A 288,358-nucleotide genomic window follows, 5' to 3' on the forward strand; every position below is an offset into this window, starting at 1 on the left:
GGCTAATGCACCCGAGGTCAGGTAATGCTCAGCTAAAGCCAACCCCCTGTCAGGATGTGGCCGTTGTGACAAGTTCAACAAAAACACACACATTACACACAGGCTTTCATCCCCACCACCCGGCTAAGACCCCCCCCCCACACACACACACAAACACACACACACTGAAATGTTAATTCACATTAACATGACAGCCCCCAATAGTGCACACACAGAACACACACATACGATACTGTACCAGACCTGCATGCATGGGCAAACAGGGTTTCACTTCTTTTTGAAGTACAAGCTAATTATTGTTTGTTTTGCAAATGATTAGTAAATACTTTGAAGACTGAACATCGTTGAGCAACAGTTCAGATTTACATTTCTGACTATTAACCAACTTTACCAAACATTATTTACATTACTTAACCCAGTCTGACGCACACACGCACGCACGCACGCACGCATGGGTGCCATGTACGCACACGCACACACATCACAAGTCTAAAACAGATGTCTGGACTCTTGGTGTAGAAACAGACAAAAGCCCCCCTGTGTAGATCTAACAGACGGAGACAAATGAGAAGAAACTAAATCTGAGTGAGAACAACTTTGTCAATGGAATATGGGTGTAAACCTGGTTCACTGCTCTGACCCCACGCTGGCAGCACTGCAGGCTTAGATATGGACCCCACGCTGGCAACACTACATAGGGTTAGATATGGCGCCAGAAACCCAAGCCTTGAAACTCAACACTGACACTGACGCACTCACAGATACACACATGCACATGCCCACACGCACACGCACACACGCACACACACTTCACAGCCCATCCGACATATTACACACATATTACACTTCTTTGCACCTCCGCCGCACATCCCACCATGCATATACACTGACTCCCTGCTCACCCCCCCCCCCCCCCCACACACACACACACACACACACACACACACACGCGCGCGCGTACGTACCGTGTCAATTCCAGCCAACACCATCTCTGTCATGTTGGCATAGATCTCCTGTAGGCTCATCTCCTTGGAAACCAGCAAATGTGTCAGCATCCCCCCCTCCACTCTCTCTCCTCGCTCCAGCTGTGCCTTGATCTCACCCAGTCTCTTATCAACGTGGACTTGGCCTGGGAGTGGACAGAGAATGAAAGGGTATAGGATGAATGGAGAGAGAAATAATGGAGAGGAAGTGAGGAATGGGGCTTGAAGAACCAAAGGAAGAGAGGTTAGAGGGAGGACAAGTTATGTAACATATAGGTAGCCTGAGCCTCACACACACTCCCACACATGGCCAGAACTCTGGTATAGGAGTGAGCGTGCTACTATGCACGTTCCACATTCCATTCTGTTAATGGGCAACTGTTTGGCCACAAGAATTCAGACAACTAAAGAACTAACACAGTAAAATACCTCAGTGTTCATTTAAGTGGTCCATTTGGTTACATTTTTACACTCTCAGAGTTAAAAATCACACCCGTGTGAACTGAGTGGTGTAAGGCCTGTCTGACGTAATGAAATCATGTCTGACGTAATGAAATCACACCCGGGTGAACAGGGTGAACATAGCAACCATGCTCATTTTTTCTGCACAGACTAACAAAGCCAGTTGTAGGAGTGTCTGACGTAATGAAATCACACCCGGGTGAACAGGGTGAACATAGCAACCATGCTCATTTTTTCTGCACTAACAAAGCCAGTTGTAGGAGTGGTTTACACCACTCAATAACAAAGCCAGTTGTAGGAGTGGTTTACACCACTCAAAAATGGATAAATAAACACTGAGGATTTCACTGTGAAGGTTTTATCGTTCATAATCTAAAAATCACACCCATGTGAAGTGAGGGGCGCTCTAATCAATTATTGACCTTACCAACCTTGAAACATACCTCAGTTACGTCACCAAGAATAGTGGTCCCTTATTGGCCAAGGGTTTCCACCGACATACCGACAGACATACCGACAGCCAATTTGCTCATACACATATGACGTAAATGCACCATTAATTGTCAATGGCATTTAATGTTTGTGTTAAGACAGAATCTACACTATAGCTGTTTATAGGAGGGCTAGCGCCCCTCAAAAATGTACTCATACAGATCTCAGAATCCAAATGGGACGGCGTGGCTCTCATGTGGAATCTCAGGCAAGCCTGTGACTTCAGTTGTCTATGTTGTATCTATAGCATTGACTCCGAATTTGGGCAATGTTTCAGCCCAATTCAAGTCCCACTATACTGACTTCCATTTTTGCGAACGCAGTGATTGCGAATTCAGTGAGCGATTACTATAGAAGCTTGCCTAGCTCGTCTGTCTGTCTGTCTGTCTGTGTGTGTGTGTCACTCTGTAACACCACCCGCCCGCCACCAGAGGGCACAGCTGTATCACACACAAAAAACACACGCACGCACACACACACACACACACACACACACACACACACACACACACACACACACACACACACACACTAAAAAAAACTTAATAAAAAAACTTTAAAAAAAAACTTTAAAAAAAAAACTTACAAAAACAACTTTAAAGGAACTTTAAAAAAAACTTTAAAAGAAAAACTTACAAAAAAACTTTAAATTGTTTAAAAAAAAAGATAACTTAATAATAATAATATTATTATTATAATATTATTATAATAATAATAATATTAATAATGATTTATTCTAATTGTTGTTATTGCAATTTACGAGCTGCGTTCGCTTCCCACGTTTGCACGTCTTACTTGTTATAAATTAAATTGAAATATTTCAAAAGGTTTAAATCATGGGTGAAAAAGATTGGTGAAAGTACTGAGTCAGCTAATTGCTAAAGTGTGCACAAAAACATTGGCACAGATTGGTCTAGCAGTTTGCAAGATTAGCTACAAACAATTATGCACACGCCAAGATCACTGATCTGATCACATTGTCATGTTCGTTTACGCATGTAGGGATCATTTGCAAGGAGCTTTTCAAATGATCTGGGACTGGGACCAACTCATTAAATGGTTGAACAACATTCGGAATGCAACAAATGCATAAGTTAGTTTGATATATTTATATTCGTCTGGCTCTATTACAAAAGCTGTGTTATAACTTCCTTAAACACATGCCTATTCATTATTTGAGAATACTATTCTTCTGACTATTGGCAGAATCAATTATTGCTCAGTATACACTGTGTAAACACCAAAGGCGTCATCTTCAATGTACGTATATTTACATGTCAGCCATTGTATACAGAAGGACTCAGAATAACTGCGAAACACTCACTAAATTTGAAGAGGCCATCCCAAGATGTGCAGAATTCTTCCCATGGTTTAGGGATGATGGGGCGTAGCCATTTTGGGATGGCCCCGGCATACATGGTGATCTTGAAGGAGCTGAACATGAGGTGCAGTGCACTGATGTAGTCCTGGGTGTTCTGGGGGACGTCATTCTCCAAACACCCCAGCCGACTTTCATACAAAATGGCTGCCATACCTGTGAAGAGGAAGGTTGATGTTCAGGCAGGTTCTCTGTACATTTGGCAGCAAGTTCTACACTTCACCTAATATTTTACTATATGAATAAAAAGTTCCCATAAAGATGTGGAGAGGATATACAGGATTTATTTATCAGTACTCAATGGAATGTTTTTCAAACAGCACCAAGTGACAATATTTAGTGTGAAAATATTAGAATGTAAAACTATGCACAAAAACAAATTTCACCTACTTTTTTACTTGTAAAACTGTGATGTGACAATAAAGTTGATTCTGATATTAAATACCAAATGCAATTTTTTTTTTCATTCCCATTAACTTTCTTTATATCTTTTGCCTTCTCAGTGATAATTTAACTCTGGAACCACTCTCAGAGTTACAGTGTAGCCTGCACATATCTTATAATTGTATTATTATTATCTTGTTATAATGTACTGTGTTAGCACAGTCTCTGCAAAACACGTTCCACCAACATTTCACTGCGTGTACCTGTATGAGTAAGTGATGAATAACACTCTTGATTCTTCTCTTGATTCTTGATTCCAAGTTTCTCTTTTCCTATCACGTGACCTAACATTTCCTGTGAGTTATTCAAGCTGGTACCTACCCTCCATAGCATATTTGAAGAAGAGGTCATTAACGTTGAAGACAGTTGCACCATCAGCTTCCTGGCTGCGTAGCATGCACACTCTCTTCACCAGGTCATCTACCACGTTGTTCACATCATCTGAGAACACTGCGACGTCACGTGGACGCATGATGAGCTGTCTGAGCACACTCCGCATCTTTAGCCAGTCTTCTGCCTCACTGGAAAACAGGATACAGGGCATCAGGTTTTATCTTGAACATTTAAAGTTCTGAAAATATTGAACATGCTATACAAAGCAGTAATTCTGGAAGAGGTTAATATGTTTCAAAGGACCAGGCTTCGCTGCCAATAAACATCACTATGCACAGAACATTGGGCTTAAAATAATGTTTTTCTTTGAGACCTGTATAGAACCCTGATGTTGCCAACGCAATTCTCAGTGAGTAAAAGAGAGAGAGAGAGAGAGCGAGAGAGGGGGGGAGGATGAGAGACAAAGAAAGACAGACAGAGACAGACAGAGAGAGAGAGAGAGAGAGAATCTAATGAATCATTCCACCTTCCATTCTTAGTATTTTATTTTGGACACTAGGTCAGAGCTCAAAGGTCATAGGTGACTCACGCAGAGATGAGGCCAGTGGAACGGCCTCTCATATCTCTGTACTCCTTCCAGGAGTCCATGTTGGCTCTCTGTGGGGCCACACCTTCTGCCCTCAGCACCTGAGCTATTAGGTCACGGTCTGCAATAGATACCACCAGCTTAGGTCCGAAATGGGATTTGAAGATTTTCCCAAACTTCTGCACGTGCTCCATCTGCAAAGCACGCGGCAGTTATTAAAACTACTAAACAAAAATGAATAAGTATAGTTAGTTGTACCACAGATTTTTGCGGGTATTCATTCAAACAAGATATTGCAGCAGGAACCTGTAAGATTACATTAGAGGGGAATTGTTGGGAAGAGGCATAAATCTTACTTTAAATACACACTGTTCATGATCCACTTATACAGCCTCAATTTAGCAGATTTATGTGTTCTACAGATGTAAGTGCACTTCAGTGTAAAGAATAACTCTTAGGTAGTGGAGTAGATTTTCGCATCACAATGATAATAAATCACAGTTGTATATACACACAACTATATTTGTGCCTTAAAGATATTACTTGTATAGAGTGAAGTTACATCTGTGAATAGTTTATTAATAGTATATGCTAAGCCAAACCTGGCAAACTACTACTACTACTACCACTACTAAAAATAGTGGTAGTAGTGTGGTTTGGGCTTAAGTTATTTATGGTAGGCTACACGTGCAAATTTGAAATTTCCCCTTAATTTTCGCGTGGAAATGTATTAATGTCTACTAGTGTTAGACTGAATGGAAGTGTTACTCTAGAATGGAATGAAGTTATTGCTAAATCTATGTGAATTAACAAACAAGTTATGTTGGGGGTAACTGAGTGTCCCAACTTACTCCCAAGTCCCAAACGTGCGCTTTTACGCAACAGTCCGTGCCAATTACGCACTAAAATGCTGACGTGCACGGTGCACTGGTAATCAACTCTTTGTCAAGGGGAAGAGAATAGACTTTTCATTGATTGATTGGATACTTTATTAACAGTTTGCAAACAGGTCTAACACCCTGGATGGACAGGAAGATGGATTACCTGGATTTCGTGGATTCTGCTAAATCCATCTCGATAAAATAACTCAACCAAGTTGCCAATGGCACTGGGTCCAGGCATCTCCTTCAGCGACTTGATTCGAGTTGTCTCCGCCGGATTGATTCGAGTTGTCTCCGCCGGTGTGATCAACCTCTCCGGCAAAGTATCTTCTTCGACTGCTGACATTGGCATCGCCTCGCTGGCTACGGATTTGTGCAGAGCGCGCAAAGAAAGGGATATCTGTTTGTGTAGCATTTCGCTTTGAAGGCTCTTGCCGCATAAGCGAATATTATTCTGCAGAGCCATTATATTATATTTCTTATATATATTTAGTGTTTTGCTTTAAAAAAAAAGTTGTGATCAAATTCCACACAAATTCTTAAAGTTCAAATCTGCTTCTCGTATGGATGCATGTTCCCATCTGGCCTTAAATAGTATTGCACTTTTGAATATGTAAAGAGTTGCTTGTGCAACCAAAGGAATGGATAAGGATTGGATGTTCGCTTCAAAAGGAGGAGGGATAACGCTGTGTTCGTATGTGGGCGTATCCTATAAACGGTTCATAATTCTTCCTTTGGGGAGGAACTCAAGGAAGCATGTGTCAACAAGTTGTTGACACATGCTTCCTTGAGTTCCATTACTATTTAATTGATTGGTGGACGTGACGTAAAGCCCCTTAATTGGAGGGACGCAAAGCTCCCCTAGATATGAAATAAATTAAACTATATAAAGCAAACTGTATAGTATAGTATAGTATGTATCTTTCCCTGAGAACTGAAAAAAAAATCCACATTATGTGGTTATTAGCTGATGATTAATATAATTAAATCATGTTTCAATAATAATTATATTGCAAATAAGTACATATTGCCTGATAACATAACATGACATATTGCCAAATAAGCACATTGCCTGAACTATGGCTTCAGTCAGGTTTATACATTTGTTGAACTACTGGTAATGAAAATGGCCCTTAAACAATGCCACCAAAGTCATGATTTTATCATATTTATTGTATCAATGAATGGTACCAAACTCCCATTAAATCAATAGTTTGTATAGGAAAAACAATCACACCCGTGTGAAGTGAGTGGTACAACTCCGTGTGGGGGTCCCCGGGACCCAGGGTGCCGGCCCGATTCCAGCGAGCCGCCCTGCGTCCGAAACGGTTGAGAAATGACAACCGAGTTACCGCGTGGGGGTCCCTCTACTGTACCCTCTACTGTACTGTACTGTCACTGTACTGGCACACCCGAAATCACCATATATACAGTTAATATGTGCGTGTGTGTTTGTGTGTGTGTTAGGTTGTGCACAGGTGGTGAAAAACAACCATGCTGTTTTCGTGCTCAGACACACCCACACACAGCTCCGTAAGGGAGTGGTTGCACCACTCAAAAAGGTATATGATGATAAATAAGCCATATTGTTTTCTGAGTGAATCTGTTACCAGTATTCAGCTATGAGTATAAGTGTATAATGTTTTGTCCTGTCTGTTGTTACCGGACGTGGGCATTTATAAGGGTGTGTAGTACACATTGTGAGAAAAATGTGCTGTATAACTATAAACAAATTATCATGATTATAATGAATGGCATTTTTATAGTGCTTTTCCAAGTGCTCAAAGCACTTTACAACGGTTCATTCATTCATACATTGGGAGGTGAAGTGGCGAACAGTCAACGCCAGCGTCCTCACTTCCCACATTCACACACCAATGGTGGCAAGCTCACACCAACACTCATTGGAGGCAATGTGGCGTTCAGTGTCTTGCCCAAGGACACTTCGACATGGAGACAGGAGGAGCCAGGATTCGAACTGCCGACCGACGGATCATTGGAGGACCTGCTCTACATATATACAAATAGTGGGATTGATGGGGAAAAAACATGTAAATAACCCCCTTTTAATTAAGTTCTAATGATGAATATTTGTGTTTCTGCAATCAATCAGATGCTATATTGAGTTATCTGTAGTTGAGTCATCGAGTTAGCTGGTGTGTATTTTTATTGCACAACTAATCTCAGATTTGGGCAGTAAGTCACACACTGGCCATGTGCCAAGTGGTTTCAAATTCTCCAAACCACTTGATGGCGCCAAAGTGGTTCCATTCTTACCTTGGCATGTGCCAAAACTGACCCAATAGGCATCGACAGCCTTCCTTTTCTACCTCGCCTATATTTGGCCATTAACTGGTATGTGCCAAATTTGACCCAGTCGTCGTTAAGGGGATGAATGCTACTGAACTCAAATAAAAACCTAAATTGTTGTTCAGTTATTATATATATATTGCGTGATGGGTATTGGGTACTCCCTCCACCCATCTTTAGTTGAGGGAGTTGTATTGTGTGTTCCATTCACATCTAACCCATAACACTACTGTTGCATCTTTTGTCCTCCAATAAGATCACTTTGCGGTCCAAACCTCCTCCAGAACCAATGAGGGGTTCTTTCTTCGCTGCGACGTCAAATCAAGGGATTAAATCAAAGGGGCCTGCAGGGGGAAGAGTGGCTTTTCATAGGAGAGACTGTTGCTCTCTAATAGTCACAGTGTGGCTCTGAGATAGAGGTGGCTATTTTCCCACGCTCACTCTTTGAAAGCTGGCATAAGACACCAGGCTGCGGATGGTTGTTTTGGAACACCTTCAAGTCTTCAAGAAGTGAATAAAGCGGATGTAGTTGTGCATCGAAAATGGCCAATGTGAACTTGTAGATCTGCTATTTTCATTGGGGGACACCACATGCAACAACTTATAAAACAAGCCCTGTATCTCCCTCCCATCCAAGGCTACTTATCATGTTGAATCTAAATGAAACAAGACCTCACTTCTCTTGCACCATTCGGTTTTCCATTACACCACAAACATGCACGTTGTGAAAAACTGAAACTCTACTCAGTGCTATGACAATAATACACCAAGCATTTATCAAATCAGTTAAGTCTTCTCAATTTCATTAATTTGCTAACATTTCTAACATTAATCACTATGTTTCCCCCCCTCTTATGTGTAAGAAAATCCAACTGAAGTTATATTGTTTTATTATTTAAACACTCATTGTGGTCATTCATGACCACAATGCTGCTTTTACAAAAAAAACAAAAAACATGAAATTATTTACATCAGAACACTGACAATGTGGGCTTAGGGATTGAATTTTCAAATATTACAAAAGACAGATTAAATCAAACCAATCACAAGTCAATCCATGCCCTTTTAACACTAATATACAAACATTTTACACTGCAGTACATACAGACAGTAGTTACAGGACACGAAGCTCACAGGATAGAGTAAGAACATGGATCACTTTTTCAGCGGGACACGCCCCCTCCCCCCCTCATCTAGACTGAGTGGCAAAACATTGAGCAGCATGGAGTGTTGGAGTTTTGAAGCGCTCGTTGAAGCACTCAACGGTCCTGCGTACCACCTCCAAATTACACATAATGCAGGAGGCAGCAGGATGTTGCGTTATTAAAAACGAGCGGTTAAAAACTCTCAAAATAATAACTTGCACAGAAAAATAATTTCTTGACAGAAAGTAGGTCCTAACAAGTCTATGGTGGATTTTTATGAAACAAAAACTTGGCAGATATAAACAGAATAATTCAAGCTTTCCATATGTCATGATTATTATTATGACCTTATCTGCTTGACTCAGTGGCGAAACACTCATCTACTAAGCTCTTTTAAAGACCTATCATCAAGTCACCATTATCACAGGCACATCTCCAGCTGCTCTCATCCTGCTTCAGACCTTTCAAGTCAACTTTCCCCATACGATGGGCATATCTCTGCCTCAGTTACCCTGTAATTCCTGAGTAAGCCAGTAGGTGGTGAAGATGGAGTCAGTGCATCTACTTGCGGAAGCGCTTAAAGAGCGGATGCATGTTCTTTTCCCTTTGGGCTTTAGTACCCCTGTGGTACTCCATGTAGACTGCATCGTCTGCTCCTGACATGGAGCCCATGCTGCCTGGTCGCCTTGAGAACTAAAATGGGAGAGATGGAAAGTATGGAAGGTACAGAATAAGAAAAATAAGAAGCAATACAAATGAACAGAATAATGTAACGCAAACTTAACATGAAAACTTGAACTCAGTAGGAGAGGGGCTCTCACCACGGGTCGTCCGCCCACCTCCCCGATCACCACTTCCTCCTCAGCATCCAGGTCTGACGCAGCCATGACCTTTTGTAGTAGTTGATATTGCTCTTCTCTGGACGAGAAAAACAGGTCATCCTCCTCCATACCTGCCATCTTAGTAATCACCTAGGACACCGAAAGAAAAAGAAAAGCTGTGTTTGAATGACTAATAATAATAATACCTGGAATTTGTATAGCGCTTTTCTAAGTACTCAAAGTCACTTTACATAATGTGTGTGGGGGCCAGGGGGGAACAAAAGAGAACAACTTTATTAAGGAAATACTTTTTAGTATGAAAAGCAATTAAACACTAAAACCAAGAGCTGAGATCAAAATAGTCAACTATAAAAAGCAAATGGGACGATTAAGTCACTAGAGCGTTGCCCGTTGGTCTACTTGTCCGACTTGAACACACCTTAAAGCTATAGCCTTGGTCTACCAGGAACCTCTGCCTCTTAGTGGAGTAAGCCATTTCTTGGGTGTCCTGGGACACCAGGGAATAGAAGTAGGCATTGTACTCCTCTGCCACCATTCCTGAAGTAAAAAGAAGCGTGTTAAAGGAGAGTGTTAGATTACTCTTTGCACATATCTCTTTGCAGTAAAAAACACCTGTGCAACAGAGACTGCCTCAAAAAGGTACAATATATTCTGCACTTCCAACATAAGCAAAAGTAACAGACCTTTCTTGGCTCTGAGCACTCTGCCAAGCCTCTGGGCCTCTTGTCTGCGTGATCCTCCATGAGATGAAATTTGAATCAGGACATTGGCCTCGGGCAAGTCAAATGAAGTGTCTCCAACCTGTGAGTGACATTAAGGAATATAAATATTCTATTACTATTACAAATACTATAAATATATCTATTACTATTCTCCTTTGGTAAATGGTGCATTTATATAGCGCCTTTAGCCAAGGCGCTTTATAGAGATTGTGCATTATTCACCCATTCACACACCGATGCATCATGCCGGAGGAAACCATGCAAGGCACCAACCTGCACATCGGGAGCAATTAGGGGTTCAGTGTCTTGCTCAAGGACACTTTGACACTAAATCTGGGGGAGCCCGGGTTCGAACTGGGAACCTTGCGGTTTCCATCCGGTCACTCTACCCCTGAGCCACCGCCGCCCCCCTTTCCTTTCAGATGTTAACATATTACAAGGATAAAGTGGTCATGTCCTGACCTTGGAGATGAAGATGGTATTTATTTTTGGGTTGTGTTTGAAGTTCTGCAAGATCTGCATACGTTCCCCTTGGGAGGTTGGGCCATAGATGTAAGGCCTTGTACAAACAAAGGACAGTACAAAACAAGAAATGTGAGAGTTGAATCAAATATGAAACCATTTTGAGCAAATAGGCGTTTGACTGCAACAACGAGTGTGTTAATTGTGTCAACTCACTTATTGAGGCGGATGGCATATTCCTTCAGGGCGAAGACGTTATCAGCAAACACAATGATCTTGTCATTGCGTTTCTCATGGAAGCGAATGAGGAACTGACAGGCGCGGAACTTGTTGGGATTCATAGTGTAGAACAGGATACGTTTCTTGGTCTTAATAGCCACGTATTCTCTGTAAAACTCAGGAGACATTGGGCACCACACCTGAGGGACAGGAACATACTGTTAGGGGGGTTCTTCCGAGAGCTCCAATCCAGTATTTTCACAAAGTTGTCAAACTCTATACGGAACGAATTCTTATTCCAAATCCATCTAATCTAATCAAATTGTGTTTGTCTTTTTGAGTGGTGCAGCCACTCCATTGCCAGGAGCATGTTACGTTTTATTGCACCATCCCCAATTTGAACGACGTGTATACATTACATCTTTACGCGGACGACACCGGCATCTATTCAGTCACCCCCTCACACCGTCATCTATTCAGTTGCCCCCTCAGTTGATCTAGCTTTTCAAAACCTACAATCAGATTTTCACATAATTCAACAGGCCAGAGCTCATCAATCCCAAACTGGAGATGGGTTCCTCACCAATCACTGTAGGCTTTATGAGAAGGTTGGTTGGCCTTCATTGGCTAAGAGACGAGAACAGCACTGCACCGTTTTTATATACAAAGCCTTACTTAAAAGAAATGCCTACATATCTTAGCAGCCTATTACATCCCAAAACTGGCCATCATCACACCCGTTCCCAAAAGCTACCTTGCTTTAGAAATCCCCAATGTTAATTCCAAACTGGGTAAAACAGCCTTTCATTACTATGCACCTCACATGTGGAACTGTCTACAATTATACAATTTTAAAACTGAAACTTGATTTCACTTGAACGATTTAAAAGACTTGTAAGTATTCATTTGAGATAAGACATCCTTGAGAAAACAGTGTGTGTTGACGTGGTTGTATCCCTCAATACGAAATATATTTAAGTTCTTTAATTAGAGAATTCCAAAATACATAAATCTTGATGGACAAGTTTGCATTGTGTTTAAAAAGTGAAAGGGCATTTATTAATGGCACAATAATCCACAAGTATCTGGCTATAGAGAAGATGGCAGACCTCCCCGAGATGACTGTGTGCGGAAGAAATACAGTATGGACTAGGAGGAACGTATCAACATCTATGATCAAGTATAACTAGACCAGTATAATTAGAATAGACCTACTTGGGACGATGCAAGTTGGAATTGATGCAAGTCAGGAATACATGCCCCACCCATTGTGCAATACTCCTGCTGTACTGTACTAGTTGTACCCGTTGGGAAATGATGTGGAAATAATAAATCCTCAGTGTTCATTTAATTCCAAATTGGAATGAGAGTGCTAAATCCAAATTGGCCCATAATGGTTCATTTGTACAGTTTACTGCCACAATAAAATACAAAAATCAAAGCCTAAAGGCTCCCCCTGGCTGTATGACACCACCAGAGCCCCGAGGAGGTCATGTAGAAAATCAGAAAGGAGAAGGACAAGCTCCAGATTTCCTTTGAAATGCACTGGTTTCAAGTTCAACCAGTCTCATCTCTTCCATGAAAACTGCTACCTGCTCACTTGACACTGTCCCCGCCACCCTCCTGAAGGAGGTTATTAATACAGCCGGCCCCAGCATCCTTGACACTGTCCCCTCCACCCTCCTGAAGGAGGTTATTAATACAGCCGGCCCCAGCATCCTTGACACTGTCCCCTCCACCCTCCTGAAGGAGGTTATTAATACAGCCGGCCCCAGCATCCTTGACACTGTCCCCGCCACCCTCCTGAAGGAGGTTATTAATACAGCCGGCCCCAGCATCCTTGACACTGTCCCCTCCACCCTCCTGAAGGAGGTTGTTAATACAGCCGGCCCCAGCATCCTTGACACTGTCCCCTCCACCCTCCTGAAGGAGGTTGTTAATACAGCCGGCCCCAGCATCCTTGACACTGTCCCCTCCACCCTCCTGAAGGAGGTTATTAATACAGCCGGCCCCAGCATCCTTGACACTGTCCCCTCCACCCTCCTGAAGGAGGTTATTAATACAGCCGGCCCCAGCATCCTTGACACTGTCCCCTCCACCCTCCTGAAGGAGGTTGTTAATACAGCCGGCCCCAGCATCCTTGACACTGTCCCCTCCACCCTCCTGAAGGAGGTTGTTAATACAGCCGGCCCCAGCATCCTTGACACTGTCCCCTCCACCCTCCTGAAGGAGGTTATTAATACAGCCGGCCCCAGCATCCTTGACACTGTCCCCTCCACCCTCCTGAAGGAGGTTGTTAATACAGCCGGCCCCAGCATCCTTGCCATCATGAACAACTCCCTGGACACGCTTACAGTTCCAACCCGTTTTAAACAAGCAGTGGTCCCGCCCAACTCAGACCCCTCCCTCCCCAGTAACTACAGGCCCATCTCAAAACTGCCATTTCTCTCAAAAGCCCTCGAAAGAATTAACCTCAGTCAACTCATGCCCTAACTAAACCAAAACAACATGAACAAAAAAATATATCTTCTCCTCACCGCCGACTCTGCATCGGTAGCTTCTCCTCACTCCCCCCCCCCCCCCCCACACACACAGTCACACACACTAAATTGAGGCTTAGCGGGGACTGCACCTTCTCTGTCGCAACCCCTAGGCTGTGGAACACCATCCGCTTCTCTATTAGAACTTCCCCCTCTATTGAAGTTTTTAAATCCATGCTAAAAACCCTGTTTTATTCACGTGTTTGAATGCTCCCGATATGTAATTTAATTTTGCGTCTTAATCCATTGTTTTCATGTTAACTTTAGTATGCTTATGTGCTCTTACTGTCAGTATTTGTTGTGTTGATGAAATGTTCTGTAGACCACAATGAAAACTGTTTTTAAATGTGCTTTATAAATAATGGTGATTTGATTTGACAATAAGACTCACCTCAGCACACTGGACTTTGGCAATGTAGCCATTGTTCTGCAGCTCCATCCAGTTGGCTTCAAACAACTTCGGCCCAATCAGGAAGTTGAGATCCACTATTTTGTCATCTTCCCTGACCAGTGTGGCAGTGAGACCCATCTTACAATGGGCCTGGACGATGGTGAGAACACGACGGAACATCTTGGCTGCAAAGAGCACACATAACTATAGTTATAATACCATCTCAAGTTGACCAAATGTACGTAATTAACTTAAATGTACTTGATTCCATTAACCCATTCTGGGCGGGAACCCCTTTTGGTGTTTTAAGCATTATGTTATACTTTAGCTGTTGAAAAATAGCAGATCTACAAGCTACAAGCACCGAGTGCCACGCTATGAACTTGTAGGTCTGCTATTATTGAAAAATCGTGAAAATGTGGCGTAAATCTTTGAATATATATTCTTTCAGAGCGAACATTTTTAACTCAAATCTTTGCTTCTGGGGGGGTCCCAGGAACACATTTTCAGAAGGGGGTCGACGGCCAATTACATATATTTTTGGGGTCCTTGGCATGAAATATTGAGCACCACTGATACAGAAACATAGGTTTTTGGACGTCAGGCCTAAATGGGTTAATTTAATTATAGCATGTCAGACTTAAGACTTTAAACTTGCATTAGATAGGTAATTCAGTGTTCAGTATAGACAAAGTTACGTGTTTTAATACAGTTTAGTGTGGCTTGGATTGATTTGAAAAGTCCGGCTGAAAATACTCCCATGGAAAAAGATCGACTTACCAATTAAATTAGTAAGATAAACAAATGACAACATGACTTGTTGACTATGTAATGATGTTGAGCCAACATTGACTCGGTTATTCAGATATGTTTGTGAACATTTTAATGACTTTGGATACATAAATCAGAAAGTAACGCCATTAATGGGGCAATTCACCCTTTGTCAGCCTTCTGATTGGTCCCTGACTGACTAACCAGCAGGCTCTTTCTGCCTTGTTCCACCTTGTTTATGTTGAATTTGTAAAAACATAATCTTTGGAAAAAACTAAAAACAAACATGATATGCCCTGCAGTCACCATGCTGCACCTGTGATGTTCCTTTTTACTGACACCAAGATTAAAATAAGAATTTAATGCACAAAATATCAATATGAAAGCAAATGAAAAACATGTTATTTCAATGGTAGTGGATGTAGAGAGAGGATTTTTGTCCAACCACGAAATGGCAACCAATGGGTGCGAAGAGGGGCGGGACTTGACAAAGGGTGAATTGTATGATGCTGTAGTTGCAACATGTACAGGTATTGGTCCTGTAACATAAGTCAGGGGTTACAAACAAAGGCTTATCTACTGTATCTGTTATATTGGCTCACCAGGGATGGTGTGAACCTCATCGAGGATAATTAGCCCCCACTCCTGACTACGCATCCACTCCATAACCCTCTCCGCCTCCCAGGACCGCTTGGTGGTGTGGCCGAGCATGGAGTAGGTGCTGATGGCCACGGAGCAGCCGATAGGCTTGTCTTTGGCATCGGACGTGAATCTGCAGATCTGCGAGTCATCAATAGTGGACCACATCTTGAACTGAGACTTCCACTGCTCCACTGACACAGAGGAGTTGCCAAGCACCAGGCAGCGTTTACGCACCGTGCACGCAGCCGTCACACCCACCAGAGACTTGCCCGCTCCTGGGAAGGAAATTAATGTCAAATCAAATATAGAAGCACTTTGCCCGCTACGCTACAGATTACAGAACAGCTTTCAATGCAATTACTTGTACTTTTTGTAGTTTTCTGTGAATATGAAAACAAGATGTATCCTACTGCCTTTACATGTAATCAACCTATCACAGAAACCCTTGTTGTCTCACCGCAAGGCAGCACAATGACTCCAGAGCGAGCACGGCCATTTCCAAACATCTTACGCAGGCTCTTCTCCTGGTAGGGTCGTAACACTGCGGTGGGCTTCAGGTCCATGTTGATGTCTGGGTTGACCGTGTCGTTGCGAAAGTCATACTCAGCCAGAAGCGGGTACTCCATCTGGATGCAACGCTTCTGCAGCTCTTCAATCATCTCCTGAAATGAAAATCAGAAAAGATGAAACGGGAGAGTGGGTCTGCACTGCGGTCTAGTTTCACTCATGTAAACATCAACAATTACAATCATGAAGACTGAAAATCTTAGATAAATATGGCAAAGGAATGTAGGATGTGAAATAAGTGAAGAGAAATGGTCGAATATAATTTCTAAAGTTGGGTGGGCCACTAGGGATATTAGAAGCAAACTTACAAAATCATACCCCTGTAAAACTGGTTAGGATGGGCTTAGAAGACAAAAGGTGTTGGAAATGTAAGGGAGAAAATGGTACATTTTTGCTATCAGACTATACAATGCATAAGAACTTCCTCCCCCCCCCCCCCCCCCGAATGGCATATGGTCCTTAGTGGTGCTGGTCTTGTGTGGTTTATGTCCATTTGTGTCTGTTTTTGTGTTTCTGTCTGTCCAGTAGTTTTAGCTTTCTATGTGTCACATTGTGCTGTTGTAACGCTTCAATTTCCCCTCAGGGATTAATAAAGTATATCTCATCTCATCTCATATACATGCTTTCTGGGAATGTCCTGTGGGTTTACCCTTTTGAAAGACTTACTGAGGAAACTGGGATTAAGATAATGAAATACATGAAAAGGGAAAGAGTAAGACACCTGTCTAATTTCACAGGACACAGTCTGTGTCTCTTCTTCCTCCTCCTCTTCCTTATCCATCTGCTCGTAGTAGCTGAAAATGTCGTCGGGAACCTGGGTGGTTGAACTTTGACCTTCAGCGGTCTGCTGGGAAGTAGAAGCCCCTCCCTTGTCCTGTATAGTCTTAACGATCTGTATGAGGGAATCAGACTTCATCAAGACTTCAAAATGGTCATATTTGGGTACTGCTCAGTGCTCATCATATCCCTGATGACTTTCCCTACTGTATTTTAGGCAACATTTCCCAAAGATGTTCAGAAATAACTTGTGGGGATCAGCTATCTCCACTATTTATTATTGTACAAATATACTGCACTGACACACTGTGCACTATACACACCTAGGACCTAGTGTTTTTATGCTACATAACCAGTGAGGACCAAGCAATAGAACTATGCCTTTCTGAAATGTACACAAATGTACATCGGATTGTGTAATACAATTAACCAGCTCAGTGGCCTTGTGGTTAGAGTGTCCGCCCTGAAACTGGGAGGTCGGGGTTCGAACCCCGGCCGGGTCATACCAAAGACTGTAAAAATGGGACCCAATGCCTCCCTGCTTGACACTCAGCATCAATGGGTTGGATTGGGGGGATCAAATCTACTAATCAAATGATTCCCGAGCATGGCACGGCTGCAGCTCACCGCTCCTTGGCTGCGTCTCACCGCTCCAAGAGATGGGTCAAATGCGGAGAACAAATTTCACTGCGGTAACGTGTGTGACAAATCATACGACTTTGACTTTGACTGGAGGAGGGGAAATGGGTTGCCATACCGCAGATTTACTGTGAACGATCTCAGTGATGAGCTCAGTGTCCTGTCCATCGGCAGTACGGAGACGGCATTCACGAATCACTTCGTCCTGCAGGAGGCGCTGAATCACATCGGGGAAGGCACTCTCAACAAAGTATCTGCGTTAAGAGATATGGAACAGTTAGAAAACATTTGCTGAAAAGAAAATAATGGATATTATTAGGCAAAGGAGAACGTAATTTTACCTGTTGTGCTTGAGCACCAGTTTCACTTTACCGTAGCTCATTGTACAAAGCTACAAGACAGAGAGAAATTGAATTATAGGTAATTGACAACACAAACACACATGATGACCGTCACCGGATATTAGTGATTAACAATGTTCTTTCTGTCAACATTATGTATGATACAGAATGTTCCAATTGCTGATTTGCATTTGAGGAGCTGTGTGTGTATCCATCCATCTATTCACTGTTCACACATCTTCATCCTAGACACTCACATCCCTTGTATTAAAAAAAAACATGTATGCTGTCACACCTTGATGAACTGCACAATGCCATCAGGTATGGATGTTTTGCTGAGTTTCTGCAGGTATTCCACAATGTCAGAGGTCTGTAGTCCTACACTGACAGCTGCATATAGGGAATACGCTGTCAGCTTGTATTCGTGGACATGGACAGGCCTACATACAGGCTCTGCAATCGCCACCAAGAAATCTTGCGCATATTTGTATACGGGCGAGAAGGCCTCAAGGAAAATGTGTCCATCTGGAGCCTGGAGGAGAAGAGACAGAAAAAAAAATCACACTTGTGTTAAGTAAGGGGTGCCTCACTTCTTTTAAGAAACATCGTACTCTATGTTTATTTAAAGTGCTCTAAACAAACATTGTTTACGCCATAAAAAGTCTGTAGGAGCCATGAATGGGATTGTTGCAATGTGTGGTTATGTTGATTATATGTTTGGTCAATGAAATGAATGTGCTGTCACTGGTGTCACTGCTGGACGATTGATTGACAGGCATAGGGGCGGACCTGATTCATTCATAAACGTCACCTGTTCACCTGTTTGGTACACACAGTGAGAGAGAGGGGGTGTGTGGGACGCCATACCTTTTGTTGACCGCTTTATTTTACTTTATTTCATATACTTTATAGCTGTGGTCATTTTGCTTTACGCTTGAGCACCGTTATGAGTTGTTTATATTTCTTTAATAAAACCCCTTAAACGCATTGTTTTGGACCCAGCAAATTCCTTTTGTTTGTAGTCGCTTTACAAAGTCCATAGACTTGGCTGCCATATGATGTAATTTCCGAAAGCCAGACGTTGGAGGGGATAGCGCTCCTCAAAAATAAATCACACTTGTGTAAAGTGGGGGGTGCTCTTATCATCATCATACATCATCACATTCCGGCCAATCACTTTTCTGTCCTCACTTCCTCCTATATTCAGCTATTAGTGTACATTTTCGTCTTCCACAAACATTAAATTCCCATTGACAATGAATGGAGAATTCACGTCATATGTGGACGAGCAAATCGGCTATTTATGTCCAGGGGGTGTACTTGTACATCAAGCTGCCTGACGCTACAGAAACAGGAGATGGCTCGGCAAGGCTTACTTTACTTACAATGAATGGAGAATTTACGTCATATGTGGACGAGCAAATCGGCTATTTTTGTTCTACACAAACATTAAATTCCCATTGACAATGAATGGAGAATTTTCATCATGATGTACGATGATAAGAGTGCCCCTCACTTCAAACGGGTGTGATTTTTATCCTCACATTCCGTGCTCAGCCAATCAAATCATCGCTATGGGGTAAACTCACAAAGCTGGGCATAGGCCCCTCAAAAATGGAAGATAGAAACATGTAGATAATAGAGATGCAAAGTTGAGTTGTTTTAGGACACTGTATGAAATAAAAAGTGATTCCCAATTTCACATTACAGGTACATCTTAGAGAGTTAACCAAAATATTGACGTACCACCCAGAGGGGACGTGCAGCGTGGTCATTCTTCAGGAGCATCTGAACACGGTAGTCTTTGGCCCCGTACTCATCCAGTTTGGTGCTGGCCTCGTCCACCGTTTTCCCCGCAGCTGCAGGTATGGCCTCCTGAGATTCACTGCCCATTGCCTCCTCCTCGTCATCTTCCTCCTCATAGACACGCCTTTTGGACTTCTTGTCTGTGGGTAGACATCATATCAGACAACATGTTGGGTACGCTTGGACTCTATTAGCCGAATAGCCGATGGCCATGCAGGCTCGTAGCGTGGATTCAATGATTGACTTGGCAAATTAGCATCTATCGGCCGCATCTCTAGGTGTGAACGATTTTGCTGACTAATGCTAATGCTGTAGTTTGCTACAGTAAACAGACATTTGCATGCACACAAGGGCTGCCAAAGTAGGCTATCTTTTGTTGTTTTTCTTGTTTTTTCGCCCCCTCTCTTCGAAGTTAGACTGGGCCAGCTCTAAACTGACTGGGCCACGGCCCGCTTGGCCCAATGGACCCTACGCCGGTGTGGCCATGGGCAGATACACAGTACACACACAACACCAAGAAAGATGTGGAGAATTTCATTGTGGTAAGAAGATTGTCAACAAATACATAACTCTGTTGATACATAACTCATAAACACACAGTTAACGCACCCTTTTCTTTCACTATACTACCAGTGGAGAAAGATACCACAGCAGCCTGAAGTGAAGACTCTCATGTATTTTGAAAATGTCATCGATAAAATACATCTACGGCCCGGGAGTATTAATCTCAGGCTATAGTGCCAGGTTGCGTGTGTGTGTGTGAGTAAATAGTAAATACAGTTGTTAGTCACGTCTGAGATAAGACGCTGTCCTCTCCTCGTGAATGGCTCTTATTGTATTTCAATATAATAACAATCAAACAACAAAATGTCAAAAGAGCCTTCTATGTGGTAGCCCCTGCCCTCTGGAACTGTCTCCCATTGGAGATTCGCCAGACGCCTACATTGGACTCTTTCAAGTCTGCACTGAAGACACATTTGTTCACTCAGGCTTTTGGCAGTTAGTTTGTTTGTTTGTATTTCCTGTTGAATCCTGTATTATAAAGCGTCATTCTGTTTCTTGAAAGGGGGCAAAGTTATTATTATTCATTATTATTATTAAACAATCAGAATGATTCTGCTTGTTTGAACGTCGCTTGACAGTTGACATTTTATCACGAGAAAATCTCAGGCTACGTCGGTGGCTGAAGTGTATACCTAACATGTATTATACCCGGCCTGTATTATACCCTAGTAGCGACAGTCCTTCATTATAAGCTCTTCTTACCTCGGTCTCCTTTGTCCCTTTTTCCCATTTCAAAAGCACCTGAATAATAAAGGTTTTGGAAATGTAAATAACTAGATGACAACTTTAAAGTTTATTATTCGACTTTAGACACAAAGCAACGATGCTGCGTACTGCACTGAGACGACGCGACGGGTGAGTGAGCTCTCTTCCGGAACACGTGACCCATGTCTTCTTCTTCTTCTTTGGATTTAATGGCGGGTTGCAACCAGTATCTTTCAGGTGTATACCGCCACCTACTGTATGTAGTCCGACTCCATGCTATGTTATACTATTGAAAAAAGGGGGAAAAAAGGGGGGTGTTGCACCCTAGATCCTATGAAAGATCCATATCTCCTTCAGATAGTCAATCACTGCTTTTTGTTTGATCTGGACTCCGTCTCCTGTTGTTCCCAATCCCAGGATACCTACGGACGGCTGCAATTAGAAGCTACTATTCGAAACTGGCCCCAGTAAAATCTGAATTCCCCCACCCACCCCTTTCCCCCCTCACTGTATATGTTTATTTTCCCTTTTTACCTCCTATGATGATTTCCTGTTTTGACTATATAGTTGTGTATATTCGTACGTCTCTAATTGTTTTGATGAATTGAAAATGGTGGGCCCTATTGATTGATTGATTAACAGTTTGCAGAATTACAGTACATTTCATGTACAACTCAATACAACTGTTAACTGTGAGTGGACGACCCAATTAAGCATTACACATGTTCTTCCTCTGCTGTCATTGTCCCATCTATTCTGCCATTTCTTATTTAGTTCTTTTTTCAGCATAGTCTTGGCTTCCCCTTTGCCAAAAGGCACCTGTTCTACCGTGACCCATGTTATTGTCGTTTCGTTTATTGGCTAACCTTGCGTCACCAGGCTTTCTTTGGGTCACAAGGTGGCGGTAATGCGCCATAACATCATAGCCATACGTTGCCAACTGCTGTAAAACAAGAAGAAGAAGAAGACCAGGCATTCCTATTGGCTGCTTAGAATACTATACGATTGGCTTGGCTGTTGGTAATGTTTACTTCCTGAGGTCAGGAGTCACTCCAGAGTAATCACTCCGATTTGATTTGGCACAATTACTAATCTAATTGTTCTTTTGTATAATAAAAACAAATAACTCGTCGACGTTTTAAAGATGTCACGTGGACCTGGCTTGCCCACGTTAAGAAACAACAGCGATGAAGATTCAGATAGTGAAGATGGATGTACGGATAGTATTTATTTACAACGACCGCTTGTGTTTCTTCTTGAGATGTGGGGAAAGTTCAGTGTCCATTTGTGATGTAATGTGCTTTGATTATAGCATGAGTTGCTTTGGGTTTTGTTCTGTGTGTTTTTCAGTGGTTGGTCCGGCTCTACCTCCTGGCTATAAACGGGGAGAACCCTCCAGCGATTCAGAAGACAGTGAGCGGGAGGTGGTCTTCAAGAGATCCAAGACAACACACACGCACAGAGAGTAGGTTCACTTTAACACACACACACACACAAGGTTCACTTTAACGCATATCAACAACAAACTGCCTAAATATCAGTAGCACAAGAAATGTCAACCAGGGACTGAATTAATTTCGCTCCTATGCCACCAACATGTGGAACGCCCTACCAACAGTCATTAAGACATGTGAATCCCTTGACTCCTTCAAAACCGCTCTCAAAGGGCACCTATACGGACATGCCTACGGACGGCTGCAATTCAAAACTAGCCCCCGTAAAATCTGAATACCCCCCCCCCCCATTTTACCTAATTTTATGATGATTTCCTGTTTTTGATTATATAGAAGTGTAAACAAGTGTAATGCTTTATGGTCTCGTCCACAGTTTTTTGTATTGAGTTGTGCTTGAAATGTACTGTAATTCTAGCCTGGATCCAGCCCAAAGACCCCGCCCACTCTCTGAGTGGACTGCAAGCTTCAAGAAAGCTACAGTCTGATAATCAGGCTACTGTAATTCTGCAAACTGCTGCAAACTTCACTACCTGTGAGACAATGTAAGAAGGGCTTTCTCTTTCTGTGCCATCAAAATAAACAAATTGGCATCCCAATTAAAACCTGGTTAAAAGTAATCAACTCTATGTAGAACCAATTTTACTCTTTGGTTCTGAGATCTACAAATCCATTCTCCGGATCCAGCTGAAAACACCAAATAATGCATGCAGCGCAGAATTAGGATGATTTGACGTGCACGCGCAGGGACGGAATGTAACAGTGCATGTGCGTGCACGCTCCTAGAACGCGTCTCCCTAGATTCAAGAGAAGACGCACGTAATCAACCTCGCGTCACCAGACTTTCCAAGACGCACAAAGTACCCAGTTGTCTAGGTTTACTGGCGCCTGCCCCATATTTTCACACCACGTCAAGTACCGTGCCTACTACTTTGAATAACAACAGGACAGCTTTAACTGTTTATACTTGAGCGCACGGTAAGCTAAGCATGCACACTTACAGCAGTAGGCTATGGCTCCAGTAGGCTACTGCTGCTGTGTGGTGGTGTAACACCACAGAACACCACTGTTGTTCTGCACACAAGATCGCCTCGATCCTCCAGAACAGATTCATTCGTCCAAAGCAAACCTTTTAGTTTCGCTAGTGTGCAGTAAAGATGTTTGTCTGACTATTTTAAGTCACAAAATAGTTTTGTGTTTGCGTCTAAAACTCTCATACACTATTTAACAATAGGCAGGCTATATCAGCTGTTCTGTGATGCGCACATGCACAGGGCGTCATTAAAACGCTGTGGTACCCAGATATACTCCATAACAAGGCACTCACACACAGAGAACCCCTAGAGAGATGAGATGCCCCCTCAGCCAGCTGGCCCTCGGTACTCTGTGTGTTTACTCTGTGTACAAGCACAACCAGAGCCACCAGGCAGAAAACCCACTGGACTAAACCAAATTATAAGGCTGGAAATAGAAATCTGACATTTTGGAAAGAAGCAACCCAAAAGCAGGGCAAACTAATGCTTTTTGTCCATAAACAAAGAATACACGTTGGCAAAATACCTGTGCACTGTGACTGACCCAATACAAAGAAAAACATTGACTATACAGACTCGGTGAGCACAGTCTTGCGATCAAGAAAGGCCGTCATAGGCAGACCTGGCTCCCAAGAGAAGACGGACTGAGTGTTGATTTTGACAGCAAATTTTTAGGGCTGACCCAAAAAAATAAGACGACGTCACACTGATAAGCACCAGCATGCGTGCGCATACCGGCAGCACAAGAACCCCACCTCTCATAAGATGCAATGGAAAAGTTCTAACTGCACTCACGTGTAAAAAAATGCCCCGTCAAACTTTCAGTTGCTGTTTTCTCCCAACGTGGAGGAAGAATGATTAGGATTTTTATTGTGATTTTTATCGCCCTTGAAATATATAATCCTTGGTTTCTGTTGTGTTTGAACAATAATAGCAATTCAAAACAGTTGTCTTCAAAACCACACCTCCAGTCGCTGTCATAAGAACGGGAGGTGCGCTCATGATCACGGCAGCAGAGCCTATTTGTGCACGGCTGCATGCGCACCTGCAGCCCATCAAGTATAATAAATCTATATGCTTCGTCCTGCGATGGATGAAAGTATTCGTACAAATGCATGGTAGGGAAATATGTTCATGGCAAGGACCGCAACATTTACACTTATTAGCCCACAGACCCCATTTGTAAAGTATGAAGGCCCCCAGTTTGTCATGCACCACAGAAACTATGGCCAGTCGCACAGATACTCCCAAATGTATTTTGTGAGTCGCACAGATTAAGTTGTAGGTGCATTTGCGTCCAAAATGTGCCCAATTCTGAGCTCTGGCTTGAGAAAACTCATGGCTTTTGCAACCAGTGATGTTGTGAGGTTGTAGATTAGCTGTTTTCGCCGGAGCGTGTGCATTCCGTTGGTGATTTGTGTCATTTTTTTGTAAAACAGGCACCTCACACTAACTTTGGACGCCGATTAAGGTTCAAGGTGTTTATTGTCACACAGGTACAGCATTGTGAAAAACTTAGGTTGGGTGATGCTCCACAATACACATTAGTTACAGCCGAACAAAGATTACAGCCGAACGATACGGACTATGAAAATTCTGGCTGTGGCGTTTTCATCGGATAGGTCCAGAGAATATGTGTACCGATTTTTGGAAGATTGGCACAAAAGCTGTAGGTGGAAGAGCAAAAAGTGTGTTTGGAAGAAAATTCTAAATGGTCAGGTCAAAATAAAGTTGTATTCATTTAAAAAGTTGTGCATTGCAGCTTTGACAGATGATGATCATTTGCAGGTTCACTGACAAAGTACTGGACCTGTCTGGAATAAAACAAAATCAAAATATATACCTGATCTGATTTTCTTTTGTCCAGCATGGAAGTGACGGCAAAGCCAAAAGATGATGATGATGATGATGATGATGTCGACGAAGATGACGTCGACGGCTTCTTTGGACCAGCTCTACCCCCAGGTTTCAAGAAGCAGCAGAGTTCACCAGAGAGGTGAGCAAGAGGAACTCAAGATATGTGTAGACAAGAGTTTATACTTTTTACATACATTTTATGATTAACAAAATAATGTTCTGTTGTTTACCTCAGGCCGCCAGTACTGGGTCCAGCCTTGCCTCCAGGCTTTCGCAGAGCATCAGACGATGAGGATGAGGATGATGACGATAGCTTCCCAGGGCCTGCACTACCCCCAGGCTACAAAGCTGAGACCTCTAGCAGTGACGGAGAGGATGAGGAAGTCATCGGTCCCATGCCTGCCAAAGAATTGGTTCAGGATTCTGTGGCTCTGGACTTTGAGCGCAGGGCACAAAAGATGAAGGAGAAGCTGACAGGAGATGTGAGCGTTGAAACTTTACTTAAAGACGTGGTGAAATGAAAAATGTTTGTTTTCTCACACTTTCTCTCTCTCTCTCTGTGTGTCTCTCTCTCTCTCTCTGTGTGTGTGTGTGTGTGTGTGTGTGTGTGTGTGTGTGTGTGTGTGTGTGTGTGTGTGTGTGTGTGTGTGTGTGTGTGTGTGTGTGTGTGTGTGTGTGTGTGTGTGTGTGTGTGTGTGTGTGTGTGTGTGTGTGTGTGTGTGTGTGTGTGTGTGTGTGTGTGTGTGTGTGTGTGTGTGTGTGTGTGTGTGTGTGTGTGTGTGTGTGTGTGTGTGTGTGTGTGTGTGTGTGTGTGTAAAAGGATGGTCCTGAGGTCGTCGCTAGAGAAACATGGATGACAGAGCTCCCCCCCGAACTGCAACATATTGGCTTGGGGGCTCGCACTTTCAAGAAGAAGTCTGGCTCAAAGAACAAAGACCGTTCAATGTGGACAGATACTCCTGCAGACACAGAGCGCAAGATTAGTGTAAGCACTGCAGCTCATCAGTTTCAGAATGTGTTTACTTTTTATATTACATGAGTTTAGAATTTACTCCCTGTCTATTGTGATTATTCTTAACAAACAGGAGCGCCTTGAGGCAAAGAAGAAAGGTGAGACTGAGAAAGACGACACCCCACAAATGTCCCAAAAGGACTTGAAACTGGCAACAAAAGTGTCCAAATATAATGTAAGTTGCACTACTAATGTCAATTTGAATAAAACTGATGCCCATAAAAGGGTTGCCCACCTGCCCCTGGCAGCTAAATAAAACACTAAGGGTTGACCACCTGCCCCTGGCAGCTAAATAAAACACTAAGGGTTGACCACCTGCCCCTGGCAGCTAAATAAAACACTAAGGGTTGACCACCTGCCCCTGGCAGCTAAATAAAACACTAAGGGTTGCCCACCTGCCCCTGGCAGCTAAATAAAACACTAAGGGTTGACCACCTGCCCCTGGCAGCTAAATAAAACACTAAGGGTTGACCACCTGCCCCTGGCAGCTAAATAAAACACTAAGGGTTGCCCACCTGCCCCTGGCAGCTAAATAAAACACTAGGGGTTGACCACCTGCCCCTGGCAGCTAAATAAAACACTAAGGGTTGCCCACCTGCCCCTGGCAGCTAAATAAAACACTAAGGGTTGACCACCTGCCCCTGGCAGCTAAATAAAACACTAAGGGTTGACCACCTGCCCCTGGCAGCTAAATAAACACTAAGGGTTGCCCACCTGCCCCTGGCAGCTAAATAAAACACTAAGGGTTGCCCACCTGCCCCTAGCAGGTAAATACAACATTCGGGCAGATGCAGTTTACTTTCAGGTTGCCCGACCGGCAAGTGCTCGTTTGAGAGGGGACGCAACCGTCTATAAACACAACACAAGATATCTGTCTAAACACCTGAACGTGGCCAGAGCTATCTATATTCTGGTCTGTGGAATGTAACATAAGAGCACTGTACCTATATGTGCCGTTTTCACTGTTCACTTAAAAATATAAAATAACAAGTGTGAACCCTTAGTCATATTTATAGCTATGTAGGCATTCTTTTCATCACACAGCCAGCCCCTGAAGGTAAAAACGTGTTAAAATTGAACGGTAATTAAAACTTTACCTATCATCATTTTATAATGGACGATTTACTTTTCAGGCATGTGGGCATGACCTTGAGCAAGTACAACATCAGAGGAACTTGTCATCTTTGTTCATGATTGCTTAATTGTCCATTTAGTCTCTCGAGACGGACAAAGGAAAAGAGGGCGCTGTTTTTCCTTTATTTTTTGACGATAGATTCTCAGCATGCTGTCCATTGGACCTGCAGCTGAACAAAGTGGATGTGTGAATATTTTCTTTGCAAAGTTGCGCTATAAATTACAAAGATTGGAATGCTGCTGTACCATTGTTACTACTCATTCTTTCCTTTTTATCTGTACATTATGAATTAAGTAGTTGCCAGACATGAGCATTGTTTCCCATTGTTTCTTTTTGACAGGAGACTAAGCGTGGTGAATCCTTGGTTAGTTTGCACACAAAGAAGATGAAGAAGAAATCAGAGTTAACGGCCAGCGTTCCAGTGGAGCGGAAGGCATTTGATCGGGAAAGTGACCTGCAGTTTAACCGCTTTGATGAGGCCCAGAAGCAGCGACTTCTAAAGAAGTCTCAGGAACTGAACACACGGTTCTCCCACAGCGAGGACCGCATGTTCCTTTAAGTAAATATAGACCTGCAGTCGTTTTTGAGATACCCGAGTTAGAAATTTTCTTTTGGCTTGTCTTTATATATATATATATATATATATATATATATATATATATATATGAGTTTACTGAATTAATCATTCAAATAGCATTTTATAGCGCTGTCCTCCAGTCGCACTCAACCCCATTACACAAGTCATTCTCTCCTCCATAAGATTAATGAACTGGCCCTTTAGTGACATCACCAAAATGAATGTTTTTTATGTAATTTATCTATGTAAGAACTTAAGTAAGGTGCTGGAGTCACAAAAGGATAATGAAGAAAAAATGAAGGTAAGCTTCGCACACTCAAATCTGCACAATCAATATATTTATTTGAAAGCTTTCGGTCTATACTGACCACCTTCAGGCTTCAGGTATGCCTGAAGAAGGTCAGTATCTAGACCAAAAGCTTGCAAATATTGATTGTGCACAGATTTGAGTGTGCGAAGCTTCCCTTTATTTTTCTTCTTCATGTCATTTATGTATGAAAAAAGAAAAATCAATAAATACATTGTTGGAAAAAATATATATATGATTTCTTAATCTCATGCATGCCATGTGGTCTCCTACAAGGACTATTGAAAGAGGACGGGAAGCGAAGACCGTACGGTGGACTCCATGTTGCTCCCTGGAAGGAAAGAAACATGCGCAATTGAGACCAAGGAATCTGAACGCGGAAGTGTTGGCCGCATATAGCCCATTGCGCATGTTTCTTTCCTTCCAGGGAGCAACATGGAGTCCACCGTACGGTCTTGGCTTCCCGTCCTCTTTCAATAGTCCTTGGTCTCCTATTATCACCACAGCTAGAGTAGTGGCCATCTTGAGTAAAACAAGAATTGATTAAATCAATTAATTACCAGCTGCATTATCTGCGGGGGTATAACTGCCTCTGTGTCCGTTTCAGCGCAGTAGTTTAGGTAGGAACCAAAATTCTCTAAGGTGGAACTATTGTGTTCCCGCCCGGACATATTTGCAGTGTGCACATACATCAGCCAATGAGAACCAGTTGGACTAGAGGACTAGCTTGCACTATACACTGACACCACGGCGCATAATCAGCGCCTCAAACTGTGACTCCGCCCACCCCCTGGGGAAGTTTTGATTTGCGCTCGTTCACTGCAATGCAATTTGCGGCATTTTCAAAACAATATTGAGCAGAGTAGCGATTATCAAACGTATTTGCAATGCCATACGTTGAAAGATCTGTTGCCCGTGGACAAGGCACGCTACCTCCGCAAGTTAGATAGCATTGGCATAGATGTTTGTCCGTATGTGATTAAGGATTGGCAGCCATAGAAAATTCTTACCCCAGGCTAAAACTGGATGTGACGTTTTTGGGCGTTCCTGTCTAGCGTGGTGTCTATTGCATAGCAGCTGGTAAAAATCACAACCCTGTTCTTAGGACTGTCAATCGATTAAACTAAAACCCAAACTAAAGAATATGTCCACATTTGCAAAACAGGCTGTATTGATGTTGGTAACAATAATTTAACTCTTGAGTGTAAAATTTGGTTTCATTTTAAGATCTATAAGGGTCCATCCATACTTTGTACTTAAACGTACATTATAAGTATATTTATAATGCTATAGACATTCAAGGAATACGTTTCCAAAACACATTTTTATCCAACAGAACTATATAAAATATTATGTCATTGGATGATCAAACAATGGTTTCTCCCCTAATGAGGGGAGTTAATACAGTCAGGTGTGCTCCTAATGAGGGGAGAGAGGGAGCGGGTTGATAGTTGAATACTTCTACTCACTTTATTACTTGAGTGGTTACGGACTATTTGTACTGTAAATGGCCAAAGTTCCTAACTACCCTAATGAACATTCTACAGAAGAGGCAATGACAGCTTATTTTACATTTATGTCTGCCTGCGGAAAGTAGTAGACATCTCACCCCAAAATGTCAGAAAGTGAAGAAATGTCACCAGGTGAGTTATCCAGTATTCTTCTTTACACCTACCCCAATCTCTGAAAAAGGCCAATACGACAAAGGTTGACAAAAAAGCCTATAATTTGAGAATGCTCACTCTTATATTCATCAAATTTGCTGAGGTATGACCAAGGTGTCTACCCTACACCAGCGTCAGAATGTAATTTACCTAAAATACTGAAATGTAGTCCTTTAAACATACCTTTTAGTTTAGGCGGAAATCTTATTTTTGTAGTTAGGACTCTTTTATATCTCATTTACAAGAAAAACACATTCATGTCAAATAAGCTGTTACTGCATTGCCTAAGATGCTATTAAACAATAATCAGGGGTTGTGTAACTTGTGTGATATTGAGTACCGTTTTATTGCAAAACAGATTTCTTTAGACATATATACCTATAGTAGCAGAAGACCTCAGATTGATGTGATCCCTCCCTGAGTAACAAAACAATCATGTTTTTGTTTATTTGTATGGTCTCCCATTAATTAGATGGACTAGATATTCAATAAATTAAGAAAGCATTAAGAAGGATCATTCTGGAAGGTGCCATGGCAACATAAAGCTGTCTGGCTTTTCAAGACATGGTCTGTCCTGCTCAAACTTTGTATGTGAGTAGTCAGGTGCAGGCAAGTGGCATGTACCAATGCAAGGTTTGTTGATCGTTTCACTTGTGTACTTTAAGATTCTAAACAGTGTTAAGTTAATTTCCATGGAGAAATAACATTTCTGGAATCCATATTAAAAGGCAATAGGCCTACCTTAATCCCATTCAAAAACCTTGCTCTCTCTCAATTAACCCTTCATGCCTGAAAATCCCTAAATCCCATAAAAAATATAATTTGAGAACTAAATGCATCACATTTGTTTATCCATGAATGTGGATATATATTTGATTTCAGAATAGTTAACCTTTTCATGCTTAAAGCCATAAAATACAATAATCAATGCAAATGCAACAAATTAGCATTGCAAAATAAATGCTTATTTGGAAGTGGTCATGTCCACTACATCTCCTTTCCTATGAATTAATTATTTCAGGATCATGAGAATTCTACAATAAAACATCAACAGAACTTTAGGTGCATGACAAACCATACACAGGTTTTCCATCTTGCTTACAGCCACACTATGTCATCTATAATAAGGAAAAATTAGCTAAATGTGTGGCAAATCTGCAAAACAAATAGCATGACCTTTGACTTCTCCGCATTCACCTTCATCCCTTCCATTTCCAGGCGTGTCTTCCAGGCCGCTATAGCCTCCTAGGTCTTCTCTGGTGTGAGCCATCAGTACCAGGTCATCCGCATAAAGCAGTTCCCATGGTAGTCCACCCCTAACTTCCCTTGATACCCATCCATCACAATAGCAAACAGTAATGGACTGATCCCTCATCCACCCTCACTTCGAACCCATCACTGTCTCCGTTTCCTGTCCTGACTACTGTGCATGCTCTGCTGTAAAGAGTCATACAACTGGGCACCATGGATAAGTGGGAATTTGGACAACTGGGCACCTGTACAACTGGGCACCTGGATGAGTGGGCACCTGGACGAGTGGGCACCTGGGCGAGTGGGCACCTGGACAACTGGGCACCTGGACGAGTGGGCACCTGGACCAGTGGGCACCTGGATGAGTGGGCACCTGGACGAGTGGCCACCTGGATGAGTGGACAACTGGGCACCTGGATGAGTGGCCACCTGGACAACTGGGCACCTGGATGAGTGGGCACCTGGATGAGTGGCCACCTGGACGAGTGGCCACCTGGACGAGTGGGCACCTGGACGAGTGGGCACCTGGACAACTGGCCACCTGGATGGCGTGACGCTAGAGCGAGACCGGCCTTCTACCGGAGTTCTAGTTATAATAATTGTACAGTTCTTTTTAAGGGACCAAGCCCAAAGGGACTTCTTGGTCCCTTATTGTATTTGTCTGTTTTTTTCTTCTTCTTCTCCTTCCGCCAAAAATAGCAGTTCTGGCTGAACGGTACAGTCGGTTTTCGTGAAACTTGGCAATATGGTAGAGAGCCATAGCAAATGGTGAGGATGTGAAGCCCACAACCATTGGGTGGCGCTATAGCACTCAATTGAAAATGTTAACTTTGAACAAGCATAGCTCATGAACCGTTTGACCGTCGGCAATACAACTTTGATACATATATGCGTCTCCTCATGCCAAGTATCGTGTTCTTACTTTTGACCTCTGACCTTTAGATCACCCGCCATTTTGAATTATATGAAAAAGTAGTTATTGGTAATCTATCTCTGGGATCTTTGGGCCTATACGGACAAAAACATCAGAAGTAAAAAATGAAGGTTTTATGAGCCAATGGAAATTCTTCTTCAGCCCCTAATACATACATCACATGTTTATAAAACTTTACAGTATGGTTGAGGGTCATGCCAAATAGCGCTGAAACCAGTCTTACTCCAATTGGCCAAAGGGGGGCGCTATAGCATTTCTTTGTTTTTTAAATGAAAACTTTGAACAGGCATAACTCGTGCCTCGTTTGCCCAAAAGTGTGCCTTGACTCATGGGGAACACATCTGTTCATTTCACCAGTAAGCACCACCATCAGTTTTCCCACCATTTTGAGCAGTGTAAAAAACACTTAAATCTGATTGTCTGCCGGGATTTTTGCGTGCAATCTTATACACACAATCTATAGACCATTATTGGAAGTCTCAGATGAAGAGAAGTTTGTTCATCGTGAAAAATGTACAAAAAAAATATAGCTGCAAGCAGCGATAACAGGCACTTTGAACAGGCATAACTCATGCCTTGTCTGTCTGTCTTAAAGTGGTACTGTTGAGCAGCCTAAAAGGGCTTATTGCTTGGTCCCACCTTATCGCAGCTTGCCGTTATATTTGTGTTTGTATACATCAAACCCGAAACAGTGTGTATGCGACTATGTGTGCGTGTGCGTGCGCATGCGTGCAGGCCATGTGGAGAGCACCAAACTCTGACTGTTGTCAGCTGTTGTCACGCTGCTTCTCTGCACTGTGTCTGGGCTGATCCAGCCTGATGCAGTCAGGACAGTGAGAGAGGTCAAGCGGGGTCTCAGCTCTCTCGCTCTCCCTGTCTGACTGTATGGCATTGCTCCATTGATCATTAAGGCTGCTGATATTCCCTGTCATCAGCTGGCATGTCATGAATGGGAAGAAATGTGTTTGATTTTGAAAAAATTAAAAGTGTGACGTCCAAACTAATTTATGCTTCATCCTTATGAATGTAGGCCTTTGATTTCTGATGGCGTGCATCACATGCGTGGACGTGAATGTGATGAGGCGTCTATTTGCCTTTGTAAGTGTGGTACTGGTATGTCACATTGTATCGGCTATTCTCCCCTGATTCCTTTGCCTTGAATCTTACACCAAAACAAATCTGCTGCCAACCCTCTCGCAATGAGCTTGAGAGTCAAGCAATTAAACCTCTTCACACGCCACACATATTTCTCATGCCGTCAAATCACCCAAACCTGGATGAGTGGGCACCTGGACAACTGGGCACCTGGACGAGTGGGCACCTGGACGAGTGGCCACCTGGACGACTTAGCACCTGGACGAGTGGGCACCTGGACAACTGGCCACCTGGATGGCGTGGCGCTAGAACGAGACCGGCCTTCTACCGGAGTTCTAGTTATAATAATTGTACAGTTCTTTTTAAGGGACCAAGCCCAAAGGGACTTCTTGGTCCCTTATTGTATTTGTCTGTTTTTTTCTTCTTCTTCTCCTTCTGCCAAAAATAGCAGTTCTGGCTGAACGGTACAGTCGATTTTCGTGAAACTTGGCAATATGGTAGAGAGCCATAGCAAACGGTGAGGATGTGAAGCCCACAACCATTGGCCAAAGGGTGGCGCTATAGCACTCAATTGAAAATGTTAACTTTGAACAAGCATAGCTCATGAACCGTTTGACCGTCTGCAATAAAACTTTGATACATACTGTATATGCGTCTCCTCATGCCGAACATGTATCGTGTTCTTACTTTTGACCTCTGACCTTTAGATCACCCGCCATTTTGAATTATATGAAAAAGTAGTTATTGGTAATCTATCTCCTCCGGGATCTTTGGCCAGCCTGATGCAGTCAGGACAGCGAGAGAGGTCAAGCGGGGTCTCAGCTCTCTCGCTCTCCATGTCTGACTGTATGGCATTGATCATTAAGGCTGCTGATATTCCCTGTCATCAGCTGGCATGTCATGAATGGGAAGAAATGATTTTGAAAAAATTAAAAGTGTGACGTCCAAACTAATTTATGCTTCATCCTTATGAATGTAGGCCTTTGATTTCTGATGGCGTGCATCACATGCGTGGACGTGAATTTGATGAGGCGTCTATTTGCCTTTGTAAGTGTGGTCACATTGTATCGGCTATTCTCCCCTGATTCCTTTTCCTTGGAATCTTACACCAAAACATATCTGCTGCCAACCCTCCACTGGATCCTCTTCATCCAGTATTTGAGAGACAAAGGGAATTAAATAATCTCAATATCCTCAACCCCTCACCCGTTAACTGTAGTGAAAAGCAGAAATGCGCGTTCGTCTAATCATCTGCTCTCTCTTGTGACTGTGAGAAGTGCTGAGCGCATTTGTACGTCATTGTTCCATTGATCATTTGGCCTCCCATGTTGCCGACAGCGGCGACAGGACGGCAGAGAGGACAACAGAATAGATCAGACAGAGAGAGATAGACAAAGAGATAAACTGTTCCAGAGAGTCATTAATTTGTGATGTAGTCTGTCTTATCAGACAGGAAACATAGGCACACATCAGTTAAGGCATGGGTTCCCAAAGTGGGGTCCGGGGACCCCTGGGGGTACCTAGCTCAATTAGAGATAGTTAGGAACCAAATGGACCCATAAGGGGTCCATTTGTTCCATTTGTACACTCAGAGTTAAATTAACAGTGGTTTTACAATATAAATTGGGGTACCACAGATAGAAATGCCATTAAACCGGGGGTCCGTAGCATAATGCGTGTGAAACTGGGGGGTCCATGAAATTAATATGTTTCGGAATCACTGCTAGAGCCTTAAGAATCCTGCCTTATCAGGGTCACTGGCATATGTTTTCAAATGGGGGGTCCGTGGCCTAATAAATGTTGATTTGGGGGTCCTTGACACGAAACATTTTGGGAACCACTGAGTTAAGGTGCACCATATGACCAATATAGATTAGAGTCACCATCTCTTAGTCACCTGGTGCAACTCTTTCACTCATGTTAAATGCTATCATTCAAAAGGTGGCTTATCATTGATTTCTGATGCTGTGCATCACATGCGTGGACGTAATTTGATGAGGCGTCTATTTGCCTTTGTAAGTGTGGTACTGGTATTCACATTGTATCTGCTATTCTGCTCTGATTCCTTTTCCTTGGAATCTTACACCATGCAATCTTGCAGTTCGGACAGAAATGGCCGATTTCCTCTTCCACATATGACGTAAATTCTCCATTCATGTCAATGGGAATTTAATGTTTGTGTAAGACACATTCTGATTTGCTTGTCTTCTATCTTATATCTATAAATACTGTTGTAATCAATCCACGTAACTCGAGAACCGTTCGCCCCACCGACTTCAAATTCGACACACGCGTCTGGAGTGCAGTGCCCGGTGTCGAGTCGGTCGGACCCACGGTTGTCCAGAACTGCCCCAAAAAGGCCTGTGCCCGGGCTCTGGACAGGGCCCCTGCCCAGTGTCCATATAGCCTACACTACAGTATGGAGCTGGCTTGTTCTGACATCATTGAGGTCTGCATATAGACTCCATATTTGGGCATGCCTGAAAAAGAACTCCATATATGGGCATAAAAGGGACACAGACATAATATCTGGGTGGGGCATGCATTTCCAACTTGCATCGTTCCAAGTAGGCCAGTGCCCAACGGGCACCGCTGTAGAGGCTCCACGGGCGACGCTCTAGTGATGGAAATTCTCCATTCATTGTCAATGGGAATTTAACGTTTGTAGGACAAAAATACCGATTGACTTATCGTATTTGCCATTTCATTTGAATTTTGGCCGCTTTATGCTTCCATACTTGTGCATCATGTATGAAACCCTCCAGAAAATATTTTTTTGGTTGAAACCACTGATTTTGCCTCTCAATTTCCTCTTCAGGCAATGGCAAAACCACCAGTGAGGAATAACCTGCATTTGCTTCACCACACAAATTAATTATTTCATCTAAATTACATTTCATTGCATGCATTGACATTTGATTTCATGAGTTCCTTCAATGTTTCTCTGGCTTTTGCAGCCTTAACTGCCAATCCTCTTGTCTTGACATTTTTAAACCAACATCTCCAATCCTTTGGCTGAGTTTAGGAGTATGCTTGACAACTCTTTTTTTCTTTTCAGGTGTAATGTCGCCATCCTGTGGCGGGGCATCGCCATTACCACTAGACATGATTTTTCTGTGTCCATATGTAGGTTGTGATCCTACTGGGTCATAGATATTATTTCTGGTGGAAAACCTTGTATGTTATGGCAAATGCAGGTATCCAAAAAAAGGGGTGGTTTGCCCCCTGGGTAAAATCAGAACGGAGCACGATGATTTTGGATGCAACCAAGAGATTCCTGAAGATAGTATAGACTCTATACTATCTTCAGGAATCTCTTGGCTGCATCCAAAATAGAGGATATAAGGGGATATATTAAACCCAGGCCGCTGGGTCTGGGTCTTAGAGAGACTATAATGAACCGGGTCGGGATCACTGGGTGGGCACTATAAATAATTGGCACCAAATTAGTTATACATATGGATTAGAAACCAGTAGGTGGCGGTAATGCACAAATATGTTTGCCAACCGTAAACCCTAATAGAAGAAGAAGAAGAAGAGATAATAGCATTGCATTCAATGTTAGCTCATTATTTGTGTAGCTTCTCTTTTCTGATTGATTTAGCCTCCGATGAACTTTAAAGAATGTCAGAGAAAGGAGAAGTCGATTTAACTGGTGCTAAACTGAACACTGGTGTATGGCTCGTAAAGGTAGGTGTGATTGTTTCAGACAGATCAAATACATGTTCATAAAGTTAGTCGTTAGCATAACGTTAGCCAACGAGCTTTAGCTCCAAAGCACTTGATGTGTGCTGTTTCGTTTCCGTTAGTTTTCGTGTTTATCCGAACTAGTACGTTCATTGTTAGCCTGCATCTGGGAGCAAGACTTATAGATGTATTTTGAAAGTAAAAGTCAGACTCGAGAGACTTTAATTATGCGAATTTCATATGTAAGGCTTGGGAAATAAACATTGCATTACACAGATATAACATGTATAGCCTACAGTATAATCTTAATTGATCCAAGGCTAGTTCACACCAACCATTGACAACATCGACAGCACACGTCCAACCAAACAGAAAAGTACATCTGATTGTATTAAACGGAAAGTAGCTCATACTAATATGTCTATAGTGATTTTTATTAAACAAATCCTTTGCAGATGGAAAGAGGGTAATTCAAGCTTTCCGTACAGCTGCAATGTTGGTGTTTTTGGATGTATGGGCTGTCAATGCCACAGACGAAAAACAGTCTTAAGTCCACACTATTGATCCATAATGTATAAATGATAGATAAGGGTTCAGGACAACGAGGCCTTTTCGTGGAGGGGTCAGAATGAAATGTGGACTTAGACTGTTTTTCGTCTGTGGTACTCTGGTGTTGCAACTCTACATGATTAAACAAAAAATAAAAAAGTAATTGCATTTCAATGTAGCTAAGCATGTGATCCAATTAACCAATGGGCTGGTGTTTTTAAAGTGATTATCATTAGCACAAATGTAAAACCTTAAAGGAAATGGAAGCCATCGTTCTCATGATAATGACAATCTAAACATTTTTGTATTTAAAAAATATATATATCTGCCTAATTATGATGTCACTGGAGGACGGTTTCTAAACTGCCCACAGCCCTCCTATGAGACACAGACGAGTAGAAAAAAATCGTGCCATTTTATCATGATTATTAGTGAGGACCTATTATATGAAGATAGGTTGAAAAGTGGTGAAGTGGTCCTTTAATATCTGGTAAGAGTGCATTTACAAAATGTCTGTGTTCCATTGTGCAGGTGCCAAAATATTTGGCTACACAATGGGCAAAGGCGCCTGGGAGAGGCGAGGTTGGGAAAATAAGAATTGGCAAGTAAGTGAAGAAGAACTATGATCCGGTCTACTGTTGCTGTCTTGAGAATGTGTGTTCTGTTATTATTAGATTGCAATGTTTTGTTCTTACCCTACTTATTATTACACCTTAAATCAATATTTGTGACTGCTGTTTCTTTCAGGAACCAGGGAAAAGCAGAGGTATGTGATTGTCAATTTTGTTTTAATGTGGATACACCCTGTCTCCAATTGAAAGTTGCTTGATTCTTATTTATCCAGGCGTGCGTGTGTGTTTGCGTGCGTGCGTGCACGCGACAGAGATGCCCATGAGTCACGGACCTCGAGTCATTGAGCCCGAGATCTTATTCGTGCAATGTTCCAAAACAGAGCTACAGCTATATCGTCATGACAACTTTAGATGGGATATTGAATATCTAATACTGTAAGTTTACGTTTTACATCAATCAGCCTCTCAAACCTATGGCTTGTTCCAATGCGTAACTTGCGTCGGGCTGGCTACCCCTCAAAATAACAGACATACAAGCTGTCGACACGCTGTTTCATGGCGTGTTGACAGCTTGCAGATCTGTTCTTTTGGACACAACATAATCGATGATGCGCGACGAAATATAGGCTACAACTAAACATGTTTGTAACCAAATAAGCCTGTAGGTACTGTAACATTACGTGGGCAAGATATATGGAACTTGATGTTAATGCAGTGAACGTTAATTACGTAGTGTTACTGTTAAATAACGAGGTCAGAACAGAAGCTGCAGCGCACATGATCCATGAAACCCCATGTTTCAAAATGTTTCCTCACAGTCTATCCCATCCTCGTATCAACATATTAAACAAATGCAAAGTTAAATAAAGTTGGATATCTGATGCGGACACAAACATATGTGTTTAGTTTTGCCGTTTTCATATTTAAATGTTATGATGAAAGGCTCCATTGTGTATCAGTATGTGCGCATCGCCACTGTGGAATGAAATCAACTGAGCTCTGCTCAGCTGAGGTTCATTTGTGCAATTGCGCTGCGGGAGGGGAAAGAAAAGGGATGGGATTGGATAATTTTTTTTCGGGCATTTCACTCATTAATGTGTGTCCAAAAATACGGTAATTACTCAGTGAGTCATTGAGCTCGAGGTCGAGTCGAGTCTGGAGTCTGGGGGTCGAGTCTAGAGTCCCATTTTGTGGCGACTCGAGTAAGAGTCTTTAACTCGAGTCGCCAAGATCTAGTAAAGCAAGGTCTTTGTATGATGCTTGTCTTTTACAGGTGTCTTTCACTTTGAATGAAGATCTGACACAGATTGATTGCGCCGGAGGCAAATCTGTGTCTGCACCTCGTGAGCATCCATTTACCATGCAGACAGTGGACAAGGGTCAGACATTGGCTGTCTTCACTGAAACTTCCTCAGGTGAGCCGCCCTCGGGATGCAACACCTGTGTCACATCGCCCTTGGGATGCAACACCTGTGTCACAACAAAACTCAGAGGTGTCCTGATATTGGAAAATAATAGACATGGAAGGAAGAGTGTCAAGGCTCATTCATAGTCTGAATTTTCGGTGGTGAGGTGACCACCGAACTTCATGACGTCACGAGCCGCGGTGAAGAAACCACAACAAACCACCGCCCCAGCCCTTCTCTCTGTTTTTACTCACCACCACTCAACGTTATTTCAGCTCCGGTGGTCAGCTCACCACCGGAGCGGTGGTCACCTCACCACCGGAGCGGTGCTCACCTCACCACTGGAGCGGTGGTCAGCTCACCACTGGAGCGGTGGTCACCTCACCATCGGAGTGGTGGTCAGCTCACCACCGGAGCGGTGGTCAGCTCTCCACCGGAGCGGTGGTCACCTCACCACCGAAAATCCAGACTATGAATGGGCCTTCACTCTCCACTGTGTCCGTTACCATGGCTACTTATCAAAGAAAACAATATATTATGTTTTGACTTAATAATTGAAAATATTCAGTTAAAAACAGCTACCAAAAGCTGTGTTGTCTTGGTAACCATTCTTAGTCCAACAAACGGCTTATACAGTACGTTGTATTACTGTTGTTCTACTGTAGGTACAGTTTATTCTATGATAAGCATCTAGTTTTGAATGGTGACACAACTTTGACCAGGACCTATGTTTGAGGTGTCCTGGTATACAACATGTATTGCCATCTAATCACAAATGAGTATTAACTCGTGGTATATAATATAACGTGAATTAAAGCTACAATCCCTAGGTTGCATGTCTGTTGTCTCTCCTGACAGAGATGCAATTGCATTGATGTCTTAACTAAAATAAAGATGATGGTGCATCTAGTATCCAAATCCAATCAAATGCATTGTCTTCTTCAAATAACCTTATTGACATTGTCAACCAGTACTGTCTGACTACTACCCGACATTTCTCAATGGAAAAGTAGGGAGACGACTGCTGATGTGTTATATTTTATGAACCTACTCTACCATACAGGTTCAAATGTTTAATTCATTAAAATAAGTCTGGGATTGTAGCTTTAATGGTTAACTGTGTGTTCTATTCATAAAACATCTAAGGGGTAAGTTCTGTGTGCCAACTGCCAATACAAGGTGGAAGAACTCATTCCATTCTGCTTCTTTGTGTGCATCTGGCTCTAATACACTCTAATACACGCCTAATTCTTCTTAGCTTTTAGTGTGTCGTTGTCTACTATAACCCTGAAACATAATATACTGTATGTAGTCATGGATAAGTCATTAATAATAAAACTTAATTTGTATAGCACCTTTCATGACATGAAATGCAGCTCAAAGTGCTTTACAGAGCAATGGAGAAGAAAGGAAAGGCAAGGCATAAAACATTAAAATAATAGCAGTAATGCAATGCAGTGATGACATGAATAACAAGGAATTTAAAAGATCGACTAAAAGCAAGAGTGTAGAAGTAGGTCTTGAGCTGTGCTTTAAAAATGTCTACAGAGGCTACCTGTCGAAGGTATAGTGTGAGCAGTGAGCAGTAGGAACTAATTTTGCTCCTTATAAATGACATAGTATTAGCAGGAATTATGTTAAAAAAAATATATTGAACCAAGTCATCTTGTCTGAACGAGTGTGTCCATTAGGTTCCACTGCCAAAGTTAAATTACGTACGTCTTATCTACAGCCAGCGAGCGAACAGACTTTTATTTTTTATCAACGTTGTTGTATAGATATATACACTGTATAAACAGTATAATAATTCTCCATTAGTGCAATGTACTACATTTCAGGTGTGAAATCTTCTATATAACATCCCACCCCCTCCCCCAAAAAAGGCATGTGGGACCCCCTGCCACAAAAAATTGCCTTGCTGTGCATGGTGGTACTCATGTCAATATCCCAAGGTTGGCAGGTCTGCTTATTATGTATAAATTACTGCTCCGATGTGAATGTGTACCTGATTCCTATTTAATCTTATTGCTATTAGCCTACTTTTTGTTATTCTCTCTCTCTCTCTTGGGGTTTTCAGTTCATTGCCAATATATGATCACAGACCATTTTTGCAAGCTGCCTTTTGAAAAGTTGGGATCTTTTGTGTGTGATTTGGACCTTGTTAACATAGACCTGTCAATCAACACAAATCTGGCTCAATCTTTGTAGAGTTGCTTTAATGTGTGTGTGCATGGAGGTCTTTGAATGTGCCGCAACACTCTTGTCCTTGGATTATTATGAATTCTATTCAATCCTTTTTTAAATGATGGACGCTACTTGAGCTTGTGCTGTTCCTGTTTGTATTGTGCTCCTAGTGGCACACCTTTTGAGTGTCGTGTGCGCTGGTGTGTATGTGTTTAAATGTTGGTTGGTGGAGTGTCTCTGTGCTCGCTTGTGTGTGAGCGCATGCTTGCTTGCTCATGTGCACGATCGTGCTCATAAGTTTGTGGATAGTATACACGGAGAAGCAGCTCCGTGTATCATCAATCGTCTCATCTGCGATTGACGGATGACTAAACCCTTTGGGTGAGGTTCTTATTGTTCGACCCCCCCCCCCCTCCTTCCGTCTTCCATCTCTCTGCTGTCATTTCACCATCCCTCCCTCCCTTCCTGTAGGCCAATCAGAAGAGAGCTCGGGTTCGGGGGCGGGGGCAGGTCCAGGTGAGTTCCTCCGTCTAAATCCCCAGAGGGTCTCAGAGTTGCATCAATGGGAAACATACAGGATGTGGGTCTCGTTTTCATGTTTTTGGGAATGTGGTTCCCTTTGGCTTTGTGCCATAGGATCAGAATTATCCACTCAGGGAGGCAACGTGTCTGCTAAGTTAGGGCCTCTTTTCTGTTGGCAAAGATCTCTGGAATTACATGTAGTTCCTGTGGTCTTGTGTAGAGGATTGGTGCCAGACGATTTGAGATCTCCGCCTACCGATAAGTCTAGGCCAGGGATCTTTTAAATGCAAGGTAGTTACTGGAACTCCCATGCAAAGTGCTGGTAACAAAGCTATGCCTGCTGATTTGGAAATGAATCATGTCACCGCACCAATATGAAGGACTGCCATAAAGGCTGTTTTATGCAATGCAGTGTAAAAAAAAAAGTTTCCAGTCACCAGTTTTAGCAACAGAAGCTGGGATATTGTGCTATGTCTCCGTTGAGCAAAGCGTTTAGAGACTGAGTTGTGAGTCTAGTAGAGGTTGGAAAGGCTGTGGTCAAAAAAAGGGTCAAGGTATTTCAGACTCAGAGTGTAGCTCAGCTTGCTGATGTTTGCTTAGATGCAAGTTTTTGGTAAGCTGCTGTTGTGGTGCAGTGTTGGTTAAAGGAATGTTCACGTGTAGATCAATTTATTGGAATTCAAGAAATACAGAAAAGGTGCAGCATTGAGTGAATTGCACAGGATTCATATAAACAGCAAGGTTTGTGAAAGTATCTTGAGTTGTTACCATCTGTTTTTATAAAGATATGGATTGAAAATTAATGGGAAAGGAACATGTATACATTTGCAGTGTGTATTAAATTGTGTTTTGATTAAATCTCATCTGCTGTAGATAAAATAGCTCTGGAGGGAGTGGTGGTGCAGAAAGCAGAATGCAGACCAGCTGCCAGTGAAAACTACATGAAGTTGAAGAGGTAAGTAATGCGATGGAAACACGTGTGTGTGCGTGCGTGCGTGCGTGCGTGCACACACACCAAACAGATGAACCTCACATTGTTACTCATTCAGAAAACTCTGTCTTGTGGTGTTTTCTCTCTCTCTCCCCCCACATAAGGATATGTCCACTTCTTATCAAGTCAAGTTGTAAACATTGAGAACTGTTTTGACGTGAGGGGATATCAAGGTGGAGATCAGACCACCAGAACATTTTCTAACTGTGACTAATGGCACCATAGACTCATAGCTAAATTAGAGTCAAAGTGGCAGTACAGTGACAGTCTACACACCAGCGTCATCGACAAGCAAACTTAAGAACTACAGACTGGCATTTCTTATACATGTCAAACTTGTAGGCTGGAAAATGGCAAAGTGGGTGGAGTTAACCCAGAATGTTTTGCGGCTTTCGCCTTTATTTTATATATTTTTTATAGAGGGATCAGAAAGTAGGCTGACAGGAAATGGGGGAGAGAGATGGGGGAGTGACATGCAGTGAAGGCCGTCGGGATCGGGAGTCGAACCCCGCGGCACACTGCCAGACTTGGACTACCGGCCAAGGTGCCTGGACCGCTGAGGCACGGCCCAGGCCGTTAACCCTGAATCTTAACCGCATAAAAGGCAGGCAGACTAAGGGGCAGTGTGCAACATAAGTGGAAAGCCTGATTTATGCTCCATAGTACGACGGTGTGGCTCACCAAAATCACCCAAATGATCACAAAATCAAGTTCAGAGTCTGTGGGGTATTGTGTGCTGGTAAGCGAAGTATAAATACACTTTACATCGTACTGAGTTTTTGTTGTTTTTGTACAATGTTTAGTGGTGTGGGTCACAATACCAGCATGTTGACTTTGATTTCAATACCTGCTATGGTATCTTGATTTAGGTTGTGAAACAATAACTCCTCAAACTCCTCTGTAACAACCAAAGTCCATTGTGTCGTTTTAATGCTGAAAGCATTGTGATCTATTCATTTAGTAATATCAATATCCATTTTGATAGCAAATTATCACCTGCAACCTTTTTTTCCTAAGACGTGTACAGACGTCTTGGGCACACCATGGGATAATTCTAAAGACGTCTTGGGCACAAATTGTGTTAAGTCAGGCACTTTTTTTAACGTTTAATATGAATAGATTTTTATGCCTGAATCTATTGCATTTATAAAATATCGTCTCATATTGAATGTTGAACCAGCGGGAACCCCTTTTGGTGTTTTAACTAAGCGTTATGTTATACTTTAGCTCTTGAAAAATAGCAGATCTACAAGCTCATAGCGCGCCACCGAGTGGCGCGCTACAAGCTTGTAGGTCTGCTATTTTTGAAAAATCGTGAAAATGTGGCACAAACCTTTGAATATATATTCTTTCAGAAGACTTTTTTCTTAATTTCGACGTCGGGTCTAAATGGGTTAAAAGGAATGTCACTGGCACAGATCAATACTGTGAACGGAAATGAGTGTGATTTTGTCATTTGACAGGATACAAATTGAAGAGTCCTCCAAGCCTGTGAGGCTGTCTCAGCAGTTGGACAAAGCTGTCACCAACAATTACAAACCTGTAGCCAACCATGCTTACAATGTAAGAAAGATTGCCTCCTATTGTACATCCCAAACTGTCTTGTTTCACAGGTTACTGCAGGGCACTTGACATACTTGGTATATCTGTGAGAAAGACATCTTTTACCAAAGCTGTTTGTTTTTTAATTTTATTTTTGTCCTAAAGCGTGAATATGACAAGAAGAAGAAGGAGGAGGGTAAAAGAGCCAGGGCTGACAAGCAGCAAGTACTGGACATGTTGTTCTCTGCCTTTGAAAAGCACCAATTCTACAACATCAAAGACCTGGTGGACATCACCAAGCAGCCTGTGGTAAGGATAACGACTGACACTGGCTTCATTCACTCAGCTCTTAATGTCATTGGCTCTGAAAACCTTGGATTCAAAGTTAATGTTTTGTCACGGAGCAGGTAGCAACATGATCAGATCTTTGCCTACTGGTATGTGTGGTCACATCTGGGCTAAAACTAGATGGAAACTATTTAGAAATGATAAAATCACACCTGTGTGAAGGGAGGGCCGCTCTTATCATCGTACATCTTCGTGACGTAACATGTCGATTTGCTCGTCCACATGACGTACATTCTCCATTCATTGTCAATGGGAATTTAATCTTTGTGTAAGACGAAATCTACACTAATAGCTGAATATAGGAGGGGCTAAATAACAGCTTCACAGAACCCCAAATACTTTACGGTAGTCCTTCATGGAATGGTATCAGGATTGGTTTTCAAAGCGGCGAGCATAGGTTTGTTGCCGCTGGTTTTCTTGGCGTCCAAGACATTAATTTAATTTAGATTTCCCCAGATATCTGATCAACAGGCTATGCGAGACTGTACAACATCATTTAGTATAAATAAAGTATGCAAGTTACCATAATGCATGAAGCGCTCCATATAGTGCATCCTATATAGGCTATAATGGATTGGATAAAACAATCGGCATTAGTAGACCCTCCTCCTCACTAGCAAATGTGTCTTCTTCCAGAATTACTTGAAGGAAATCCTGCATGACATAGGCATCTACAATGTGAAGGGAACGCACAAAAACACCTGGGAACTCAGGCCTGAGTACAGACATTACCAAGGCGATGAAAAGATGGATGAATAATAGCTTTGTCTTCACCACCTTTAGGGATAGCAATTCCATCAAATATGTATGTTTTAATGTACAATTTGTTCATATGTTGGTATTTTTCTTCCAAGTTTTATGAGTATGTGTATATTATGTTTGCTTGCACCTTTATGGATGGCAATTCTTTCTAGATGTTTTAACACAATATTTGGTAATGTTTTTTGTTGATACATTTTTATGAGGTTCTGTATGATCAACTTAAAATTTAATTGTTTTCAATGAATAAAATGTTTGATTAAAATTGTTTACATACTGAAGACACTAGTTTGCTTTGTTACTAAAGCATTTTAGAGAATAATGGAAACAATTGACCTATACCTAATTAGTTTGAATGAAATGGAAACTGATTATTCTGTTGGAGCTGTCTGACAGATAATACATTTCTTATTTTTATTTGACACTCGCTATGGCTTTTCAAATGTCCAGTATGTTCCCCCTGCCAAATAACCCCTTGAATTGAATTAATACCACTGTATTAGAATATACTATTGCACTGTAGACTACTGTCAACGTGGTGGATCCCTGAGAGGGGGTGAAATGGATTAGCCACAAAATACTAGCTATATATAATCTCTATCTCTGCTTCTTTATAAGGTGTTAACTCACTAGATAATAGTTTAGGCTACTTCTCAAATTGACCCGAAAGACGGCTACCTCGTAAATCCTATAAATTAAACAAAACATCAGGTTTTTCTTCTGTGAAAACCCTTATTTTGAAGGTCCACGTGACCCGAGGTGTGTAGTGTAGTTACGGACTATCGTTTTATCTTTCATCCGGAAAATAAATATTGTAACCACAATCATCTGGTAAAAAAATCACACCCGTGTGAACTGAGTGGTGCAGTGACGTCACACACTAACCATAGCAACCATGCTCACCCCTACGTGGCCCCACGTACAGGTACATACAGACAAAGCTGGTTATTGGAGTGGTTTGCACCACTCAAAAATAACGCAATCTGGGAAAATAATATGGGATGAATGCTGTGTCCGAGCACGAAAATAGCGTTTGGTTGGTTTTCATCACCAAGTGTCACTGTTGTGCAGCCTAATACACACATTAACTGCATGATGATTTTGGGTGTGACAGTACAGTATAGTTACAGTACAGTAGAGGGACCCCCTCTGTCATTTCTCAACCATTTTGGACGCGGGGCGGCTTGCCGGAACCGGCCCGCCCCCCTGGGCGTGTTCCTGGGGGTCTGGATGTTCCGGGGACCCCCACGCGGTAACTGTCATTTCTCGACCGTTTTGGATGCGGGGCAGCTCACCAGAACCGGCCCGGCATCCTGGGCTTGTTCCTGTGGGTCTGGAAGTTCTGGGGACCTCCTGGGGACCCCCACATGGAGTGGCACCACTCACTTCACACAGGTGTGATTTTTGTTTACATTGAGGCCGATGAGACAGTTTTCACTTCCCGTTCATCTCTGATTTTATCGGTCTAGCAATCTTGAACTATTCATACGTTGGCGTTCCAGTGCCCTCTAGAAGTCTAACGTGATCAATGAAAACCCTGAAATGATGATCTCGTCCATAGCAGTGAACTGTTGGGTTTCAATTGACGATATCTTGTCAATGGCAGTGAATGTGATCAAACACTGTAGGAGATGGTATGCCAGATTTGGCTATATTTTTAGGTTTGTTCATTTTGAGCCAGGTAAAGTTTCTAATTGATGTTAAAACCCTGTGTAAAATCATGTCTAAAAATAATTAATTGTAAAATTGTTTATACAAAAAAATAAATCACACCCTTGTGAAGTGAGGGGCGCTCTTATCATCAAACATCATCTCATGAACAACTGAATTTATATTTTTGGTTAGCCGATTTGCTCGTCATATTTGGCAGACATGACCTAATTTCTCTTCATTGTCAATGGCAAATATGAGATGTGTGTGGACAACTGGACATGGTCATATTTGAGGCACATATGACCTAATTTCCCCTTTCATTGAACTGAATTTATGTGATTGGTTAGCCGATTTGCTCGTCTACATATGACGTAAATTTTCCCTTCATTGGCAATCAAATGACATCATATTTGGCAGACATTTGACCTAATATTTTGGCAAATATTGAGATGTGTGAGGACAAAAGCTGTATATAGGAGGGGCTAGCGCCCCTCAAAAAGGGACCAGACTGGACACTGAGAATCCTTTTATTCCCCTCCACTACACTATAGGATTACAACATAAGGTTTCACACTAAGAGGAGGAGATGGCCAGCAAGCATGGCTGTTAAAATTATACTTAAGGATACTTATATAAATATATACATTTGCACAGGGCCCAGTTCATAGATCCAGCCTATGACAACTAAATAAAATAGAATTTCCAGACTGAACTCAAGAAGTTATTGCTGACTCAATGGCTATAAACATTGCCTTTTGAATTTCAATAATCTATTTTACTGTAGCTGCTTGCCAAAAGTCCTATGGGGACCTGTGTTATCAGGTCCGTAACGGAAATCACTAGCTGTTTTGGCCCTTTAGAGCCGCAATCCTGTTTTCTTCTTTATATTTTTATGTAAAACCTAGCATTCAGGTACTGTATCCAACTTCCAGATCAGCCCTGTGAAGGCAGTGGCTAGTGCAGAAATCCTGGTGGTGACACAAGGCCTTTATTCCATTGAACTATGTAATTCAATTTAATATAGGCCTATGCAATATTCCCTCTAGTCTTCTGCCCAAGGAAATGCATTTATTTTATAAATTAATTGAAACTTTTTTTATTGAAGTGCAACCCTGAAAGTGCTTTATATTATAAATTAATTATTAGCACCTGCAATTTCTTTTCTTCAGTTTTGTTTATTCAAGATTTCAGGGTATACAGTAAATCAAATAACACAATATGTGACACACCCATACAGAATAACAGAACACACCAAAAATATGATAAGTTTACATATAAATGTCATAACGGGTATTAAGTGACACTGGCGGTTACAAACCGCATAACCTGAATCAAGTTTTATTAGCGACTGAATTGACTGAAATATTGTCTTCTGCTTGTTTCCTTGGCACACAAGGTATACTGTACGAGTAGTCTATCCAAAATCTATGAAAAAGTAAAAAATCACACCCGTATGAAGTGAGGGGCACTCTTATCATAAATCATAATACGTCATCTCATTCCAGCCAATCACAATTTCCGTCCTCACCTTCGTCTTCATGTTTGTGTTTACGTAATGTTTGTGTTTACACAAACATTCATTTTCAATGGCATTCAATGTTTGTGTTGGGACAAACACTCAAAACTGTCAATTCATTATCAATGGCCTTCAATGTTTGTGTTTACACACACCCTCAAAGCTGGACATAGGAGGGGCTAAAAAATAACATACTCAAGCCAGATTCCATATGGTAAAGAAATTGAAGGTGTTTCGCAAGAGATCAGGGCTTTGTAGGAATGAATGGACTTAACAGAATTATAGACATCACACAGCCCAATAGAAAACAAGGTGTCAGTCCAACCCAAAAAGAGTGAAAAAGATTATAGTTCAGAATTATCCAATTCTCTAGTCTGGGTTTATCTCTGTGACAGCTCCTGCCATGCTGATGAGCCTGCTGTGTGTACATCAAAACAATAAAGACAGCAGGTAATCAGCCACTACTGTGTAATACTCTTCACCTTTCAAAAGCGGATGTTCCATTTGGAAATGTAAAATAATCTAGGCGTCCGTTCTGGAAAAGTCGTTGGGCCCCAGCCCCCCACACGAACACCGGCTTGCTACTACTGCTAGTGTGCACAATAGGTTTGCCAGAGGTTTGGTATGTCGTTAAGACTTGGTCAAAACCACAGTATTTGGCTGATGGTCAGATCCACGCATGCTGCCCTTGGCGCAGTCATAGCTGCGGTGTCACATTCAGCGCAGCTTGACACCCCAGCATTGATTGCCTACACCTGGTCTACAGGGCACTGCTCCACAGATTCGTCTATAATGTAGCCTGGGTTGGTGTCATGCAGAGAAATCTTTGTCACTGTACGTTTCGGCAAATACGTACTAGAACTTTTTTTAACCCAAACAACCAATAAAATATCAACATTTTCAGAAACATGTTGACTCAATCCTAGATTGTTTGATTTTGAAATACAGTACATTAGATATTATTAAATGCAATTTGAATGGTGCTGAGTCAGCAGCAGCGCTCGCACACCATATACTGTATGGTATACCATAATAAACAGCGACGGTATTGATACTGTGCTCACGGTATGTAAATATTTATTTGAATATGTGCATATGCTGCGCATCGAACACGTCGCAATGTTTTGCTCATTTGTAGATCAGTTTTTTTGGTGCATGCATGGCAGTGACGTCATGCGAAAGCACAACCATAATTGTACTATTATATTCATATTGTAGAATGTTTGGGTCAGTACAAACATACTTTAGAATGTTTGGGTCAGTACAAACATACTTGAGAATGTTTGGGTCAGTACAAACATACTTGAGAATGTTTGGGTCAGTACAAACATACTTGAGAATGTTTGGGTCAGTACAAACATACTTTAGAATGTTTGGGTCAGTACAAACATACTTGAGAATGTTTGGGTCAGTACAAACATACTGTAGAATGTTTGGGTCAGTACAAACATACTTGAGAATGTTTGGGTCAGTACAAACATACTTGAGAATGTTTGGGTCAGTACAAACATACTTTAGAATGTTTGGGTCAGTACAAACATACTGTAGAATGTTTGGGTCAGTACAAACATACTTGAGAATGTTTGGGTCAGTACAAACATACTTGAGAATGTTTGGGTCAGTACCAACATACTTTAGAATGTTTGGGTCAGTACAAACATACTTTAGAATGTTTGGGTCAGTACCAACATACTTTAGAATGTTTGGGTCAGTACCAACATACTTTAGAATGTTTGGGTCAGTACAAACATACTTTAGAATGTTTGGGTCAGTACAAACATACTTTAGAATGTTTGTTTGGGTCAGTACAAACATACTTGAGAATGTTTGGGTCAGTACAAACATACTTTAGAATGTTTGGGTCAGTACAAACATACTGTAGAATGTTTGGGTCAGTACAAACATACTTGAGAATGTTTGGGTCAGTACAAACATACTTGAGAATGTTTGGGTCAGTACAAACATACTTTAGAATGTTTGGGTCAGTACAAACATACTTGAGAATGTTTGGGTCAGTACAAACATACTTTAGAATGTTTGGGTCAGTACAAACATACTTTAGAATGTTTGGGTCAGTACAAACATACTTTAGCTCTTCACAGAAGTTCTCTACAAACAATATACCCTATTGGACTGAATATAAGACTACGTTCTCTTCCAATGGAAATATCCTAAAAAAACAGGGTCGTATTATAATCAGGGACTAGACTATCAATGACATCCAATGTTCTTTTTCCACAAATGAGTCTTGAAAAATGGGGGTCATCTTATAATCAGAGTCAAAAAAATAAAATGCCCCAAAAATTGTTACACTTTGAAATACCGCGGTATACAGTATTGTGTTTGATACCGTACTGTAAAATCTCATACCGTTACATGCCTAGTAATGATACTGTAACTTGATCAAAATACTAATACACATCTTTTTAGTCCCAAATACATTTTGATCACAATGTATTTGCTGCAGCAGCTGTCTGAGGATTCAATAATCTCTCCTGAGTTTGTTCAGTCGCTCCTCCAGGTCAGCGTCAGCGTCTACAAGAGCAGCCTGGGGTTCGGCCTTCTTATTTCCTGCCTCTAATAGGCTTCTTCCCGTGGCCGGTATGTTCGATAGCTGATCTGTCAGACTGAGACCCAATTCGTCCATCACTTGGGACACGATGGTTTCACTGTTTTCTTCGTCATTCTCATCACCCATAGCATCATCCATTGCGTCATTTATCATGTCCTCCTTCATGTCCATGATTTCACTCTGTCGTTCAAACTCCATCATGATCTTTTGAATCTGAGGCATGTTGAGCTGTCTGTTCATGCTGGCCATGGCTTTGGTGATGCCTTTCATTGCCTGCGTCATGCAGTTGTTAGACTTAAGAGTCTGAATCTTGAGACAGACTGCTTGTATATTTGCTCTCAAAAGGTATAACTTCTTGATGTAGCGCCGTGTACGAACCAAGTCCATGGCCATGATCTTGACTACATCCATTTGTCCCTGTTTAGACATCCTCTTAATATCAGAAATGATTTTCTTCTCCTGCTCCTCCAGCCTTTGTCGTTCTCTGTCCAGATCTCTCATGGCTCGGGTAAGTGCCCGCTGGTTCTGCTTAAGTACTTTCTCTGGGGTCTTTCTCTTCCCAAACAGGAACTCCATCATGTAAGGGAGTCTGTCGGGTGGTGATGGCTTTTAAAGATGATGACTCTTTACTGATTTAAACCCTACAAAAATCACTATTCAAAACTCAAAGCCAAAGGGTTGGAAACAACTTATTTATGGCACCGACTAGATATATCGCTTACAAATGACATTGTGATGTCAATACATGATGACATCACTACATGATGATGTGAAAGTTCATCACTACAGAGTTAGGACGGTGTCTGATGCATGTAGGGAATGATGAAGGTTGTTCCTTTTGAGTGGTGTAAACCACTCCTACAACTGGCTTTGTTAGTTTACGTGTCTGTCCGTACCAAAAAAAATCACACCCGTGTGAACTGAGTGGTGTAAGTTTTTATATAGACTGATCAGCTGTGGTCTGACGTAATGTCTGACGTAATGAAATCAGCATCAACCTATCAGCATCAACCATGCTCATTTTTTGGTACAAACAGACACGTAGACTAACAAAGCCACACCCGTGTGAACTGGGTGACCATAGCAACCATGCTCATTTTTTGGTACGGACAGACACACAGACAGACAGACACGTAAACTAACAAAGCCAGTTGTAGGAGTGGTTTACACCACTCAAAAAATGAGCATGGTTGCTATGGTCACCCAGTTCACACGGGTGAGATTTCATTATTAGTCTAGGTGTCTGTTCGTACCAAAAAATGAGCATGGTTGATGCTGATTGGTTGATGCTGATTTCATTACGTCAGACATTACGTCAGACCACAGCTGATCAGGCTATATAATACCTTACACCACTCAGTTCACACGGGTGTGATTTTTGAGTGGTGTAAACCACTCCTACAACTGGCTTTGTTAGTTTACGTGTCTGTTCGTACCATAAATGAGCATGGTTGCTATGGTCACCCAGTTCACCCGGGTGTGATTTCAGCTTTGTTAGTTTACGTGTCTGTTCGTACCAAAAAATGAGCATGGTTGCTATGGTCACCCAGTTCACACGGGTGTGATTTCATTACGTCAGACATTACGTCAGACCACAGCTGATCAGTCTATATAAGACCTTACACCACTCAGTTCACACAGGTGTGATTTTTATATTACTCTCGGCTTATTCCCATCGGGGTTGCCATGCCACATCTTAAATCCAATGACAGCATGACACAGGCGATGAAAAGCCATGACCAGCATGAACAGGTTCTGTTTTCTGTGTCTGCCACCTGCATGTTGTCTTGAGGTACCCATAAACCTCCACTTTGGCCTTCCTCTACTCTGACCTGGAAGTTAACTCTTCAGCATCCGTCTCCCAATCATGTAGCACTCATTGTGCCTTTCCAAACCATCTCAACTTCGCTTCTCTTGCTTTATTTCCAAACCTAACCTGGGTTGGGTTCTCCCTTACTTCCTGCCTTCCCTTCCTTCTTTCTTCCAACAATTGAGCAGTTGAGACGAATAACCATAATTCCACACTAATTATCCATAATCTATAAATGATGGATAAGGGTTCAGGACAGATAGGCCTTTTCGGGGAGGGGTCAGAATAAATTGTGGATTTATATGGTTATTCGTTATTATAAGTTTCACAGACGTTAAATGTTGATGGTCCTTTTTAATTTTTTCTTTCCTTTCAAACAACTGTCAATTTAACACACTAGACCTGTACGTCAGTCAGCCACCGGCCTACTTGGGAACGATGCAACTTGGGAACCTAATGATATATGTTGTCATAGCACCCGTTTTAACTGTCAGCCGGTGTCCCACATGGAGATCTGTGTATGTGCCTGTGTGTGAAGACTGCAAACTGAAAAGTGTACTTGGCAATCAATTCGGCCCTGGCAGAGATTGGTTGAGCCTCAATTGGCTGAGGCAGAGGCTGGAAATTGTACAGGTGAAAGGAGTTGGCCTCATTAGGCCACTAGCAGAGCCTGGCCCAGGTGAAAGGAGTTGGCCTCATTAGGCCGACTCGATACCTGGCACTGCACTCCCTGTGGGGGTGTGGAACGCGTGTGTCGAATGTGAAGTCGGTGGGTCAAACGGTTCTCAAGTTACGTGCATTACAACCGTACACACACGTACACACACACGCACGCACGTACGCAGAGGCATGGCGCAAGTACGATGATTCATACAAATGCATCCTTGTGGGAATATTGGCAAACACTGATGTAAAAATCGCACACGGCCAGTTATTGGAGTGGTGTGCACCACCGTAAGTGCAGCCGGCCATAAGTGCTCTTTGAGAATGGTTTGGAAGGAGTCTAGGGATTTTTATTTTTACTTTTTTAATGTTTGTTTAGCACTTAACAGAGTGGCAGCCAAGACACAGATAGGGGTAGACACAAATGGTACCATATTTATTATAATGACATGAGTATGACAGATTGAAAACGGTTGAAGTACATCCTTTAATGTCAGGAAACAGCAACAACTTAAATGCATACACACAAAAACACATTTCACCACTTGGATTTCAATAACAAATATTGTCCCTTATTCAATCTGATCTCAAATAATAATGTGTTTCCTACTTGAAGATCTCTTTAATAGATTTTATATTTTCAAGGTGTAGTGCAGGTGCAGCCAGCAGTGAAATCATTATGGAACAAAATGATTTCATGATTCCCCTAGTTTAAAATTGGTTTAGTTTGGTATAATCATTTTTTTAGGGGCACTAGCCCCTCCAACGTGGCAGCCTATGCACTTTGTTTGCTTTAAGCAGTGATGTCGTGTGGCAGGCACAGTGGGCGCCCCTCACTTCACATTAGTGTTATTTCTGAGGGGCACTATCCCCTCCAACATCTGGCTTCTTCTGTTCCGCCCGTGACATCATGTGTTCGGCCAAGTCTATGGACTTTTTATGATGAATTTTGTTCCGTATACTTTCAGGCCAAGTCAATGGCCTGGCTTTCAGAATTACATCATATATGGAAACCGTTGACCAATACTATGGACTCTTTAAATGTTTGTTTAGAGCACTTTAAACAAACAGAGTGGAAGCCAAGTCTATGGACTGGAGTTTGGAAAGGAATTAAGAATACCAGGCTTTCCATGACGTGAGGTTGCTACCTCCTCTGAAACACAGATAGGGGTAGACAAAAATGGTACCATATTATTATGACAGATTGAAAATGGTTGAAGTCATCCTTTAATATCAGGAAAAAGCAACTGTATACACACAAAAACACATTCCACCACTTGGACTTCAACTGACCTTTGCCTTTACCAATAACAATATTGTCCCTTATTCAATCTGAAAACCCACTGTAAATTGGTCAGCAGAAAGCGCAGGGACATTAATTTTGCATCTCAAATAATAAAATCTGTTTCCCCACAAAAGAAGGTCCAGACTGTCAAGGATGCAGCATGTTTATCTTAAGGACTATAACAATGTGTAATATGCTTCTGTCCTTACTCATTCATTATACCAGATACAGTATACCTCTCCTTGTTGGAGAGAGATTTCTGCAGAAGTTGTACCATCAGGTTTCTCAGCTGGGCTGATGCTGATTCATCCCCCATCTGTCTGAAAACCTGGAACAAAGAAGGAGATGTTATGCCTGCATAATTGAAGTACACAACTACACTATGAGGATGATTTTGACAGACGGAACATTAAAAGCGTTCTTTAAAGTTTTATGACTTTTGTCCCTCAGTTCATTCTCAGCGAACTGAATTTGATAGAATACAATTTTTTGTTGAATAAAATAAGTCACACCCGTGTGAAGTGAGGGGCGCTCTTCTCATCGTACATCATCATGACATAAAATAGTAATTTAGCTCAGACACTATGACGTAACATTTTCCATGCATTGTCAATGGGAATTTAATGTTTGCGTAGGACAAAGTTTGTGAACATACACTAAAACTACGTGACAACCAGGAATAGTCTGGTGACCACTGGAGAGACGGAATGTAGACGGCCCCTGGGAGCAGTGTGGGTTGGCACCCCATGCAGCCTGTGTCTTCCGTGAGGAGGAAGCCCAACAAACCCACGGTGAGGCCTTTAGGAGGGCCATTCAAGCCGCAAGCGGAGCCTGCAGCACCACTGTTACCCAGGTGGAGCCTGCGGAACCTCAAGAATCCACCACTCCTGAATGAAGTGTCTGGTGCTGGGAGTCTGGTGCAACGCACAGATCCAGAGGTCCTGGACCTTGTGAGAGCAGGAATGGACCTGGTGCCTGGTGAGACGTAGGAGGGGCCCGGACAGGAGTCAACCCATAGAACCTAGTCCTTCCACACGTCAGATTGATCTATACCTCTCAGTGCCGGCAGAGTAGTTCCGGAGCAATGGATTGTGTGGCCCTGGTCTTTCCCTAATGGGACTGATCGAGGGTAGCTACTGGGACGGGACTTACGTCCCTGAGTGAGAGGTATGATGTTGCGAGACCCGAAACCCAGATGACTTTGGGATGCATCACAGAGGATACGTCCCAGGTGCAGGACCCTGGTGTAAAGAAGTCTTGGTGCTTTTTCTGGTTTTACCCTCTTAGCTGGATATAGGAGGGGCTAGGGCCCCTAAAAAATGGTACGATTTCTCTCTACTTAATGTGTCTTATAGGAGAGCTGTGGAGTGTGGACACAGTACACTTCAGAAACCCGCCTGCCAGTACACATCATGATTGTTTTTCTGTTTTTTTTTATTTTACAAGATTTCAAAAAAAAATTGCTAGATTTTTATTAACGCGAGAACAATGGCTTCCATTATAGCATGCTAACTTTCCAGGAATAGAAAGCCTGTGATTTCTATTAGCTTGGATTCCCCATCGATAATGTCAGTGGTAGGCGGGTTTCTGAACTGTCCACAACGCTGTAGCCTGGGATCAATACAGTTTCGGGTTTGATCCAGACGGAGCGGAAATGACTTTACGACGTCATCAGGCAGCCGGAACACACAACCGGAACCTCCGGTGCTGTGCATCTCCAAAATGATTCCCCTAGTTTAAAATTGGTTTAGTTTGGTATAATCATTTTTTTAGGGGCACTAGCCCCTCCAACGTCTGTCTTTCAGACATGACATCATGTGGCAGCCTATGCACTTTGTTTGCTTTAAGCAGTGATGTCGTGTGGCAGGCACAGTGGGCGCCCCTCACTTCACATTAGTGTTATTTTTGAGGGGCACTATCCCCTCCAACATCTGGCTTCGTCTGTTCCGCCCGTGACATGTGTTCGGCCAAGTCTATGGACTTTTTATGATGAATTTTGTTCCGTATAAACTTTCAGGCCAAGTCAATGGCCTGGCTTTCAGAATTACATCATATATGGCAACCAATATGGACTCTTTAAATGTTTGTTTAGAGCACTTTAAACAAACAAGAGTGGCAGCCAAGTCTATGGACTGGAGTTTGGAAAGGAATTAAGAATACCAGGCTTTCCATGACGTGAGGTTACTACCTCCTCTGAGACACAGATAGGGGTAGACAAAAATGGTACCATATTATAATGATATTATGACAGATTGAAAATGGTTGAAGTCATCCTTTAATGTCAGGAAAAAGCAACTGCATACACACAAAAACACATTCCACCACTTGGACTTCAACTGACCTTTGCCTTTACCAATAACAATATTGTCCCTTATTCAATCTGAAAACCCACGGTAAATTGGTCAGCAGAAAGCGCAGGGACATTAATTTTGCATCTCAAATAATCAAATCTGTTTCCCCACAAAAGAAGGTCCAGACTGTCAAGGATGCAGCATGTTTATCTTAAGGACTATAACAATGTGTAATATCATGCTTCTGTCCTTACTCATTCATTATACCAGATATACCTCTCCTTGTTGGAGAGAGATTTCTGCAGAAGTTGTACCATCAGGTTTCTCAGCTGGGCTGATCAGCCGATTCGACCGTTGGCTGATGCTGATTCATCCCCCATCTGTCTGAAAACCTGGAACAAAGGAGAAGATGTTAAGCCTGCATAATTGAAGTACACAACTACACTATAATTACAGACAGAAAATTACTTTTGTCCCCACGGACCCCCAGTTCATCCTCAGCAAACTGAATTTGACATACATGTAGCCTACTTGAAGATCTCTTTAATAGATGTTATGTTTTCATAAGGTTTAGTGCAGGTGCAGCCAGCAGTGAAATCATTATGGCTTGAATCAGATGAAAATCTAAAGACAAGATTCTTTATTTTTTTATAATGGGTCGCTCTTCAACTTTGATTGATTGAAATATTTATTAACAGTTTGCAGAATTACAGTACATTTCAAGCACAAACTCAATACAAAGACTGTTAACTGTGAGTGGACGACCCAATAAAGCATTACACTTGTTTACAAGAGAGTCCACCTTGTTCAATTCATCAAAACATTTAGAGACGTACAAATAGAGTATTTGTACGTCTCTAAATATTTAATAGACACTTCTATATAGCCACAGAACAGGAATTCATCATAAAGGAGGTAAAAATGGAAAAGAAACATATACATATAGAATATACATATAAAAGGAGGCGGGGGGATTCCGATTTTACGGGGCCACGTTGAATCTGTTTTGAGAGATTATTACTTTTGTCCTAACCTCGTGTTATCAGGCTTTCCAATTCCATTATGTTTAATCACTCAGTGCCATCCGATCTAGAACCCGCCTACTCAAAACCACACACACATGCATGCACACGTATCGTTTCCGTATCCGCTGAGTCTCAATAGACCGGATATGCAAACTGTCAAGGCAAATTTGCTACCTACATATTCATGCTTTTAATTTAGTCTAGATTAAGAACCGTTAGATCACAACCGCAGGGCACCCGTAGGCTACTTACGTGATTGTATTCGTGAAACTGGCCACCATAATAGAGAGCTTTAGGAGTTTAGGTGTAATGTTGGAAGGTAGATGTTTTGGATCTTTCCCGTAGGTCGACTGTCTCTGTGTCTGTCCCCAGGCACCGTAGGAAAGGACAATAGGACATGATCATGGCGTCTTCTCAGATTCTTTTTCGTACAACGGTGCCGCGCCCTCAAAAAATAGCAGATCTACGAGCTCACATATTCACTGCGTAGCGTTGTGAGCTGGCCGGTTGGTATTGTTAGATCTGCTGTCTTCGGCGCGCGACACCGTCGTACGTCACCGGCCGGAGCATAAAGCGCCTGCGTAAAGGGAGGGAGAGGAGAGCTGCACCCCATTCGACCGGGCTCCGTTCTTTTGGCAAATCTAGAACTTCCTGCCAGAGAGCTAGCAAATTTAAGACATCCGGTTGCTTTCAGAATAAAAGCGTGGTTAATTAAATAATTATTACATTACATTATTAGTATTGTTATTACATTACAGTTATTGTGAAGACACACATTATGTTTCTGTGTAAAAATAAGTAATTAAATAACGTAAAAAAGTTATCTAAATGGATAAATGCCCAAGTCCATGCCATGCACTGGAGTGCCCAAGTCCATTCACTGGAGTGCATGGACTTTATAAAGTGGACACTGGACAAAAATCCCTGCTATGTATCGACTAGTGTGACATACGCACATGTCCGGGGAGACCTCCTCTACAACACCACACTGTCCGCTAAGCACCAGAGGTGTAAAAATTTAATTGGCACACCATACAGCGAGGTGAAAGGTCAAAAAACATCCCATTTCCAGACTAAAGTCAACTAAAGTGGACACTGGACAAAAATCCCTGCTATGTATCGACTAGTGTGACATACGCACATGTCCGTGGAGACCTCCTCTACAACACCACACTGTCCGCTAAGCAGCAGAGGTGTAAAACAAAAATTGGCACGCCATACAGCGAGGTGAAAGGTCAAAAACTATCCCATTTCCAGACTAAAGTCAACTAAAGTGGACACTGGACAAAAATCCCTGCTATGTATCGACTAGTGTGACATACGCACATGTCCGGGGAGACCTCCTCTACAACACCACACTGTCCGCTAAGCAGCAGAGGTGTAAAACAAAAATTGGCACGCCATACAGCGAGGTGAAACATAAAAAAATGTCCCATTTCCAGACTAAAGTCAACTAAAGTGGACACTGGACAAAAATCCCTGCTATGTATCGACTAGTGTGACATACGCACATGTCCGTGGAGACCTCCTCTACAACACCACACTGTCCGCTAAGCAGCAGAGGTGTAAAAAATTAATTGGCACACCATACAGCGAGGTGAAAGGTCAAAAAACATCCCATTTCCAGACTAAAGTCAACTAAAGTGGACACTGGACAAAAATCCCTGCTATGTATCGACTAGTGTGACATACGCACATGTCCGTGGAGACCTCCTCTACAACACCACACTGTCCGCTAAGCAGCAGAGGTGTAAAACAAAAATTGGCACGCCATACAGCGAGGTGAAAGGTCAAAAACTATCCCATTTCCAGACTAAAGTCAACTAAAGTGGACACTGGACAAAAATCCCTGCTATGTATCGACTAGTGTGACATACGCACATGTCCGGGGAGACCTCCTCTACAACACCACACTGTCCGCTAAGCAGCAGAGGTGTAAAACAAAAATTGGCACGCCATACAGCGAGGTGAAAAATAAAAAATGTCCCATTTCCAGACTAAAGTCAACTAAAGTGGACACTGGACAAAAATCCCTGCTATGTATCGACTAGTGTGACATACGCACATGTCTGGGGAGACCTCCTCTACAACACCACACTGTCCGCTAAGCAGCAGAGGTGTAAAACAAAAATTGGCACGCCATACAGCGAGGTGAAACATAAAAAAATGTCCCATTTCCAGACTAAAGTCAACTAAAGTGGACACTGGACAAAAATCCCTGCTATGTATCGACTAGTGTGACATACGCACATGTCCGTGGAGACCTCCTCTACAACACCACACTGTCCGCTAAGCAGCAGAGGTGTAAAACAAAAATTGGCACGCCATACAGCGAGGTGAAACATAAAAAAATTTCCCATTTCCAGACTAAAGTCAACTAAAGTGGACACTGGACAAAAATCCCTGCTATGTATCGACTAGTGTGACATACGCACATGTCCGTGGAGACCTCCTCTACAACACCACACTGTCCGCTAAGCAGCAGAGGTGTAAAAAATTAATTGGCACACCATACAGCGAGGTGAAAGGTAAAAAATATCCCATTTCCAGACTAAAGTCAACTAAAGTGGACACTGGACAAAAATCCCTGCTATGTATCGACTAGTGTGACATACGCACATGTCCGTGGAGACCTCCTCTACAACACCACACTGTCCGCTAAGCAGCAGAGGTGTAAAACAAAAATTGGCACGCCATACAGCGAGGTGAAAGGTCAAAAACTATCCCATTTCCTGACTAAAGTCAACTAAAGTGGACACTGGACAAAAATCCCTGCTATGTATCGACTAGTGTGACATACGCACATGTCCGTGGAGACCTCCTCTACAACACCACACTGTCCGCTAAGCTGTCTTCACGGACATGTGCGTATGTCACACTAGTCGATACATAGCAGGGATATTTGTCCAGTGTCCACTTTAGTTGACTTTAGTCTGGAAATGGGACATTTTTATGTTTCACCTCGCTGTATGGCGTGCCAATTTTTGTTTTACACCTCTGCTGCTTAGCGGACAGTGTGGTGTTGTAGAGGAGGTCTCCCCGGACATGTGCATATGTCACACTAGTCGATACATAGCAGGGATTTTTGTCCAGTGTCCACTTTAGTTGACTTTAGTCTGGAAATGGGACATTTTTTTATGTTTCACCTCGCTGTATGGCGTGCCAATTTTTGTTTTACACCTCTGCTGCTTAGCGGACAGTGTGGTGTTGTAGAGGAGGTCTCCACGGACATGTGCGTATGTCACACTAGTCGATACATAGCAGGGATTTTTGTCCACTGTCCACTTTAGTTGACTTTAGTCTGGAAATGGGATGTTTTTTGACCTTTCACCTCGCTGCATGGTGTGCCAATTAATTTTTTACACCTCTGCTGCTTAGCGGACAGTGTGGTGTTGTAGAGGAGGTCTCCCCGGACATGTGCGTATGTCACACTAGTCGATACATAGCAGGGATTTTTGTCCAGTGTCCACTTTAGTTGACTTTAGTCTGGAAATGGGACATCTTTTTATGTTTCACCTCGCTGTATGGCGTGCCAATTTTTGTTTTACACCTCTGCTGCTTAGCGGACAGTGTGGTGTTGTAGAGGAGGTCTCCACGGACATGTGCGTATGTCACACTAGTCGATACATAGCAGGGATTTTTGTCCAGTGTCCACTTTAGTTGACTTTAGTCTGGAAATGGGATGTTTTTTGACCTTTCACCTCGCTGTATGGTGTGCCAATTAATTTTTTACACCTCTGCTGCTTAGCGGACAGTGTGGTGTTGTAGAGGAGGTCTCCACGGACATGTGCGTATGTCATACTAGTCGATACATAGCAGGGATTTTTGTCCAGTGTCCACTTTAGTTGACTTTAGTCTGGAAATGGGATGTTTTTTGACCTTTCACCTCGCTGTATGGTGTGCCAATAAATTTGTTACACCTCTGCTGCTTAGCGGACAGTGTGGTGTTGTAGAGGAGGTCTCCCCGGACATGTGCGTATGTCACACTAGTCGATACATAGCAGGGATTTTTGTCCAGTGTCCACTTTAGTTGACTTTAGTCTGGAAATGGGACATTTTTTTATGTTTCACCTCGCTGTATGGCGTGCCAATTTTTGTTTTACACCTCTGCTGCTTAGCGGACAGTGTGGTGTTGTAGAGGAGGTCTCCCCGGACATGTGCATATGTCACACTAGTCGATACATAGCAGGGATTTTTGTCCAGTGTCCACTTTAGTTGACTTTAGTCTGGAAATGGGACATCTTTTTATGTTTCACCTCGCTGTATGGCGTGCCAATTTTTGTTTTACACCTCTGCTGCTTAGCGGACAGTGTGGTGTTGTAGAGGAGGTCTCCCCGGACATGTGCATATGTCACACTAGTCGATACATAGCAGGGATTTTTGTCCAGTGTCCACTTTAGTTGACTTTAGTCTGGAAATGGGACATTTTTTTATGTTTCACCTCGCTGTATGGCGTGCCAATTTTTGTTTTACACCTCTGCTGCTTAGCGGACAGTGTGGTGTTGTAGAGGAGGTCTCCACGGACATGTGCGTATGTCACACTAGTCGATACATAGCAGGGATTTTTGTCCAGTGTCCACTTTAGTTGACTTTAGTCTGGAAATGGGACATCTTTTTATGTTTCACCTCGCTGTATGGCGTGCCAATTTTTGTTTTACACCTCTGCTGCTTAGTGGACAGTGTGGTGTTGTAGAGGAGGTCTCCACGGACATGTGCGTATGTCACACTAGTCGATACATAGCAGGGATTTTTGTCCAGTGTCCACTTTAGTTGACTTTAGTCTGGAAATGGGATGTTTTTTGACCTTTCACCTCGCTGTATGGTGTGCCAATTAATTTTTTACACCTCTGCTGCTTAGCGGACAGTGTGGTGTTGTAGAGGAGGTCTCCCCGGACATGTGCGTATGTCACACTAGTCGATACATAGCAGGGATTTTTGTCCAGTGTCCACTTTAGTTGACTTTAGTCTGGAAATGGGACATCTTTTTATGTTTCACCTCGCTGTATGGCGTGCCAATTTTTGTTTTACACCTCTGCTGCTTAGCGGACAGTGTGGTGTTGTAGAGGAGGTCTCCACGGACATGTGCGTATGTCACACTAGTCGATACATAGCAGGGATTTTTGTCCAGTGTCCACTTTATAAAGTCCATGCACTCCAGTGAATAGCATTTATCCATTTAGATAACTTTTTTACGTTATTTAATTACTTATTTTTACACAGAAACATAATGTGTGTCTTATAGCATCATATAGCATCATTTAAATGCTTCATTTGTAGTTTTAATGTGCAAATTAAACTTTTTTTCAATACTCTAGAGGGTACTCTTATTTTGAAGAGATCGTCCACCGGAAAACTTATATTTGCTCACTAGATTTGCCAAAAGAACAGTGCTATTCGACCGTTATCTCTTAATCCGCTGGAGGAGAGAGATAAGTGTTAATGTACTAACAGTAACACAGCTCTGTTTACGTTTATTTTATTGTTTTTATCTTGATTGTTTTGTTCCACTGTTGCTTTGTCAATGTACATGTATGTTTACTCATGCCAATAAAGCTCATTTGAATTGAATTGAATTGACTACAGCCATTCCAGACACCTTTAAAAGAATGACCATAGATAATTTGATAAGTTATTAGGCTGCTACAGCAGTTAAGACGGCGGGGGATATCTATGGATACATATGGTTCATGGTGGTTATGCCTTGACTTGAGTCACTTGACCCAGTAACAAGTTGTTGACCCCATCAGTAAAGTGGCAAGAAGAAAAGAACATATTTTGTCCAAATTGCGACTTTCTTGCAAAAAACAAACACAAACGGATGCCTGGTCTTTTCGACAGACACTCGCGCGAATCGCGATAGATTCTATTATGGCGCCATCTGGTGGTTTCAATCATCAGAGAGAACCTGCTGTATTCTATATAATATGGGAGATGGTAGCCTACCAGGATGGACATATCCTGGTATTTCTTTGAAGATGTTGTTTTTGTGTTTGTGCTGCCATTTGGGTGTATGAAAAAAATGTATGTTTATAATTGCTTTGAGAACTATGTTTAAAGAAAAATCAATAAACAATGTGTTTAAAAAAATATATATATCCATGGGAACTTGGGGGAAAAGGATGATCCAGATAGTAGCTGGCTACGTTATAAACTATCTGAAGACTGCTGACACTGTATGTTGTTAATAGTAAGTAAGAATTGTTAGGCTAAATATCCTGTAAAGTTAAATGAAAACAAACAGTAGGCCTACACTGCTGGCACAGGTTCGTTACATTTTAAACAGTATATCCAAGGATGTCTGGTTAACCCGTCATATAATAGAATACTCTTTGATACACAGATCGAATGACAGAAAGTGCCCACTGCCGCAGTGACCGCATACATACTACATGTATGCAAAGAAACAGTTTGGTCAACACAAATTCTGTTTATGTGTGTGCGCGCGTCCGCGCGCGCGTCCACGTGCGCGCTTTTAGCCTGTGCGCGGATCCAGCCTCTGTCAAACCGCATCGTGACGAGTTGAACGAGCATCTTTACAGTACAGAGGAGGCTAATTATATAATATACATTTTACTTACAAACTTCATTTTGACATCTATCGACTTTCCCTTGCATCTGTGACAATGTTGGCGACAAAGAGCACTTGAAAAGTAGGTATACCTGGCTTTATTGTATTTGTATTTCTGGTTATTTTGTGTACATAACAATTAGCCTACTTCATAAGTGAGATTGACATATATAAACTAAGCATAATGGTCTTGGCCTATACAAATGTATACCGGTCCGTCATAGCAATATTAAACATGTATAGCCTATACTAGTCATTTTGCCTTTCCATTGCAACTAAAACAAACATTTGGGTCATCTTCCACAGGAGGGGAAAGTGAAAAAACAACAAACTTATGTTCCGATTTGGTCATAAAAAGGGCAGAGGGAAAGATGGAGGAAAAACCGGAAAACACAATTCAGGTAAGACTTCGAGATCATTGAAACTTTAACACAATTGCAGCAGTTTATGCACAATGATAATATCTGGTCCAAACCGTCCAATGTTTGTCATCTTTCCCTGAGACAGTCCCCTTTTATCCACTTTGTTTTGCGTTTCATATAGGCATGTTTTTGTCACTGATTGTAAAAATGTATAACCTATTAACCTATATGCAGATGTATTGGTTAGTCTACTTGTTAGTTACTACACTATTAGATAGACATGTAGGCCTACAGTTTGTACACAAATACTAAGAAATTCTTAGTATATCTTATGTCTGAACAACATGGTATCAAAATAACATTCTTAGTAAGTATGTTATTTTGATACCATGTTGTTCAGACATAAACTATAGGTTTTATAGGCATAAACCTGGCATCACTTAAAGGACCACTTCACCACTTTTCAACATCTCTTCATATAATTGGTCCTCACTAATGTTCATGATAAAACACCACCATTTTTTCCTACTCAGTCTGTGTCTCATAGGAGGGCTTTGGGCAGTTCACACCCGTCCACCAGTGACATCATCATTAGGCAGATTTTTTTTAAACAAGATTTGTTTTCAAATATATTTAGATTTGTATTATCGTGAGAACGATGGCTTCAACTTTTGCATTGCAACTTTTCAGGAAAAGAAAGCCTGCCGTTTCTATTAGCTTGGATTCACCATCGATGATGTCACTGGTGGACGGGTTTCTGAACTGCCCACAGCCTTTCTATGAGACACAGACTGAGTAGGAAAAAATGGTGGTATTTTATCATGAACATTAGTTAGGACCAATTATAGGAAGAGAAGTTGAAAAGTGGTGAAGTGGTCCTTTAAGTTTGTAGCACTAAATTGTTTTTCTTTGCACTATAGCTATAGACTTGACCCTTTACCCTGTCGTTTGTAGGTTCATGCCTTTTACTCTGATCTTGCACTTGTCAAGCTGATAAGAGCATGATCTGCCACATGACTAAATTGATTATATATATTATAATAATAGGCATAACAATAAGAAGATTCTGTAAGAAAAGTAACAAATCCTTTTATTATACGGTATGTCGTAGGCTATACTTATGTGATGATGACTTGTATTATTTGAAGATCTTCTCTTCTCTTCTCTTGGGTGATTTAAGTGGAACCATTTTAATTAGCCCAATTCATCAGTGTGCTCCTGTCCTCCTCTCTCTCTCTCTCTCTCTCTCTCTCTCTCTCTCTCTCTCTCTGCTCCTGTCCTCTCTCTCTCTCTCTCTCTCTCTCTCTCTCTCTCTCTCTCTCTCTCTCTCTCTCTCTCTCTCTCTCTCTCTCTCTCTCTCTGCTCCTGTCCTTCACACAGTGTGTCAGCCCTTCATGCATTTAAGTGTGTCAGGAGAAGTTAGAGTATAGCTTATAGGCAAACATTGTGACCTACAAAGAGCATACTGAATTATAAAACAAGAATTAAGGATCAGAGATGCTATAGCCCACCCCTCCCCATTTGTATTTTTGAGTGATGTAAACCACTCCTACAACTGGCTTTGTTAGTTTGTCTGTCTGTCTGTTCGTACCAAAAAATGAGCATGGTTGCTATGGTCACCCAGTTCACACGTGTGATTTCATTACGTCAGACATTACGTCAGACCACAGCTGATCAGTCTATATAAGACCTTACACCACTCAGTTCACACAGGTGTGATTTTTTGTTTGCTATACCACAAACTGTTTTGAAGGGTGGAGACCGTTTTTTTATTTTTTTTATATGTATATGTACACAGTAGACCTACATATCCTGATCTTATATGGACAACCATTGTCAATTTGGTTGTCAACTGTCAACAATTTTGTAATCTCTTCTGCAGAAAAGAAGAGAAGAGAAGACATTTTAAAGGGTAATTCAGACCACTATGAATATTCTCTGCAACATAAAACAGTTTTGATTGGCAGAGCAATGTGTGTACCCCATAGTGATGATTTGATTGGCTGAGCAATGTGTGTACCCCATAGTGATGATTTGATTGGCTGAGCAATGTGTGTACCCCATAGTGATGATTTGATTGGCTGAGCAATGTGTGTACCCCATAGTGATGATTTGATTGGCTGAGCAATGTGTGTACCCTATATAGTGATGATTTGATTGGCTGAGCAATGTGTGTACCCCATAGTGATGATTTGATTGGCTGAGCAATGTGTGTACCCTATAGTGATGATTTGATTGGTTGAGCAATGTGTGTACCCCATAGCGATGATTTGATTGGCAGAGCAATGTGTGTACCCCATAGTGATGATTTGATTGGCTGAGCAATGTGTGTACCCCATAGTGATGATTTGATTGGCTGAGCAATGTGTGTACCCCATAGCGATGATTTGATTGGTTGAGCACGGAATGTGATCAAACGTAAAACCCAGTCCAACATCATGTTTATTATGGTGTTTATTATGTTTATTACTTGCGCAAGCAGAGCGTGCAAGTCATGTTTTCGGTGCGATGTTTGGGGCCAGCACACGTTATGACGTCATATACTGGCCCCAAGCTGACCGCGCAGGTGTGTTTTTGTCATGCTACGAAGGCTAAGCATATGTCCCATGACGTGATGAAGATATGTACAAATGTCCCTTAGAATGCACGTGATATGATGTCATACGGACATATGGAAGCTGTTTTCCGTGAAACGTGATTTAGATTATGTACCAATGCTAGTCTATAATTGGTTGACGATGATGATACGTTTCAGTGTCAATTGACCCAGCCGATTACATTATACCACCAACCACTCAGAAAAGTAAATATACATACATATAAACATGTACACATATATGGACACATGAGCATAATGACGTGTTAAATATATGTACCAGTGCCAGGGTATAGTTGACGGTGACGTAACGATGACGTGTTCCAGTGTGACGTCAAACAAGCTTATAAGTAATTACCATCATCATTTTTCAACACTAGTGCGTGCTCTGCTTGCGTACTAAGTAGGCCATTTATGCAAGTAGGCACTCGACAGAGTGCAGTTCTAGTTATGTTTATTATGCCCTCAACTTCATTAAAACAGGATTTGGGTGAAGTTCCCCTTTAAAACATAGAAGGAACATGCTGCTTATTAATATTTCATAATGTGCTGCTCTTGTTGGCAAAAGCAGAGAGAACGGGAGATAAATGTGTCAGGCTCATTAAAATTGTAAGTTTAAAGTACATGACCATGGCTATGGACCTTTGAATAATAGAGATGTAACAGGACAAACTTTGAGACGTTGTACTGGTGCCCCAGGCACACTCTACTCTGTGTGCTAATTCTCCAAAACAATCAGTCATCTCAAGACTTATTAAATATGCTAATATGATTGCCAATGTAATCAGTGACCAGGTTTCTATAATCATAGATCAGCGTGTTGTCCTTATGAAGATTTAACCCCACATTATAACTCAAGACCAGTGGCGTGGACAGATAGACACTAGGGGGTGCTAGAGCACCCCCTGCCCTTTTGGCAATGTGCCCTTTTGAGAAAAAAAAAAAAAAAATAGCAGACCTACACGTTCATAGCGCGCCACTCGGTGGCGCGCTATGAGCTTGTAGATCTGCTATTTTTCAATAGCTAAAGCATAACATAATGCTAACACCAAAAGGGGTTCCCGCCCAAAATAGATTAAGGCAACCGGCCGGTTCCACGCGCTGCACAAGGTGCCCTTTTTTAAACTTGAGCACCTGCCCCTCTAAATGTCTGTGCACGCCACTGCTCAAGACAGATTTACTATTTGTATAAAATATTTACAACAGTGTACATATACCATTCTCTCTCTCTCTCTCTCTCTCTCTCTCTCTCTCTCTCTCTCTCTCTCTCTCTCTCTCTCTCTCTCTCTCATAATAGGTCATCATGGTACCTTGCAGAGTGGCAGTGGCAGGGTTGTTACACACCTCCAGGATGTAGGCAGTGGCAGTAGTGGCAGAAGGACTAGACTGACCAAGCGTGTGTCCATATCCTTGCCTTCCTCCCCTCAGCTTCCTCACCAGTCTTACATTGTACCCTCGCACTCCTGTGCCAAGTCCCCAGGTATGTTTGATGTGCGCTTTCAAAGATAGTTGATACTGTATATAGAAGATAAAGAAATGCATGTATCTTATGCATTGCATGCATTTATCATCTATATGAATAAGATGGTGAATTTTCAGGGACTTCTTGAAAGTGTGTTCGAGAGGAGATTGTGTGCACATCTATAGTACCTGTATTAAGGCCAGGCAAAGGACATCAAGGCAAGAATAAAATAGAAGGTTAAAACATCTGCACACTGATTTAATGCTCCCAAACTATTTATTAATGGCGCAATGTTTCGATCTTATAGCAGATCTTCATCAGGCAAATACTATGGGGCCATCAATATAATAGTGTACAGTACATATATACACCCCAAGTACATATGACAGATTCTTTGACCGAATTTTTAATCAGTCAATCATATTTAAAAAAAACTGTGTGCGAACACTAGGGGGCAATATGCAGCAATGAGTAAGCATATGGCCATTCAAACCAGCTCAATGTTTCAAACTAGTATGTATTCTAAAGCTTCTATATGTATGTATGTACAGCATAACAATATATGTCCCATTATAGTGACCCTATTGAAATCTCACACCTCTGAAATTATCAATTATTTTATGTATTTGTTTTGACGGATTAAAACATCAAACTGCCACTTGGATTGTAGATGCATGCGAACGCCATCTGTATTTGTATTTTGAATTACGCAAGGCAGCTTTCACAGTGTGATTGAGGTGTGGTCCAGTTAAATCGGCATATTTCAGTATTCTGAGCATGTAATGATCTCCTGAATGACCTGAATCATGATAACAGAGATGATGCCCTATTTGTCCTCAGATGCCTCACAAACACAATCCATAGATTAAATAAAATACAAGCACTGACCCACGCCGACGCATCCCTGTCTCTCCCTGCAGACGGACACATTAACTTTAGAGATACACACACACTGTGGATTGAACTGTGTGGCTTCTGCACGCGTGCATCAAATTCAGGGCACACGCTTTACTCCTGGGACACAATTCAAATTCTGCACCGCAGATCTCATCTGGGCAGGCTTAATCTCTCTCTCTCTCTCTCTCTCTCTCTCTCTCTCTCTCTCTCTCTCTCTCTCTCTCTCTCGCCCTCTCTCTCTTTCATATTCCTCCCTATCTCCACCCTCAATCCCTCCCTCCTACCACCTCTCTCGCTCTCCCCTCTTCTTTTGCGCTGACTACAGGACTGATAAGGAAGCTGGAGCATGTGGACACCTCTTCTTACCCCAGAAAAGCTCTTGTTTTTGCCTCGTGTCGTGGCAAGGCAGCCCACAGAGGTGAGAGAAGGACTGCGTGGATGATTGCTTATCTTCATATCTGTTTTACAGGGACTTATCAGAGGCTTAATGTTTGAGACAAGAAGAGGGAGGACATGAGAGGCAAGAGGAAGCGAGAGAGAGAGAGAGAGAGAGAGAGAGAGAGAGAGAGAGTGTGTGTGGGGGTGGGGGGGGGGGGGGGGGGGGGGGTGTTGGGGGGGTTTCAAAGCTTTGCGTTTAGTTTCCCATATTGAAATATAATCGTGTGTGTGTGTGTGTGTGTGTGTGTGTGTGTGTGTGTGTGTGTGTGTGCGCGCTCGCACGCGTGCGACTGCGCGTGTGCGACTGTGTGCATGTGTGTGTGTGTGTGTGTGTGTGTGTGTGTGTGTGTGTGTTTAAGTTTTTAATTGTTTTAGTTGTATATTAGTGATGGTGATTTAAATGCCCTATCCCATGCAGCCTTCTATGTACTGTATGTTGGGACCAGAGGGCTGCCTTGAAGGCTGTACAGTTTGTATGAAGCATCTTCCATTCTAGTTGCCAGGCACCTCTCAGCTTCCTGTTTCCAATGGCAACTACTAGGTGGTTTGATGGATAGCACTGGACATTCAGTTTATCATCTGCCTTCATATTACTCCAGATTGGGTCTTACTGCTCTGCTGACTGAATGCCAAAGTTTGCTCTTTCTTTCCCCTCCGCCCCCCCCCCCCCCCTTCCCCTCCCTCTCATTTACTGAACAGAATCAAGTTTATATATTTTTTAAAAAGTGTTTTGTAAAAATCAGCTACATGGTGGCATTATAACAGGCTTCTGGGAAATTTGGGGCAGAGGTTTGGAATTGGTATCCAGGGAGTGTGTGCAGTTTCGTAGCAACCAGGCTAATGGTGCCGGAGATTAGCTGGTAACAGATGGAAGGACACGCGGACGGACAGACGGACGGACAGGGGCAAAAACATATTCTCTGCTATATGCAATAGCCTGGCGGAGACAAAGAGAGACTGAGGAACACAAGAGGTCTTAAAAACCCAGAGAGACTAGCCGAGGCGTGAGCTGCTCTTCATCATACTCCACCTTGACGTACACAGCATAGGAATGAGACACAAGAATCATTGAGTTATTATTGTGTACGAATGGAACACAGAATGAGCGCCATCAATTCATGTCTCTTCAGGGAGGTGGGCGTGGACCATGGAGGAGTCGGGGGTTAGAGGTCATGGCATCAGGGAGCTTTAAACAGTGATAGATGAATGCACCACATGGTCTGTGTCAGGACCTGTCTCACTGCACAGCTGGACCTGTCTCACTGCAGGGCTGAGGTGGAAGCAAGACAGTCAAATGGCAAACTCATTGAGATTCACAGTCACGTCTCTCGACTGAGCGTGCCGGGCAGGTTGCACGCATACACACAAACAAACTGAAAAAGACTCTGCCTTTGCATTACTAATCAGGGCAGCTGGAGCTACACTGACTTGTGGATATATATACATTACATAGAATACATACCATATATTGGCTTTGATGCAGGATGGGAGACTTGGGGGAGTTATCTTCTTGTTTCATCTTTATCTTTAGGGGTAGGTGGGGGTATTAGAAGCTGAGTTTGCTGATTTAATCTGACCTACCATGTTTCCATCTGCACATGTATCCATCCATCTTGCGTTCCAGACCTCCACGTGGAGCCCAATCAGGGCTCCTCCATTTGTACCCAGGAACTGATGACCAGACTGTGCGTCTTACTGGGAGAAGAAGCCCCCGGCACAGAAAGCTCTCTTATGGAGGACCAGAGGGAAAAGAAGGTACAGTCTCTGTGGACTTTGTTGCACTAGTCCACATTGCCTTGAAGCTATTGCCTTTTGTTTAGTTTTTAAGTATCCCATTATCAGATGCCTTCTTATTCAAAGTCTGAAACTTGATTTGAAACTCTATGCCTTTGGGTGAAGCAGGATGTACAATAGAAGCTGTATCTGTTTATTATGCGGTTAATCAAAAACCCTGCAGCACAAGAAGATGAAAATATCTGACAGTCAACCACATTGATTATATTGCTAGCTGTACTACTGCATCGCTCCGATCCTACAGTCGATATCTTTTTAACCCCTGCACCGCTGGGTATCAGACAGCTGTTGTAGGGGTGCATACTTAGTTTAGACTAGTCATTGGTTAGACATGGGTTAAGGTTAGGTTTAGGTGTGCTGCCCCGTGGGAGGTTAGGGTTAGGGTGAGGGTTTGAGATAGGTTGTAGTTGTAGGACTAATGACTGGTCTAACCAATGACTAGTATAAACCAAAAACTGTCTAAACTAAGTACTGCACCCCTGTTGTACATACTTATAAATCTCTTCATGTCTGTGTCGTTGCATTGCTCAGCCATGGCCCACTTTCACAGCCTCATTCTACCACCTGAGCTCCAGATTCAGTCAGCTACACAGAGATAGCAGCACGCCTCATATGAGGAATGTGGGTTGTCCTGGCTAAGATAAATTACGGTGTGGTATAAAGGGAATAACGCTGAGCTACTTCCCTGCCATGTCTCCTTTCCTTGCAGCCTCTGCAGGATAGCAGAAATGGCGGGGTGGTCAGGATGAGTTGACCAGAATACAGTACATAAATGGCACAATCAGAGCACACATTGCTTTTTCTAAATAGAGATGTATTCTTTATTCATATTTTATTTGTGGGTTATTATTATTTGTAATAAATTAGCAGATTTGCTATGTAGGGCATGGGAGAAAAAGGCAGAATGTTCTGTTTTATTGAAACAGAGTTTAAAAAACAGAGTTTTTATTTTATTGTATTGTGTAACTATGCAATGTTGATGGAGTGATTTATATGGATGGATGGATGGATGCATGGATTTTATTTTGTCATTGAACACTGTTTACACACATGTACAACGAAATTGATCTGTTGGCATCACTCCAATGCAGTACAATTTACAAAAGTAATCATAATGTGTTAGTAGCACCCAGTAGGTACCAATAATAAAAAGAAGTAAGAAATAAACAGTGTATGTACAGTCAGTGAAGAGTTCATGTTTTTGAGCGGGGGGGGGGGGGGACTATATATAGAGACTCTCTATATATATGTTGTGTCCTATAAGTCCATGTGCGTTGGGCACCTCTGGTGCATGACACAATAATAAAGCATCCATCTATCTATCTATCTATCTATCTATCTATCTATCTATCTATCTATCTATCTATCTATCTATCTATCTATCTATCTATCTATCTATCTATCTATCTATCTATCTGTATGGTTATTTAAAAAAATGTCTTCACTTCATACTGTTATTACCGTATTGTGCCGAATATAATGTCAAATGGTCAAGTCCCCGATTATAATACGACCCCATTGTTTGGGGTGCATACTTAGTTTAGACTAGTCATTGGTTAGACATGGGTTAAGGTTAGGTTTAGGTGTGCTGCCCCGTGGGAGGTTAGGTTTAGGGTGAGGGTTTGAGATAGGTTGTAGTTGTTTTTGAAAAAAAAACCTTATATTCAGGCCAATAGGAAGGAAATGGGTTTTACATTTTTTAATGCAGAGTTTGCCCAAGGCAATGAGCCCTGTTATCTCTATTAATAATATGTTTGCCCAAGGCGATGTTATCTCTATTTGGGGCTAAAAAGAGATACGTATCAAACTAAAGGTACATCTCTCCTTTCTCCAAGCTGCTGTAAATTAAAGTTAAGGTGTTTTATTTGGGTGTGGATTTAGCAATGTTTCCCATTGAGAGAAGTTACCCTCTGCTATACTACTTTATGATACTTTTGTGTAACTTTTCTCTTTATTTTTTGAGGGGCGCTATAGCCCCTCCTATGCCCAGCAAACATTGGCTTGTGATTGGCCGATCACCCCATAGCGATGATTTGATTGGCTAAGCAAAGTACATGTTGAAGATAAAAGGGAGGGCAGAAAGGGGCAGACGTTAAAGTGAGGACGCAAATTGTGATTGGCCAGAATGAGATGATGTCATGATGATTAGAGCGCCTCTCACTTCTCACGGGTGTGATTCTTTCCTTTAATTTGTACCCTTTTGATCTCTTGATATCTTTTTAGATGAAAGGCACAGGTACAGGCATACGAAAACAAATGCACATAAAACATAATTCAAATTCTTTGCCAACTACAATCAGTGGCTTGCCCCTTGCCTCATTTTTTTAAATCCTACCCCCAAACCCCAGCACCAACCACTGTTGACAAAAAAAAGAGAAAAATATAGTAATGATAACAATTAAATACAACATAAAGCTCGATTTTCTTTTTTAAATTAACAACAAATTGTAATTAATAAATACAAAATAATCCCTCCCAACCCACCCCGCCATAGGCCTGAAAAGAAAAAGAAATGAGCAAAGATTTCAACAGACCAAAAAGAAAAAAGGGGGTTATACAGATATAATTAGTTATACATGTCATGCTAGTTATATAGTAGAGGTCCTAAATTGATAGAGAATATGGTTCCAGGCAGCTGTCTATTGTTTGATAGTTTGCACCATTTAATCTAGCTGTAGAAAGCTCCATTGTTACAACATCAGTTAATAACTGTTTTGATCTCTCCCTGTGCAGTGTGACGCCTCGGCCCAGGGAGGGAGTCCCAGCTCCACTCTGACCCGCAGTACTACGTCTCCCTGTTCAGAGAGCCCAGATGCAACGCTGAGCCTTGGTACTGGTACTGGAGAGCCACCAGTGCACCACCCTCCGCCTCGGTCCTTGCCCACTGCTGGTTCCAGCATAAGCCCCTGCACTAACTTCTCCAGCCCTGTGTCCAACCTGGTCCCCTGCTCCAGCCCTGGACGCGTCTCTGAAAACAGCCCCGGGCCAGTTCAAAGTCCCTCTTCCACTCTGGAGAGTATGGACAGTGGGATTATAGGTGAGAGTTGTGATGTCTGTTAGATTATTTGGGTTAGCCACAGTTTGGGTCAGCTAATAGGAAAAAAGTGTGAGGCACTTCTTTATACCTACCGTTAAACCCAGGTTATGGTTGAGAGTTGTTGTGTTAGATGTAGGTTCTTGTCAGGTCTGGCCTACCCTATAGCTATAGCTCTTAAATGTTGTGTCCCTGTACCACTTCAGCCTCAAGGCTTCTGCTCCCTCCTGTCAGAACTGGGACACTGCTGTCTTTGTTGCTTGTGGGTCTGATTCTCCTAAAATAGGACATATTCGCTTCCTAAATGGCGTTTGTATTTATAGTTAAATACAAAAGGGTGAAGGGCACATGCAGTGCAGTGCAACCCTGTGGTTGTGATACTGTAGGTTCAGTTCAAAATCTAAAGTGCAGTGGAGAATTCCTTCCTTGTTGATTGAATTGCATGCCCTTCAGAATGTCATTTCCACTGCCCTTTACAGATAAAGCCTATTTATGGAGCATTTATAAAGGAAAGGGAGTAACAGGTGCCAGGGGAGGTAAAATTTATTTTACTGCTACACACAGCAGATGGCTGCTCAGATGGCTCAGATGAGATGTACCTGGGAAGCTGTTAGTGTCTTGGACACATTGACGTATAGAATGTGCGAGCTGATGGTCAAAACCAGTGACCTTCATATTCCCAGGCAACCTCTATACCTACTTAGCTATGGCCGCCTCGTGGCCTGTAGCCAACAACTCATACTGTATACTCTTTTTAAGGTGTGTATATTTTTCATTTCTCTTGACGCCACACCACTAATCACTCTCTCTGCATGTGAATCAGCAACCATCACCAGCTCTTCTGAGAATGAGGAGCGCAGCTGTTCCAGTGGGGATCTGACTAAAGATGGTAGAAGAGTAAGCAGCAGCAGTGGAGTTGGTGGGAGTGCAAATGAGGATCCCCCTCCCAGACCTGGCAGGGACAATCCACCTGTCCCGGTAGATGTCCCAGCAGACGAGGCCTTACCCAATCCAGACATCATCATGCAACCCAGGACTCCACCCCCACCGAAGAGGCCCCTCCCACAACGGAACACGCACAGCACCTCTTCCCTCGTGATGCCCCGTCCTAACTCCGTGGCAGGTGCAGTAGGTTCACCTTTCGTACGGGCACTGTATACATTTGTGAGATCATTTGCCTCACTATGTTGTAATGGAGATAATGGATATTACTTCTAATAATTTGGGCAACATAGTATTATTAATAATATCGAAGCATGTGGTTTTTTGGATGGGACAAAGGTTGGGAAAAGTCCCACCTCTGGCCACTTATATCAACAGTTGCTGAAAATATGGCTTGCTTTACATCGTGGGCACCCTTTCAGGCACATGATTAATGGGGGTGCATACCAGGGACGTGGTGGGCCCATAATTCAGCCCGGGAAGTGGAGTTGCGGAGGCCCTCTAGGTGCGCGGCCGAAGGCCGCGTGCCGGCGAATTGTTGGCGCGCGGCCAAAGGCCACAAAGCAACATGATTATATAGGCTGTTACCTTGTTAAAAGATAATTGTGTATCTTCGAAATTAAATCAAAAAACGGCTGGCCCAGACCGGCCTGGACTGGACCGGCCGTTTCCCAATGGCCAGCACGTCTCTGGTGCATACTTAATTTAGTTTGTACTAGTCATTAGTTATTATCTATCTATCTATCTATCTATCTATCTATCTATCTATCTATCTATCTATCTATCTATCTAATCTATCTAATCTATCTATGTACGTACGTACGTGTGTAATCCATGTAACTCAAGAACCGTTCGCCCCACAGACTTCAAATTCGACCCACGCATTCCATCCCATCAAAGGGGGTGCAGTGCCCGCTGTCGAGCTGGTCGGACCCACGGTTGTCCAGAACCGCCCCAAAAATACCTCTGCCCGGGCTCTGGACATGGGGCCCCTGCCCAGGGTCCATATATGGAGCTGGCCTGTTCTGACATCACAACACTCCATATTTGGGCATGCCTGACACAGAACTACATGGAATATAGAGACACAGAGAGACACATACAGAAACCTCCATATATGGGCATAAAAGGACACAGACAGATGGGTGGAACGTGTACTCTGCATTTCCAGTTGTACAGAACCAGCACAAAAGCCTCATTTGGCATGCTTGACAAAGAACTCCATATATGGGAATAACAGGGACACATAAATAATAACTGGGTGGGGCAGGCATTTCCGGTTGTCCAGAACCAGCACAAAAGCCTCTTCCCGGGCTCTGGACCTGATCACCCCTATATACCATGTGGATCTGGCCTGTTCTGAAATCACAACATGGGCACCGCTCTAGTAATTTAAATAAATAACCTGGCAGGCTTTTAAATAGATAACATCTATTTACATTAATGTCACTTCTATGCTAACTATTAACTAATTAATTGAGAACTCAATAGTCAGGTAGGTTATTTTGAGCCAGCAATGTTCAGAATTTGCCAATCAGGATGGAATATGAAATATCGAATGGATCCGTCTTGATCACTTGACTATAGTTTGTAAATACATCAAAGATGTGATTATAATCCATCTATAATGGATAAACCCTTGGCCTGGAAGAGAGGTCATCAGGTGGTCCCAATCCTTCTTAGAGTGTTTCGACCCTGAACCACAACACTCCAGCTGGCGGGTCAGCAGTGATTGGCCAAATCACTGCCCCTCTCATCCAGGCTTCCAGCTATTGTTCTATCTCTTATGCCAGAGCCAACAGGAGGCTCCACCTGCCTTGTGTGTTCTTGGGGGATTGCAGGCACTTAGAGGTCTCTAGGACTGTGGTTTGCGTCCTCCTACGTCTCACCAGACTATAAGTCTGTGTGGTGTGCATGAATCCGTGCATGCATCCGTCCCCACATTTGGCCTCACTCTGGTGTTTTTGAGTAAAGGTGGGTTGTTTGAATCTTCTCTGCGTCTGAGTCACTGTCCTTGTTGTAGCCGTTGAATCGGTCCTAGCGAGTCTCTCTTCCTCCTCTCCTCTCGGGAGACTCTGGGGGTATCATTTGTACGATCTGTAACTTGCATGGTGCCCTCTTGTGAGTGCTGCAAGATAATGTGTAAGTTGCGGGAGTATATGGTTTTGCAAAAATCAGGCTCCTGGTAGCTCTATATTAGGGCAATGTTAAAAGGGTGGCATTTGTTCCTCAATATAGTGCGAATGTGCGTGTAAAGTTTCACCGCAATCGGACGCTGCGTTCATGATTTGTATCATTTTGTTCAAAACGGGTCACTTCTGCAAACTTTAGATGTTAATGTTAGCCAATCAGATGTGAAAAATCTGGGGGCAGAGGTTCTGCTCTGGCATCCAGGGAGTGTGTGCCATCAAGCCAACATTGCCGGAGATTAGCTGTACACAAACAGAATGAGACACACACACACACACACACACACACACACACACACACACACACACACACACACACACACACACACACACACACACACACACACACACACACACACACACACACACACACACACACACACAGACGGACAGCGTGTAAAACATAGTCTCTGCCTTACCTTTCGGCCTGCCGGAGACAATAAAGAAAACATATATATATTATGTTGGACCAGTGCTGGTCTGGATCTATACAATTGCCAGTGACCTGAATAGCCTAATCTTATCACCTGTTATTGCCTCCGCCAGGCCGAAGGTGTGGCCGAGACACCTGTTTTCGCCCCTGTCCGTCCGTCCGTCCGTCCGTCCGTCCAGCTAATGCTAATCAGCTAATCTCCAGCCTGATCAACGTGAAACTGAGCACACACACTCCCTGGAGGCCATAGCAGAACCTCTACAGAATCACAGTATGCTATGCTTATGCAGTGTGTAGTGTGTACTGTGTACTGTGTTCGGATGACAGCAGTGAACTTCTTCCTGCTCACATTCCCGCTCGTTCACACATTTTTGTTTTACAATTACTCCTACTGTACCAAACATCACACATCAATTACTCCTACTGTACCAAACATCACACATCAATTACTCCTACTGTACCAAACATCACACATCAATTACTCCTACTGTACCAAACATCACACATCAATTACTCCTACTGTACCAAACATCACACATCAATTACTCCTACTGTACCAAACATCACACATTACTGTACTCCTACTGTACCAAACATCACACATCAATTACTCCTACTGTACCAAACATCACACATCAATTACTCCTACTGTACCAAACATCACACATCAATTACTCCTACTGTACCAAACATCACACATCGGCAGTCGTGGAAAGGGACTCACATTTTTTACTTAACCCATTTAGACCTGGTGTAACCTTTACGTTGTTTGACCTGAAAGGCCGGCTGCACCCTCTGTGTCTCATATACTGTAGCAACATCATTTATTTTTTTAGTAAGAATTTGAAGGTTTCCGGAAACCTCAGGTTAGGTTTTATGAGGCTAAATGGGTTAAGTAAATGTATCATTACTTCAATGTACTCTGTTAGAGAAGTCACACTGAAGTTTATTGTACCTATGAGGGTGGATTCTGCCAGTGAGTGTTTTTTTTTTGTTTTTTTTGCAGAAATCTGCGAATGGCAAGAAACCACTCCATTCCCATTGAAAAGCAATGGCAGAATCCGCCCTCATAGGTGGAATAAAAGTGCAGTGTGACCGTGCCCTTACAAGTAAAAGTGTGTTATAAATTATGCACAAATGTCCCATTTCACACGTTTTCAAATGTATTAAAATCTTTTGAAAATAGAATATCTACAAGATCACAATGCGTTGCAAATTGTAGATGAGATATTTTCAAATGGCCGAAATGTTTATAGGGCTGACGTTTTGTAATAATAATCAAAATCTACAAAGTAACTTACTAGTAAATTATTGTAGTGGAGTAAAATGTACAATATTTGCCTGTCAGATGTAGTGAAGTAGAACTAAAAGTAATGAAAATCCTGCTGCTATTATTGTCTCCACCAGGCCGAAGGCATGGGGAGAGAGTATGTTTTGCACTCCGTCCGTGAGTACGTGTGTGTGTGTGTCCGTCCGTCCGTCCGTCCGTCCGTCCGTCCGTCCGTCCATCTGTTAACAGCTAATTTCCGGCACCGTTAACCCGGTCGATGCCACATTTTTCACACACACTCCCTAGATGCCAACGATGAACCTCTACCCCAAATTTTCCAGAACGGCCTGTTATAGCGCCACCAGGAGGCTGACTTTTGAAAAACAATTTTTTTGATATTACTACTCCAGATTCAACTAGAAAAAGTGCCCCTCCGGGCACAGGTCTCCACCAGGAGGATAGGACTGTGTGAGATGTTTGGCAAAATGTTTAGGAGTAATATAAACATGTTTGTTTATTTGTTTGTTTCTTTTGTTGAGGAAATGCAGAGCCAGATCACTCATAGCATCTCTGAGGATAGAATTCTGGATGAGCAGGACATGTGCAGCAACAAAACGGGCCACTCCTGAAAACTTTGGAAGGCAATGTTAGCCAATCAGTGTAGAATCTGAGAAATCCAACAGACTGTCTTGTTCACATGACTACAGAGATCATGTGTACCGATTTGCGTGAGATTTGGATGAAATCTGTGCGACTAACATAAGCAATGTGTTTTGCAGAAATCGGCCTCATGGTGGCGCTATAACCGGTAGATGTGGAGGGATGCAGAGACAATGTTTCCATGGCCTCTAGGGAGTGCGCATACATAAGTTGTATACAGATCGATGCAGTTATAGCTAAAAACAGGAATTGGCCTGTTATAGCGCCACCATGAGGCTGATTTGGAAAATAATGAGTGGCATGTCGTCCTCGGCCTAGTGGAAATGTGCGTGTATAATTTCACGGAAATTGCACACTGTGTTTGTGATTTGCGACATTTTGTTCGAAACGGACCAATCATGTGAGCTTTGGAAGCCAATCTTAGCCAATCAGGATGGAAGATGGGAAATGGTGCAGATCCGTGTTGATCACATGACTATGAAGATAGTGTATACCGAATTGTGTGATGTATGGATAAAATGTGTACGAGTAATGTACAGAAATGTGTTTTGCCTAAATCGGCCTCATGGTGGCGCTATAACAGGCCATTGAAGAATATTTGGGGCAGAGGTTCGTTGTTGGCATCCAGGGAGTGTGTGTGCAAAGTTTGGCATGGATCGGGCCAACGGTGCCGGAGATTAGCTGATAACGGACGGACGGAAGGACGGAAGGAAGGAAGGAAGGAAGGAAGGACGGACACACACACACACACACACACACACGGACGGAGTGCAAAACATACTCTCTCCCCATGCCTTCGGCCTGGTGGAGACAAATATCTGAACGTACCCGGGAGTGACTTCTAGTAAACGGAACCGGGACCAGCTGCGGGTCGGTTCGGACCTGCAGTATCTTCGGAGCTCGGGTAAGCCCGAAGACCTCTACTCTATAGCGTGTGCCAACGTGTACGTCACCAAGAGGGGGGCGGCGTCTAAAAAGCTAGGGACGGCCCTCTCGTGGGCATTAAATTCTAGCCCGCATCACTCAGAATGGAGTGACGGTGGTATGTTTTTGTAAATATTGAGCTCGTTCTTGGCGACAACATAGTGAACCAACACCAGGATGGATAGAAAGAACGTCGGGCCAAAATACATTACAAGGACAAGGAAAATGTTGTGAACAAACACGGCTGTGCTTAGATACTTTGTTGAACGTTATGTCTCTGCGCCCGTGCGCCGATCCAAGCCATTCTACGTCTTTTTGTAAACTTGTCAATCTGGGTTCCTTGATACTGTCTCCATGCTGGAAAGCTGAAAATCTAATTCCGTTTTCTGGCTCATTCCCTCGACGTGACCTGCTGTGGCACTTATTTACAGAGCAAGTCCGCACCATTGTGAGGTCAGTTTAAAAAAAGAACGTATACAAGCACACCCGATGGTCGCTCAATGTAAACAAACCAGACAAGCCAGCAAGTATGGCGGCCGCTACCACGTGACACATATGTTGACGCCCTCTCCAGGAGATTTTGTTACACCCTATATAGTCAAGGGATCAAGACAGATCTGTCAAATCTTTCATATTCCATCCTGATTGGCTAAGGTTGACTTCTACTAGCTGGCCTGACGGAGACCTGTACTCCGAGGAGCACATTTCTCTAGTTGTAGACTGCTTTACACAGTGGATGAATGACACAGTGGATGAATGACATTGACAATCCCTGATGGCTGATTGATTAACTGATTCAATTGATTGAGGTGGCAGTACTCTGGAAAAAAAAAACTTGATTGATTTTACTCCAAATGGACCCCTTGTGAGGGCCCCATAGGGTCCATTTGGTTCCATTATTTCGTACGCTCTGTGTGCGGGAACATTTTCCACGCTCCACATTTAGTTTCCAATGCAGAGGAGGCATAATTTGGGGCATCTTAAGCGAAGCCGAGGGGAACATCTCCGCATCGTGTTCTAGTGTTCTACTTCTCACTGAGGTCGGATGCACACAGTGAACACTACAGTTTCAATCTGGTGTCCCCATTTTGTCATAAGCCAAAACCGTATCTATATTTTCACAACACATTGTGATGCAATGTGTGATACCGTCGTACAAAGAAGTATAAAACCAAAATAAAAGTCATACAGTGTAACCTTTTCAATTAAACAAAAGCTATTTCCGATATAATCTTTTTCTTAGATATATGTTTCACAATAAACTATCCACATACATTTATTTTCTTCTCTAAACATGGTTAAAACATGTTTTTTAATTTACATGATTGTATTTATTTATTTAGTTCACTGTCTAGTTTTACAGTGAACTAGACCTGTGCCAGTTGGACAACGGCCTACTGAAGAACAATGCGAGTCAAGAACAAAATGCATGTTCGTCCCAGTTATGCTCTACGCACGCATTGTAGGCCTACGCGTTGTCAGAGTACCCATTGTACCTGTTTCTGATGACATGTAATCCTTGGGCACAGCAGGACCCTGCAGCATACATTTTTCAGCATTGCAGAATTCCTTCCATATAGACTGTATGTGCGTGCCATCATCATCATCATACCCAGAAGTTTTGCGGGAACGCCTACTGAGAGGCAAAAAACTACTTTCTGGCCTTGACAGCCCATGATACATCCAAACAGAAAAGTCCTATCTGATTGCATTAAATGACATTAAACAACGTTAAACTCGCTCGATTTGCTTTCACTTTATGCACGCACAGTCGCGCATACCCTAGACAAACGTCTAATGACTGTAATGACAATGGAGCTACAAGAGATGTGGCTAAAAACAGACTACTAAAATGAATGTCACGTGACTTTAAATGGTTAACTGCGTCCTCAAGTTGTCATCTTCAACCCCCTCCTGCTGTAGCCTTTTCCTTTCTCTTCAAAGCGGAAGAGGAGATCCCCCAAGGAGTTCTTCAACAGTAATGGCTGACAGTCATCACTGTCGCTTATAGGACAGTTGCTGCTTTCATCTGGATGAGGATCAGAATAGGGAAGAAACAAGGCTGTTATTATGGACTTCTTTTTAATGAGATGATGGCCTATACTACTGGGCCTATATAGCATGTACTGTATACTTCATCACTGTATAACATACACATTTGCAGCACATTTCGTGCCATCAGCCACTATACAGTATATTAAATATTGATGTTATAATGCATTAGGAGCTTTTAATGCTAAGCATGCACAATGATGTTGTGTGGCAATGGGAGAGATCTGAATATTGTGTGATGATTACTCTTAAACTCAGCATAGAAGGATTCTTAGGGATGGGGCTTGCTCATTTCTCCCAGCTGCAGCCATACTGTAATTGCTGCTTTAAAGCTTTTAGTCCAGTAACAGCTCTCAGAGTAGTACAGCTGCCTCGCATGCCCCCAGATTACTCCAGACTGAATTAAGCAGTGTAGTACGCCATGACCCTGCTGATGTGATGTCATCACACTGGCCGCCCGGGATGCTGGGATCTGTTTTCTGTTCGAGGGATTGTCTGCCAATATTATTTGAGAGAGAGATGACTGGAGTCTGTCTTGTTTATCCTACTCTGTGAGGATTAGAGGCTACAGTAATGCCATATACTGTACACTTTGTACAGGCAATGTTGATGGTTGATTTAAGCAATAAGCCACGAGAGGTCTCAGGTTATCGGGTATTTTACAATGGCTGGGAGGTGTAGGCAGGGTCTTCTACCCTCCCAGCTATTGTAAAATATCCGATAAGCTGGGGCCTCGAGTGGTTTATTGCTTTTCTAAAACGGTTAAAAACATATAGCAATATTAACCTAATAAAACTATTAAATTCACAAAAGTAGCTACACTTTGCACCACCAGAGCGAGACACATCACTTCCTTGTTTTGCTCGGCAAGTAGACTATGTGACGACGGGAGAATAGTCTTTACGGGGCTGCCTGGAGCCACACATTCACAGTCATATGAGCATGGGTTCGTAAGGCAATCAAGCGCTCCCCTTCCCCAGTACAGCTACAGAGATGCGTAATCAGCTGGGAATGATATAAAGTGATTGAAGGTGTGGGTTATCGATGAAATTTACAACGGTCACGTGACGGTAACCAGCCAATCAGAATCAAGTATCGGGACTAACCGTTTTAGAATATGTTATATGAATCACAGTATGCTATATGCCTATGCAGTGACAGTGTGTAGTGTGTAGTGTGTTCGTATGACTGCAGTGACAGTGTGTAGTGTGTAGTATGTTCGTATGACTGCAGTGACAGTGTGTAGTGTGTTCGTATGACTGCAGTGACAGTGTGTAGTGTAGTGTGTTCGTATGACTGCAGTGACAGTGTGTAGTGTGTAGTGTGTTCGTATGACTGCAGTGACAGTGTGTAGTGTAGTGTGTTCGTATGACTGCAGTGACAGTGTGTAGTGTGTAGTGTGTTCGTATGACTGCAGTGACAGTGTGTAGTGTGTAGTGTGTTCGTATGACTGCAGTGACAGTGTGTAGTGTAGTGTGTTCGTATGACTGCAGTGACAGTGTGTAGTGTGTAGTGTGTTCGGATGACTGCAGTGACAGTGTGTAGTGTGTAGTGTGTTCGGATGACTGCAGTGACAGTGTGTAGTGTGTAGTGTGTTCGTATGACTGCAGTGACAGTGTGTAGTGTGTAGTGTGTTCGTATGACTGCAGTGACAGTGTGTAGTGTGTAGTTTGTTCGGATGACTGCAGTGACAGTGTGTAGTGTGTACTGTGTTCGGATGACTGCAGTGACAGTGTGTAGTGTGTTCGTATGACTGCAGTGACAGTGTGTAGTGTGTAGTGTGTTCGTATGACTGCAGTGACAGTGTGTAGTGTAGTGTGTTCGGATGACTGCAGTGACAGTGTGTAGTGTGTAGTGTGTTCGTATGACTGCAGTGACAGTGTGTAGTGTGTTCGTATGACTGCAGTGACAGTGTGTAGTGTGTAGTGTGTTCGTATGACTGCAGTGACAGTGTGTAGTGTGTTCGGATGACTGCAGTGACAGTGTGTAGTGTGTAGTGTGTTCGGATGACTGCAGTGACAGTGTGTAGTGTGTTCGTATGACTGCAGTGACAGTGTGTAGTGTGTTCGTATGACTGCAGTGACAGTGTGTAGTGTGTTCGTATGACTGCAGTGACAGTGTGTAGTGTGTAGTGTGTTCGTATGACTGCAGTGACAGTGTGTAGTATGTTCGTATGACTGCAGTGACAGTGTGTAGTGTGTAGTGTGTTCGTATGACTGCAGTGACAGTGTGTAGTGTGTAGTGTGTTCGTATGACTGCAGTGACAGTGTGTAGTGTGTTCGTATGACTGCAGTGACAGTGTGTAGTGTGTAGTGTGTTCGTATGACTGCAGTGACAGTGTGTAGTGTCATAGTGTGTAGTGTGTTCGGATGACTGCAGTGACAGTGTGTAGTGTGTTCGGATGACTGCAGTGACAGTGTGTAGTGTGTAGTGTGTAGTGTGTAGTGTGTTCGGATGACTGCAGTGACAGTGTGTAGTGTGTTCGGATGACTGCAGTGACAGTGTGTAGTGTCATAGTGTGTAGTGTGTTCGGATGACTGCAGTGACAGTGTGTAGTGTGTTCGGATGACTGCAGTGACAGTGTGTAGTGTGTAGTGTGTAGTGTGTAGTGTGTTCGGATGACTGCAGTGACAGTGTGTAGTGTGTTCGGATGACTGCAGTGACAGTGTGTAGTGTGTTCGGATGACTGCAGTGACAGTGTGTAGTGTGTACTGTGTTTGGATGACTGCAGTGAACAATGAATGCTTCTGTGAGTCTTCCTACTCACATTCCCGCTCATTAATTATACGTGCACACTGGAATCCTCAGTGTTAGTGTGTGTGTGTGTGTGTGTGTGTGTGTGTGTGTGTGTGTGTGTGTGTGTGTGTGTGTGTGTGCATGCGTGCATGCATGCGTGTGTGTGTTCCTGACATATGCCACATCCTGGGACAGGTTTAGGTGAAAGCAATGTCCCCAAAAGAGTGTGGGTGCGTGTGTGCATGCGTGCGTGCGTGGGTGCGTGTGTGCATGCGTGGGTTTGGGAGGATTACATGATGGAGCTATATTGTAAAACAACTTTTTTTTTCTCAGATCCATATCCTTACTTGATGTACTGCAGTGTGTAATCTAGTTAAACACTCCTTGGTTTGGATTCATAAGCCTCTTGAAAGAAAGAGAGAGACAACAAGCTTTGATGGACTTGAACATAAGTCCTTGACCTTTTTTTTTTATTCCACAGAGAGATTTATAAATTGTTAGCCGATGTTATCACAGAGCCTCCCATCTGTGTTTTTCATGCACTGATGCATTTATTTTATTAAAAACTACATAATCTGGTTCATCATGCCCACTGAATAATTTTCATGAGTGCTAAGCTAAATAATGGGATAAGTACAAGTTTGCATGTTCCATTGTAAACATTAACAAGGGTTCTGACATGTGCAATAGCATTCAGATTTGAGAAAGGGAGATTTTCTGGGGTATAATTGATTGATTGATTGAAATATTTATTAACAGTTTGCAGAATTACAGTACATTTCAAGCACAAACTCAATACAAAGACTTAACTGTGAGTGGACGACCCAATAAAGTATTACACTTGTTTACAAGAGGGTCCACCTTGTTCAATTCATCAAAACAATAATAGCAAATGGCCTCAATATACCCAAGTGAATGTGTGGCTCCGGGCGGCGTCTTAAAGACATCAAGTGCCTCCTATTCCCCCGTCACAGAGACTGGAGTAAAAACAAGGAAGTGTGGCTCGCTCTGGTGGGCGCAAACATAGATATTGTAAAAAATAGATGCCTCACTGGCCGTTGCAGTTCATTGGAGCGACGTGTATCCCAATGAAGGCGGAAGTGCAGTGCTGAAGGCTTTTCTTTTTTTTAAACAAATCTTTTTAACAGTCATGACAATACATTACAATACAAAACAAGACAAACAAACAAACACAAACAACAAAGTTATTAATATAACAATACAACATCAGAGCCAGGGGGGATTAGATTACTAACAGAACACATTAAAGAGTGAACACAAAGCAACAGTTCTCCGCAGCTTTCTTATTTAGAAGTGCTGAAGGCATTTGTTGAAGGCACTCTGCGTCGCTGCCCAAGTGACGTCACTCATGCGACTCCTCCATGACTCTCGCTGTCACTCAAGTGACTATACTGGCCAATCACAGCACGTCTTTTCCGGGACTTATGTTACGCACGCGGAAGCTGCTCATTGAAGGCAAATGCTTTGCAAGGAATCTCGGGAAAATTGTGCCTTCAATTGTGACACGCGCCTCAGAGCCGGAAAGGGCGTCTACGTTTATATGTCTATGGGTGCAAAGCATAGCTACTTTTGTGAATGTAATAGTTTTATGAGGTTATTATTGCTATATGTTTGTAACCGTTTTAGAAAAGCAATAAGCCACGCGAGGTCCCAGCTTACCGTGGATTTTATAATGGCTTTGAGGGTCGGAGACCCTCCACTACGCGTCGGGTCTACATATGCCTCTCGGCCATTATAAAACACACGGTAACCTGAGACCTCTTGTGGCTTATTGCTTTAATTTAGTGTTCAAAAGTAAAAAAGAAAGGAAAAAAAAGAAAAAAGAAAATAAAACTTTGCGTGCGTGCGTGCGTGCGTGCGTGCGTGCGTGCGTGCGTGCGTGCGTGCGTGCGTGCGTGTGCATAATAGTTAGAACATGGATGTATGTCGTGCCTGTCACAGACTTTCGCAGAGCAAGTTCAGTCAGGAAACTCAGTGCAGTTGCTGCCGGTCAATCATTGGGCCGCCTGCGCCTCAGCATCATGTTCTCATTCACATGATTAATTTCATCCAATCACACACTCATTCCATCTTCATACTGGCAATTTAATCTGGAAGTTTGCACTGCTCATCCTGCTTGCTGCTTGCTGCTGCACACTGAAACTCAAACTTTCCCACTCTGGAAGGTAGTTTCAAAATTAGCCGTTAAAGTCCCCCAAAACGCCGTCTCCGTGTGACAAAAAGGGCAGATCGGCTAATTACTTGCCCCAGAAACACCGAAATCGTCCTCGTCTGGATGGCCTCTGATACTGCTGCGCTGCTGTCTGCTTATACTTTTGCTGCTCACCCTCCTCCACCCCAGCTACCACCTGTCTCACCCTCCTCCACCCCAGCTACCACCTGTCTCACCCTCCTCCACCCCAGCTACCACCTGTCTCACCCTCCTCCACCCCAGCTACCACCTGTCATCACCCTTCTCCACCACAGCTACCACCTGTCTCACCCTCCTCCACCCCAGCTACCACCTGTCTCACCCTCCTCCACCCCAGCTACCACCTGTCTCACCCTCCTCCACCCCAGCTCGCCAGCGGGCATCTGCTGCTTTCACAGTATTGACAACACCTACAGTCAAAGAACGTACAACGATTTGTTGTGTAATGCTTGTCTTAATATATTCGGGGCACATGTAGCCTATATGTCGCGGGACTCGATTGGAGCATACTGGTCGTTTATACTGTAAATTGATTGATTGCAGCTGCAAACAGTTGTGAATAACTTGTTTCATCGGCTATAGCCTAGCCTACACGTTTAGGTTGCTTATCGTGTGTGTGTGTGTGTGTTGCATCCATACAGTAGCGTTCCAGATGTTAAAATGATCGGAGCGCCCGATCAACTCAGGAGGATTCAGACTTCATATGGGATCTTTGAACACACTACACAATTATTAATCGGACGGGTCGGGTAGTAGTAAATTGGGACCATATGTATCCACAACATCACTCCCTCTCCCTCTCTAGCCACCCTACCATGCAACGTTCACTCCACTGCCTCTCCATCGTTTTTTATTTTATTTATACAGTTCAAAAGCGATAGAGTTCAATGCTTTCTAATTAAAAACCATACACTATTTGCACATTTCCCTTTTTTCGAAAAAGCCAAAATCCGCCACCTTCAGTGCGAAAAAGAAAAATGGAGACTTTTTTTTTTTTTTAATGTTCTGTTTATTAAATTTTTTGTTTTTTTACAAGTATAGCAGTAACTTGAGAAATACAAACAGAGTAACAAATACAACAAAAACTGAAACACAAACAACACACAAATTCCAAATCAAGACAACCAAAGAACATTCAGAACAAAACAAAACATACATATACATATATACAAATAAAAATAAAAATAAAAATAAAAATAAAAACCCCACTCCAATATAGTCAATGTACAGAGTTACAGTTCTTGGTCACAAACATCATCCAGACAAGACAGGTTGGCTAGTCAGGCGACAGCTATTCAGGTTCAATCGGGGGCACAAGTGTAAGACGGTCAACATGAGATAGAAAAGGCTGCCATGCTCTATTGAATTTGGAGATTGAGCCACGCAATGTATATTTAATTTTTTCCAATTTTAAAAAATATAGTATGTCAGATATCCAACGGGAATGTGAGGGGGGGTATGTTTTTTTCCAATGCATGAGAATAAGACGTCTTGCCAGAAGCGTCACAAAAGCGACCAGGTCAGATTGATATTTAGGCAGGGGGATAGTTTCAGGAAGGACACCAAATAGGGAAATAATAGGGGATGGCTCTATGGGCAACTGTAACACATCTGAAATAGTATCAAATATAGCTGACCAAAAAGACTGTAAGGCTGGACAGGTCCAAAACATATGAAGAAGATTAGCTGGAGCCTGGTGGCATCTATCGCACATTGGATCGACACTATCATAAATCCTGGCTAACCGAACCTTGGTCCAGTACACCCGGTGGAGAAATTTACATTGCAACACCCCATGATTAGCACATATTGATGAAGAATGAACACGACCCATAATGGCCTCCCAGGTTTCATCAGAAATTTCTTCCTCCAGGTCCTGGGCCCAAAGATTTTTATAGGCAGTGGTTGAGGGTAAATGAAGGTCAAATAATGAGGTATAGAGTGACGATATCTTTCCCTTAAGACTAAGAGGAGCTGATGCTATAATTATGTCTATAGGTGAATTAGGTGGAATAGTCGGGAAGCTAGTAAATTTTTGGCGAACAAAATCACGGACTTGCAAGTAACGGAAAAAGTGGGTTCTGGGTAGCTTATACTTTTGAACAATCTGGTCAAACGAAACGAACGTGCCACCGTCAAACAAATCTTTGACTGACTTAATGCCATGGTCATACCAAATTTTGAATGCCCGATCCTGTAAGGAAGAAGGAAATAATGGATTTGCACACAGAGGGGTTATTAATGGGAATAGTTGAATATCAAAATGGCGTTTAAACTGAGTCCAGATCTTAAGAGTCGACTTAACTAAAACATTGGAAGAGAATTTAGATAATGGCGCAATTGAGGGAGCACATACTAAGGCAGTCAGAGATGCCGGGGCACAGGAAGTGGATTCCATGAGCCACCATGCAGGGGATGATTGTAGATTGTAGTCATGCAGCCAATGCAATATAACTTGAAAATTAGCGGCCCAGTAGTAGAACAAAAAATTGGGTAGTGCCATTCCACCAAGTTGTTTTGGTTTCTCTAAGATGGTCTTGCGCAGCCTCGCCATCTTTTTGTTCCAAATAAACCCCGAAATAATAGTATCCAATTTTTTGAAAAATGATTTCGTGATAAAGATTGGTATACATTGAAAGAGATACAGAAATTTAGGAAGAATGTTCATTTTAACAGAATTAATACGGCCTGCAAGTGTTAATGGCAGAAGAGACCAGCGCTCAAGATCTTGTTTGGTACGGGTTAAAAGTGGAGAGAAATTGTGTTCAAAAAGTTTTTCAAATTTATCTTTAACGATTACCCCAAGATAAGAAAAACCGTGGCGGGAGACTTTGAAAGGTAATGTTTCTAATGGGTAGTCGCGGGCAGCGTCATTTATCGGGAAGAGCTCGCTCTTATCAAAGTTTAATTTATAACCTGAGATTTCACCAAAAGACTCGAGAATAGAGAGGGCATAAGGTAGAGAGGTGGCTGGATCAGAGATATATAAAAGCAGATCATCAGCATATAATGAGACCTTGTGCTCAGCACCGCCTCTAACTATACCACTCAAGTGCGGGCTCTGCCGTAATGTCATGGCAAGCGGTTCAATAGCGAGTGCGAAAAGTAGGGGAGAGAGAGGACACCCTTGTCTTGTCCCTCTGAAAAGAGGGAAGTACTCAGAGTAGTTGTTATTAGTATGAACTGAGGACATTGGAGATGAGTACAGTAAACTAACCCATTTAAGAAATGTTTCGCCAAATCCAAATCTGTTTAAGGTTACCAATAAAAAGGCCCATTCTACTCTATCAAATGCCTTCTCGGCATCCAACGAGACAAGTACTTCCGGGTATTGAGAAGATGAGGGGTTATACATAATATTGAAAAGTCGCCTAATATTAAAAAATGAGTGTCTATTCTTAATAAAGCCCGTCTGATCCGAGGAAACAATACAAGGGAGAATGGACTCAAGTCGCAGAGCTAATACCTTAGCAAGTAGCTTTACGTCAACATTCAATAGAGAAATGGGCCGATAAGAGCCACAACTGAGAGGGTCTTTGTTTTTTTTCAAAATGAGTGAGATGGAGGCTTGACGCAAAGTTTGGGGGAGTTGACCACACTCTAGAGATTCAAGAAACATTTTTGTCAGAATAGGAACTAATTTGACAGCAAATTTTTTATAAAATTCAACTGGAAAGCCATCAGGTCCAGGACATTTCCCACTCTGCATAGCGGTTATAGCATCAGAAATTTCTTGGTGGGAGATAGATTTATCTAAATAACCTTTTTGAGCAGGGTTAATGGTGGGGATATCCAATGATTCAAAAAATGAATTATATTTCTCCTCGTCAGCTGATGAATCTGATGAGTATAGAGTGGAGTAAAACATTTTAAATTCAGCATTAATTTCTATTGGGTCAGTCGTCGCACCTGATGTGCCCTTAATTTCAGTGATCAACCGGGAAGCTGCTGACTGTCTAATTTGGTGGGCCAATAATTTACTAGGCTTCTCTCCAAACTCATAATAGGCGTGTCTCGATTTTAACAACATCTCCTCAGCTCGTCCTGTGGATAAAACATCAAATTCAGATTTGAGGGTGACAATAGAAAAATGGAGACTTATTCGCATTTTGAGGTGTTTCCATCCAGGAGATTTTGCGCAAGAGCCTTAATGCGCAAAAAAGAAACACACCTAGTGTTGATTTTGACAGCAAATTTTGATTTTAGTTTTAGTCATAGTCTCTTGAATAGTTTTCATTTAGTTTTAGTAATATCTTAGTGTTAGTCTAGTTTTAGTCGACTAAATATCATAAGATTTTAGTCGACTAAATCTACAGTTGATTTAGTAGACTAAAATTTATTTTGACAGGCCTTCATGCCGTCGTAATGACTCATTTTACACTTGCTTGCTGATATATAGAATATATATAAATAGCTGATCTACAAGCTCACACCGCGTTGTCGTTAGCTTTTAGATCAGCTATTTTCAGCATGCAACCAAGTGTAAAATGACTTACACTGGATCTCTTGTCCACTAGTCCCTTCCTAACATTTTAGTCTAGTTATTATCTGTTGGCCAAATTGTCAGTATATTTAGTCTTAGTTTTAGTCATCATAGCTTAGTTTTAATTTATTTTTCATTTAGTTTCCGTCAGTGAAAAAAGGTAGTCGACGCACATTTCTTTGTCATAGTTTTAGTCGACGAAATCAACAGTGCCTCCCAGTTGGAGGCAGAGGCACATCGGTGTACAACACAGAAACGGGGGAATCATCCATTTGATTTGTATCTCTGTAAAATCAGGTGATTAACAGGATAAATCACCCACCAGGAGCACAGCAGGAGAGAGCGTTAGAAATAGGGAGACTCCCATGAGAATTGGTAGGGTTGGCAGGTATAGCGATATGATGAATCCAGCACTACACCACAGGCAAACACAGACCCACAACCTGGACATTGGACATTTTTTGTTTACAGAAAGGACATGAAAAAGTGAAAGTGATCAAGACAATATGACAACAATAAGCAAGACTTTCGCAAAATACTATAGACACTAAAATTAAATCAAATTAAAAAGACTAGACAAAAAACCCCCAAAAAATGCAGGCAAACTTTTGAACAAGAGGGACTTTCATCGATCGCTTGGCACCATTATTGGTTTACTGCTCTGCTTTTTTTTGTGAAGCAACTGTTTTAGCAGAGTATCCTACCAGTAAGACGCCTTAATATAGACGAGGAGCGACCGCAGGGCTGAGACCATAGAGTATAAAGAAGGATAGAGACCGAACTGGAGCGTTAGCCCCCCCCCCCCGCTATTCATTTCAGTGGAAGTTGCTCAGTGGCGTTTTGAAGCACCCGGAAGACTTCCGGAAGTATAATTATAACTCAATGGCTCGAGCGAGCGGAAGTTTAGACTAGCTTAGTCCCGGACCTCAATTTTGAGGTCCGGGCTTTTCACGTGACCTCATGAACGTCCGTCCACTTCCATTAAGTGCTGCAATTCCACATTTCGCCAGTAGGTAGTGGCATCTTCAACGTTGGATAGCCTTACTGGGGGCCTGGCTGAGACACTCTACCGGAATAATGTCACTTCATTATGTCAGCACTGTCATAGAAGTTTCATTTTAAATTGTCTCATATAAGCATTGTGGTCCAAAAATAAATAAACTGTCTCAGTGACAACTGTAAATAAACTGTCTCAGCGATATTGTCAGGGAGCGAAATTTGTAATAATTCGACGGCAGTAACATTAGCGTTTTCTCTCAGTCAGTTGATTCTTTATATCCATATGAGTCAAACCACCGCGATCATGGGAAGTGAATGGGAAAGTCCCTGGCAGTCAAAATGACCAAAGCGATCTTTATAATCTTAATATTTTTGTAACAATATTGATGTAACTAAGAGATTCGACGAGTTAGCTATATTTTATATACAGAGATTTAGAAGGAATAAGCAAAAATGTCCTGGTGTAATGCGGGGTCGAGCTGAGTAGCTCTGAGTAGCTAACTGGTAACTGGTTCTAACTGGTAAACAGGAGGAGGATAGCCCCAGGTTCTAACTGGTACACAGAGGAGGATAGCCCCAGGTACTAACTGGTACACTGGAGGAGGATAGCCCCAGGTTTTAACTGGTACACAGGAGGAGGATAGCCCCTGCAGGTTCTAACTGGTACACAGGAGGAGGATAGCCCCAGGTTCTAACTGGTACACAGGAGGAGGATAGCCCCAGGTTCTAACTGGTACACAGGAGGAGGATAGCCCCAGGTTCTAACTGGTAAACAGGAGGAGGATAGCCCCAGGTTCTAACTGGTACACAGGAGGAGGATAGCCCCAGGTTCTAACTGGTTCTAACTGGTAAACAGGAGGAGGATAGCCCCAGGTTCTAACTGGTTCTAACTGGTAAACAGGAGGAGGATAGCCCCAGGTTCTAACTGGTTCTAACTGGTACACAGGAGGAGGATAGCCCCAGGTTCTAACGGGTAAACAGGAGGAGGATAGCCCCAGGTTCTAACTGGTACACAGGAGGAGGATAGCCCCAGGTTCTAACTGGTACACAGGAGGAGGATATCCCCAGGTTCTAACTGGTACACAGGAAGAGGATAGCCCCAGGTACTAACTGGTACACAGGAGGAGGATATCCCCAGGTTCTAACTGGTAAACAGGAGGAGGATAGGCCCAGGTTCTAACTGGTACACAGGAGGAGGATAGCCCCAGGTTCTAACTGGTAAACAGGAGGAGGATAGCCCCAGGTTCTAACTGGTACACAGGAGGAGGATAGCCCCAGGTACTAACTGGTACACAGGAGGAGGATAGCCCCAGGTTCTAACTGGTACACAGGAGGAGGATAGCCCCAGGTTCTAACTGGTAAACAGGAGGAGGATAGCCCCAGGTTCTAACTGGTACACAGGAGGAGGATAGCCCCAGGTTCTAACTGGTAAACAGGAGGAGGATAGCCCCATGTTCTAACTGGTTCTAACTGGTACACAGGAGGAGGATAGCCCCATGTTCTAACTGGTTCTAACTGGTACACAGGAGGAGGATAGCCCCAGGTTCTAACTGGTTCTAACTGGTACACAGGAGGAGGATAGCCCAAGGTTCTAACTGGTAAACAGGAGGAGGATAGCCCCAGGTTCTAACTGGTACACAGGAGGAGGATAGCCCCAGGTTCTAACTGGTACACCTTATATCGAGGACATTAATTGTTATTTTGATTGGGTGTTATTCTGATTATTAGTGGAATAAAAATCTCCTTGGATGAGAGGGAAAAGAAAATCTGCAAAATGGCCATTCTTATATGATGATAATGTTGATGCAGGTGCGCTCCTTTCAGGCCTTTTCTATTGACTATACAGAGAGTATATCAATATCAATGTACTAAAACAGTGGTTCTCAACCCATTTCATATCATGGCCCATTATTACTTGCGCAAGCAGAGCGCGCAAGTACTAGTTTCGCCCGACGATGCGTATGCACCGTCCCAGCAAATGACGTAATGACTACTTGTGCCTGATACGGCAGTGGTGCCAGACTACATACATGTATACATAGGAGCATTACCTCTAATCCTCCCGACACTAAAACATATCGTCATTACGTCACCATCGAAAACCAATTACACTCTGGCATTGGGACCTTTAATCCACATCTTTATTACGTCATCATTGAGAGCTAGTCATCATTGAGAGCTAGCATATGACGCCATACCCTGACGTCATATGCTGGGACGGTGCATACGCATCAAAAGTAACCACAGTATACCGCTAATCAACTTACAAATTACATATACATATACATAGAGGCATTTCCTTTAATCCACCCGACACTGATCGAGATATACGTCACCATCGAAGGCATTGGGTCCTTTAATCCACATCTTTATTACGATATACTTCATAATACTCCTTTTTCACGTGCCAAAAGTAGGTACGTAGCAAATAGCTAAACCTAATAATTCAATATTTCAATCGTTCTTTCAAAGAGAAGAAAGACAGTACTTGCGCGCTCTGCTTGCGCACTAGTAGGTAAATGGCCTACTTGTGTGCAACAAGCAAGTAGGCACTCGACAGAGTGCAGTTCTAGTTTATTCTGTTTTTGAGCCACGGACCACCATTTTGATGAGATTCTGCCTCTCAGAACAAAGACTAAGGATTTTGTCCACAATTCCATGCTGTATTGATGTGGTACCATATAGGAGATAACAGGCGTTGATGAAAATAACAATTTGTCTACATTCTCTTGTGCACTTCTTGTAATTGAAGTAATTGTACAAGTAATTTGTAACAATAATGTAACTCTTGAGAGCTTAAGAGTTATTAAAGATCTATAAGGGTCCATTTGGTTACCACCTCTACATCATTTAGCTGGGGACCACCTGGAACCAGCTCAAGGACCACTGTCTGAAAACCACTGTACTAAATATACAGAGTGTAATGTATCTTCATCTATATTATTTATTTTATTTTTTATTTTATTTTTTACTTCTTACCCCTATTTATGGGATATTTTATGTTGGACAGTTGGTCGGCACATATATATTACACAGGCATTACTGCAGAAGAAAATAAATACATAAAATAATCCACTCAATTCCAATCTCCATCTCTCTTTCTTTTTTCTATATCTCTCTGACCTCTATAACAATCCCTCACTCCAGCAACCAGCTCCACCAGATTGGAGGACCTGACACATTTGGAACACCACAGGGGTTTCGAGCACAGGGTCTCCATACGCAAACACAACACAGCAGGACGTGCGACTGATGACTCCAAAGGTACTTTAGAGTCCAACCCCGCTAAGGTTTCTCAGTGATGTTCTTGTGTGTCAAAACCGCAGCTAAAAACCTGTCTATACCAATACAAGTAATCTTGTGTGACGTCACGTGTCACCTCCCAAAATGTTTCCCCTTCGTCAGGATCTTAACCCACTGCTCTCACTCCCTCCAGCGAGACTGGCGCCGTTCAGGCAAGGCGACATCATGCTGAAGCCGCTGTTGTTCGAAGTACCCGGCCTCGCTGTGGAGACGGCCTTTGTCGGTCGTGATTGGTTGTTTGTCCGCCTGGAGGAGGTGCTGAGGAAGAGCAACAGCTGTGACGGGCGTGGTGCCGTCGTTGTGGGCAACGCCGGCTCTGGCAAGACGGCCGCCATTTGGCGTCTGGTGACTCTCAGCTGCCACGGTGGGCGCACGTTACAGGCGGGAGCCACACCGCACAGTCCCAGCTCGTCTCCAAAATGTATGATTCACAGCCCTTTCTTTTTTTTATTATCAGTGTGTGTGTGTGTGTGTGTGTGTGTGTGTGTTTTATTTCTCTAAAACAGATCTCAAAGCAATGATCTACTAGCCTGGGTAAACCCCTCCCCCTCGTCAGATTTGCATTCTGGCAGAATGAAATGTTGTCCAGCAGGGGGAGTGGGTTTACCCAGGCTAATGATCTACAGTGCCCAGCATACACTGTGTGTTTACGTCTATATATCTTCTAATGTGGACGGTATACTTAAATTGAAATAAAGTGCAGCAGTGTTCATTCATACGGGGTAAAGGTTTTCTTTTTCTTCAGCCAATGTTCCCTCTGGTCCTCTATTCATATAGGCTCAGGAGGGTCTGAATGAACGTCCCCGCACTATTGGGGGATGCTTGGTCTATATATTCATTTGCTTTTCCCGACCGGTGCTGGTTTCAGTGTATGCCATCATGGTCTAGCACCGTTTTCATGTTGCTGCGCAATAGTCGTGTATTGGCTGCATACGTGTAGTAACTGCAGTTGCTCTCATCTGATCAAAGTGTCAGACGGGCAAATACGCAACAATGTGAGTCATGACGCACCCCCTCCCCCAAAAAAAGAAGAAAAAACCCCCAAAATGTCCCTGACGGCGCCACTGCCTCTATTGCCATCCCTCTGCTGATTGTAATTGCAGAGGATGATTGAAATCGTGGTTCCACTTCATCCCTTTACATTCTGTGATCAATAAAAACAACAAGCTCGCAAGCTTGCGTGTTGCATTGCAACACATTATGAGCTTGTGGATCTGTGAGCTTGTAATTATATAGATCTATCTTTGAACGTTTTGAATTGCTTTTAATTGTGTTAAATATTACAAAAAATGTATATGCAAATGTTTGTTTGTTTTACCTATAATGGCATACCCAAACTAGGGAAGCCAGTTGAAAGTGCATGGTTAAATGGCAATGGAGGTTTTGTATACATTCAGCAACCTACACTGTCTGCTGGGGATTTAAGATGTAAGACCTTTTTTTCTGGAAAGTCATTGCATATGCAGCTACACTTGTTTGAATAGTTAATACATTGTTAAATATAATGCTCTATTGTATGTGTGATATTCAAATTATGTGGTTGCTACAGTCTGTAGCAGTCTGTAGCAATCAATTGAGGGACAGTCCCTCAATTGAGACCCTGTCCCACATTGTGACTGGCAGGCAATTGCATCAGTGTTCAAATGCCCTAATAGTTAGTCCCCTAATGTGTTTTTAAGCCTGTTAAAATAGCATAAAAGAGGAGTTTATAAATGATAGCCAAAAGGCCTATGGTCGAATATGACATCAAGGCATTTAATAGCAACTCAAGTAGTAAGTTGCTAACCCGGTACTCCAGTATGGCTTGTGTGGGACAAGTGGGATGCCTTATTAATAATAATTATGCCTTTATTGCAACTCCTATAAGCCCTGTAGTGACAGTCATATCACTTTTTTTTGCAGTCTCCCTTGGAAAAGGTACTAATTAAATCCTGTGCTCTTAAAGGAGTTGTGCATGTGACATTCCTGGATTTACCCAGGAGACTTCATTTGTCTCGTATAATTGGCGACTTTGCATACGTTGTTGTTGTTGATGCCGATCAGGTGGGGACAGGCAGGCGAAACCACCACCCAACCAGCCCCCAGAGTCTGGCCCTCGATCCAAAGACTCCCAACCCAACCAGCCCCCAGAGTCTGGCCCTCGCTCGAAAGACTCCCAACCCAACCAGAGCGCTGTTCCAGAGACCTCCGAGACCACTGCTCACAAAAAGGAGGCTGTCAAACGCTTGGCTGCCAAGGTACAATGCACACGTATGCATGCAAACACGCATGCATGCAACACGCACGCACGCATGCAAACACGCACGCACGCACGCACGCACGCACGCACGCACGCACGCACACACACACACACACACACACACACACACACACACACACACACACACACACACACACACACACACACACACACACACACACACACACACACACACACACACACACACACACACACACACACACAGACAGTAGTTTAAATTGGCCTGGTGACTGGTCCCTGCTGGAAATGCTGTAAACCAACCTACAGCAATCCTCTTTCAGCTGCTTGTGATGGCTGTTTTGATATCCTCAGGTTTTGCATATCTGTTACCAAAGGTATGAATGGGGGGGAGAAGCATATGGCATCCTAAAGTTTCCTAAAGAATACAGCAGGCAGCAATCACCACCATGAGCATTTGTTTCACACATCTTTGCAAAGATATTTATGGTGACATATACACATACTGTTGTTTCTCCCAGTATTCCCACATCATGGTACAGTTTTGTCATGTCGAAGATTTCTCAGTGCATCACACACGTATGACACGGGAGGCTGCTCAATTTACTAACTTGGCCTTGATAACAGTTTCCATGGGAACCGGTCTACTTGTGATATTATGTTCACCCAAACATTAACACATCATGTGGACATGGCACTTTGTTATTTTACATAGTCTTGAAACGCACAAGCCACGTTTGTTCCTATTCTATGCGAGTTCTCGCTAACGCTCTGTTAGGAGCAGTGCTCCTCCCGAGCCGTTTCGACCCAAAATCAACCGATAATTCCCAGTAGGTTACTTATTACGCCGATCTTATCTAGCCGATCGAACCTACTGCATGTAGTCTGGAGCCTACTGGCTGCGATTGGCGTTGATAACACGTTAACCGATCTTATCGGTCTACTGGACACGCTGGGAGCCTACTGAGAACGATAAGCCTCCTCATACCCTCACCTAAACTTAACCGCAAGCATGTCGCAGCGCGGTCCCAATATTAACGCATGTTCGCCAACCTTAATCCGGTCGTTTTGGTCTACTGCCTACTGAAAACGACAAGCCTCCTCACCTAAACATAACCGCAAGCATGTCGCAGCGTGGTCCTAATATTAACGCATGTTCGCCAACCTTAATCCTGTCGTTTTCCGGGTTTTCCTTTTATCAATCGGCAGAGCATGCCCATACTCGTCGAAAACAATCGTACCGATCCTAAGTGATCACTGCGGTCTTGTCGATTGATTGAACAGTCGAAACGGGTGCGAGGTCTCTAAATGTAGTAAAGATAAAGGAAATGATTTTGCTACTCATCAAAACAAAGGCTGTTTTGTGTTGTTGAAAGACTATTCTGCACGATGGGAGACGTCACAGGACCCCACTTTCTCTGTATAATACGTTTTTTGGGCAGGAGATAAAATTATTTTAACTACTCAACTGTGCCCCCTACAGATCTAGTCGATATAAATGACCAGAGAATAGTATTTCTACAAACACAAAAAAGCCTTCGATAAGTAGCAAAATGACCTTGCAATGCAGACATTTTAATTTTTAGTTCAATCCAGTGTAGACAAGATATGTTATGAGCTACTTTCTGTCGGTAGTGCTGTCGCCACACAGCTAGCTAGAGGGTCCTTTGGTAGTGCTGTCGCCACACAGCTAGAAGGTCCTTCGGTAGTGCTGTCTGTCGCCACACAGCTAGAAGGTCCTTCGGTAGTGCTGTCTGTCGCCACACAGCTAGAAGGTCCTTCGGTAATGCTGTCTGTCGCCACACAGCTAGAAGGTCCTTCGGTAGTGCTGTCGCCACACAGCGAGAAGGTCCTTCGGTAGTGCTGTCGCCACACAGCTAGAAGGTCCTTCGGTAGTGCTGTCGCCACACAGCTAGAAGGTCCTTCGGTAGTGCTGTCGCCACACAGCTAGAAGGTCCTTCGGTAGTGCTGTCGCCACACAGCTAGAAGGTCCTTTGGTAGTGCTGTCGCCACACAGCTAGAAGGTCCTTCGGTAGTGCTGTCGCCACACAGCTAGAAGGTCCTTCGGTAATGCTGTCTGTCGCCACACAGCTAGAAGGTCCTTCGGTAGTGCTGTCGCCACACAACTAGAATGTCCTTCGGTAGTGCAGTCGCCACACAGCTAGAAGGTCCTTCGGTAGTGCTGTCGCCACACAGCTAGAGGGTCCTTCGGTAGTGGTGTCGCCACACAGCTAGAAGGTCCTTCGGTAGTGCTGTCTGTCGCCACACAGCTAGAAGGTCCTTCGGTAGTGCTGTCTGTCGCCTCACAGCTAGAAGGTCCTTCGGTAATGCTGTCTGTCACCACACAGCTAGAAGGTCCTTCGGTAGTGCTGTCGCCACACAGTTAGAAGGTCCTTCGGTAGTGCTGTCGCCACACAGCGAGAAGGTCCTTCGGTAGTGCTGTCGCCACACAGCTAGAAGGTCCTTTGGTAGTGCTGTCGCCACACAGCGAGAAGGTCCTTCGGTAGTGCTGTCGCCACACAGCTAGAAGGTCCTTCGGTAGTGCTGTCTGTCGCCACACAGCTAGAAGGTCCTTCGGTAGTGCTGTCTGTCGCCACACAGCTAGAAGGTCCTTCGGTAGTGCTGTCGCCACACAGCTAGAAGGTCCTTCGGTAGTGCTGTCGCCACACAGCTAGAAGGTCCTTCGGTAGTGCTGTCTGTCGCCACACAGCTAGAAGGGCCTTCGGTAGTGCTGTCTGTCACCACACAGCTAGAAGGTCCTTCGGTAGTACTGTCTGTCACCACACAGCTAGAAGGTCCTTCGGTAGTACTGTCTGTCGCCACACAGCTAGAAGGTCCTTCGGTAGTGCTGTCTGTCGCCACACAGCTAGAAGGTCCTTCGGTAGTGCTGTCTGTCGCCACACAGCTAGAAGGTCCTTCAGTAGTGCTGTCTGTCGCCACACAGCTAGAAGGTCCTTCAGTAGTGCTGTCTGTCGCCACACAGCTAGAAGGTCCTTCGGTAGTGCTGTCGCCACACAGCTAGAAGGTCCTTCAGTAGTGCTGTCTGTCGCCACACAGCTAGAAGGTCCTTCGGTAGTGCTGTCGCCACACAGCTAGAAGGTCCCGCTGGGGACGCTGTGGGCGCTGGGGGCGTGTTCTCTCCTCCACATCAGTGCCTTTCTGTGTGGAGTTTGCATGTTCTCCCCGTGTTAGGGGACACGGGGGGTAGGTACCCTCACAAAAGCATGCAATAATCCTGGTCTCTGAACTACCTCCCCCTGGCCAGCCTGATGGAGGGGAAAGGAACTGGTCGGAATAACGTGTTCCTTCCACACGCTACGTCCAACCAGGGAAACTCCCCCCTGTCAGGTGAAAAGAAGCAGCTTGGACTCCTCATGCATATAAGGAAGCATGAGGTCAGTCCGCCCCCCCCCCCCAGGTTGGCAGAGGAAGTGTAGTGTAGTGGTGAAAAAATGTGTTGCAAAATCGTGCGACCACCTGTTTTGAATTTGCACATAATGCAGGAGGCAGCGAAGCAGGATGTTGCTTTAGTGAAAACAAGTGCTTCCGAACTCCAATGGCAAGATGGCCACCGTCTGCATAATAATCAATTGCTTATGTTGTGGCTGCTGTTGCACTGAATGAAAATAGTCTTTATGGGTGGTAGACTTTGGCTGATTTTTTACGTTGTGATGGGGAGCAGGACAGCAGGTAGTTTAAATGCTTGGATAACAAAATGATGCTTGCTTTCGCAGATTTATTTTTTGTCCCCCACTCTCTCTCTATGTTTCTTAATAGGTGGTAGCCTACCATTTCTGTCAGGCTGACAATACCTACACCTGCTTGGTGCCAGAGTTTGTTCATAGTGTCGCCGCCCTACTGGCCAGAGCTTCACAGCTCACTCCCTACAGGGATCTTCTGATACAAGAGCCTCATCTTCAGAACACGCTCAGCCTGCGTTCCTGTGTCCAAGACCCCATTGCTGCCTTTCGCAAGGGTGTCCTAGAACCTCTTGCTAGCCTGCGCAAGGGTAAAATCTCTCTCTCTCTCTCTCTCTCTCTCTCTCTCTCTCTCTCTCTCTCTCTCTCTCTCTCAAATTAGGAAATTGGAATTTGAATACTTAGAAGATAAAATTCTGGACACTCTGACAGCATGTTACGGGTTCGAGTCCAGATCCCGACGACCTTTGCTGCGTGTCACTCCCTGTGTCCCTCTGCCCATGTCCCGTGTCCCTCTCCGTCTCCCCATGTCTTTCTGCGTGTCACTCCCCGTGTCCCTCTCCCCATGTCCCTGTGTCCCTCTCCCCATGTCCCCGTGTCCCTCTCCGTCTCCCCATGTCTTTCTGCGTGTCCCTCTCCCCATGTCCCTGTGTCCCTCTCCCCATGTCCCCGTGTCCCTCTCCGTCTCCCCATGTCTTTGCTGCGTGTCACTCCCCGTGTCCCTCTCCCCATGTCCCGTGTCCCTCTCTGTCTCCCCATGTCTTTCTGCGTGTCACTCCCCGTGTCCCTCTCCCCATGTCTTGTGCGTGTGTCATGGAACGAGGAATCCAGGTAAAACAAAAACATTGAGGCTGACTTCTTTTAGCCTGGCTTTGTGTAGCAGTTTACAAGATGAGTTGCGGACAGTCGGACACACAGACGGACATATACAAAACATGATCTCCGGCCCTGCCTTCGGCCTGGCAGAGATAATTAAGAATTCCATCATTAAGTCAAGAGGGCACTCCACCCAGCTGCACTAATGGTTTTGTGTGACGTAGCTCTTTAGCGGCTACTTTCCAGTTAAGGCCAATCATTTGAAACACTACGGACTGTGAAACAGATGCTAAGTCATTTCAACTGGAAAATGATGAGACTTCACAGGGTTTCAAGGTCGCAAAATACTCGAGAGGCTCGACTTGCTCTGGCAAGTCAGCCAGCTCACTTTATCAATATGCAGTCTAGATCAATGTGTTATTATGGCTAGGGCCTCCACACTCTGGGCACAGGAGTATCTACTCCATCTCAATTATAATGCCAAATTGATACTGTGCTTGCCGACAAGAACTGATCTTTGTGATGCAATATATTCTTAGCTTTAAGTTCAGTTCTTATCAGCAGGCAACAACATTGTGTGATGAGTATAAATTGAGCTCAAGAAAGTTACAATACATGTAGAGCTGTAGCCTGTAGCACCACGGCACGTGCCAAACAAGAATGCAGGTATAACTTAGAAGATGTGATTCATATAATGCTATGTCCCACGTTCTTTTAAAAATATATCATTTCTATTTTTGGGGCTTCTTCCTTCATTTTGACAGAGTAGAGTGACATGAAACAGGAAAAGAGACATGGAGTGACAAACGTGCAATGGGCACCGGGCTTGGGAATCGAACCTGTGTCTCTCTGTCAGGCTGCATCAGAGAACGCACTTTAACCGCTAGGCTATTGGTCCCCATGTCCCATGTTCCTTCCTCCTTCTGCCTAATACACAATGGCATCCAGGCATGAGGGTCAATATCAGCTTTCCTCAACGTGACTAATCTTTTGAAAAAACGAACAAACATCCATTTAACCTGTCATGTCAAGACGTTTGTTTATTTATTTATTTAGTATCTGCCATCATGTCTCTCTCCTTCTGCACAGAGAGAAAGCTGCCTGAAGAGGACTACATCCTATTGGTCGATAGTCTTAATGAGGCAGAGTTTCACAAACCAGATTATGGAGACACCATCGCTGCCTTTATCACCAAGATCATTTCTAAGTTCCCCTCCTGGCTCAAACTGGTGGTCACGGTCAGGACGGGCTTACTGGTGAGACCATCTACAGCAGTATTATAAACCATTCCACATCAGTCATACTATAATACAAATTATTTAAATGAATGAAAGAAAATCTAATTTAATTTACCTGTGTTCCTTTGCTTATCTGCCTATGTATGTAAGTAAGTAAGTACTAAGTAGTCCTGCTTGTAGCCCAGGAGGTTAGCCAAAGGGGAGTGGTACCCTTTGGTTTCACATGCAGGAGACCCAGATTCAAATCCAGGTTGTTACATTGTGGGCTTGTCTGGGATCGGGTTTGGGTCAAACAATGGGTCATGCTAGAATCCCTTCCCTCCATAACGTATAACTAACCGGTCCATTGAACAAATGGATCACCCCCCCCCCCCCCCCTTTCCCCAAAAAAGGGAAAAAAAAGCATTCCAGTACCTGCTCTCCTACTCCTGCTGAAATCATCAGCTTGTTCCGTTGTTCATCTTGTGCTTATGAAAGCACAAGCCTTTTTGACTGTCGGAGAAAAGTGTCCTATCCGTCCTGAACTGCATGTTAAAACAACTCCCCTCTCGGCTCTCGCCCACACGCGTTCCACACCCCCACAGGGAGTGCAGCGCCCGGTGTCAAGGCAGTCGGACCCACGGTTGTCCAGAACCGCCACAAAAGGCCTCTGCCCGGGCTCTGGACAGGGCCACTGCCCAGTGTCCATATATGGAGCTGGCCTGTTCTGACAACACTCCATATTTGAGCATGCCTGACATCACAACACTCCATATTTGAGCATGCCTGATATCACAACACTCCATATTTGAGCATGCCTGACATCAAATTCAGGAATAAAGGGACACAGAGAGACAGATACAGAGATATCATTATGGGCATAAAAGGGACATCTGACATGGGTACAACGGGTATTGCATAGCCGTGTGGGGCATGGATCTCCAACTTCCATCGTTACTGACTCGGTGCTCTACAGCCAGGCACTGGTCTAGTGACTCTGTGCTCTACAGTAGTGACTCTGTGCTCTACAGCCAGGCACTGGTCTAGTGACTCTGTGCTCTACAGTAGTGACTCTGTGCTCTACAGCCAGGCACAGGTCTAGTGACTCTGTGCTCTACAGCCAGGCACTGGTCTAGTGACTCTGTGCTCTACAGCCAGGCACTGGTCTAGTGACTCTGTGCTCTACAGCCAGGCACTGGTCTAGTGACTCTGTGCTCTACAGTAGTGACTCTGTGCTCTACAGCCAGGCACTGGTCTAGTGACTCTGTGCTCTACAGTAGTGACTCTGTGCTCTACAGCCAGGCACAGGTCTAGTGACTCTGTGCTCTACAGCCAGGCACTGGTCTAGTGACTCTGTGCTCTACAGCCAGGCACTGGTCTAGTGACTCTGTGCTCTACAGCCAGGCACTGGTCTAGTGACTCTGTGCTCTACAGCCAGGCACTGGTCTAGTGACTCTGTGCTCTACAGCCAGGCACTAGTCTAGTGACTCGGTGCTCTACAGCCGGGCACTAGTCTAGTGACTCGGTGCTCTACAGCCAGGCACTGGTCTAGTGACTCTGTGCTCTACAGCCAGGCACCAGTCTAGTGACTCGGTGCTCTACAGCCAGGCACTGGTCTAGTATGGCATAAAAGGAAGCTATCACTTACTTAGGAGGGATATTAGACAAAACTCTATCTGGAGAGAGTATGGTACTGAAAGTTATATTGAAGGTGAACCAAAAATAACATTTATAGTTAGAATATACACTCTGATGGAAGTGCCCTTGAAATATTGGCTGGGGGTCTTGTTCAATGTAATTTGACTATGCCTGCACATGCTGCTAGCATTCCCATGATTCTCAAAAAATAATTAAATTTACAGGCCTCAAAATAAATTGGTTAGATTGATCCTCAAACCTAATCGCAGAACACATCTTCAGCTCACTTTATAGCCTCGAGTGGCTCGAAGGTGAGGACAGAGGACTGTGTTTAGTTCACTGCATAGTCAATTATTTAGTATCCAGAATACCTACTCAAATACTTTTGCAAGGTAGTGATACCCACAGGTATTCCACAAGAGGTAGGCTGAAACGGCTGTATAGCAGTTTTCCTCATGTTAATGTGGCAGCAGCTTCCATATTTTCAAACTTGGTTTCTATTGTTAGTTACTTTTATATAATGTATTTTCATTGTTGGTCTATTGCAGTAAACCCCCCCCCCCCCCCCCCCCCCCCAACACACATGCTCGCACGCACGCACGCACGCACGCACGCACGCACGCACACACACACACACACACACTCACAAACTGTACTGTACTCATTTTGTTTGGTATAATGCTTTGCTCAAACATGGCTGAATCTACTTCATTGTGTGTATACGAATCTAGTCTCATCACCAATGTTTCTACTGCAATGTGCTGTCAATTGTGTTTTGAACAACCGAGCACATTGGTCCTTGGATAAATGTTGTCTTATGTTCAGTGTCTCTGCGACGTCACCAATACAAATGCATTGTATGATCCTCATACTTGGCAATAATATGCTTGTGCGTTACGGTACAGCTTGTATGGATCTTAGCACAGTACTGTAGGTCTAGCTGGTCTGGTCCAGGCTGCCCTGGCACTCACTTCCTCAATCTGGTTGCTAATCCCACTGAGCCACATCCACATCTGCCCCACACCACTGCCAAGTACCCAAATGCTAATTAACACTGAGGATTTCGCTGTGTACCACATTGCACGTCAGTTAAATTAAATTATAATGTCCGTTCAGCAGGTATCGTACATCTAATAAGATTGCATAGATTACATTTACAACTAAAATTTAATTAAACTTAAAGTTTTTTTTTTTTAACCATTGAACAACCCCACCCAGCTGTGTCTTCATCACCCTAATTAGTCACCCATCATGTTCTCATTATTTGCTAATCTATATATGCTACACTGCCAACTGTCTCCTCATAACAGCTTAGATAAGTTGTGGACAGTTTGAAACTGTTAGAGGGTTAATTACAGTTAACTACAGTAATTAACTACAGGCAAATTACAGTTAGCAAAAGATCTACACTGTAGCTCTTTTGCTTGGGATGACAAGCAAAAGCGTGATGCAGGGTTTAGTGATTCATTCATGCTGGGTGTGTGAAGGCAGATGGTTAGCGACCAGATGAGATGTGAATCTGAGCGAAGCCTGTATGCAATATGGATTCTTAGTCACATTCTTCATTTCTCTGGTCCATTGCGCTGTGCTCATGGCTCAGAGAAGGATACATCTAAGGATAACTTAGAGACACTTTTGACACCTTTAGTATATGATGGTGTGTGTGTGTGTGTGTGTGTGTGTGTGTGTGTGTGTGTGTGTGTGTGTGTGTGTGTGTGTGTGTGTGTTGTGTGCGCGCATGTGCGTGCGTGCGTGCGTGCGTGAGTGTAGGGTGCATGGGGGTTGGGGTGGTTGGGGCTGTGTAATCTTTTCCCCAATGCAGAAGCATTTTGGGTTATTGCAGAATAAAGGATTGCCATTAGATTGGCTCCTTGTGTGCTCTAAGCTTGTAAATAGCAGTCATTTATTTTCCTGATAGAGGTCGAAGACCTCAGTGCAACATCATTGATGACGGCTCATAATCATGTGTGTGTATTCTACAGGAAATCACCACTCTCCTTCCTTTCTCCGGCCTGTCCCTGGACATCCTGCCAGACAACAGTGATCTGGGATCTGACCTCAGTGACTACATTCATCACCGCGTCGGTGGCAGCGCTCAGATCGCCACCAACGTCACCACGCCAACAGGTTCCGCGCCTGACCTGCTGCTCATCAGTAAGTTCAGCAGCCACCTGACAACCCGCAGTAACGGCTCCATTCTGTACCTTCAGCTGACCCTGGACCTGTTTCACGGTGGCTACCTGGAACTGAAAGGAGGAAACTACATGGTGGTGCCGGTCTCGCTGGCCGAGGTTAGCCTGCCCCGTGAGATATTATATCAGTGCAATGTTTCTACACAGCAAAACAATCTGGCCCTTGTGGGTCAATTCGAGTTAATGTTAATGTTCAGTATTTTACTGCGTACAGTATGTACTGTATGTAGACTAGAATTAAAAGGCATTTAATTCCAACTAAAAACATATAAAAGTTACATATTTCTGTATGGCCTACTTATACTAGACTCTTTTTTTGGGGGGTAAATCAGACATAGTGTGTTTACTGTATATCTACTTCAGGTCTACCTGCTGTTATTCCGCGTCAGCGTCCCTGACGGCGACGCCTTTGAGCGGGTGCAGCCTGTGCTGAACGTGATGATGGCTTCCCTGCATCCTCTGACTGATGAGCAGCTGTTCAGGGCCCTGAATGCGGGGAGCGTGAAGGGGCTGATGGAATGGAAGGACTTCCAGGAGAGACTGGGCATCCTGGCCGATTTCATGGTGAGGCTCTTTGTACGGGCGACTGCCTTTCAGGAATCTGTGACATTTGGGTTGGCGTGGCACTGCTGGCAAATGATGCATTTGTTTTGTCACATTGTGAATGTCAACGGATGTGCAGGTGAAGCGCAGGGACGGCACACGCATGCTGTGTCACCCGTCCTTCAGAGAGTGGCTGGTGTGGAGGGCGGACGGAGAGAGCACTGAGTTTCTCTGTGATCCTCGGTGAGTGGATATAAATCAAAGGTTGTGCATCATCAGGAGAGATGAGAGCATTCTTTGAACGACTGCAACGTCTGTTCCCTAATTGTTCTAGAGTCCCTTATTAAATTATTGTCATCAAGGACATGACAATTTGATATGCCTCTGCTGAGCTGTGTGTGCGCGCGCGCGTGTGTGTGTGTGTGTGTGTGTGTGTGTGTGTGCGTTTATAGGAGTGGCCATGCTCTCCTGGCCTTCATGTTCTCCAGACAGGAGGGAAAGTTGAACCGCCAGCAGACCATGGAACTGGGCCACCACATCCTCAAGGCTCATATATTCAAGGTATTAGAACACTATGATACTGTACGATATATTCAAGGTATTAGAACACTATGATACTGTACGACCGAGATACTAACAAATGGTAAATGGTAAATGGTGCATATATATATATTGTGCATTACATTCACCCATTCACACACACATTCATACACCGATGGCGGCGGAAGCCATGCAAGGTACCAACCAGCACATTGGGAGCAATTTGGGGTTCAGTGTCTTGCCCAAGGACACTTCGACATGTAGACAGGAGGAGCCGGGATTCGAACCGCCGACCCATGGATCATTGGACGACCTGCTCTACCTCCTGAGCCACAGCCGCCAAAACAAAAAACATCATCAGGAAAACTGAAAGACTGATCATTGCTACATAAATGGACAACTAAACATTTTGGATTTCATGTAGGTTGCATGTTTAACCCGTTTTGGGCGGGAACCCCTTTTGGTGTTTTAAACATTGTTGAAAATGTGGCACAAATCTTTGAATATATATTCTTTCAGAGCGAGTTTTTAACTCAAATCTTTGCTACTGGAACAACATATTTTCAGATGGGGGTCGGCGGCCAATGTCATATATTTGGGGTAATGGCATGAATATGTTTGAGAATGACTGACATAGAAACATGTTTTTTTCAGAAAACTGTCAGGATTTAGATTAGATAAATTTCGACGTCGGGCCTAAATGGGTTAAAGGGCCAGCATCAATTATTGGCATTGTCTATTCCCAGTTTCAGCCATGTCCTCCATCCACCCATAGACCTGTTATTGGCTTCATTCATTGTTACATTTTGTTATTAATGAATAATTGAATCAATGTTGGGTGAACATCATTGCGTGTTAAATAATTCATGGCCGCTTGAATTCATTTGTAGATCGATTATTTTCAGGCACTGGAGACCTTAATCCACGCTTTAAAGTTCATTTTAAATTCAATGATAATATATAATATAACAAAGTAAGTTTTTGGAGCTTATAAACAAGTGTGCGGATGTTTTCTCTTCTCCTTAACACATTTTGTGCCCAAGACGTCCACAGATGTCCTAGGAATTACTGCATGTAGTGCCCAGGACGTCTGTGGCGTCTTTTTTTTAATGTCAAAAAGTGGGTCTAAAAGTGGGCACCCTGGGTCACCATTTTGAAAGATTAAAAGGGCACATAATGTGTTAACATAAAAAGTCAAATGATTGAATCTCATGGTGCAGTGCAAGGCATGTGGCCGTGGGGGTTCTCCTTGTTTGAAGGGCTTCAGCCCAAACTGAAGAGGCAGAAAATGGTACGCACAACTTGGCAGTAATGTCAAGTATACCGTGAGTCATAGGCAATGAAATAAACATGCCAGACCCTCTCTCTCTCTCTCTCTCTCTCTCTCTCTCTCTCTTTGTCTCTCTGTCTGTCTGTCTCTCATAGGGACTCAGTAAAAGGACAGGCGTGTCCTCCAGTGTTCTTCAGGCCTTGTGGGTGAACTGCAGCACAGACAGCCTGTCTGCTGCCCTGGCCTCCCTCAGGAACCTCTACACACCCAACATCAAGGTATACATACAGCTGTGCTGTAACACACACACACACACACACACACACACACACACACACACACACACACACACACACACACACACACACACACACACACACACACACACACACACACACACACACAATGTCATTCATCATGTTGTGTGTTGTGACCGAATACTATGACAATCGCACAACAAGCGCAACAACTTTCAGTGTTGGGAGCACACACACACACACACACACACACACACACACACACACACACGCACACACACACACACACACACACACACACACACACACACACACACACACACACACACACACACACACTGATCCATTTCTCGTCATGGACCTTCCAGGTGAGTCGTCTGCTGATGCTAGGTGGGGCCAGTGTGACCTGGTGTACGGAGGTGGTCGGCCATGCACCCATCCTGGGTGTCCACGCCCACTTAGGACACGTGGAGATGGTGGCTCTGCTTCTGGAGATGGGGGCGCCCGTCGACGGAACCACCGACAGTGGCATGACACCTCTATGTCTTGCTGCTGCCGCCGGACACCCTGCGTTGGTCAGTCTGCTCTGCAAGAGAGGGGCTAAGGTCAGTGTGATAAGAGAGCTGTGGATATGAGATTAGAGAGATGTGCTGAAAACAGCGTTCATCACGGGTCATATTCACACTGGCACCATAATACTCAGACCCCCTGGATCATTCAGGGGGCTCACAGCTGGACGGGGGCCGTGGCACAAACTGGCACATGATGCCAACAACGATACCAGGCTGATACTCAGCGTGAGTGAAGCGCGCTCATTGACCTACTTTTGCTTTCTTGAATGCGTGCCTTCAGAAATTCAAAGGTGCACTGTGTACTAGCACTTTGTACTAGCACTGTGTACTAGCACTTTGCTATTTGTTTGTTTGTTTGTTATTATTAATATAGTACACTTTTATTATATATTTATGCTACCTATTTTTCTTTTATTATTATTGAAAGAGCTTGTACTCGTACTTGGTATCGGACTATCGGTTAGTACTCGACAATAAAGTACCAAGTGTTATTAAAAAGTACCCCTAATCTTAAAGGTGTAGAAAGTGATATTTTTTCTATGTTAAATATTCTCCATATTCTGATTGCAATCATTGCTATAGACGAGAGTGTTTGTTCACTAACAGGGGTCTCCCTGTCTCTCCAGCTGTTTAGTAAACGAGAAAGAAAATTGAGGTCTGCATATCAATTTCATCCAATCAGCGGAGAGAACTCATACAGGATACAGCATAAACAAGTGGAATTGAAAGTGATGAAACAAATAAATAATCAGACAAAATTAGTTATGTTAATGTTACCCCAAAATATCACTTACACTACCTTTTATATGTCTCAGTTTCAGTAATATTACCAGGGACTGGGGATTATAATGCACTTTACATTTAAATCAAATCTCAAAGTGCTAAAGTACTGTGGAATGTGTGTGCCTCTGTGTGGCAGGTGGACCATGTTGATAAGAACGGTCAGTGTGCTCTGGTCCACGCTGGACTGAGGGGCCACACAGAAATCATCAGCACATTGCTGGGCCAGGACTGGATACCCCAGAACCCAAGTGATTCTCCACAACAAGAGTCCAACAACGAAACACCTGCAGTCACGAAGAGCCAGGCTGTGCAGCAGGCCGTCACGGCAGCCTCTAGTGTGGGACACACACAGGTACAGTATCTGATAAATAGAGGTCCTCAATGACGTGACACTGTCGTGCAGGTCTCCCTGTCTGTCCATCTCATTGTCGACGCTGAACACACACAGCCGAGGTGCATTTCAAGCTGTTTACAGCTGCCAGTGGTCTGTGGATGTGTTCCTATACAGTGAGGACAGAGCCCGTTGCAGAGCAGACTCCCATATTGTGTTTCCATGCAGGTGGTGAAGAGCTTGCTAGAGCTGAATGATGAACAGCTGGCTGTGCAGATGGATTCTCATGACTCTCTCTGGGGAGAAACAGGTGCGTATCCCATATCGGTCAGATAAATTTAGCTTTCGCACCTCATCATCCTACCCTTGTATGTGGCTGTACACTCATGTTCAAGGACATACTATACAGCCATACAGTACTCCTGACTAAATTACGTATTATCTTTAATGAATGAATGTTATTGCGACCATATACCGGTAGGTTGCAGATTACTATGATTGCGACAGTAGGTCGGTCGCAGATTACTATGAAAACCTGCGCTCCGTCAGTCACGCCCATATATGCATATATGCATGTCATCCCTCTCGCTATCTGGCCTTTCCTGTCTCTCTCTCACTGTCGCTATCACTATCAGAAATATAGTGACATGCTGAAAGATGACATAAATCATGATCAAAGGGCATGGTAATACCTTCCAGAGTAGAAAGAAAACGTTATATAATGTGTTTCTAAGGCATTTAGGGACAAGTACAATAATGGCCATGTTTACAATTGATTGATTTGATTGATTGCTTGATTTAGTTGTAATTAGTCAGAAATGTAAACAGCACGTGATACAGACATTAAGGCTGAGAGGATAAAAAAAATCCTGGGGACTTGTTTCCATTTTGATCCTATATTCAATTAATCAGCAGCATAAATTAACACAACAATACATGTCATCAACATGATTAGCACACTAACTTTTGTGAATTGGGCCTTGAGATGGGGCAGATGGTATGGGTGCAATTCATGGTGCTATCACCTTCCGTAATCCATTCACTGTGAATTTGCAACCAAGGGTGTATTATGTCTGTGAGTTATGATTATTTTGAGCAGAGATGGAAAATCACTAGGTGCATTATGTTCAGACAGCATATAAAACAGGTATTATTGGATTGTCCTACCTGTGCCTCTGTAATAGGTGATAGGGCGGCTCCCAGATACTGTTAGACCCGTCCTGTAAAAGCATATTAGGAAAAATTGCCTGACTTCCTCAATAGCACTAACCCATTTAGGCCTGACGTCGAAAGTTCTGAAAGAATATATATATTCAAAGATTTGTGCCGCATTTTCACGATTTTTCAAAAATAGCAGACCTACAAGCTTGTAGATCTGCCATTTTTCAATAGCTACAGTATAACATAATGCTTAGTTAAAACACCAAAAGGGGTTCCCATACAGAATGGGCTTTAGAGTGTAACATGATTACACACTTTCCTACCAGCTTGGCGCTGACATCAAGACAAAGCAAACTGGAAACATCTTCTTAAACATTTGAATATAGAAAACGTGTTCAAAACTATAATCAGGGTATAGTATATATCTTCGATACATTTCAGAATTTGATTTCCAGTTCCAGGGATTAGAGTCGAATCCAAGTTTATTCAATGAATTATCAGTGTCCATATTTGAACGTTTGAGGCAGTTGAAAACATGTGGCATCATTGCTTCTTACCCTTCAAACAGCACACAAATACCTATTGAATTCACAGTATAATGGCCTTTTTAAAGTGTACTAATAGTGTTGCATGAGAAAATTAAGTTAACTAATAACTAGTGGCTTAATTAACACCGTTACATTACTACCACGTTGTGTATTTATTGATTTCAACCACCGCAGGCCTTTTAATTCACCATTCAATTCCCTAATACCATAAACATCGAGATGACTAACACCAGGACATTTATAGGTGGTTAACCCATTTAGGCCTGACGTCGAAATTTTAAAAAATGTATTTTTTAAAATGTCCTTTTTTTCTGAAAAACCTCATGTTTCTATATCAGTGGTTTGAGGCACATTTTCACGATTTTTCAAAAATAGCAGACCTACAAGTTCATAGCGCGGCACTCGGTGCCACGCTATGAGCTTGTAGATATTTTTTTAGATATTTTTCAATAGCTAAAGTATAACATAATGCTTCAAACACCAAAAGGGGTTTCCGCCCCAAAATGGGTTAAAGCAGCTGAAAATCATCAGGCGTTAAGTGGCTTGGTGGCGTGGCTCCTTTTATTGTTTGTCATTTGCACTGACAATTTTGTCTTCAAATGGCAGTGCTATATTACTTGTTTACTGAAGCGTTGCCAGATGCATGCATTACCATAAATCACAATCTTGTTTATGTAATGATTTCAATAAGTACTAAAAGGCTAGAGCACCCGTTCCCAAACACTGGGTCGTGATACATTTGCGGATATCGAAGTCAGATTCTTTTTATGGGCTCTTTATTTTTATTTCAAAACATTCCCAAAAAAGCAAAAAAAAAGCCAGTAATTTCATGAAGAAATCAAAGAAAAGTCTAAGAATTTCCATATATTAGAAAGCAAATGTTAAAGAAGTAGTGCAAATGGCCAATTTACAAGCTCACAATGCGGCGCAAAGCCATGCATTGTGAGCTTGTAGATCTGCTATTTTCACTAGTTTGGGTCCCAGGCAAAAGTCAAATTTATTTTATGGTTCTTGAGCTAAAAGGTTTGGGAACCACTTGGTTATAAACAACATGTCCTGCTTTCATCTCCTGTGGTCCAAGTGCAGCAATAGTAGCTCAGAACCTCTGCTCTGCCTGATGACCAAAACCCTGATATTCAATAGTAGCTCAGAACCTCTGCTCTGCCTGGTGACCAAAACCCTGATATTCAATAGTAGCTCAGAACCTCTGCTCTGCCTGACGACCAAAACCCTGATATTCAATAGTAGCTCAGAACCTCTGCTCTGCCTGACGACCAAAACCCTGATATTCAATAGTAGCTCAGAACCTCTGCTCTGCCTGACGACCAAAACCCTGATATTCAATAGTAGCTCAGAACCTCTGCTCTGCCTGATGACCAAAACCCTGATATTCAATAGTAGCTCAGAACCTCTGCTCTGCCTGATGACCAAAACCCTGATATTCAATAGTAGCTCAGAACCTCTGCTCTGCCTGATGACCAAAACCCTGATATTCAATAGTAGCTCAGAACCTCTGCTCTGCCTGATGACCAAAACCCTGATATTCCCCCCGAGCAAGGGGGAATTCCTCTTTAGGCTAAGATGTTGGCTTTCCAATGCGGGAGAGCCGGGTTTTAATCCTGGGCGTTGCACAAGAAGCTCCAGGACCTCAATAAAAGAAGAGGATTCAACCTAGTGGTTGTCAGAGTAATACTAGACACCGCAGACACCGCAGGCCTTTTGTTTTCAAAAGAAGAAAAGTCTGTGATTGTGTTGCTGAATGCAGCACTGTTTGGTTTAAATTTACGTTGCTGGAAATTTGCTTTAGGGAATCATATAGGATGATGTGTGTGTATGTTTTACACTTGTTTGCTGTACATACAAAGCATCATTCTGGATTGGAACCTAATGCAAATCTGATACTTTACTGTAGGCTATATGTCTCCATCCATGGTGCTGAAAAGTCTCTCTCTCTCTCTCTCTCTCTCTCTCTCTCTCTCTCTCTCTCTCTCTCTCTCTCTCTAGCTAATGTGTTATAATTTGCAATAGGGAATGCATTGAATGTATGTGTTATTTGTGATTAATGTTGTTGGTTTATGTTCATTTAACTATTTATTATAATTGGTGTTTGGGGGAAAGCAGGGTGGTACATCCAGAAGCAAAACAGTCCTACAAGCTCATAACCCAAATAGGGCTGAAATGGCTGGAAGGGAGTGTGTTAAGACAGCTGTGTTTCTCTCACTGGAAATTGTGAAATCATTCACCAGCTTAAACCAGGTCACGGTCTCCAATGCCGTGACACACGTGCTGCAGTGAATTAGGTTGGGCCGTCACCCTGGCACCACTTTCCTCTTCGTTTCTCACCACGGCGTCTTTTCAGCCTGAAGGTGCTCTCAACACTCCCCCCCCCCCCTCTCTCTCCCCCCCCCCCCCCCATCCCTCTCTCAGCAATGAGCGCAGCAGCAGGGAGAGGGCGACTGGAGACGTGTGCTTTCCTCCTGGAGCGCGGGGCGGCGCTGGAGCTACCCAACCGCCGAGGGATGATCCCGCTGCTGAGCGCCATCAAACATGGACATGCACAGGTGAGGACACACTGAGCGATTCTCAATTTCTTTCTCTCTTTTTGCTGGAGTGTTCGTGTTTTGTGGCATTGATTATTTCTCTCTCCTATCTCAGGTAGCAGAGTTGCTGCTGAAGCACGGTGCCGATATAAAGTTGAGTGACAAGCAGGGGCGCAGTGCCCTGATGCTGGCTGCTGTCGAGGGTCATCTGAGCACCGTTGAGCTCTTGTTGTCAAAGGGTGAGAGGTCACTGGGCAGTCAGTTTGTTTTTTAACCCAAGATTTTGAAACCTTTTTTTTCACCCTGTGCCAATTGCCTAAACTGTAATCCTGGACACTAGTCTCCCTCTGCATGCCAACCTGGGGAGAGCCACTTCTTATCACCTGACAGGAGGAGTTTTAGCCGAGGGCCTTTCTGTCTGTGTGGAGTTTGTTCCTACATTACATAATCAATTATGTTTTAATGTGTAATATTTGTGTCTGTGGTCCCAGGTGCCTCTCTATCCTCAGTAGACCAAGAGGGACTGACAGTGCTGGGTTGGGCGTGTCTGAAGGGCCAGAAGAACGTGGTGCACCTCCTGGTAGAGCGAGGGGCAGATCTAGACCAACCAGACAAACACGGGAGGACTCCTCTTGATCTGGCCGCCCTCAACGGAGATGCAGATACAGTATGTTCCATATTAGCACATATCATGGTACTGGGTTGATAGAGGATGGATGAATAAGGCATGGATGTATAGATGGATGGATGCATGGATGGATTGATGCATAGATGGATGGATTGATGCAAGATGCATAGATGGATGGATTGATGCATAGATGGATGGATTGATGCATAGATGGATGGATTGATGCATAGATGGATGGATTGACGCATGGACAAATGGACACAGACAGACAGTTCTCCTCCCATCTATCCGACGTAGACTGTGGTGTTCTCCTGTACCTGGTCCAGGTGCAGTACCTGGTGGACCATGGGGCAGTGCTGGAGTGCAGCGGTGGTACCAGACCACCAGACCAGACCGGTGGATGTCAGAACCCTGCCCTGGTGGCCTCACTGCTGAAGAAAGGATCCAAGATGGGTAGATAGATATACTGTGCTTCCCAACATGTCTGTATCTGTGTGTACTGCACTCAACATAAGGTACTCTGTAAAGTAAGTGAGTGGTTTTCCCATAGGCACAAAGCTTAGGCAGTGATCTGGGACTGGAGGACAGTGCATGACCCCCCCCGCACGCACACACACACACACACACACACACACACACACACACACACACACACACACACACACACACACACACGCACACGCACACGCACACGCACACACACACACACACACACACACACACAGCATAAACCATATTTTTGAGTGGCGCTAGCCCTTCCTATGTCCAGCTTTGAGGGTGTGTGTAAACACAAACATTAAATGCCATTGAAAATGAATGGCCAGTTTGAGTGTTTATGTAAACACAAACATTGAAGACAAAAGTGAGGACGCAAATTGTGATTGGTCGAAATGAGATGATGTATGAAGATGTATGATGATAAGAGCGCCCCTCACTTCACACGGGTGTGATTTTTGAGTGGCGCTAGCCCCTCCTATATTGAGCTAGTGCAGATGTTCGTATTACACAAACATTAAATTCCCATTGACAATGAATGGAGAATTTACGTCATATGTGGACGAGCAAATCGGCTATTTTTGTCCTACACAAACATTAACACAATCAGTGCCGGGATTCCTTCAAAATAGAAGCTCTGGGGTGCCGGAAAGACATGGCCGCTTTTACTCTGAACGTTAACAGCAATAGCGCGGCTAATATGACTGATAAAGCGAAGGACGGTGGCCTAGTGTCCGACTGAAAAATAAAAAAAAGGAAAAAATTCAGAATATTCTCCCCTCGCCTGATATCATTGAGGATGCGCTAGGACGTGTACACACGTCCAATGCATCCCTCGATTGGATTCCCTAGGACGTGTGGCTACGTCCTACGGACGGAAACGGTTAAATTCCCATTGACAATGAATCGAGAATTTACGTCATATGTGGACGAGCAAATGTTACGTCATGATGATGTATGATATAAGAGCGCCCCTCACTTCACACGGGTGTGATGTTTGAGGGGTGCTAGCCCCTCCTATATTCAGCTTTTGTCCACACGCGTCTCATATTTGCCATTGACAATGAAAGATGAGAAATTAGGTCATATGTCCGTCACATAATAACGTAAATTTGTGGCAACACGAACATTAAATGCCGTTGACAATGAAGGGAAACTTTATGTAGATGAGAAAATCGGCTAAACCAATCACACGAATTCAGTTGCTCATGAGATGATGTATGATGATGTATAATGATAAGAGCGCCCCTCACTTCACACGGGTGTGATTTTTATATTCACACCAACAGAAAATAAATCAAATGCTGATCGTTTATTATAGTGAATTTAGTGCCCTGTTTGATTGTCCTGTGTATTTCGAAAGCTCACAATTCATCCTGTGTAGAATATCGGACAGATCTTCCACGGCACTGATGGATTAAGGCACGCAATGTAGGTTGAAATCCAAAGCTCACCACATTTCGGATTGTCTTTGATTGTGCATTGATCCGCACCGTAGCCTACTGTAAAATATCTGGGCACACAACGGGACTGGTGCTTCCTTGTCCTCTGATTATGGTGTTATAACATTTACACAGAGGGGACAGGAACAGGGGCGATGCAATATATTTAGCTCGGGGTCCGACTCCCATTCCTTCCTATAGAACTTTTTAAACTTAGAGTTTGAAATGCAATACATACAATAACAATAATACACAATGAAGTGTCTTCCTCCCGTGTCGGTATTTAACAGACAGTGACACTCCCCTATACGTGCAGCTGGATCCCTAATTGGACGGATGGATGGGTATGGGTTTGGTGGGACCAGAACAGAAGTGGGAAATACCAAGTCGGTATAGATTTTAACACGTATGGAAAAACAGTGCTTAAAAATATTTGATGAATATTCTGCCCTACAAAGCCAAAGTAACTACATTTTTGGACACACCGACTTATTTGTGTATCCCAAAGGACAAAAGGTCAAAAGGAAAAAACAATTACCTCAAGAACATTTTCACAATTAGTGTAATTATATCACTTCTTTGCCGATATCTCATTTGGCTGACCAGTTGAAACGCATTATCGGCCAAAAACATTTCCTGTAATTGCACTTTGGCTTTGTAGGGAAGCATATAGTGTAGTGCTCTTACGCGTTCCTCGAAGGCTACAGAACAGCGCTGCATGATCGGTCAGGTACATAGAGAGAGAAAATGTGTGAGACAGACAGACAGACAGACAGACAGACAGACAGACAGACAGACAGACAGACAGACAGACAGACAGACAGACAGACGAATAGATAGACATAATTTAGGGAAATGTGAGAGTCATATAACCTAACAGAGAAGGAGTAGTCCGCACACAGTCTTTTGCTCCAACAGTGTTTATTTTGTTAAAACACCATTTAACTCAGGCCGTGAACGGCCTTCATCGCGGCCGAAACGTCGTGTCCTCCTTCTCTGTATGTATCTACCTTTTGTCGAGCACCAGCAAAGAACCACTGCTTTTTAAACTATAGTCATAAAACCTAAGCCTTCGTCCGTCTCTCTCTCAGGTCATGCTACATGGGCTATGGCCTCCTCCAAACCAGATGTCCTGCTCATCCTGCTACAGAAGCTGATGGAAGAGGGTAACATGCTGTACAAGGTAGGTCAGCCCCAGAGGCTGAAACAGATGTGCATGGCCATGTTTCACTTTGAACAACACCTCTTTTTTTTTTAATCAAGTAATGAATATGCAACCCCCCCCTCCCTGGTCACCTCCATCCATCCCCTCCTTCCTCTGCCCCCATGTGTTCCTCAGAAGGGCCGTATGAAGGAGGCAGGCCAGCGCTACCAGTTTGCCTTGAGGAAATTACCCCGTGAGGGCCTGGGAGAAGAGCTCAAAGGTCTGAAGGAACTGCGCGTCTCCCTCTATCTCAACATTTCCCGCTGCCGCAGGAAATCCAATGTAAGGATTGCGACACACGTGCTGGTCTTGTTGAGCGTTAGGGATCGAGGGGGGACTGGAAGGGGCAGGTGGGGGTGTGATTCATCCTATAATAACATGTATTGACATATCCTTCCATCAGTACAGAAAACTACAAATGAACATCAACAAACACATAGTATGTGTATGACCTAAGGGCAGGATTTGTAGCTCACTAATGGGATAATAAACTGCTGTGTGAGATTACATTATCGCTAGATCTATGTGTATGGCCCAGAGCCAGGTTTGTGTAAAAAAGAAAACACTATTCTGAGGATCATTGTTTCCAATGAATAATGGAGCAGATGATGTGATGTGATAAGGTCACTCTCAATAGAGTCGTGTCTGTCCAGTGTGTTTATTTCTCTCTCTCTCTCTCTCTCTCTCTCTCTCTCTCTCTCTCTCTCTCTCTCTCTCTCTGTCTCTCTCTCGCTCTGCCGTTCACTGCCCCCCACCTCCTCTGCTCCTCCATGTCCTTCAGGGGTTTATTTACAGCAGTAGGGCTGACTAAAGCCACACATCATGAGAAGGTATAGGCGATAAGGCCAGGAGAGAGAACACATGATACCCTGTCATTAAACATTCAGCAGCAATGTTCACAAACTCCTGTTCAAGGCTACGAGCTTTGACCTCGCATTCAAGGACAGAATCACAATGCGTTCTCCTAATGATGTATTCACCTGAGAGTGATGGCGAGAGCGATGGAAACAAGCGGAGCTCGGCCCGGCTTTGTTTTTCTGTTGCTAGGCACATAAAATAAAGTCTATTTGTGCATCTTGTATTTGGTTTTATACTGCAGGCTTCAGTTGACAGATGCAGTGTTGAGACTGAGGCACTGACACTGACGCACACAGACTGAGGCACTGACACTGACGCACACAGACTGAGGCACTGACACTGACGCACACAGACTGAGGCACTGACACTGACGCACACAGACTGAGGCACTGACACTGACGCACACAGAAATCCAATTAACAGAAACACTGAAATGATTTTTTGTGTTTCTACCCCATGAAATAATCAAAATACAAATCAGCCAACCATACTTTTATTCTGTTAACCACTTAAAGGAGCATTCAGTGATTTGAGTGATTTGGAAAACCACCCAGTCCGCCCCGGTAACAAAATGTGCACATGCACACGCTCTACAGTGGGGGGAAGTGCAACAGCATGTGCACCAAGGCCCGCCCCAACACATGATTGGAGGAAGGCCCCTCTCATCCTGATTGGATGAAGGCTTTGCCACCCGCCACCAAAACTGAAACTAGGGTTTTTTTACCCCAGGGGCTCACTGGGGACAGGGAGGAACTCCTTATATGGTCAGCACACTCTATAGTAGGGAGGATTATCCAAATTAAAAGAAAAAATAAGTGATATTTGAATGAAGCGAAATCACTGAATATACCTTTAATGTCACGCACAAAATGCTTAAATAGCTGATCTACCTGTACAAGTTCACAATGCATGTCATCATGACACCTTGTGAGCTTGTACATCAGCTATTTTGTTTTAAATCTAACTAGTCCGGAAATACGCAGCAAAATATCCGGAAAATGCAGCAGTGCAGACACCTTCACCTCACACAGTTTAGCTATTGCACACCGACCTAAGTTGAGTGCAAAACCAGACAACATAAGATAATTAAAAAATATATTTCTCTTTCCAATTACAGGACTTTGGCATAGCTGAGGACTTTGCAACAAAGGCTCTGGAGCTCAAGCCCAAGTCTTATGAGGCTTATTATGCCAGAGCCCGTGCCAAGAGGAGTAGCAGGTAATTATGGCTGCATTGATTCAACTCCACCATAGTGTTTCTCACCGGCATTGAAAGCAATATATTACTAACATAATACTGACCATGATACTGACCATGATACTGTCATGCTACTACCATGATACTGACATGATACTGACATAATACTGACATGATACTGACCATGATACTGACATGATACTGACATAATACTGACATGATACTGACATAATACTGACATAATACTGACCATGATACTGACATGATACTGACATGATGTTACTGACATAATACTGACCATAATACTGACCATGATACTGACATAAATACTGACATGATACTGACAATGATACTGACATGATACTGACCATGATACTGACCATGATACTGACATGATACTGGCCATGATACTGGCCATGATACTGACATGATACTGACATAATACTGACCATAATACTGACCATAATACTGACCATGATGCTGACATAATACTGACATGATACTGACCATGAAACTGACATGATACTGACCATGATACTGACCATGATACTGACATGATACTGACATAATACGACCATGATACGACCATGTACTGACCATGACACTGACATGTTACTGACATGAAACTGGCCATGATACTGACCATGGTGCATTGGTGCTGACCATGGTACTGACATACTGACCATGATACTGATACTCTTTGGGAAGTAGGCTAATAATCACACACTAACAGTCCAGTTTAATGTAATATCTGATATTTGAAAATTTTGTTGTTTATTGCCGTTTATTTTTATTTTTTTTCCACCGCCGTACAGAACCATATGGAACACTTAAGAACAGCCAAGAACACTCCTCATTTAATTTAGCCATAACTCGCTTTAATATTAAGCATTTAAAACAATTCTGTGTAATCTACTTTACACAATCTATTTTTCATATAGATCGTGATTGTATTGTCTCTTTACGAAACGGTATCAAGCAAAAGGGAAAGTTTGGGAAATCAGATTAATTAAACAGATTTGCACTGAACTTAGGCGAAATAACATTAATGGAAATTACACCCGTCTTACCATCTAGCCTTTAATTGCCTTTCAATAAAACTACATTTGGTATTTTGGTTGACACAAGTATCAGCTGCGTGTTACTGATAATGTAATCCATTAAATATTTGCTTCGCAATGGGGTGATGAAACTGAACGAGCAGAGTGAATCGGGCACAATGCGTCATGGCACTCATCAAATAATTTCTTGGACTAGTCAATTAAACACAATGGACACAAGAAATTGACACTGCTGATTTTAGGGAAATTACAATCACAGAGATTTGTGGAGAATTATTAAATTAAGACAGAACGAGACCTCTGAGCTGTGAATGTTCTTCGTCGCAGCTCCAAATCAGGAGCGCATTCTTTTATCAAGCGGATTTGCATTACGGGTGGTTTGAAGAGACGCTTTCCGTTGTCCTAAACCTGTGTGCATAAGATAGCAAATATAGTTAAAGCGCATCAACACGCCTACAGACACACCTCCACCCGCAAATATAGGAGTCGGCAAAATGTATAGTGGATTGTGTGGCCGCAAGATAACGTTCATGCATAGTGGGAGCTCCTAAATGCGTAATTCACGGAAAGTGTTTAATGCTTGCGGGTAAGGCACGGGATACGATAGGGCCCAGGTCTCCACCAGGCCAGGGCAGGGCAGGGCAGGGCAGGGCAGGGCAGGGCAGGGCAGGGCAGGGCAGGGCAGGGCAGGGCAGGGCAGGGCAAGGCAAGGCAAGGCAAGGCAAGGCAAGGCAAGGCAAGGCAAGGCAAGGCAAGGCAAGGCAAGGCAAGGCAAGGCAAGGCAAGGCAAGGCAAGGCAAGGCAAGGCATAAGCACATTTTCAACATTTCAACAACAAAGCATCAAGCAAAACATCAAGCAAAGGAAACACAATTATAAAATTAGGAAGCATACTACAAAGGAAGTAAAAATAACAAATATAATTACAGTGCAGAAGAGAAAGAACAAGAAAAGTAACTCAATCAAAGGCAGCGACAAACAGAAAGCAAGGTCTTTATTTGTGTTTTGAAAGAAATAAGAGTGGCAGCAGACCTGCAGTTTTCTGGGAGTTTGTTCCAGATATGTTAAACTAAATGCTGCTTCCCCATGTTTATTTTTGGTTTGAGGGACAGAAAGCAGACCTTTCCCAGATGACCCCCAAGATCAGAAATGTATTTTGGCCCTAAACCATTTCAAGTTTAATACTGTTTTTGAGTGGTGCTAGCTACTCCTATAGACAGCAATGTGTGTAGTGTGTCACTGCCTGGCTGGATCTGTCCGTCTGAGTACGGAAATAGCATTCGTTGACCACCAAGTGTCACTGTTGCGCAGCCTAACACACACACACACACACACACACACACACACACACACACACACACACACACACACACACACACACACACACACACACACACACACACACACACACACACACACAGAGAGGCCAGGGAGGGCTTGTACAGTACAGTACCACTCGGTTCAGACGGGTCAGATCTTTTAACTGTAGTAGTTTGAAATCAATTCTTTGACAAACAGGGAGCCTTTGTAAGGATTTAAGAAGTGGGGTGATATGCTGCCTGGCCCCAGACCACTCCACTGCTTCTCTGCTCGCTTCAGTCTGATAATCAGGCTAATTAAATGTTTTATTGTATTGACCCAAGGGTTATCATCTGGAAATTTAGCATTTCCATTTTTAAGTGGTGCAACCTGCACTTCCTTACGGAGCTATGTGTGTGGGTGGCTGGGTGGCTGGCAGGGTGGGTGGGTGCTTGGGTATGAGCACGAAAACAGCATGGTTGTTTTTCACCCCCTGTGCGCAACATAACACACAGACAAACACACACGCACGTATTAACTATATATGATGCTTTCGGGTGTGCCAGTATAGTACAGTGACAGTACAGTACAGTACATTAGAGGGTACAGTAGAGGGACTGCCACACGGTAACTCTGTCATTTCTCAACCGTTTCGGACGCGGGGTGACACGCCGGAACCGGCCCGGCCCCCTGGGTGCGTTCCTGTGGGTCACAAGGGTGTGATTTTTATACTTCCGCCGGCTGACAGCCCGTAGCCGGAGGCCTTATGTTTTCAAACGGTTTTACTATAAAAGTATGTAGTATTTCAGAAAATGTACAGTATAATATGACCTATTTCTGATGACATAAAACACAAAAAAATGACACAAAAATGTCACAATGAGAAATATCATAATACGGTAACAGGTACGGTCGCCCCAATTCCATCTCGCCCCAGCTTTTTTTCCGCCGACCTCACGCCGACAGCTCGGTGCGGCGGTTCTTGTATTCTTTATTTTGTTTTGCTGAGAATAAGTTTAGAAATAAGTTTAGGGTATAGGCATAGTTTTACTGAGGTTAAGTTTAGGAATAGGGTTAGGTTTAGGCATAGTTTTACTGAGTTTAAGGTTAGGAATAAGGTTAGGTTTAACCGTTTAAGCATAATTTACCAGGCCGCGATGTTCCGCCGGCTGTACGCCCGGGGCGAGTTGGTAAAGGGGCGAGTTGTTTTGTATTCCATAATACTACTATGACATACGACTCTAACTCTACAATGTAGTCAGAAATATGTCATGCTCCAGCATGTTGGTCAAATAAATACACCATACTATAGTCTGCCTATAGGATTAGGAAGAACAGGAATTTCACAAGAAGTCACATAATGCTTCTCTCCATCATAGCCATACATGTTGTCCTCTTAAGCCCTTTAATGTTCGTTTGTCCTCTGCAGGCAATTTGTTTCAGCCCTGGCAGACCTCCACGAGGCAGCACGACTTTGCCCATCAAACAGAGAGATCCAGCGCCTTCTGGCGCGTGTCCAGGAGGAATGCCAACTACAACAGCGCAAGACTTCTGGCAAGAGCCAGGATTCACACTCCCACCACCACCAGCTCACCGACAGCGAGGCAGACCTTTACTCTCAGGGCAGCCCAGAAAGACAAAGTCCTGTTGATCACGTTGACGTTGAGAAGGAAGAACAGGAAGGAGAAGAATGTCCCATACAATGTGGGAGGAACTCAGAATATTGGCCTCTGAATCCGTATTCATCTAACAGGACTCTCCCTGGAGATTTGGCTTTCGGTTTAGCAGATGAAGGACGGCCCTTACCTCTAGTGGAGTCTATAGACAGACCGACCCAGAACCAGGGCAGCAGGACCCAGCATCACTGCCACTCCCTACATACAGGGGGCAGAGTAGGCGGCAGGCCTCTCTCTCTCTGTGGCCCCTCTAGCCCTCTGCCAGGCAGACACATCTCCACCTCACTGAAGCCCACCCCCGCACTGGGTATTGACATCAGCCCCATTCCAGTACCCAAAAAGGGCCACGCTGGACACAGCCCTACCCACCACTACCACCCCATCTCCCCCATCAGCTCCTCTCCCCCTGGCCACGGCCAGCCCTATCAGGGCCGATCCGCCAGCTTCTCCAGGGCCTCCGACAGACTCTCTGCCCACTCTGCAGTCCTGGAGAGCCTGCCTCTTTCTCTAGGGTCTAGCACAGAGGCTAAGCGAGAGAGCGGGGGAGGCTCGGTGGGCACGGCAGGCTCAAGGGGGTCCAGCTCCAGCCAGGCCTCCAGTGGGACTTTGTCGGATGGCGGGATCCAACAAGGCTCAGACGCCCCGCGCGTCACCAGGAGTGGTGGTAGCGTCAAGGCCAAACCCGAGATAAAACCCCGGCCCTTCATGGGGGTCATGGACAAGTCTGTCAGAGTCCAGGCTCAAACTTCTGGGCAAGGCAGGCAGGGACATTCTCCTGGCGGGGGAGGGATGGACAATTTAAATATGTCAGCCATGGAATTTCAAGTGAACAATGAGTTCAAGCGGGCCTCGTTTCATGAGCACATCACTGGAAGAGAGGCCAACAGTCAACAACATGACATTGAGTTTGGAGAACGTATCCAACAACGAGAGGCCAGGGCCATGGCGTCGACCCACCATCGCTTTCCTGATGCAAGGAACAGGCAGGCCAGCCTTACGAGAGACAACCCAGCTCTTCACATGGCTCCCATTAAACCCAAGCGTTCCTTCATAGAATCCAATGTCTGAATATAGCTTTATCAATGCACAGATACAGGGTGTTATTCTATTGAATCTGTTGAAGAACAACAGTTTGTGTGCCATCAACTGCTGCAAGGGAGACGTGACTCCTTATGTAGTTATGTTGTTACACAGCATTAACAAACTAAATTAGTAGCGGTGTAGATTCAATTCTGCCTGCTGTGCTTTTGCTTGCTTAATGTCTGCAACTGTTTTAGTAAGATATCGGGCATATTCAACACGGATTACTTTTAACAGGAGGTAAAAAAAGATCGGTAGTCATTTAATCTTTAATTTATTCTAGAAAATATAAAACTCAAAGATTTAAAGAGTTGTGCACAAATTCACACTGCTTCAGTTACATGATATAAGCATTTATATTGTCAAGTGACTCAATTATATTTATACAGTATATACAGACTATATTTATCTGTTAAGTGTTAATCTGGTCAGTGTTACAGCCTTAAAAGGAATTATGCTGAAGAGTTTTCTTGGTACATTTGATAACGAGGCACTGCAGAGACATTACTGGATCTCTGTTGTAAAATATTTATAGAATTCATTGCTCTAATCTATATGGTATTGTATTTATTTTTGCATAGCAGACAACATGTTGATATGAAATGTTTATTGGATTTCAAAGTGAGTGTTTACAAATGGAACAGTTAAGCTTAAACATGGTAGGATCCATGATCTTAATAGTACATGTAAATATTTGTCTTATGTAATCTTCAGAGTCATAATATAAATTAGATTACAATGTTACCACATTGCCATGTGGTATAATTAAAACATTTACAAAGACTAATTCCTCTTCCTTTTTTCTCTCTAGACATAAACACAACATTTGAAAAAAGCAGTGATTTTATTACATTTTTTTCAAATCCTCAAAAATGATGAAAAACGGCATGCTATAGTATGCCATCCGAGACCATGGGTTGAGCTTGAACCCACGTCCCGTGGCTCACATAGACAGCAGCTTATCACAGAGTGCCACCATGCTCTCTGAGAATCTCCTCAGCTTTCCTTCTCTTTCCAGTGTTCTTCTGGATGTCTTATTCTCCAAAACATGGAGCAGAGTGAAAGTAGGAGGAACTCAGCTGGATTTGAAGTCACAACCTCTGGCTCACATGGATGTTGTCTTAACAAGGGGGGCCACTGATCTTTCCATGATTTCAAGTTTTAAGATGTTCTTCTTGGTGTCACTTTTAAATGGGGCATTGGGATCATGTACAGAGCATTTTAATCAAATGTGTCTTTTAGTGCTTTTAAGTGTTATCATGGATGTTAATCACATAATACAGAAGAGAAACGATGACATAACACAGACAGCCTGGTAGCTCAATGTGTTAAGTAACTGACCACATGATCCAGATGTTGTGGGTTCAAATCCCACTCTGGTCTTTACTCTGAAACTTTACTTTGAAGAAAGGAGAAGATAAAAGCGCACGGAAATCTCACTCAGTCAGGCAGGTTGATAAAGAAAAGGAACTTGAAGTGAAAAAAATCACTTTGTCCTAGAAACTCCATTCACATTTTTTATAATTCAGCTTACTGTGGGCACACATGCTGGGACTTTTTACTTTGAAATGTTTTGTAGTTTCTGAGTTATTTAACTTAAACGCCCAATGCATTCTCAATGGCAATAGCACAAACTTTGGCATGCTACTAGTCCTACATACTTACACCTAGAAACCCCATTCAAACCTATTTAGGTTCATCTGACGGTGGACATGTTTGCCTGAAAAGGAATCTTTGAAATGTTTCATAGTTTTAGAAATATAGTGCTTTCAAATATGAGACATTTATAATGGGGCTCAATGGCAGCTCTATGGTACGTCAAAAAGTCACTTTCACCTAGAAACTCCATTCACACTTTTTATAATTCAGCTTACTGTGGGCACACATGCTGGAACTTTTTACTTTGAAATGTTTTGTAGTTTCTGAGTTATTTAACTTAAACGCCCAATGCATTCTCAATGGCAATACCACACATTTTGGCATGCTACTAGTCCTACATACTTACACCTAGAAACCCCATTCAAGCCTACTTAGGTTCATCTTACGGTGGACATGTTTGCCTGAAAAGGAATCTTTGAAATGTTTCATAGTTTTAGAAATATAGTGCTTTCAAATTTGAGAATTTTACAATGGGGCTCAATGGCAGATATTGGCACGTTAAAAAAGCACTTTCACCTAGAAACTCCATTCACACTTTTTATAATTCAGCTTACTGTGGAGACACATGCTGGAACTTTTTACTTTGAAATGTTTTGTAGTTTCTGAGTTATTTAACTTAAACGCCCAATGCATTCTCAATGGCAATAGCACAAACTTTGGCATGCTACTAGTCCTACATACTTACACCTAGAAACCCCATTCAAGCCTACTTAGGTTCATCTTACGGTGGACATGTTTGCCTGAAAAGGAATTTGCCTGAAAAGGAATTTTTGGCATGCTACTAGTCCTACATACTTACACCTAGAAACCCCATTCAAGCCTACTTAGGTTCATCTTACGGTGGACATGTTTGCCTGAAAAGGAATCTTTGAAATGTTTCATAGTTTTAGAAATATAGTGCTTTCAAATTTGAGAATTTTACAATGGGGCTCAATGGCAGATATTGGCACGTCAAAAAAGCACTTTCACCTAGAAACTCCATTCACACTTTTTATAATTCAGCTTACTGTGGAGACACATGCTGGAACTTTTTAATTTGAAATGTTTTGTAGTTTCTGAGTTATTTAACTTTAACGCCCAATGCATTCTCAATGGCAATAGCACAAACTTTGGCATGCTACTAGTCCTACATACTTACACCTAGAAACCCCATTCAAGCCTACTTAGGTTCATCTTACGGTGGACATGTTTGCCTGAAAAGGAATCTTTGAAATGTTTCATAGTTTTAGAAATATAGTGCTTTCAAATTTGAGAATTTTACAATGGGGCTCAATGGCAGATATTGGCACGTCAAAAAAGCACTTTCACCTAGAAACTCCATTCACACTTTTTATAATTCAGCTTACTGTGGAGACACATGCTGGAACTTTTTACTTTGAAATGTTTTGTAGTTTCTGAGTTATTTAACTTGAACGCCCAATGCATTCTCAATGGCAATAGCACAAACTTTGGCATGCTACTAGTCCTACATACTTACACCTAGAAACCCCATTCAAGCCTACTTAGGTTCATCTTACGGTGGACATGTTTGCCTGAAAAGGAATCTTTGAAATGTTTTATAGTTTTAGAAATATAGTGCTTTCAAATTTGAGAATTTTACAATGGGGCTCAATGGCAGATATTGGCACGTCAAAAAAGCACTTTCACCTAGAAACTCCATTCACACTTTTTATAATTCAGCTTACTGTGGAGACACATGCTGGAACTTTTTAATTTGAAATGTTTTGTAGTTTCTGAGTTATTTAACTTTAACGCCCAATGCATTCTCAATGGCAATAGCACAAACTTTGGCATGCTACTAGTCCTACATACTTACACCTAGAAACCCCATTCAAGCCTACTTAGGTTCATCTTACGGTGGACATGTTTGCCTGAAAAGGAATCTTTGAAATGTTTCATAGTTTTTGAAATATAGTGCTTTCAAATTTGAGAATTTTACAATGGGGCTCAATGGCAGATATTGGCACATCAAAAAAGCACTTTCACCTAGAAACTCCATTCACACTTTTTATAATTCAGCTTACTGTGGAGACACATGCTGGAACTTTTTAATTTGAAATGTTTTGTAGTTTCTGAGTTATTTAACTTGAAAGCCCAATGCATTCTCAATGGCAATAGCACAAACTTTGGCATGCTACTAGTCCTACATACTTACACCTAGAAACCCCATTCAAGCCTATAGGTTCATCTTACGGTGGACATGTTTGCCTGAAAAGGAATCTTTGAAATGTTTCATAGTTTTAGAAATATAGTGCTTTCAAATTTGAGAATTTTACAATGGGGCTCAATGGCAGATATTGTCAAAAAAGCACTTTCACCTAGAAACTCCATTCACACTTTTTTATAATTCAGCTTACTGTGGAGACACATGCTGGAACCTTTTTATTTGAAATGTTTTGTAGTTTCTGAGTTATTTAACTTGAAAGCCCAATGCATTCTCAATGGCAATAGCACAAACTTTGGCATGCTACTAGTCCTACATACTTACACCTAGAAACCCCATTCAAGCCTACTTAGGTTCATCTTACGGTGGACATGTTTGCCTGAAAAGGAATCTTTGAAATGTTTCATAGTTTTAGAAATATAGTGCTTTCAAATTTGAGAATTTTACAATGGGGCTCAATGGCAGATATTGTCAAAAAAGCACTTTCACCTAGAAACTCCATTCACACTTTTTTATAATTCAGCTTACTGTGGAGACACATGCTGGAACCTTTTTATTTGATTTGATTTAATGTTTTGTAGTTATGGAGTTATTTTCGTCTTCTTTTCAATTTCTCAAAAATGACGTGCTATAGTATGCCCTCCGAGACAATGGGCTATCGCCCATGGTCAAAAATGTAGAAAAACGAGTATTTGAAAAAAAGAAGAAAATCACTACGAGACCATGGGCTATAGTCCATGGTCTTGGGAGTGATTCTTTTTTCAAATCCTCAAAAATGATGAAAAACAGCATGCTATAGTGCCGTCCCATGGTCACTCCGAGCCCGGACGGCATGCCGTTTTTCATCAATTTTGAGGATTTGAAAAAAAGACAAAAAACAAGACCATGGACCATAGCCCATGGTCTCGTAGTTAGAAGAAAAACAAAACAAAAAGTGTTGTAACCTGCCCTTTTTCTCTTCTTTCTAATTATTTGATCTGCGCAAAACATTGTGTTTATTGTCATGATTTGTCACGAGGCCGAGTTGTCTTTGTCCGCGGCGTAAACGTCTTTAAAAACTTACCTTTTGAAAAGCCTATGGGGAAAATTAATGGGGAATTATTTCCTGGCCCACTCGTCGTTCTGAAAGGGGGCGGGACTGTGACGCTCTATACTATAGAGCATGCATCCCACTGTGATGCACAGTTACATTATAGAGCAGTATGGTTGCAGCATAAGGTTGCATAATATGGTACATGCCATTCCCATGGTGAGGGAATATGGTACATGTCATTCCCATGGTGAGGGGAATATGGTACATGTCATTCCCATGGTGAGGGAATATGGTACATGTCATTCCCATGGTGAGGGGAATATGGTACATGTCATTCCCATGTTGAGGATAATATGGTACATGCCATTCCCATGGTGAGGGAATATGGTACATGTCATTCCCATGGTGAGGGGAATATGGTACATGTCATTCCCATGGTGAGGGGAATATGGTACATGTCATTCCAATGGTGAGGGGAATATGGTACATGGCATTCCCATGGTGAGGGGAATATGGTACATCATGCCCATGGTGAGGGAATATGGTACATGTCATTCCCATGGTGAGGGAATATGGTACATGTCATTCCCATGGTGAGGAGAATATGGTACATGTCATTCCCATGGTGAGGGAATATGGTACATGTCATTCCCATGGTGAGGAGAATATGGTACATGTCATTCCCATGGTGAGGATAATATGGTACATGTCATTCCCATGGTGAGGATAATATGGTACATGTCATTCCCATGGTGAGGATAATATGGTACATGTCATTCCCATGGTGAGGAGAATATGGTACATGTCATTCCCATGGTGAGGATAATATGGTACATGTCATTCCCATGGTGAGGGGAATATGGTACATGTCATTCCCATGGTGAGGGGAATATGGTACATGCCATTCCCATGGTGAGGGAATATGGTACATGTCATTCCCATGGTGAGGATAATATGGTACATGTCATTCCCATGGTGAGGAGAATATGGTACATGTCATTCCCATGGTGAGGATAATATGGTACATGTCATTCCCATGGTGAGGGGAATATGGTACATGTCATTCCCATGGTGAGGATAATATGGTACATGTCATTCCCATGGTGAGGGGAATATGGTACATGTCATTCCCATGGTGAGGATAATATGGTACATGTCATTCCCATGGTGAGGGGAATATGGTACATGTCATTCCCATGGTGAGGAGAATATGGTACATGTCATTCCCATGGTGAGGGGAATATGGTACATGTCATTCCCATGGTGAGGGGAATATGGTACATGTCATTCCCATGGTGAGGATAATATGGTACATGTCATTCCCATGGTGAGGGAATATGGTACATGTCATTCCCATGGTGAGGAGAATATGGTACATGTCATTCCCATGGTGAGGAGAATATGGTACATGTCATTCCCATGGTGAGGATAATATGGTACATGTCATTCCCATGGTGAGGAGAATATGGTACATGTCATTCCCATATGGTGAGGGGAATATGGTACATGTCATTCCCATGGTGAGGATAATATGGTACATGTCATTCCCATGGTGAGGATAATATGGTACATGTCATTCCCATGGTGAGGATAATATGGTACATGTCATTCCCATGGTGAGGAGAATATGGTACATGTCATTCCCATGGTGAGGGGAATATGGTACATGTCATTCCCGCATGGTGAGGGGAATATGGTATGTCATTCCCATGGTGAGGGGAATATGGTACATGTCATTCCCATGTCAACAGTGACCATATGTGCTGCTTGCTTGGATGAGAAGGTGCGAGAGTGACCTTGACCTGACCTTTTTAGCACCATCGGCCTAAGACTGGTCCAAGATTCTACACCAGCTATACATATGAACTTATAGTCAGGGAATATTATCAGTATGTCAAATCTGGGAATACATTTCTTACCAAGAATTTTCTTCACCAATGTGTTTGTAAAGGTGTCTAACATATCCCACATTGGTTTATATTCAACCACCCTAGGGGAATTCTTGAAGGCTGCTGAAAGTTGGGGTACCATTAATCTGAGTTCCCAGAATTTTTATTTTTCGCCACTAGGGGGCCATCAACTGCCATTATAAGGCTAAATTTCATTATGCTTTAAGTAGCATGTGACATGTCAAACCATGATTCTGAATACATTCCAAGCATTAGTTTTGCACAAAAAACACTCCTTGGGCTAAAAACGGTCATAGCCGTCATCACAAATGTGATGAGGTCAACACAAATGTAATGAGGTCAACACATTAGGCATATTTGGGCAAGTGGCTATGGCCAAACTAGGGGTAAAACTAGTTTGACACATCACATGCTACTTAAAGCATAATGACATTTAGCCTTATAATGGCAGTTGATGGTACCCCAACTTTTAGCAGCTGTCAAAAATTCCCTAGGGTGGTTGAATATAAGCCAATGTGGGATATGTTAGTGGACACCTTTACAAACACATTGGTGAAGAGAATTCTTGGTAAGAAATGTATTCCCAGATTTTATTAATATCCCCTGACTATTAGGGTCAATTAGATGTCTTCATATATTGACCCATGTAATTTTTGCCTTGTGTTATAAAATAAACTGAATGATAGCACCCAGAGTGTTTTAATTTAGTCACATCACCATATATGGCCGTCAGGCCGTTTGTTTGCTGGACTCAAACATAATAAACATTATACTAAGGCGCCACAATTTTTGTGATTTTTCACATGCATCTTCACAACTTTTAAATTCTGAACATTTTTTTTTTTAAATTAGCAAATTTCTGTTTGCTGTACTATGTAAACTCTCCAGCCATTCAGTTGCAAAAAATAATAATCTGGGGACCCCCCTTTGGCGACCTCCTGAGTGGTCGCGACCCCCAGGTTGAGAACCCCTGCTCTAGAGCATTGATGCGTATAAATGAACAAACGCCACACTTATGATCAAATATTCCATCCATACATCGTTTATTGATTTATTATGATCAAATATACCATCCATACATCGTTTATTGAAACGTATTTACTTAAAAAAAAGAAAAAATGCAAATAAACAAACAAGCAGGTAATGATCATTTGACTGAAGCGAACAGAGATACAAAATAACATTTGGAATAAAAGGTCACTTTTTATTATAAAATCCCTACAAGCCCAACAGTAACATTTAGTTTTAGACCCTTCTCAAGCACACCTTATTAGAGTTGCCCTGATGCGTTCCATATGCGGCCCATTGTCACACACTTATTGTCCACTTATTCACCCCCCACCCCACCCCCCACCCTCACAGCTCAGAGCCATTTGACATGACGGGGTAATGCAGATGTTTAACAATAATTTAAGTAAAATGTAAAGAAAAATGCAACAAAGTAAAATTTGCGGAAAATGAAACCAAATCAATGGACATTTGATTTTATTCCAACAAATACTTGAGAAAAATGTTGGAATTGTTTTATAAAGGAACACATTTGTGTTCCTTTAAATGTTATTATTAGATCAGCTATTTTTGGAACCCCCCGGACCGCACTTTGGGAACCATCGTCCTACATCATGTCTAGCATCGATGTGCTCCCCCCCACTACTCACTCACACACACACACACACGACGACACTGGGATGACAGAGAACACAGAGAATACAAATGTCTATCCTCATAAAATATAATAAATCATCTTTTCACACCGGTACGCATCATGGCACCCAGGATTTTATCAAGGTTACACCTAGTCTACACTGCCAGCGATGCGAGCGAGCGAACAACGACATTTCTAATATTTCTAATACACGTTTTTCAACGAGACCGCCCTGACGTACTGCGAGCGACAACGTGGCGCGCACAAACGTTGTCCACCCCCCCCACACACACTTTTATTGGTTGAGATCTACACGCTACTATTTATTGGTTAATTGACTGGTTCAGGCTACAGTACATCTCAACAGTGCGCCAACGCTCCATATCAGCACAGTTTTTTTTGTATTTTTGTGATATGGCCGTCGGAACGCTCGCTCCCTCGCGTGTGCAGATGAGGTGTTGGCGTCCAGGACTTTATCACTAGTGATGAGGAGTAATAAATATACTCGATGAGCCGTAGTGTATTCCTTTAGTGTTATGTTGCTCACCACCAGATAGCAGCAGTTTGTTTAGTTTAGTTCAGTTCAGTTGAGCCCCAGCCTACACCCTAAGTTAGTGTGTTCAGGAAAAAGAACAATAATAATAATAATTTCATGTTGTCTTTGTGTGAAATATAAACGGTCAAAAAAAGCTGTTCTAACAAAAGCTACAAATCAATCATCTTCTTCTGTGCAACAAAGCAAACTTAAAAGTAGTGAGGACACAAGGAGAGAGACTAAAGCTGATTGGTCCATTAGGTCAGCCTGTTGTGTCCTCGATGCTGATTGGTCCATTAGGTCAGCCTTTTGTGTTCTCGATGCTGCTGAAGACTTAAACCATACAATGTTGATTTTAACAGAAATTTTCATTTAGTCATATTTTAGTCATCTGAAATGTTCTAGTTTGTCTAGTTTTAGTCGACCTAATATTATCATACGATTTCTACAGTCGAATCTACAGTTGGTTTTGTCGACAAAAATGCATTTTCGCGGTGCCTTGAGGGCGTCGTAATGGCCGACTTTACACTTGGTTGCATGCTGTAAATAGCCGATCTACAATCTACAAGCTTGTAGATCTGCTATTTTCAGAGCACAACCAAACATAAAATGACTTGTCTTTTAGTTCTCCTCTCTTCTCTTCTCCACTAGTCCCTCCCTAACATTTTAGTCTAGCTTTTATTTGCTGACGAAACTGTCAATATATTTCGTCTTAGTCATCATAGCTTGGTTTTAATTTAGTTTGTCGGTGGGGGGGGGGGGGGGGGAAAGGCAGTCGAGCAACAATTTCCCTCATTGTTTTTAGTCGACAAAATGAACCCTGGAAGACGCATACAGCTAGTGATGCTTGCTTTATGTATTGAAGACGTGCATATATAAAGCTTTGTGTATTGAAGACGTGTATTTATATAAATAAAGAGGTTAACTGCTAAAATAAAACTACATAAAGTGTCTGAATGTTTTTCAGGCTCCAAGGTGCCTTGGAATGAATTAACTTTAATATTAAGAGTCTGCTAACGTTACTTAGAGGGATATAGAGGGGAACCCACCCGATCTGCTTGGAGGCATATCGGAACCCACCCAATCTGCACGCGTTTTGTACATTCTCGTACGAGAAGAGCTTGTGGCCGAAGCTTGAAGTCACGAGTCACGCTCCGTCGCACTGCAACAACAGCTGACCTTGTACGACGTGCGTGGGTCCGCCATGTTCGCCGGCCGGCCGAAAGGCCGTCCGTCGTGCAACGAAGAATAAACTGGTGTTAGTGTTTGACCGCACGCACACACACACGCACACACACACAGTCACACACACACACACGCGCGCGCGCACACACACACGCACACACACACACACACACACACAATCACACAATACAGAGAATAATATTCCAATGTGGATATTTCACCCCAACCAATGGTTGTTCTATAGTGTTATTTTTGTGTTGCACTTTAAAAGACGATGGTTGAGCTACTAAGAACATAAACAAACGTAATCCAAAAGCCTTCCGTAGAAGACTTTAGAAGAGGTTTTTCTCTTTGTTCTCTCCACCTCAGGTCTTTATGTCTTTGGCCACTCGACGCTTTTCTCTTTCTCTGCAGTGTGTGAGGTCCTAATACTCAATCTTAACTGTGGTACATATTGGCGTTATTTACTGGAATTAATTAGTCTGCTTGAGTATTAAAATGGGGGTCGTCTTATAATCAGAGTCGTCTTATATTCGGCACAATATGGGTATATGAAGATAAGTTGAAAAGTGGTCCTTTAAGGTTATATAATAATCTATAATTCAAGTCTTCATGGTGTGTGTAACTGATGGGAAGTAAATCATCTGTTTTTTTGGGTGAACTTATGTGGCTTTAATAAAACCAATAATTTACTGATAAGTGTCGTCTATTCTATACGAGGACCCCCATTAACACTTAACTCTGAGGGTACAAATGGACCTCAAACGATCCAAATGGAACTCAAATGATCCAATAATGTCCCAGCAAGAAAAGAAAGCAGAAAGAGCGAAATGAGTGAGAAACCTCCCGAGGCTTGTCTGAGCACAGTGTCATCGAGGCGAAGTTAACAGAGAGAGAGAGAGGGGTGTGTGAAGGAGATGGCTGAGCGACACCTCCTCCCAGGTGTTGGGGGGGGGGGGGGGGGGGGGGTTTGGGGGCTCACTGTCGAACCTCCACGTAATTGGCTGGGAACAGGCCGTAGGCGCCGCGGCACATCCCCCGCCACCAGCCCTCGTCGATCATCTCGATGTTGGTGATGATGTCATCGGGGTCGAACGAGATCTCGTCGTCACCGGCTGTGAACGGAGAAAACGGAGCAGCGTTTAGTATTTCGTCGACTGAAACTGTGATGAAAAATGTTGGTCGACTGCTTTTTTCCCCACTAAGAACCAAATACAAAACTACGCTATAACGACTGACTAAGTACATGTACGACTTTGTCGACAAATAAAAAGTAGCCTGGAAAAGTCGTTATATGTTTGGTTGCGCTCGGGTGTTGCGCTCTGAAAAGTCTTACAAGCTCACAACACGCCACGTTGTGAGCTTGTAGATCGGCTATTTTCGGCAAGTGTAAAATCAGCCACTACGACTAGAGACACTGACCTGCTTGGTAGTCAGAGATATGTAAATGATATGTAAATGAGGACACTGACCTGCTTGGTAGTCAGAGATATGTAAATGATATGTAAATTAGGACACTGACCAGCTTGGTAAAAATGGTAAATGGTGCATTTATATAGCGCCTTTATCCAAGGCGCTTTACATAGATTGTGCATTACATTCACCCATTCACACACACATTCATACACCGATTGCGGCGGAAGCCATGCAAGGTACCAACCAGCACATCGGGAGCAATTTGGGGTTCAGTGTCTTGCCCAAGGACACTTCGACATGTAGACAGGAGGAGCCGGGATTCGAACCGCCGACCCATGGATCATTGGACGACCTGCTCTACCTCTTGAGCCACAGTCGCCCCAGATAGTCAGAGATATGTAATTGATATGTAAATGAGGACACTGACCTGCTTGTTAGTCATAGAGATATGTAAAATAATATGTAAATGAGGACACTGACCTGCTTGTTAGTCATAGAGATATGTAAATGAGGACACTGACCTGCTTGTTAGTCATAGAGATATGTAAATTATATGTATATGAGGACACTGACCTGGTTGGTAGTCATAGAGATATGTCATTTATATGTAAATGAGGACATTGACCTGCTTGGTAGTCAGAGATATGTAAATGAGGACACTGACCTGATTGGTAGTCATAGAGATATGTAAATGATATGTAAATGAGGACACTGACCTGCTTGGTAGTCATAGAGATATGTAAATGATATGTAAATGAGGACACTGACCTGCTTGGTAGTCATAGAGATATGTAAATGAGGACACTGACCTGCTTGGTAGTCATAGAGAGCCACCGCTGTCACTCCAAGATCTTCCTCTCCATAGTCATACTGCTGAGCATCTACACACACACACACACACACACACACACACACACACACACACACACACACACACACACACACACACACACACACACACACACACACACACACACACACACACACACACACACACACACACACACACACACACACACACACACACACACACACACACACACACACACACACACACACACACACACACACACACACACACACACACACATTTAACATTTCTGATGCACAGGACGTCCACACACGTCTTATCAAATAAAACCGGGGTGTTAAGGACGTGTGCTGGGGACGTCTTAAGGTATATTTTATCGATATAAAACTGGATCGCTAAAATTGTTTGGCCCCTCCCGACCTGTTTCGTCCACTCACAGTTAACAGTTTTTGTATTGAGTTGTGCTTGAAATGTACTGTAATTCTGCAAACTGTTAATAAATACTTCAATCAAAACGTGGCTATGATTCAGGACACTTATCTGCTTAATGTTTTTTATATGAACGTTGTATAAAAGCATATAAGTATGCGGACGTCGTTTATAACAAACCAAACAGTTTGAAAATTGAGCAAGTTATGGTTATTTAAAAAGTACATGCCCCATAGACACAATGTTATGCTGCCCCTCTGTAAGATGGCCGCCACGTAGCAACATCGCTCTCCATTGGCCAGAGCGCGGGTGAGCCATCTAGCCTTTCTTATATATATCTATGATTAAGACGTCCTCCCCATAACAAGGATGTTAATACATCCTCCCCAGAACAAGGACGTTAAGACATTCACCTGCTGCTGCTGCTGATTGGACGGTCTCATCTGGGTTCAGGTAGAGCTCCTCCTCCGGGGCCACAGGCCCCGCCCCCTGGGCCACAGGCTCCTCCTCCTTGACCCCGTTCTCCTCCACGGCTTCATACACTGGAGTGTCCTGACACCACCACCGGGGGGAGACATTTCACCACAGATCAATTAAACCACTGTAGTGTCCTAAAATGGTAAATGCACTTTTTATCCAAGGCTCTATACATGGATTGTGCATTACATTCACACATTAACACACCAATGGCCGTTGAAAAACCTTGTTTTGACCAGAAACTACATTCATGGCGCCGATTTGGAGATAAAAGCCATTGAAAGCAGCACATAGAACTCATGGTAGATGCGTGCGCAACTTCAGATGGCACAGTCCAGTGACACACTCGACACTAGCATGCTAACGGGACTCAGCTGTCGACTCGATCGGATCAAAACATGGATTAATTAAATAAAAGACCCTCATCATCACGTAACTTACGGGATCGGCGGGCTTCCAGACTAAAGCTTATTTACGTGAACGTCGGGAAATGGGTTAAAATGCACCTGGGACATATCACCCCTCAACTACGTCTGTCAGACATGGCAGCCCAGTAGGGGGAGGGGGAGAAAACCAATAGGCAGAGATGGTATAAGTATGGCCTAAATTCATATTTAGAAAATGTTTCAGATGAAAAAAACAACTGAAATGATTACAGAGCGCCAAATCTCACCTGCTGTGCGGCGGGCGGCGTAGCTTCGGCGGGCTTACAGACGGCCGGGGGGGTGGGGCTGGGGCTTGGGCTGGCGGCAGGGGGCGGGGCCGGAGCGGGGGAAGGGGAGGGGGTGGAGCGTCGCGCCTCCTCCTGCTCCGCCTTCTCCTTGGCCTGGCGACGCCCGCGTTCCTCCTCCGCCCGCTTCTTGTCCTCCACCTCCTTCTGCTGCGCCATGTTCTCGAAGCGCGCCTTGATGCTGCCCGTGCTGCTGCCCTCTGGTGGAGAGGAGGGAAATAAATAAATCAGAATTACATAAGCTTAGCCTTTGCACACGCCTGTAAGGTCGTCAAGGCCGTCGAGCTAGACTGAAACATTTCAGAAAACTAAAATAATGACAGAAAATGAGGAGGGACATGCGGAGACACTCACCAGCTTCAACAGCCTTGGTCTTCTGGTAGGCAGAACTAGGTTTATCTACGTCTTCAAAGGTCCCTGCACTCTGAAATATAAAATATACTCATTAAATAAAGGTCCCTGCACTCTGAAATATAAAATATACTCATTAAATAAAGGTCCCTGCACTCTGAAATATAAAATACTCATTAAATAAAGGTCCCTGCACTCTGAAATATAAAATATACTCATTAAATAAAGGTCCCTGCACTCTGAAATATAAAATATACACTACACTTGACTCATTAACCCGTTCAGGACGGGAACCCCTTTTGGTGTTTTAACCCATTTAGACCTGAAAACGATTCTACAAATGTCTTCTAAATCATGACTGTTTTCTGAAAAACCTATGTTTCTAGGTCAGTGGTTCTCAAACTATTTCGTGCCAAGGAGCCCCAGAATTAGACTATATGTAATTGGCCGCCGACCCCCATCTCAAAATATGTTGTTCCAGGGACGTCCCAGAAGCAAAGATTTGAGTTAAAAACGTTCACTCTGTAATAATATATACTCAAAGAGTTTAAAAAAATAGCAGACCTACAAGTTCATAGCGCGACACTCGGTGCCACGCTATGAGCTTGTAGAGCTGCTATTTTTCAATAGCTAAAGTGTAACAATGCTTTAGAACACCAAAAGGGGTTCTCGCCCAGAATGGGTTAAGGATCATGTTATACTTTAGCTATTTTTTGAAAAATCGTGAAAATGTAGCGCAAATCTTTGAATATATATTCTTTCAGAGCGTTCAGAACGTTTTTATCTCAAATCTCACACGTTACCTTATCCATTCTGTCCTTCTGCACTCCAAATTTCCCTCCAAATCCGTGGGAATAATCTGTAAAAGAGGAAGTGACATCACACAACATGACCAAATCAACCCCAGCAAGAGGAAGTGACATCACACAGTGAACCAGTGTTTTGACATTTTGATGTAGTTTTATATCTTTTTTTAAAAATATAATTTAAAGATTGAGTGCTGCAGGTTAAAAATCACCTGTGCTGCAGGTTAAAAATCACCTGTGCTGCGGGTTAAAAAACACCCGTGGCTCCAGACATGCGTGGCGGGTTAAACTAACCCGTGGTGGGTTAAAATCACACGTGGCCTCCGCGTGCGGTTAAGGTTTTGGGTAGGGCGTCCGCAGAGCTTTACCCTCCATTTGAACTCATCTACCGCCAACACCTCCATCTGGTGTCTGAATTGTGTACACCAGGACCGCCACACATTGATTTTTATATTGGGAACACCTTTATTTTGGAATCCGTTTCACTCAAAAACAGGAAGTGAATAATCGCTATGTAACAGGTCCCACGAATGCCATTTAATTCACCCAGAACATACATTTTGTAACCGGGGATCATATCGTTTAGAGAAGTGAGGCGCAAATCAAGCTTGTTTTGAGCCAAAAAGAAGAATCCGAGATATTATGATTCTAAAAACTAGGTTCCCATTTTCAGGGGCGCTCAGTGATGGATAATTTTGAGTTATTAGATCTGTAGATCTGTTATTTTGTGGGATTTGGTTACATGTTCCCAATAACTATGTATTTTTCATGCCCTGTGTCCCACTGAGTTTACATCTCATTTCTGCCCAACGTTTAGATAAGTATTAATTGTTCCCCCCAGCTGGCGGGAAGATAAAGTATTGTTTTCTCCTGTTTGCCAAAACACCCAGCGTATCTGTTGGAAAACATGTTATTTGACCTTGTAGCTAGGTAGACTTCATGTCTCCCTCGCTCTCCTATTTACGTCTTATTAATGTTATATTAGTCGGCTTGGCCGTCAATTGTAATATGCCAAGTACACCTCCCAGCTATAGGTGCCGCTATTATTCACTTTTGGTTACCCTCTGAACTCAAATACATTACTTCCCCATGTCTAAAGGATGTTATGACTTATGTAGTATAAAATATGGTCACTGATGATGTGTCAGTGAGAGATCTTTTTAACGCTGTACGGACCTGCCATTTCTCTCCCGATGTAATTTGTAATATATATCAAATGGAAAATCCTTAGCTCTGGTGTGACTTCTCTTCTTCCGTGTGTGGTGTCAAACTCATTCTAAGGTATTCTGGTATACTCTGATACTCTGCCTAATTCTCTCATTGTAGTTTTCCTCTAAAGTATTTATCCTTAAAAGGTATTAATATAGAATTACAGTTTAACATTATAACATTAAAGATAAAGTTTAATATACTTAGTTTAAAAGGTTTTACAGTACTTAATTCTGACTTGAGTATTTGTACTCTATTACATTCTTACAAATTCTCCTCAACGGGACTCCTCCGGAGTCCAGATGATTGATTGGTCTTCGATCCTTCCCTTATCTTAAATTTATACATCACTCAGAACCAATAGGATCCACCGCCTGTTTTCGACCGGCACCCACCCCTCTAGACCAGAAACCACACAGACTGGGCCCGCCCCTCTAGACCAGAAACCACCCGCCCCTCTAGACCAGAAACCACCCACCCCTCTAGACCAGAAACCACAGGCTGGGCCACGCCCCTCTAGACCAGAAACCACACAGGCTGGACCAGGCTAAGGGTCATGTGACACAGTACCTTTCTGTGATTCGTGCAGCTGTAGTTTCTCCTGGTGGTCCCATCCCAGCGCCGACTTGTCCTGTCTGTCTGTCTGCACACCGAATTTACCCCCGAACCCCTTCGCGTAGTCTGTAACACACACAATACAATACAGAGATTAATATTCCAATGTGGATATATAAGAATATCACACACACACAATACAGAGATTCATATTCCAATGTGGATATATAAGAATATCACACACACACACACACACACACACACACACACACACACACACACACACACACACACACACACACACACACACACACACACACACACACACACACACACACACACACACACACACACACACACACACACACACACACAAAAGTCGAAAGGCATTACATTTCATGTTATATTTTAACAGCCAGATCATGTGGTCTGTCTCTCCTACCAGATGATAACGCCTGTCTGTCTCTCCTACCAGATGATAACGCCTGTCTGTCTCTCTACCTGATACCTTGATTGGATGCACATGATTCCCGGGTTTACATTTCTTTGCATTATACATACCTGTGTAGTGTGTAGTGCGTAGTGTGTAGTGCTGCACAGCTAATCCATACAATATCACAATCTAGATTCAGATCAGATTCTAGATATGCGATCACATTTCTAACTTCTCAGACTTCTTAATCGGTCTGTCTTTACAGATAAACAAGCCCAAAGTAACAGCTTGAACAGATCTACAAGCTCACATTAAATATAAAAAGGTATTCAAGTTAAATCTGACTTGCCTAAGCCTGCAGTGCAGACTAGTAGTATCTACACCTACAGCTAAACCCACCAATCAGAGAAGGAAGCATTTCTGGTGTGATGGACAAGAAGTAACAGGCACAGCATCTCAACTATGTGAGTGTGTGTGTGTGTGTGTGTGTGTGTGTGTGTGTGTGTGTGTGTGCGTCTGTATGTGTGTGCATGTGTGTGTACCAACCTTTCTGACTCTCGTGCTTGTCCGTCTTGCCCTGGTACTCGAAGCCCACAGCGCTCTTGTCCACCTTGTCCGTCTCCACTCCAAACTTTCCCCCGAAGCCCTTGGAATAATCTGACCAATAAACAGAGGTATAATCTGATGACGTCAACCAATAAACAGACATAGGAAGAGATGGCGTAATACCATCGCTATGTTCGTCTTTCACTGTGGTTTTCAACCAGTGGTCCTTGAGGGGGTTCCAGGTGGTCCCCAGCTAAATGATGGAGAGTTGGTAACCAAATGGGCCCTTATTAGATACTTTAACTCTTGAGAGTGTAAATTGAAACCAAACTGACCCAAACAGGGAGGTGAGAGACAGAGAGACAGGTGTCATATCCTCGAACGGGTACTATTATTGATAAAGCTCAAATTCTAACTAAGCGTAAGGTTATTTTGCAGCTCGGTGTGAAAACTGAAAGAGACTGAAACAAATGCTGAGTCGTCAACCTGATGAGTCCAGACCTGCATGGGGCAAATTCCTTAAGGGGTGTGTGTGTGTGTGTCTGCGCGTGTGCGAGCGTGACTGTGTGTGCGTGTGTGTTCTGTCCTGGTTGACGGGGAGGGGCCTATAGGAGAGGAGCTACAGAGTCAGAACCTTTCTGTGAGTTGTGTTTCTCCGTCTTGCCCTGGTACCGTGTGTGTGTGTGTGCGTGCACTAACCTTTCTGTGAGTCGTGTTTCTCTGTCTTGCCCTGGTAGTCGAAGCCCATGGCGCTCTGGTCCACACGGTCTGCCTGGACACCGAAGCGCCCCCCGAACCCGGTGGAGTGGTCTAAATGAACACACATTATTACACGGGTTGGTTGAATGCTTGATTCTGATTGGTCAATGGCTGAATTCAGCGGGGTGTTATTTCTTGATAATGACCGCTCCGCTCTATAACAGACCGATGGCTAATCAACGCCAGCTTTGATCAAAGCCTGCCTCAGAGCACTCGGCTCATATCAATGCCTTCAGCATATCAAAACTTCAGCATCAGGGTGGTTAATCGGTGAATTATCGCCCAACAATGACCACCTAGACAGACATTATGCTTACTTAACACACCATATACCGCCCCATAGTGGAATAGTCTACAATACAAATTAAAGACGTAGGGAAATGAAAACATATTTTAAAATAGTTTTAGGTTAAAAAATAAGCCATGAGCTTTGCTGCCTGTCTCTCTGATTGGTTCAAAAACACACACCTTGCCATTTCAGAATGAAACTTCAAAATAAACATTGCACAGGGTCATTAACACTGATAACTGGTCATATGGAGTTGGAATGAAGAATCCATAATAAATGTGACATAAATGTGACATCACCTGTCTGTGAGGCGTGCTTCTCCGTCTTCCCGGCGTACTCGAACCCCATGGCAGACTGGAAGTACAGGAGAGACACTATGACATCACTATGACATCGCTAACTTCAACAATAGTCAACAGAACAATAAGGGTCATGTTCAACATGAGTGAAAGAACAATTAAGAGTCATGTTCAACATGAGTCAACAGCGCGTTTACAAAGTTAAGCAACACAATACATTCTGTCTAGTATTGTCTCCACCAGACCGAAGGCATGAAGAGAGTATGTTTTGCACTCCGTCCGTCCGTTTGTGAACAGATAATCTCCGGCACCGTTGGCTTGATCGCAGCCAAACTCTGCACCTACACTCCCTGGGTGGCAGAGCAGAACCTCTGCCCCAATCTTTCCACACGGCCCTGTAATAGGGCCTGTTATAGCGCCACCATGGGCCTGTAATAGGGCATGTTATAGGGCCTGTTATAGCGCCACCAGGAGGCATAAAAAACAGCTGTGCCGAGTCTCGCTGCTCTCCCAGAGCAGAGCCGGCTGGGTTGCTAGGCGTAGTGGCTACGTCTGTCATATATATATTTTTTTAAACCATCGAATATCTTAGTTACAATGAAATTGAGCCAACATGTTTTTTAAGGGTAACTGTTGTATATTCGCAATATTACACTCAATGTTGTGCAGTCATTAAAACTCATCCACCGCTAAATGGCAGTAGCAATAGTTCAGCACAGGCCACCATAGACTTGTTCTATTTTTTTAGAACGAGAGTTGTAAGATTTGTCTTAAATCATGATTATAATGTTATCAATTTAAGCCCATTTCAAAATAAGTTAAAAACGTCTTTGGCCTGGAGGCACTTTGTGAAAAAGAAGTCAAATCAGTACTTGGCCTAGAATGAGTTGGCACTTCTGCGCTACTTACGGAACTGGCCTATCGTCTCGTTCCTGCAGAAACGCAGGTGTCCATTATTGACGGTAAAGCACAGCCTCGAGTGGAAGGTTGCTTAACACATTCTGTACACATCCGTCTCTCCCGCAAAATATGAACGCTTTTTGGATCATATATCGTATAAACTAAAACGATCGCAATGTAAGCTAGCTATGTAAAGTCAACTTTTTTTAGTGGATTGTTTCCGGGTCATGGGTTTCCGAGTAAAAGCGGCCATGTTGTTCCGGCACCCCAGAGCTCCTATTTTGAAGGACTTCTGGCACTGATTGCGTTAAACGTACCTGATCCACGCGGTCGGCCTGAACTCCAAACTTTCCTCCGAAGCCTTTCGAGGTGTCAGTCTGGGAGCAATGTTTAGATAGCTTCATCTGGTAGTCATGACCCACTGCGGACTGTAGCACACACACACACACACACACACACACACACACACACACACACACACACACACACACACACACACACACACACACACACACACACACACACACACACACACACACACACACACACACACACACACACACACACACACACACACACACACACACACACACACACACACACACACACACACACACACACACACACACACCTTTAGCAAGGAAGTAGACAACAGGAAAGAAATAGCTAGCCCTCCGAAGTGTTTGCGTGCGCCTTAATATGAATTAAAAGCACCAGAAGAACGTCGGAGTGCTGGCTATTTCCGTCTTTCCCCGGTGGTTTTATTCATACAAACATTCATACAAACCCTTTGCAGAGACATAAGATGATTTGTTTTCTGCTCACAAGTGATGTACAAGCAGCCAGGAATTATGTTAAATATATTGAACCGAGCCGTCTTTGGTGTTTTCTAGCTCGGCTGCAGATGTTTCGAGGTACAAATGGATCGAGTGGGTCCATTTGGTTACACTTCCAAAGTTAAATTACTGTGTAGCTTTTATATCTGTTATAACAAATAATCAATAATATATTCCACCACTCGAGGGAGGGGAGAGTGAGCTTTATTATTAGTTTTTTTCTTCCAAGGCTGACCCGAGAGACCAAAGTGAAGTGATTGAAGCGACTGGAAACAAATCTACATCTTCAGATCTGATCTGAATGCACCTTAAGAGTCCTCGCTTTTCTTTTGTACAACAACTAGAAAGAGCCTCGGGTCCTCGGGGTTTGTACGGGTAGGTTCCACATCTCTGTGCTGCTCGGGGTCGGAACACCTATTTCTATAATAGCCGGGTCCGTTTGGCTCCGGTTCTGACATCTCTCGGTACGATGATAAGAGCGCCCCCCTCACTTCACACGGGTGTGATTTTTGTGGGTACGGGTTGGTCAAATTGGACCCGTGAAAATCTCTAATGCCGACTGTAACGTGTGAATGGTGAGGTCAGAAGGTCAGAGGTCACCTTGTCCATGCGGTCCTGCTGGACTCCAAATTTTCCTCCATAGCCGTGTGAGGCTTTGGGCTCTTTGTCCTGCTCCGCCTGCCTCAGGGACGTGTGCTCTGTGGACACGTTGGCACGCAGCTGGTGGATGCTGAGGACACGGTGAGGACAGAGTCAGTGGACACAGAGGTCACCTGTAGGTCACCAAGTAGATTTTGCGAGTTACTCACTTGATGTGTTCCTGATGTCCGGAGCCTTCCACGGTCTTGGCCCCCCATCGCTGTTCCTGCTCCGTCACGTCGTTCTACAGGAACCAGAAGATACGTCAGAACATCACCATGAAACGCTACCTAACCCTAACCTTACCTAACCCCAGCGATGTTCCTTCTCTGTCACACACCGATGCCGGAGGAAACCATGCAAGGCACCAACCTGCACATATGGAGCAATTAGGGGTTCAGAGTCTTGCTCAAGGACACTTCGACACTCTGGGGGAGCCCGGGTTTGAACTTGGAACCTTGATGGTTGCCATTCAGTCACTCTAACGCAGAGCTGTTAGATATGACCTTTAATTCATCTGTAAAACCAGATTTGTTCATCATTTAGTAGTAAATGTCTATTTTATGGTCCTACAGGAACCAGGAGGAGATACTAGATTTACCAGAAAACTACATTGAAGTCTCTTTTACACCACCAAGATAGTTCACACATTCCACGGAGAGAACAGCCCGAGGGGCGAGGGCTGTCCTCAACTAAGGATTTGTATAGTCCAAATGTTGCCTATAGTCGACTGGTAGTGTTGGCTGTTCAATAACAGCAGATCTACAAGCTCACATAGTCACATTGCATCACGTCATGCCATGCTGCGAGCTTGTACATCTGCTATCTATTTTAGATTTTTCCAGACACATTAACCTGAGGTCCTCCAGGCCCAGGGACCACCAGACATCAACCTGAGGTCCTCCAGGCCCAGGGACCACCAGACATCAACCTGGGGTCCTCCAGGGACCACCAGACATCAACCTGAGGTCCTCCAGGGACCACCAGACATCAACCTGAGGTCCTCCAGGGACCACCAGACATCAACCTGAGGTCCTCCAGGCACCACCAGACATCAACCTGAGGTCCTCCAGGCACCACCAGACATCAACCTGAGGTCCTCCAGGGACCACCAGACATCAACCTGAGGTCCTCCAGGCCCAGGGACCACCATACATCAACCTGAGGTCCTCATGGCCCAGGGACCACCAGACATCAACCTGAGGTCCTCCAGGGACCACCAGACATCAACCTGAGGTCCTCCAGGCCCAGGGACCACCATACATCAACCTGAGGTCCTCATGGCCCAGGGACCACCAGACTTCAACCTGAGGTCCTCCAGGGACCACCAGACACATCGTAAAGCACTGATATAAAATGATCTCTACCTCAAAGTCGGGGTCGGTCTCCCAGTCGTCTCCTCCATCGTCCACGGCCACCGTGACATTCTGGCCCGCTGCTGCTTTCCACATCCTCACTACGCACGCACACACACGCATGTGCGCACACACACACGCACACGCACACGCACACACACACACACACACACTTAAACTCTGTATTTCATACCAGTGGGTCCATCATTAAAAGCTACCGTTTGCGAGTGATGAATTTGTAGAACTTTTCAAATTGTGCATGTTTGATTTGTTTATTGCAAATAACTGGCATGTTGTGAATTAACCCTAACCGTCAGCTGACCCACTCACTGCCCTGGTTCTGTGTAAACTACAGGAAGTGGAAGCGGTTTGTTTTGGACCGGATCCACAAGACCTCACTACTGACTGAGTCAGCACAACGAGAGCGAGAGAGAGAGACATCTGGGTTCCATTAAAGGCATTACAACAAAACAGTACAGTCATGTCATTCATTTGATCCTGGACTTTACAGTTGTGAGAAGGAGAGGAGTCTATGTAGCCACAATTTGCAACACTAGATTATTTTTTTTAATATGTTGAATCTAGAGTTGCAACACCAACAATGGACAGCCCATACATCCAAACAGAAAAGTGCTATAATCTGATTATATTAAACAACGTTAAACTCAACATTTACAGCTGTACGGAAAGCTTGCCTTGAATGGTCCTCTTTCTATCTGCAAAGTGTTTGTTTGATACAAAAAACAACACCCGTGTGAAGTGAGGGGTGCTCGTATCATTATACATCATCATACATATCTCATGAACAACCGAATTTATGTTATTGGTTAGCCGATTTGCTTGTCTACATATATACAAATTTACATCATATTTGGCAGACATTTGACCTAATTTATCCTTCCATTGTCAATGGCAAATATGAGACGTGTGGGGACAAAAGCTGTATATAAGAGGGGCTAGCGCCCCTCAAGAATCACACCCGTGTGAAGTGAGCACTTCCACTTTGTTGACAGAAAGTAGATCAGGTAGAAATGGACTTGGAGAATAAACTGTCTGCGAGCCTGTCTGTCTGTCTGTGAGCCTGTCTGTCTGTCTGTCTGTCTGTCTGTCTCACTGCCTGTGAGCCTGTCTGTCTGTGAGCCTGTCTGTCTGTCTCACTGCCTGTGAGCCTGTCTGTCTGTCTGCCTGCCTGCCTGTCCATACCCATAATCCCAGCAACATCCCTTCATTTCCGTGTTGGGAAAAAAAAAGTAAAAACGTCCTCTAAAAAGGTAGAGAACCAGGTTGACACCGAATGCTATAAACATCATCATCATCATCGAAATATAAAGGGTGGAATTAAACACTTAATTAAATTAGTTAAACACTTAATTAAATTAATTAAACACTTAAGGGGAAACACGTTTCATAATTCTGCTTAGAGACCCTCCACTAACCTAACCCCATGTTATGCCTGATGCTTTTAGCATCATTATACATTTACATACATGCATAGAAGACAGTCTTAACAAATGTAATGTCAATTATTAAACACTGAATAATAACAATAATACATGTTTATTTATGTGTAGTTATTTTCCCTGCCATTTCCTGCTCCAGGTTTTTAGCAGTTAGCTTTAAAGCTAACAGCCTTTTTTTCTCTCCTGTCTGGAATAAACTCTTCTTTATAACTGACTCTAACGGTTATGGTTAAATAACGTGTTTTATGTTCTTACCTTAATGAGCCTTAATTAATCCTGAATGATTGAAGTGTTAAAAACCAACAGAGTTGTGGATTAAACGCCCTGAACGCTCAGACAGATCTTCCTGGGTGGAACTGTAGCTGTGTGCTCACTGTGCTGCCTCCCTGGGTTGCCAGGTTCAGGTTGGGAACTGTGCAGTGTTGCCAGAGTTTGTGAGAGAAATAAGCAGCCAGCTCCAGGAAAAGCCCAAAATAAGCAACTATACAACCTGTATAGTCTGTCTGTCTGTCCAGGACCTGTATAGACCTGTATAGTCTGTCTGTCTAGGACCCTGGTGATCATGACCATAAATGGCAAATGGTGCATTTATATAGCACCTTTATCCAAGGCGCTTTACATAGATTGTGCAGTACATTCACCCATTCACACGCACATTCATACACCGATGGCGGCAGAAACCATGGAAGGCACCAACCAGCACATCAGGAGCAATTAGGGGTTCAGTGTCTTGCTCAAGGACACTTCGACACTAACTCTGGGGGAGCCCGGGTTCGAACTGGCAGCCTTGTGGTTACCATCCAGCCACTCTACCCCTGAGCCACCGCCGACCATAAAACCTTTGATTCTGTGAAAAACATTTATGCTTTGTTTAGCATTTTTCTGTCTCCACATGAAGAAAATACAGGTTATGGTCATGATCCACCTGGCTAGCTTGATTCCATAGCTTAAAATAATTGATATAAATATTGTTTTGTAAATCTCTATGTGAAAAATGAATGGCAGATTTTTCAGTGGTGCCAGGAAATCAGGCCCACTGCTAGCCCTAGACAGTGCCAAAGTCCTGACGTCACTCGTTCATCCCCTGGTGTGTGGAAGACATTTATCTGGAGAATAACATTGGGTCAAATTAGAATCGTCTCATATAAGAATTGTGGTCCAAAAATAAACAAACTGTCTCTGTGATATCTTGACCAACATCAATACAGCATAGAATTGTGGACATTTTGACCCCCGGCGCCACAGGGGGTCAAGATGGGGCGTTAACCCGACCTCGACCCCTCATATTGCGCACAGACAGGCTGCACTGCCACCTCGGGCTCGAAGTGACTTTTGCCTGCCTTGGAAGAACTGGTCAAAATAATAAATGTATGACAAAAAACACCCCTAGGCTAGGCTAGAACAATAGATAGGGTGAGCATTGGCTCCAGTGGTTCCTGGCTGGCTGGCAGTATTTACAAAACAAAAGGATTTCCAAGGCATGCAAACAAGGAGCATTCAGCATGCATGACCATCATCTGGTAAGAACGGGAAATACGACATTCATCAGGCACAGGAATTTCAACTGTTTTATTAGATTTTGACAAGGACTTTTATCCTCGTTGAAGAACGGCTGCCTCTTATTTTTTAGGCACTTTTTTTGTATTGCCGAACTGTATACTGTATAGTAAGATGCCTGAGGGCGAGAAGCGACCTTGCCCTAAAGGGCACCCACTGCTAGCCCATCAACATATCCGCCTGGGTGACAGCAGACTGCTGGGCGTGCGCTGGTGCTTTAATTGGCATGGGGGGTCAAAAGTGAGACAGAAGAGGATGGATGGATGGGGAAGGATCAACATATGGAATGTCAGAACAGGTCAGCTCCATATACAGGTATGGAGATCTAAGGGTTTGAGGTCCACCTTTCATGACATGAAATGCAGCTCAAAGTGCTTTACAGCAATAAAGAAAAAGTAAAAGCAAAAAGGCAGTGAATCAGGCCAAACATTGAGGACATAAATTAGACTGGCTTGGCCATACTAATATCACACTTGGTAATCCGCCAAGGGCATTCTTTTTTTTTTGCACCAGCAGATTCACGTCTGGCGGCTGGCCACTGCGAGGCTAGACAGAGAATTAAAAATCAACTAAAAGCATGTGAAGAAATAGGTCTTGAGCTGTGCTTTAAAGCTATCTACAGAGGCTTTGAAAATAGCAGATCTACAAACTCACAACGCGTCGCGATGTGACGCGTGAGTTTGTAGTTCTATTAAAAAGAAGAATTTTTTTTGGGGGTCCTTGCCTTGGAATTGTTGGTTTAAACATTAGAAAACAAAGCCACAAATAAGCAACTACACTTTAGCCAACACTTTTCCAACAGGAACAAAAAAAGGAGAGCCGAGGCGAGTGGATGCTTGAAAACACAAAGACTTAGTCTTTTTATTGGCAGTGGAAAATAAGTTTCAGTATTTTATTGAAAGTAAGCAATAAATAATACTGTGATAAAAATAGTTCATTAAGGTACTCAGACTGTACATCATCTTGTTACGAGATCAGAGGAAAATGAAATAAAAACAAGGACAGCAACATGATTTGTATTTTGTGCATAAAAACGACTATATATATATATAGATCACATACACACCCATCAGGAGACTCTACTAAACCTCATATCTCCATCATACAACCTTTTATCTCGTACATTAAAACGACCTTCTGTCTGAGATTACAGCGTTACACAAAAGTATCGAAAACAGCCAATGTACAAGCTTCGACAATGTGTCGCAAAAATAGCTTGTAAATCGGATATTTTTGAACATGTTTAAAGTGAAAGTGGTTAAGTGTGTGTGCGTGTGTTTCTTTTATATAAATATCGAACTGATGAAAGGTACTATGGCTACATATTAGAATCCATTTGAAAAAAACAAAAACAAAACTATTAGTTTTCTTTTTCCATTTCCTGGAATTCAAATTCAAAAACCGCAAAAGTAGCAGATCTTGTAGATCTGCTAATACTTTCATTTTGACGCTGCAGTTATGATCACACAGAGCAGTGGTTTTCAACCAGTGGTACGGGGACCACCAGTGGTCCTTGAGGGGGTTCCAGGTGGTCCCCATGCAGCTAAATGATGGAGAGTTGGCAACCAAATTGACCCTAATAGTGACCCATTTGGTTTAATTTGACCCTCTCAAGTTAAATTATTGTTAAACATCTGCATGAATTAATTTACCATAAGTCTACACAATAAGAGAATGTAGAAGAATTGTTATATATCAAAGTTAGCCTGTAATCTCTCCTAATGGTACCAACATCAATACAGCATGGAATTATCCAATGACAACAAACCATTCTTTAGTTTTGGGTGCGAGAGGCTATATGTCATCAAAATATTGTTAAATCATATATGTTAATTTAACTGATTGTACAAATGGAACCAAATGGACCCTAACAGGTCCATTTGTACACTCTTAGTTATGGACTCATAAGGGTCCATTTGGTTCCTATCATTTAGCCGGGGACCCCCCTTGAACAACCTCAAGGACCCCTGGGGGTCCCCAGACTGCACTTTGAGAACCACTGACACATGTCACATACATGGAGATAGGTTTCTGCTCTGTCACACACACACACACACACACACACACACACACACACACACACACACACACACACACACACACACACACACACACACACACACACACACACACACACACACACACACACACACACACACACACACACACACACACACACACACACACACACACACACGTCTGCAGCTGACCTCTGAACCGTGACCCTTGACATAAATATTTCATTATTTATTTATACTAGAAATAAAAGCTGGTGACAGAAACACATGTGAACTGATGACTAAATAATAAATAAGAACAAAAGGACAGCAAGCAGTTAAGAAACAAAACAAAACATATAAGGCTTGATATTAAGTCTTCGTACAAAGTGTTTTTCTTCTTTTTTTTTTTACTTTTCCGTTTTTCTTTAAAGTTTTTTTTTTGGGGCAGATCAAACCGCCCTGTGGGGAGAGAGACAGAGACAGAGAGAGAGAGACAGATAAAGAGAGATAAAGACAGAGAGACAGAGAGGGGGGAGTGGGGTCGATTGAGGCCGCAGTGAACTTGGTCCATTGATGGAGAGATTCCACATTTTAACTAGTCACCGTGTGGGCGAGACTTCCTGTGTGCTCTCCCGGGGGGGGGGGGGGGGGGGGGGGACGACGACACACTCTCCGCATGCCTTTTTTCCCACCAGCAAATTTCACAAACCCCGCCTACATCATCTTCATTAGATAACCCCGCCTACATCATCTTCATTGGCTAACCCCACCTACATCATCTTCATTGGCTAACCACGCCTACATCATCTTCATTGGCTAACCCCGCCTACATCATCTTCATTGGCTAACACCGTCCTCCGTTTAGGGCTAGGAAGGGTACGAAGTGACGTGTGTGCGCTCGCTGGCTAGCAAGTTAGCTAGCCTATAAATGCGCCACATTATTGTCACGTACGATGTGCAAATTTGGGAAAATGGGTGATAAGCTATTCCGTCCGTTGCCTGAATAAGAGGCGGCTAGGCGGTGGAGGCTAGGCACTGGAGGCTAGGCGCTGGAGGCTAGGCGCCGACACTCTCTCGCCTAGAACGCTCCAGCCTTGTCAATGATGTGAAAAGTCACTGCCATGGGCTGTGAGATCTGCTGCCATGGGCTGTGTGGTCTGTGAGATCTGATCTGCCATGGGCTGTGTGGTCTGTGAAATCTGCTGGTTGCAAAAGGCCCTTCACGCCTCCCAAGGAGGTGTAGAGGAGAGGTTAAAGGAGCAGTGGATCCCACATAACCGATTACAAATGGAACCAAATGGACCCTTACAGGTCTGTAACTCTGAGAGTGTACAAATGGAACCCTTACAGGTCTGTAACTCTTGTGTAACAAATGGAACCAAATGGATCCTTACAGGTCTGTAACTCTGAGAGTGTAACAAATGGAACCAAATGGACCATTACAGGTCTGTAACTCTGAGTGTACAAATGAACCCTTACAGGTCTGTAACTCTGAGAGTGTAACACATGGAACCAAATTAACCCTTACAGGTCTGTAACTCTGAGAGTGTAACACATGGAACCAAATTAACCCTTACAGGTCTGTAACTCTGGTGTACAAATGGAACCGAAATGGACCCTTACAGGTCTGTAACTCTGAGAGTGTACAAATGGAACCAAATTAACGCTTAGTTCTGTAACTCTGAAAGTGTACAAATGGAACTTGACGTGGTTCCATGTGTTACACTCAGAGTTACAGACCTGTAAGGGTCCATTTGGAACCACATCAAGGAACCCAGAGGGTCCGCAGACCACACTTTGAGAACCTCTGGCACTAGTGGGACTTCCTCTATTTAACTTGCATCCGGACGTAGCTGGTGGATTTCCCGCTACAGTTTGTTAATACAGTAATATTGTTATGGCTTTTTCTTAGCTTAGTGTTTTATTCAAGAGGTTTCATTTTGGTATCGCAGATTATGAAAATAAAAAGGGTGAAAGTGATAATAAAAGGTGTTTCACATCCGTCTTATACCAGCCTGATATTCTTCCAATATATTCATTCACACATTTACATAGAATCACATGTGATGAGCTAAACAATAGTACACTGTAACCACTTGACTAAATGTAGGGCATAGCAGTGTCAGCCCATGTGTGCTTCCACTCAAAAATAGGCCATTAATTTTTTTCCCCCATAGAGATTTCACAAAGCAATTTTATATAAATTATTTTAAGCCTAGAATCAAGCCATCCAGGATCCTGGTGAATCATGAGGATTTAAATTAATTTAAAATCCATTTATTTGTATTAATTATTTTGTGGCCATCTTGGATCTCGGGGTCATCGGCCGTCTACATCGCGCTAGCATTCCAGAGCCGACCAGGTGTAGCTTAGGATCGCGACCAACCTTAATCAATAGAACACATTAAAAGACGGAGATCTCCGTCCATGGCACTGAATTTAGCGCTTATTTTTGTTTTATTCCCACACAATCAAAGGTTTTACGGTCATGATTCACCAGGATCCTGGATGGCTTGATTCTAGGCTTACTCTTCATATGAACACCGCGCTCTGACTATAGGTGCGCTACCCATTCATAACATCATAACAATTGTTCAAATATGAAATAAACTATTTGAACTGCAGTCTTGGTGTGTGTGACCCACTACCTTTATTTTGATTCTAGGCTTAAAACAACAGATATAAATACTTTTTGGGGAAATCTCAATGGGAAAAGTTAATGGCCAATTTTTTTGAGTGGAAACACAAAATGGCCACCAGTGCTAAGCTAGTGTGTTGAGCGGTGTGCCACAGGGAGCCATGCTTGATCTCCCTTCCTTTTTCCTCCACACACACCGGAATTATAGTCCAATCAACAAGCTCGCTTGTAAAGATCGGCTATGACGACACGCCCCCAGGGTTGGTGTGGGTGTAGTTAAACAAAGACACGCCCCCAGGGTTGGTGTGGGTGTGGTTAAACAGACACACCCCTAGAGTTGTTGTGGGTGTGGTTAAACAAAGCAGATAGAGTTATAAAGTTATATCACAGATTTTATCAAAGTCACTTTGAGCATAAATTCAATGATTAGAACTCAAAGACCAAGAGGGGAAAAACAATAAAAACAACAATAACAAGGATACATCTGGTCAATAAGATGAGGATTATAATATAAAACAAAAACAAAGATTAGATAAAATGTTCTGTTGATAGAAATATACAAACTGAGTTTACATCTGACACAAAGTGGAGCTTCATAATAAGAGCTCAGTAGAGGGGAACTGAGCTTCAAAATAAGAGCTCAGTAGAGGGGAACTGAGCTTCACAATAAGAGCTCAGTAGAGGGGAACTGAGCTTCACAATAAGAGCTCAGTAGAGGGGAACTGAGCTTTACAATAAGAGCTCAGTAGAGGGGAACTGAGCTTCACAATAAGAGCTCAGTAGAGGGGGAAAAGGGAGGGAGTTGATTAAAGTGGGATGGAGGTAAAAAAAAAGAGAGATACAAGATAATTCTAAAATCAATTACATGTCCATAAATATGATACACTTAGAATACATCTAGAATATGTCCTCTGGGGGGGGGGGGGGGGGGGGGGGGGATACTGAGAGCGGTGACAACATGACTAAAAGGTATTTCTTCTGTGATGATAATAATTAAAATGATAATAAAAAAGATTCAGTTCATCATCCTGGTCTATAATTATTATTATAATAATAATAATTGTTAATAATCAGGTTCAGTTCATCATCCTGGTCTTGAAGGCAGGGAACTCCGCCTCCTCTTCTGGCCAACGGTTACCACGGTTACCTATAGAAATAATGAGGATAAACTGAGAAGAGGAGAGAGAGACATAGACACAGAACAGAGAGAGAGAGAGAGAGAGATAGAGAGAGACAGAACAGAACAGAGAGAGAGAGATAGATAGAGAGACACACAGAACAGGAGAGAGAGAGGAGAGGGCAGTAGAACATGCGTTATTAAAGCTGCGTTGTGCAACAGATTGAAGCTGAATTTATACTTGTCGTACCAGAGGGTGTTATACTCTGTCCTACCACCAGAGGGTGTAATACTCTGTCCTACCACCAGAGGGTGTAATACTCTGTCCTACCACCAGAGGGTGTAATACTCTCCTACCACCAGAGGGTGTAAAACTCTGTCCTACCACCAGAGGGTGTAATACTCTGAACCGGATGTAGTAACCGTCCATTTTTGATGTAACGATCTGACCCTTCGCTAGCATTAAAAACACTAATCTGTTAACTGGAGCCTCGCACAATGTTTTTTATTGAGCTCCTAACATCGTCCCTCACCTCATATGACCTCATCTGAGTCTCAATTCGGAGATAAACGCCACTAACGATCGCCGCCATTACAGGACTCTATGGAGCCGCCATATTGGTGAGGTAAAAAAATTAAAAGCTGATCGTTGCCTAGCGACGTGGAACGATTACGATGCGGTAAATATAAAGTCCATTTATACTATACTATAAAGGCCGTAGAACAGAAATATGCGAGATTAGAATGAAAGTGCTGGGTTTTATAGATCGTAAATTAACGATTATGTCTCAAAATGTAAAATACATTTCAGATTTTGGCCTCTCCTTCTGTACCATACTCCTTGCATGCGCGCTGCCGTTCACTTCCTTGTTTACGGCAAGGAAGCTCTGAGAAGGAAGAGAAGTGGTAACGTGACTGGGCTGCGCCATGACACTTTCATGGACACTTTCATGGGAGCCAAACTCACACCGGAAGTGCAATGAATACATTGCAGTGAATGGAGCCGGCTGGACTAGCTCATAACAAACATTATTTATGAATAATTGAGACCTTTTGTAAAGTAATCACTTCTGGAAAATAGACATATCACAGGTTGTTTTCTAATCACTTACTTTTCGATGTGCACAGTATATAATTTTATCTGAGGATCTAAACAGCAGCAGGTATCGTTTCTGGCTCCGATATTTGGCTGCCAGACAGGAAACGGTGGGAAGTCTCGCGATACTTGGTGCGTTAAGAAAGGTACTTTGTGCTCTTTAGATACCATACCTCTATAAAATTACATATCGAACAGCAACACAGCAGACAATGTGTTACATGTCTTCTGTTATTTTCCAGAAGTGACTTTACAAAAGGTCTCAATTGTTCATCAATAATGTTTGTTATGAGCTGGTCCAGCCGGCTCCATTCACTGCCATGTATTCATTGCACTTCCGGTGTGAGTTTGGCTCCCATGAAAGTGTCCATGAAAGTGTCATGGCGCAGCCCAGTCACGTGACCACTTCTGTTCCTTCTCAGACCTTTCTTGGTTTACGGCTCAGAAAGAACGGCTCGTCTCTCCTAATGTAGGGAGCTCTCCATGGTTTTGACCAGATGGTCATACTTCTGTCTTCATTTCTGACTTCAACATGCCTCTCGTTTAGAATATTAATGCTTCTAGAAATACTTTATCATAATCATCGCGAGGTAAGCAAGCAACATTATGCATCCTGGTCCTTGTACGGAAGGCTGCCATATCTGCCCGGCACCCCGAGCTATTTTGAAAGAAATCCTGGCGCTCATTTTGTTAAGGTCAGAGGTCATAATGGCTGACCACTATAGTTAGCTTGGATAGGTCAGAGACACGGTGGTGGCATGGTGTATAGATGAGGTTAAAGTTCAAAGGCCATGGTGGTAGCACGGAGCATAGATGAGGTTAAAGTTCAAAGGTGACCGTGGTACGACAGAGTACAGGTGAGGTTTAGTTAGAGTTCAAAGGTTAGAGACAGAGCAGTGTGGCGCTGAGTGTTAATTTACCTACCTGTTTTCACTGACTAAAACTAGACTGTCATTAGACCGACAACAGACCTAAAACCCTAACCTAACCATAACCGCAAGCACGGGAGCAGTGCATGTTCGACCGCTGTTTCCGCATGTCTGATCTTTGGTGTGTCGGATCTGCGTGTGCATTCAGACTAACAATAAACTAAAACTAAATTAAATGTTGCTCCACTACCCGTTTTCACGGATGAAAACTAAACTAAATAAAAACTAAGCTATGATGACTAAAACTATGGTTAAATAGTATACTGACAATTTCACCAACAGATAAACACTAAACTACAAGGTCTAAAAGGACTATAAGCTTGCAGTCTAGACATTGTAGATCGGCCATCTTCGAAATTGGGACACATCCAAGTACAGAGTCTGACATCACTGCCCCTGACGCAATCCCCTCGGGTCACAGCATTATTTTCTCTCTAGGAAACTAGTGGTACACAATTTTTATTTTAAAAAGGTCGCGATCTAGATTCAGACCCCCATGCAATCTCATTTCTAAGTTTGAGCAACAATGGTGGAGCAGTTAGTTGGCTGTCCTATTCATTTTAATTACTCTTATGCTTTTTGCTACAAGAGAGATGTTTAAGTCGAGCACTTTGATGTTGTCCGTTTAGTTAGGTAAAGTTAGCTTAAGTTGTGGCAAATCAAATAAGATTTTAGTTGACTAAATCTACAGTTGATTTAGTTGACTAAAATGTGTTTTGGCGGGCCTTGATGACATCGTAATGGCAGATCTTCGACACGTTGTGAGCTTGTAGATCTGCTATTTTCAGTATGCAACCAAGTGTAAAATGATCACAGCTTAAGTCGACGAAATCAACACTGGGTCAGGCATCATGACAACACCATGAAGTGGACTAAATTAAAACTTCAACAATTCAGAGGACTTAAAATGCGAGTCAAACTGCAGTAAAAGCATGACTAACTCACCGTTGTGGGGCTGCTGTTAACAGGAGTACGTTCTGACCGTCGCAGTGTCCAGTCTCTGAATGGACTGGCTCCCTGCGGTGAGCATGAGCACATGCACACACATGCACGTTAGTCACTGCACACACAGGCGTGTACACACGCACGCATGCACGCACACACACACGCGCACACACACAGATGCTAGAGCAGCAAAGCCAATCGAAAGAATTCTGAGTACATGGAACAGCCAGGGCAGTAACAGAAATCACTTATCACCAACAAGCACACACACACACACACACACACACACACACGCACACACACACACTAGTGCCTACCGTCCGCGGGGCTTCTCTTTGGCTGCATGGAGGGAGAGGCTGCGTTGCTATTGGTCACTCTGGGAGCCGCCGCGCTGCTATTGGTCACTCTGAAGTTGGCGGGCAGCGTGTCAGAGGAGCCCAGGGACACGCCCCTCATGTCTTTGGGGCGGAACTTCTTCCTCCACGACGGAGCGCGCCGGAAGTTCCTATCATCGTCCTGGAGGGGGCGACAAAGATGCCCTTTCAAACATTTACAGTGTAGGCATTTATCAGACGCTCTTATTTAAAGATGTGGTGAAATTGTTAATTTGGGCATTTCATTTTGAAGTTTCAGCCTCAAACGGCAGAATCGTAGTTTCTGAACCAATCAGAGCGTCGCATCCCTACAGGCTATGGGACAGAAGTACGTCTCATGCATGACCACATGCAGTGGCGTTTGTAAACAAAGTGACAGAGTCGGCAGCAAGGCCAGGGGATTTATTTCTAACCTATATCCTATATACATATTTTAGCCTGACGATTAAGTTTAAAACGAGTAATACACTGTCTGGATGTCATCTTGAATGAGATTAAAAACAGAGTAGTTTGTAATCAAAACCACCTGTGTTTGGAGGACGATGCAGCAATGGGAATCAAAAGGGGGAGCTTAATTTTTATTGGCTGTTATTGATCGCGCAGTACATTTTCGTTTTAAGGAAGCAAAAATGAAACTTTTCCCATTTTTTTATGCCCACATGATGACCACGGATATGGTCTAAAAGTGTGAAAAATACTTTTATTTTTCATTTCACTACAACTTTAAAGGAGTGGGCCATGGGGGAGCAGTCTGTAGCGCTTTCGCTTCACAGCTAGAAGATCCCGGGTTCGATTCCCGCTGGGGGTGTGTTCTCTCCTCCGCGTCATCAGTGCCCATACCCTGGGTGGGGTTGGCGAAAGTGCCTTTCTGTGTGGAGTTTGGCATGTTCTCCCCATGTCCCCTAGGGCAGGAACCCCCACATCTTCTCCCCGTGTCCCCTAGGGTAGGCACCCTCACATGTTCTATGTTCTCCCCATGTCCCCTAGGGCAGGAACCCCCACATCTTCTCCCCGTGTCCCCTAGGGTAGGTACCCTCGCATCTTCTCCCCGTGTCCCCTAGGGTAGGTACCCTCACATCTTCTCCCCGTGTCCCCTAGGGTAGGTACCCTCACATGTTCTCCCCGTGTCCCCTAGGGTAGGTACCCTCACAAAAAAAACATGCAGTAATCCTCGTCTATACTGCCTCCCCCTGATGGAGGGGGAAGGAACTGGTTGGAATAACTTGTTCCTTCCTTCCACGCGCTACGTCCCCCGTCAGGTGATAAAGAAGCGGTCTGTTCACTCCTCATGCATTGAAGGAAGCATGAGCTCAGTTCGAGGCTCTACCCAGGTTGGCAGAGGGAGAGTAGCGCCCAGGATTACAGCTTAGGCAATTGGCAACGGGTGAAATAATGGGTTACAAAGGAATTTCTGTCTTTTTGTGTGCATGTGTGTGCGCGTGTGTGTGTGTGTGTGTGTGTGTGCGCACCTCATCCAGTTGTCTCTCAGTTCCCATGTTCAGCAGACTGGTGTATTCTCGCTCTAGAGTCGCTCTGGCCTGTAAAGGAAGGTCAAAGGTCAGGCTCGTTAAACATGCATAGCCAATGGCTCTACCCCGCCGGTTTGTTAAAGCGTTTGGAGCTCCAAGGGGAGAAAGTAGCCAATAACATCACAGGAAAAAAACTAACCTGTGTGTTGGACATAGGGACAGTGTGTGTGTGTGCGTGCACTAACCTGTGTGTTGGACATAGGGACAGTGTGTGTGTGTGCGTGCACTAACCTGTGTGTTGGACATAGGGACCTGCAGCAGTGTGTGTGTGCGTGCACTAACCTGTGTGTTGGACATAGGGACCTGCAGCAGTGTGTGTGCGTGCAGTAACCTGTGTGTTGGACATAGGGACCTGCAGCAGTGTGTGTGCGTGCACTAACCTGTGTGTTGGACATAGGGACAGTGTGTGTGTGCGTGCACTAACCTGTGTGTTAGACATAGGGACAGTGTGTGTGTGCGTGCACTAACCTGTGTGTTAGACATAGTGACCTGCAGCAGTGTGTGTGCGTGCACTAGGCCTGTCCCCGACTAAGGATTTGTATAGTCGAAATTAATATGAATAAATTAGCTGTTAGTCGACTGGCAGTCGTGCGTGTGCGTGCACTGACCTGTGTGTTGGACATAGGGACCTGCAGCAGTGTGTGTGCGTGCACTGACCTGTGTGTTAGACATAGGGACCTGCAGCATCAGGGCCAGGGCGTTGTGGTCGAAGGTCTCGTCCAGAGCCAGCATCGCTCCGTGAACACCGCTCTCATACAGATTACTGCTGTACTCCTTCAGCCCCATGGCCTGGATCCACTGGATCACCCTCTCATTGGACCACACCACCACATCTGGAATGACATAACACGCTCTGATTGGACCACAACACCTGGAATAACAGAACACCCTCCGATTGGACCACACCACAACATCTGGAATAACATAACACCCTCTGATTGGACCACACCATAACATAACACCCTCTGATTGGACCACACCACAACATCTGGAATAACAACACCCTCTCATTGGACCACACCAGAACATCTGTAATAACATAACACCCTCTGATTGGACCACACCACAACATCTGGAATAACAACACCCTCCGATTGGACCACACCACAACATCTGGAATGACATAACACCCTCTCATTGGACCACACCACAACATCTGTAATAACATAACACCCTCTCATTGGACCACACCAGGACATCTGTAATAACATAACACCCTCTGATTGGACCACACCACAACATCTGCAACATTATGGATTATGGAGATCGCCTTTGGACGCCTTTTTTAATGCCAATTGATTACGATTGATATTAGCATCCTGTATGCGCTCATAACACTCCGGTTCCGGTGTGGTGAAGAAAAATAAAAAAAAGGAAAAAACCGAAATGTAAAATCTGCTGGTCAATGGAGTCCTGTCTATGGGGACACAGATTCTTAGGCCCTCATTTATCAACCGTGCGTACGCCAAAATGTGGGTGTACGCCGAAATTACCGCAATTTTCGGCATTTACGATTTGCGCCAAAGATTGAAAATGATCTTGTGCCAAGACAAAACTCACGTCTGGTCGGGAGCTGTCGTACGCTTTGTCCTCACCTGTTTTTCTGTCGTAGAACAGCGGAGCAGCATTGTTTGACCAGCTGAGAGGCTGTCACAGGCATCTAAACATATGTATTCACTCCTAAAATGTTTATATAAAACTGTATAGGTATATATGGGCTAAATACATATAAGATGTGTCTTTGTGTCATATGAAATTAGGAGATTTCCAACTTTACAAGTAATTAAAATCGCGCAATTAAAAACAATGTTGCAAGTTAGATGCTTAAGCCATTTAAACAGTGTTTTGCATGAGCGCATACATGCGAGGATTTGGGCTGTCTGTGCTGAAATATTTCCATGACGGGACGTTGGAGAGTACTATAGGCTAGTGCAGTGCTGCAGCTGCGGAGAGTCCCAACGTGGGTAGCCTACTGTAGCCTATAATCTACAGCAGGCCGATGTCTTTCTGGAGTTACGGTATGTGCAATCTCCTCCTCGTTTAATAAACCTGACGCGTCGCTCGAATGCCAAATGTACCGTGCCAGCGCACGTGGGAACCGCATCGGAGATAAAGGTAGGCTACCCAGCCAGCCCACCACCACCAGTGCCCAGCCACTGCAGCGACTGCGAGGCAATCTAAATAGTCTGTCGAACGTGCGGTGCATGGTCAGTTGGTCACGGACGGACCACAGTGATAGAGAGAGACAGACAGACAGACAGGACAGGAGGAGCACCTATGCAAAACAGCAGCGTGTGTGTGCCTATTTGTTATTTAATTCATGGTTCACAGGTTCAGGTTTTCGTTCACCAATATATCTTGTTGTATATTAAATTAAAAAGACTTTAATAATTTAATATACAACTAACAACACACAGTGACAGTTGCTTGCAAATTGCGATATGTGCGTGCGTGCGTGCGGGGGGGGGTGATGCGGGCAGCAAGGGAAGCGAAGCGAGAGGAGAAACAGACAGCGTAGTCCTACAGCTTTATTTAATTCATGCAGGTTTATTTATTTAAGATACAACAAGTTGCTTGTGCGTGCGTGTGCGTGCGTGCGTCTGTGTGTGTGTATGGGAGGGGGCAGAAAGGCAACTTAGGCAAGCGAGTGAAACTTTCTTTCCCTGTAACCATGGTTTCCAGGTCGTATTGCAGTTGTTCATGTCGCAAAACCGAGGGCGCGGCTAGATTTTATAGGGCGTGCCAGATTGATTTCAGCCGTCACATTTATCACTGCTAGGAATGAAATTAGGAAGGAACAGCTGTCTACGATCACTTTGTAAATGCCGACCCGACGTGGGTGTACTACGAATCCTACACTCGAATTTGGGGCAGAATTTGCACTCAATTGATAAATGAGGGCCTATGAACGTACATTTCTTGGATTCTTCTTTTTAGACCAAAACAAGCTTGATTTGCGGCTCCTTTCTCTAAACGATATGATCCTAGCTTACAAAAAGTATGTTTTGGGTGAATTAAATGACAATCGCGGAACATTAAACGGCAGATTTTTACTTCCTGATTCTCGGTTACCGGCCAAACAGGCTTTCAATCTAAGAGCCTTGGCCATTGAGTTATGTGTGGCAAGTGCGCCGCTCTGAGCCACCACTAGATGGCGGTATGAGTTAATGGTACCTTGTAGTGAGTCTTCTCTCTTCCTCTAGGTTGGTACTTGTAGTTCTACTATAAGACATAATGGTGGTCATGGTACTTGTAGTTCTATTACCTTGTAGTTCTTCCGTAGAGTCCTCTCTCTTTCTCTCCAGTTCCTTCCTGTCATAGTTGAGTCTCCTCAGAGACATGACTCCACACTGGAAACTGTTCCTGTTACACACACACACACACACACACACACAAATCAGCAAAACAACGTGACTAGTCAATAGTTTTTAGAATGACCTAATGTTTTGAAGAACATAGTTAGTTGTCCTTATGACTATATGCTCTGTAGATGAATTGAATAAAAAGGACCACAATGGAGACCTTTTAGCTTCAATGTTTTACTGTACCTCTCTCTGTGCATTTCACATTTTTGACTAATTAAGTAATCAATCAATCAAGCTAGTATCCTAAGCCTAATCATTGTATAAAGCAGTGTTTCCCAAACAGTGGGTCGGGACCACTTTGTGGGTCATGGACACATTTGTATGGGTCACGACTGGAGTAAAAAAATAAATCCCATTTTATTTTACCTACAATTGAAAAAAAAAAAGGGAAAAAAAGATTGAGTTTTTCTAAATATTATTTTTATGGAAATCATTTGTCTGGAAAATAATTTTGTGTTTAAAATATTGTGACAAATCGTATGGTGAGTTGAGTGTATCGTTACATGCCTACTAATCTCTAGTTGAGTGTATCGTTACATGCCTACTAATCTCTAGTTGAGTGTATCGTTACATGCCTACTAATCTCTAGTTGAGTGTATCGTTACATGCCTACTAATCTCTAGTTGAGTGTATCGTTACATGCCTACTAATCTCTAGTTGAGTGTATCGTTACATGCCTACTAATCTCTAGTTGAGTGTATCGTTACATGCCTACTAATCTCTAGTTGAGTGTATCGTTACATGGCTACTAATCGTATGGTGAGTTGAGTGTATCGTTACATGCCTACTAATCTCTAGTTGAGTGTATCGTTACATGCCTACTAATCGTATGGTGAGTTGAGTGTATCGTTACATGCCTACTAATCTCTAGTTGAGTGTATCGTTACATGCCTACTAATCGTATGGTGAGTTGAGTGTATCGTTACATGCCTACTAATCTCTAGTTGAGTGTATCGTTACATGCCTACTAATCTCTAGTTGAGTGTATCGTTACATGCCTACTAATCGTATGGTGAGTTGAGTGTATCGTTACATGCCTACTAATCTCTAGTTGAGTGTATCGTTACATGCCTACTAATCGTATGGTGAGTTGAGTGTATCGTTACATGCCTATTAATCGTATGGTGAGTTGAGTGTATCGTTACATGCCTACTAATCGTATGGTGAGTTGAGTGTATCATTACATGCCTACTAATCGTATGGTGAGTTGAGTGTATCGTTACATGCCTACTAATCGTATGGTGAGTTGAGTGTATCGTTACATGCCTACTAATCGTATGGTGAGTTGAGTGTATCGTTACATGCCTACTAATCGTATGGTGAGTTGAGTGTATCGTTACATGCCTACTAATCGTATGGTGAGTTGAGTGTATCGTTACATGCCTACTAATCGTATGGTGAGTTGAGTGTATCGTTACATGCCTACTAATCGTATGGTGAGTTGAGTGTATCGTTACATGCCTACTAATCGTATGGTGAGTTGAGTGTATCGTTACATGCCTATTAATCGTATGGTGAGTTGAGTGTATCGTTACATGCCTACTAATCGTATGGTGAGTTGAGTGTATCGTTACATGCCTACTAATCTCTCTTTTGAGTCACAGGCTAAAAGGTTTGGGAACCACTGGTTTTATACCAGCGCTTCCTTGAGACCAACTCGAATAATTGACTAATCGCCCCAGCGTCCAATCGGCTTCATCATGCCTCTAAAAAGGTCAAAAGGTCATACCTGTGGAAGCTGTCCACCATCTTGAGCTGCCCTCGGAGGTCCTTCTTGGTCAGGTGGTCCAGCATGCGCGCGTCCACCAGAGACTCCATGAAGTAGGATCTGTACTGAGGCAGACCCAGGCTGGGCAGCCACTCGTTACCGATCCACTCGTGGTTCATGTCCCCGTACGCCAGCGTCTAGCCAATCAGAGACAAGCATGGCTGTAAGGCTTCGTTCATACTGGCCAATCGGAGGCGAGATGTCTGTAAGGTCTTGTTCACAGTGGCCAATGAGACACAAGATCTCTGTAAGGCTTTGTTCAGACTGGCCAATCAGAGGCGAGATGTCTGTAAGGCTATGTTCACACTTGACAATCACAGACAAGATGTCTGTAAGGCTTTGTTCAGACTGGCCAATAACAGAGAAGATATCTAAGGCTTTGTTCAGACTGGCCAATCGGAGACAAGATGTCTGTAAGGCTTTATTCAGACTGAGCAATCAGAGACTTAATGTCTTAAGCTACGTTCAAACCTGGATAGTTAGAGATTACATTCAAAGTCAATGCAAAGACGAGAAATCGCGCAAACGGGCTCGGCATGAACAGGGCGACGCGAACGGTCGCATGGACTCCATGTACTCCACGCATCGCGTCCTGACAGCCAATCAGCGTTGATGTTGTTCGGAGCCGCGGTGGTTTTATTCATCAAAAAACTATACACAAGCGCTTTGCAAAGACATAGGAACTAATGTTGCTGCTGATAAATTATATAGTAGCCGGAATTATGTTAAATATATTGAACCAAGCAGTCATTGGTGTTTCCTAGCTCGGCTCTGGTGTTTTGAGGTACAATTTTATTTCCCCCCCCCCCCCCCCCCCCCCCCCCCAACGCCGACCTGCGCGATCAAAGTGTAGCGATTGAAGAGACTGGAAACCAATCTATATCTTCAGGTTTGAACGCACCTTAAGGCTTGCCTTCATAAATATGTATTATAAATAAAGTAGGGTAGGGTTCACTTTAGATGTTCATACTATCAGAGACAGTGGGAAAAAGACAGCCAAACAGGCAGACAGACAGAGAGATAGACAGAGACAGGCAGGTGTGTGGGGTCAAACCTGGGCCCAGCTACCCTCCTCATCCTCCTGGGTTAGCGTGGTTAGCATTGGTTAGCGTGGTTAGCGTGAGCATGGTGAACAAGAACACAGAGGCGGTGCTTTAGTGAGTGCTGGGTTAGGAGAACATGCACCATTAATATTAATACCCCCACCCATCACACTACTACATTAACACACTACACCTGTAGTTCTGGGTTAGAACATGGAGTCATTCAATTTATACACCCAACACACACTACACCTAGTTAGGAGAACATGCGTGACTAACATAAACACCCCCACCACACCCACTGCATTAACACTCTACACCTGTAGGGTCCAGCTGTGTTGGGAGAAGCTCTGGTTCATATAGCGTTGAGGAGACGTTCTCCCAACGCTATGGACCAGAGCTGGGTTAGGAGGAGCTCTGGTTCATATAGCGTTGAGGAGACGTTCTCCCAATGCTATGGACCAGAGCTGGGTTAGGAGGAGAACATGCAGTCACATACCAACACACCAACAGTAGCCTATCTAGAAGCTCTGGTTCATATAGCGTTGAGGAGACTTTCTCCTAACGCTATGGACCAGAGCTGGGTTACAAGCTCTCAAGATTATTGACGGGGGGAGGCCTGTCCCCTCCCCCCGTCCTCCCTGCAGAGTTTCAGAACAGCTCAGGCTGTTTCAGAACGAAAGCTGCAGCTAGCTGTGCTGTGACATAAGTTTCAAAATAAAGTTAACCTTTGAAATAAAATAAAAAAAGAGGTTCAGTCTTTCAACAATAAAGTTGCAAGTTTAAAAAAGTATCCCCATTTACAAAATACCCTGGGAGAACAGTGCCAAAATGTATATTCTGAAACTCTGACAAATTTTAAACTCTACACTACATGCTTGCAGTGATCTGAAATTCACTTTTGGCCTATGAAGACTTTTCTGTCTTGCAAACCTAACTGATCAGAGATGCAAAACATCTTTTCAGTCTTGCCTGAAATATATAATGTGTTATGAGGGTGCCCCTCATAAATCTTGATTATGTCTTCCACAATATTCCATGTTGTCCTGGTCTTCCCACTTCCTTACGGCCAGACTACATTGGGGACGGAACCCCTGTTTTTTCCCCCTCTGAAGGCGAGGCGAAGGGCTGCGTAACCCGCGCGGAGATGAGGGAAAAATAGAGCACAGAGCGTAAAAAAGGATTCCATTGATTGCAGTACTGCTGGTTCCATTGATTACAGTGGAAGTACTGCTGGTTCCATTGATTACAGTGACAGTACTGCTGGTTCCATTGATTACAGTGGCAGTACTGTTGGTTCCATTGATTACAGTGGCAGTACTGCTGGTTATATTGATTAGTGACAGTACCGTTGGTTCCATTGATTACAGTGGCAGTACTGTTGGTTCCATTGATTACAGTGGCAGTACTGTTGGTTCCATTGATTACAGTGGCAGTACTGTTGGTTCCATTGATTACAGTGGCAGTACTGTTGGTTCCATTGATTACTGTGGCAGTACTGTTGGTTCCATTGATTACTGTGGCAGTACTGTTGGTTCCATTGATTACTGTGGCAGTACTGTTGGTTCCATTGATTACTGTGGCAGTACTGTTGGTTCCATTGATTACAGTGGCAGTACTGTTGGTTCCATTGATTATAGTGGCAGTACTGTTGGTTCCATTGATTACAGTGGCAGTACTGTTGGTTCCATTGATTACTGTGGCAGTACTGTTGGTTCCATTGATTATAGTGGCAGTACTGTTGGTTCCATTGATTACCGTGGCATTCCGTCCCCAGTGTAGTCCGGGCATTAATCTCCATTTGATGTCAAACCAATCAAGCTGAGAATTCTTAGTGTTTTTTTTTTTACCAAGCAGCAGAAGATGATACTCTACACAACAGCACTACAATATTATGTCTCTCAGCCTACAGAGTACAGAAGTCCTGACGTCACTCGCTCATCCCTTGTGTGGTCGCGGATTTGTCTCCATGGAGAATAACATTGGGTCATCTTATAATAGTCTCTTATAAGCTTTGTGGGTCCAAAAATAAACACACTGTCTCGCAGATGTTGTCGGGGAGTTGACTCTGTCACTCATATGTGATAGTCTGGTTCTGGTGAACATTGTACTAATTCGTCAGCATTAACATTAGCGTTGTCTCTCCGTCAGTTGATTCTTCGTATGCATACGAGTGAAACCGCCAGGATCATTTGTTTATTTTTTGGAACACGACACACACATCACGTGCACACTAATACAACTACACCTACACACAACAATCACGTGCACACTAACACGACTACACCTACACACAACAATCACATGCACACTAACAGAACTACACGTACACACAACAATCACGTGCACACTAACACAACTACAACAACAATAACCTGCAGAGAGGTCAGACCACCACACAGCCACGAAAACACCTCTGGAATTAAACACACAAGTCCTCGTTCCAAGAAGCCCCGCCCCCTCTGTGTATTCAATACTATTATATAGAAACCTGGGGACTAAAAACCTTCGATCCACCACTCTATGGTCATGAAGTGTGGGTCATGACCAAAAGAATAAGGTCACGGATACAAGAGGCCGAAATGAGTTGGTGGCTGGTATCTCCCTTAGAGATATAGGGTGAGAGAAGTTCTCTCACGCGAGAGAGACTCTGAGTCGAGTCGCTGCTTCTTCGCCTGGAAAGGAGCCAGCTAAGGTGGTTCGGGCATCTGGTTTAAGATGCATCTCGAGCGTCTCCCTAGGGAGGTCCTCGAGGCACGTCCCACTGGGAGGAGACCCCCAGGGCAGACCAAGGCACAGTTGGAGGGACTCAATGGCCTTGGAACGCCTCGGGATCCCCAGGAGGAAGCTATTGATGCTCTGGAGAGGGAAGTCTGGAGCTCTCTGGTGGAGCTGTTGCCCCTGCGACCTGACTATGGATAAGCGGTTGAAGATGGATGGATGGATCCACTGCTCTCAAAGTGGGCTATGGTTTGAGGCAAATTAACGTGCGTTCCACAGTGTATCCCATGTACTGTAGTTATTTAGTAACATCTCATTATAACTTGTTTACTGCCGGTGACGTCTTTGGCGTCTTTTTAGGTTTTAATTGAATCAGAATAGCCTCGCTGATATCCACCGTCCAGCAGCGCCCCCGTTGCTAGGTAATGGTCGGCTCGCCTGTGGCCCGTCAATTACTAAAATTTGTATCCCATAACGTTGAAAATAGCCGATCTACAAGCTTGCTACGTGTTGTGAAATGACTTGTCTTTTAGTTCTACTGGATCTCTTCTCCACTAGTCCCTCCCTAACATTATAGTCTTTTTTTGTTGTTGAGGAACACTTGAGGAAGAAAGGCCACTTGGAACGTTGTTCGAACAAACCCCACAGCCAATCACGTTGGCCGGGCCGCAGTCTGGCCAGCCAATCACAGTGAGACTAACCGTGGGGGGCGTGGCCGCCAATGTTTCCATTTCTTCGTGTGTGAGCCAAACGTTGTCCGTGTACTGATCACGTGACCCACACACACAACCAATCACAAGAGAGAGAGAAGCGTGCATAGAGAGAGAGAGGATGGCGGGATAAAGAAACAAGAGTTTTAATAAATATAAGCGGTTGATTATTGAATTGGTTGTTAATTGGGGTTAATCAGCTTGTTACTGTGATCGCTACAGAACAGGAGTTAAGTGTTGGGTATAGAGTGACAACTGTGGCGCCCAATCAGACGGCCAGGTGTGTGAGAAGGGCAGAAGGTATAGACAAATCAACATGCTTTAAAATGTAGGCATCTAGTAGACGCTCTTAATCCAGAGCGGCAAGGAAAACACGAGAAATAGTCATCTAGGATCATAAGTAAACCAAGAACCCATTTTGGGCGGGAATAATTTAGCTATTTTTGAAAAATCGTTAAAATGTGGCGCAAATCATTGAATATATATTTCAGAGCGAACATTTTTAACGAAAATATTTGCTTCTGGGGGGTCCCTGGAACTACATATTTTGATATGGGGGTCCGTGGCCCAATAGAGATAATTCTGGGGGTCCTTGACATGAAAAAGGTTGAGCACCACTGACATAGAAACATAGGTTTTTCAGAAAAATGTTTATGGATTTAGAAGCCTTTTTTTTCATCGACCTCAGTCCAAAATGGGTTAACAGTAGAATATATATAAACATAGAAATATCCATCTAGGATCATAAGTAAACCAAGAACCTATCACCAGTCTAACAGTAGACCAGGCCACGACCCATTTCTGGGACCACAAAAATAAAGGGATCCATAAAAAATGGGTCAGTTTATTTCATTTTTATCATCAAAGAAATTTCATAAAATAAGAAGTAATATTCTCTCATTACTGTATTGTACTTCTGGCTAGACGCCTCTCTTTATTTGTTTGTCAAAGTATTTGAAATACTCTGTGCAGTGACGATAAATTGAATCAAATCTAATCTAATCTAAATAGCCGATCAACAAGCTCACAACCTGACGTGTTGTGAGCTTGTAGATCTGCTAATGTTCACTAGTTTGAGTAATGTGCTCTTTTGGGTTCTGGGGCTAAAAAGGTTTGGCAACGACTGATGTGCGGTGTGTGTGTGCGCGCGTGCGTGCATGTGTGCGATAGAGCTCCGCCTACCGTTCTGGATGTGGGCGGGGCCGAGGGGCTGGTCAGAGACATGATCTCCTGGATGGCGAGCCGTAGCTTGAGGCGGTGTAGAGGGTTACTGATGCCGATCTCTCTTTGGATCTCTGTGTCCGACAGAGCCGACATGATGGCACCGCTCTTCACGTTGGCACGGCAGGCTGCCACGTACCACGCTGGCATGCCCACCCACAGCTGGGGGGGGGGGGGGGGGACGACGACAGAGAGAGAGAGAGACAAGAGAGGTGAGAGACAGTCACTCGCGCGGGCAGGGTTTTCAGCCTAGGCTCAGAGTCACAGGCACGGCGCGTGCAGTGTCTGGTAAATCCATTCTCTGCAGCTGCTAGAAATTAATTAATTAATTGCAAACCAAAAGAGCGCGGTTCATATTATGGTAGGCTCACATTTCACATCACACACATACCATACATTCATATCACACACACACACACACACACACACACCATACAGTAAGAACTCCTGTAACTTTTTTTAAAACGATACCGATATTTTTCTGATATTACTTTTTTATGCATAATATCGGACATCCCTAGTCTACGCCCCTTTGGGCTTCACCCCTAATACGGTAATGATATTAACAATAGTAATAATACCTCCAGCCACACCACCACTGTAGGACCGTCCCACTGGGCGAATGGAAGACCCTGCCTGCGAGCTTCCTCCAGAAGTTCATGCCTGAAACGCACACACATTAATGACATGCAGAGTAACTAGCGACACACACACACACACACACACACACACACACACACACACACACACACACACACACACACACACACACACACACACACACACACACACACACACACACACACACACACACACACACACACACACACACACACACACACACACACACGCACGCCCTGAGAAACAGCCAACAACAGAAACCCATCTGGAGCCCCTTCCCCCCCTTCAGCGTTGTGAAAAGGACTCCACTACCCATAATTCCAGGGGGTCAAGAGGCCAGTGGGATTTGGGTGAAAGGATTGTTTAATGCAGAGCGGAGGCATTCCTTGGTGTAGTACCCAGTAGTACCCAGGAGGGGTCAGAGCAGAGGAGAGAGTTTCACATGCACACACACAGGTGGAGTGTTCCATACAGACATCTCAGGAAGGAGTTCATCACCATGCAAAGGTTTGCAGTTCCCAGAAAGCCCTCGCTGTGAATCACTGAACCTCGTCACAACAGCGCCATCCGGTGGTGAACATTAAACCACCATGGCTTGAATAAAGCTTGCAATGACAAATTAGGTTTAAAATTAGACCACCTTGGCTTGAATAAAGCTTGGAATGACACTTAGGTTTAGCGGCCACTAGATGGGGCTGAGTGACATGTTATCAAGTCTTCTTTCTTTAGAAATCTTATCAGAACTTACAGTTGTCTGTCTGTCTGTCTACGTCTGTCTGCATGTCTGTCTGCATGTCTGTCTGTCTGAACTTACATAAATGTTGGGAACTTTCTAAAAAACACTACAATAACAGTGGAAAAACAGAGTTGTGGCTGCAGCAGCTTTGGCTGAAAGACGTTTTTTGGTCACACAACACATTCCTGTTAGTTAAGCTGCTCTGTGGAACGCAAGGGAGGGGGGGGGGGAAGAGAGAGAGAGAGAGCACAGCATGGATAGAGCCATCAGGCAACACGCAGGGACCACCGTTTGAGGGGGGTTTGAGGGGTCCTAGGAGTTAATGGGTGAGTGAGTGAGGGAGGGAGAGAGAGAGAGATGAGGCAAAGCAGAAGCAATGTGGACTACAACTTACCCTGTCTTTGGACTACAAACACGGTGGGGGTGAGGGGTGGGTGGGGGTGAGGAGGGGGGAGGGGGGTGAGGAGGGGGGGTGTTGGCAAAACAATAACACAAATTATAAGGATGAATTAATGCTAATTAAAGAGGCATCTAAAAGCATGTGTCGATTATGTGTCTGTTGAAGGAAAACACTGGAGGGGGGAGGGGGGATGCTGCTAAAGCCAGAGTTGTACCTGCGTCGCATCACGCACCGAAAATCACAGATCTACAAGCTCACGACAATTACAGTTTAGTGCATTTAGCAGACAGGCTGTAAGTCACCACAGCAAGGTAAACACATCCATAGAATGCTTGAGATTTCTCTCCGTCTTAGGTTGTGACCAGGCTGTCGACAACATTGTGAGCTTGCAGATCGGTTATTTTCCGTGTGCGATAGCGGCGTGCTACGATGTATAAATGACTCTAAGTGACGGCTGAGCTGCGTGAGGCGGTGGTGGGGGTGGATCTGAGAGGTTAAATGTCATCAAATGGTGGTCCGTGGCTCAAATGCAGAATAAATAATGGTCCTTGATATGAAAAGGGTTGAAAACCATTGGTTTATATCACATCTGCATCTTCCAACCTGAACAGTGACATGCCCAGTCGACCACCTTTGGTTCCAGTTCCGAACTTTTAGGGATCTGAACCGATTTGTTTGGTTCAAAATTAGGCGGGAAAAAAGGGAACCGTTTCAACCCCGGTGCAAAAGGGGCGTGCCCGGTGGCAGAGCAACAACCAACCACTAGGCATGTAACGATATATCGTATATCGATATATATATATCGATATTAATCTTGACGATTATCGTCGTGAATCCCAACGATATATTTTTAGGGGGGCTAGTAAACGATGTGTGATATGAAATGTGAGCTTTAATCGTATTCCATCATATTCAAGTGCTTTTGGAGAGAAATGAGACAGACTCCATGCAGTCACTTTCAGTAGTAGAGCACTGCAGAGGGGAGCTGTGTGTGCCCAGGTGATGGTCGTTGATGCTCATTAATACATCAAGGAAGGCAATTATGTTCCTGCATTGTCAAATAGGTCTACATCTATCCAAAGAAAGCTTTTTTTTACATGTTAACTCGAGCTAGGTTTTAAACAAGAAGGCATGAGATAAATCATAAAAAAAAGGTTTTCGGTAATTTGTCTGGAAAATAATTGTTTAAAATATCGTGAAAAATCGTATCGTGAGTTGAGTATCGTTACATGCCTACCAACCACACAGCCTCGAGGCCTGGGCGGGGCCACAGCCCTACCAACAACCAACCACAGGCACGGGGGCGGGGCCACGGACCGACCACCAACCAACCACGCAGGCACGGGGGCGGGGCCACAGCCCAAGCAACAACCAACCACGCAGGCACGGGGGTGGGGCCAACAACCAACCACAGGCACGGGGCGGGGCCACAGCCCGAGCACCAACCAACCACACAGGCACAGGGGCGGGGTCACAGCCCGAGCAACAACCAACCACGCAGGCACGGGGGCGGGGCCACAGCCCGAGCAACAACCAATAATGCAGGCTCGAGTCGAGAGCCCACACTGTTTCTTCAGGAACACTATTTTCTAGTTATTATTATATTAGTCTTTCATGTTATAAAACACAGTAATCCAACAACCACACACTAGGCCGTTATCAACCCATGAAGACGGATTTTACACTCAGCCACGGCCCGTGCCACGCATCGACTGATCTACAAGCTCACGGTGTGTCTCGCTGAGGCGCGTTGTGAGCTTGTAGAGCTGTTTTTCGGAACGCGGGGCTAAGTGCATAAAAGCCCTTAAACATGTGTGCTGCGGTTCGCTGCACACTGAACTGTGGTTGAGGGGGGGTGACTTACTTCTTCTGCAGCTTTCGGTTCTTGTCGGCGGGACCCCCCAGTGTTCCCCCCAGGGTGCCCCCACCCATGCTCAGGCCGTCCTTGGGAGAGCCCTCTGCCTCTGGGGTGCCCGCTGCACAGAGAGAGAGAGAGAGAGAGAGAGAGAGAGAGAGAGAGGTTAGTTCCATTTGTACACTACAGACCTGTAAGGGTCCATTTGGTTCCATGTGTACTGTACACTCTCAGATAGCATAGCCATTATTCGGTAATACATGTGAACACATGTGGAGGAATAAATGTTGACAAAATGTGTACAATAGGCCTAAATATGAGTCAACAAAATAATGCATTGACATACTGATATTGACATGTCTAAAAAAGGTTAGCCCTGGATGATGAATAAAAGACAGTAGGCTAATGTATACATGTCTGATGTGAGCGTTTGCTAACCATTAATGTTGTAGCCTTACTAGCCTACATTCTGAGTTAAATGAACACTTGCTTTTGGCCATGTAGATTGATTCTACCAATTTGGTGGTCGTTGAAATTAAAATGGCTGAGAATCACTGTGTTAAACTGGTAGAATATAGTTAACGCACAGAAAATACAATAACAGCCTACATGACCATGAAAACAGGGCTTGGTTTAGAAAAGTTATATATTGAATAACATATAAATGCAGGTTTACAAGGCTAGACTGGCCTTGTAGAGAGTGGACAAGAGAGCTTAATTGCGGGACCCTGGAGATAGTTACAGACAGACACAAGTTTTGTAGGTGTCGGGAAACATTTGTTTGGGACTGACCTTGGCTGGACGGGTCCTTGTCCTTGCCGGGCGGGCTGGGTCGTCCCTTCTCCTTCTTCCCAAACAAACGTCCGATGGACGATTTGATGCTCTTCTTTTTGGCTGCTTTGTTCAGAGAGTCCTGAGAGCTGTTACTGCTGCTGGGGTTACTGTCCACCCTGTCACACACGCACACACACACAAAGTACATATTGAAGCTAAAAGTAATGGCAGAAAAGTGAAGACGGAAAAGTGAGGACGCAAATTGTGATTGGCCAGAATGAGATAATGTATGATGATAAGAGCGCCTCTCACTTCACACGGGTGTGATTTTTTAATAAATATTTGAAGTTTTCCATTTTTAAGGCTGTTTTAGGTGTGAATGGGTTCTTACCCGCGGATGTCCTCGCATTGGTTTCTAAAGCAATAAGCAACAAGAGGTCTCAGGTTACCATGTGTTTTATAATGGCTGAGAGGCATATGTAGACCCGACGCGTAGTGGACCCTCTCAGCCATTATAAAATCCACGGTAAGCTGGGACCTCGCGTGGCTTATTGCTTTTCTAAAACGGTTACAAACATAGCAATATTAACCTCATAAAACTATTAAATTCACAAAAGTAGCTATGCTTTGCGCCCACCAGAGCAAGCCACACTTCCTTGTTTTGCTCAGCAAGTAGGCTATGTGACGGGAGAATAGTGCTCGATGTCTTTACGGGGCCGCCTGGAGCCACACATCCACACATTCACAGTCAATCAAGTGACACCAGTGGTACTGGTACCAGTGGTTGGGAACCTCTGTTTTAGGTTTAGGGGTAAATTCTTACGCCAGGATGTCCTCCTGACTGGCGGTGTGCTAGGGTTAGGGTTAGGTGAAAATGGGTTCTTACCCACGGATGTCCTCGTGACTGGCGGTGTGCGCGCCCCCCCTGCTGAGACGCATGGAGCGCGGCGTGGTGGGGGGTGACGTCTCACAGCGGATGGTGGCCTTGTCGTCAGACTGGGCAGACTGTAGACAGACAGACAGACAGGACACATGTTTAGTGGACAGACAGACTGGAGGGACAGGCAGACAGGCAGAGTGGACATGAGGATGAAGAGGAGGAGTTGCGTGTCTTCCAGAAGCATTGTCCTAGCATTGTCCTTATCGGTCATAGCGTGGCATCTCTCCTTCTCCTTGTGGTCCAACAGATGCACAAAGACAGAAGAAGACAGAAGTGTCTTCTGAAAAGGTGCTGCTGAGCAGATGTATTTTGTGTTCCCATAATGCTTTGCTGCACTGCCCCTCCTTGTGGAGAGAGAGGGGAGCGATGCGTGGAGGTGTGACTTTGTAGTCCATGATGGAAGTGAGACCACATTTTCAGGACAAATTCTGGTCGTGAACATGGCGTCATGACCAAAATATCTAGAAACACTATTTTTGCAGGGGAAGTTTTCAGAATAAATTCGCTAGAGTGCCAGATGAGGCAGATTTTACTCTGAAAAGCTCCGCCTTTCATTTCCCCCCAAAACCGAGAGGTAAAATCTTCCATTATCTTCCATTACACTAATAAGTGCAACCGAATTTAGCCCAAGGAGTGTTTTTCGTGCAAAACTATTTAAACTAATGCTTGGAATGGATTCAGGATCATGAAAACCCCCTAGTTTGACACGTCACATCTCATGCTACTAAAAGTATAATACAATTTAGAACAACATATATTGGTTGTTGATGTACCCCAACATTCAGCAGCTGTCAAAGATTCCCCTAGGGTGCTTGAATAGAAACCAATGTGTGATATGTTAGTAGACACCTTTACAAACACAATGGTGAAGAAAATTCTTGGTAAGAAATGTATTCCCAGATTTTATTAATATCACCTGACTACTACTAACTGTTTTATATCATTAAAAATTACCTAAAGATGTGTCCACAGTACGTCCTTAGCACCCCATGGTTTTATTTGAGAGGACGTGTGGACACGTCTTTAGCATCATAAGTGTAAAGTACAAGGGAAATCATTCTGTACAATATAGTAACGTTCTTGTGTTGTTCAGAGCAACCTACACGTGACTGTAAAATGTCACATCAGATCTAAGGAACAGGTTAGATCTAACCAGATCTAACTAGATCTAACCAGATCGGTTGAAATGGAGAGGGTGGATGGGAGTGATGGGGGGGTTGAAATGGAGAGGGTGGATGGGAGTGATGGGGGGGTAGGGGGTGCAGGCAGATGACGTGCAGATCTGTAGATTACAGACAGACTAAAAAGCAGATCTCTAGATTACAGCCACCGACTAAAAAGCAGATCTCTAGATTACCTTCCTGCGGTGCTTCCGCAGGTCGCTAGGCTGAAGGCATGGCAGGGGGGAGAGAGAGAGAGAGAGAGAGAGAGAGAGAGAGAGAGAGAGAGAGAGAGAGAGAAAGAGGAGAAAATACATTAGTAATACACGCACAGCTGCCCCCTGGTGCAACGGAAGACCCCCACCACAAACCATGCATGCACACACACACACTTGTAAAATGTTCATTTATGTCCGCATAATAATCAGAAGGACATAAACAGTGCCAGTGCAGTCAGACAACAGGAGGACAGCCAGTTACAAAGTGCATAGAGGGAAGAACATTGTTCCATACAGTATAGTTGTACATACTGGTCAGACACAAGTCATGGATAGAGGAAACAACGCAGTCTCCTATAATGGCCACACACACACACGCACACGCAGTGTGCAAGTTCAGTCTTGAAAGCAGAAACCGAAATTCAGAGTTAGAATCGCTGCGTTGTGTAAGAGTAACTATACGACAGGCCGTTTCGAGGAAGCAATCGGATTGGTTGAAACAGCCTTCTAGCCGGAACACCTAATTAAAACAAATAATTCAGCCGTGTTGTTCTCACAGAGCGCCGCAGACTCGGTGGCTAGACTAGCTAGTTTATTGGGATATTTGTGGTCGTAGTGGCTTCATCTGTCATTAAAAATTATGATTTCTTTGGCGACTATCTTAGTTTTAAGGGTAACTTGTATAATCACAATACTCGAGGGTGTGTTACACTGTCATGAATGGCACTTCTGCACTGCTTACAGAACTCTCCTTCGGCTCGTTCTTGCAGCCACAGCCTCTCGTGTAATATTGCTTAATTTAATCACACCCTGAAAGAGATGGACAGAAGCAAGGAAGAGACACGCCAAACCAGGGTGGGTTAGGGGAGGGGTGGCGAGGGGAAAGGGAGGTACCTGAATAAAGTAGGGTGCATAGCTACAGGCGGGCGGGGGGCAGAAGGCACCCATAGCCACCCCACCACCACCACAGGGCAGGTATTTGACAGTCTGCTGGTGGGAGCCACCCCCACCACCGGGGGCAGCGTAGGGCAGGTATGTGACAGTCTGCTGGGAGATGATGTAGGGGTCGTAGCAATAGTGCTAGAGGACATGGGGTCAACATGAATGTTACTACACACACACTCACAGTGGTTAGGGTCAGGGTTATGACAGTTACACACACTCACACACACAAGGTCAGGTTTCTGGTTTAAGGACTTCAGTGTTCTGTACCTTACAATTGTATAAAGTCCAGAACAAAGAATGTTTGCTTTCGCCATCTTTGTTTAAGAAGAGTCTGGGCAATTATGTTTTAGTTTCTTTCATGGCCGTGTTCATTTTTGTTGGCTAGGGCTAAAATACTATGGTCAGCGTCAGTTGCATACACTCGCTAAGCAAACGAGTACGACAAACATGTAAACACAAAACCTAAATAAATAAAAGTCACACCATAATTTGAAGTGAGCGGTGCCTTGGAGAAAAGCACAGTTGTTGACTTAAGCACGAGGGGTGTAATGACCCCTCCCTCCTTCCTCAGCTGCAGGGGTCAAAAGGTGGTGCTCAGACAGACAAACACTCCCGTCACTCTTGGGAGTGCTTGGCACTGCTCTAAAACAACTTGACACAAGCAGCACGGCTGTATGGATTCATAGAATTCATCTGGCAGTCAATCAGTGAATTGTAGCAAGCAGCACGGCTGTATGGATTATGTTACGTTTCTCCACTCAGTTAAAAGTTTTGTTTTAATTTTTCTTTAATTTGTTACCTGTATATCCTAAGAAATACTAGCACTCCTCAGTTTGATTACATTCAAACTGAGGGGTTGTGGGTGACCAATCAGTTCCAGACTAATATCTACACAGTGATATTAATCCAGGCTAATATCACGAACCACAACCGGATGTTACTTATGTTACTTTCAATGTGCGTGGTGTCGGGCCGGATATTCTTCTATTGCTCGGAGATCACAAAGGTTTACCGCGACCATTTCTACGTTGGCTGTGGACCGGGGCGGCGGTAGCTCAGGGGTAGAGTGGCCACTAGGGGGCGGCGGTAGCTCATGGGTAGAGTGGCCACTAGGGGGCGGCGGTGGCTCAGGGGTAGAGTGGCCGGAGGTTGCCAGTTTGAACCTGGGCCCCCCCAGAGTTAGTGTCGAAGTGTCCTTGAGCAAGACACTGAACCCTTAATTGCTCCTGATGTGCTGGTTGGTGCCTTGCATGGTTTCCGCCGACATCTGTGTATATGAATGTGTGTGAATGGGTGAATGTAATGCACAATCTATGTAAAGCGCCTTGGATAAAGGCACTATATAAATGCACCATTTACCGTCGAATACAGCTTGTTTTGACCATAAATGCCATCTGGGACAAGGAATTGGAGATAAGGTGATCGAAAGAAACAGACACAGTGGGTGCGGATCAAGATGGACGCTATTTTCTAATGTAAGTAGCATTGCTACTCGATCGATCATAACCACTATACAAGACCGATTGCCGTAGATCTATGCCAATGGCGGCAAATGTGTTAACCAAATCCAAGCCATCCACGAGATATCTCGGGGGAAGGCTATTAGAACCATCTGGGCCATCCACGAGAAAAATACGGCCGGCCTGGCCAATCAGCAGCAGCTAGAGGCGGAATAGCTGCTGCTGATTGGCCAGGCCATTTTGTGGCCGGGCATCAAGTCTGCCTGAGAGTTCCCAGATGGGAGCAGGAGGGGGGAACCCAGTGTACTCTCTGCTGCCCCATCTGGCGGAGTCAGGTTATCACGATCCCACCTATGGAAACAACATGGAATGTGTTTAGAAGAAAAGGGGGCGTGTTGTTACCAGGGTCATGACCCCCATGCGGTCCAGCTCCCGGTTGGGGCTACGGGGGATGCGTCGGGGGGTGGAGCCCCCGGAGCCCGGGGGGGAGGGGGGGATGGACGAGAGCGAGCGGAAGCGCTGTCCTCCCAAGCCGTCCATCTGTCCTCCCAGGCCGTCCATCTGTCCTCCCAGGCCGTCCATCTGTCCTCCCAGGCTGTCCCCGCTCACCACCCGACCCTCGATCTCCTCTGCTCGTAGAGCTGTGCTCTCCTTTTCCTCCTGGATCATCCTGAGAGAGAGAGAGAGAGAGAGAGAGAGAGATGGTTATTAGTGTTGGAGTTCGGAAGGGCTCGTTGACATCACCCTACGTAGCACCTGTTTGAAATGTGGCATAATGCGGAGGCAGCAGGACGTTGCGTTATTAAAACCGAGCGCTCCAACGACGGTGGAGTGCTCCTCTGAGGACGACCTAGACAGCCCACATTGTTTCTTTAGGAACAATGTTTTCCAGTTATTCTAACGATCGTGTACCTGTCCAGCTGCTCTTATTATTATTCTGATGAATCATAGTGATTATTCTAATGAATCATATTGATCATTATAATGACTCAGTGATTATTCTAATGAATCATAGTGATTATTCTAATGAATCATAGTGATCATTGTAATGACTGATCATTGTAATGACTGATTATTCTAAGGATGGTGTACCTGATCTCGTTGTTGATGGCGTCTAGCTGCTCCTGCAGCATCAGGGCCAGGGTCTGGGCGTCGGCCTGTCCTCCGGGGGACAGCATGTCCACGGAGCTGAACATGTCATCATCCTGGTCGTCCATGTCCCGCATGTCCTCCTCCATGTCCTCCATGTCGTCCAGGTCCATGTCGCTCTCGAAGGCCTGCGCCACGTTGGCCAGCACGTTAGCCTGCTGCACGCGCTCCCACTCCTGTTCGTTCAGCGTCTGCACCTGCAGGGGAACGAGCCACAAGCAAGGGTTAATGAGAAGGGGGAGGAGCCACAACCAATGGTTAATGAGCAGGGGGAGGAGCCAAATGAACAGGGGAGGGGCTTAATGAGCAGGGGAGGAGCCACTTCATTCGGCAGTCAATGTGTAAATGTATCGGGGAGGAGCCACCACCACCACCACCACCACCAGACACCGCAACGTAAATGTTAACTCAATGACGAGTTAAACGAGATTTTTCCCAATGGCCCAGGGTCGCGAGACTTGGCCAAAGTAGTATTATTGGGGTACCCAACCCAAAGGTTGAGAAACCAAGTCATGACTGATAAAAATTTGCTGTCAAAATCAACACTAGAGTGACCAGGAAGTGGAAGTGGCAACAGGAAGTGATGTCACTACAAAAAAACAAATGTTCCTCAGCAGGTAAACTTACATGTCTCTGATGTCCACAACGGAAGCAAGACAGAGAAAAACACAAGACAGACAGACAGACAGGAAGGAAAGCATCAGAAAGTAGCCCAGCGTTAAGAAGAGTAGTGGTTCTCAAAGTGATTTTTTTCTTTTATTTCTTCGTGAAATTGCTGAAAATCATTGAATTTGTTTTGAATTCTTGAAAATGGTGGCTTTTTATACATATCTTTCTTTAAATAGCAATAAAGTTACCCATAAAATGTGTCCACGCCCGGTATTTGAGAACCACTGCTTTAGAGCGTGATTGGAGGAGGAGACGTGTTATCCAATCAGAGCTCGACACATAAACGGAGACATTATTAATAATCATGTTGTAGATTTCACAATTTCATGGGCCGTTAGTTAAATTAAGTAAGCGTACCTTGGAGGACTCGTTAGTTAAATTAAGTAAGCGTACCTTGGAAGACTCGTTAATTAAAATAAGTAAGCATATCTTGGAGGACTCGTTTATTTTCTCTTAAAAGTTTATCCCACGATTTTGTAACCCATTTTTTCACCCAGTGTCAATTATCTAATGTAATCCTGGGCTCTACACTCCCTCTGCCAACCTGGGGAGAGCAACGGACTGAGCTCATGCTTCCTTCAATGCATGAGGAGTCCAAGACACCTCTTTTCACCTGCCAGGGGGGGAGAATCCCTGGTTGGACGTAGCGCATGGAAGGAACACGTTATACCAACCGGTTAAGGACTTGCTATGTTAAAATAAGTAAGCGTACCTTGGAGGACTCGTTAAGTTAAAATAAGTAAGCGTACCTTGGAGGACTCGTTAAGTTAAAATAAGTAAGCGTACCTTGGAGGACTCGTTAAGTTAAAATAAGTAAGCGTACCTTGGAAGACTTGTTAAGTTAAAATAATTAAGCATACCTTGGAGGGCTCGTCGCGCAGCGCCAGGCTCCGCCCCTTTTGGGGTCTCCGGAGCACCAAAGCCCCTCCCCCTCCTCCGTAGTGGTCTGAGTTGCTGTCCATCATGGAGGAGGCGGAGACTGGGTACCTGAAGTCTGGGGTGCTGCCCAGGTGGGACCGCCTGCACAAACACACAAGAGAAACATGTTTTTATTTTATCGATTTAAATCGTGACCATATATTATGAAATACCGTTACATGCCTAGTGTACATCTTACCCATGTGTTAATCTTAGAGTTAGGGTATAAATGTTACCCATAGAGGTGTTAATCTTAGGGTTAGGGTATAAATGTTAATCTTAGGGTTAGGGTATAAATGTTACCCATAGGGGTTCCCAACCCTTATATTTTCACGGACCGGCTGACAGTTCACAAAATGTTTGCGGACCGGCAGGGGTACATGTCCCAATGGCACCGGTGCCGGTCAACGTACCGGTGGTTGGGAACCTACTGCAGTAGAGTGTTACTCCTAGTGCTGTCCTGGTCGTTCTCAGACCTCATAGGAGGTGTTAATGTTACCATATAGAGGTATAAATGTTACCATAGAGGTATAAATGTTACCATGGTTAAGGTGTAATTCTTACCCATGTAGCAGAGAGTTGCTCCTGCTCCTCCCCTGGTCGTTCTCTGACCTCATGGTCTCAATCTGGATCAGAAGTTGTTCCTGGAGGATTAGAAATGTTGGAAAAACAACTTAATGTCATGTGAGGTGATGAGCACACACACACACACACACACACACACACACACACACACACACACACACACACACACACACACACACACACACACACACACACACACACACACACACACACACACACACACACACACACACACACACACACACACACACACACACACACACACACACACACACACACACACACCAAATCAAATGATCGTCTCACAAATTAAGACATCTCTGTGAATTCAATGCTTCAAAGGGTTTGTGATAAATGGATTCAAGGCTTCACCTTCTCATGGTGAGCCTCTTCTATCAGCTTCTTGGTGTGGTCCAGGTCTCTGATGAGGACGTTCTGAGGGACCACACAAAATAAACACAATAAAGACTTTAACTTCTGAGTGGCTACACAAACAAACACGTCACACTTTAACTTCTGAGTGACTGATTGAAGTTTTAATACAAATAGTTCCAATGGTATCTAAATGTAAGGTTGTAAGTACAGTATATGCTTAACAGTGTCGCGAGGTTGAGGGGGTACTTGGAAAAAAGAATCCCTGGTCTGGTCCTGGTCCAAAACAGTTTGGAAACCCTTGCTCTGGAGCAGACATCCTCTCCTTTAGGTGGCACTGTGACTCACCTTGTCCTCCAGAGCAGACATCCTCTCCTTTAGGTGGAGCTGTAGTCTCTCGTTGGACTCTGACAGCAGTTTGTCCACCGTCTCCGACAGGCGACGATTGTGCTCCTCGTTCATCTTCTCCCGCTGGCGCGCCTGTGACACAGAGGAAGGTGTGAGACACTAGATTCAACAATACAACAGAGTTTAAAGCTGCTATAAAAACAAATCTGGGCTTCCAGATTCAGCTTAGCAGCTAACATTAGCCACAACAATAAAGATCATCAGATCCGGACCTTGGAAGGATGATCATCGCCACAGACAGCGCTCGTACTTTTCAGAGAAAAGAGCCGAAGAAAATCGTAAGTTGAATGGGACTCTATGGGATGCACGTGCACGTTTCCTGCAGGCTTGGGGTATGCAAGGTGTTGCCTAGCAACCGGGCCAGTGTTCCGTTTCATATTGATAAAGTACATTAATTGACGGAGAATCCCGACAAAGGCAGACAATGGTTGGATTTTAAATGACGGAACACTCCATAAAAAGGCATCAAATGTGTTAAAAAAGGGTTACAAGACATCTAGTACTGTGACAATGGCCCCAAAAATGACACATACCCTGATGACTAAGACTTCTAGTACTGTGACAATGGCCCCCAAAATGACACATACCCTGATGACTAAGACTTCTAGTACTGTGACAATGGCCCCCAAAATGACACATACCCTGATGACTAAGACTTCTAGTACTGTGACAATGGCCCCCAAAATGACACACACCCTGATGACTAAGACTTCTAGTACTGTGACAATGGCCCCAAAAATGACACATACCCTGACGACTAAGACTTCTAGTACTGTGACAATGGCCCCCAAAATGACACACACCCTGATGACTAAGACTTCTAGTACTGTGACAATGGCCCCAAAAATGACACATACCCTGATGACTAAGACTTCTAGTACTGTGACAATGGCCCCAAAAATGACACATACCCTGACGACTTCCTGGTTCTTCTCGTCCAGCTGGGCCTCCATCTGCCGTAGTCTCTCCTCCACGTTGCCATGGCGCTCTTCTGCCTGCAAGGTCACAGGACGAGAGGACAAGGTCACATGATGAGAGGACAAGGTCACATGACGAGGGGACAAGGACACATGACAAGGACACATGAGAGGACAAGGTCGCATGACGAGGGGACAAGGTCACATGACGAGGTCACATGACGAGGGGACAAGGTCACATGACAAGGTTAAATGATGAGAGGACAAGGTCACATGACGAGGGGACAAGGAGTCTGTTTCTAGCGAAAATGTAACAAATTCAGCAGCAGTAACATTAGCGTTTTCTCTCAGTCAGTTGATTATTCATGTATCCATATGAGTGAAACGGCCACGATGATTTGTTTATTTTTCAAACAGTTCTTATATGAGGCGATCTAAGAGAAAAACCCTATGGGGATTACAATGCAAATAAAAAAAGTACATGTTCCCGTGGACTTATAGCGCCCTCTATCAATATCGACTCAGACTCGGTGCTCCCCATATAGGGAGTACTGTCCAAAATCAACACTATTATAGTCCACTAAGTCTGGATCCCCATATGGGGAGTAGGGAACGACCCTATCAATTCGGACGCAGCCTCAGTCAACACTACATCAGAGAGAATTCTGGCATAGCACTTTTATTTTTATCCAACAGGTTTCTTCTTTAGCCCATTTAGACCTGAGGGCCTTCTAAAACATTCCAATTCTTAGAAAATAAATAACCTATTTTCCCGTAATCTCTCCAAATGGAATCACATCAATACAGCATTAAATTGTGGACCAAATCTTACCCGACAACAACAACATGGGTCTAAAAGGCTAGGGGCCATATCTTGTGTGCCACCTTACCCCTTATCCCTAAGCTTGCCATATTTTACTATTTTTTAAAAACATTTTGAAATAGTTCAACTAGCTGGTCTACATCGACACGTGAGCTTGTAGATTGGTTATTTTAAAATGTTATTTGTTTCTTTCTACTTTCTACTTCTGAAAGCTTCATGGGCAAAGATAATCAACTTCAACATCTCAAAATGACCTCTCAGACATGGTAGTGTTAAAAGAAACAGAAAAGCCACTGGTTTAGAAGAAACAGAAGAGAGAAAAGCCACTGGTTTAGAAGAAACAGAGAGAAAAGCTACTGGTTTAGAAGAAACAGAGACAAGTCACTGAGAGAAAAGCCACTGGTTTAGAAGAAACAGAAGAGAGAAAAGCCACTGGTTTAGAAGAAACAGAAGAGAGAAAAGCCACTGGTTTAGAAGAAACAGAAGAGAGAAAAGCCACTGGTTTAGAAGAAACAGAGAAAAGTCACTGGTTTAGAAGAAACAGATGAGAGAAAAGCCACTGGTTTAGAAGAAACAGAGAAAAGCCACTGGTTTAGAAGAAACAGAGAAAAGCCACTGGTTTAGAAGAAACAGAGAAAGCCACTGGTTTAGAAGAAACAGAGATGAGAGAAAAGCCACTGGTTTAGAAGAAACAGAGATGAGAGAAAAGCCACTGGTTTAGAAGAAACAGAGATGAGAGAAAAGCCACTGGTTTAGAAGAAACAGAAGAGAGAAAAGCCACTGGTTTAGAAGAAACAGAAGAGAGAAAAGCCACTGGTTTAGAAGTAACAGAGATGAGAGAAAAGCCACTGGTTTAGAAGAAACAGAGATGAGAGAAAGGCCACTGGTTTAGAAGAAACAGAGATGAGAGAAAAGCCACTGGTTTAGAAGAAACAGAAGAGAGAAAAGCCACTGGTTTAGAAGAAACAGAAGAGAGAAAAGCCACTGGTTTAGAAGAAACAGAAGAGAGAAAAGCCACTGGTTTAGAAGAAACAGAGAAAAGTCACTGGTTTAGAAGAAACAGAGATGAGAGAAAAGCCACTGGTTTAGAAGAAACAGATGAGAGAAAAGCCACTGGTTTAGAAGAAACCGAAAAAAGCCACTGGTTTAGAAGAAACAGAGATGAGAGAAAAGCCACTGGTTTAGAAGAAACAGAGATGAGAGAAAAGCCACTGGTTTAGAAGAAAGAGAAAAGCCACTGGTTTAGAAGAAACAGAGATGAGAGAAAAGCCACTGGTTTAGAAGAAACAGAGAAGAGAGAAAAGCCACTGGTTTAGAAGAAACAGAGAAAAGCCACTGGTTTAGAAGAAACAGAGAAAAGCCACTGGTTTAGAAGAAACAGAGATGAGAGAAAAGCCACTGGTTTAGAAGAAACAGAGATGAGAGAAAAGCCACTGGTTTAGAAGAAAGAGAAAAGCCACTGGTTTAGAAGAAACAGAGATGAGAGAAAAGCCACTGGTTTAGAAGAAACAGAGAAGAGGGAAAAGCCACTGGTTTAGAAGAAACAGAGAAGAGAGAAAAGCCACTGGTTTAGAAGAAACAGAGAAAAGCCACTGGTTTAGAAGAAACAGAGAAAGCCACTGGTTTAGAAGAAACAGAGATGAGAGAAAAGCCACTGGTTTAGAAGAAACAGAGATGAGAGAAAAGCCACTGGTTTAGAAGAAACAGAGATGAGAGAAAAGCCACTGGTTTAGAAGAAACAGAAGAGAGAAAAGCCACTGGTTTAGAAGAAACAGAAGAGAGAAAAGCCACTGGTTTAGAAGTAACAGAGATGAGAGAAAAGCCACTGGTTTAGAAGAAACAGAGATGAGAGAAAAGCCACTGGTTTAGAAGAAACAGAGATGAGAGAAAAGCCACTGGTTTAGAAGAAACAGAAGAGAGAAAAGCCACTGGTTTAGAAGAAACAGAAGAGAGAAAAGCCACTGGTTTAGAAGAAACAGAAGAGAGAAAAGCCACTGGTTTAGAAGAAACAGAGAAAAGTCACTGTTTAGAAGAAACAGAGATGAGAGAAAAGCCACTGGTTTAGAAGAAACAGATGAGAGAAAAGCCACTGGTTTAGAAGAAACAGAAAAAAGCCACTGGTTTAGAAGAAACCGAAAAAAGCCACTGGTTTAGAAGAAACAGAGATGAGAGAAAAGCCACTGGTTTAGAAGAAACAGAGATGAGAGAAAAGCCACTGGTTTAGAAGAAAGAGAAAAGCCACTGGTTTAGAAGAAACAGAGATGAGAGAAAAGCCACTGGTTTAGAAGAAACAGAGAAGAGAGAAAAGCCACTGGTTTAGAAGAAACAGAGAAAGCCACTGGTTTAGAAGAAACAGAGAAAAGCCACTGGTTTAGAAGAAACAGAGATGAGAGAAAAGCCACTGGTTTAGAAGAAACAGAGAAAAGCCACTGGTTTAGAAGAAACAGAGAAAAGCCACTGGTTTAGAAGAAACAGAAGAGAGAAAAGCCACTGGTTTAGAAGAAACAGAGATGAGAGAAAAGCCACTGGTTTAGAAGAAACAGAGATGAGAGAAAAGCCACTGATTTAGAAGAAACAGAGAAAAGCCACTGGTTTAGAAGAAACAGAGAAAAGAGCCAACATGGCTGCTCATAGCAGCATGGCGATGGGCTTGGTTTCCTGTCACGTCCTGTTTCTGTTACGCCTAATTTACACCCCCCGTCCGTCCGGCCGGCCTTCGCACCACGGCCACGCCGCTCGCCACATAACGCTGTCAGTTGTGTATCTTTGAGCGCCTCTGGTGTGTAATAAAGAAGTATCTTTTAGCATACTTCGAAGTATGGCGATACATGTACCCTCATACTTCTAAGTAGGGGGATACATGTACTCTCATACTTTTAAGTAGGGGGATACATGTACTCATGTACTCTCATAATTCTAAGTAGGGGGATACGGCCATGGGAAGGAAAATTCTGATGACTGTGCAGAAATAGTTGTCTAGAAACAACGTGGAGCCAAAAATACAATCTGGTTTCACTTCCATGAATATTTCTCTGCTGTATAGTCACTCCACCCGTCTGTTACATAACCAATCTGTCCATGAAGGAATAGTTCACATAAACCAGCGGTCCGGGGACCACCAGTAGTCCTTGACGGGGTCCCAGGTGGTCCCCAGTTAAATGATAGGGAATTGATAACCAAATGGACCCTCATTAGAACTTTAAATAATTTGGGGGATGAGATGTATAAGAAAATGTAGATTGTAAATTGCACTTCTGAATACTTAAAGGACCACTTCCCCACTTTTCAACCTATATAATTGGTCCTCACTAATGTTCATGATAAAATACCATTTATTTCTATGTGTCTCATAGAAGGGCTGTGAGCAGTTCAGAAACCTGAATCATCGTTAGGCAGAATTTGTTTTAGACAAGATTTTTTTAAAACAATATTTAGGTTTTTATTATCGTGAGACCGATTCTATTATCACATTGGAACTTTTTAGGAATGGAAAACCTGCAGTTTCTATTAGCTTGGATTGCCTATCGATGATGTCGGGTGACGGGTTTCTGAACTGCCCACAGCCCTCTTATAAGAAATCGTGATCATTAGTGAGGACCAATTATACGAAGACAGGTTGAAAAGTGTTGAAGTGGTCCTTTAAGTAATTTTAAAAACATGTGCTTTTGATAACGTTTGGAATGCTGGAGTACTCTGAGTACTAACTCAAGTACAAACGTGGACAGAGCAACATTGACTTGATCTATACTTTGACTCTAAGTACTGAGAGTTGAGTACTTTTATCCATACTTTGACTCCAAGTACTGAGAGTTGAGTACTTTGATCCATACTTTGACTCTAAGTATTGAGAGTTGAGTACTTTGATCCATACTTTGACTCTAAGTATTGAGAGTTGAGTACTTTGATCCATACTTTGACTCCAAGTACTGAGAGCGGAGTACTTTTGACCAGAGCAACTGGCCTGGTTTCAGTGCTTAATGACAGAGAGACACCGAGACAGAGAGACATAGAGAGACAGAGAGAGAGAGATGGGGGGGGGGGGGGGGGGGGACAGGCTAAGAATAGCTCACTGCGGGTATTTGGAGTCAACCTAAACAATCGCTTTCCTCGCCAGCTTCCTCAGGGAGACGCGGGGGGAAATAACGCTATAGTGAGAGTGTGTGCCTGTGTGTGTGTGTCTGTGTGTGCGCGCAGACGCGCGCGCGTGCGTGTGTGTGTGTGCCTGGGTGTCCAGCAAAGTGTCGTCATCATCCTCCACTTCTACAAAGACACCAGTGTCGATTTTGTCAACTAAAACTATGACGAAAACTATCCGTCGACTACCTTTTTTCACTGACAAAATGTAATAAAAACTACAAGCTATGATGACTAAGACTAAATATATTGACAATTTTGTCAACAAATAAAAACTAGACTTCGTCATTGCCATGTGTGGCCGTCTCCAAAAATAGCAGATCTACAGTACAAGCTCACAACGTGTCGCGTAGAACTGCTATTTTCGGCACACAGCAGAGTATAAATCAGCCATTTCAACGACATCACGGCCCGCCAAAATACATTTTAATTCACTAAATTGTTTGTCACCATCCGGACATGGGTGAAACCGTGAAAGTGGTCGTTTTCACGTTGTTTTGTGTCCATTATCTCTGGAACTGAAGGTCCAATATGCTCAGTTCAAAGTTCGCTGGATGCGTGACTTTGGGGACATTAAGCATATGGTAATGACACCCTTTGGGGATTTTTGGGCTATATGAGCAGCTACTCTCTGGGCTAGCTCAGCATACACCTCAGTATATAAGGGTTACATTAACAGCATAATACCTTGGTTAAAGCAGCTACTCTCTGGGCTAGCTCAGCCTCCACCTCAGGGAGAGTCTCAGCCTTACGGATGGTCTGCTGGAGTTTCTGCTCTGCAACGTCCAACTTCTCCTGAAGCTGCCTGTTCCTGTCCTCTGTCTGAGAGAGAGAGAGACACACACACATTTACACGGCGCTGTAAAAATGTACAGTCAGACACACATACATTAGTGTGGATGGTTCAGCGAGTCACTTTGAGCGTGTGCATGTACATAAAGAGAAGTCTGGGTCACAGAGAGAAAAGAGGGAGACATAAAAGAGGTTGGGCCTCGGGGGCATTGCTGATGTTAAAAGGAAGATAGTAAAAAGGGAGACATCTCCGTCCCACTGGACACATTTCTAGAGGCAGAGTGTGGTTGGTGTGTGTGTCCGTCCTACCTGTCTGAACAGAGAGTCCTTATTGGCCACCTCGTTCTCCAGTTTGTCATTGAGGTCGTGGACAGACGTAGCTTCTCTCTGAGCGGCCAGGTAACGTTTCTCCAGCGTGGTGATTCTCTCCTCCATGTCATCCTTCTGCGCCATGGACTGAACGAACGAACGAACGAACGAACGAGCACGCACACACACACACACACACACGCACGCACGCACGCACGCACGCACGCACGCACGCACACACACACACACACACACACACACACACACACACACACACACACACACACACACACACACACACACACACACACACACACACACACACACACACACACACACACACACACACACACACACACACACACACACACACACACACACACACACACACACACACACACACACACACACACACACACACACACACACACACACACACACACACACACACACACACACACACACACACACACACACACACACACACACACACACACACACACACAGTTGTTTAAACTTTAAAAAAAAGAAAATCTATTGCGCTCCTAACATCAACGTTCTGTATAATCACCCCACGCGGGTGATAGTAAGGGAGGAGATGGGGAGGCGAAGCCTCGCCCCTGCGCTCCCCATATTTCTGACAGAAGGGCTGATTTCACCCAACACCGAAAACAGACGGGTTGGTGTCTTACCTCTCTGAGGTCTCTGCAAGCGTGTGTTCATGTCCTTAGACTTATAATTGTAATAATAATATAATAATAATATTAATAACCACCTCTCGGAGGTCTCTCTGCAGCCGTGTGTTGATGTCCTCAGACTTGCAGAGGTCTTTCCGGGCCGTGTCCAGGTCCTCCTCCAGCTCTGCGATGCGCGCCACCATGGCCGCCATGCGCTCCTTCATCTGGCCCAGGTCGTGCGTCTGGCGCTCCACCATCTCCTGCAGCTCCCCCACCTTCACCCCGGGGTGGTCCCCCCCTTCCTCCTCCTGGCTCAGGGAGCCGTCCGACGACCGCTGGAGGTTCAAACAGTACGACGACACTTGTTAGTCAAAGTCTGCTTGGTGTAAAGCAAAATCAAGACTGAAAATGTAATGATGATGTTTTTGGGCCGACCAGCTGATTTGACCCATTTAAGGTCCTTCCAGACTGGACGCGTTGTTTTGGGAAAAAAGCGGAAAAACACAGCTAAAAATCGGGAAAAAACGCTGCAGTGTGCACCTTAACACATTGACTAAACCCGGTTACCCTAGTTTTGGTTTTGTGACACTGGAGGGCGCTGTTGGCTAACCTATGGTCTTCGGCTGGATTCGGTGGCCCTCGGACCTCGTAACATGTCGATCACATGACCGGAAAAACAAACAAGTCTTCCCGTGGCTGGTGAAAAAACACCACAATGCATTCCTATTGGATGATTTAACCAGGGCTCTCTCTACACGATCGCCTGTGTTTTTCAAACTGATTGTCGCACATGGATCATGATTTAATTATTTTCCGACTCTAGGAGACGCATGCGCGCCATTTCAAGGCACCTGTGCGTAGGGTCGGAGCGACGGAAAATAGTGGAAGAATTTTCTAAGGTTAGTAGAAAAACACTCCGAAACCCGGCAGTCAACAGGGCGTGTCTCCCCCTTAACTTGCCGTTGGAAGTGGGCGTGTCTCCCCCTTACCTTGCCATTGGAAGTGGGCGTGTCTCCAGAGATGTGGTTGAGCTCTGCTCTCTTCTGATTGCTGTGTTCTCTGAGGTACGAGAGCTGAGCACACACACACACACACATGTTATTATTACATGTTCTCTGAGGTACGAGAGCTGGACACACATTTATTTATTATTACACTTTGATAACCCTAACCGACGTAATCTTGCTAATGTATGTTAATCGAATAATCTGGAAGAAGTTTCTCCATATATAACAAAAATGAAAAGATGTTTTAATTTTTTTATAATTTACTAAATTGAGTAGTCTGATTACTGTACTATACTTCGCAGTGGCTTACAAAAGTTGTGAAAATAGCCGATCTACAAATAACAATACGATGTGGCTTGTTTTTCTGTAAAGTCGCTTGAAAAATGTATTATTTGTAGTTGCTGGTTGTGTTTCTAAAGTGTATAGTAGTTGCTTAGTTGCTTGGACTTGCTTCCTAATGTTTAAACCAGTGGATCCCGCATTTCTTCACGTCAAGGAACCCCAGATTAATATGAAATTGTACACAGACATCCATCTGAAAATATTTTGTGCCAGGGACCCCCATACACGATTTGAGTTTTTGAGTGTTTAAATAATATTAAAAATATTAGTCTCAATATTTTTGAAAATAACAGATGTACAACCTCACTACGTGTCACTGTGAGCTTGTAGATCTGCAGATTTAATTTGTGCTCGTTTTCAAAGACCTGGCCAACAAATTGAACAGTGCATTGAATGGACTTGTTTTGGGAATGTGCCGTACAAATAAACATGCAGGACGACTGTATAGTGTGTGTGTGTGTGTGTGTGTGTGTGTGTGTGTGTGTGCTCGCGTGCGTGTGCGCACGTGCGTGTGCGACTCTGAGCATGTGGGAGAGCACACTCAACCCGCTGAATGCTGCTTCAAACGGCAAGTATTCTGCTCAACATCACACACCACTGCACACACTGTGCCGAGTCCTGTCTTTCAGTCAGTGTGTGTGTGTGTGTGTGTGTGTGTGTGTGTGTGTGTGTGTGTGTGTGTGTGTGTGTGCGCGCGCACACACACACACACACACACACACACACACACACACACACACACACACACACAAACGCGTGTGTGATATAAGAAGGGCCATAAGCATGGATCCGAGTTGAAATCTGGGCCACTCTCCCCACATCCTCTCCTCTGGGCCTTTTGTCAATCTTTATCCCATTCAACACTCATTCTTTCATTCTTCGTGAGCTCTCACAGCGAGTGCGCAGGGTGCACACACATGTACGATGGTGAAAACCTGATTTATACCGACCAGCACGACGCACAACTATTAGGTAGGTTATAGTGATAAGTATGAATGAAGCATTCAGAGCATGTCTACATTCACATTTTATTTATTACTCATTAGCTTATTAGGCTACAGTCATTTGAATGAATTGTGGATCCTCCCTAGGTACCCTCTCAAACAAAAACATGCAGTAATCCTGGTCTCTATACTGCCTCCCCCTGCTCACTAGCCCCGAGCTAGTGTCGAAGCAAGATGCTGAACCCCTAATTGCTCCTGATGTGCAGGTTGGTGCTTTGCATGGTTTCCTCCGCCATCAGTGTGTGAATGTAAAGCGATAAAAGTGGATAAAAGTGCTATATAAATGAACCAGTCACCATTTAACAGCACGATGGAAAAACAAGGCTCAAGTCTCTCTCGGTGTGAAAATATAGCCTGGCTAATAAGCCAGACCGAATCAACCGTTGGCAAAAAAATTGCCTGCCGGCGGATTACCACAAGACAGTGTGATTTGAGTCTGGCTTATTAGCCAAGCTAGTGAAAATAGACTACGTGCTCATTTGGGGAAATGTTTGGAAAATGTTTGCCTGTAAGGCCATGCCCAACACAGGTCTGTGTGTGCGGGCCTGTGTGTGCGTGTGTGTGTGTGTGTGTGCTTACCTCTTTGTGTGAGGAGGTGAGCTGTTCTTCTAAAGTGCTGCATCGTTCCAACGCCACGCGTAGTCGTTCTCTCACCTGAACACAACGACCTATTAATACACTGATTAACACGAATTATACAACAGGTCGTTTCGAGGAAGCAATCTGATTGGTTGAAACAGCCTTCTAGCCGTGGTTCAAACGAGCACCACTCCACACCTAATCAAAACAAAGAATTCAGCTGCTCTGTTCTCTCAGAGCGCAGCAAACTCGGTGGCTAGGCTATCTAGTTTCTTGGGACATTTGTGGTCGTAGTGACTACATCCGTCATAACAAAAAAATATGTTTTTCAGCGATTTTCTGTTTAAGGGTAAACTATTGCAATATTACACTCGAGGGGGTGGTTTAACGCGTTGGGGTGGTTTAAAGCGTTGCTTTCGGAACTCGCCCTGCGGGCTCGTTCCTTCAGCATCGCAGGCGTGCATCAATGACGTTAAACCACCCCCTCTTGTGTAATATTGCTTAATTAATACACTAATTAACACACACTAACGTAAACACAACTCAAATCATTAACACTGATTAATCGGGGAAAGATGGGCAGATGAAAGCTAATTTATGCATCAGAGAAACAGTACCACAAATGCAATGCATTTAAAAAGTACTGTGTGACACACTATATTTTTTTTAAAGCATAAATCAGACAGACAGACAGACAGACAGACAGACAGACAGACAGACAGACACGGCCTACCTTCTCGTCGAGGGCTTTGTGATGTTCGAAGAGGGACTTGAGGGCTTTGAGGACCTCCACCTCGCTGGAGACCCCTGCTGGCGACTGAGCCTGTCGCTTCACCACCGTCATCCTCAGACTGCGTTCATGACGAGATACCAAGCACTCCAGATGTTCGAGGAGGAGCTAAACACAATGATAACACCAACTATAAGACACTACAGATGTTCTAGAAGGAGCTAAACACAATGATAACACCAACTATAAGACACTCCAGATGTTCGAGGAGGAGCTAAACACAATGATAACACCAACTATAAGACACTACAGATGTTCGAGGAGGAGCTAAACACAATGATAACACCAACTATAAGACACTCCAGATGTTCGAGGACGAGCAAAACACAATGATAACACCAACTATAAGACACTCCAGATGTTCGAGGAGGAGCTAAACACAATGATAACACCAACTATAAGACACTCCAGATGTACTAGAAGGAGCTAAACACAATGATAACACCAACTATAAGACACTCCAGATGTTCTAGAAGGAGCTAAACACAATGATAACACCAACTATTTTATATCAACATTAACAGCATGTGTGGAGATTGTTCTGCTAAATTAAAGCTGAGAACTTGGGTGGCTCACACGTCCAGAGCTTTAGAATGCAGCTGTAATAAGACTGAGTGTGCGTGCGTGCGTGCGTGCGTTCCACTGACTCGCGTGTTGTTCCTCTCTGCCTTCAGCTCTGCGATCTCCTCCTCTTTCTCCAGCAGATGTTCTCGACAGATGTTCACCTCCTTTGTCAGAGCAGCAAACTCCTGAAACACAAAAACACACAACAGATGTTCAGCTCCTTGATCAGAGCAGCAAACTCCTGAAACACAAAAACACACAACACAACAGATGTTCAGCTCCTTGGTCAGAGCAGCAAACTCCTGCGACATGACAGAAGACACAGCGAGCATGAAGGTCTACTTCCTGACATCAGCAGGCCTACTTCCTGACATCAGCAGGTCTACTTCCTGACATCAGCAGGTCTACTTCCTGAACATCAGCAGGTCTACTTCCTAACATCAGCAGGTCTACTTCCTGAACATCAGCAGGTCTACTTCCTGAACATCAGCAGGTCAAGTTGTTAAAATCAGTCTGAATGCACAGATCGGATCTGGTCACTTGCAAACGGTAGTGTGAATTTCCGGGCCAAAAGATCGGATTTGAGAAAAAAAATGAATGAATTGAGAATGAATACAGGTGCAGGGCAGAGAGAGACAGAGAAGCGTTAGCGCTCTTAGGCCACACAGGTGTTTTTTGTTTGTTTTTTACAAAAACGCTTGCAGTCTCCGAGGCTAGTATCAGGTCTTCAGACCTTTCATTCACACAAGCCACTTCACTTCCCTGTACACACAATCTGAGCACTCCTCCAACATAAGGTCTCCTGTATGTTTTGTTAGCAAAATGCCTGACCGATAGTTGGTGTGTGGACACCCGTAGTACCCATGATGTTTTCGTAAATACGATATATCTAAAGGAGGTCAGCGTACACGTGTAAACGCTATAGAGGACATTCCCCAGTCTGACACCAGAAACAATGGAAAGAACAACTCTAATGTTTTTTCCAATAACATTGGTTTTCGCCATAGTTGCTCTATGAAGCAAAGCTGTGCTTGAAACCACACCATTATTGTTAACAGAACACAAGAGTTAAAAGATATCGATATAAAAACAGAAGCAGATTCAGGATCATTCTTGCTATTTTGATTGTATTACTACAGAGAAGTCATTGTATTTTACTAGTACAGACAATGTCTTAACTCCAGATAAGTATGTGTACTTTATTACTGCAGATTATGTCTTAAAAGGTATATTCAGTGATTTTACTTAATTCAAATATCACTTATTTTTCCTTTTTTTCTGGATAATCCTCCCTACTATAGAGTGTGCTGACCATATAAGGAGTTCCTCCCTGTCCCCAGTGAGCCCCTGGGGTCAAAAAACCCTAGTTTCAGTTTTGGTGGCGGGTGGCAAAGCCTTCATCCAATCAGGATGAGAGGGGCCTTCCTCCAATCATGATCAACTGGGGGCGGGCCTTGGTGCACATGCTGTTGGCCTGTTGCACTTCCCCCCCACTGTAGAGCGTGCATGTGCACATTTTGTTACCGGGGCGGACTGGGTGGTTTTCCAGATCACCCAAATCACTGAATGCTCCTTTAACTCCAGCTAGTCAAAGCATGCATGACGTCTCTGATGACATGTACTGAGGCTGGAAACACAAGGAGCTGCTTGTAGATCTGCTGTTTTTGGCAAAGAGACTTGGTGTAGGCGGGAGAAAGGAATCTGGGCACGTCATAAAGGGATCGCTTTGTAAGGAAAAAGAAAGGAGGCCGAGGATGGAGCCCTGGGGATGCCCAGTGGTCAACCTGTGTCTGAGGACACGCTCCTTTAAGAAAGGAGGCCGAGGATGGAGCCCTGGGGATGCCCAGTGGTCAACCTGTGTCTGAGGACACGCTCCTTTCTTTTGCTGTTAATAAAATACAATTAATGTCATAAAATGTTGATAATAAAGCAGAGAACGGAGAGATGGAAAAATATCTGATATCCTCCCCGATGGAAATGTTTGGACTGCAGCGTGTTTTAGTTTAATGTAGGAAACAAAAGGGTGTCTTTGCCAAGTTGTTCGCTTAACCCATTTTGGGCGGAACCCCTTTTGGTGTTTGGTGCATTATGTTATGCTTTAGCTATTGAAAAATAGCAGATCTACAAGCTCATAGCGCGAGAACACTCGTCTTTTCATTGAGTCACAACTCGCTCATTTAAAAAAATGCAAAGTTATATGTAAACTACGGAATTAGGGCTTTCATTTGGTATATAGATCGTGTGTGTAGGCACGCGTGTCGTGCACCGCTCTACCAAATTTGGCACGGCTTACGGGTGCTTTTAAACTTCACTATCGACTTCCCAAATGTATGTGCACACACACACACCACACACCACACACCACACACACACACACACACACACACACACACACACACACACACACACACACACACACACACACACACACACACACACACACACACACACACACACACACACACACACACACACACACACTTCAAATATCATTATTTTGGGGGTCCACATCTCAAGCATATTATTTGTTTATTCTTTTTTCTTTGGGGGGGGGGGTCGTGACCCTTGAGGTAAACAATGGACCAATAAAGAAAGCAGTAGCACTAGGGCTACAGATATACGACGGCAGTGTCAACGAGCAGTGAGTCAAACAATGACACTTGCCTCAGAGTTAGTGAAATATAATAACTCAGACTGCAGTACGAGTTAGCGAAATATAATAACTCAGACTGCAGTACGAGTTAGTGAAATATAAGCACGTGGTCATACACGGACGTGTGTCGGGAAATGGGGCCGATGCGTTGAGTTTTCAGGAGCTACAGACATACACTGAGGAGGAGGCAGGGGGGAGGGGGGGGAGGAGGAGGGGTGGGGGGGTGGGAGGAGGAGGAAGAAGTAGAATAAGTAGGTCGGGAGTGGCTTATATTCTGTATCAGCCGGTAACACGCATTACAATGCCCTATAGACCCCTGGGAGACGGAGTCTATCCCTGTTAGAATGCCCTATAGACGCCTGGGAGCCGGAGTTTATCCCCGTTAGAATGTGCTAGACCCCTGGGAGATGGAGTCTATCCACGTTACAATGTGCTAGACCCCTGGGAGATGGAGTCTGTCCCCGTTACAATGACCTCTGGGAGATGGAGTCTGTCCCTGCTACAATGTGCTAGACCATTGGGAGATGGAGTCTATCCCAGTTGCAATGCCCTATAGACCCCTGGGAGATGGAGTCTGTCCCTGCTACAATGTGCTATAGACCTCTGGGAGATGGAGTCTATCCCCGTTACAATGTGCTAGACCCCTGGGAGATGGAGTCTATCCCCGTTACAATGTGCTAGACCCCTGGGAGATGGAGTCTATCCCCGTTACAATGTGCTAGACCCCTGGGAGATGGAGTCTATCCCTGTTACAATGTGCTAGACCCCTGGGAGATGGAGTCTATCCCTGTTACAATGTGCTAGACCCCTGGGAGATGGAGTCTATCCCCGTTACAATGTGCTAGACACCTGGGAGATGGAGTCTATCCCCGATACAATGTGCAAGACCCCTGGGAGATGGAGTCTATCACCGTTACAATGTGCTAGACCCCTGGAAGATGGATTGCTGAGGTGGAGCGCCACACCTACCAGCAGCTCCAAAGTACTTCCCGCACGACTTGCCGCACTAGAGCCCTTCACCGGGTCCCCCGACTCCTAAATTAGTGCGAGTGTACCAGAGACCCGCACGGGTCGGAGCCGTGTGTTATCATATTCACTCGGGCAGGGTCGGAATTGGACATATCCCCCTCGGAACTCGGGCCTGTCAATCATTATGTGTAATACCTGAGTGGATCCGAGGAGACCCGTAGGCTAGTGTGTGTGTGTGTGTGACGTGTGTGCATACTTTTTTTTGTTGTTGCAAAGGTTAATAAAATATTCAATCAGTGTGTGATTGTAGCCTACAGTATGTCAGTCTGTCTATGTCGCTGGGGACACAGGCATCAGTAAGCAGGAGCTGGGGATGGCAATGAAGGACCGGGAAGTCTGGCGTGATATTGTGAAATCCACGATCTTGACCGCGGTCGAAAAATGATGATGATGTCAGTCTGACTCTGACTGTAGAAACTCTTTCGCTCTGTCCGTGCATGTGCGCGATGCTGCGCTGCGGAGGAAAAAAACGTTGGAACTGAAGTTCTGTTTAACATGTGGGCTGACCTAGGATAAGTTATGCTGGTTTAGGATCAGCAGTGCAAGACGTACCACGCAATGGAAGCCCCGTCCTGGCTTGCCTTGCGATGATTTGAATGAAATCACCGGCGTTTAATTCTACTTTATATCACGGATCCCGACAACAGTACGGTTGACCTCAACTAGGTGAAAGCAAACTAGCAAAGCTCAACGAAAATTAATATAAGAAGGTTAAAGCAACCTTGGCAACTGTCTTGTGCGTATCCCCACACGTGGATAAAGAAGAGACCAGAGAGAAGAGAGTGTGGTGCCTTGTTAATATTCCAATCAGCCAAGATCGGTACATGCATCTGCTAAAACTCTGGTAATATGTCAGAGATTAATTTCGGATTTCGGAACTGACGTTGTGGTCCAAAGGCGAGAGCTCTACCGGTCCCGACTGAGCTTCCCGAACACACAAGAATATATATAAACAAAAAAACTAAACAAAAAGTAATAGTAATACCACCAACCATCAATCAGAAAAAGGAGGAGCAACTAAGCACACTGATTATGCCCTTAGTTGGAGGAGGAGGAGGCGGCCCCTGGAATGTTTGTGCATTCCAATGGAAGGTTACACACATGGAGAGAGGGGAGGGCGGAGAAATGTACTGCCCCTTCTGAAATTATAAACGTGTGTAGCCGATGAAACACAATGGCTTTGCAGTTTGTGCGTTGATGAGAGACCACTCAGACCAGGCAAGATAAACACATTTTGCTGTCCATAAACGCCCTGTTTTCAGAACCGTCACATTATCCCCTTTATACTCTGCATAAAGCAGACTGTCTCTCTGCATAAAGCAGACTGTCTCTCTGCATGAAGCAGACTGTCTCTCTGCATAAAGCAGTCTGTCTCTCTGCATGAAGCAGACTGTCTCTCTGCATAAAGCAGACTGTCTCTCTGCATGAAGCAGACTGTCTCTCTGCATAAAGCAGACTGTCTCTCTGCATAAAGCAGTCTGTCTCTCTGCATGAAGCAGACTGTCTCTCTGCATAAAGCAGACTGTCTCTCTGCATAAAGCAGACTGTCTCTCTGCATAAAGCAGTCTGTCTCTCTGCATAAAGCAGACTGTCTCTCTGCATAAAGCAGACTGTCTCTCTGCAAAAAGCAGTCTGTCTCTCTGCATAAAGCAGACTGTCTCTCTGCATAAAGCAGACTGTCTCTCTGCATAAAGCAGACTGTCTCTCTGCATAAAGCAGACTGTCTCTCTGCATGAAGCAGACTGTCTCTCTGCATAAAGCAGACTGTCTCTCTGCATAAAGCAGACTGTCTCTCTGCATAAAGCAGACTGTCTCTCTGCATAAAGCAGACTGTCTCTCTGCATAAAGCAGACTGTCTCTCTGCATAAAGCAGACTGTCTCTCTGCATAAAGCAGACTGTCTCTCTGCATGAAGCAGTCTGTCTCTCTGCATGAAGCAGTCTGTCTCTCTGCATGAAGCAGACTGTCTCTCTGCATAAAGCAGCTGCAATCAATCTAACGACCAATTGAGGTTTTGCTCCGACGGACATACACCGGTGTTGCACGGCGCGCCCCCAAATGTATCCATGTATCGTTCTGCCCTGTGTTCTCAGCTTGTAGATCTGCTCTGACACGATGCACCGTGATAAGACTTGTAGATCAGCTCTGACATGATGCACCGTGGTAAGACTTGTAGATCTGCTCTGATACAATGCACCGTGGTAAGACTTGTAGATCTGCTCTGATACAATGCACCGTGGTAAGACTTGTAGATCTGCTCTGATACAATGCACCGTGGTAAGACTTGTAGATCTGCTCTGATACAATGCACCGTGGTAAGACTTGTAGATCTGCTCTGATACAATGCACCGTGGTAAGACTTGTAGATCTGCTCTGATACAATGCACCGTGGTAAGACTTGTAGATCTGCTCTGATACAATGCACCGTGGTAAGACTTGTACAGTAGATCAGCTCTGACATGATGCACCGTGGTAAGACTTGTACAGTAGATCAGCTCTGACATGATGCACCGTGGTAAGACTTGTACAGTAGATCAGCTCTGACATGATACACCGTGGTAAGACTTGTACAGTAGATCAGCTCTGACATGATACACCGTGGTAAGACTTGTAGATCTGCTCTGATACAATGCACCGTGGTAAGCCTCTCAGACCCATTTGATGACATTTAGCCTCTCAGACCCACAACTAAAGGACACATTTCTATGCTGTACTGATGTTGGTACCATTAGGAGAGAAAACATTTGGTTGATCAAAATAACAATTATTCTACATTCTCTAATTGTGTATTCTTGGAAAATTAACTTAAGTAATGCAGATGTTTAACAATAATACTCTTGAAAGTGTAAAATTAAAGTGTAAAATTTACACTCTCAAGAGTTAAAGATCTATAAGGGTCCATTTGGTTACTAACTCTCCATCATTTAGCGGGGGACCACCTGGAACCTCCTCAAGGACCACTGGTTGAAAACCACTGGTCTGGTGTGTTGATATAGTGTGTACTGTCCAGTGAGTCCAGACCGACTCATACAGTTTGTACTTGGAAGGAATTCATGGAATGTAGTTTGTGAGGCCGAGGTGACATTGACCTTTGACCTGGTACTTCAGGACTAATCGGTTCATACTTTGGGTCTAAACCAAGTGGACGTGTAGTGCCAAAATGTCATTAAAATCCCTCGTGGCATTCCTGAGACGCCGGCCTTTCAACCAGTTAACCCGAATCATAATGCCATCTGCTGTCCTGCTAGCCTAACGGGGAGAAACATTATTTTCCTGCAATAAAAAATGTACCAAATTACCAGAGACGGGTGATTTTGTGTCTATCTGTGTCCTGGGAATGCTGTGTGAATATTGGGTGAGAGCATACGTTTGCTTGGGGTGAGAGAGTACAGTACGCTTGCATGGGTGTGCATATCAAAAGCTCCACATGGATTTGTTCTAAAGATGAACTGTTTCAACGCCATGCCCGAGAGAACGAGATTTGATTAAGACAAAATGTCCAAAGTAAGTCAGCCACCGGTGTCGCTTATAAAAAACCCTGCACTGAACTCAACTCTAACTCTAAATAACTGGTCAATGTATATTATTTGGGACTATAGAGCGCCGCAGTCCCGCCCTCTTTCATGACGACGCCAGGCCCAGGAAATAATTCCCAATGCATTTTCCCCATAGACATTTCAAAACGTATTTATTGAAAGACCTTTTAAGCGTCGTACGAAGCCAACTGGAGTTGTGACAAATAATGACAACAAACACAATATTTTGGACCAAACAAGTTATTACAAAGAAGAAAAACAAAAAAGAAAAGTGTTGTAACCTGCCATTTTTTCTACTTTCTAATTATTTGTTTGGCCCAAAACATTGTGTTTATTGTCATGACTTGTCACGACAAGAGTTGGCTTTGTCCGCAGTGTAAACGTCTTTAAATAAATACTTTTTGAAAAGTCTATGAGGAAAATGAACAGGGATTTATTTTCCGGGTCTCTCGAGGGGGCTGGACTGTGACGCTCTATATAAGCCCCATCTAACTCTTCAATGTATTTTATTTGGGACTATATAAGCACCATCTAACTCTCAATGTATTTTATTTGGGACTATATAAGCCCTACTGCAGGGGTGCCCAAAACGTTTGCGATCTACCAACAAAGGCTGTGCAGGTAGATCACATGACAAGCCTCTAAAGCAGACTTGGCAACCTGACTGTAGAAAGTAACAGTACAGTAAAGAACTTGGGGGGGGGGGGGGGGGGGGGGTCATTGACTCTGAATTGAATTTAAATTCACACATCGTGTTACCAAGATTGCCTTTTTTCACCTTAGAAATATTGCACAAATCAGAGCCTATTTGTCATTGGACGATGCAAAAACGCTGATCCACGCCTTTGTTTTTTCTCGGCTTGATTACCGCAATCAGCGCAATGCACTTTTTTCTGGACTGCCAACTGCGTGGAACAAACTCCCACTATTCCTTCAACAGGCAGCCTCTGTAGACATTTTTAAAGCACAGCTCAAGACCTACTTCTACACTCTTGCTTTTTGTTGATCTTTTAAATTCCTTTTTATTCATGTCCTCACTGTATTGCATTACTGCTATTATAATAATGTTTATGCATTGATTTATTGCATTCTTTCTTTCTCCATTGCTCTGTACAGTACTTTGAGCTGCATTTCATGTCATGAAAGGTGCTATACTACAAATAAAGTTATTATTATTATTATTAAAGAATATTTAATTTAAAGATTGACATCAAAAGGGCCTGTTAGCTCAAACCCACAATGCAATATTTTGTTTTCAAGAGTGTTGCTGTGCACAAAAATGTTGGTAGCATTACAAATTAAATACAAAAGACTCAAGCCATTCCATTTATCCCCCTCTATTTCCCATTCCAAGTGCATTTGTCTTATATTCAACGCCAGCTCCGCTATTCCAAAGCCCCCTCAGGTACATATTAAACTATTTTCAGCATAGAATATATATTTTTTGGGTGGGTAGGCCCTACTGGCATCATTCCATACCGTCTGCACTCCTACTCTCAAACTGAACGTTGCTATGGCAGGAATGTGTTCTCAAACACTTCTCAAGATATGCAAAGAAGCGACATTCATGCATAGATGCATACATACATTCATGCATGCATTGAGATGTGTGTACAGTATAATTTATAATTATGGTGAGTCCACACCAATAATGTGGTCAGTCCAGAGACTCCAGACCCAAATGGCAGAGCTCTGCAACTGTCATAGACTTGCATTTGGCGATGCCAATACCAGCATTTTAGGCAGTTACTTAGTATATGAAGCTTTTCCCATACCGGTGGCATCGTATTGGAACAACAACTCTACATGAAGCTTTTCCCATACCGGTGGCATCGTATTGGAACAACAACTCTACATGAAGCTTTTCCCATACCGGTGGCATCGTATTGGAACAACCACTCTACATGAAGCTTTTCCCATACCGGTGGCATCGTATTGGAACAACAACTCTATATGAAGCTTTTCCCATACCGGTAGCATCGTATTGGAACAACAACTCTACATGAAGCTTTTCCCATACCGGTGGCATCGTATTGGAACAACAACTCTACATGAAGCTTTTCCCATACCGGTGGCATCGTATTGGAACAACAACTCTACATGAAGCTTTTCCCATACCAGTGGAATCGTATTGGAACAACACAAACAAGTGTGTCAGCCTAACTGAGAGTGGCACCGTGGTGCTGAGCTGTCTAGAAAGGTTTTAAAAAGTTGTTAAAGGTGTTAACCCATTCAGGACGGGAAGCCCTTTTGGTGTTTTAAGCATTATGTTATACTTTAGCTATTGAAAAATAGCAGATCTACTACAAAAACCATGACAATGTGGCGCATCTAGTCTACATGAAGTCTACATGAAGCTGTTCCCATACCGGTGGCATCGTATTGGAAGAACAAGTCTACATGAAGCTTTTCCCATGCCGGTGGCATCGTATTGGAACAACAACTCTACATGAAGCTTTTCCCATACCGGTGGCATCGTATTGGAACAACAACTCTACATGAAGCTTTTCCCATACCGGTGGCATCGTATTGGAACAACAACTCTACATGAAGCTTTTCCCATACCGGTGGCATCGTATTGGAACAACAACTCTACATGAAGCTTTTCCCTTACTGGTGGAATCGTATTGGAACAACAACTCTACATGAAGCTTTTCCCATACCAGTGGCATCGTATTGGAACAACAACTCTACATGAAGCTTTTCCCATACCGGTGGCATCGTATTGGAACAACAACTCTACACAACACAAACAAGTGTGTCAGCCTATCTGAGAGTGGCACCGTGGTGCTGAGCTGAAAAAGTTGTTAAAGGTGTTAACCCATTCAGGACGGGAAGCCCTTTTGGTGTTTTAAGCATTATGTTATACTTTAGCTATTGAAAAATAGCAGATCTACTACAAAAAACGTGAAAACGTTTTTAACTTTGCTTCTGGGGGGGTCCCTGGAACAACATATTTTCAGATGGGGGTCAGCAGCCAATTACATATAATTTCTGGGGTCCTTAACATGAAATAGTTTGAGAACCACAGATACAGAAACATAGGTCTTTCAGAAAACTGTCATGATTTAGAAGACATTTGTAGAATTTGGTCTCGGGTCTAAATGAGTTAAAAACAGAAGGTGTGTCAGCGTAGCAGAAGCAGCGCGGTTTGGGCTACCTCTGCAGGTTTTAAAAGGTGTTGAGCTACAGGTTTATGTAACCACCTGTGGGCAGAGCAGTGTTCAGCTGCCTCTGCAGGGAGTCTCTCTCGTGGCTGACTTTGTGCAGCTTGCCCTGGGGTCAGGCCCAGGGTCTATTAAAGGTCTTAAAGGTGTTAAAGGTAATAAAAGGTATTAAAAGGTTGGTACCTGGGGCAGGGCGGTGTTGAGCTGCCTCTGCAGGGAGTCCCTCTCGTGGCTGACCTCGTGCAGCTTGCCCTGGGTCAGGCCAAGGTTCTCCTGGCTCTCTCGCAGCGTGTCCAGCAGCCGGTCCCTCTCCTCCAGCATGGACACCATCAGGGACTCAAAGTGACCCTCGGAGTCAGACTGCAGGGGAGAGCCGGACCCGCGGCCACCCCCTCCCCCCCCGCCGGGCCCCTCGGCCTCGCTGATGGTGGGCATCACCTCGCACATCATCTGGAGAGACAGAGAGAGGAAGAATTAGAATAATAGAGGGTATGCGCGTGACATCATCATCAAACCCAGTAGTTATGCAGGAACGCTTACGGAGTGGCAAAAAACGACTTTCTGGCCTTGACAGCACATACATCCAAACAGAAAAGTCTGATTGCATTAAACAATGATAAACTCACTTTGCCACTCGATTTTGCCATTCACTTTATGCATGCGCATACCCTCTATACACGACCGCGGTCGAGATCATGGACTTCACAATGCCACGCCAGACTTCCCGGTCCTTCATTGCCATCCCCAGTTCCTGCCTACTGATCATGCATGTGTCCCTAGCGATGACATCAGGGAACGACAGTTTTCTACCTGAGGGTCTGCTTTGAGGTAGGATTCCAGAGAAGAGGAGAAGATATAACCTCATTGTCAGCTCTGTAGCAGTGGCCAGCAAACAGTGTTCTTCTGGACTAGTGAAGAAACACACAGTATACACACTCATTTGCCCAATCAGCACCATCAGTTTTTTGGGGAGGGGTGTTGTGGCTTTGCCCCCTTTTTTTCCTGACCTCAATTTAGCTGTTATGCAAATCAATTCCTCCCCACACACATTTATGTGTGTTGTCACTGCTGTTATATCCTGCTGGCTCACCTGCCAGTGAGAAGCCCCCACCGGGAGGACGTACTGTTGTATCCTACTGGCTCACCTACCAGTGAGGCGCCCCCACCGGGAGGACATACTGTTGTATCCTACTGGCTCACCTGTCAGTGAGGAGCCCCCACCGGGAGGACGTACTGTTGTATCCTATACTGGCTCACCTACCAGTGAGGAGCCCCCACCGGGAGGACATACTGTTGTATCCTATACTGACTCACCTGCCAGTGAGGAGCCCCCACCGGGAGGACATACTGTTGTATTATACTGGCTCACCTACCAGTGAGGAGCCCCCATCGGGAGGACATACTGTTGTATCCTACTGGCTCACCTGCCAGTGAGGAGCCCCCACCGGGATGACATACTGTTGTATCCTATACTGACTCACCTGCCAGTGAGGAGCCCCCACCGGGAGGACATACTGTTGTATTCTACTGGCTCACCTGCCAGTGAGGAGCCCACACGGGAGGACATACTGTTGTATTCTACTGGCTCACCTGCCAGTGAGGAGCGCCCACCGGGAGAACATACCGTTATATTCTACTGACTCACCTGCCAGTGAGGAGCCCCCACCGGGAGAACATACCGTTATATTCTACTGACTCACCTGCCAGTGAGGAGCCCCCACCGGGAGAACATACCATTATATTCTACTGACTCACCTGCCAGTGAGGAGCTCCCACCGGGAGAACATACCGTTATATTCTACTGACTCACCTGCCAGTGAGGAGCCCCCACCGGGAGAACATACCATTATATTCTACTGACTCACCTGCCAGTGAGGAGCTCCCACCGGGAGAACATAATGTTATATTCTACTGACTCACTTGCCAGTGAGGAGCCCCCACCGGGAGGTGGGGGACTAAATATACTGACAATTGTGTCAACAAATAAAAACTAGACTAAAATGTTCTCTAGGACTATGGTTTGCTTCCTGCCTAGGGTCCTTCTACGCCTCACCAAAATGAAATCAACACTGGTAGTACCGTAGTTTTAGTTTTTTCCCCCCTGTAGTACCCAGGATGGAATTGGCTGCTGTTGTTATGTCGACCAAATTAACCCCTCTGGGATTTATAGCATGGTTATCTGATCGTCTTATCTTAGGAGACAACAGCAACACACAGGGGATCAGCTGTTAATGAGTAGTAAGGAAAACCAGGCAATTACGCCAACAAAGAAAGAAGGCTGCTTAAATTAAGCAATATTACACGAGAGGGTGTGCTTTACCGTTATTGACGGCACGCCATGCGTTACTGCTACTACGACTAGGAAACGCGGAAGTGTTAGTAGTCGGTTAGTAGTAATTTTTATTTATTCCTAGATCAGTAGTTCTCAAATATTGTAATGGCATTAATAATTGTTACAGTGCTGCTACAAGTACAATTATAGTGTAAATAGTAGAGTAAGTACAATACAACAGTCATGCATCAACTGAAGAACTCAAAATGAAACATTAAATATCATCATGCAGTGATAAATAAAAATGTGATTTATTTTTTAAGTTCTTTGCCTGTTTTCATTGCAGCTCAAAAGGCTTCAGAACACACAGAGAAACCCCCAGACCACAGAATATCCACTGAACGCACAGGTCCAAGCAACGCAGTCTTATCTGGTTCTTGGGGTTTGTTAACACCGACTGCACTGCTGCCTGCTGCTGCTGCGTCGCCGCGCAGTCACAAGAGGAAGAGTCCAACGTAACAGCAGGCATTGACACTAAGAGTTGCCCACCTGCCCCTGGCAGGTAAATAAAACACTAAAGGTTGACCACCTGCCCCTGGTGGGTAAATAAAACACTAAGGGTTGCCCACCTGCCCCTGGCAGGTAAATAAAACACTAAAGGTTGACCACCTGCCCCTGGTGGGTAAATAAAACACTAAGGGTTGCCCACCTGCCCCTGGCAGGTAAATAAAACACTAAGGGTTGCCCACCTGCCCCTGGCAGGTAAATAAAACACTAAGGGCTGCCAACCTGCCCCTGGCAGGTAAATAACACACTAAGGGTTGACCACCTGCCCCTGGCAGGTAAATAAAACACTATGGGTTGACCACCTGCCCCTGGCAGGTAAATAAAACACTAAGGGTTGCCCACCTGCCCCTGGCAGGTAAATAAAACACTAAGGGCTGCCAACCTGCCCCTGGCAAGCAAATAAAAGACTAAAGGTTGACCACCTGCCTCTGGCAGGTAAATAAACACTAAGGGTTGCCCACCTGGTGGAGTTTGCTTTCAGGTTTCCCGATCGGGCAAGTGCTCGTTTTAGAGGGGACGTCTGCTCTATAAACACAACACGAGATATCGGTCTATAGTATCAACACCTGAACATGACTCCAGAGCGCTCTGTCTTCTGTTCTGTGGAATGTAAAACAGGAGCACTGTTTACCTATAATGTGCTGTTTTCACTGTTGCTACACAAATATATAAGAACAAGTGTGAACCCATCGAGGTATGACATGTTTTATCACAGCCCCAGAAAGTTTTTTTTAACTGTTAAATTGAACGTTTTTTTTTTTACCATTTTATAATGGCCTGTACTTGTCCTGTAACAACTGTAAATGATGCACCGATGGACAGACACTGACAGTGGAATTACAAGCACTTCCTTTCCTACCCCCCTAAGGGGCTTACAGGGCCTGACTGTAGACAGACAGACAGACAGACAGACAGACAGAAGTCATCATGTGACCGAGGCTGGATTTAACATACCTAAGAAGACATTTACAATTCAACAACCATCTGCAGAATGAGAACACACACACACACACACACACACACACACACACACACACACACACACACACGCCTTATTATTCATTGCATCATTACAATGCCAGAGGGCATTTTCTTTCAGAAGCCATTGTGTCCAGTTCAGCGACCAACACTGGCCTAGTAACCGTATCAAAGACCTGCCCCCCCCCCCCCCCCTTCCCCTCCCCTCCTCTCCCTGTCCTCCGGCCAATGAATAAAAACAAACATTTAAATGATACATTTATGAATCACATTATAGTAACTGTCGGTGGTGGCGGAATAAGACAGTAAGACACATTAACCCACATTAGCAGTGTTGCCATGTCTGCAAGTGTTGCAAGTACTGTGATGCAGTGTTGCAAGTACTGTGATCGGCTGTAACCAGGCCTTTAGTGTGGTCAACTTTTTGAGGGCACAAGGCCGAGTGCCAGGGCATGAAGGCCATCAATTAAAACAATGATTTTAAGTCCCCGGTCATAATTATTTTATCTTAAAGGTTAAGGATGCAGTGATGTAAATAGGATGCAGGGATGGTCTTTTAGATGAGTCCCAGGGACCTTTTATGAGTCCCACTTCAACAACGTTAGGAGTAATATTTTGCCATTTTTACAAATTGCAGCATTTAACTCCCATTTCATTTTATATGGTTATAATGTGGTTATATTCATGTAGAAAACAGAAGAAGAAATTATTATTATAACTAAAGCTAGCAAAAATAAACTAGAATAAAAAAAACAGTACAGTAGTACAGTAGTGCATCCCGTGGCTGCAGAGGTCGTTGTTTATTGCGTCCCTTAACTATAAACTGCGTTTTGGGATGCAAAATGAACCCTATTTTAATCTCTGAGGATGATTACATTTTTTAGAACAGTGCTTCTTAAATAAATAATCACAGCTTTAAATAACTAAATATAAGTAGCTACTGTTGTAAAATATTGTAAACATGTGTGTAACATGTATTGGGGTCCCAGGCCAGAGATGAAAATCATAATGGAATGGCCAATGACCCTGTCACCTAGGCCAATTCAGATACAATGAATACAATTAATTTGGGGGTCATTGAAATTAAAATGGCTGGGGATCACTGGGTTAAACTGTGAGTTAATTCACAGAAAATACAATGACAGCCTACATAACTTTTGAATGAGGGCTTGGTTTAGAAAAGCCTATATTTTGTGCTAAAGTAATATATTGAATAACACAGAAATAAGATTTCCCCATTCAGACACAGACGTACAGGCCTATGTCTGCATTAAATTGTCTAAGGAAAAAACAAATACCTCATGTCACTCAGTGCTACAGTTGTTTCAGTTCATTTTAAGCTCTGAATGTTACACTTTTTGTTGTTGTAGTGTAGTTTGTTAAACACGTTGGGAAGCTTAAAGGACCACTACACCACTTTTCAACCCATCTTCATATAATAGATCCTCACTAATGGTTCAGAAACCGTCCTCCAGTGACATAATCGATGGGGAATACAAGCTGCATATAGAACCTGCAGGCTTTCTAGTCCTGAAAAGTTGCAATGCGAAAATGGAAGCCATCACGATAATGAAAATCTAAACTTTTTTGTAAAAAGATCTGCCTAATGATGTCACTGGAGGACTGCCCACAGCCCTCCTATGAGACACAGACTGAGTAGAAAGAAATCGTGCCATTTTATCATGAGTATTAGTGAGGACCTATTATATGAAGATAGGTTGAAAAGTGGTCCTTTAACGTTGTTTAATTGACTACAGGCGACAGAGTGAGAGTGAGAGAACGCGTCGTCAACGCTGCATGCACAGCTGTGCATGGGTTGAGACGAGTGGATGTTTTTATTTTTTAACATGATCACAACTTCAGTTAGCGACGTCTTGTGTTGTTGTTGTTGTAAGCTGTTGCTGAATTAAGGACTTTTCAGATGGAATAATTTATTTGGAACAATAAAACAAGAAGACACAAGCAGGAGGACTACACAGATAAGAAGAAAGAGGTAGACGACTACGTTTGCACCCGACAAGCTCAATTGTTCAACTGTGTAAAACACAACAAAACAGTTTATCAATTTGACCCAACATGAAACCTGCATTTATAACAGTGAAGGGCCTGTTACTTTAGTATTACCCCGCTCTGAATCTCGTCAGCTATCATCTCCCTTCATGTTTGTTATGAAATAACAGCAGAATAGCAGTCTGTCTGTCTGTCTGTCTGTCTGTCTGTGCGCGCGCACGCATGCCGACCAGCGGGGGTAGTTATTAAGGCAAAGTAACGCAAAATAATCAAACCACTTGGCAAATGGCATCACAACTACAATACACTTTAATTGCTTCTGTCTTTATATGGAATGAAGCCCCAACATGTGAAAGCTGATGTGCTTTTTATTGTGAAGGGAAAAGTTTCTGAACATCTCAGCCTGCATATTTCCATGTGCTGAAAATAGCTGTTCTACAAGCTCACAACGTGTGGTGGACGTGACGCATGCAACACGTCGTACGAAGAATATACCAGGTTTCACGTGAGAGATGTATTTTGTTGGCCGAGGCGATCATGTATGTAGCCTGCACACAGCGCTTCTCGACGCAAAATAACAGGCTATTGGAAGCTATTTTTCGGTGGCACTCTGTTGAATCAAACAACAAGTTTACCTCAGTGTTTGGGGACATGTTCTGTGTCTGCTGTCTCCGTGGATTCAGAGCGAGCAAAGCCGAGCACCGTCCTCCAGTTGTAAAATGCACTGCACGCTCCAGGGAAACTAATGCACGGCTGATTGTTGCTGAAATCTAGCTTTGTTTTTGTTTTTTTCGGGGTTGATCAGTGAGCGCGCCGCTGACACGTTGTACGTGACTCACGTGTGCAGACAGACAGGCACTCAGGCAGGCAGAGAGAGAGGCGAGACTCGGTGGAATGAGCAAGAAGAAAGTAATATTTTATTATCCCACTAATGCCCCGTGCCTCATGGTTGAGGCGGGGAGTGAAAGCAATAAGTAGCACCGGTGCAACCTCGCTATATTTTAACTTGCATGTTACGAGTAAGTAGCATATGCGACCTAATAGGTTGCACGCTGGAGCCCTGACTACTACACTATCTCTATAGTCATGTGATCAACACGGACCTGTCCGCTTCCCCATATTCCATCCCCATTGGCTAAGATTGTCTTCCAAAGTTTGCAGGATTGGTCCGTTTTGAACAAAATGCCACAAATCATGGACACACCGACACAGCGTGCGATTTCCGTGAAAATATGCACACACATTCCCACTAAGCTGAGGAAGAAATTATTTTAATGTCACTTAAAATAATTCAAATCAGCCTCATGGTGGCGCTATAACAGGCCAATTCATGTTCTTACCTACCAGTGAGACGTCATGAGGGCGAGAAGCGACCTTACAGATTGTATCCATAATGATACACCACGCAATTCGGTATACACTACCGCTATAGTCATGTGTCCATATTACAGATTGATTTTACAAATATTACTCATACAAATGTTCTTTTTCTAGTTTATTGTCTCCACCAGGCCGAAGGCATGGGGAGAGAGTATGTTTTGCACACCGTGTGTCAGCTAATCTCTGGGACCTTTAACCCGGTCGATGCCAAATTTTGTACACACACTCCCGGGATGCCAACGATGAACCTCTGCCCCAAAATTTCCAGAACGGCCTGTTATAGCACCACCAGGAGGCCGCTTTGTGCAAAACAAGTTTTTGGACAGTACACCTACAGATTTTGTCCAAACATCACACAAATTGGTACACAGTCTCTCTAGAGCCATTCAACGAAACAGGTCTTCAGACTCCATCCTGATTGGCTAACATTGGCTTCCAAAGTTCGCAGGAGTGCTCAGTTTCAAACACAATGCTGCAAATCATGAACACATCGTGTGATTTCCGTGAAATTGTGCACAGACATTCCCACTAGGCCGAGGAAGAAATGCCACGTGAACATTTTCAACTCAGCCTCATGGTGGCGCTATAACTGGCCGAAAAGTGTTTTACCTCTAACTGCACGGATCTGTGGATAACTTTGTATGCCAACTCTCTAGAGGCCAAGGAAAAACCTTTGCCTGGAATTATTCACATCTGCTCTTTATAGCGCCACCAGGAGGCCGACATATGTTCAACACATTTTCTAATATTACTCCTTCAGATTATATCCAAATTTCACACAAATCGGTACACATGCTCTCCATAGTCATGTGATCAAGACGGGTTTGTTTGATTTCTCAAAATCCACCCTCATTGGCTACGATTGGCTTCTAAACGTTTCAGGAGTAGCCCGCTTTGTACCCGTTTTGTACAAATCGCCACAACTACTCAACGCAGCGTCCGATTGCGGTGAAACTGTGCATGCATATTCCCACTAGGCTGAGGAAGAAATGCCACTTGACAGTTTTCAAATCAGCCTCATGGTGGCGCGACAACAGGCCAAGCCGTGTGTCTCACACACACACACACACACACACACACACACACACACACACACACACACACACACACACACACACACACACACACACACACACACACACACACACACACACACACACACACACACACACACACACACACACACACACACACACACACACACACACACACACACACACACACACACACACTAAACATTTTGCCAAACATCACACACACTCCTATCCTCCTGGTGGAGACCTGTGCCCAGAAGGGCACTTTTTCTAGTTTTGGTCTCGTTTCCTAATGTTGTTTAAACAAGAGGTTCTCAACATTTTCCATGTGTTCATTGACCCCCAAATTAACATGTCCCTCACATTTGTCCCCCAACCCCCTCGTGTGGACATGTTTTGTCCCTCCCCCAACCCCCTCGTGTGGACATGTTTTGTCCCTCCCCCAACCCCCTCGTGTGGACATGTTTTGTCCCTCCCCCAACCCCCTCGTGTGGACATGTTTTGTCCCTCCCCCAACCCCCTCGTGTGGACATGTTTTGTCCCTCCCCCAACCCCCTCGTGTTTTGTGTCAAGGATCCCTGTACAGGATTTGTATTGTTATGTTTCACAAATCTTCCAAATAAATAATAGATCTACAAGATCAGTGAGCTTGTAGATTTGCTATTGTGTGGCCTGCAGTGTTGGGCATAACGGCGTTTAAACAAACAGCGTTACCCAACGTCGTTATTTTTTTCAGTAACTGGTAATCTAATTAATTACAATTTTCATCGTTACAACGCCGTTACCGTTACTGACAATGAAATGTGCTCCGTTACTATGTCAAGTGTCCCCAAGCTTTCTGTTACCACGGGCCGGCTGACAGTGTGTGTGTCTGTGTGTGTGTGTCTGTGTGTGTGTGTGTGTGTGTGTGTGTGCGCTACTACAGGCTGGGGCTGCTGCTCCTCCTGCTGCAAACATGACACGGTTAGAAAAAAATACCAAGGATACGACAGTGATGTCTTACTTTTTGCTGTTACGCAACCAGGAAGTAACACAGACTCGACACTGTTTAAGCAGTGACATATGACCATATGACCTCACGTACGAATCCTTGGTATTGGTATCTTCATGGGTATTTTTTTTACACACAAACCCAGCGCGGCGCACACACACACAAACAAACTAACTTTAACAACAACCTGGCGAGTCACGACGAACAATCAGACAAGATGGCTTTCACAAATTGGCGGTACAAGGCCAACGGCTAACGGTGTAATCTTCCTAAAACCGGCCGAAATCCGTGCGTGCACGGTCGATCACGCACGCGCGTGATCGCGCATGCATCGCATATTGTGGGCTTGATTAGAGCTTAATTTGACTTAGTTATGAAAAATACGATGATAGCTTAGCATTCCGGACATCTGATACTAGATACTACCGGATATTTTGATCGCAAACCGGAAGTGGTCATCGCTCACTCGCTCTATTTGGTCAGAATCGGCATAATGGTGACGTTACCGCCACCATCAGGACTGATTGTCCCAATACTATAGTCTTGCCCCGTCAAAATGAGATGTGTATATCGCAGATTTTTCTTTTGGCATTAAAATTATGAATTCAAAATATGAATATATGTCACAGAAAAGCTGCTATTGGGAGTGGCAGTCCAAGGGATTTTATTAATTTACACTAAAAGCACTGTAGTGTAGTCCAGTGTTTTTCTTTATAGTTGACAAATGTATGTGAACATGTTGCTCTGTAAAGTTTCAAACCAAATTAAGGAAGAATTTTGACTAGCACAACTGTCACTGAATGGAAAATAGGTTACTTACTTTTATTTCAACATATTGAGACTTAAAAACTGGACTTTTGAGGTCCAAAAAGTTTGAGAACCACTGGTGTAGGCAATTACACCTGGTTTACTGTTGTTATCTACCAGTTGCTGTGCGTTGAGGTTCAATAAATATTATATTGAAGTGCAATACATATATTGAAGTTGAAGTTTATTTCTCCCTCATGGCAAAGGTTATGTGTAAGTTGTAAGTATCTGTCTATGCTGTTCTACTCTATGCACCTGGCTTGTGAAACCTGCTCCCAAAAACAATCCAAATTCTTTGACATTACAACTTTTTTACGCAAATAGTTACTTTTCCTAGTAACTAGTTACTTTTACAATAGAGTAATTCAGTTACTAACAGTTACTTTTTTGGAGAAGTAACTAGTAACTATAACTAATTACTTTTTTAAAGTAACGCGCCCAACACTGGTGGCCTGTAGTCTAGTCTCTTCTTTTGGGCTCGTTTCCAGAGACTTGGTTGGTTTGTTTATTTCTCTCACTGCATGTTGAGGCCTATTCATAGTTTTAGGTGATGAGGTGACCACCCAAACGGTGGTTAGTAAAAACAGAGGGGTGTGTTTGGGGTGAGCGGTGGGGGTTTGCACGTAATTCCGACGGAGCATTAGTCCGACATGCATCCCGCATGGCGGACATGCGCTGCTTGCGGTTAGGGTTAGGTTAAGGCCTAGTCTGGATTGTCGGTGGTGAGGTGACCACCGGAGCTGAAATAACGTTGAGTGGTGGTGAGTAAAAACAGAGAGAAGGGCTGGGAAGGTGGCGGTAGTTTGCTCTTCACCGTGGCTCAGTGACGTCATGTTGTAGATTTAGTAAAAATCACACCCATGTGAAGTAAGTGGTGCAACTCCGTGTGGGGGTCCCCGGGGGGGGGGGGGGTTCCAGACCCACAGGAACGCACCCAGGGTGCCGGCCCGATTCCGGCGAGCCGCCCAGTGTCCGAAACGGTTGAGAAATGACAGTTTTAGAGTTACCATGTGGGGGTCCCTCTACTGTACCCTCTACTGTACTGTCACTAAAATTGGAGTATGAATAGCACTGTCCCTGTCCCAATGCATGTCAGCCCTGACCCAGGCTGGCACAAAACATTGGGGGGGGGGGGCGGGGGGGGGGGGTCCTCGTTGGCACAAAAACCATTGTAAACTGGTGATTTCAGAAGGCCTCAGGGTCTTAATGGGTTAACCCATGTTTAGCTGGATCAAAACATAAACCAGGTCAGGCCATCTAAGAACAATGTTTATCGGAGATGGGGGGGGGGGGGGGGCTAACAGATGGCAGGTCCAGTTCAACTTATTGACAGTCAACATCCCTTATGTCAGGGCGTAAAGATAGGAATGAAGGAATAGCCAGCACACTAGAAATGTCCTTTTCACATGCTTTATTTACACCATGTGAAGAGGACATTTCTAGTGTGCTGGCTATTTCTTCATTCCTACTGGTATTTTTACTAGAGCTGCTCCGTTCAGGTTTTTTCGAACCGATCACCACTTGTTTTCCGCGCGATCGGCCGATACCGACCTTGTGCATAAGTGGACATTTTTTTATATTTCCCAAATTAATATTAATATTTTTCCTGTGTGTGTGCGCGCGCGTGTGTGTGTGGAGAGGAAGGGGATAATATTTAGGCCCGTCACAAAGATGCAAAACGATATGCTATATATCTGACCTTTATACCACTTAAATGGTATAAAAGATCGGTTTCTCCAGATCGGGTAAATTGCCGATCGCCGGCTGAGTCATTTGGAGTGAAAATATGCTGCTAACCGATCGGAGCACCTCTAATTTGTACCATAGTCTTGCATCCTATAAGACCATTCATCTAAGGCTTCAGTCACATATAAGAGAAAGCTGTCTTCTCTGTGTCTCCTGTGTGTTGCACAGCTCGCAATGCATTTTCAATGGGAGTCACGTGGTTTGACGAGACAAGCTTGCTCCCTGCTTGCTCCATGGGGGGGAGGAAGAGGGCAGAAGACAGCAAGCTTGTCTCGTCAAAAACACGTGACTCCCATTGGAAATGAATTGCGAGCTGCTCCGCCCCCTCTCTTCTCCAAGGACAGCGAGAGACTGCACCCTGTCTTTTATATGTGAGCGAAGCCAAAATTGTTGTGGGGGCTCCGTTTCTGAAAATTCTCTCTCCATCCATCCATCCATCTTCAACCGCTTATCCGTAGTCGGGTCGCGGGGGCAACAGCTCCACCAGAGAGCTCCAGACTTCCCTCTCCAGAGCAACATAAGTGACTTCCTCCTGGGGGATCCCGGGGCATTCTAAGGCCAGTGAGTCGATATGTTTCCTCCAACTGCGCCTTGGTCTGCCCCGAGGTCTCCTCCCAGTGGGACGTGCCTCGAGGACCTCCCTAGGGAGACGCTCGAGAGGCATCCTAGCCAGATGCCTGAACCACCTAAGCTGGCTCCTTTCCAGATAATTTCTCTTAGAATGTAAACATCAACAATAGTCACCATACCATGGGTCCAGAAAACACTGACCACTCTGAAACTAAAGATACAATAGTGACCATACCATGGGTCCAGAAAACTCCACTTGGCAGAGAGTCATTTCCAGATCACAGATGAATGAATGATTAATAAGTAGTAGCCATGGATAATAGAGCAATTAAATGAGGACATCACACAATGTGATGACACATCCCCGCACCCATCGAGTCACATAAGTATTAACCTCGCGTCACCAGGCTTTCCACCTCGGAGGAAAGCCTGGTCTGTATTCCAAAATCGTCCTGTGAAACGGTCTGGAATCTGGAGCAGATCGTAATTTACATCATGTTGTAGTCACTGATTTGTAGTAGTCATCAGGTTGCCTGAGAAAGGTTGAAAGAAGTTGCACTTTGACATTAAATAAAAAGCTCTTGAACCAGCAAGTGGCGTGTGCCCTCCTTCTCCTCCACATTTGCTGCTTTGTCGCCTACACACCTGCTGTTAAGTAAGTCGGTGTGTGGAAGTCTTCTCTTCAATAGTCATCAGGCAGGAAAAGGCGGAATAAGAAGTATCCATTAAATTACCGCCTTGTAGTTTCCTGCCAGATGACTACAAATCATTGACTACAACATGACAAAAGTTACCATCCGCTCCCGACCAGATAATAAACCCGAAAAAGAATGCTGCCCAGGCTACATAAGTATTCACTCTGAATCGAGTTAAAGTAAACCTGAGCCTTTTTACCCACATACTTCTCTTACTTTACTTTATCGGTTTATTTGGACGGGACAAAGTATATTATTGAACATTACATTTATATGTAGTATAATACACCGGATTTAGCAGAGATGCTCATTTCCATCCGTAGTCCCCGGACATTGAACACTAAACAAAAATGACATAGCAAGACATGAGGACAGCATACAAAAAGTTAAACATAGTACATTACAAACACAGCAAAAAGAGAAAATAACAGTTGAGAGAAATAAGAAAAGATTAGAAGAAGCTAGGGTAGGCCTACTCTATTGTGGATTGAGAGTCATACATGATCACAAGACTGGTTGTTTTTTTAACCACTGTTTCAACTTCAATTGTCAATTTGTATATACTTTTCATGATAAGTATCAAGGTATTAAATAATAGGGTATTCATTCATGAGAGTGTGTGTGTGTGTGTGTGTGTGTGTGTGTGTGTGTGACACTATTATCAGTTCTTCTCAACCAGTGGTACGGGGACCACCAGTGGTCCTTGGGAGGGTTCCAAATGAGTGATGGAGAGTTGGTAACCAAATGGGCCCTTATAGATCTTTAACTGTTGAGAGTAAGATGAAACCAAGATAATGGACCCGTAACTCTCAAGAGTTAAATTATTGTTATTAAACATCTGCATTACTCCACAATTACAGAATGTAGAAGAATTGTTATTCTGATCGTTTGCCCATTATCTCTCCTAACACGGAGTATGCCAAAACCGACATTGAGGTGCAGTTTCTGGCCCAGACAAGCGTTTTCAACGGCCTGTAGCAGGCGCTGTGATACTCGCGGCGGGTTTTTCCACCACCGACCGAGAGAACAAGAACCGGTCAAGACACCACACACACAGCAGTTTGTCACTGTAACATGCGATTACGGATATTTGTCTCTACAAAGTAAGCGTTACGCGCAATAAAACCTTGGCAATACGCTATTAATTAATGGCGGCGGATTAAGTGCTAATGGTACCACATCAATACAGCATGGAATTATGGCCAAAATCTTAACCAAAGACAAGTTTGGGGTCTGAGAGGCAGAATAAATAATGGACGTTGATATGAAAAGGGTTGAAACCCACTGTACTGTATACCTACTACAACTATTGGTCCAACACATTCGGGTGAATTTCTCTCTCAGGCGACCTTTAGTTCAAAGTTGCCCAACAACACCTTCCATTACGTGAACCCGTAGTACGGGTCCCTTCGGTTCAATTTGCACCAACACCACTAGCTGCAATTTGCAACACTAGATTTATATTTAACATGTTGAATCTAGAAGTGCAACACCAACCATTGACAGCCCATACATCCACACAGAAAAGTCCTACAAACTCACCAACATTGAATTTGGAGCTATACAGAAAGCTTGAAGTTTGTGTTAAATAAAAACCCACCGTAGAAATGTTACTAGCTACTTTGTCAAGAAAGTGGATTTTCATGAAACAAACACTTTGCCGATATAAAGAGGATAATTCAAGCTTTCCATACAGCTGCAATGTTGGTGAGTTTAACACAGTTTAATACAATCAGATTCTAGTGCTTTTCTGTTTGGATGTATGGGCTGGTTGGTGTTGCAACTCTAGATTCAACAAATAAATCTAGTGTTGCAAACTGCAGCTACAACACCACCACATCATTCTTTAACTCCGAGTCAAATGAACAAATCATCATGTTATACAGTGCATGTTATATTATATAATATATATGTTATAGATCAGGTTCTCAAAGTGGGGTCCTTGAGGGAGTTCCAGGGGGTCATCCAGCTAAATGATACTTCTGGAACCAAATGGACCCTTATGGGTCTGTAACTCAGAGTGTACAAATGGTACCATTTGTACACTCCCTTGTTAAATTAACACTGATTTTACAATATAAATGAAAAGCATAGAGAATCACTGCTGGAGCCATAAAACAATTATCTTATGGGGGTCCCTGGACCTGGCATCTCTTTTAAAATGGGGGGGGGGGGGGTCCGCGGGCTATGAGTGTCAATTTGGGGGTCCTTGACATGAAAACAGTTTGAGAACCACTGATGTTATACAGTGTGTATAACTTATATGTTATACACATACAGTCATGGAAAAGGTAAAAGGATGATTGTTGTGGATTCTCTCACCTTTGCAGGATGGTGTCAGATCCCTTCTTCTAGTCCACTTTTATCCTCCAAGCGCAGGTATATATTATCCAGGTTTTCCCCCAGTTTATAAAACAGACGAATGTACAGAGTTTCTCATCCAAGAAGCTTCGGGTCATTAATCCAGAGTCATTATAATAATAATAGAATCCATGAAGGCCTCAGACAGTATTAGAAACAGCTAGATGTTAGCACACAGTGCTAGGCTAACATCAAGAGGATTGTTGCATAGCTTTACATTTAAACTCTCAACTAGTCTTTCTGTGCGTTTCAACAACACGCACACCGACTAGCACGCACGCACACGCGCGCACACACACGACATCCTCCACAACAACACCACGTCCCATTAATTGAAAACATCCACAGTTAGCATCTGTTGTGTTTGTATTGTAGAGCCGCCGGTCGGTCCGTCCGTCCGGCTGACGTGGAAGAGTTAGTTAGCACGGCATGCTAATGCTAACGGCGATGCTAACTAACGATGCTAACGGCTACGTTGAAGCTAGCTGAACCTCCAGGGTTCAACGGATTAGCTTAGCCTAGCCAGCTAACTGTAACTATAACTTTAGCCAACGGGGCTAGCTGAAGCTAAAGTTAGCTTCGGGTCGGATGGATGGATGTGCCAAGTTAGCACCGTTGGTTCTTTTATTACTTCATAAAAAGTAAAAGAAAAAAATACTAATAGTTTATGAAGTAAAACTCCTTCCAGAGGAGAGCTGTCGACGGGTTTACAGTCTGGCGGAGTCAACACGTAGTGAATAATAACCCCATGGTGGTGGAACAACACAAACAAAAACAAACAAACCGAACTGAACTGCAGGGATAAAAGTGTTGGGGATGCTAACGGTAGCTAGCACTCAGCGTCCAGTGTTACGTCACCACAGAGACACAGCAGGCAGCAGACCCAAAATGAACCCTAGTATCTGTGGTGGTTCTTCTGGTTGGAGGATGGGGTCCGCGGACCACCGGTCGGTCAGATTAGATGAGAGCCCCCTCTCTGCTACATCCATCCAGGCCGGGCTGAGGGCTGTGGTTTGTGGGGAGCAGAGGAGAAACTCCACCGGTCCTCTATGGCTCTGGTCCTACCAAGGGGGCAGGCAGGCTTTCCAACGTTGAAGCTCTAGGTCCTAGTGGTAGGACGAGGGACTACAGGCGGACCCGTGGATTCATGACCGGGAAACCCCGTGCAGCTGGGCTTTAACGTTGAGCGCTCGGTTGCCCTACGTCACTCAGGACCTCAAAGTTGGGTCCTGGGAGGGACTTCCGGCAGTCTTCCGGGTGCTTCAAAACGCCACTGAGCAACTTCCACTGACATGAATAGCTGGGGGGGCGGAGCTTCGCGCTAGTTCAGTCTCTATTATATATATACTCTATGGGTCCTACTGACTGACCAGTGTCTGTTGGTGCCAGGTTGGAGAAGAACAATTAAACAAGCACATCTGGCTAAACAAAGTGACTAATACTAGCTGCTGCATGATCATTGTCTCTGTCTGTTTGTTATTCACTTCTTGTCATTGTTACTATATTGCGCCTATAATATATAATACGCATAGTTTTCATTATATAGATATCCCACTGTTAGGTAACTTAGGTTCTTAGCTTACATATGATTATCAATGACTATTTTTATGTATTTGATGTATTACCATGTGTTGTACTTGCTTAAAGGACCACTTTTCAACTTCTCTTCCTATAATTGGTCCTAACTAATGTTCATGATAAAATACCACCATTTCTTCCTACTCAGTCTGTGTCTCATAGGAAGGCTGTGGGCAGTTCAGAAACCCGTCCACCAGTGACATCATCGATGGTGAATCCAAGCTAATAGAAACGGCAGGCTTTCTTTTCCTGAAAAGTTGCAATGCAAAAGTTGAAGCCATCGTTCTCACGATAATAAAAATCTAAATATATTTTAAAACAAATCTTGTTTTAAAAAAAATCTGCCTAATGATGATGTCACTGGTGGACGGGTGTCCGAACTGCCCAAAGCCCTCCTATGAGACACAGACTGAGTAGGAAAAAATTGTGGTGTTTTATCATGAACATTAGTGAGGACCAATTATATGAAGAGATGTTGAAAAGTGGTGAAGTGGTCCTTTAACTGTAAGTCGCTCTGTAATTTAAGAGTGTCTGCTAAGTGCCTAAATTGTATTGCTTGACTTGTATTGATTGCTCTCTGTATATGTGTAACGCCTGGGATTCCACGTGAAAGTCCAATGTCTTAACCACAAAGGCATACCCCTATATGGACCAGGGGAGATATTAGAGATATTAGACTTTTGAGGCCATCAGGCGGAGGCTCTGAGCCACTGCTAGTGCTACACTCACCCCCCTTTTGACCTCTGTCTAATAGACGTCTAATATATGTCTAAATGGCCGTCTAAAAATGGGTTATAAATGGTCTAAAATTAACGTTTTTTTTTGCGGTCTAGGCTTAGATTAGACGCTGAAACAAGGTCGTCGAAGAAAGCCAACATCTTAACCACTAGTCCAATGGGATATCCCTATGGACCGGGTGAGATATTAGACTTTTAAGCCATCAGAGGCAGTCTGCTACATATGCAATGTTATTGATTGATTGATTGATTGAAGAATTTATTAACAGTTTGCAGAATTACAGTACATTTCAAGCACAAACTCAATACAAAGGCTGTTAACTGTGAGTGGACGACCCAATTAAGCATTACACTTGTTTCCAATAGGGTCCACCATGTTCAAATCATCAAAACATTTAGAGACGTACAAATAGACACTTCTATAGACAGAACAGGAATTCATCATAAAGGAGGTAAAAATGGAAAAGAAACATATACAGTGAGGGGAAAAAAAGGGGTGGGCGGTGGGGGGGATTCACGTTCAGCTCCGTTAATTTGTTTGTTTTCCTTGGAGGAGCTGCGTTGGGTCCCCAAGTCGGCTCCGTGGCCGTACCTTGAGTTGGCTGTGTGGCCGTGACCGTCTCTTGTGTTGTCCTTGCGTTGGGTCCCCAAGTTGGCTCAGTGGCCATACCTTGAGTTGGCTGTGTGGCCGCGACCGTCTCTTGTGTTGTCCTTGCGTTCGTGTTTGAGGGATTCCGATTTTACAGGGGCCAGTTTAGAATTGCAGCCGTCCGTAGGTGCCCTTTGAGAGCGGTTTTGAAAGAGTCAAGGGATTCGCATGTCTTAATGACAGTTGGTAGGGCGTTCCACATTTTGGTGGCATAGGAGCCACCAAAATGTCTTGGTGTCTTAGCATACACATGTCTTAGCATACACATACACATACACATTAGCATACACATACTTATATGCTAAGACATATTTGATCATGCCAATAAAGCATTTAGAATTTTAAATTGAGAGAGAAACAAGCAATGAGGTCTATGAATACAAGCCCAAAAGAATTAAGCGACTACTACTAGGCTATTTGAAAAAATATATATATCTACAAGCTCACAACGTGTCGACATGTTGTGAGCTTGTAGATGTGCTATTGACTGCAATTTGTTCTGGTTCGCAGATGACTCAACCCTGCTGGTCTTGGTACAACCCAGATATCCTCCGCGATATGGCCTTATGACCCAGATATTGTTGTGTAAGAACTTTCGGCATCCTGTTTAAGTTCTAATTGGACACCACTGCTGCGTGTTGAACTCGAACAACCAACACTAGTTTGAGCTATTTTATTTGGACACGGACAAATTGCAGGTTGAAATTTTAAAAGGCCCTCAGCTCTGAACTCAGTAGAATGTGCACCTGGCTCGCTGATGAGATAACAAACTTTCACTACACCTGGGAAAAAAGTGAATCCATTCTCTTTGGATCAAATAGTAATCTCAGCAAGTAGGCCTATGACAAATTCTCAGTTAAAGTGACAAAATGTATCACACGGAAAGATGAAATTACCTACCCAGGTTCCATCCTGGAGGCAAATCTTTCCGGTGATAAAATGTAAAATGTAATACCAATGTAATCAAAAAGGTCCCCCAGTGGGGAGCAGTGGCGTTCCACATGGAAGCATACTAGGGATTTTACTGTTCCTAATATATGTAAACGACATGACATCATGAGCTTGTGACTGCAACTTGTTCCTGTTCGCAGATGACACGGCACTGCTGTTCTCAGACAGGAACAATTAAACTATAATGGATTCTATAGGGCGGCTGTGGCTCAAGAGGTAGAGCAGGTCGTCCAATGATCCATGGGTCGGCGGTTCGAATCCCGGCTCCTCCTGGCTACATGTCGAAGTGTCCTTGGGCAAGACACTGAACCCCAAATTGCTCCCGATGTGCTGGTTGGTACCTTGCATGGCTTCCGCCGCAATCGGTGTATGAATGTGTGTGTGAATGGGTGAATGTAATGCACAATCTATGTAAAGCGCCTTGGATAAAGGCGCTATATAAATGCACCATTTACCAAATGCACCATTTATAGGGACAAATACCTAGACTCAGATTTTACGGGGGCCAATTTCGAATTGCAGCCATCCATAGGTGCCCTTTGAGAGCGGTTTTGAAGGAGTCAAGAGATTCGCATGTCTTAATGACCGTTGGTAGGGCGTTCCACATTTTGGTTTAGTCCCTTGTTTGTGCCAAATCTGGGTTGCACATGGTTTGTTGAGCTGGTGTTGTGGGTGTGGACTTTGTTGACATTAAGGAAATATTTAGACAGGTACATGGGTATCTTGGTGGTGTATCGAATCTTGTGGACGTCTTAGTGCTTTTTCTGGTTTTATCCTCTTAATTAGCAGTTTTTGTATTGACCTGTACTTTCTTTGAAATGTACCCACTCTACAAACTGTTTCAAATGTAGCCTACCCCTAATTGCTCCTGATGTGCTGGTTGGTGCCTTGCATGGTTTCCGCCGCCATCGGTGTATGAATGTGTGTGTGAATGGGTGAATGTAATGCACAATCTATGTAAAGCGATTTGGATAAAGGCACTATATAAATGCACCATTTACCATTTGAGCAACTTTACCGAAAAACAAACCCAAAGTCGCTTGTAATAAGCGGACATGGCAACACACTCGGCCGGTCGGAGGAGAACCCTCGGCAAAAGTCGGCCGTTCTCGGCAGCATCACTCGGGCACGCTCGTCGAAACTCGGCTACACTCGGCGCAATTTGAGTAGGCCTATTGTTATGTGGTTCTATAAGTGTTATTGTTAATTTGAATTGAATTTAAATTGATTCTCAAACCTTTTGTTTGTTTGTTTAACTGTCATTGATTCTGACCTGGACAAATCCAGAATCTCCATGAAAGGTTTTATTGCATGCAGGCTTAGGCTTAGCGATAATGTTATGATTTTATGTAGGCCTACTCGCAAAAAACAAAAACTAAAGTCCGGCTGTCACAAAACAGTCATAGGACCTCAAAACCTAGTCTAGCGAGGCCTTTAACCTTGAACTGGAGAATCTGGGTTGGTCCGATGAGCTCAGGAGCACACTAGTCGAAGAAGGCTTGGCTTCAAAACCAAATTTACATCAGTAGGCCTACTAAACAACATATGGCTCCTTTGAGAACCATCAGGGTAAAAACCCGCTCAGAGCCTGGATGAATTCGGACATAGGCTACTGACTGCCATGAAAGCCATAGACAAAAAATGCTCTGAACCTCTTAAATGCATGTCCTAGCCACAAGCGCTTCGACAGTGATCTCCAAACCCAACTGGGCATCCTAAAAACCCAACGAAACTAGCTAAGAAACATTGTAACTACCATGACCAAATCCGCAAAAAGTAACTGACAGGTCCCCCAAGATTTCAAACTGGCCAAAGTAACCCCCTGCACAAGAAAGGGAGCAAATTTGACCCCGGCAACTACCGCCCGGCCTTTCTATAAGCTCCAGCTCGAAAGTGACGGAAAAAATAGTCTATGAACAGGTTGAAAAGTATCTTTCCACAAACACATTAATGTACGAATTCCAATCTGGCTTCAGAACATCCCACTCCACTAACACATGCCTCCTCTATTTGAGCGACCACATCAAACATGAGGTCATGCTGGCAAATACTGCGGCATGGTCAAGCTGGACCTCCAAAAGGCTTTTGACACCGTGAACCACTCTGGTTAACAAGCTAAAATCATTTGGTTTTGAAAGCACATGAGTGCTGAGCTGGATGCAATCCTACTTGGAGGGGAGAGAACAGATGTACACGACAACAGTATGTACACGACATGACATCAGCTTGTGACTGCAACTTGTTCCTGTTCGCAAATGACTCGGCGCTGCTGGTCTCGGACCATGTTGATAGGCTCACCCCTGCCCAATTTGATAGGCTGGAATGGCTTAGGGTTGACGACAGAGTACAGCATCTTGCAATGGGTCTGGTCCACAAGATTCGATACACCACCAAGATACCCCTGTCTAAATACTTCCTTAATGTCAACGAAGTCCACACCCACAACACCAGAGGGAGTGCAACAAACCATGTGCAACCCAGATTCGGCACAAACAATTTAAGGGACTAAATTATTTTCGTTCCTATGCCACTAAAATGTGGAACGCCCTACCAACAGTCATTAAGATATGCAAATCATCAAAACCACTCTCAAAGGGCACCTACGGACGGCTGCAATTCAAAACTGGCCCCCGTAAAATCTGAATCCCCCACCCACCCCTTTCCCCCCTCACTGTATGTTTTTTCTCCCTTTTTTACCTCCTCTATGATGATTTCCTGTTTTTGGCTATAAGTGTATAGAAGTTTGTACGTCTCTAAATGTATGATGAATTGAACATGGTGGACCCTATTGTAAACAAGTGTAGGCAATGGTGTCGTCTACAGTTAACAGTTTTGTATTGAGTTGTGCTTGAAATGTACTGTAATTCTCCAATCTGTTAATAAATACTTAAATCAATTGATCAATCAATCAATCTTTGTTTATTTGTTTGTTTCAAGACTCTCTCTGGCCCTGGGCTGGGAGTGATCGAGTTATACACAATGCAACCCAAATGGTTCCAATAATCAAGTCAAGATATAGCTAGATATATTAAAGTACGTTTAAAAACCAACAGCATGAACATTAAAACACATAAAAACATCAAAATACATACAGAGAGACAAATCAAGAGGGTTAATTATGTGTCCAACCCGGTCTCACCCAAATACGGCGAAATACCACGGATTGGCACACTAAATGCGTGCATATGACACTGGATTCCCCGACAACGCCCTACCAACAGTCATTAAGACATGTGAATCCCTTGACTCCTTCAAAACCGCTCTCAAAGGGCACCTACGGAAGGCTGCAATTCGAAACTGGCCCCCGTAAAATCTGAATCCCCCCCACCGCCCCCCCCCCCTTTTCCCTCACTGTATATGTTTATTTTCCCTTTTTACCTCCATTATGATGAATACCTGTTCTGTTCTTTGTCTATATAGAAGTGTCTATTTGTACGTCTCTAAATGTTTTGATGAATTGAACATGGTGGACCCTGTTGGAAACAAGTGTAATGCTTAATTGGGTCGTCCACTCAAAGTTAACAGCCTTTGTATTGAGTTTGTGCTCGAAATGTACTGTAATTCTGCAAACTGTTAATAAATATTTCAATCAATCAATCAAACAATCCGTACTTTATTTGGGTGAGACCGGGTTGATGTGTCACTAGACTACAACAGCCAGGACAGGTAGGCCTACAAGCATGCCAAATGCAAGGTCCACAATACAGTGATAAACATTAAACAATAACATATAACAACATAGAGATTATGGACACAGACAATATTGTCATATAACATATAAAGATAAAGATGATAAAGATAAAGCACCCTTAGGCGTGCGCGTGCGCGCACTTCTTTAGCAGATCCTCAGACCTCGCTCCCAAGAAAACATGAGCTTTGGCGCCATCATGTGGATGTGGTGGCTACCTTTAAACACATCTTATATCTGAGGGTTGTTTTTTGTTTTTTTTGTATACTATATTTAAATAGTCTTGAGAAAGAAATTGTTGCTATTTGTCCCAAAGTGACTGCAAAAAATTGCTGCTATTTGTTTCAAAAAAGCTTTATACCCTGTATAACATGTAGCCTATATTACTATGCAATGTGGCATATCTGTTTACAAAATGCTGTACCTCCTCCAACTGTACACTTTCCCCAATAAAGCTCCTTGTTGGAATGTATTAAGATGATCATTAATTGCCTGTATATATAATTGTATGTATATTTATATATATATACCTTTTATACTGAAAGCATAGGACCGGATGCCGGATGTACCAATTGTGTGACGTGTATATAATGACGTGAAATAAACACACTGCTATCTCAGCCATGGTCTAAGAAGCAAAGGCATATCTGCTCTCTGAGTCTCTTTATTATCCTCCGTCATGTTTCCGGCTAGCTCTGGGTTGTTGTTTGTTTGACGCTATACACGCTAGCTTTGTTTAACAGGTCATGGAGCCCAGTGGTAGAAACAACAACAGCCAATGGAGCCGAATTCGCTTTGACGGAGATGAAAGGAACTTTGAATTATGGTTGGTAAAATTTCTGGGTTACCTCCGACTGAAAAGGCTGAAAGACACTATACTTTACGAGCCCGATGTCGACGACGAGGAAATACTCGATGGAGATGAGGCCGCAGCAAGAGACGCTGCAGCCGAGGTGAAAGCCATTGAGGACGCCGAGAAAAATGAAAACGCATACGCTGAACTGGTTCAGGTGCTCGATAATACAAGTTTGTCGTTGGTTATGCGTGAGGCAGCGGATGACGGAAGAAAGGCGTTACAGATTCTGAAAGATCACTATGCGGGCAAGGGGAAACCGAGGGTGATCAGTTTGTACACAGAGCTGACGTCGCTCCGGAAGACTGCAGATGAAACGATGACAGACTATATTATACGAGCAGAAATAGCTATCACGGCACTGAGGAATGCGGAAGAGACTTTGAGTGATGGCTTGCTAACAGCTATGGTTCTGAAGGGGCTGCCAGAATCGTATAAGCCATTTTCCATCCACATCACACAAAGTGACGACAGGATCACCTTCGCCGACTTTAAGGCCAAACTGAGGAGTTACGAGATCACTGAAAGGTTCAGTAGCAGTTCCGGGGATGACAGCGTGATGAGACTAAGAAGCAAGGACAACGACGTGAGACTGTCCTGTTATAATTGCGGCCAGAGGGGGCACAAATCGTTTGAGTGCGGAGATGCTGCTGGTCAGAAAGAACAGAGACAGTGGTGCAGTCTTTGCAGAAGTCCAACACATAACGACACCAACTGTAGACGGAGAAGACGAAAAGACAACATCAATGTGACGCAGGATGAAGAGGAGCACACGTTCGCCTTCAAGGTGGGCCAGGTGAACCGCGACTCGGACGGTGCCGGGAGACCGAAGCAGAGACTTTGTCGGAGTAATACTCTGAGCAGAGAGCTGATGGTCGACACCGGGGCTACGTCACATATTGTGACCGACGTGAAGAAGTTCCGAAACTTCGATGAGAATTTCGAGCCACGGAGGAATGTTCTGGAGATGGCTGATGGAGTGAGGGCCTCTGGCGTAGCGCTGAAGAGAGGTACTGCAGTGTTTTACCTGAGAGATACCAAGGGTCGAGAGGTGGAAACGATGCTGAAGGGGGCGCTGTATGTTCCATCCTTTCCCCAAGACATTTTCTCAGTCAACGCAGCAACATCAAATGGAGCCACATTCATCTTCAAAGAGGGACAGAACAAGTTCATCCAGAGAGACGGCACGACATTCGACATGAAGGTACATGACAGGTTGTTTTATGTAAACACCGTTGATGAGAGTATTGATGTTGATGAATGTCATGGGTGTTATGACATCAAGACGTGGCATGAGATTCTGGGACATTGCAACTACGAAGATGTGTTAAAATTGCAGAATGTAACTGATGGTATGGAAATTAAAGGCAAGGTTGATATTTCCAAGTTGTCATGTGATGTGTGTATAGAAGGTAAATTTGCTCAGAGCCGAAATAGAGAACCAGACCAAAGAGCTAAAGCAGCACTAGAACTTGTACACACTGATTTATCTGGACCAATTGATCCAACGGCTAAAGATGGATTCAAATATGCTTTAGCATTTACTGACGACTATTCAGGAGCTACTTTTGTTTATTTCTTGAAATCTAAGAGTGACACAGTCCAAGCTACAGAGAAGTACATTGCCGATGTTTCACCTTATGGGAAAATTAAGTGTATTCGTTCGGATAATGGTACTGAGTATACTTCTGGTCACTTTCAGGCATTGTTAAGCGGAAATTCCATTAGACATGAGACCTCAGCTCCTTACTCACCCCATCAGAATGGGACAGCTGAAAGAAATTGGCGAACGCTGTTTGAGATGGCCAGATGTATGCTGATTGAGTGCAAATTACCAAGGGAATTGTGGACATATGCGGTAATGACAGCTGCTGTTATTCGAAATAGATGTTTCAATAAGCGTGTAGGACAGACCCCATATTACATGCTGACAGGAAAGAGGCCAAACCTTTCAAGAATGAGAACTTTTGGGTCCCCATGCTATGCATATAAACGAAATAAGAAAAAGTTGGATCCACGATGTGAAAAAGGGATATTTGTAGGTTATGATAAAAATAGCCCAGCCTATTTAGTGTTTTATCCCGACACTGGGAAGGTAACCAAGCACAGATTGGTAAAGTTCATTCAAAGGAATGTCATTGAGGTTCAGACCCAAACAGATTGGGATGATGATTGCAGTGGGGGAAGGACTGTAAACCACCTCCCTGAAGATAGGGACACTAACGAGACACAAGAACAAGAGGTTGTGGTTGAAATGAGTGATTTGGCAAATGTTCAGGCAGGTGAAGATGACCAAACCAGTGAGACACAGGAACAAGAAGCAGGGGAGATGGATGATTTGGTCAGTGCTCAGGCAGGTGACAGTGGCCAGAGTGCAACATATCCCAGAAGAAAAGTGAAACCACCTCAGTATTAAAAGGATTATGAGTGTCAAGTAAAATCTGATGACCTAGATGACATAACCTTTGATTATTGTTATAGAGTCATTTGTGATGTGCCACACACAGTAAAGCAGGCAATGGCATCACCTGACTCTAAGTTATGGGCAAGAGCTATGGATGAGGAAATTGAATCACTAAAGGAAAATGACACGTTTACCCTGACTAAACTGCCAGAAGGCAAAGAAGTAGTGGGGGGTAGATGGGTGTATGCTTTAAAAACAAATGCAGATGAATCTAAACAATTCAAGGCACGTTATGTAGCCAAAGGTTTCAATCAAAAACCAGGTGTGGATTATGAAGAAACTTTCTCACCAACAGCAAACCAGACTAGTGTAAGGGTACTAATGCAAAAGGCAGCACAAGAGAATATGATCTTACATCAAATGGACGTCAAAACGGCCTATTTGCATGCACCAATAGATTTTGAGATTTACATGAGACAACCAGAGGGATATGAAGTTACATCTGAGAATGGGGACATGCTGGTGTGTAAACTAAATACATCTTTGTATGGTTTAAAACAATCAGGGAGAAATTGGAACAAGATGTTGCATGCTTTTTTAACTAAAAATCAATTTATTCAGAACCCAGTTGATTATTGTGTTTACACAAGGGAAATGAAGGATCAAAAGGTATTCATTTTATTTTGGGTCGATGATATAATAATTGCAGCAAGTGACAATGTGATGATTGATGTCAAAGAGATGCTTACAGCAAAATTCAGAATGAAAGACTTAGGCAAATTGAAACATTTCATTGGTATTGATTTTGAACAAGGTGAACATTGTGTGACTATGTCACAAAGGAAATATGTTGACAAAATATTGACTAGATTTGACATGCAGGACTGCAAGCCAAGAACAACACCCTGTGAGGCAAAACTGAACTACACTGACAGCAGTGAGTCCTTGGGGGATGTGAGAAAATACAGGGAAGTTGTGGGTAGTCTAATATATTTGACTACTTGTACCAGGCCAGATCTGAGTTTTGTAGTGGGAAAACTTTCACAATATTTTTCTAAACCAACAGAAGAGCAGTGGATCACAGTGAAACATGTGCTGAGATATCTGAAGGGAACCAGGGAAAAATCCTTATGCTATAGGAAATGTGAGGAACTAGGCTTGATAGCATATAGTGATGCAAACTGGGCAGAAGATGTGAGTGACAGACGTAGCACTAGTGGTTATTGTGTCAGCCTAAACCCAGAGGGCCCTTTGATTTCATGGAAGTCTAAAAAGCAATACACCGTAGCACTTTCAACTTGTGAAGCTGAGTACATGGCTTTAGCAGCAACTCTACAAGAGTGTTTGTATTTGATTCAATTGTTACAATGTATTGATGGATTTCATTACATGCAGCCAAAGATTTACGAGGACAATCAAGGTGCAATAGCGTTAGCTAAAAATCCCGTACAGAGACAGAGGTCAAAACATATTGACATAAAATACCACTTTGTAAGATCAACTGTCAATGATGGTAAAGTGATTCTCGAGTATTGTCCAACTGAACAAATGGTTGCCGATGTTATGACAAAACCAGCCAAGCAGTTTCAATTGAGGAATTTTGAGGGTTTCATGTTTGGAGAGTAACATACAGTCCAAAGTTGTTGTTTTTTTGTTTCTCCTTCAAGGGTTCTTTGTTTTGTTTTTTTTGGTTATTTTTCTATGTGTACCAATTCACGATCAAGTGGGGGTGTTGGAATGTATTAAGATGATCATTAATTGCCTGTATATATCATTGTATGTATATTTATATATATATATACCTTTTATATTGAAAGCATAGGACCGGATGCCGGATGTACCAATTGTGTGACGTGTATATAATGACGTGAAATAAACACACTGCTATCTCAGCCATGGTCTAAGAAGCAAAGGCATATCTGCTCTCTGAGTCTCTTTATTATCCTCCGTCATGTTTCCGGCTAGCTCTGGGTTGTTGTTTGTTTGACGCTATACACGCTAGCTTTGTTTAACACTCCTTTTAATTGAATTGAATAGTCCACATATGACGTAAATTCTCCATTCATTGTCACAGGGAATTTAATGTTTTGTAAGACAACATTCGCCGATTTGCTCAGACGCTTATATGGTGTAGTATTCTCCATAAATTTTCAATGGGAATACATGTTTTGCGTAAGACGAAAATCTACACAGAATATAGGAGGGGCTGGCGCCCCTCAAAAACTTGTTTGAATTGACCAAACCTGCCTACTGAATGATGATGTCACTATAGGCGGATTTCTGAACTGCCTCATCACCGGACAGCTGACCAAGTACAAAAACAAGACCTGAGCAGCTGTTGATCACTGTTTCTTTCATTGGCACATTTCACGGGTCAAGGTTTCAGCCTCCAGGAAGAAACCTTAAATACAAAGGGAAGACTTCATTACACATAACAACCATACCACAGGGTTTAATGAAGTAGCTGTCACCCCAAAAACACAAGAAAAACTGGAAAAAATACAAAAATCACGGCACTCCATCTTTAAGTGAATGCTTTGGTAAAAAGATAGGTTTTTATTCCAATTTTAAAAGCATGAGTGGACTGTGGTGCTTTCAGTAAAGTATAGCCTACCTCAAATATGTATAATTCTTGGCTAAAACTCCATCGGTGACGCACACGCTTTGTTATCGACCACCATCCACTAGTATACACGCTGTGATAGTGGCACGTGGCTAACACTGCAACAGGTATTTCCTTTCTTTCTCTCTTATGTTCATGACTTACACACTGCATTTCTTCTTCGTCTTTTGGCTAATTCACATCGGGGTCACCACAGCAGATCATCATTTTGTATTCGCTTCTGTCTTCCTCTGTCACTCCAGACAGCTGAATGTCACCTATGTCACCTGCATGTCCTCTCTGTCACCTGCATGCATAGTTTTTATTTAGTTTTAGTAGTCGATGAACATTTTTCGTCTGCAAAATGAACCTGAGGAAAGACTCCATCTTGTAGAGCAAGACTTCTTCTTGTTTCGTGTATCATTAATGTCCAACTCAGTATTGTGTCACCTGCATGTCCTCTCTGTCACCTGCATGCATAGTTTTTATTTAGTTTTAGTAGTCGATGAACATTTTTCGTCGGCAAAATTAACCTGAGGAAAGACTCCATCTTGTAGAGCAAGACTTCTTCTTGTTTCGTGTATCATCCTCAAATGTCCAACTCAGTATTGTGTAGCCACGCCCTTGTCTCTAGTCCCACTCGGAAGAGGCCGGCCTCCGAAGGAGGTCTGTTCTGGGGACAGGTGTTAATAGGTGTTGTGAAGGTGATCTGTACAGGTGTGAATTATGTGTTGTGAAGGTGGTCTATACAGGTGTTAACTATGTGTTGTGAAGGTGGTCTATACAGGTGTCAATATGTGTTGTGAAGGTGATCTGTACAGGTGTGAATTATGTGTTGTGAAGGTGGTCTATACAGGTGTTAACTATGTGTTGTGAAGGTGGTCTGTACAGGTGTTAACTATGTGTTGTGAAGGTGGTCTATACAGGTGTTAATTATGTGTTGTGAAGGTGGTCTATACAGGTGTTAATGTGTTGTGAAGGTGGTCTGTACAGGTGTTAATATGTGTTGTGAAGGTGGTCTGTACAGGTGTTAATATGTGTTGTGAAGGTGGTCTGTACAGGTGTTAATATGTGTTGTGAAGGTGGTCTGTACAGGTGTTAACTATATATTTTGTGAAGGTGGTCTGTACAGGTGTTAATATGTGTTGTGAAGGTGGTCTGTACAGGTGTTAATATGTGTTGTGAAGGTGGTCTGTACAGGTGTTAATATGTGTTGTGAAGGTGGTCTGTACATGGGGCAGGTGTTAATTCAAACCTGATCAGACTGAGACTGATCATAGGTTTGGCCGATAAATCGGACAATATTGACTTTTTTGACGACATCATCGGTATTCGATACGTCCCAACTTTTAAACCACTTTCAACCTGCTGTCCCTATTTTTGGGCATGTCTTCATAGCTGAAGATTTTCAAAGGTGGCTCAGGAGGTAGAGCGGGTCGTCTAATGATCCATGGGTCGGCGGTTTGAATTCCGGCTCCTCCTGTCTACATGTCGAAGTGTCCTTGAGCAAGACACTGAACCCCAAATTGCTCCCGATGTGCTGGTTGGTATACCTTGCATGGCTTCCTCCGCAATCGGTGTATGAATGTGTGTGAATGGGTGAATGTAATGAACAATCTATGTAAAGCGCCTTGGATAAAGGCGCTATATAAATGCACCATTTATCATTTACCAGTTTGTTCCAATGTTGTCTGCTCATTTCTTTCTTTCTCTTTGTGTCATCACTTACAATCCCACTTGTTTAATCATCTGTATCCTGACTGCATTCTCCATCCTGATTGGAAAAAATTGGTATCCCGACCTGAAAATGCATTTTCTGTTTAATAAAAAGCTGGAGAGACATGGAGACTCCTGTTACTGAACAAAAACTCTCATCGATAATTGGTGTGCTAGGACTCTCCAAAATGTGCGATCGCATCGGACCCCAAAATGTGACTCTAACTTTTGAGAGAGCCAGCATGAAGGCCAGAGTCAGGACACCCCCAAAACATGACGGGTACCACAGAGCAACACACTGTAAAAACAACGGACAGATACAACGCTTAGTGCAACATTATATTTATTTCTTACAGTGTATTTTGGTTGCCATACAAGAAGTCTTCTAGGAATTGAGGAGGGGGAGGGAAGGAGGGAGGGAGGAGAGGGGTGGGGGGAGATTGCAGTTAACAGGGAACTCCTCTCTCTCTCTCTCTCTCTCTCGCTCTCTCTCTCGCTCTCTCGCTCTCTCGTTTCAGTAATTAATCGACTCTAAGATGAATTCAGTAGCACAAAATTACAGCAACATAGAAAACATGAACACAATTATAGGCTTTACACAAAAAGAATACCCGAAAACATCTTAGCTCCTATGAAGACCCAAATGATAAATCTACCAACCAAAAAAATAAAAAATAAATAACAATAAAAAAAAATACCATAAAAATGTTTTGACAATGAATAAATGGGAGGTGTTTTCAAGGGGAAGTGGATAAGTGGGTAAGTGAACCATGCCTGTTCTATAAGCATGGCCTATAGTGCCCACTAGTGGTCACTTAGTATACTACTATAACACTACTCATCTCTACAACTCTGTTGACAGTCATCTCTATTTTTTTATTTTTTGAATTTTCTCCCCTTTCTTTTTAAATGTATTTTAAACGTATACGTTGTGCGTAGTTTTCTGCCGAGATGGCCTGTAGAAGTTACGTTATTAATTTACAGTAGTTTAAAGTCAGATTTCATACAGTTTGTTTCAAACGGTCAGCGGGGTCAGATATGTTCACCACTTGGCCGAAACGTCTTAATCCTAAACGTGTGACACAGAGTGGTTCTACACCCGAGGCTCCATTAAACCATGACGCGTGATAATTCATTATCATGATATATAACATGGGAAATTAAACACAACCAAGGAAAGGAAAGTCATTCTGAATAAATATTGCTTCTTAAATAACCCATAAATCTAATAAGTTTTCATTTGTGTCTATCTATATATTATTTATTTTTCTTCTTTTTTTGGCAATCCACACATCAGAGTTCAACTTTTTTTTTTGTGATTTTTATTTTTTTCAAATAAGCTCTATAAAATTTCATATAATACTTTATACAAATCTTTTAAAAATACTGTGCTTTTTTCCCCTCTCTCTTCTCCCCATCATCGTTGTCGTCGTTGTCAGACACTCGGTTGTTGTTTCGTTTTGTTAAAATAACGCGAGAAAGAGGAAGAGTTAAAATAAGTTATCATAACAGGAACAGATTATAGCAGCATTGTTCCTATGTCGGGAGCCCTCACTCAGTGGACCCGCCCTCCTCGTTAAAAGGAATGATGTAACCATCTTAATTAGCATACTGTCACACACACATGCAGGTACTGGGAGGGGGAAGGGGGGGGGGGGGGCGTAGTTCAGTTCCCCAGATCACATGCCGCTGTCGTTCGCCGAATAGGTCTGAATAGGTCACTATCTATATATATCTATATCTATATCTATATCTATATCTATATCTATATCTATATATATCTATATCTATGGGTTTGTTTGTTGAGCCGAGCATGTAGCTGTACCGTACATCTCTCTGAAGTGATGGGGGTCTGGAATGGATGTGCACTCCTTTGATGGATGCATGTGTGTGTGTGTGTGTGTGTGTGTGTGTGTGTGTGTGTGTGTGTGTGTGTGTGTGTATATACTGTATATATAAATCTTCTGTATATCACTCTTGCACGCACGCACGCACGCACGCACGCACGTACGCAACACGCACGCACGCACGCACGCACGCACACACACACACACACACACACACACACACACACACACACACACACACACACACACACACACACACACACACACACACAATTCTTCTACATTCTCTAATTGTGTAGACTTCTTGTAAATCAAGTAATGCAGATGTTTAACAATATTTTAACCCTTATGGGTCCATTTGGTTTCATTTTACGCTCTCAAGAGAAAAATATCTATACGGGTCCATTTGGTTAAGATGTTTCTTAATGTTTTACCCCCCGATTTTTGTAACCAATTTCTTTGTTTTCACCCAGTGTCAATTGATGTAATCCTCCTGGGCGCTACACCCCCTCTGCCAACCTGGGGAGAGCAACTGACTGACCTCATGCTTCCTACAATGCATGAGGAGTCCAAGCTGCTTCTTTTCACCTGACAGGGGGGGTTGGACGTAGGCGAATGAAAGGAACACGTTATTCCAACAATTCCTTTCCCCTCCGTCAGGCGCCCTGGCTGACCAGGGGGAGGCAGTATAATTAGATGATGATGTTCGAACATGGATATTTGATCACAACTCAGAAATGTTTGTTAAATGTTAAAGTCAAATCTAATCTTTGAAAAATAAAAAGCCAATCTACAAGCACACACAAGTCGCAACACGATGCCCTGTGAGCTTGTAGATTGGCAAAAAGATGTGGTGTAGAAAATAAAAAAGAGTGTACAAAGTGTGCTCAAGAGATCTATAAGGGTCTATAAGGGTCCATTTGGCTTAAGTGTGGAGGGTGTAAGTATGGATGGTTCCTTATGCAGACCGTGGCCATCTTACCAGCAAGGTGCTAACTAGGTGCAACTTCCCATTGACAGCCCATTCATCCAAACAGAAAAGTGCTATCTGATTGTATTAAACAACTTCAAACTCACCAACATTACAGCTGTACAAAACGCAGTGTGCAGTGTTTGTTTCATGAAAATCACACCCGTGTGAAGTGAGTGGTGCAACTCTGTGTGTGTGTGTGTGTGTGTGTGTGTGGGGGGGGGGGGGGGGGGGGGCGGGGTTCCAGAACCACAGGAACGCACCCAGGGTGCCGCCCCGATTCCGGCGAGCCGCCCCGCGTCCGAAACAGTTGAAAAATGACAGAGTTACCGTGTGGGGGTCCCTCTACTGTACCCTCTACTGTTCTGTACTGTCACTGTACTGTACTGGCACACCCGAAATCACCATATATACAGTTAATATGTGCGTGTGTGTTAGGTTGCGCACAGGTGGTGAAAAACAACCATGCTGTTTTCGTGCTCAGACGCACCCACCCAGCCACCCACCCACCCACACACACCCGTAAGGGAGTGGTTGCACCACTCAAAAATCCACCGTAGATATGTTATGAGAGCTGTCCGTGTTTGGGAGTGGATATCACCCAACAGCCCTGCGTACCACCTGTTTTGAATTTGCACATCGTGCAGGAGGCAGCAGGAGGTTGTTTTACTAAAAACGAGTGCTTCCAAACTCCAAAATCACCTGCAAGGAATTTCTTAACAGGAAGTAGCTCATAACAAGTCTACAGTGGAGTTTTATGAAACAAACACTTTGAAGATAGAAACAGGATAATTCAAGCTTTTCGCACAGCTGCAATGTTGGTGAGTTTAACGTTGTTTAATACAATCAGATAGGACTTTTCTGTTTGGATGAATGGGCTGCCAATGGTGAATTGCATCTAGTTAGCACCTTGCTGGTCAAGATGGCCGCGGTCTGCATGAGGCGGAGGGATTGAGTGGTTGCCAGATATTCAGCTCAGCAAAAGCAAATGTATCCCAGAGCATGACAGAGGACAATGTCACGATAAACGTAACTTATCCGCGATACGATTATTGTTAGCATTTATTTTAATCACGTCAAACGATAAGGATTGAGAACTTTGTAACCAGTTTGAATTCTGACAGCGCATTTTGATAGTTTTAGTCATAGACTTTTGAATAAAATATAATGTAGGCTAGTTATCTGAAAAGTTGTCGACTGAATTTTGGCATTTACCTGGTTGCATGCTGAAAATAGCCAATCTACAAGCTCTCAACGTGCCGCTAACATTTTAGTCTAGTTTTTATTTGTTGACGTAATTGTCAATATATTTAGTCTCAGTTTTATTCACCATAGCGTAGTTTTTACTTAGTTTTCATTTTGTTTTCGTCATAGTTTCAGTCGACGACATTAACACTGCTTGCATTGCTCTCTCTCTCTCTCTCTCTGTCTCTCTCTCTCTCTCTCTCTCTCTCTCTCTCTCTGCCCCCCCTCCCCAGTGGCGATGTGTGAAGACAGTCACACTAGAAGTGTGTGTGTGTGTGTGTGCGTGTGCGTGCGTGCGTGCGTGCGTGCGTGCGTGTCTGTCTGTCTGTCTGTCTGTCTGTCTGTGCGAGTGTTTGTGAAAGACTGTTTAGCCTATACATGTTTGCGCGTGGTGATGTGCACACGGGCCACGTCGTGTGTGTGTGTGTGTGTGTGTGTGTGTGTGCACGAGATAATTGCTCAAGAGGGTTTCGTTTAAACATATATAATCTAAATAAAGGTTCCTCCATTTCGACACAAACAAGGTGAGAAGCAAAAAACAAAACAAAAACAAAATGTGTCTTGTTCTCCTGCTAAGTATCTCTACGACAATTAAATGCACCCAGAACATTGAACTCCGGCATCAGGACGTTTCTATAGTGAACAAATATTCTCTGAACAAACTCTAGCAAAGATAGAAAAGAAGCGACGCCAGCTCAGCTGGCTTCCTGGTTCACCCGCACTGGAGTGACGCTCCGCAAAAGAACGTCTTATTCCAAGTCAGTATTCCAAAGCGGTTGTGGTTGGTTGCTTGGGTGGTGTTAGGGTGAGGGTTATTCCAAGGCGGTGGGTTGTTTGGGTGGTGTTAGTCTGTTTGGTGAGCCAACAAACAGACTTGTCTTGTGATTCATTTAAAGAAAACGCCCACGGCCAGTTGTGTACGTCTGCTTTTCCAAAGTGTTTTGAAGGACACCGACATGTTGGATGAGACCTATAGGCCAAATTCACACTCTAATATAGGGCTTCAGTAGCAGCCATTATTCCTGCCTCTCTCTCTCTCTCTCTCTCTCTCTCTCTCTCTCTCTCTCTCTCTGTGTCCATCCCCCCTGTTCCCCTGAGACGCGGGACACTGGGAACCCAACAACGATTGGTGGGTGGAGGAAGAGGAGGAGAAGGGCGGGGCAAAGAGGAAAAAAAAAAAAAAAAAAGAGCTCCCCCATGGCAGCATCGGGTTTGGACGAGATGCTTTCTAACCTGGCTCAGAAAATAACTCCGGACGTAAACGTCCTGTTTCGACCGACAAAGAGGTCCAGTTGGAAGTTAAAAAAACGGTCCCTTCCGCTCTTCCGTTTCCCATCCCTCCCTCCCTCCTATCTGTCCTGCAGCATCTTGAGCGCCCGCTCGATGTTCATGCGGTGGCCGACGCGCGTCACGCCCAGGTCGATCAGGTCCTCCTTGGTGAGCGAGGGCAGGTGGGCGCCCTCGATCTCGTTGTCCAGGAAGGCGGGCCGGTGCTCGCCCAGGTTGAGGCTCTCCAGCCAGTCGGCCACGTCGGCACGGCTCCACAGCTCCACGGGCCGCGAGGCGAACGGCTTCCCCGAGGCCGCCGCCGCCGCCGTCATCAGCGTGAGCGGCGAGGGCGAGCGTGAGCTGCCGGCTCCGCTGCACGACGAGCTCAGGCTGTAGCCGCCTCCCCCTCCGCTGCCCGGTCCGCTAGCCGGTGGTGTGGGCAGGCCGAACACGTCGCCGCCGATGATGCCGGGCGACACCCCCGAAGGCGGCAGCGAGGAGCACGAGGCGGAGCTCGAGTCCGGGTGGGAGGAGCCGGCGGCCGACGGGAGGCTGCTGGGAGGGGTGGAGGTGGTAAGGGGGGCGCCGCCCCCCCGCGGTCCTGAGTCTTCTGTGACGGGAAGCCTGCAGCGGGACGAGAAACAAAGGACAGATACTGTTTGGACAACATGAAATTTGATTACTACAAAAAAAGGTTAAAGTGCTGCTTTAAAGCTGTAGGACAAGAATCATAATGAAGTTTTAAGCAATTCTTTATTATTTATTATTGTTTTAGGGCTGTAAAACGATTAAACATTTTAATCAGATTAATCACAGCTTAAAATTGAATTAATCATGATTAATTCGACCATGTCCAAAATATGCCATGTTTTTCTGTATATTGCCTTCAAATTGAAGGCAAACCGCAGCAAATTAAATATGCAAGAATCCCAACTTCTCCGAGACTACCGAAGTATTAGGTGGGAATGTGACCTAAGAGTGAGCTGATTTATATATCATGGATTTATTTCTGAACAGCACTATACTAGATGTTCGGATGATATGGGCAAGGTTAAATGAAAGTGTGAAGATTAGTGTAAAGTGTATTTCTGGGTCACTGTGGATCGTTTATGAAACAAAATAATCAAATACTAATCTATGGGTCGTTGATCGGATTACCATGAACACTGTATTGCAATGTTGCCAAGCTACTACTAGGTGGCAGTGTTCACTGCAGAACGAATGGGTCCGCCTTTAAAGCCACATCCATCCAGACATTTAAATACAATTATTACGGCTGAATGCTCGATTCTGATTGGTCACTCACCGAATTCAGCAGTCTGGCATTCAGCAGACCGCCGTCTAATCAAAGCCTCAGAGCACCTGATTGGCTCATATCAATCTGTCTAATCAAAGGCTCAGAGCACCTGATTGGCTCATATCAATCTGTCTAATCAAAGGCTCAGAGCACCTGCTGCGCTGCTTGGATTTTATGCTGTATCCAACATGACAGCCATGTAAACAAACACACAATGTATTTTACAGCTAAACGTTGCTCTCAGGAAACAGACGATGCAGTAACACCAGACAGCAATTCTATTTGATCAACACTTCAACTCCAACAAACAGAACTTCGCAGTGCACGGCGTTGTGAGCTCATCATAGATCGGCTCTTTTCACAATGTTTGCCAACATTATATATATATATATATATATATATATATATATATATATATATATATATACACACACACTCAACCAAGCCGTGTAATAAAACATAATATTTGACAACAGTGGCCAATTTGGTATTAAAAAGGTACCCTTTTATGCACTCATTCTGTATGTCTGTTTGTTGTCTGACGAGTGAGAAAACATCTGAACAAGCTAAACATCTGGGACCCCCCCCTCCCCCTCCCCCTCAGCCAGCCTTTCAATGATGTCAAACTAGGCACACAATTTAAAAAGTAATATAGCAGAGCTAAAAATAGCAGCAGTTCTGGGACTATGGAGATGGAAGTCAGCAGTCCTACCCATAATGCATCTCTGAAATGCACTCATCCACACACACCCCCGTCCTTGCTAATGCACATGCATGCACGATTACACCAGTGCACAGACACACACGTGTGAATGCACGCACGCACGCACGCACGCACGCACGCACGCACGCACGCACGCACGCACGCACGCACGCACACGCACGCGCACACGCACACGCACACGCACACGCGCACACACACACACACACACAGTCTGACCTGGCTCCCTGGCACTCAACTGTGTCTCTTGCAGTAATGTTATTGTATTTAATGTAATTTTATAGTCAGCTATTATGCAGTATACATGCATGCACGCAGTGTATTCTGGACATCCTGGGTTTTATTCATCCATTTATATTCTAAACACGGCAGGATTTCTGTACAGGATCTCCTCACTGGTCAGTCAGTAAGAATACCTTGAAGACTCAGGATCCCTCATTCAAGGTTTCTTCGACTATGCACCTCATGGTACCACAGCACCCCAAAGGGCCTAAATCAACCTCAATACAACTATGCACCTCATGGTACCACAGCACCTCAAAGGGCCTAAAACAACCTCAATACAACTATGCACCTCATGGTACCACAGCACCTCAAAGGGCCTAAAACAACCTCAATACAACTATGCACCTCATGGTACCACAGCACCTCAAAGGGCCTAAAACAACCTCAATACAACTATGCACCTCATGGTACCACAGCACCTCAAAGGGCCTAAAACAACCTCAATACAACTATGCACCTCATGGTACCACAGCACCTCAAAGGCCCTAAAAACGCACAAGGCACATGCACGCGCATTTTTGCGCGCGCCACCCAGTCCTGAATGAATAGCAACACAATCAGTTGAACCACTTCAACCCTGTTTATACTTGTATCCAAAAAAACTATAGATAATCTACAAGCTCACAACACGTCACGATGCGATGCGCTGTGAGCTTATACATTATTTAAATAAATGTATATATATATATATATATATATATATATATATATATATATATATATATATATATATATATATATATATATATATAAATCTTCTGTTCTGGGACACAATGTTTCAAGACTGACATCCACTGGCCTAGATGCTGCCGTGTCCTTCCTCCAGAACCATATGGAACACGCCCGAGGGAAGTGAAGGAACTATGAGGGTTGTCCTGCCAAAATGGAACTGGGCCGCACGGCCGACCAAGAAGCACGTAATGCACGCTTCAACACCATAGCACTATAGTTAGACTTTAACACCATAGCACTATAGTTAGACTTTAACACCATAGCTATAGTTAGACTTTAACACTATATCACTATAGTTAGACTTTAACACCTATAGTTAGACTTTAACACCATAGCACTATAGTTAGACTTTAACACCATAGCACTATAGTTAGACTTTAACACCATAGCTATAGTTAGACTTTAACACCATATCACTATAGTTAGACTTTAACACCTATAGTTAGACTTTAACACCATAGCACTATAGTTAGACTTTAACACCATAGCACTATAGTTAGACTTTTACACCATAGCACTATAGTTAGACTTTAACGCCATAGCACTATAGTTAGACTTTAACACCATAGACTTTAACACCATAGCTATAGTTAGACTTTACCACCATAGCACTATAGTTACTTTAACACATATAGTTAGACTTTAACACCATAGCACTATAGTTAGACTTTAACACCATAGTACTATAGTTAGACTTTAACACCATAGCACTATAGAGCGTCGCAGTCCCGCACACTTTCAGAACGACAAGTGCACCATAAGAGCTTGTGTTTTACCGTCTACCAGAGGGAAATAGTTCAAACTCCCTGCAGAGTTTATGAGAGGAGGTCATTTGCTATCTTCACAGCTTTTTTTTTCGAAGTACTTCCTTGTAGATACAACTTAATTGTTTCAGTCTCTTCCCAATTATTTTTGAGGCTAGGTTCACTATTCGCTGCAGCTTGCTTCTTCCTTTTACATTAAGATTGCCATACGCCCATACCACATTGCCATGTTAAAAGTCAAGATTCCCTCTATCGGGTTCTTATAGACTGATATGCTTCATGCTCACTCTAAAGGAGTTGATCTTGCGTAGTAGGTGGAGGCGTTGGTTACAAGTTTTCAAAATCTGGTCAGTATTTTCACTGAAATAATTGAATGCCTCAGACGAATAACAGTCTAAGTCCACACTATTGATCCATAATGTATAAATGATAGATAAGTGTTCAGGACAACGAGGCCTTTTCATGTAGGGGTCAGAATGAAATGTGGACTTAGACTGTTTTTCGTCTGTGGTACTATATTTAAAATGGTCTACTACCTCCACTATTTGTCCACTAATTGTAATGGACTGCACAGGTTCCATTACAGTTTTCATGAATGACAAGTTATTTCGTTTTTGTCACATTGATCCCTAAGGAGCTTTTATCACACCATTTCTGAAGAGATGACACTTTGTATGCTTCCTCCCTCGCTGTGTCCCCCTTCTTCAGTAAGACAACCAGGGCCATGTCATCCACATACTTGAAAAAATGAAACATATCCTGATCTAACTGGAATTCATTTGTGTATAAGGAGAAAAGTAAGGGGGATAAGATAGTCCCCTGCGGAGCACCAGTGTTAAGCACAGTGATGTCGGACAGAGTATCATTGAAAAGGGTATCTTTGCAACTGAAAGGGACCCGAAAGAGGACCGAAAGAGGACCCGCAAACTGTCACACTTGGCACACTTGCCAAAAAAAATGTTGCTCTTTATTAGGTCGACGTTTCGGTCGCTTAGACCTTCATCAGGACAGACAATCGACAGACAGAGTTGAGGACGGTCAGAGAGGAAGTCTCTGACAAGATGGATAATACCTCCATTTACCCCTATGTCAATGAGTCTCTGCAGAAGGGTGTGTATATGCATGATGTTGAAAGCAGAAAGAGGTAAAATCAATAAAAAGGACCCTGGAAAAGTGGGAGGGGACTTGGAGATGCTTTGACAGGGTGTTAAACAGGCTGATAGTTGCATCTGCAGTTCCTCTCTGGCTTTTATAAGGAAATTGGAGATGATCTAAGCTGTTAGAAACCATCGCTGTGATTTGTCTGCTTATAACTCTTTCAAAACATTTTCCCAAAATGGAAGTAAGAGCAATGGGCCTGAAGTCCTTTTATTCAGTGGCTCCAGGCTTCTTGGGGAGAGGCACAATACAAGACATTTTCCATAAATTGCGCATTGTTAGAGAGTCAAGCAAATACTGGAATAGCTTCAACACAATACCTTTAAGTTCATGAACATTTTCTTTCAACATTTTCTTTCAACACTACATTTGTTTCAACACTCGAGGCTTTAAAGGCCTTTAAATGAATACTTTCTGAAACGTCTATGGAAAAATGAATGGGAAAGTATCTTTCGGTGCCCTCGTCGTTCTGAAAGGGGGCGGGACTATGACGCTCTATAGTTAAGGTCAGAGGTCACTGCACACTTATATGAGCACACTTTAACACCACTTGAAGAAGGCACACTGCACACTTTAACACTATGAGTCAGAGTCCTGCACCGGGTCGGATAGTGGATACCCACGGATACCCCGTAGGTACCCGAGTTTGATGGGTGGAAACGGGCGGAAAAATATTATTTTTTAAGTTACTGGGTGCGGGGATGGGCGCAACGAAGCGCGGGTGGGTGACATTTTTTAATCAGCGCACCCGCACTGCAGGATGTTATAAACAGCAGCTGAGCTGGGTGCTTCTCAACAGCAGAGACAAGTTAAGTCTGATTCCTTCATAATGGCGTTCTGCTGTGCTTAGTGTGCTACTTCCTTGTTGCATAGCAGTGACATCACGGCCGAATCCTTGCTTCCTTATCGTAGCATTTCACGTGTGGTATTTATTTTTTATCACCAGGCTGTAGCCATGTAGCCTATTTTCGCTCACGCTGATGAAACACCAAGGGATTATAATGTCAACATTCAACACAAGATGTAAGCTAAACCAGGTAATGTAGGCTTAATGCGTCACTCTGATAGTTTAACTAAAGTTCTAACGTAATTTTTTTATACAGAAACAGCCTTGGATCAAGATGGTCATCATCCCTTTTTTATCATCTTATCCTTGTTGATATATTATTTAGGTCGAAATCATGATATAACTTTATGCTGTGATATTAAGCAGCAGTAGCCTCAGTCAACTACACCCGCCAACCACCACCATGGATGAAATAAAGTCAAAGATAGCTATTGGTGCCTGTGATACGAACGGGTAACGTGTGGGTAACGGGTCCATTTGTTGACGGACGGGGCGGATCTGGTTTCGAGTTTTATAAAAATCACAGGTATATGGGCGGGTTGCGGAAATGATGGTTGACGGGCGGGGCAGGGCAGGTTGGGTGCGGGTTTCGAAAATTGGACCGTGCAGGACTCTGCTATGAGTACACTTTAACACCATGTACACTTGAAGAGGTCACACTGCACACTTTAACACTATGAGTACACTTTAACACCATGGACACTTGAAGAGGTCACACTGCACACTTTAACACTATGAGTACACTTTAACACCATGGACACTTGAAGAGGTCACACTGCACACTTTAACACTATGAGTACACTTTAACACCATGGACACTTGAAGAGGTCACACTGCACACTTTAACACTATGAGTACACTTTAACACCATGGACACTTGAAGAGGTCACACTGCACACTTTAACACTATGAGTACACTTTAACACCATGGACACTTGAAGAGGTCACACTGCACACTTTATGAGAACAACTTACAGCTTAACACCGACTTTATCCACAGGATGCATGATGGATGACAGACAGACAGACAGACAGACAGACAGACAGACAGACAGACAGACAGACAGACAGACAGACAGACAGACAGACAGACAGACAGACAGACAGACAGACAGACAGACAGACAGACAGACAGGCGATATGAACAGACATGATATGAACAACATAATGGAGCACACAGATTTTTCACACACGTGCGTGCACACGGACATGCACGTAACAACACAGATAAATAAACACGCACGCACGCACGCACGCACGCACGCACAGTATGAATTGAATATGAATATGAATTTAAATAATAAAAACATATATAAAACAGTAGTGCAATATCAACTGAAGCATTGAAAATATAAAACAATGTATTACTGTAAAATATGACCTCATCATGTGATAAATTATGTGGGATTGGATCGGCATTTTCAGGCACAGTGTCGGCAGCTTCTCCGATACTGGTTATCGGTAACTATAGAAACAACTCTGTGTTGACGGAACCTCTGTACGTCCGTCTATACGTCTGTACAGACGAAAAACAAGAACAACCTATACTTCCACCCAGTGCTACTCCCTCTTAACATTCAGTCGACTTTCTGTGGTCTTTTGGCTCAAACAAGTGCTCTGATTTTCCTGTGGACTGTGATGTAAGAGTCCACAAATCCCATATATGACATAACAATTTTTTCATTGCAGCTCAAAAGGCTTCAGAACACACAGAGAAATAAACCCCCAGACCACAGAACATTCACTGAATGTTCAAAGTTCAGGTTGTTTGGGTGTAACTGAGGTCATAACACCTAAAAGCCCTATCTCCAAACTCACAGCTGTACACCGGCCGCACTTGCCTATTAGTTTGTATTGGCAGTGTGGTCAGCGTGATTAATTTGAACGCACCCAGTGTATCAGAGGGCAACAACATGACCATATATGGTTATGCGGCATGACTCATGCCTGGGTGGACCAACCAACCAACCAAACAATTGACTGACGGGAGATGCACGATTTCATAGTAAATGCGACCTGCAGTCACAATGAATCTAATAAAATGATAAATCATCATAAATCTAATTGACACTCCCTTTTTACCCCTTCTTCCTACTGACGTCATAACAGGCGGGCAGGGCTTGAGTCATGAACAAGTGTAACACCCGGGAATCGAACGCGGGTGTCCCACGTGGAGAGCAGCATCTTAACCGCTAGGCCAAAGGGAATTCCCTTTGACTCGAGGGAGATAATTTTATTGTAGGTCTGCTAGGTCACATGACTGGTCACATGACTGCTGACCACACCTACACTTGGTCACATGACTGCCAAGCACACATGCACGTCACCCACCCACGTACACACGTGCGCACGCACGCATGCACGCGCTGGCTGTATTTATAGCAGCGTGAAAACAAATGTGTGCACACACGCACACTCAAGACACACACACACATGAGAAGGCTGACTAGGCTGTGCAGTGTTACGTAAGGCTGCACGTGACACTGAGGATGCTGGGCCCTGCTGGGGGTTACACGCACGCACGCACGCACGCACGCACGCACGCACGCACGCACATAAGTATAAGCGGTTCCTGCAGGCCTCGAGGCTCTGTTCTCATCAGCTGGTTGCTAGGCAACCATTTTGGTCCACGAGCACAGGCAACGCACGCACACACACACACACACACACACACACACACACACACACACACACACACACACACACACACACACACACACACAAATGCGATGCTACCACTGGTCTCTGGAAAAAAAGAGATGAGAGAGAGAGACATAGAGAGAAAGAGAGAGGGAGATAGAGAGAGACAGAGAGAGAGAGAGAGAGAGAGAGAGAGAGAGAGAGAGAGTGAGAGAGAGAGAGAGAGAGAGAGAGAGAGAGAGAGAGAGAGATTGTGTGTGAGAGAGAGAGAGAGAGAGAGAGAGAGAGAGAGAGAGAGAGAGAGAGAGCATCAGAGAATCTAGGACATGTTCTGTGGTACCATCTGTCTGGGTGGTCTCTGACTCATGACCTCTGATGTCTTAGTACATCTCTTCACACTGTCAGTCTTTCTCTCTCCCCCCTCTCTTTCTATCCCCCCTCCCCCCTCTCTCTCTCTGTCTCTCTCTCTCTCTCACACACACCGACCCACCGAAACCCAACATGAATGATCTGCAAGTCTTGTTGTCATGGTGACACCACAGATATCATGCTATCTATATGACATTTTAACCTTATTGTTATTATTAGGGGCCAAGCCCAACCCGGCAAAGACCCCTTATGGTTTTCGTACAGATTCCGCCATTTTTCGCAGTTTTGGCAGTTCTGTGCCATCGTTTTCCACGAAATTCGCCAACATGGTAGAGGGTCATGAGAATCGCTGAAGAACTGAAGCTCACAGTCATTCGTCACAGGACCTTAGACCATTAGATTTCCCAATGCATTTTATCTGATCGGCTCTACCCACTCTTGACGTCAAAAAAGAAATGTCAAAGATTGTCATAGCCTGATTAACCACTCCCCCATGAAATGGCATTTTCCATTCATGCGAGTGGAGTCTGGTTACGGGACTACAGCGTAGACAGACAACCCCTTCAGCCAATCAGCATAACAAAAACACTGATGTCATCTCCAGTCTTCCAATCAGTGAACGACACTAGCCCGGAACACGGAACCTGATTGCACCTTTCAGTATAAGTATCATGCCATGTCGGGGACACACCACAAACCCAAGAACAGCTTCAAACCCCACATCGTTTGTTATTTAATGTAGAAAGCCTTTATGTTTCATTATTCTATATTCCTTCCTGTTGTGGAGAAAAAAACGACCTCACACCTCTGCAGAGTTTGATTGAAATAATCCATTCATTGTAATAATAATTCATATAGATAGTGTTACAAACATAGGTGGTAGGTAAGCAGACGCGTAACTGGGCCCTGACAGGTCAATCAAAGCACTCAATAACAGATAACTAACTACTGGGGGAACGGGGAAGACCTTATGAAGGGAGAGTGCAATACTGTAATACTTGAACCTCTTGATATATTTGCACACTAAATACATACATACAGTTTCATTTTTTGTACTATGAACTGTATGTTCATAGATTTCAAGATTTCAAGATTTTCAATGTGGAATTTAAATGACAATTTATCATCCAGCCAGATATGCCAAGGTATTCTGAGACCCTTTCAATTGTAGAGACACTAGAAGTTATTTAGGTTACGTTTTCAGGTCTGGTGGTTGAACTCTTGAGAGTGTAAAATGAAACCAAATTTGAGTACATGTTACTCTCTCTCTCAAGAGTTAAAATATCTAATAAGGGTCCATTTGGTTACCAATTCTCCATCATTTATGAAACAATGCAAAGTGTCTCTTGCAGAAATCCATGAAGGTGACGGCAGAGGCATCTCAGAGGAAGGCAGTTTCCCCCAGCACACCATACCCCCCCCCCCCACACACACACACACACACATCTCTGAATCTCACAGATTACGATCTAATCAAAACAAGCGTTTTTGACGGCCTTGAGAAAAGGCTCCTAAGGCAAAAAATAGCTGGGCACAGCAATGTATTGATTTTCAAAAAAACGTGGGTAGTAAAAGTGTTTAAAAATAAAAGTAGGTCGATCATTATTTCCAGTGAGCGTTGCTGTAGAAGATGAACATGACAAGGCGTGGTGTGAAATGTTAGAGACACCGTCTCTCTGTCCAATTAACCTGAGATGTTGGACCGACCGCTGTGCAGTTTATTCACTTATAGAGCATGACCACAGGACACAAATCAATCCTCTGTCTCTGTGTGGAGCCGAGCGCCACACGCCTCTCTGTCCCTGTGTGGAGCAGAGCGCCACATGCCTCTCTCTCTCTCTCTCACTGTGATGTCTGTCCCTTCGTGGAGTAGAGCGCCACACGCCTCTCTCTCTCTCTCTCACTGTGATGAGGAGGGATGTGGGAAACGCTCGTGCAAAATGCATGACAGCTCTGAATAATTTACCATCCTTTTTATTTCCTCCTTATGCAGAGAGAGAGAGAGAGAGAGAGAGAGAGAGAGAGAGAGAGAGAGAGAGAGAGAGACAGAGAGAGAGACAGAGAGAGAGACAGACAGACAGAGAGAGAGACAGAGAGAGAGACAGTGGGGGACCCTGTTCAACCAACAACATAGGGTAAGAGTGGGTGCTGTGAATGCCAGCCTCCCATATATCTGCAGGGGTGCACAGAAGTGTTGCGCCAGTGCGCATGCATCATCAAAATGCATGCTGGCACGGCAGATCAAAGGCATGGAGGCGCTTTTGCGTACCAAGAGCTGGGGCCGCTATAGCTGGGACAGGGAATCCTGACACAACATTCTGCTACATTACTCGTCAAAATGTCCAAGAAGCTCTGCATGGTGGAACGTACTACAAATGTCTATCTATGTCCTGTAAGTAGACTTGTAAAAAATAAAACTAGTGGCTCTTATTTTGAAGAGGATCGAAGAGGAAGTGTAGTCGCTAGTCTAACCAAGTATCCCACGTGGATCAAACACAAGCTCTTAGCCAAAGTTCATATATTTACGACATGAAAACCATGCATCTGTCACTTGTACACACTTTGGAATGACGTTAAACATGCAACCTCCGTGGCATTAGGTGAGTAATTAATTGTCTACACCAGGCCGTAAGGCATGGGGATAGAGTATTATGTTATATGTTTATATGTTATATGTTTTATGAGTATATGTTTTGCACTCCGTCCGTGTGTGTGTCCGTGTCTGTCCGTCCGTCCGTCTGTGTGTGTACAGCTAATCTCCGGCACCGTTAAACCGGTCAATGCCAAATTTTGCACACACACTCCCTGGTTGCCAACGATGAATCTCTGCCCCAAATTTTCCAGAACGGCCTGTTATAGCCCCACCAGGAGGCCGACTTTTGAAAAACACATTTTTGGATATTACTCCTCCAGATTCTGTCCAAAAATCCCATAAGCGTTAGACACAAGCCCCCAGTAAGGCTATCCAACGTTGAAGCTGCCACTACCTACTAGTGAAATGTAGAATTGCAGCACTTTCATGGAGGTGGACGGACGTTCATGACGTGCGTAAGCCCGAACCTAAAAATTGAGGTCCGGGGCTAGGCTAGGCTAAACTTCTGCTCGCTCGAGCCATTGAGTTATAATTATACTTCCCGACAGTCTTCCGGGTGCTTCAAAATGCCACTGAGCAACTTCCTATACTGAAATGAATAGCGGGGGTGGGGCTATCGCTCCGGTTCGGTCTCTATCCTTTTATTACTCTATGTAAAAAATAATTAGCTTAAGTTATGGAAAATCTGGAAAAAAATGCTTACCGCTAGCTTTCTTCAAAGATGTGTTCATAAAGGTGTATACTATCACAGAAAACATTGTTCCAAGCCAACTCCCTTGGGAAACTTTATGGGAGCCAATCAAATTTGGGGTACACGGAGGGCCTAGGATAAATGCAGGACATTTTAAAATTGGCCAATATCGGCTTGTGAGGTGTGTAAATAGGTTTTTTTTTGGGGGGTACTGAATCCGTTCCAACCATTTCAGTAAAAATGACTCAGTAAAAATAAGATTGGCCATGTCTGCTTTTGTATAACTAATAATCCATTGTATGCATATCTCAATGGATGTCTATGGTGTTTTCTTGTTTGTGTGTTGGTGTGGGGGCATATTAAAATATAAAAAGCATTTTATTAATATATCACAAATGCATCTTAATTGAAACTAACTGTTGAAACAGAAGTAGATGGACAATCTTTAATGGATTTAACTGATTTATTCTTTTCAGAATCAGAAAGACTTTATTGTCACACCTTTAAAAATATTAACGGTAAAATAAGGGGGAAATTAATGTGCCGAATTTCATGGCTCTATGATATTACAATATAAAAGATCAACACATAATAAAAAACTAAGGTGCTAAAATGTAAGTATGCTTTTGTAAACAATAATTACAAATATGAATAAACATACAACTATCTCTACTCTTCCAACTCCCTGGCATCTCCCTCACTGCTCTTGTCACCTAGCTTGTTCTTGCAAAATTTTGCCATGGCAGTTACCACAAGCAGCCATCACAGCCAGCTGTGAACTATTCAAGTTCATGTTCCATGGGAAATCGCACAAAAGTTTTGGGGACTGGAGATTTGACATCTTCAGCAAGCAGGCCGCTACTGGGAGTATCAAAACTGAAAAACTGCCCGCAACAGGAGCAGCAGCACAGCACTCTCTCTGAGCTTATATCCAGAGATTGGCAGCTTCCATTCATACTCTGGAGAATGGATGGAAGCTTTGATTGATTGATTGATTGATTGAAGAATTTATTAACAGTTTGCAGAATTACAGTACATTTCAAGCTTGGTGACAAAGGTGACATATTAGTTATTACGCATGTTTGGGACATACAAAAGCAGCCAATGTTATGGCCAGGAAGTCATTTTCACTGAAAGGTAATGGCTGGAACAGATTCAGCACCCCACAAAAAACCTATTTACCAACTTTGATTGGCTCCCACAAAGTTTCCAAAGGGAGTTGGCTTGGAAAATTGTTTTCTGTGATAGTAGACACCTTTATGAACAAATCTGTGAAGAAAGCTAGTGGTAAGCATTTTTTTCCAGATTTGCCACAACTTAAGCTAATTTTCCCTAACTAATGGTTAGACACTATCTCTATAGTCATGTGTTCAAGACGGATCTGTCCGATATTCCATCCTAATGGCTCGTACACACTGCCCGATATTTGCTCCGATTATGCTGTCGGCGAGCATTTTTGGCGCTCGCCGACAAAACCCCCGATCTGACGTAAAATCGGGCTTTGATCGGCGAGGTTTTGCTCGATGTGTGTGAAAGGAGCTGCGAGAAGATCCAGCGCCGATAAAAGCGCTCGCCGACGCCTCCCCGACCATTTCTGAACATCTAGCACGTTTGATATTTGACCCTGTCGCCGACTGGATATCATACAGTATGAACTGGGTTGCGACTGCGCCACGATAAGCGATAAGGCCTGTATTACAACCAATGAGAGCACACTGCTCACAGCACTGCTGTCTATCTGTCTGTCTGTCTGTCTGTCTGTATAGATGATCAGATATATATACCTATATATATAACCTTCATTCCGTCGGTAAATCCCTGTAGGCTACCCACATATTGGTAGCCTATATTAGCCCAATATTGCCGTTACGCATTTCACTTGAATAATGTTGATAAAACGGTAAAACCGCATCGGAATTGCAGAGCAAACTTTTGGTTTGGACCTCGTGTGTGTGTGTGCGCGCGCGCGGAGAGAGACAGAGTTATTTAATGAAACTCAACATTATAACGTCCTGTGTGTAGCCTGCATGGTGTTATTCCTGTGTGTGTGGCGTGCCGTGCACGCAGAGAGAGAGAGAGAGAGAGAGAGAGAGAGAGAGATGCGCCCTGCACGTGCATGTCAAAATGAATTGGAATAAAAAAACAAATGATGTAGCCGCTGCCTATATGTATCGGGTCAGGATCGCATCTTGGTGAACTCTTGCAGTGTGTGATCCCTGGTCGGCGATCAATCGTTTAGTGTGAAAGCCACAAAGATATAATTACAGCCGATTTAAAAAAAGACTCCTGCAGTGTGAAATACACAACGATCTGATGACTCGCCGACAACTTTAAAACTCCTACAGTGTGTAGGGGCCTTTCTTTTCTTTCACAGACTTTCTTACTAGGCTGAGGAATATCCCACCCTTTTCACATTGGCCTGTTATAGCGCCAACAAAACACATGAACAAAATACCTCAAATCATCCAATTGCCATCCAAGGCGTAAGAAGAAATGGCACGCTTTTCACATTGGCCTATTATAGCGCCACCAGGAGGCCACAACCTGACCTGCCCTGGTGGAGACCTTGTGACACTGCCACATAAAATGTGAAATGTGAAACAATGTATTTCTTGGCCTGGTATGAGTATGAAAGAAAATTAAACATACTGGGGGAATAACAGGGGAATATGTTTGTTAAACCAAGGTTGAATATTTAACACTGAAATGTAGTGTACGGATATACAAGATAATGTGTTGTGTGTAATTGAACCATGGTCATCAATCTGTGGACAAATGACAAGGTTTGATCACAAGGGGAGCTGTGGGGAAATGTGTGTGAGCAATATTTCCAGGAAAGCTACAAAAGACCAGGAAGTGAGGCGCCGAGCCTGGGTTCCATTTTGGGCAGTAAGGAGAGAGTTTGGTGTTGCTAGTTTTCTTTGCCAAACACACTCTTTTAAAGGCCAATACTATGCCAATTCAGAGGTAAAACGCAAAAAATGCCGGTCTGACCGAAGAACTTTACCAAGGGAAGGAAATAAAGTTTGGTAGGGCAGCTTCTGAGGCTTGGAGCTCTGTCAAACAAACAGAGCTGGTGAACAAAGGACCCAGTGGACCACGCCCCGACTTAAAGGTTGGGTGAGCAGCATATACTTTTTCATTTTTCCGGTAAGCAAGGCATTGCCTTTTTGTTTCGTACGTTTTTTGGACTGTCTAAATTGAACAGAAGAGGATCTACAGCGGTTGGATTACTCTGGATACTCTGATTACTTTTTGGGGATTACTTTTGGAACACTGACTTTGGGGCACCTTTAAAGGGACATTGCAGGGAATAATTTGAAGGGACTGGAACATTTAATTTACATTTTGAAGGGATTGATTGCCCAGTTTGTATGATTTTGGTTTGATTCTATCTGTAACATTATAAAGACCAGCCATTTCACCTAAAAGGAAATAGTTTTGCGTTTTCCTTGTGCTCTATATTACTGTTCATTTCCAGTATCAAGATTTACTGTCGCAGGTACAGGACCTTTATTTCTTTATTTTATTTTATATAACTCAGACTTATACGCCAATAGGCCTGATTGTTATATATGGTGGCCCATACGGGGACTGTACATTGCATTAATGAACATTTGTATTGTGTGCATTGACTACTATTTAGTAGAGTATAGGCTGTAACCATGAGTACTGAGGGAAGTGATACAGAAGAACCACCCTGTGTATCTATGGGCACTCCTTCCGGTACCGCGTCTTTTCCTACCACACCGGGGAGACTGGTAACCTCCAGTGAAAATGTGGGTGAGGTCACTGCTTTATTGAACTCACTGTACATCGAGGATGAGCCTGACAAGGAAGATGAGGAGAGTGCAGGGCCTAGTGATTCAGAATATGATGAGTTAAAAGGCTATTGCAACTCCCTCTCTGAACGCATTATCACACTGGAAGAAACCTTGAAGTTGGCAGCAGACAGTTCCATAAACAGAGAGGAGAGCCTGAGAAAATACATTGACGATCGGCTGGAGGCTCTCAGCATTGCAAATCGCAACAATGGTAAACAGTTGGAACAGGCTGTCGTAGAATGTTTAATGCGCAGAGATGACCGGTGGGAAAAGGAAATGGACAAATTCAAACGTACTAGCACACCCAAGTTGGCCCGCTCCCTTAGTTTCACCCCACCAGATCCCACTGGAGAAGCAAGTTTTCTCCAAGCTAGCTCCAGCACCCATACAGTATACGCAAAACTTCCAGTGAGGCTTGAGTTCCCTAAATTTGGGGAGACCAGGGAGGCAGCTGATGTGATCACTTTCATTGAGCTCTGCGAAAACTTTCTTTCCCTGAGGCCTATGTCTGACACTGAACTGTTAGGGACTTTAGGTAATGTGCTTACCGGGCCTGCTAACAGTTGGTGGGCAGCTGAGAAAAAGAAAATTCACAACTGGAGGGAATTCCGCGAATCATTTCTCGCTGTTTTTTTGCCCACTGACTATTTGACTGAAATTGAAGAAAGACTGAGAACGATGGTTCAAGGTGAAGACCAATGCCTCCGAGACTTTGCCTATGTTTACAGGGCTTTGTGCTTGAAATGGAAACCTGATATCACAGACACTGAACTAGTGAGGCGCATTCTCAATAATTGCAATCCGAAACTAGCCACCAGTCTCAGGGGTACCGTACACACTGTCGAGCAGCTGGTCAAGGTCGGCTCAATGGTGGAAAGGGACTGGTCATCAACCAAAGACTATTGGGTCATGGTCCATAGTCAAACTTCCGGGGAAAGGAGCCAGCAGCAATCAAAAGCAGCCTCAAAGGGTGGCGGAAAGAAACCTGCGGAGGTCAGTGTTGTGCAGCATGCAGCTTCCAACTTGCCACAGGAAGACCCTCTGCCACTCCTTGTGGTTCCTATGGAAGTGAGAGGATATGAGGGGGAAGCGGTGCTGGATACAGCCTGCTCCTACACCCTCATGCAGGCACAGCTCTGGGAAAAGCTGGCGAAGAAGGGAGAAATGCTCCAAGAGAGCTACAAACAATCGTTTGTGTTGGCTGATGGAAAGGTCCATAGGGCAAGGGGGAAGATAAAGCTGACCTATGGCTGGCATGACAATTACTGGTCTCTGACGACACATGTGATGGAGGACAGTGACTTGGCAATTCCACTCATAATTGGGCTGGATTTCTTAACCAAGACTGCCACTAACCTCCATCTTGGAGAAGGAACATATGGGGTGAAGACCAGCAACGGCTATGTCTACCATCGTTTCACGCAAACGGCCAAGGAGGATCTAGCCTGGGCCCCGATTGACAGAAGAGGAACTCCCAAAGTCAGTCTGTATATGGCAACTCAAGACAAGGAGGTTCCCCAACGTTTTCCAGGATCCAGCGAGACACCTTCTCAGGATCTCTCTGATGTTCCAGTGGAAGTTCAGGAAATCCTCCAAGAGATGCCTGCCCTGTGCTCTATGCGACTTGGCCAAACCAATATTGAAAAACATCACATCTACACGACCGATGAGGTTCCGGTCAGAACCAAGACCTACAGAGTATCACCTCTGAAAAGGGAAATCATTAAAGAGGAAATCGAGAAGATGCTAAAGGATAACATCATTGAACCATCCACTTCAGCCTGGGCATCGCCAGTGGTTTTGGTCAACAAACCAGATGGCTCGTATCGCTTCTGCGCGGACTATCGGAGACTAAATGCTAAGACTCACCAGGACGCATATCCTATGCCTCTCATTCATGGAATCCTTGAGTCTCTACATGGAGCTGCATGCTTTAGCACTTTGGATCTCAAGTCGGGCTACTGGCAAGTGGCCATGACAGAAAGCGCCAAAGAAAAAACGGCAGTGACGACACCAGTGGGGTTATTCCAGTTCCGTAAAATGCCCTTTGGTCTGGTAAACGCAGGAGCTACTTTCCAAAGGCTGATGGAACGGGTACTGAGGGACCTCCAGGGGAAGAACTGTTTCGTCTACATCGACGATATCATTATTTACTCCCCAACCCCAGAACAACACGTCAAGGATTTAAGGGAGGTGTTTGCCAAGCTCCACTCTGCAAATCTCACCTTGAACATCAATAAGTGTCACTTCCTTAAAGACCAGCTGAAGTTCCTGGGGCACATAGTGTCTGGACAAGGCGTGGAAATTGATCCAGGCAAAACGGCAGCCATCGCCAACTACCCCACTCCTCATAACCTACAGACCCTGCAGCGGTTTCTAGGACTTACTGGCTGGTATCATAAGTTCATACCCCGTTTTGCTGACATCGCCTCACCTTTGAATCAGCTGAAGAAAAAGGGAGTCCCATGGGAATGGACTGAGGCCTGTCAGAGCAGTATGGAGCTACTGAAAGAGGTGTTACAACGGTTTCCCATTCTTAACCAACCAGACCCGGCTCTACCTTTTCAAGTCCATACTGATGCCAGCAACGTGGGCCTGGGGGCCGTTTTGATACAAAGCGCCTCAGAGGGTGACCAGGTGATTGCCTATGCATCCCGTGCCCTCAGGGGGGCAGAACTGAACTATTCGACATCGGAGAAAGAGTGCCTAGCGGTGGTCTGGGCGGTCGAGAAATGGAAACATTACCTGGAAGGGGTGGAATTTGAGGTCTACACCGATCATGCCGCCCTTACCTGGGTTTTTAATTGTCCGAAGACCTCATCCAGATTGACCCGCTGGACTATCCGACTCCAGGAGTTCAGGTTCAGGGTCAAGTACCGCAAGGGCTGTGTGAACTTGGTGCCTGACGCACTCTCTCGAGCCGTCACTCCTGCTCAGGCGGTGGTGGCAACCTATGTGGCTGCAAAAGCATCAGATGGTCCGCCCTGTCTTCCTTCATCCCTTGATGAAATTGCTCTGGCCCAACACCACGATGCTGGTGTGAGTGACATACTCAAGGCAATGAAAACCTCCATCGCAAGGCCAGACAGAATTTCATTTGAAGAAATCAATGGAGTGGTGTACCGCATAGTTCCACTCAAGGACCAAGGAACTAAGGTACAGTTGGTAGTCCCAAACAAGCTCACAGAGAGCTTTCTACAATACTACCACGACAATCCACTGGGAGGACATATGGGACGTCTCCAGGGCTCCAGACTAACTTTTTCACAGGTAGCACTGGTGCCACCTACCTTTTCATTTGGTAGCGCCACCACAAATTAGGTAGCACCATTTTTTTCTTTGTATAGCGTGGTATTAATACATGATCTTATCATGCCCCCACATCGGGCGCCATTTATTTATGTAGTGGTTTCCACCATTAAAGGTTTGAATCATAAAACCCCCTACAAAGGTCACTGTGTAAAAAACAGCAACCTACCTGGTTATACTTCAAAACACTGTAGATGGTTTCAACCCACCACAAAGTCACTCAGTCAATAAAGGCAATATTTATATTCCACACACAGAAAGTCAGTTTAAGGTTTTGTGTTGAAAATGAAATGCAGTCCAAACCTTTTGGATTAATAAAGTGACAATTTGTACAATATCTCCATTACCATTATCCAAATGAATTCCTTATTATAATATTTCTACATTTTGGAAAAAATCTTTTGCAATGTGAAATGCCACCAAATTCTTAATCCTTTTCCTTGTCTTTATGGGCCAACTTGTGAAAGCTGCATGCTTTTATTGTGAAGGCAAAAGTTTCTGAATGCTCTCAGAGCCTGCATATCTCCGCGTGCTGAAAATAGCTGATCTACAAGCTCACAATGCGTCGCCCCGCGACACGTTGTGAGCTTGTAGATCAGCTATTTTCAGCACGGAACACAAAGAATAAATCAGGCATCAGTGCTCTTCACTCACTGGGAGGGAGATTAATGTATTTTGTTGGCCGATCAGCATGTATGGACCTATGGTATGGACACATAGGCTACCTCCTCGATGCAAACATAACAAGCTTTGGAAGCTATTTTTCGTGGCACATGTTTAATCAAACAACACGTTTACTAAGTTTCACTCAGTGTTTGGGTCGGGAGTCGGCTGTCTGTGTAGATCATGACTGATCATCATGCAGTTAGATATGCGCGCTGCGCGCTCCAGTGAAATTGTACAGCTGAGAAAGATTAGTTAATTTGTGTCGGATAAGCTGCGTTCAGACCTGAATATATATTCGCCTCGGTTCGTCCAGTTTGTACCACGGCAGGTCGCGCCGCGCCCGTTTGCGCAATTCTCGTCTTTGAATTGACTTTGAATGTAATCGCGCCGCTCTGACCATCCAAGTCTGAAGGGCTTATTTGTGGGTTTTCGTGAACGATCGTTCTTTGAACACTGGGCGTCAGGCGAACGTCCAATGTTTTCAATCAATGGAACGGGCAAGCACTGCGGGATGTTTTTTTTCCCTCCACTCATCCTTCCAGCAAGTCGCACCTGTGCGACCTCATTCAATTTTAAGTATCACCCTTGATAAATTAAGTCGCATATGCGACCTAATAGGTCGCACGCTGGAGCCCTGAACGTCTCAAAACCCTCCTCCGTATCCTGGAGGTGGCATGGTGGCCATCCATCCGCCAAGATGTCTGGAGTCACGTCAAGGCATGTCTTGTGTGTCAAAAGTATAAGCCGGAGAATACAAAGCCTGCAGGCTTACTTCAGTCCACCCAAGTGGACCGTCCGGGAGAGATGCTAGGAGTGGATTTCATGGGCCCACTGCCCAGGAGCAAGAAAGGGAACATCTTTCTGCTGGAGGTGGTGGACTACTACACAAAGTGGGTTGAACTTTTCCCTCTAAGAGACAGCAAAACCAACCGGCTGTGTAAAGTCTTGACAGAGGAGATCTTCACCAGATGGGGGGTCCCCAAATATCTAGTATCTGATAGAGGCCCCCAATTCACCAGCCAGCTGGTTAAAGATCTTTGCAAAAGGTGGGGGGTCATTCAGAAACTCACTACAAGCTATCACCCACAGACTAATCTCACTGAAAGGGTGAACCGAACCCTCAAAACGATGATGGCCTCATTCGTTGGAGAGAACCACAAGGACTGGGACAGGTGGCTGCCGGAATTCCGCTATGCAATTAACACCGCAAGGCATGAGTCCACCGGCAGAACTCCAGCAGAACTGGCAATGGGGAGGACTCTACAAGGGCCACTGGAAAGGCTCATTGAGGGAGCTCCTAAGCCCCAGGATCCAGGCTACTCTCTTTTCGAAAGACAACACAAAATGGCACAGGAAGTGGCCAGGGGAGTGGGAGTTGCAAAAGCCAGGCAAGCCAAATACTACAATGCCCACAGGAGAAGTGCACATTTCCTGGTGGGTGATTTGGTCTGGGTCAGAGCGCATCCACTTTCCAGGGCCATAGACAGCTACTCATCCAAGCTAGCACCCAAGTGGTCAGGGCCAGCAAGAGTGATGAGAAAGTTAGGTCCGATTAACTACAAGGTTAAATGGGAAGATTCAACCGACAAAGAAGATAATGTAAATGTGGTAAATCTCAAACCTTTCTTTGGCTCTCAGCCCCAGGTACCTAGGGCTGGGGGCGGGGATCTATGTGACACTGCCACATAAAATGTGAAATGTGAAACAATGTATTTCTTGGCCTGGTATGAGTATGAAAGAAAATTAAACATACTGGGGGAATAACAGGGGAATATGTTTGTTAAACCAAGGTTGAATATTTAACACTGAAATGTAGTGTACGGATATACAAGATAATGTGTTGTGTGTAATTGAACCATGGTCATCAATCTGTGGACAAATGACAAGGTTTGATCACAAGGGGAGCTGTGGGGAAATGTGTGTGAGCAATATTTCCAGGAAAGCTACAAAAGACCAGGAAGTGAGGCGCCGAGCCTGGGTTCCATTTTGGGCAGTAAGGAGAGAGTTTGGTGTTGCTAGTTTTCTTTGCCAAACACACTCTTTTAAAGGCCAATACTATGCCAATTCAGAGGTAAAACGCAAAAAATGCCGGTCTGACCGAAGAACTTTACCAAGGGAAGGAAATAAAGTTTGGTAGGGCAGCTTCTGAGGCTTGGAGCTCTGTCAAACAAACAGAGCTGGTGAACAAAGGACCCAGTGGACCACGCCCCGACTTAAAGGTTGGGTGAGCAGCATATACTTTTTCATTTTTCCGGTAAGCAAGGCATTGCCTTTTTGTTTCGTACGTTTTTTGGACTGTCTAAATTGAACAGAAGAGGATCTACAGCGGTTGGATTACTCTGGATACTCTGATTACTTTTTGGGGATTACTTTTGGAACACTGACTTTGGGGCACCTTTAAAGGGACATTGCAGGGGATAATTTGAAGGGACTGGAACATTTAATTTACATTTTGAAGGGATTGATTGCCCAGTTTGTATGATTTTGGTTTGATTCTATCTGTAACATTATAAAGACCAGCCATTTCACCTAAAAGGAAATAGTTTTGCGTTTTCCTTGTGCTCTATATTACTGTTCATTTCCAGTATCAAGATTTACTGTCGCAGGTACAGGACCTTTATTTCTTTATTTTATTTTATATAACTCAGACTTATACGCCAATAGGCCTGATTGTTATAACCTGTGCTGCGAGGGGCATTTTATCTATGTATCTGTGTTGGAGCGTCTCAGTAAGGCTATACGGTTGCAGAGTTCATGTGCAACGTCATGCTGGCTAAAGTAACGTTGTTGAGTACAAATACTAACCACAAGAATACTGAGTACAAATACTAACCACAAGGATACTGAGTACCACTAACCACAAGAATACTGAGTACAAATACTAACCACAAGGATACTGAGTACTACTAACCACAAGAATACTGAGTACAAATACTAACCACAAGAATACTGAGTACTACTAACCACAAGAATACTGAGTACAAATACTAACCACAAGGATACTGAGTACCACTAACCACAAGAATACTGAGTACAAATACTAACCACAAGGATACTGAGTACTACTAACCACAAGAATACTGAGTACAAATACTAACCACAAGGATACTGAGTACTACTAACCACAAGAATACTGAGTACAAATACTAACCACAAGGATACTGAGTACAAATACTAACCACAAGAATACTGAGTACTACTAACCACAATAATATTAAGTACAAATACTAACCACAAGGATACTGAGCTGGTAATTACAAATAGTGTGATAATAATCCCAAAGTCCTTAAGTAATCCCAAAGTCCTTAACGACTATCGGCCGGTTGCCTTGACAACACTGTTAATAAAAAAGCTTGGAGCACATTATCTTAAATAACCTCCTTAGTAATGTGCAACATGAAATGGACCCCTTGCAATTTGCATATAGAAAGGGGAGGGGCACTGATGACGCTCTTCTTCTTATGCTTAATAAGATCTACTACCATCTAGATAAACCTCAAAAGAAACGATATGCTCGGGTACTCTTTGTAGACTTTAACTCCTCTGCGTTTAACACAATGAGACCTCATATTTTGATGAGGAAACTGTTTGATATGGATGTTAACACCAATATCATCAGGTGGGTGTAGTCATTCCTGACTGAGCGGTAAACATGTCAAGGTAAATAAAGCAATATCTCTCCCCATTACGACCAACACGGGGGCTCCGCAAGGGAGCGTGATTTCACCGGTGTTGTTCACGCTGTACACAAGCGACTGTAGGAGTGAGTCAGACAACACCTGTATTGTTAAATTCGCAGACGACACAGCTATTGTTGGTCTGATTGAGGATGATGAGATACGCTATCGAAGAACAGTGGATGAGCGGTTGGTGCAGGAGTAACTTCCTTCAGCTGAATATCAAAAAAACTAAGGAGGTCATATTTGACTTTAGGACTGGTGCTCATGCAAACCAGGAAATAGTCATTGGTGGGGATGGGGTAGTGATTGTGGAGGAATACAAGTACTTGGGTACAACGATTGATTCCAAGCTGACATGGAATTCCAACACTCATTCCATCTATAAGAAAGGTCAGCAGAGGCTGCAGTATAACGTGGAAAGAAATGTTATGGCACTTTTCCATCGATCCTTTGTGGAGAGTGCATTGACATTTTGTTTTGTTTCCTGGTATGGCTCATTATCATTGGTTAATAAGAACAAACTCCATCAAATCATCAACGTGTCCAGAAAAATAGCTGGGGTACGATTTGAGAGTATGACTTCAATGTATGAGACCCGGGTACTCAGGAAGGGGAAAGCTATTACTAGAGAAAATACACTCCCGTTACACAGCCAATACCATCTTTTACCATCAAGGCGACGGTACATGGCACCTTCTCTGCAGGCTAGGGCCTCAAGATCGTTTGTTCCTATAAGTATAGGACTTATGAACAAGCAGGCCCCATCTCAGTTCCGTGCTTAACGTGTGATGTGATGCCTCTTGGAACTACGACTGTTGGCATTGTTTCTTTATTGTCAATGTACTGTGTGATCTCTTTGTTTGTATATGTTTTCTGTATCCTGATGACTGCTGTGCACAAAACAAATTTCCGAAAGGACAAATAAAGTATCTATCTATAATTCTGCGATCCCACACCTGCTGGCGAGAGAATAAGGGAAACCTATAAGGGCAAAAAGCATTAGAACTTTCCATTGGATGAATTACCTGGTTCCGAAGGCTCCCCTGGTGGTGGTGGCGCCCCCCGGCGGAGAGTTGAGGCTGTCCCGCGGGTTGGGCGACCTGTCCGGGCGGTGGTTCATGTGCTGCAGGATGGAGCTGAGTTCCGTGATGACAGTGTTTTTGGGGTCGGGCGTGCCGGGCGGGCTGCGCAGCTCGGGGGGCTGCTGGTCCCCCCAAAGCTTGGACGACGTCCTCGGAGCGCTGCCGCCGGGCGTCCGCGGGGGGTCCGAGGACGAGGGCTGCGATCCGGGGGGAGGCGGGGGAGGTGCCTGGGAAGGGGGGGATTATTACACATTTAGACCTGAGGCCGGTTCGAAGAAAAAAGAGTTTTCTAAATCCTAACAGTTTTCGGAAAAACCTATGTTTCTATGTCAGTGGTGCTCAACCTTTTTCACGTCAAGGACCCCTGGAATTATCTGTATTTCGCCATCTGAAAATATGTTGTTCCAGGAACCCCCCAGAAGCAAAGATTTGAATTAATTATTATTGTCTAATCGCAACTTTGCATAAGTACAATTCCGTGGTATTTGTACTTTACTTCTACTCCATCTACAAGTGAGTTTGTAGATTTTTTCAAAAGATTTGTATACAATTTATACATTTGAAAACATAATTTTTCTTTTAATCTTCTATATTGCAATCTTCTATATTGCAGTATTGTTACTTTTTTTTTTTTTTTTTTTTTTTTATACTACTGGTCAGAATCATTTCCACACAGCCAATCTACATGTATTTTGTTCATGAAGGCTAAAGGCCAAACAGAATTATTGTTTTGTTTACGAAGCCTGAAGGCAAAACAGAATTATTATGATTCTGAAATAGAATAATAATGTTCCATTACTGTCCGACGACAGAAACACCATCAAGTGGCCGATTGCCAACCATTCGAGTGACAATAATGACACGCACAAAACGTCCTACAATTTACAATTTAGGCATTTGCAGACACTCTTAACCCTGTAACACCCGGATTAATTTCTACTTGCAGCAAGCAGCAAGCGGAACCGCAGCACCATGACCCTGCAGAACCATTGCCCACCACTCCTGAATGAACTGTCTGGTGCTGGGACTCTGGTGCAACGCGGTGAGAAGGTGAGAGCACAGGAGACAACCCACAGAGCCTAGTCCCTCCATGCGCCAGAAGTGTACCTCCCAGCCCTGGCAGAGTAGTTCTGGAGTAGTTCCAACGGATTGTGTGCCCCTGGTTTTTCCCTAGTGGGACTGATTGAGGGTAGCTACTGGGACGTAAGTCGGGACTTGATCACTCCCGGCTGGGTCGCCAGAGTGAGTGTTGAGAGACCCGAAACCCCGTTGACCTCAGGATACATCACTGAGGATACGTCCCAGGTGCATCCATGCGATGTTTTTTAGTTATACTTGCAAAAAAGAGATTTCAACCTTACTACTACTTTTTACTACTAGGACTTATCAGAGGAAATTATGTAAAAAAAAGAATTATGCACATTTATAATAATTATTAAAATAATATAAATTTGGGGGATATCTTTCACAATAATAAATAAAACATGTTCTAGACATTCTTTCACAAAAAAACATATATTACAGTTATTTTACTTACTTTTATCAGGGTTAAAGGTCAAAGGCCATAGGTTAAAATAAATTCAAAATTGTACTATTGTGTAAATTTGTGCCTCTGGGGGGGTATTTATATGCAAATATCATGACCAATGGAATTGCAAGACTAAACAATGAACATCAATGATGAATTCCATGCTAGAAGGCTTCCTTACCTTTTGTTGCAGTTGTTAGGTCCGCACCAAAGTGGTCCAGGTGTTATTTTGTGCAAAAACACATTATTGGCTATTTCCCCTACCCCACCATAAGCCCTGAATGGTTTTAGTGCTAATTCGCATTTCCATTGCTCGAAAATCTTTTTTTTATTTTTTTTATAAATCCTCTCTTCATAATGTCAACAGTATGTTTAGCATGATGACACTTTACTGCATAGTAATCACGTTGCCATGTGTTCCAGCCGCAAAGTGTGAAGTCTCGTCTATCGCGAGATCTCGCGAGACTTTGTGAGCTCCATGCAAGTGGATGGAGCTCATGAAGTCTCGAAAGTTTCGAAAGGACACCTGGACCACTTTGGTGCCGACCTAACAACTGCAGTTTACGGTAAGAAAGCCTTCTAGCATGGAATTCTCCTTTAATCCAGAGCGATTTACAATAAGCAAAAGCAACACATGGTAATACATAAAATACAAACATAAAATACATACTGTACATAAAAACCACACCCTTGTGAAGTGAGGGGCGCTAATATATTAATAATTAATAATAATAATAATAATAATAATACAACTTTATTTGTATAGCACCTAAAGTGAAAAGGGGGCAGGTATTTATAAGAATGTATTCTTCTTTCTGCTCCTTTTCGTCATAGGTGTATCAGATACTGTATGAAAGACAAATGAATTATGAAAGACATTAATTTGTTATCTATTATGATTTGTACTGTATTGTGTTACACTATGTGCGAAATAAAAATGAATTAAATGAAATGAAACCTTTCATGACATGAAATGCAGCTCAAAGTGCTTTTAGTCTAACTCATGTTGATTAGGTGATGTAATGGAGTCCTGTACCTGCCTGTAGACCTTCTCGCAATTTGGTGTTGGGGGAATTTCTCACTTGAACTGAGTCAATGGGTCCCTAGACATGAAAAATCAACGAGGTGCTCGTCCGCCATAGTGCCACGAATGGCGCAATGGCCACATCAAATATGGCCGCCATCGGCTATGATGAAAATACAACTTTTTTGTTTCTGGGTGTATTTGCAAATGTACTACCTCCATCCTGACTAATTCAGGTATGTGGAATTCATTTCTGATAGTATTTTAACCATTGTGGGTGATATTGACCTTGAAAGGTCATGGTCAAGGTCATTTTTGCCGAAGACCTTGGCTATAACCTGGCCATTGTTAGGAGTAAGAACAGGTGCAATAAGTCTAATGCAACTAATTGTGACATTTTCAATTCATTTCTGATACTATTTTGACCATTAAGGATCATCTTGTCATTGAGATATCAATATAAATGTTTTTATAAAATAATTCAATTCCGATTTTTGTCATTACTGTCACTTTTATTGTATTTTTTCCACAATTTGTTTTATTTATAACAAGACATGAACCTAAAAATATAACAATTATAAATGTCCCCCATAAAATCTAAACAAAAAAAAACAGTGCACCATTGTGTGCATGCAAGTTAGTGTGATGGGTTTTTACTTATTACATGAGGGGTTTTCCATGGCAAAATATTATGCATGGAACTCCATCAGCACAGCAGCCACATCGTCAAGTGTCACTTCCCTGCACACTTGCATACTGTGAGCAAACTGGGTGGTAAGGGCTTCAGACATTTTGATGGCAGGAGTGTACCAAAGTGCTCCTCCCATCCATGTTCCATTGGCTCTAGTCTTGACTTGGGTTCCTTTGCTGTCTCAAGCAGGTGGCAAGCCCTATGCACCAGAAAGCACCTCGTTGGATGTGACCTCTGATCACACTACTTGTGGGAGGGAGAGCATCAATTTCAGCACTGGCACTGGTATAGCTTTCCACCCTGAGGTCATCAAATGTCTCAGCAGTTGTACTTGACCTGGCCCCCGTCCAGACACGCACCAAGTACTTCTCTGCCAACGCTGCATCTTGTTCTGTAAAGGTGTCAGTTAGTTAAATATTTTACTGGGTCAGAAGCCATAGCTGCATGTTTGGTCCCCACCTTGCTCATGCAGTCTTCTCCAGTCAGGATATGTGCCTTGATCACTGTCTTTGCTAGTGGTGGTCCAAGACGAGAGACTGCTTGATGCAGTGGAAGCATGCACAGCTTCTCACCAGTGCAATACTGCTGCCAGATCTCCTTCAACCCCAGTGATTGGACGTATGGGGTGTAGTGTAGCAGTAACAGGTGTCTGTATGACAACTCTCTTGCTCTGCTTCACTCGAACAGCCCACTCCACATGCACCACCAATCTGGTGTCAGCCTCCTCAATCCAGTTCAAGAGGTCTGGGAACTCTTGCTGGGAGCACCTCATCATCACAGACAACAAAGCTGACAATGATGGTAGCATTACCAAATTTGCCATAGACTTGATGGCACACCATATCCCGAACTAGCAGCTGGAGATTCCGTTTGTTTTCCTCAGACACCCAGCATTTGTCAAGTTGCTGAGGGATAGTCTCTGTTCATGCCAGCAATGTCGATTCCTGTTCTTGAATCTGTGCCGCCGCATGCGCACCCCTTCCTTTAGAGACAACTCAATGTAAGAATCGAGTATGATATGGATGAACTCTGGGATGATGTTGACCTGATGGTATTGAAGACAGCACCTAAAGTAGGGAATTGTGCTAGTGGCATCTGCTGCATTTTCGCCATGAAGTCTACTACAACATGAGTGGCAAGAGTAGACTTTGGACTCCATTGGGTGAGATCAAGTTCAGGCTCAATCTCACTGGCAGGTTTTGACTTGTCGACATGAGCTGGAAGGTCACCATCAAGCAGCGGAAATGCTGAGAGCACATCATGAGTAAGTATCTCCTGGATATTCATGCCCCGCTCCTTAGCAATGTCCATACTCCTATGTGCCTCGGCTATGTATTTGGACGAAACTAACTTCTACTCCTTCAGAATGGTTGTTGGTGTCTTCTGTGGTTGCTCGTTGAAATGAAGTATCTTCCGCTTTGGTATGGTTGTGCTCAATGTCTTGGTCTTCCCAACTAACATTTCCTGTCTGTATGAGCAGTACACACGCTCCCCATTTTTAGACAGTTTAGCAAGCGTGCAGCGACCCCTCGGTCAACAGCCTGCTTTGTGAGCAGATTGTGCAGTGTCACAGGCACATTGACCGCTATCGAGTATGGATTCTGACGCTCTAGCACAAAGTCCATCAGCTTCGCCACATTACGATTGAATGTAAGGCTCAGTGCATGTGGGAGATGGCATTCTGTGTCTTTCATGGTGTGGTTGTTGGTGAGAATGTTGGGGACATTGGTGATTGACCCAATCTTGTGGAACAAGAAATTCTGCCACAGAATTTGCATTGTGTGTGGCTCCTACTACATAGTGACCAACTGGACCCTTTGACACTCACTGAATGGTCTGCTCGACCTTCATGTCACCTCCTACAGCGCAGAACCAGCCTGGGTGATCCTGAACAACTCAATGGCCTACAGAGAAGCGCCGGTAGAGCTCAGGATGTGTGAACTCTAGAACCTTTATTTGTTCAAGATACCATGAGCCATGCCAGGTACTTTATGCAGTCACATTCTGCAAAGATTGGCATAGAGTCGTTGATAGTAGCCACATGTAGATTCCAGTTTCCATCTCTTTTGGAGACTACAGCATTCTTGATGATCCAGCCAAACTCCAAAGAATTGGCATGCCGATGTGGCTGCCGTGTTGCTGGAGTCTCATGCATGTAAAACCCAACACATAAAAGTGTTATTTTATTTTGTGTTATTATTTTGTTTGTATAAAACATTTATTTTCTGCATACTTATATTCTAATTAAAGCACTCAATTAAAATAAAAGTTAAAGAGGGACATTTAGAATTGTTATATTTGTATGTTCATGTATTTTGATATAATAAATAAGACAAATGATTACGAGAAATACAATAAAAGTGAAAGTAAAGACAAAAATCGTAATTGAGTTATTGAATAAAAATATTTATATTGATACCTCAATGATAAGATGATCCTTAATGGTCAAAACAATATCAGAAATGAATTATAAATGTCAGAATTAGTTGAAATAGACTTATTGCACTTATTTTTACTCCTAACAATGGCCAATGTCTTTGGAATAGCTAAATGACCTTGACCATGACCTTTCAAGGTCAATATCACCCACAATGATTAAAATAGTATCAGAAATGAATTCCACATGCCTCAATTAGTCAGAATGGAGGTATTACATGTGCAAATACACCCAGAAACAAAAAAGTTGTATTTTCATCATAGCCGATGGTGGCCATATTTGATGTGGCCATTGCGCCATTCGTGGCACTATGGCGGACGAGCACCTCGTTGATTTTTCATGTCTAGGGACACATTGACTCAGTTCAAGTGAGAAATTCCCCCAACACCAAATTGCGAGAAGGTCTACAGGCAGGTACAGGACTAGATGGAAAACAAACGGTGCCAACACAAACATTAACGCCATTAACAATAAAGTGACATACATATGATGTAAACAACACTTATGACGTGAATGCGTTTGATAAACAAACTTTGAACTAAAGACAAACATTAAACCTGTGTATAGGAGGGGCTAGCGCCCCTCAAAAATAGTCATCAAGAATCATACGTACGCTAAGAACCGTAAAGAACAGTGGAATATCTATGTAAAATAATATCTATATAATGAAACCATGCGTATACACTATAGAGTGCTTTGTCTACATAAATTCCTATATCTAAGTTACATAAGGTGAGCCTTTGCATATGCCTGCAAGGTCGCCGAGGCTAGGGCAGGTGCTATGGCGAGTGCTACGGGCTAAGATGTCCTACCTGGGGTGGCGGCACGCCGTAGGACGAGGGGGGCTCTGGCGGCTCCTCGATGAGGGCCATGTCGTGGTGGTAGAGTGCCGTGCGGTTCATAATGACGGCGGTGGACTTGGTGGCTTTGGGCGGCTTGGGCGGGGGCACGGGGGGGCGCTCCACCAGGTAGGCGTGCCCCCCGTCGGGGCCGCCATAGAGGCCCTCCAGGGCGCTCATGTCGCAGAAGCCCCCCTCGGACGAGAGCGTGGAGATGCTGGACACGGTGCTGGTGGTGTCCATGTTGTGCTGGGGGTCTCCTCCGCCGCCGCTGCTGCGGCTGACGCAGTCCGCCTCCTCGATCCCCGAGTCGCCGTGGATAGTCCCGCCCAGGTCCATGTCGGGGGTGGGATGGGGAGGGTAGCCTGTTGGTGTCACACAAACGTTAAAGACATGATATTTGTAGGGCAGGTGCTACGGCCACCATTTGATGAGATTTAGCCTCTCAGACCCAAAACTTATTTTGTTGTTGATAAGATTTTGTCCACAGTTCCATGCTCAGCTGATGTGGTATCATTATAGGCACCAAACGACAATTATTTTACATTCTCTATGTGTGCATATTTGTTACATCTGCATTGCTTAATTTACAAGAAGTCTGTTTCTTGTAAATTAAGCAATGCAGATGTAACTCTTTGCCCTCTCAAGAGGGTCAATTTGGTCACCAACTTTCCATCGTTTAGCTGGGGACCACCTGGAACCCCCTCAAGGACCACTGGTGGTCCCTGGACCACTGGTTGAGAACCACTGGTCTATGGAGTTATGGAGTGAGTTAATTACTCTAATAGACCCCCAGGTGTGGTTAGAATATTGAAATATGTCTTCCCTGTGCATGTTTGGTTTCTCAAAAGGCCCAATTGAGGCCCAGGTCAAAAGGCCCAATCGAAATGACAGCGATATAGTGACACCACATTATCCTCCCCTACCCTAACCCCTCCCCCTTTATCATACAACAACAGCTGTGGGTTCAGTTCAGGTGGATCATCACCCATCACCACCCACCAGGAAAACCAGGGATACTTAATGAACTGGTGGGCGTGGCCACATAAAAACATAATTTTAACACTTTCTGTAATTTTTTTTTGAAAAATAATCTTTCTCCTAGTATAATCATCGTAGGCCTACTGATGATCATGTTTTTTGGGGGGGTTGGGGGGGATGGCTGTACGGATAGTTGCGATTGATTATCTGATTATGGCATTGAACGAATCAAAATGTGATTTCTGTTTGCCTTTTTATGATTTGTGATCAAAGATTGCACAAATAACTTTTACACTTTCAAAAAATAGCAGAAATAGCTGATCTACAACCTTACAAAATATCAAGAACTGATCGACGCGTTGTTTTTTTATTTAGCAGATTATTATACCCTTCGCTATAAAAATCACTTCTAAATCTAGTTAACAGCGTACAGACGCATTTGCTCCGGTCTGTCCGGTGTGGCTGTCAACAGTTGTTAGCATGTTTAGCACTGTAGACTCTGCAGTCGCCGGGTAAAGTTGATTTTGGATTCTTTTAAAGTTGAGTTTGGATTATTTGAACAGTCAAAACAAGACATAAAAGAACCACAGACACTTTCAAAAGAGAGGGCAAGATAGAAATGTCAACAGAACAGCTCCATCCACACTTTGACTGGAGCCTGGAGGTGAGTGAAGTCGCATGCCGTGGTGAAAGACAACAACAGTAAAGATGGCCTATATGTTAACTTTACCACTTGAACTGAAAAGTGAAGAGACTACTTAATCAACTTTCCCGAATCCCGAAGCTATCCCATTCATTGTCACAGCCACAGGCAGGCACAACTATATGTGAGGAGACGGGGGTCACAGGGGTCAAGTACCCCGTGGGCTGATGACCTGGCCGCGAGAGAGGGGAAAAAGTGTAGAAAAAGCCTCAAACCAGGCAGCCCCAGTCCTCTGAGCGTCAAAAAAAGACAGGTACTAGGACCATGCGGACTCCCCAGTCCTCCACAGTGGAGCCGGCTTGTTGACTGTCTGCAGTCAATTGGCTTGAGAACGGCCGGCCCCCCAACCCACCTCACCCTCGCTGTAGGTTCTGCGTTTGTTGTGGTGGAATCCCATGTGATTCTGTTTGTTGTAGTGGATGCGTGTGAAAAACAGAGAGAGGAGAGCAATAATGCCGGCGAAAAAACAATGCTTGGGTTTCTCTTTCTACTAGTAGTGCAACACATCATGGTCGGACTCGGACCGAATCAGGTAAGATTTTTAAAGAAAGTACCGATATGTTACTTGTAGTAGGATGTGGCACCCACAGCTGAGCTGTATTTTCCAGTATGTTCTTATCAAGACGGTGACCATGCCATGAATGGGCTTATTGACGTTGTTGTCACCCATACTTTGAACCCAGACTCTTCTCAGTTACAGTACCAGTGTTCCTACTAAGTAAAGACCAAATTGCTCTAGAACCGCGAAAATGTCGCGCGAGCCGGAGCCGGAGCCGGAGCCGCACACACAGAGTCGCTTCGCTCGCACACGCACATGGAGCCGCATGCGTGTGCGCTGTGCGTTCACCGTGCGGGGGGAGACGGGGGGGGGGAAGGGGGGTTTCACGGGGAGGGGGGGGGGAGTAGGGTAGATATTCCTACTCTTGCTATTAATGTTGCAAATGTGTGTGTGTGTGTGTGTGTGTGTGTGTGTGTGTGTGTGTGTGTGTGTGTGTGTGTGTGTGTGTGTGTGTGTGTGCGTGCGTGCGTGCGTGCGTGCGTGCGTGCGTGCGTGCGTGCGTGCGTGCGTGCGTGCGTGCGTGCGTGCGTGCGTGCGTGCGTGCGTGCGTGCGTGCGTGCGTGCGTGCGTGCGTGCGTGCGTGCGTGCGTGCGTGCGTGCGTGCGTGCGTGCGTGCGTGCGTGCGTGCGTGCGTGCGTGTCCTGGGCATAACGGTAAACTGCTCTCAAAAACATTCAGATGATGACGTATTAATGATGACAGGCGTACCGGGCGGGAGGCAGTTGTCCACGCCTCCTCCTCCTCTGACGGGGGGCGGGGCATGGGCCTGGTAGGATGGAGGCCCGCCTCCCCCGTTCCGCCTCTGCAGCAGCATGTGGGCGATGGCGTCGTCTGGGATGTCCACGCTGTTGGCGAACTCCAGCGGAGGGGGGAGGGGCTCCGAGAAGACGAACTCGCCATCGTCGATGTCCACCGACGCCAGCGGAGGCGGCGGGATGCGGAACGGCAGCTTGATGGGCTCGTCCAGGGACTCTCCACCCACTCCGGGGGTGATGCTCCGCCTACGCGCCTGGGAGGAGGCAGAGGAGCGAGGAAGTGGAGGGAGGGGAGAGAGAGGGAGGGAGGGAGAGGTGGGAGGGGAGAGAGAGGGAGGGAGGGAGGGAGAGAGAGGGAGGGAGGGAGAGGAGCGAGGGAGGAAGAGGAGGGAGAGAGGGAGAGAGAGGGAGGGAGGGAGGAAGAGGAGAAGAGGAGCGAGGGAGAAAGAGAGGGAGGGAGGGTGGCGTAATTTCAGAAAGACAGAATTAGGGCTCCAATTTCGTCACCGCCATTACCCGAGACGTGGCCCGCAATTCAGCCGCTGCCCGAAAATTTCGAATATAGGAACTTGCTCTGTCCCTTAATGGTATTTTGGTCAAGCGCCACCCGCTATCTTTTTTGCCGACACCGGTATTTGCGCCTAGAGGTGTGGTCATTGGCACGCTTTCCCCTAAATTGCTATTTTGGTCACACACATTTGGGAAAGCGACAGTGGAGTCTCAGCACAAGTGAGACTTCAAGGCAGCAACGCAACACTCTTCCATGGGCTATAGACCGTAAGGCTATGAAGCAATATAGCACTAACGGGCAACGGATAAGGTATCTCTTAAAGGCAATGGCACGTGGACTGGTGATTCGTTTAATTATTGTAACACCCAAACCACACCTATGCATAATATAACGGGTAACGGAGGTGTTTTAGGGATTTAGACAGGTAACCAAAATACCAACTTTAGTGAGGGAACACCCCTTCCCCACTGCTAAATCCCAAAACAGTGTATTTAGAAAGATCAGACGAAAATGGAGCCCTTGGTGTCCGTCTATGATGACATTTCCCAAAACAGGGATGCCACGTTGATCAAGTGGTTAATAAATGAATGGTTGCATTACACGATAAAAAAGTGTATCTATATTATAACATTTTGATACTTTTACTTCAATAAATAAACGTTGAGTAGTACGTTTTCCACCGCTGGCTGGTTGGGGTCTCTCAGCTCCGAAGCCTGGGGTCTCAGGTTGGGGTCAGAGGTCATGGGGGGTCTCAGGTTGGGGTCTCTCAGCTCTGAGGGGCTGTCCCTGACGTCCTCCTTGGTGTGGACCATCAGCAGGCCGTCGGCCGGCGCGCTCTTCCTCTCCTCCACCACCGGGTGGCGCTGCTGCTGCTGCCGCTGGCGCTCCTCCTGTGCGCCGTCCGACTCGTACTTCTGCTCTGTCATCTGGCGGCGCAGGGCGCCGTGGGCACGCCCAGGACCCCCCCTGGTGGTGGCTGCCACGGCGGGGAAGCCCGCCTCCATGCCCGTGCGCAGCTTGGTGTCGATGAACAGCGGCTGGTTGAGGTCGGGTTTGGAGGATGCGGCGGTGGGGGGGAGGGACTGAGACTCGGGCTGCTTTGGGGGGAAGGAAGGTTATTACTAGAACTAACAAAAAACGTTAACGTTAACTGAACTAAAAAGAAAAACGATAACTAAACTGTATTGTGTGTTTACAAAATGAACTAAAACTAACTGAAATTATAGACAAAATGCTCTTAGTTTATAAACTTAATCCGTAACTATATTTTTAAATGCTATCTTTTCTTGAGTTTTTATTACGCAATACTTACTCTGGCTCTTTTCAATCCTGCACCTGATGAATACGTCTTGAAAGGGAAAAAACTAACGCAAAAAATAATAAAAACAAAATAAAAACTAGCAAACCCGCTCTGAAAATGAACAAAAACTAACAGAATTTGAAAAAAGCAAGTCAAAACTAACAAACCATTGTAAGCTTTGGGGGAAGAGGCACGGCGGTCTCCTTCTGGTTGTTCTGGTTCTGGGCGTGGCTCTGCTCCCGCATGGCGCGGTCACGCGCCGCCAGCGCCAATGCCAGCGGAGAGTTGGGGTCCAAGGGCTTGCCGGTCACCGGGTGGAGGTAGGTACCTGTAGTAGAATGACCTGTTGTTATGGTAACACAATGTTGTATAGATGTAAATACTAAATAAATACCTTGCACAATATGTGGCCTTCTATAGCGCCATCCTGTGAACATTCATGAGTGAATGCATTGTATGGTGATTTCTGGGTAAAATGGCCACCGGTCTGACGTTAATAATTTGTTTGTTTACTTTTAGATTGAGGTACATCAGTGTTTTAATCTGCAAGTAGAAAGTGCTGTCCTGTGAGTGTGTGTGTGTGTGTGTGTGTGTGTGTGTGTGTGTGTGTGTGTGTGTGTGTGTGTGTGTGTGTGTGTGTGTGTGTGTGTGTGTGTGTGTGTGTGTGTGTGTGTGTGTGTGTGTGTGTGTGCACGTGACAATAAAACCTTAAAGTTTACAGTACATTATAGCGGGCATGATGGGCTAGAGCAGATCATTGTACGGTACCGTTGTTGGCACTGTAGTAGGAGGACTTGGGGGAGGTGGCGGGGAGGCTGACGGGACTGTCCAGGTTGGGGTAGTGTCCGGTGCGGCTGTGGAGCGGTTCGCGCACCACCGTGGGCTCGGGGCTGCTGAAGTCCGTCACGTTGCCGCTGCCGCCGCCCACCGGCCGGCCCAGGAGCAGCGCGGCGGGGGGCGGCGCCATCATCCTGCGGAACCTCTCGTCGCTGAACATGCCCTCGTCGATGGACTTGGACTGGCGGAGACGAGGCATCGGAGCGGGACCTGTCGTTGGGGGTGCAAATTTAACCTGGTGATGGCACAACATATTATGCACACAGAATCAAATGCTATAGAAGAACTAGAGATTAAAATGCTAGGAACTATAGCGATTCAAATGCTAAGAACTAGAGATGCAAATGCTATAGGAACCAGAGATTCAAATGCTAGGAAGTAAAGATTCAAATGCTAGGAAGTAGAGTTCCTAACCCCCTCAGGTCATCCACTGCTGGCCTGCTTGAAGTGCCTAAAAAAATGTCTACAAAAGCCTTCTGCTTCTATGGGCCTACAGCCTGGAATAGACTTCCATTTCAATTTAGACACGCACCCTCTGTAGACATTTTTAAAGCTCAACTCAAGACTCACCTTTTTACTCTTGCTTTTAGTTGAGTTTTTAACATCTCTATTCTGACTGATTTGCTGTGCTTTGTTTTTTGTCCATCTATGTTTTTATGCTTTTATTTTGTATGCTCTTTACCATTGTTTTACCTTTCTAACTGCTTGCCTGTGTTTTATTGCTATTTTATGTTCTTCCCTGTGAAGCACTTTGAGTTGCATTTATGTGTGCAAGGTGCTATACAATAAAGTTTATTAAGGGACCAAGAAGTCACAAAGTGACTTTGGTCACTTATTGTTTTTGTGTTTTTTTTCCTTCTCCTTTTTCTTCTTCTTCTGCCAAAAATAGCAGTTCTGGCTGAACCGTGCAGTCAGTTTTCGCGAAACGCAGTAATCTGGTAGAGGGCCATGCCAAACGGTGGCTATGCGAAGCCCATGACGATTGGCCAAACAGTGGCACTATAGCACTCAATTGAAAATGCTAACTTTGAATGTGCATATCTCATGAACCGTTTGACCGTTGGCAATGACACTTTGATACACATACGTGTCTCCTCATGCCGAACAACTTTCGTGTTCTGACTTTTGACCTCTGACCTTTAGATCACCCGCCATTTTTAATTATATGAAAAACAGTTAAAATGTACCTTCTCCCAGGATATTTGATCAAAATGCACGAAAACTTCTACACGTGAACTTTGGACCTATACGGACAAGAAATCATTTGAAAAAAGTTTTTATGAGCCAATGAAAATTGCTGGTTTGTGAAGATTCTTCTTCTGCTTCTAATTCATACATGCAGTGTCATATGCTTATGTCACTTTACAGTATAGTAGAGAGTCATGCCAAATAGCACTGAAAGCAGTCTTACTCCAATTGGCCAAAGGGGGGCGCTATAGCAATTTTTTGAAAATGAAACCTTTTAACGGTCATAAATCATGCTTTGTTTGGTCAAAATGCATGGCACTTGTTTCCACATGTTCCTTGACTCATGGGGAACACATCTGTCACTTTGACAAGTAAGCTCCGTCCTCAGATTTTCCGCCATTTTGAGCAGTTTGAAAAATGCTTATACCTGATTTCCTGCCTGGATCTTTGAGAGATTTGCGTGAAACGTCCTACACACAATCTATGGACCATCGTCTGAAATCCCGGTTGAAGAGAAGTTTGTACGTGAAAACATGAACATCGAACACATTGTAGTAATGGACAATGATCGCTTAAACCAGGACACACGATTGTTATAAAAAACACTGAATGATTTTTCTGTTTACAATGGAATAACTGATGTCTCTCTGTGTAGCTCAGTCAGTAGAGCTCTTGCCCTTGGACCGCAAGGTCGTGGGTTCAAATCTGGGTACCGACAACTCAGCCCATGATTCTTATCTGTGCATATTGTTCTTATTGCGTATCGTCTTCTTTCTTGGTCCCGCCTTATCGCTGCTTGCAGCTATATTTATTATTACTATTATTATTAATGCTCGGAACTATAGATTCAAATGCTAGGAACTAGAGATTAAAATGCTATGAACTATAGATATTTAAATGCTAGGGGAACTAGAGATTCAAATGATATGAACTAAATGCTAGGAACTATAGAGTTTCAAATGATAGGAAGTTAAGGAACTAGAGATTCAAATGATAGGAACTAGAGATTCAAATATAGGAACTAGAGATTCAAATGATAGGAACTAGAGATTCAAATATAGGAACTAGAGATTCAAATGCTAGGAACTAGAGATTCAAATGCTAGGAACTATAGCTATTTAAATGCTAGGAACTATAGAGATTCAAATGATATGAACTAGAGATTCAAATGTTAGGAACTAGTTCTTTAAATACTAGGAACTAGAGATTCAAATGCTAGGAAGTAGAGATTCAAATGCTAGGAACTAGAGATTAAAATGTTAGGAACTATAGATAATCAAATGATCGGAACTAGAGATTCAAATGCTATGAACTATAGATATTCAAATGCTAGGAACTAGAGATTCAAATGCTAGGAAGTAGATATTCAAATGCTAGGAACTAGAGATTCAAATGCTAGGAACTAGAAACAAGGAAGCCCACACAACTCCAAAAACTCTTAGTCTCTCTGAACATTCTTACCGGTGTGCGGTCGAGGAAAGTTAACTTTACACAAAATCTCTAAGAAGACAATACCAGCACTCATGGAAATGTCCTTTAGTTTTAGACACTTAAGTTACAACGCTGACGAAGGCTATACGCCGAAACATGTACATCGTGCTGTCTGCTCTGCAGCATACAACAGTATGCGAATTCTAAAAGAATATAAAGTGCCTTAAACTAAAGGACATTTCCGTGAGTGCTGGTATTCTCTTCTTATGAACTAGAAACAACAAAGTGATCTGGGGGTTGTTATCGTTTAGTTTTTTACCCATCATATCATCGTCTCCCATGTCTATGTCCTGGAAGGACACCGAGCCCTTCCTGGTTGCCTCCAGCCTCTTCTCGCGGTCCCGCACCGCCCCGGCGATGGCCGCCGCGAAGGGGTTGGCGAGCGAGGAGAGATTGTCCTCCGGCCGCAGCCCCCCACCCCCGGCGGGGTGCTCGGGCGTGGTGGGTTCAATCTCCATGCTGCTGCCCTGACTGCTCTTCCCACTGCTGCTGGTGGATGGCTCCTTGATGATGATGGTGGGGATGGGGATGGTGGTCCGCTCTGTGGGCCCTGCATGGGGGGACAATATCATTATAATTAATAACTAGAATAAAATTGCTACAAGCAGCGATAAGGCAGGACCAAGCAGGAAGGCAATAAGCAATAAG

General features: G+C 43.8%; 9 protein-coding genes across 14 annotated transcripts in view; 3 read left to right on the forward strand and 6 right to left on the reverse strand.

Moving 5' to 3' along the window:
• LOC306919822 (cytochrome P450 27C1-like) overlaps positions 1-5,911 on the reverse strand; it is a gene marked incomplete at both ends in the record, with an annotated part of 8,601 nt that extends 2,690 nt beyond the window's left edge. The window contains 5 exons of the mRNA XM_079496372.1: positions 966-1,129; positions 3,262-3,471; positions 4,081-4,280; positions 4,682-4,872; positions 5,723-5,911. Coding sequence (XP_079352498.1) covers positions 966-1,129; positions 3,262-3,471; positions 4,081-4,280; positions 4,682-4,872; positions 5,723-5,911 — 954 coding nt within the window. The remainder of the gene's footprint in view (positions 1-965; positions 1,130-3,261; positions 3,472-4,080; positions 4,281-4,681; positions 4,873-5,722) is intronic.
• A 2,831-nt stretch (positions 5,912-8,742) lies between these two features.
• Positions 8,743-21,182, reverse strand: LOC306920171 (general transcription and DNA repair factor IIH helicase/translocase subunit XPB). Its single transcript, XM_079496829.1, has 15 exons — positions 21,000-21,182; positions 19,674-19,873; positions 18,223-18,459; positions 17,928-17,977; positions 17,705-17,840; positions 16,892-17,062; positions 16,061-16,265; positions 15,564-15,878; positions 14,191-14,375; positions 11,257-11,459; positions 11,041-11,137; positions 10,540-10,657; positions 10,275-10,393; positions 9,836-9,985; positions 8,743-9,707 (listed from the first exon to the last, which is right to left on the reverse strand). The coding sequence occupies exons 1-15, from the start codon at positions 21,025-21,027 to the stop codon at positions 9,576-9,578; spliced, it is 2,346 nt and encodes a 781-aa protein (XP_079352955.1). The 5' UTR covers positions 21,028-21,182; the 3' UTR covers positions 8,743-9,575.
• An 823-nt stretch (positions 21,183-22,005) lies between these two features.
• Positions 22,006-31,406, forward strand: gpalpp1 (GPALPP motifs containing 1). 2 transcript variants are annotated; one of them, XM_079496832.1, is made up of 8 exons: positions 22,006-22,216; positions 22,353-22,467; positions 25,355-25,483; positions 25,580-25,826; positions 26,165-26,329; positions 26,430-26,531; positions 27,832-28,050; positions 31,258-31,406. In XM_079496832.1, exons 1-7 carry the CDS (start codon positions 22,147-22,149, stop codon positions 28,048-28,050), a joined length of 1,047 nt encoding a protein of 348 aa, XP_079352958.1. In that variant the 5' UTR covers positions 22,006-22,146; the 3' UTR covers positions 31,258-31,406. The 2 variants fall into 2 exon arrangements, with proteins under 2 accessions (XP_079352958.1, XP_079352959.1); XM_079496833.1 differs by lacking the exons at positions 22,006-22,216; positions 22,353-22,467; positions 31,258-31,406 and adding an exon at positions 22,878-22,998 and having other exon boundaries at positions 27,832-28,677.
• A 5,419-nt stretch (positions 31,407-36,825) lies between these two features.
• gtf2f2a (general transcription factor IIF, polypeptide 2a) lies at positions 36,826-46,160 on the forward strand. Of its 2 annotated transcripts, XM_079496834.1 has the most exons (9): positions 36,826-37,009; positions 38,087-38,160; positions 38,303-38,321; positions 39,401-39,542; positions 42,189-42,233; positions 43,113-43,194; positions 44,694-44,793; positions 44,938-45,081; positions 45,757-46,160. In XM_079496834.1, the coding sequence occupies exons 1-9, from the start codon at positions 36,944-36,946 to the stop codon at positions 45,877-45,879; spliced, it is 795 nt and encodes a 264-aa protein (XP_079352960.1). In that variant the 5' UTR covers positions 36,826-36,943; the 3' UTR covers positions 45,880-46,160. The 2 variants fall into 2 exon arrangements, with proteins under 2 accessions (XP_079352960.1, XP_079352961.1); XM_079496835.1 differs by lacking the exon at positions 42,189-42,233 and having other exon boundaries at positions 36,828-37,009.
• A 5,370-nt stretch (positions 46,161-51,530) lies between these two features.
• Positions 51,531-52,199, reverse strand: LOC306919823 (charged multivesicular body protein 2a-like; the record flags this gene model as incomplete). Its single annotated transcript, XM_079496373.1, has 1 exon — positions 51,531-52,199. The coding sequence occupies one exon, from the start codon at positions 52,197-52,199 to the stop codon at positions 51,531-51,533; it is 669 nt and encodes a 222-aa protein (XP_079352499.1).
• Positions 52,200-65,633: 13,434 nt separating this feature from the next.
• LOC306919825 (protein TANC1-like) lies at positions 65,634-130,036 on the forward strand (the record flags this gene model as incomplete). The annotated part of the gene is made up of 28 exons (XM_079496375.1): positions 65,634-65,663; positions 69,571-69,700; positions 70,905-70,997; positions 72,642-72,772; positions 75,545-75,848; positions 76,669-76,968; positions 97,893-98,009; positions 98,182-98,469; positions 100,092-100,285; positions 104,044-104,275; positions 105,870-106,036; positions 109,618-109,926; positions 110,191-110,391; positions 110,510-110,613; positions 110,823-110,931; positions 112,336-112,458; positions 112,806-113,042; positions 113,929-114,144; positions 114,352-114,433; positions 118,260-118,393; positions 118,488-118,611; positions 118,864-119,039; positions 119,327-119,453; positions 121,638-121,667; positions 122,029-122,120; positions 122,277-122,423; positions 124,117-124,217; positions 127,986-130,036. The coding sequence occupies 28 exons, from the start codon at positions 65,634-65,636 to the stop codon at positions 129,298-129,300; spliced, it is 5,613 nt and encodes a 1,870-aa protein (XP_079352501.1). The 3' UTR covers positions 129,301-130,036.
• Positions 130,037-137,097: 7,061 nt separating this feature from the next.
• On the reverse strand, positions 137,098-154,162 carry cttn (cortactin). Of its 2 annotated transcripts, none has more exons than XM_079496678.1 (15): positions 153,999-154,162; positions 152,296-152,384; positions 151,099-151,172; positions 150,890-151,019; positions 149,771-149,881; positions 148,554-148,608; positions 147,906-148,016; positions 147,207-147,317; positions 146,243-146,353; positions 144,461-144,516; positions 143,661-143,730; positions 143,250-143,506; positions 142,516-142,651; positions 141,669-141,740; positions 137,098-140,558 (listed from the first exon to the last, which is right to left on the reverse strand). In XM_079496678.1, exons 2-15 carry the CDS (start codon positions 152,377-152,379, stop codon positions 140,422-140,424), a joined length of 1,515 nt encoding a protein of 504 aa, XP_079352804.1. In that variant the 5' UTR covers positions 152,380-152,384; positions 153,999-154,162; the 3' UTR covers positions 137,098-140,421. The 2 variants fall into 2 exon arrangements, with proteins under 2 accessions (XP_079352804.1, XP_079352803.1); XM_079496677.1 differs by having other exon boundaries at positions 142,513-142,651.
• A 1,969-nt stretch (positions 154,163-156,131) lies between these two features.
• ppfia1 (PTPRF interacting protein alpha 1) lies at positions 156,132-228,803 on the reverse strand. Of its 3 annotated transcripts, XM_079496815.1 has the most exons (30): positions 227,661-228,803; positions 212,472-212,738; positions 201,988-202,089; positions 201,284-201,448; positions 200,551-200,625; positions 198,608-198,691; positions 197,717-197,953; positions 196,942-197,088; positions 196,528-196,662; positions 190,878-190,961; positions 189,907-190,038; positions 189,559-189,621; positions 189,166-189,245; positions 188,544-188,703; positions 186,958-187,211; positions 186,268-186,535; positions 183,440-183,469; positions 182,029-182,147; positions 181,161-181,318; positions 180,378-180,489; positions 177,338-177,419; positions 176,718-176,918; positions 175,527-175,589; positions 171,023-171,198; positions 169,194-169,291; positions 166,586-166,761; positions 165,869-165,937; positions 164,343-164,541; positions 164,026-164,097; positions 156,132-161,107 (listed from the first exon to the last, which is right to left on the reverse strand). In XM_079496815.1, exons 2-29 carry the CDS (start codon positions 212,736-212,738, stop codon positions 164,042-164,044), a joined length of 3,792 nt encoding a protein of 1,263 aa, XP_079352941.1. In that variant the 5' UTR covers positions 227,661-228,803; the 3' UTR covers positions 156,132-161,107; positions 164,026-164,041. The 3 variants fall into 3 exon arrangements, with proteins under 3 accessions (XP_079352941.1, XP_079352942.1, XP_079352943.1); XM_079496816.1 differs by lacking the exon at positions 183,440-183,469; XM_079496817.1 differs by lacking the exon at positions 175,527-175,589.
• A 19,485-nt stretch (positions 228,804-248,288) lies between these two features.
• The window catches only part of shank2b (SH3 and multiple ankyrin repeat domains 2b), a gene marked incomplete at both ends in the record, with an annotated part of 198,263 nt that continues 158,193 nt past the window's right edge, over positions 248,289-288,358 (reverse strand). The window contains 8 exon segments of the mRNA XM_079496376.1: positions 248,289-248,832; positions 272,810-273,093; positions 279,359-279,750; positions 282,337-282,637; positions 283,566-283,988; positions 284,389-284,522; positions 284,963-285,241; positions 287,970-288,260. Coding sequence (XP_079352502.1) covers positions 248,289-248,832; positions 272,810-273,093; positions 279,359-279,750; positions 282,337-282,637; positions 283,566-283,988; positions 284,389-284,522; positions 284,963-285,241; positions 287,970-288,260 — 2,648 coding nt within the window.

This window comes from Electrona antarctica, assembly GCF_951216825.1.
Source record: "Electrona antarctica genome assembly, chromosome: 3".
Classification (NCBI taxonomy): Eukaryota; Metazoa; Chordata; class Actinopteri; order Myctophiformes; family Myctophidae; genus Electrona; species Electrona antarctica.

Bases quoted from the DNA above. Each gene is read 5' to 3' on its own strand.
- LOC306920171 (XM_079496829.1), bottom strand. From the start codon at position 21,027: ATGGGAAAAAGGGACAAAGGAGACCGAG. The intron at 15,879-16,060 runs GTGAGACAACAA...TTTCCTTCCCAG, and splicing joins AGTCATTGTGCTGCCTTGCG to GAGCGGGCAAGTCTCTGGTG. The intron at 11,138-11,256 runs GTGAGTTGACAC...TGTTTGTACAAG, and splicing joins TATGCCATCCGCCTCAATAA to GCCTTACATCTATGGCCCAA.
- gpalpp1 (XM_079496832.1), top strand. From the start codon at position 22,147: ATGTCACGTGGACCTGGCTTGCCCACGTTAAGAAACAACAGCGATGAA. The intron at 26,330-26,429 runs GTAAGCACTGCA...CTTAACAAACAG, and splicing joins ACACAGAGCGCAAGATTAGT to GAGCGCCTTGAGGCAAAGAA. The intron at 26,532-27,831 runs GTAAGTTGCACT...TCTTTTTGACAG, and splicing joins CAAAAGTGTCCAAATATAAT to GAGACTAAGCGTGGTGAATC.
- gtf2f2a (XM_079496834.1), top strand. From the start codon at position 36,944: ATGTCAGAGAAAGGAGAAGTCGATTTAACTGGTGCTAAACTGAACACT. The intron at 43,195-44,693 runs GTAAGTAATGCG...GTCATTTGACAG, and splicing joins AACTACATGAAGTTGAAGAG to GATACAAATTGAAGAGTCCT. The intron at 45,082-45,756 runs GTAAGGATAACG...GTCTTCTTCCAG, and splicing joins ACATCACCAAGCAGCCTGTG to AATTACTTGAAGGAAATCCT.
- cttn (XM_079496677.1), bottom strand. From the start codon at position 152,379: ATGTGGAAAGCAGCAGCGGGCCAGAATGTCACGGTGGCCGTGGACGAT. The intron at 146,354-147,206 runs GTTGGTACACAC...TGTGTGTTACAG, and splicing joins CAAGCACGAGAGTCAGAAAG to ACTACGCGAAGGGGTTCGGG. The intron at 141,741-142,512 runs GTGAATGTCTTA...GTGTGTGTGTAG, and splicing joins CCAATCAGCAGCAGCAGCAG to ATGCTCAGCAGTATGACTAT.
- ppfia1 (XM_079496815.1), bottom strand. From the start codon at position 212,738: ATGATGTGCGAGGTGATGCCCACCATCAGCGAGGCCGAGGGGCCCGGC. The intron at 189,246-189,558 runs GTGAAGCCTTGA...CTAATCCTCCAG, and splicing joins AAGAGGCTCACCATGAGAAG to GAACAACTTCTGATCCAGAT. The intron at 176,919-177,337 runs GTATTATTACTA...CCCCCCCCCCAG, and splicing joins CAGTGGTGGTGTGGCTGGAG to CTGTGGGTGGGCATGCCAGC.